This window comes from Oncorhynchus keta, chromosome 19 (genome assembly GCF_023373465.1).
Source record: "Oncorhynchus keta strain PuntledgeMale-10-30-2019 chromosome 19, Oket_V2, whole genome shotgun sequence".
In the NCBI taxonomy this organism is placed as follows: domain Eukaryota; kingdom Metazoa; phylum Chordata; class Actinopteri; order Salmoniformes; family Salmonidae; genus Oncorhynchus; species Oncorhynchus keta.
In genome coordinates, this window is record NC_068439.1 from 31,803,224 (window position 1) to 32,046,900 (window position 243,677).

The 243,677-nt window shown below is 43.9% G+C and overlaps 6 protein-coding genes across 57 annotated transcripts; 2 read left to right on the forward strand and 4 right to left on the reverse strand.

Moving 5' to 3' along the window:
* Window positions 1–22,016: 22,016 nt before the first annotated feature.
* Window positions 22,017–125,235, forward strand: LOC118397671 (protein Jumonji-like). Of its 50 annotated transcripts, none has more exons than XM_052470208.1 (22): window positions 22,017–22,554; window positions 61,582–61,705; window positions 66,797–66,917; window positions 82,434–82,603; window positions 90,546–90,569; window positions 92,548–92,727; window positions 95,415–95,608; window positions 98,670–99,879; window positions 100,440–100,957; window positions 103,555–103,647; window positions 103,764–103,882; window positions 116,630–116,700; window positions 117,093–117,207; window positions 120,109–120,397; window positions 120,658–120,788; window positions 120,975–121,158; window positions 121,301–121,408; window positions 121,957–123,053; window positions 123,115–123,697; window positions 123,806–123,841; window positions 123,914–123,949; window positions 124,058–125,235. In XM_052470208.1, the coding sequence occupies exons 1-18, from the start codon at window positions 22,510–22,512 to the stop codon at window positions 122,134–122,136; spliced, it is 3,876 nt and encodes a 1,291-aa protein (XP_052326168.1). In that variant the 5' UTR covers window positions 22,017–22,509; the 3' UTR covers window positions 122,137–123,053; window positions 123,115–123,697; window positions 123,806–123,841; window positions 123,914–123,949; window positions 124,058–125,235. The 50 variants fall into 50 exon arrangements, with proteins under 50 accessions (XP_052326168.1, XP_052326167.1, XP_052326174.1 ...); XM_052470207.1 differs by lacking the exon at window positions 123,806–123,841 and adding an exon at window positions 123,842–123,877; XM_052470214.1 differs by having other exon boundaries at window positions 123,115–123,661.
* Window positions 125,236–125,970: 735 nt separating this feature from the next.
* LOC118397732 (dysbindin-like) lies at window positions 125,971–146,953 on the reverse strand. The gene is made up of 4 exons (XM_035792628.2): window positions 146,630–146,953; window positions 136,095–136,298; window positions 134,606–134,731; window positions 125,971–126,540 (listed from the first exon to the last, which is right to left on the reverse strand). Exons 1-4 carry the CDS (start codon window positions 146,673–146,675, stop codon window positions 126,332–126,334), a joined length of 585 nt encoding a protein of 194 aa, XP_035648521.1. The 5' UTR covers window positions 146,676–146,953; the 3' UTR covers window positions 125,971–126,331.
* A 2,655-nt stretch (window positions 146,954–149,608) lies between these two features.
* On the reverse strand, window positions 149,609–168,472 carry LOC118398065 (synaptic vesicle glycoprotein 2A-like). 3 transcript variants are annotated; one of them, XM_035793050.2, is made up of 14 exons: window positions 168,187–168,472; window positions 166,744–166,919; window positions 161,876–162,650; window positions 160,514–160,694; window positions 158,559–158,710; window positions 158,276–158,409; window positions 155,789–155,878; window positions 155,367–155,474; window positions 155,011–155,099; window positions 154,585–154,749; window positions 154,265–154,398; window positions 153,927–154,130; window positions 153,554–153,713; window positions 149,609–153,408 (listed from the first exon to the last, which is right to left on the reverse strand). In XM_035793050.2, the coding sequence occupies exons 3-14, from the start codon at window positions 162,474–162,476 to the stop codon at window positions 153,225–153,227; spliced, it is 2,202 nt and encodes a 733-aa protein (XP_035648943.1). In that variant the 5' UTR covers window positions 162,477–162,650; window positions 166,744–166,919; window positions 168,187–168,472; the 3' UTR covers window positions 149,609–153,224. The 3 variants fall into 3 exon arrangements, with proteins under 3 accessions (XP_035648943.1, XP_035648944.1, XP_035648942.1); XM_035793051.2 differs by having other exon boundaries at window positions 166,685–166,919; XM_035793049.2 differs by lacking the exon at window positions 166,744–166,919.
* A 1,865-nt stretch (window positions 168,473–170,337) lies between these two features.
* On the reverse strand, window positions 170,338–177,075 carry LOC118398066 (splicing factor 3B subunit 4-like). The gene is made up of 6 exons (XM_035793053.2): window positions 176,920–177,075; window positions 175,907–176,035; window positions 175,005–175,547; window positions 172,543–172,710; window positions 171,082–171,243; window positions 170,338–170,713 (listed from the first exon to the last, which is right to left on the reverse strand). Exons 1-6 carry the CDS (start codon window positions 176,951–176,953, stop codon window positions 170,541–170,543), a joined length of 1,209 nt encoding a protein of 402 aa, XP_035648946.1. The 5' UTR covers window positions 176,954–177,075; the 3' UTR covers window positions 170,338–170,540.
* A 2,739-nt stretch (window positions 177,076–179,814) lies between these two features.
* On the reverse strand, window positions 179,815–195,660 carry LOC118398067 (LIX1-like protein). Its single transcript, XM_035793054.2, has 6 exons — window positions 195,141–195,660; window positions 193,963–194,126; window positions 190,919–191,059; window positions 190,641–190,736; window positions 187,209–187,286; window positions 179,815–183,950 (listed from the first exon to the last, which is right to left on the reverse strand). The coding sequence occupies exons 1-6, from the start codon at window positions 195,460–195,462 to the stop codon at window positions 183,696–183,698; spliced, it is 1,056 nt and encodes a 351-aa protein (XP_035648947.1). The 5' UTR covers window positions 195,463–195,660; the 3' UTR covers window positions 179,815–183,695.
* A 12,780-nt stretch (window positions 195,661–208,440) lies between these two features.
* On the forward strand, window positions 208,441–210,992 carry LOC118397733 (type-4 ice-structuring protein-like). The gene is made up of 4 exons (XM_035792630.2): window positions 208,441–208,540; window positions 209,770–209,836; window positions 210,130–210,241; window positions 210,588–210,992. Exons 2-4 carry the CDS (start codon window positions 209,788–209,790, stop codon window positions 210,787–210,789), a joined length of 363 nt encoding a protein of 120 aa, XP_035648523.1. The 5' UTR covers window positions 208,441–208,540; window positions 209,770–209,787; the 3' UTR covers window positions 210,790–210,992.
* Window positions 210,993–243,677: the final 32,685 nt, after the last annotated feature.

The following is a 243,677-nucleotide window of genomic DNA, read 5'->3' on the forward strand; positions in this document are numbered from 1 at the left end:
TACTTTTGCCTCACTAAACACTAAATACTTTTGCCTCACTAAACACTAAATACTTTTGCCTCACTAAACACTAAATCCTTTTGCCTCACTAAACACTAAATCCTTTTGCCTCACTAAACACTAAATCCTTTTGCCTCACTAAACACTAAATACTTTTGCCTCACTAAACACTAAATACTTTTGCCTCACTAAACACTAAATCCTTTTGCCTCACTAAACACTAAATATTTTTGCCTCACTAAACACTAAATCCTTTTGCCTCACTAAATCTTTGACATTGACTTTGTTTGTTTCCGGGCACCTATTTGCCCAGATCCGGTACCTCTGGCGGCATGAATTATAAATAATCACTGTTCGCACTGTAGACATTTTAATCAAATCGATCAGCATTAAATCAAGTTGCCTCCTCGTTGTTTCTCCCGCCCCCAAGAAAGACCATCATGTAAAAGCCTTGTGATATTCCTGTGTAATCGTCCTATCCTGCCACACTGATTCCAGACCTGCTCTCTTAATTGTACATTGAGGTTATGGGGAGAGCCAGTGGGGTAAGTAACTGATCTTGACACAGGTCTTGGTAGTGGTGGTCAGCAAGTGAAAAGGTCCCTAAGCAATCGCGTTACTTAGCCCAGTCGTCTCCTGACTGAATTTGAATCGTGGGAAAGCCAAATAAAACATTTATAAGAAAAGGCAATCGAGTTGGACATTTTTCAAGTCCAAAAATCCAGAGAAAAATGGTGAATCGAACCCAGAACAAGCCAGAGAACTGTCGGTTCCGGAGGAGAGGAGAGAGGGTGGCGTGCCTTAGCTAGCAGCTCTGCTAATCCTGCCAGTTCAGCATCACCACCAGCCCCTCCACTAACTAGTAAGCCTACTAGAGAGTCAGACTCTGGTCTTGTATGCAGCTGAGTATGTGTGCATGCCGGGTGTTCTGCAGTGTCGTCTAAACGTGTTGCTGTACATTGATGTCTTGAAAATGAGGCTATAAGATATTCAGACTTGTGTCAGCCCCACAGCTATAATCAGGTGTGTGGGCATACCTTGGAGAGAGCTGTCTGTTTCACCGCCATAGATAGTAGCTTGGCTGCTACGTCGTGTTGGACACACTTCAGAGCCCCCCCCCCCGGAACCCCCACCCCCAACCACCATGTGTTCTGGGACCTCCCGATTCACAAATGAAGCACTGCTCTGTAGAAAAGCTCAGTGAGCTCCAGACACTTGTGGTTCTCAGTTAGACCACAGTCCTCTGTGGTGGCAGTGCACTATAATTATCTAGGGCCTCTGTAGCGACAACGAGATAAACTCCTCTTAAAGACTAAACACTATAGACTACAGTAGAGGGATAGACTATAGCCTACAGTAGAGGGACAGACTATAGACTACAGTAGAGAGACAGACTATAAACTACAGTAGAGAGACAGACTATAGACTACAGTAGAGAAACAGAATATAGACTACAGTAGAGAGACAGACTATAGACTACAGTAGATAGACAGACTATAGACTACAGTAGAGAAACAGAATATAGACTACAGTAGAGAGACAGACTATAGACTACAGTAGAGAGACAGACTATAGACTACAGTAGAGAGACAGACTATAGACTACAGTAGAGAGACAGACTATAGACTACAGTAGAGGGACAGACTATAGACTACAGTAGAGAAACAGAATATAGACTACAGTAGAGAGACAGACTATAGACTACAGTAGATAGACAGACTATAGACTACAGTAGAGAGACAGACTATAGACTACAGTAGAGGGACAGAATATAGACTACAGTAGAGGGACAGACTATAGACTACAGTAGAGAGACAGACTATAGACTACAGTAGAGGGACAGATTATAGACTACAGTAGAGAGACAGACTATAGACTACAGTATAGACTACAGAGACAGACTATAGACTACAGTAGAGGGACAGACTTATAGACTACAGACTAGAGAGGACAGGCTATAGACTACAGTAGAGACAGACTATAGACTACAGTAGAGAGATATAGACTACAGTAGAGAGAGACAGACCTACAGTAGATAGACAGACTATAGACTACAGTAGAGGGACAGTAGAGAGACAGACTATAGACTACAGTAGAGGGACAGAATATAGACTACAGTAGAGGGACAGACTATAGACTACAGTAGAGAGACAGACTATAGACTACAGTAGAGAGACAGACTATAGACTACAGTAGAGGGACAGATTATAGACTACAGTAGAGGGACAGGCTATAGACTACAGTAGAGAGGCAGACTATGAACTACAGTAGAGGGACAGACTATAGACTACAGTAGAGGCAAACTATAGACTACAGTAGAGAGACAGACTATAGACTACAGTAGAGAGGCAGACTATAAACTACAGTAGAGGGACAGACTATAGACTACAGTAGAGGCAGACTATAGACTACAGTAGAGAGACAGACTATAGACTACGGTAGAGAGGCAGACTATAAACTACCGTAGAGGGACAGACTATAGACTACAGTAGAGAGGCAGACTATAGACTACAGTAGAGAGACACAGACTAGAGACTACAGTAGAGAGAGACTATAGACTACAGTAGAGAAACAGACTATAGACTACAGTACAGACACAGACTATAGACTACAGTAGAGAGACAGACTATAGACTACAGTAGAGAGACACAGACTAGAGACTACAGTAGAGAGACAGACTATAGACTACAGTAGAGAGACATACTATAGACTTCAGCAGAGAGACAGACTATAGACTACAGTAGAGAAACAGACTATAGACTACAGTAGAGAGAGACTATAGACTACAGTAGAGAGACAGACTATAGACTACAGTAGATAGACAGACTATAGACTACAGTAGAGAGACACAGACTATAGACTACAGTAGAGAGACATACTATAGACTACAGTAGAGAGACAGACAATAGACTACAGTAGAGAGACACAGACTAGAGACTACAGTAGAGAGACAGACAATAGACTACAGTAGAGAGACAGACTATAGACTACAGTAGAGAGACAGACTATAGACTACAGTAGAGAGACAGACTAAAGACTACAGTAGAGAGACACAGACTAGAGACTACAGTAGAGAGATAGACAATAGACTACAGTAGAGAGACAGACTATATACTACAGTAGAGAGACAGACTATAGACTACAGTAGAGAGATAGACTATAGACTACAGTAGAGAGACAGACTATAGACAACAGTAGAGAGGCACACTATAGACTACAGTAGAGAGACACAGACTAGAGACTACAGTAGAGAGACAGACTATAGACTACAGTAGAGAGACACAGACTATAGACTACAGTAGAGAGACACAGACTATAGACTACAGTAGAGAGACATACTATAGACTACAGTAGAGAGGCAGCCTATAGACTACAGTAGAGAGACAGACTAAAGACTACAGTAGAGAGACACAGACTAGAGACTACAGTAGAGAGACAGACAATAGACTACAGTAGAGAGACAGACTATAGACTACAGTAGATAGACAGACTATAGACTACAGTAGAGAGACACAGACTATAGACTACAGTAGAGAGACAGACTATAGACTACAGTAGAGAGAGACTATAGACTACAGTAGAGAGACAGACTATAGACTACAGTAGAGGGACAGACTATAGACTACAGTAGATAGACAGACTATAGACTACAGTAGAGAGACAGACTATAGACTACAGTAGAGAGACAGACTATAGACTACAGTAGAGAGACAGACTATAGACTACAGTAGATAGACAGACTATAGACTACAGTAGAGAGACAGACTATAGACTACAGTAGAGAAACAGACTATAGACTACAGTAGAGAGACTATAGACTACAGTAGAGAGACAGACTATAGACTACAGTAGAGAGACAGACTATAGACTACAGTAGATAGACAGACTATAGACTACAGTAGAGAGACAGACTATAGACTACAGTAGAGAGACAGACTATAGACTACAGTAGATAGACAGACTATAGACTACAGTAGAGAAACAGACTATAGACTACAGTAGAGAAGACAGAGACTACAGTAGAGAAACAGACTATAGACTACAGTAGAGAGACAGACTATAGACTACAGCAGAGAGACAGACTATAGACTACAGTAGATAGACAGCCTATAGACTACAGTAGAGAGACAGACTATAGACTACAGTAGAGAGACAGACTATAGACTACAGTAGAGAGACAGACTATAGACTACAGTAGAGAAACAGACTATAGACTACAGTAGAGAAACAGACTATAGACTACAGTAGAGAAACAGACTATAGACTACAGTAGAGAAACAGACTATAGACTACAGTAGAGAGACATACTATAGACTACAGTAGAGAGACAGACTATAGACTACAGTAGATAGACAGACTATAGACTATAGTAGAGAAACATACTATAGAATGGTGGCTCTTCCTTCCAATTTGTCCTTAAGCTACAAATGGCATAATTTGAATTTAAATAGAACCGTACAGTTTCGTATCTCTGACAATCAAGCATATAATAAATTGGTGATGACATATTTAGATCCCTTAAAATAACCTGTCCTCCGTCTCTCTTAGGAAATGACAGCTATACAATAGGACAATGACCACAAGCCTCACTCGTTGTTAATTGTTGCTTTTCCCCCGATATCCTTATTTTGGCTCATAACGTCTCATGACGATGATTGATTTTGCTTGGCAAATTAAACATTGGGTTCTTGAAAAAGGTTGGTTCGATGAGTAGCTGTCAGGTGGCGTGGTCTGCTCCCCTTTACAGGACTAAACTTTTGAACTGAACTCACGGATGACCTCTGAGCTGCACATGGCATTGGTTCAATTCATCTGGAAAAGAAAGGTATGTCAGAGCGACATTCTGAGACAGGAAAACATGTTGTTCTATCGTGTCAAAGCATGACGTCGTACAACAAAATGGAAAACGCCACTTTTGAGAGAGGAAATGTTTTATAATTGGGGTTGATGACATACATTTGATGAGTGGCTGGTTTGAATAGAGTGCCTGCAGCTTCAAAGAGCTCATGATTCCTCACAAGTTCCTCTACCCCATTACTTTAAGTATGACAGACTTGGCTGGGGGAAAGAGAGGAATGCTTGCACAGACATATGAAACGCAGAGAAAGTGCTTTACTTCAAACAAGGAGACTTAATCAATGTTATCAGTAATGGTTCCAGGATGGCCCTGCAGTCTAATGTGCTCCAGAGAGAGAGAGAGAGATAGGGGGAGAGATAGGGGGGGAGAGAGAGAGATAGAGATAGATGGAGATAGAGAGAGAGAGAGAGAGAGAGAGAGAGAGATAGAGAGCGAGAGCCTGGCTCTGGTTAGGAGGACTAAGAAGGCTATTATCGTGGCGATGCTACAGCCTTGTGTGTTGCCGTGGTAGCCAGGTGCATTGCATTGGTGTTGGGTTCCCATGTTCGTTCATATAAAGTTTGTATTGTGAGAAAGTACAGATTCCTGTAGAGTCCGATGAAGGCGAAACAAAGGATGGCTTTATTACAAGGGGAAACAAAACGTCAGACACCACCGTAACTGTTTGTGACAACAGAAGGGTTGTACTGGGAGACAGATCACGTGCCGTGACAGTTGGTGCTGAGTCATGTGATGGACTTCATGGCAGAGCCAGGCTGCTGGGGGGTGCGGGTTGGTTGTCGCAGCGGAGAGGAAGGGAGGCAGTGTCAATGGGGAGTCACCCCAGTGTGTTGGAGCTAATCTCTGGGCTGCAGCTCTACTGGGTGGAGGTCAGGGGGGAGCCTGGTGAACAGACAGTCCTCAGCACCGGAAACCCCAGAAGCAGGAAGAGCCGTTGCCTCACCATCTGCCCTGTCACCCGATCACCACGGCTTCAACACTCACAGCCTGTCCTATCGGGTGGAGATGTATGTCATGGAAAATGCTCTGTATCACATTCTTCCACCCAAAGCACTCCCCTGTGTCTCTGCTGAGCTCACTCATTTTAGTGCGGAGTCAGTCTCTCTCTCCTTCTCACACACTCCCTCATGAAGTCATCGACTGGGAGAGAGGGTGTACCGCAGGGGAGGTTGTACCGGTCTTCCTACCTACAGACCCACTTAAACCATAGCTTTATCAGAGCTGATTCAGAGCAGCTGCTAAAAGCCGGTTCAGTACTGAATGTGTTAAAGACGTCTCCCATAAAATCATGTTCTTAGCACTGATCTCTGACCTCTGACCTCTGAGTGATGGGATTTCCGGCTCATAGATGACTGATGCCGGGTTCTCAGATAAACCACCGTAGGAACAAATCGGTTAAACACTTCCACCATGATCAACTCGGTCCCTTAGGAGAACTTTCTACCACAAATATTCCATATATATTCACAAACGACTTGGTTAGGACGTAAGACGTTAAGGCCCGTCATCCTAAAGGTATTACCAAGGAGGAGTGGTTGATGTCGTAACAGCTTAAAAACCTCAACAGTGAACACATAAGCATGATGCTCCTGGAGTGGGAAAGATGTCACGATTTCCCTGTGACAATAGAAAGCATTCTGATTAGTCAGAATAAGCACAACAAACTGCTTCCAGCCATACAATACAGGCCCGCCCACACACTGAGGTAATAGGCATTCTGTAGTCATTAGAAGCATTAGCCTGGTCTCTACACAGCCTCTCCCGCCTACATCCTACAGCGAGGCTGAGAGTGGTGCTGAAGATGATTGACAGGAGCAGTGAGGTTACAAACAGACACCACATGCACGCACATACCTACCGACGCACGCACGCACGCACGCACGCACGCACGCACGCACGCACGCACACACGCACACACACACACACACACACACACACACACACACACACACACACACACACACACACACACACACACACACACACACACACACACACACACACACACACACACACACACACAGATGGCATCACTCCCATATATGCTGTGTGAATGATGGGCCTGAAAACAGGCCGGTAGCAAGAGGAGGTCTATACTTGCTGACATCATCCTATAAGACCGACACATACGTTCATGGATTGAACCGCTATTAGTGGAATCGAACTGTACTGGTAGAAAGGTCATTTATATTTTAGTAGATGAGATTGCATAAAATATATTTTCTATTCTCGCTCTCTCGCACTCACTCTCTCCCTCGCTTTCCCTCTCTCTCCCTCTCTCTCCCTCTCTCTCCCTCGCGCTCCCTCTCTCTCCCTCTCTCTCGCGCTCCCTCTCTCTCCATCTCTCTCCCTCGTGGTCCCTCTCTTTACCTCGCGCTCCCTATCTCTCCATCTCTCTCGTTCTCTCTCCCTCTCTCTCCCCCTCTCTCTCCCTCTCTCTCCATCTCTCTCCCTCTCTCTCCATCTCTCTCCCCCTCTCTCCCTCACGCTCCCTCTCTCTCCCTCTCTCTCCGTCTATTAAAATGTAGCATGAGGTTGTCAGACATGCTGTGCTGAGTAGGTGCTTATCAGGCTGGTAAAATTAGTGATGATGCTTCAATGAAGTGTCCGTGACTGCTGCCTGAGTGAGCAGCCTGCTTTATGAAGAGAAGAGGAGAGTCCTGTTCCCTGACAGGAATATTGATCAGCAGGAGACAGATGTCTGGCTTCATTTACCTAACGCTCCCTTCCAACCTTCTTCCTAACCTTCTTCCCTTCTAACTGACTAACATGCTGAGGTAGGTGCTGTGATACTGAGAGTGCAATTTCATGACTCAGTAGGAATATATATGCAGGATATAAATGACACTGTGTTCCTCTACAAACTCCTCATTAGGAAACACTAGAAGGTGAGCCTGCGAGTCTGCTAGCCTGTGAACTAGAATGTACCCTGCCTGGTCTGCTTTCTCATCTCCCTTTATGCCGGGCTCAGCCTCGTCGTGACACTTCTCCCTACGAGCATTCTCTCCACGCACCTGCCTTATCCTCACATCCCCTCTGCCTCGCCTCCCCTGCTGAAACCAACACCCCGGACAACGCACACTGCAAACCTGTAAACAATTAATGAGGCCTCCATTTTTCATGGGTGGGGTGAGAGAGAGAGAGAGCGAGAGAGAGAGCGAGAGAGAGAGAGCGAGAGAGAGAGAGAGCGAGAGAGAGAGAGAGCGAGAGAGAGAGAGAGAGAGAGAGCGAGAGAGAGAGGGGAGGGAGGGAAAGAGAGAGAGAGTGAGGGAGAGAGAGAGAGAGAGAGAGAGAGAGAGAGAGAGAGAGAGAGAGAGAGAGAGAGAGAGAGAGTGAGAGAGAGAGAGAGAGAGAGAGAGAGAGAGAGAGAGAGAGAGAGAGAGAGAGATTTGGTCAAAGGTCCGAAAGAGAGACTGTATATATACATAATATGACATTTGTAATGTCTTCATTATTTTGGAACTTTTGTGAGTGTAATGTTTACTGTTCATTTTTATTGTTTATTTCACTTTTGCAAATGATCTACTTCACTTGCTTAGGCAATGTTAACATATGTTTCCCATGCCAATAAAGTCCCTTGAATTGAATTGAACTGAGAGAGAGAGAGAGAGAGAGAGAGAGAGAGAGAGAGAGAGAGAGAGAGAGAGAGAGAGAGAGAGAGAGAGGGAGAGAGAGAGAGAGAGAGAGAGAGAGAGAGAGAGAGAGAGAGAGAGGGAAAAGTGTCAGTGTCAGTGCAATGATTTGGTCAAAGGTCAGTCCTTTCTCCTCTGTACACTCTCCTCTGTACCCTCTCCTCTGCTCTGTACACTCTCCTCTGCTCTGTACACTCTCCTCTGTACACTCTCCTCTGCTCTGTACACTCCTCTGTACACTCTCCTCTGTACACTCCCCTATGTACACTCTGCTCTGTACACTCTCCTCTGTACACTCTGCTCTGTACACTCTCCTCTGCTCTGTACACTCTCCTCTGCTCTGTACACTCTCCTCTGTACACTCTCCTCTGTACACTCTCCTCTGCTCTGTACACTCTCCTCTGTACACTCTCCTCTGCTCTGTACACTCACCTCTGTACACTCTCCTCTGTACACTCTCCTCTGCTCTGTACACTCTCCTCTGTACACTCTCCTCTGTACACTCCCCTCTGTACACTCTGCTCTGTACACTCTCCTCTGTACACTCTGCTCTGTACACTCTCCTCTGCTCGGTACACTCTCCTCTGCTCTGTACACTCTCCTCTGTACACTCTCCTCTGTACACTCTCCTCTGCTCTGTACACTCTCCTCTGTACACTCTCCTCTGTACCCTCTCCTCTGCTCTGTACACTCTCCTCTGCTCTGTACACTCTACTCTGCTCTGTACACTCTCCTCTGTACACTCTCCTCTGCTCTGTACACAAATCAAATCAAATCAAATGTATTTATGAAGCCCTTTGTACATCAGCTGATATCTCAAAGTGCTGTACACTCTCCTCTGTACACTCTCCTCTGCTCTGTACACTCTCCTCTGTACACTCCCCTCTGTACACTCTGCTCTGTACACTCTCCTCTGTACACTCTCCTCTGTACCCTCTCCTCTGTACACTCTCCTCTGCTCTGTACACTCTCCTCTGCTCTGTACACTCTCCTCTGTACACTCCCCTCTGTACACTCTGCTCTGTACACTCTCCTCTGTACACTCTCCTCTGCTCTGTACACTCACCTCTGTACACTCTCCTCTGTACACTCTCCTCTTCTCTGTACACTCCTCTGTACACTCTCCTCTGCTCTGTACACTCTCCTCTGTACACTCTCCTCTGCTCTGTACACTCCCCTCTGTACACTCTGCTCTGTACACTCTCCTCTGTACACTCTGCTCTGTACACTCTCCTCTGCTCTGTACACTCTCCTCTGCTCTGTACACTCTCCTCTGCTCTGTACACTCTCCTCTGTACACTCTCCTCTGTACACTCTCCTCTGTACACTCTCCTCTGTACACTCTCCTCTGCTCTGTACACTCTCCTCTGTACACTCTCCTCTGCTCTGTACACTCTCCTCTGTACACTCTACTCTGCTCTGTACACTCTCCTCTGTACACTCTCCTCTGCTCTGTACACAAATCAAATCAAATCAAATTTATTTATATAGCCCTTCGTACATCAGCTGATATCTCAAAGTGCTGTACACTCTCCTCTGTACACTCTCCTCTGTCCTTTCTCCTCTGTACACTCTCCTCTGTGCACTCTCCTCTGCTCTGTACACTTTCCTCTGTACACTCTCCTCTATACACTCTCCTCTGTACACTCTCCTCTGTCCTTTCTCCTCTGTACACTCTCCTCTGTACACTCCCCTCTGTACACTCTCCACTGAATCAGCTATTGCTTTCTCAAAGGAGAAAAGCATGCAAACATTTAAAAGCGATATGCTACTCACCCTTTTATATTTCAAATGTCTTGCGCAACTAGCTACATTTGTTTTGGGATTCCACCCTGCAAACAAGCGCATTTTCGTCAACTTTCCCTCTCCTCGCCACCTCTCCTCGATTACCTTTGACCTTTTTCCAAAGTCGGCGAGAGTTGAGACGCAGAAGTTGAGCGAATCTAATTGAGAAAAGGCCCGTGTCTTGGTTTTCCTTGTCTTATCTCTGTGTCCAGATCAGTCCCTCTCCTCCTCTTCCTCTCTCCACCTCTCCTCACCCGCACTAGTATAGAGCGCAGAGCCTCTGTGGAATGTACACTCTCAGGGTTCTTCGGCTGTCCCCAAAAGGAGAACCCTTTGAGGAACCTGGTAACAACGTCAGAGGGGTTGCTGAACAGACAGGCTTCTGAGCGTAATGATAATATCATCATAAGAGAAACGAGGCTTTTAATAAAGTGTTGTTATGAACCTTTCAGGTAGTCTAGCTGTTAAGACCGTTGGGCTAGTAACCAAAGGGCTGTCGGTTCGAATCCCTTGCGCTGACGACGTGAGCAAGGCACTTAACCCTAATTGCTCCTGTAAGTCGCTCTGGATAAGAGCGTCTGCTAAATGACTGTTACGTAAAATCCCAATCTCATAGTTTATTGTGTGGAAGAGAACCTTTCAAGTGTTTATGGTTGTTAATCAACTATAATAACGTGAAAAAAAAGGCATGAATTTGTATTCAGAGCTTTTCTTCTTCTTCGGGTAAATTTGTGATCAATCCTAATAAATGTGGTATGATCTGGGATAACAGGTTTGGGATCAGAATTCGTTCAAACTACACAGGGAGAGCTGTGAGCCCACTAGTAGTATGAATATACTGAGACTACAGAGTAACACCTTGTGCTGGAGTCACATTTGACAGGCAAATGATCCTAGTGAAATGTGATAGCCACACAGAGGACTACATAACCACTCTTCAATGTTCAGTTGAGTGGTTCACGCTTCCATTTATGACCATGACGATGGTTATCAGAGCTGTATTCTCGTGAAGAGGATGATGTGACCAGGGAAGTGCTAGGAAGCCCTTAGTACAGAGGTTGACTATAATACACATGTATTACTGTTAGTTACCCCCCCCCACCACACTGACAAGGTCGTTGTTATTACTCGGGCGTACATGAAAACTATTTCATAACAAGTGGAGGTTAATGGTCTGAAACGAAGCGATTTGAGAAAAGTAAAAGGTCAGATCGATGAAATGAGGATCACTAAAAAGCCTATTTTATTGAACACAGGCCAGCTATCAGCGTAACATAGGGGAACGTGTTGTCCTACACCTGAACTATCACCACCACCATTACAACAGGAGTGGATATAGAAGGGCTTAGAGGGGATTTGAGAATGACTCAGGATCAACACAAAGAAACAACTTCCTCTCTTTTCTCTCTCTCTCTCTCTCTCTCTCTCTCTCTCTCTCTCTCTCTCTCTCTCTCTCTCTCTCTCTCTCTCTCTCTCTCTCTCTCTCTGTCTCTCTCTCTCTCTCTCTCTCTCTCTCTCTCTCTCTCTCTCTCTCTCTCTCTCTCTCTCTCTCTCTCTCTCTCTCTCTCTCTCTCTCTCTCTCTCTCTCTCTCTCTGCTCTCTCTCTCTCTCTCTCTCTCTCTCTCTCTCTCTCTCTCTCTCTCTCTCTCTCTCTCTCTCTCTCTCTCTCTCTCTCTCTCTCTCTCTCTCTCTCTCTCTCTCTCTCTCTCTCTCTCTCTCTCTCTCTGTCTCTCTCTCTCTCTCTCTCTCTCTCTTGCTCTCTCTCTCTCTCTCTCTCTCTCTCTCTCTCTCTCTCTCTCTCTCTCTCTCTCTCTCTGTCTCTCTCCTCTCTCTCTCTCTCTCTCTCTCTCTCTCTCTCTCTCTCTCTCTCTCTCTCTCTCTCTCTCTCTCTCTCTCTCTCTCTCTCTCTCTCTCTGTCTCTCCTCGCTCCCCCAACCAGCATGTAGTTCTTCAGTCATTCACAACCCTTCCAACCCTCCTGTCATTCACAACCCTCCTCCAACCCTCCTCCAACCCTCCTGTCATTCACAACCCTCCTCCAACCCTCCTGTCATTCACAACCCTCCTCCAACCCTCCTCCAACCCTCCTGTCATTCACAACCCTCCTCCAACCCTCCTGTCATTCACAACCCTCCCCCAACCCTCCTGTCATTCACAACCCTCCTCCAACCCTCCTGTCATTCACAACCCTCCTCCAACCCTCCTGTCATTCAACCCTCCTCCAACCCTCCTGTCATTCACAACCCTCCTCCAACCCTCCTGTCAACCCTCCTCCAACCCTCCTCCAACCCTCCTGTCATTCACAACCCTCCTCCAACCCTCCTGTCATTCACAACCCTCCCCCAACCCTCCTGTCATTCACAACCCTCCTCCAACCCTCCTGTCATTCACAACCCTCCTCCAACCCTCCTGTCATTCACAACCCTCCTCCAACCCTCCTGTCATTCACAACCCTCCCCCAACCCTCCTGTCATTCACAACCCTCCTCCAACCCTCCTCCAACCCTCCTGTCATTCACAACCCTCCTCCAACCCTCCTGTCATTCACAACCCTCCTCCAACCCTCCTCCAACCCTCCTGTCATTCACAACCCTCCAGGGCTGAGCAACCCTTCATCCCATCAGGAGAGGGACAGGTGTAGCATCAAGGGAAATGTCACAAATTCAACTTCATATTCATCATCTCCAGCACCGCCCCAACATCAACATATGTGAAAATTGTGCATTTCTATGTTTTGTAGTCAAATAAATAGTGGAAGATAAGTGTTTCTAATGACATCATCTGTGTCATTTTAACCAATTATGAGTAGGCATTGCCGAATAATTGGTTGATGATGTCATTGGGAACACTTAACCTCCTCTATCTTTTCACCCCAAAACATAGTAGAAATGCACAACTTTCACATATGATGGTGCTGGAGAGGATGAACATGAGGTTGAAAATATTTAACATTTCCCTTTTAATGACCAGAGCCCAGGGGAACCAGGGAAAAAGCTCATCAACAGGACCTTCTGTTACAATCGCCTTCTCTTGTCATCATGCAAGCCAAGCAGCTAGGACCAGCTCCATAGAAAAACACAGAGAATACGCCACCATGTCTGTGAAAAGGCTCTATTCTGCTCAAACGTTATACAGTAGAGGCTCATTGATGCTCGGTATCCTGGAACAAGCTGAACGTATTTGAGCAACACTGATGTAAAATGGCAATTACTTAGTTCCCCAGGTTGATCATTGAGAAGCAATAGCAAAATTATTTAACGCGATCGAGATCGGGTCGGCTATTCCATCTTTCCCTCTCTGCTCCCCCCCCCCTCTCCCAGACCACCCAGTCAGTCATGTCGTTCTGTGCTGTGCTCCCCAGCTGTTCCTGGCCATGGTCCGTTTGTGTTACTTTGTTTCCACATGGCTGAGGTCAGTGGCAGTGGCCTACCTCCCTCTCCCTCTCTCCTCGCTCACCCTTTCTCCTCGCTCGCTCGCTCACTCTCCTTGCTTGCTCACTCTCCTTGCTTGCTTTCTCTCTCTCCCTTCCCTCTCTCTCTGCCTGTGATCACAAAGCAGAGGGAGGATGGTCTTTGTGAATGGTGCAGGTGTCCTGGGCATGAAAGGGCCCTCAGGGCCACACGGAGACCCAGGAGATTCAGTCCCTGTGGAGGCCTTTCAGACCCACCTCCCATCTGCAGTGGAGCTTGACCCAGCTGAGTCAGCCAGTCAGTCAGCCGAACACCTTTTGTAGCCACTCTTTACGTGGCTACACTGAGGGTGGCAGGCCTCCCCTGGTCATCACTGAATCATGGCTAAAGACTAATCCACTTCAATCAAACCTCAGAATGTGAGGAAGAGATGTGAATGGGCTCCAACTGCTGAGCGGCAGGAAGACAATGACAACCAGAGTGTACCGTTGAATGGAGCGATCACCGAGAGACAGTGACAGACAGAAGATACAAAGTCTCCACATCAGACTGGATCACATGGGGGGCGTCTCCACGCAACGGGTTCAGCTAGACACAGCCACGTCCACATCCGACAGAGTCCCATAGATACAGAATGAAGACAGTGTTCCGAGGTGAGAACAGGTGAGGCTGTGGCTTCTCGGGTGAGGCTGTGACAACCAACATTGTCAACATACACAACCGTGGGGCAGCAGCACCCTTGTGGTTGTGTTTAACCAACCAGTAGAGCAGTAGGGTAACTGACATATCAGGGCTTGGACAGTCACACATTCTTTTGGATTCTGTTGTTATTGATGTTGTTGTTTACGTTGAACCTGGCTTTTCTCTCTTTCTCATTGATGTTTACATTTGAGTCCACCTGATGCAATTACCTAGCATGCATTTAATTCCAGGAGGGATTTAGGAACTCAAGGTGTCCAATTATCCTGCGTGGTAGACTGGGACTCTCAGTCTCTCTGTGGGGGGCTAGGGCCGTAAAATAAATGTTGTTTGGGATCCTGACTGGTCCCAGCAGAGAGGAGCGGGTCAGTGGAGGTTAACCTCCCTTTAATGAGGGTAGGTACAGGATTTCCATTTCAACAGGGTAATTTAATACTAGCGCGACCCTCGGCACGCCACACCGTTTAAAACATCGTTTCTCACTCTTTTGTGCCATATTCATCGTCCTCACATGCTCGTAATACTTGCATTTTACAGCAGCTTGAAAATACCTAATGGTACAAAGCCTCTATTTTACAACCTCCTCCCCTCACCGAGCAGAACAGGGCTGTTCTTCTGCCTGTTTTTGCAGTGGAGTCGTAACGTGGTGGGGCAATGAGGAAATCATCTTCCTATAATAAAAAGAGTAAAAGAAGCCGTGCTATTTATACCACATTCAACGTTAAAATACCACAAGAATGTACACTACAGTTGAAAAGTGTTGGGGTCACTTAGAAATGTCCTTGTTTTTGAAAGAAAGGCACATTTTTTGTCCATTAAAATGACACCAAATTGATCAGAAATACAGTGTAGACATGGTTAACGTTGTAAATGACTGACGGCTGATTTTGATTGGAATATCTACATAGAGAGGCCCATTATCAGCAACCATCACTCCTGTGTTCCAACGGCACGTTGTGTTAGCTAAGTTTATCATTTTAAAAGACTAATTGATCATCAGAAAACCCTTTTGCAATTATGTTAGCACAGCTGAAAACTGTTGGTCTGATTAAAGAAGCAATACAACTGGCCTTCTTTAGACTAGTTGTGTATCTGGAGCTTCAGCATTTGTGGGTTCGATCACAGGCTCAAAATGGCCAGAAACAAAGAACTTTACTTCTGAAACTCGTCAGTCTATTCTTGTTCTGAGAAATGAAGGCTATTCCATGCAACAAATTGCCAAGAAACTGAAGATCTCGTACAACACTGTGTACTACTCCCTTCACAGAACAGCTCAAATGGTCTCTAACCAGAATAGAAAGAGGAGTGGGAGGCCCCAGTACACAACTGAGCAAAAGGACAAGTACATTAGTGTCTAGTTAGAGAAACAGACACCTCACAAGTCCTCAACTGGCAGCTTAATTAATTAGTACCCGCAAAACACCAGTCTCAACATCAACAGTGAAGAGGCTACTACAGGATGCTGGCATTCTAGGCAGAGTTGCAAAAAGAAAAAGCCATATCTCAGACTGGCCAATAAAAAGAAAAGATTAAGATGGGCAAAAGAACACAAACACTGGACAGAGGAAGGCCAGCATCCCGGAGTCGCCTCTTCACTGTTGACGTTGAGACTGGTGTTTTGCGGGTACTATTTAATGAAGCTGCCAGTAACCAAAAATGTGTTAAACACTCTGAGGTTCAACTCATCCCAAACCATGTCAAATGGGTTGAGGTCGGGTGATTGTGGAGGCCAGGTCATCTGATGCAGCACTCCATCACTCTCCTTCTTAGTCAAATAGCCCTTACATAGCCTGGAGGTGTGTTGGGTCATTGTCCTGTTGAAAAACAATTGATAGTCCTACTAAGAACAAACCAGATGGGATGGCGTATCGCTGCAGAATGCTGTGGTAGCCATGCTGGTTAATTGTGCCTTGAATTCTTAATAAATCACTGACAGTGTCACTGGCAAAGCACCCCCACACCGTCACACCTCCTCCATGCTTCACTGTGGGAACCACACATGTGGAGATCATCCATTCACCTACTCTGCGTCACACAAAGATATGGCGGATGGACTCAAATTTGGACTCATCAGACCAAAGGACAAATTTCCACCGGTCTAATGTCCATTGCTCGTGTTTCTTGGTCCAAGCAAGTCTATTCTTCTTATTGGTGTCCTTTAGTCATTGTTTCTTTGCAGCAATTCAACCATGAAGGCCTGATTCACACTGTCTCCTCTGAACATTTGATGTTTAGATGTGTCTGTTACTTGAACTCTGTGAAGCATTTATTTGGGCTGGAATTTCTGACGCTGGTAACATGAACAAACTTATTGTCTGCAGCAGAGGTAACTCTGGGTCTTCCTTTCCTGTGGTGGTCCTCATGAGAGCCAGTTTCATCATAGCGCTTGATGGTTTTTGCGACTGACTGACCTTCATGTCTAAAAGTAATGATGGACTGTCCTTTCTCGTTGCTTATTTGAGCTGTTCTTGCCATAATATGGACTTGGTCTTTTACCAAATAAAGCCTTCTTCTGTATACCACCCCTACCTTGTCACAACACAACTGATTGGCTCAAACGCATTAAGAAGTAAAGAAATTCCACAAATGAACTTTTAACAAGGCACACCTGTTAATTGGTTGAGAGAATACCAAGGGTGTGCATAGCTGTCATGAAGGCAAAAGGTGGCTACTTTAAAGAATCTCAAATATAAAATATATTTTGATTTGTGTGACACTTTTTGGGTTACTACATGATTTCATACGTGTTATTTCAGAGTTTTGATGTCTTCACTATTATTTCGACAATGTAGAACATAGTAACAATAAAGAAAAACCCTTGAATGAGTAGATGTGTCCAAACGTATGACTGGTACTATATATAAAAAGATCTTTCAACATGAATTTGTTTTCCCTTTTTTCCAAAGGATTATTAGCCATATGCCAAATGAACAGTCTTTCCCCTCCACTGCACCTCCCATTCCTTCCCTCTACTCTGTTACGGGACATCAGTCTGAGTAGCACCGTCTGCTCTGTTCAGCCTCACTCACCAATTAAAACCATGGAGAGTGAGAGCTCCAATCAAATCCTGCCCTGGTCTGACTGCCCCCTCCTCCCCACCCCCAGACCCCCTACCAGAACCCCCACGGCCCATCAGGACACGGTCAGACTCCTCAATCCACCTCCACCTCCACCCCACCTCCCCACCTCAGAGCAGACCTAACACCAAGCAGCCTGTTAAAGGAGGTTTAAATAGGTCTGTCTGCTCAGCGTCATGGCCTGCATGGGCCGCTAGATCAAGTCAAATTTACCTACAGCTATTAGTGGAGAACATGAGTTTGCAATAGAGGCCAGCAGGAATAGTGAATAAGAGCCAGGCAGCCAAGAAACCCTGTGGTCATGGTCCTCTACTATTTTCCAGGTCCTCTTTAGTCGAGGAGGAATAGAGCATAAGCAATTGTAGTGGAAACACTAGCCTGCTCGCTGTGTGGGGGCTAACTCCAAGTCCTTGCACAGCACACAACACAGTCTGGTTCATTGATTCATTTAGGCTTAAATGTCACTCAACAGGACAGAGCTCCACAGAGTCCCTGGGTGCAGGAGGACATGGAAAAACAGAAAGAACTCATGTCCCAAACATTAACTGAACTATTTATGTCTCTATATCAGGATGCCACATCGCTGATGAGTAAATTGATTATTTAAAAATGGATTTATCCCTATACATGAACAAATGTTATTATGTAGTGTAAAGTTTCAGTGTAACAGTTTATAAATATCTTATGGATATTTCATAAATGAGTCATAAAAATGTATAAATATTCCGGCAATCATCAAGACATACCTTATAAATGATCTGATCATGGCTTATAAATGAATAGTATTACACGTGTTCCTACCTTACAGTATATGTGAACCCTGTGGTTAACTGGGCCTGGATGCTGATGTGATTTAATCAGACCCATAATATCATGGTAATATCATGTCATCTGCAGCTTTCACTGCAGCTTATTGATCTACCAGATATTGATCCATAGTCTTTACTCATTCATGGACAAGTTCATTGCTTTGATCAGTGCGAGCATGGTGCTGAATCTACATCAAACATGCTGGGGAGTGATATCCCATCCTTGATGCAGGACTATAATGAAATGAACATGTTCATGCGCTGGTGTTCATCTGTTCCCTGTAGGGCTCAATTCAGCACCTCGGTTCACTATCATCAGGAAGTGCACCTGATCCATCCCCAGTGGAAATAGACTGATGTTTTTTTTGTTGCTTTAAGAACATTAAGGAGCCAATCCAACAGCAGAAGAGACTTCACCTTACGTTTGTACATGATCTTAGAGACTTGACTTTGCTGCTGTGAGCAACAGGTCCACGCCAGTGGTGGCTGGTGGCAGTTTAAATGGGGAGGACCGGCTCATAGTAATGGCTGGAACGGAATAAATGGAATGGTATCAAACACATCAAACACCTGGATTGCATGTTTGATACCATTCCATTCCAACCTCCTCTGGTCCACACAGTCTTCCCTTCTCACACTGCATCATCATGTAGGTTTGTCATTTCTCCTAATAGGTCACTGAGGGGCAAGAGGAACCAGTCAGAAAACAGTCATCACAACCAACCAAGATCCTGCTCATCAGTCCCTCAAGACGCACACACAGTTCTGACGACTTCAAAGTAACGCTAATCCCTGACAGTGTAAGGGCCAGTAGGGATGTTCTGAGTAACAGAAGGCAGCAGAGTTGTTTTTGACTTGAAGTTCAGTAACCTTCCTTCCAGTCGAAAACAGTCATATGCCAAATGCGAACGTTAAAGGGAAAGGGGACACATAGTCAGTTGCACAACTGAATGAATTCAGCAGAAATGTGTCTTCTGCATTTAAACCAACTCCTTTGAATCCGAGAGGTACGAGTGGCTGCCGGTTTGAAAAGCGAGCTCTTTCCGGGGATGGAAGGTGTCGCCGTACTCCTAATTATCCCAATAGGCAAATCAAGAAGATGGAAATACTGCTGTTTTAATTTTTTTTTAAAAACATGCTTTTCCATCAGCATGATAGGCTAGTTAATGCAGCTCATTGGATTCCATAAAAATGCAATGCTTAGCATTGGGGTGAGTAGCTACCAGAAGTGTTGTGGAACTAAATGGGCTGCTTTACCAGTCGCTACCTAGCATGAGGATGAAAAAGGCAGTTTAATTAATAACTAGCAGTATTTTAATATTCTCAATTCGCCGAATATGATAATTAGGAGTACAGTGACACCTTCTTTTCCTGGATTGAGGTGGGTTTTCAAACCATTTCTCTTCTTGTTCACCGAGATGAAAACATATTGGAATATGACCATTTGGACTTGAAGATTTACTGAACTTCAAGTCAAAAACCCTTGGTTAATTGGTTCCCTGGTCACTGCTAAATAACTGTTTTTCCAGGAAAGAGATTAGATTTTCCCTTTGTTGTGTGGGTGGTAGATGCCTACAGTATCTTAAAGTGAAGGAAGGATGCTTAGATTCATGATCAGTAGGCTATGATTAATCTACTTAATCTTCTAGTCAACTTTAACATGAAAAGCTCATTTTGAGTCATATGGATGGTGCGAGGTGAATGTGTCACATTTCTAAGCAATGTGGTGACAATTACTGTAACCTCCTACTGTAGCCCAGATCTCATCTGGAGTGAGTTTAGTAGGCTACAACAGAAATGCATTCAATGTTTATTTAAACAGAAACGGTACAAACAACAGGTTGAAGAAGAGAACTATGGTGGCCCAGAGGGCGGTTGTGTATGGTGTTGTGCTGCACCAGTTTTGAGATCTCTAATGGTCACACCCATATTGATCAGGCTACGCCGTTGGACTTGGACTTGTAACCGGAAGGTTGCAAGATCGAATCCCAGAGTTGACAAGGTAAAAATCTGTTGTTCTGCCCCTGAACAAGACAGTTAACCCACTGTTCCTAGCCTGTCATTGAAAATAAGAATTTGTTCTTAACTGACTTGCCTAGTTAAATAAAGGTACAAACAAAAACTGGAGGAAATGTACCTTTAAAGGCTGTTAAAGAACGGTGCACACTGTTTTAGGGAAATGTGTTGTTCAGTAGCATGTTGTCCATGAACGGACACACCGCCAGGCAATGCAGAAAACATTGAACCGAACTGAATGGCAGTGGTGGGAAAAGTACTACATTGTCATACTTGAGTAAAAGTAAAGATACCTTAATAGAAAATGACTCAAGTAAAAAGTGAAAGTCACTTAATTTCAAATTCCTTATATTAAGCAAACCAGACGGAACTCATTTCTTGTTTTTACGGATAGCCAAGGGCACACTCCGACCCTCAGACATAATTTACGAAAAGAAGCATGCATGTTTAGTGAATCTGCCAGATCAGAGGCAGTAGAGATGACCAGGAATGTTCTCTTGGTGTGTGAATTGGATAATTTTACTGTCCTGCTAAGCATTCAAAGTGTACTGACTACTTTTGGGTTTCAGGGTTTTAGTATGGAGTAAAAAGTACATTATTTTATTTAGGAATGTAATGAAGTAAAAGTTGTCAAAAAATATGAATAAAGTAAAGTACAGATACCCCCCAAAACGACTTAAGTAGTACTTTAAAGTATTTTTACTTAATTACTTCACACCACTGCTGAATGTCATCACCAGCTTCCATAACTTCAAAGTCATAAACCCCAGCCATTTCTACAATTTATCTTCTTAAAATGTGATGTGAAACCTAACCTTAATCACACTGCTAACCTTATGCCTAACTCTAACCTTAAAACATTACTAAAAGGCTATTTTTATTTTTATTTTTACAATTTGGACTTTGTAGATGTGAATCTGACTTTATGGCTATTGAAGCTAGTGTAAACCAAACTGAATGCACCCCTGTAGGTTATGTGCTATTGCAAGCTGCATGTGCTCAGCGCGAGTGACTTTAGGAAGTCATTTTGGAAAATCGGAAATCGTAAGTTTTCACATACACATTTTATAAACTTCCCAAAAATAATATGGTCGCTGCGATGAAGGTTTATTTGACCGCTTTCCTTACCTCAATGCTACAATGCCATTCTGAAGGTGAATGCAGGCATGTGGCCTAAAAACAACATGACAGAGGTCAAAGGCACTGCATCTCAGTGCTATAGGCGTCACTACAGACCATGGTTTGATTCCAGGCTGTATCACAACCGTGATTGGGAGTCCCAAAGCTCGCACAATTGTCCAGAGTCATCCCGGCTTGGCTGGGGTAGGCCTTCATTGTAAATAAGAATGTGTTCTTAACTGACTTGCCTAGTTAAATCAAATAAAAAACATGGTCAATTACTTTGTAGCATTGGCATTGCATAGATTGAGGGCTTGAAAGTGTTGCTAATTTGCACACTAAATATGAATGGGCTCCAGGTCAGCTTTCCACAGGATCGCTCGAGCCACTGAGGAGAAATAGGAAACGAAGTAACTTGTAATTAGCGAAGAACCAGCTCGCCTACACGTGGGGATCCCATTCATTCAAACAAGATAGGCTTCTTTATCCCGGATATATTATTCATCTCGCGTTTTGTAAAATCATTTTTACTCGGTGCCTGAAAAACGGCCTTTTAAAGTTGCCGCTGTCCATGGTAACGGATGTGATAGGCTGAACCAGGGGAAGAAAGAAACTCGCCTCGTTTAGAATAGCTGCGGTGCTGGAGTAGTCTACACTCGTCGCCTGATAGTTCAAGACAAAACGGAACATCGAACCTTTTTCATTTGATTTATTTGGTTCGATTTAAATCCTCTTCTCACACAAGATGTGACTCTTTTCAAAGAACAGACTAATACCTTAGAATATCCATGTCGTTCAGGATAGCTGGGAGAGAGAACGTCAATGGTTTTTCTACGAATGGAAGTTATTTGTTGTGAATTGTTTTGAATATGTTATTCCGAAGTGAGTTTGTTTTTTGTTTGTCTCCGTTCGTCGTGGACCTTTAATTTGGAATCTAACGACGAAATCCAGATCGTCAAGGGAAACCCAAAGCGAGGATTCTACAAAGCCAGAGAGCTCACAGACCGGGGATTTAAATTGTTTGGTGTGCTCCGGGAGAAGCGAGAGTCAAAGAAAGAAATTCATGTGGCCATTCTCTCTTTAGCAAAACATTTTGGATTGCAGAATGAGCAAGGAAAGACCTAAGAGGAATATCATCCAAAAGAAATACGTGAGTAACTACTCGCCTATTATTGTCCAATGTGTAAAATAATTTAACCTTTACAAGTTTGCACGTTCATTTCGCCTGTTTTGAAGAAAATGCATAAACTTCGATCACGGAGTGTGAAGGTTACCATTACACAGCTGTGGCCTATTGGGGCCGAATTTCCTTTTTAGATGGTAAAGTTGTAGAATGTGTTATCAATGAGACTTTATTTAAATAGTCGATTTTGCTAAATTTCTTCAACATCAGACAAGACGATGTATTTGATTAACCATCTATGTTAGGGCAATGCGCATTCTGGAATCATCTCTGTACAATATAACAAACGACTTGTTGTGTGAGATTGATTGATTAAGTCAGAATTTTCCACAGGAGCTGGCTAATTGTTTTCAGAATGTCTTTGTTTTCTCCCATAGCCCCTTTCAGAGCCATGAAGACACAGCCATATCGCCCATGGCTGATTCCGGGTTCTATACCCCATGCTGAGTAGCCCTATATAAACTGTGTTATTTATAAATGAACACCTCGTTTTGCTATTGGATATCACAATATTCACTTTATTTATGTTGATGCGACTTGAGAGTACCTGACCAGCACCGTCCGACCATGACGAGTGGACTGTAGCTCTTTAATTTTCTCCGTAGGGGGAGAGCGCAGAAAGGGGGTCAGGCAATTGAACATTTCCGTAGAATTTCCAATCATTTCCAATCGTAGTGGAACGCTCAGGAGGAGTTGCTTGTCTGCGTTTGCTTACTAACATATATGGAATAAAGTGTCTGATCATTTTAATTTCGCGTATAGCACGTCTGTGTGACCTCTGTGAATGGGATATATTGCAGCCTGAGCTTGCTGAGCAAGAATGTTAGATTCTCTGATAGTTTTTTATTTATTATTCGGGTGATCTCCAGTCAATAGTTTTTAAGCAGACGAGAGACCATGGATGCAACTAAACGAAATGTCAGCGGTTAGTTGATTTAAGCGCTAGCTTGTTTATGGTGTAATGTTGAGGTAGTGTTTCAGTCGCATTGCAGAGGTTCATGTGAAGGGGAAGCAAGAAGCGACCATTTTCTTTCTGCGATTACCTAATACCGGCGAATTTGGCAGAAGGGGGCGATATCAATGTTGGTAATTTCAAGGTTTTTACCCTCGGTGTAACCTACAACATTTAAAGTATTTTAAATTGGGGTTTAAAACAGGCGTAAGCTAAACAATGGCGTACTCTCAAACGGAGACACTCAGCACATCGCATGGCTGAGTTTAACCCTCACATTACAGCGTGTGTTCTCGTGTGAAGTTTCCTCGCGTGAAAACAATGTGAAGTTATCATGAACCACAATGAATAATACATTTGATTTCAGATGTACCTTTTTGTTACCTTTTAACTAATCTCAAAACATTTTGGCCACGTGTGGGCCTGCTGCTGACTAGGCTACTTTGTTTGTGGCCCAAGATGCACCGAGAATAATCAAAGTCCATCATAACTGCCTTCCCCAAGCGTTCCACTCTAATAACGTGGTTGAAACATTATACCTTTATATTATGAGGTGAAATAATACTTACTTCTTGAAGTGTAAAACATATAGTTTTCAAACTTGATTTATTCCGTACATTTCCCCATGAGTTTGATACTCTTTCTCCCCAAAATACTCACCTCTTATGGCAATGCTATTAAAGTAATCAATGCATTACATGTCCAACTTTATTTTGGGGCCTGGTGAGATGATTTGACAGCGAAAAAGCCATGGGAAAAAATTGCTGCTGAAGTCTAAAATGGTCTATTTTTACATTTTATTCTTAATAACTTGTGTAATTATAGATGTATGCTCATGTGGCTGTGTGTGGAATGGGCCCGCACAGAACATGGTCTTCACATCTGCTGAGGTGCAGCAGCTGGGGTAGAAATCTGCTCCGAACAAACCATGCGAACAACAAAACAACCTGGAGGTGCCCCCCTCTCCTTGGGCCCCCCACTCAGAACGCAACACCCTCCCCCCTCAACAACTCTTGGCCCCTCTGGTTTAACCTCCCCTTAATTAGCGTTAGACAATTATCCATGCTTGGCTTAAGCATGTCCCCTGGAACACTGTGAGTTGTTATTCTCCCCCATGTGCTCCATCCATGTTATTAAAATTCATCAGTCAGGGAAAAAAAACGTAATAAAAGCAAACAAGGTAAGGCAATTACCGCTCCTTTGATAGGACACAAAAGTTAAAACAGCCCCTCTCAAATAACTCTGGTTTCTATGATGGCCGATCACTTTGCCTGGCAATTTGACAGACATTTAGAGGCAAAAACACGTGCTCTCCTATTCTGGAATTCTATATTTGTATATTCAGTGAATTTGTTGGGGTGGGTTTAGGTCAATTGGGAAGCAGCGTTAGTTATGTTTGTGGTGAACATAGCATTCAGAGGAGGTGTGCAGCCAGGGCCAATTTGTCCTGACAAGGCTGTTCTCAGGCTGTGCGCTGGGATAGAGCCGGGCTGTGCGCTGGGACAGAGCCGGGCTGTGCGCTGGGATAGAGCCGGGATAAGCACAGCTGCTGCAGGGCTCTTTACAAATGTAAAGAAGCTGTCAGTGTTTCATCAGTCGCACAACTGATGAGGGCGAATTTGAAAAATCCACTGCAGTGTGTGGCGCACAAAAAGAGGAAACAAAAATAGAGCAGGGGCCGGGAACGAGGCCTGTAACGGTTCCGTCCCCCTCACTCTCCCTCCCCAGTCCTTCAGCTTTACTATTTAAATGTGGGCCTCATGTTCACACAAGGGTTTGTGGACCTGAGCATGAATGTGCTTAATATAACCTTCTGTTTTAATGCAGATGGTCATTTATTAATTTTTCTCCTTAGTTCCTCTTTGAGGAGCCCTGGCACTGTAACTGGGTCAGTGAGATGCTGTGAGTTAGGGAGGTTATAACAGGAATGTTTCAAATACTTTATCCTTACTCTATACCACTACCCTCCCTCGCACCTTCTCGTCAAGCGTTCTCAGTATTAGCTCTAGTTATATCCTCTCTTATATCGGAAGAACCACTGACACCACAGTACGTGGAGAGCTGTATGTCTTGGAAGGCAGGGAGCTGGTAGACACAGCATTTTGATTCAGTTCTTCTCAGTGTTTTGCTGTCTGCCAACAGACAATGTTCCACTTTACTGCATCGTTACGGGAGCTCCCCAAACTGCCGGTTTTAATTTGGGCCGCCGGTGATCTGCAGCAGCCAGCCCATCGCTTCCTATTCTCCGTTTTCTCTCTCCTCTGTCCCGATTTTTATAGCAGCTTTACGTCACACACCCTGACCCTCTTACCCTGTCATGTAATGTGACCTTTCTCTTATCCACTGTTATCATCTCGGGACATTCTCTGCACATGCCACAGTTCCTCCTTTGTTAGTTAGACCAACCTGTTTATGGGCAAACTACCAGCCAGGATCATGCCTTACTGTACCAGACAGGTGAACACAGTGTAAGGAATGTGCCTGCTGTGTTGATGTGGGTAATGACTGTCTGTGCGGAGGAGGATGTTTCCCTATGGACTATAATCCTGTCTAAAATATACACTATCGAATGTGCCAATATTCTGAGAGGACAATGTGTCGGACGTTGTGCTGTATTGAAAGACTGTTCAGGATATATAAATGTCACTTAAACCATGTGTATTCGGGATCTATATATATGTGTGTGTGTGTGTCACGTACACCACATTCTCACCGAATGCACTGTTTAATTTTGCTCCGTGATTTATGTCGTCCTAGTCCTGTGGGTTTGGCCGGACAGCTGGACAGCCCTGAGAGGACACAAGCTGTCTACACAAAGTGTGTGTGTGGCAGCCACAGCTCATCCGTCCAGGATCCCCGAAAAGCTGAATCAACATTTTAGATGTTTTTGGTTTGGCCTTAACATGCTTAAGCTCTGAGGGAGGACACTGGACACTAAGCTGGACAGTACTAGGGAGGCTCCATAGGTTTGACTGGAGGGCAGAACAGGGGCGACTTGGACTGTCACTAGAATGGAGGCCATTATGAACAAGAGACCTTAACCTCACCAGCTGAATGGATGAGGTCATGTTTAGAGATCTAGTGCTGCAGTGTCCTGCCATCCAACCACTAACCTAACAAAGCAGGCCTAGAAAGACACCGGAGCGGAGTCCCTACTTCTGTTCTCTGGAGAAACGGAAGTTAGGTTGAAAATACTGTATCTTTGAAACCTGAAAACATCACTTTCTACCTACCCTGCAGGGAGAGTCCAACCACAGACAGCAGGTCAGTTCTATACGCTCTCGGTCAATCCGGTATTATCCCCAGATCCCCCTCTACCACTCGGACTTGTCTTCATCAGGCAGCAGTAAGCCTCCAGGGATAAAGCAATAGAATGGAGCCTTTGATTATATTGATCCGCATTAGACTCTTAACGCCTGTATGGCTACAAGCTGCTCAATGGGAAACGAGTGTTATTTTTTTTTGTGTTATTCAACATGATTTATAAATCATTATAGTCCATGTCTAAATATAGTTTACATTAGACTGTTAGTGCTTAGTGTTATACCTGGTTTATAGGCCTCGTATTTACTCATACAGTATCTGACTGAGTCGTAGTGCACTCATAACAAAACTCTTATGTAGTTCTGGGTTTCCTCCAATTTATTCTCTATGAATCATGAGTGATGCAATCAGGGTGATGTTTGTAATGACGCTGTATAATATCTTTGTTTCCTGCCAGAGAGCTCACGTGGACCTTTTGGCCACTGCTCTGTGTTAGATTGGCACACTGACTTATCCACAGGTTGTTACATTGTAGTCAGGGTTTCTCAGATGTCACATTTACTGCGACGATGAAGATATCTTTTTTCTCTTTCCATTTTTATCGCAGCCATTTTGAGGCCTTTGAACAAGCCTGGGTCGTTTCTGAAAGATGACCTCCCTCTCAGTGCATGTTAATGCAGCCTTTTCAACATGCGTCAGCCCCTTAGAGGACAGGCCTAACTCTGGGTGGCGGCTCCCCTCGGCTTTCTACAGTAATGAGCTTGTCCGAAAGTGGCTACATTGTGTACTCGGCTCACTATAAACTGCTGGAGTAGTTAGGCATTGGCTTTGTGTGAGCTGTGTGCCAAGCGAAAGTGGGCTAGAGTGTGTGGGGCGAGGGGGTGGGTGGTGGTCTCTCAAAGGTGGGGAGACAAGAAACAGTTGATTTTATTTTTAGGTCAATGGAGACGAGTTTCAGAGTTACAGCTCTGTGTGCTCCATCGCCGTGAGAAATGCGTTAGTCTCCCGCTCCATCTTGTCTTGTAATAGAATACGGAGTGGCTCTTTTTAAAAAAGAAAAAAAAATGTAATTCACTCGGTGTCATTACTCAGCCAGGTACAAAGAGCTGAGCGACACCATTTCCAGCGGGATCAGCACGAGAGCATAGCGCTACGGCGGTTCTCTCCCGCTTAGCCACAGATTCTCCTCCAAACTGCTGAGGGGTTGGGGCTGTGGCGGTGGGCTCTCGCTGCTTTCAGCACCCTTATATTAGTTTAGTGTGTTTATGTATTCATCATCTGTTTGGTGGGAGATCTGTCTCCTTGGTGGTTTCTTCTCACTGCACTCTTTCCCCCATTTTGTTGTTCTCGCTTCAGGCTGCCAAAGGAAACGTTGGACGCTTCCCCAGATAGATGTCATGCAGCTGGAGTCTAAACTGTGAATACCTCGCCTCTCCCTCGCACCATAAACCGGCACCCTGTGCTTTGTCCCTGTGGGTCAGTTATACCCATGAAGCCAGGAGTTTGGTTAGCTACACGGTCTGTCCCTCACAAATAGCATTAGAGCGTTGCTGTTGCCTTGGCGGCCTGAAACATGGAAACATGTAGATGACTCAAAATATCATGTGATTTCATAAAGCACTTTAACAGATGTTCATTATGACCTAAGAGGGAGATACATTTTTAAAATATAAGAATTTTCAGAAATTGTGATTGTCTGTCAAAAGTAATGTCTTTGATCTCCTCTCTGCGCAATGGCAACATTTTAATGGCACTTCTAGCTGCTAAGTTTCCACTAGGCCTCACAGCAGGGTACTGTAGTGTTTGGTACACCCATGGAAGGGAGCCAAAGCCCAGGCTGAAAGGCTGGCCCTGCCCCCTGGCCCTGGATCAAATAACAGGCCCAAAGGCAGCACTAATACACAACCTGTGACAGTCAGAGCAAACTAAAGAGGATAGAAATAATTAAATTGGGCACTGTCGTAGCTAATGACCGAGCCGGTTCTGGAAACTGATTTTAATTACTTCGTGGAGTAAATGTAGCTCATGACAGATTCATATACTGTAGACACAGAGAACAAAGCCTGGCTTAAATCCCATTCCATAAGTAATTTACAGCTGATTTACACTACAGCTGTTAGGGCCCATAGATGTCCATCTAGGCCTACAGTATAATCTGACAGAGCAGAGTATGAGATTAGTAATGGTTCAGTTGGTCATCCTAAAGTTCAACCCAAACCAACTCTGCCATGTAATGTAAACTGAATCTGGAAGTCACCCTAACGACAGGGTAACCATAGTGACCAGAAGTTTATCTTTTTTTATACACCGTGCCATCAGAGGGGGCCTAACCACTCCGTTACTATAGCAACTGCTGGAGTGGGGCAGAACGGAGCGTCTGTCTGTTTCAGACTTGACACTCAAGTGTCTGAACATAGTGGAGAGCTGAAGTTAGATTAAAGTATCCCTGCACAGAATGTACTGAGTGGTGGTTGTATAACTGGCTGAGAGGCATGACTTACTGTGGTGTGAAATGTGTGGCAATTTACACTCCTCTGGTGCTCCAAGCATTTCACACAGCAATAACTAAGGTATTGTCTGACAGAACGAGCTATATCAGGCCTATCCCTTTAATAGCATACTATTGTATTTTGAATGAAACCATTACCTGCTATTGTAAAACAGAGTTCCACTGAAATCAACTGTGGCATTTACTCCTATCAGCCATTGTTGACACATTTACTTGACTACCTGAATGGAGATTGAGTGGAGGAGCGGCAGCCATTTGGTTTCCTCTGGCTTAGTATTGAATGGTCTTACGGCTTAGTGCTCAGACATAGTGGAGTGGAACCACCGGTAGACTCTCCTCCTTCAAGGTTGGCCGAGTACCTTGATCACTGGACAATCTGCCAGACCCGCTGACTGAGGCAGCACCCCTGGTTTGGTGTCTGGCTTTGGGTGACTGACATGGCCTGTTGGGACAGGTGTGTGACTGGCTCTCCTGTTTACTGTGACGTTGGCAGAGGATCCTGTAAGGGGTGACAGGTTTGTCTGTGCCCGAGACGAAGTACATTTATTTCACCTCCAGCAGGATCCCGTTTGAGCTCAATTACCAATAAGTGAGGGGGAGGGGGGATAATGAGAAGAGCGGGAAGGAGGCGCGAGAGGGAACGAGGTATGAGTCAAACCAGCTGCTCCTCTCTGTACAGTCTCTAATCTGCTGGAGATCCTTCCCTCCTCCCTCTGTATCGCACCGTTTCTCATACATCATCATAATGTTCTGCGCGTGGATCCAGAGTATGCCGCCTCACCGTAACACCTACCCCTGTAACCCCTTCCCTGGGCCTCTTCTCTCCTGCAGTCCCCAGGCTGCCGCAGGGTTCTTTGTGAGGCAACGGGCCAAGCTGTGAGGTGAAAATCACTTCTTAATTGCCCGTTTTCTGCAGCTCTGTGCCAGAGAGGGGCTTTAGTGTGGTGAGCCCCGAACATCCTGAACAGCTCCGCTAAACACCTGGCTTTGTGTTGAGAGCAGGCTGGCCCACTGTAATCTACAGTCATATGGCCCTGCACTCTGAATGGACACTTTCATCATGTTTTCTTTTTTTTTTTGCTTTGCATTACAAATGTAAAAAGCAGATCAAACATCCTTCTTCCCAATGAAGTTTATACAGTGTGAGAATTGCCATAACAATCTGAGATACCAAAAAGGTGTCCATGCTATGCTGCCGTGGAATGGCCCTTAAAAAAAATATATGTATTTGTTTTGCTATTAGATCCACCTCATTCTTGTTGTTCTATGTTCATGAGATTGTGGGAGCCCATATGCAGTACCACAGTGCAGAGCCAGACTGGGACCCCTCTGTGGTCAGCCAACTGTGTGTGTTCTGCTGCGGTCACCACCATTACCAGCAGAGTAACGGCTAATCTTATCTACCTGACAGTTAGCATTACACTCAGCCTTCTCTCCTGCTGCCATCTCTTTTGAGCGTCACTCTACAGTTCAGCCACACTGTCCCCTTGTCCCATCTACCTACCAGGCTGCTCATTGTCTCAGATGAAAGAGTGCTTCAGTTACAGAGTTGAAGTTTCTCCCTCCCAGTCAAACTGGCCTGTAAAGTCCAGACCAGCTAATCGCTAGGCGCTTGTATCGGTCACCCACAGCGTGTCCGGTCGGTACACTGGGCCTGCTGCGGGAGTGCGGAGCTTATAGCTCCAGTAAACCACATGAAAACCTCTCCACTTACTTTGTCTTGGCCCTGATATCCACTGACCTGAGTTGTTTTCCTCCAGCTAACAACTAGAGCAGTGTAGTGCGACTACAACGTAACATAATCATTTAATCTCCCAGCATCTGGTAGGCGACTCTGCTCTCTGAAATCCATCCACCACTGGTTTTATGGGGCATGAATCTGTTGAAGCCATGGCTGCTGCTGCTGCTGGCTGACTCGTTCTTTTCTCCTGTTGGAAATAACTTCTCTCCATCAGAAATATTAGTCCTTTTTATTATGGGTCATTTTCAGGCCTGCTTTTTTTGAGAGTCTGAAAGGAGAATGACTTGTGAGTTAAAGTAAAAATGGTTGAAATGTGAGGGTCATATGGCGGGACTATATTGAGTAACCGTAGTGCCGAGAAAAAAACAAATGATATTTTCTGCTGCTGTTCTTTTGGTTCCTGTAACATGGCTGGTAGGTTGGTTAGGGGTTAAGCACGGCATTTGTATACTGTGAACCCTCTGACCCTGATTGGGCGTTTTACAGATGGGACAAAGCAGCTTAGCGCCTCGGCTCAGTCGGGGCCTGCCGCCTCGCGCTCGCGTCAACACCGCTCCTCAACCGCCATGATGGCGCAGTGATTGTGCATGATTGGAGCTGCAGAATGCTCCTCTGTTTTTGTGGTAAGAGTAACCCTCCCACTACCCCGCCCCTCTGCCTCTCTGAGACACATTTTCCCCGCTGCTAATTGACTGTGCTGCATGGCTCTCCCTGGCTGTCAATCTCTCTGCTTGGTTGTGAGAAACGGCTACAGAGCTATGCCCTGTTCTGTCTGTCCTAAAACCTCAGGACTGTGATGCTGCCACCCACACATGCATGGGACAACCACCTACCTTGCCCTGTCCAACTCACTCCAGAGAAACTGAAATTCTCTTCAGTCCATGCCACTGAAATGGATATTTGAGTTTGACTATACTCAGTTTATGATGTATTGGGGCTGGTTACTTTGTCTTTCATTTTATAAATGTCTCAATGTTGATATTATACTGAACAAAAATAATAAATGCAACAGTTTCAATGATTTTACTGAGTTACAGTTCATATGAGGAAATTAGTTAATTGAAATAAATTCTTTGACCCCTAATTTATGGATTTCACATGACTGCAGGGGTGCAGCCAGGAGTGGGACTGGGGGGCATAATCCCATCCACTTGGGAGCTAGGCCAGCCAATTCAAATGAGTTTTTCCCCACATATGCCACACCCTATTACAGACAGAAAAACTCCTCAGTTTCATCAGCTGTCCGGGTGGCTGGTCTCAGACGATCCCACAGGCGAAGAAGCCGGATGTGGAGGTCCTGGGCCGGCGTGGTTACACGTGGTTGTGAGGCCGGTTGGACGTACTGCCAAATTCTCTAAAATTGTGTTGGAGGTGGCTTATGGTAGAGAAATGAACATGAAATTATCCGGCAACGGCTTTGGTGGACATTCCTGCAGTCAGCATGCAAATTGTACGCTTCTGTGGCATTGTGTTGACAACTGCACATTTTAGCGGCCTTTTATTGTCCCCAGCAAAAGGTGCACCTGTGTAATGACCATGCTGTTTAATCAGCTTCTTGATATGCCACACCTGTCAGGTGGATGGATTATCTTGGCAAAGGAGAAATGCTCACTATGAGGGATGTAAACAAATTTGTGCACAATTTGAGAAGCATTTTGTGCATAATGAACATTTCTGGGATCTTTTATTTCAGCTCATGAAACCAACACTTTACGCGTTGTTTATTTTTGTTCCGTATACGAACATCACAAGGTATACAGTAGCCCTTCATGCTAGTTTAGTTTAATGTTCTCCCTCCTCACCAGAGAAAAGCTGGTCTAAACCATACTGTTCTATTTTCCGGTCCTGTGAAATGAATTCATGGAAAAGCTGAAGCCGTGAGTGTCTGACTCTGCTGTGTGCATATTCTCTCACTAAATGAGGGCATTGATGTATGAATAACCTGTCAGAGGAATTGATTCCAAAAGCAGCTGTCTCCTCCTCAAACACATGGCTGTTCCCAGTGAGCCCACAGATTGACAGCCAAATGGAGGTTATCACCTTCTATCAGTCAGTAGGACGTCTTGGCGTCTCTGCTTCACTTTTGTATTCAGGGCCAAGTGTTGTTTTTTCTTCTGTCTCACAAAGGATTTGATGAATAGCTTTAATACAAGGTTTCCGTTGGCTCTCTGAGAAAAATAACCACCAATGCATTAAACTGAATGTGCAAGGGTAATTTTGTAAAACTGTAGCACTACTGCTGCCTTTTTCCTACTCTAGGAACTCCCCCTCTCTGGGTTCTCTTTCTCCTCACCCCTACTCTTTTTCATTGCCCGTCTCCTCCATCCATGCTGCAATTGTCTGTTCTGAACGAGACTCTAAGGCCACATGCCTCCCTTTTGTGTGTGTGAACCTGTTCCTTCTGTCCCTCTAACCTGACGTCTGCAGGTGTTTGGTTGTAAACGGTGTGGTCAGCCATGTAAAGTGTGTGTGTGTGTGTGTGTGTGTGTGTGGTCAGCCATGCATAGTGTAGCCCAACTGTATGGTAATATGAGACTAGTCATTGTACAGCAGTGATTCTACTCTGAGCAACAACATGGATCTAGAAAGCACCTGAACCTTTATTCTCTTCACTCATCATTCAGCTTCTCTTACAATGGCTGATTGACAGATGGCCATATTTAATGTTGAATTTTTTTTTTTTAAATGACAAACAAAGGAGAAAGGCATTAAATGTGCAATGTTAAAGGTCTTGTGTCCTGTGATTTAATGGAGCTAATGTATTTACAAAGGAGGATGGGACTGAAGCGGATTGCCAAGCCCAGTATCAACGTATTTTCTACATGGAACTGGCTTTTATTCCTCAAGGCTGTTTGGACAAAGGCAGTGGTGTCTGAATAGGGATGTGAGATATTCACAGCTGTGTTCTGCTGAAGATGTTTCCTCTACAAAGCCTCTACAGACTTGGGGAAAGAATGTTGGAATTCGAAACGGACGATTTTCTAAGGACAGGTATACAAGGCAAGTATCCTTGTAAGAACACACACCACACTTTATATATATTTTTTATTGTGAAATTATAATTTATTCAATGGATTCATAATACACAAAAAAAATGCATCTTATCCGTAGTTCTTCTACAACTCTGAAATAAATCAATAGTAATTCAACTGCCCGTTCACAGTAGAGGAGGGCATGAGCTGTCAATCAGCGGCTCTTTTTGTCCCATCTCATCAAAGGGCCACTGCTCCTCCTCACACGCCCAAACCTTTCTCCTCTCTTCTCGCATGATTCTGGCCAGGGTCTGTCTCACGGCTCGGCTCCTGCTCAGACAGGTGCTGGTGATGTGTCTGAGCTGGTACATTCTGCTCGCACTCCCAAATACCCGGGCAGCCAGCCTCCACCTGTGCCAACCATGGTACAGCCTGGACAGATCGCTGGGTATAGGCACGCATGTAGGCACACACACACACACACACACACACACACACACACACACACACACACACACACAGGCCGTATGGAGCAGAGCATATTAAGATGGCCGAGTTGTGTTGTGTTGTGTCGAGGCAGGCTGCTGTTAACACCTCTCTGTGCGGAAGGGAAGGGCCTCTTTCTTTGTTTCTGCTCTGCTCCCCTCGCTGGAGGAACGAGGAAGTACGACGAGGGGAGGGAGAGCCCAAGACGGAGAGCCACAATGACATAACCCCCCCCCCACCCACCTCCTTTACCCATCTCTTACTCTCCTCACCAGACGAAACATTTCACCTGGTCTTCTGTGGAACTGTGTATCCCTAAGCAGTCATAGAGGAAGTGACCATCTGCCTCTTTTACTCCCAGTTCCCTTCCTGTAGTGATGATTGAAAAGTAGGTCAGAGCAGAGACCTCGTTCAACTCTGTTCTGTGCTGCGTAGAGCGGACCTGCGTAGAACGATATGCCTCTGCTGCCTCAGCCTCTCTGTTTCTGTTCAGTGTTTCCTTCCGCCAGCAGCCAGCCTGACATCCCACAGCTTCTGAGCCGCTAGGCAAGAGGCCCAGGAGGCGCGCGCGTGTGTGTGTGTGTGTGTGTGTGTGTGTGTGTGTGTGTGTGTGTGTGTGTGACCACTGAAACCCTTGGCTTGGAGGATTCTGTTCAGTGTCGTCCTGAGTGGTTGAGGTGGGGTAAATGGCGAGAGGTGCGGAGGATGATGACTGCTTCTCCAAACCGGACAGGAAAACAGGGCAACAGAACTGGAGGGAGAGTGATCGACGAGAGCAGTTGGTCTGCAGAGGAGAGGGAGGAAGCGGGAGAGACTAGCATGCTGCTGCTGTTGTTAGGGGATGGGGGAGACTGGGTGGAGCCACCAACATGCCTAGGCCAATCCCTGCCAAGCTGCCTGCTCACCCTGCTGTGTAATTGGCTGATGTCTCCGTGGCAGAACAAAGTGCTTTCGATAGGCGAGCAGCCGTGGAACCAGACTGTGGGGGTTGAGGGGCTCTGGGGGGTGGGGGGGGGATGTCTCCCTATCCTCTTCTCCCCTGTCTCCCTCCCCTGGGTATTGTCATGTGTTTAAATGGCTAATAAGAGCTGAAACGAGAGCTCAAGATGGTACTACTGCTCTCAGGACACTCTGTACCATCCTGACTATGACGCAGAGCATCTTGAACACAAAGATGACTAGAGATCAATGCTGCCAACTACAATGGAAGCAGAGTTCAGAGTGAACTGTGTCAATAAAGTATTAAGACCACAGCGGTCCTGTGTAATGTTGGATCAGGGTTATTTGAAGCATCCAGCATGCCTCGCAAACCGCATGGAATCCCAGATGGATGTTTTAAGTCTACAAATGGCCAACACTGCTGTCTTAACTGTCAGTCATGCATGGCAATATGAGGTAGTCCACTCGGGGACCATGGAGCCTGTGTGGTTGTATGCTAGTTTCCTCCATGCCAGGATCAGAGGTCATCCAGCCTGTCAGTAAGGGCTCTCTTCTCCCCTCTCACTGGAGTGTTCCACAGACCATGGAACACCTAAGCCATCCCTCATGTCTCTGCTTTTCTTTTCTCATCCCTTCATCATTCAGACCTCGTCACATTTACCAGCATTCAGGCTGACTCGTGCGTGCGAAGAGAATTGGCAGAAATTCCCATGTATTTGATATGTAAGCTGTGACTGGTGCTCTCTGGGGTAGACTGCAACCTGGTCTTAAACCAGAGAACAGTTTCAATGACGACTTCTCCTGGGAAAGGGGGTGTGGTCTTCTTCTTCAGATGACTGGCACTGTGACACTCGGGGATCCTCCTGTAAGTGGGTGACCAACCAACCCTAGTCTGTTAGTGGAACCCGGAGAATTCACCTAAAGTGTGGTTGAGAAACTTCCCATCGGTCCTAGCCTGCAGAAAGCAGCGCTGTAGGGAGATGGACCGTGTTTCCTGTGGCGACTAAACAGGATCCTTCTGGCTGCTCTTCCTGTTCAGATGGTTACATCACTATCATGGCATTGTGGGTCCTGGACGAGGGTCCATTCAGAAATCTGCCACCTGATAGGGGGATCCCCACTGCCATCTGACAGGAAGACTGGTGTCAGAGGAGTTTCGCTATGAGAGAAATATTATCAGATGAAGGGGAAATGGAAAACGTTTGTCACTGATTTGCAGGAAATAGTCTGGTCTCATTACCTCTTAATTTTTAACCCAAGATGATGCCACATTTTTCCTCTGCCTGGGCAATTACAATGGACCATACTGTGAGTCTGTAGCAACGCCTTGCATCATGTGGATTGTGATCCCAGGGAGCAGACTTCTGTGTGGGTGGGAGCTGGGGGAAAGTGTTGGTATGGAAACAAAAGCTTTCTGTGCTCTGGTTGTTCCATATCCTTGTCTGTCTTCTTATATGAGGGGAAAGTAAGGAAGATGGGGGAGGGGAGTTTTTAAAATATATATATATCATAACATGGAATGGAACATAACATTTTTTTCATAACTTAATTGACTTTAACTACAATGTGAGAAGGTGGTACAGTTACACATTGTTGGAGATGAGTGGGTGTGAACCCTGGGGGAAAAAATCACACTGGCTAGCACAAGGGGAACGTCCTCTGATGTCAAAGGTTTTACCACAGAACTGCCTACTCCAATACAGTATCTTCCAAGTGTTCCGAAGTAGCTTCTAGAAAAGGAAGTTTTAGTGCTTATGAGGACAGGTAATTTGCAAAATAATGTCCGCAGAGAAAATAGAATTACCATGTGATGTTTGTTAACATGGCGAATTGAGGATACATAGTTGGTTAGCCTGGTTCAAACCGAAATCCCACCACTGCCTTGACTGGGCTGCAGTGGACTGGCTGTAGAGGGTAGGAGGAACCAGAGGAGAAGGACCCACATGTTTTCTACAGAGCAGATGATCAAGAAACTAATGGTAGACTCTGACTATGTCACACTTGGACTGGCAATATCCTCTGGCACTGACAGTGGAGGGAGGAAGACTGGGAGAGATGTCAATGGCTGCTCTCTGAATAACAGATGTTTGGGCCAGTGACTTCTGTACTTTCTGGTTTCCGCTGTGTGTAGACAGTGGTAGTTAACCTGTCTCCAGCATCCTCCCCCAACCCAGCCCCTGAACAATTTGTTGTGAGAGCCACTCCAAGACGAGACAGCCCTACACATGCTGGTAGCTGGGCTCAGACCAGGCTGTCTGTCTACAGGGAACTGTGGTTCAGTGGGGTTAGAAACCTTGTGGCTTCATATGGCTCATGTCTGTCTACTGGGAACAGGCCCTCCCTGCAACAACACAGCTCTCATCTAAACCAGGAGAACCCTCTAAATATTCAGACAGAGGCCCCTGTGTGTGTGTGTGTGTGTGTGTGTGTGTGTGTGTGTGTGTGTGTGTGAGGTAGTGTCTGTGTATAATTGGGTCTATCTGAGACTGAGCTACCCTCATGGTTTCTCTTTTGGCTGATGCCGTGTCTGTTTGGCAGCCTCTGATAGGACAGCACCACCAAGCTCAATTCACTTTCTTGAGCTCTCTCCCTCATTCCTCCACAGTTCTGTCATACAGTTCAAACAGCACTTCTTCTGGCCCAGAGAATGAGTGGAATGTGAATGCAGGCTGAGGTAGCTCAGATCAGCTGGGAGGGAAGTACAGTCTGCACCCAGACTGACATAATTGATATTGATTATTCTAAATCTAGGCAGGGTGATTTTAAATGAGTTTGATATTTTATTGTTCAAGTAAAAAGGAGTGACGGTGGCCTGATTTAGAAGAGAACAGGTTTAACTTTTCACAACCAGTCCCTCCTGCCTGTAGGAGGTAAAACTGATCCACTTCTGTGTCATTTTAGTTCCAAGACTGGCAGTCCAGTAGACACCTCCTCTGGCAGCGTAGCCCCCCCCCCCTCTCTGAGCCCACTGGCACCCAGCCAGCCTGAACAGCCAGGCGGAAGTGAAGACTGATTAAAAAAGGAAGAAGATATGGGGGTGGGAGGGACCGAGGACGTTTCCTTTCCTGATAAGGAAGTGTACAATTAGGAGCCGTCAGGGTGATGCGAGGACCTACATCCCGTTTTTTGTTTTTATGGTGCTGTCAACATGAACTGTTAATTCTCGTCAGCCTCCTCTGCCCCTGCATGCTGAAATCAAGCAAATGTTTTTGCGAACGTATTTCCCACCCAGCAGAAATGTGTCCATGAGAACCTCCCCTGTCCGTAGAATATTGATGAAGACGACATGAAAGAATGATTCAGGATGGCTGAGTCACAGTACTTTCCTCTGCGCTTTCCCTCCCTGCATCACAGCCAATCGTTATGTGGGTTGTAACCCGAGGGGGTTGTTAGGAAGATGACATCAATATCGGAAGTGTTTAAAAAAAAAAAAAATCCTCTTAGTTCATCCTCTACTAGAAGCTCCCTGCTTTGTTGGCGAATGTTTGAGATCCTCCCCTGTTATTAGACTGAGCTGAAGGAAACGAGTGTTGTCACCAAAGGAAACTCTTTCTCAGTCACTCCTCTTGCTGCTGTCGGTGCCTTGTGGTGATGTCAGAATCTGTGAAATGTTCAGATCAAATGTACTTGTCACACGCGCCGAATACAACAGGTGTAGACTTTACCGTGAAATGCTTACTTAAATAAATAACAGGGTTTTATACAAGGAGTACCGGTGCAGGGGTACGAGGTAGATCTTCAGAGTCTGTAGTGTTTCAGCTCTATCCTGTGATTCGGTGGACATTTAGAACTGGTTTTATGGTGTGGTTGTTTCTCCATGTGTCTTTGGTTTCAGGTTGAAGAACCCTGCCTGTCTCTGTCTCTGGGGCATACCGCCCCCTGGCTAACGACATTACTCTGAGAAGAGACGACTTGCCGAGGAGGGGAGAACACGTTACTAACCATCAAAGACAAATGACCTCCAGTGGTTTCCGGAGCCGGGAGGCATCCAGTCAACCAAGCATCTCGGCCCTAACAATGTGACCTGGGTGGGCTGAAGTGGGATGAGCAGCAGGGTGGCCATCGGGGTCTTCAGAGGGTACGAAAGAGGAACTTGATAAGACAGTGGTCAGAGTGGTCTGACACAAAGCGTTGGCAAGGCTTGAATGGTCTGTGTGTCAGTGTTGCTTTAACTCGGTCACATGATACACCTAACTGACTGAACCTCCGGTGGTTTGTTCCCCCACCACCATATTAAACAGGCTGTACTGAGTCATTTGTTTGGGCATGGGGTTTTGCATTATTAAGGCACAGAGGGGCTCCTCCATTAGTCTGTCAGACAAGGTCACTGTAGACCTATAAACACCCATCCAGACTGTATAAATGGGCTGTTTAATATAAACGTTGTTTGTCTGAATGAGGAGTCACAGCACCGCAGTGGTAGTGGGTTCTCCTGACGCCACCATGAGCTCGCTCAGGGCTGCCTCTGTAGCCCAGTCTTTGATCTGTCCTCTCTCCCAGGCAGCACCAGGCTGATGACTTCATTAAGGGTTCTAGAGTTTGGCACGGGAAGGGGGGTGGGGGGTGGGGGGGGGGATCTGGGGGCTTAGCTGATGACGTGTTCTAATACAACTGAACTGTTTCAGCAGCAGACAGAAATATGTAAACTACAAAAGCGATGAACAAGGCCTCTCTGCCTCAGCGACAGCACGTGCCTGTGATTGAGACATAAGTGAAAAATGCACAGACAGAATGTTGGGTGTTCCAATGTAAACTTCCAAAGTATAGCCAAGCCCAAGCAACACATGGCTGGTGGCTCCGAGTCCAGATTTATTATTTAAATTGGACGGTCAAAGACCCAGTGGAATGTAGCTTACTCTAGAGCGGAAGTACTAATGCCCTTATATGGATTTATGACCAACCCGAGAGGAGAGGGCTGCTAGGACAGATTATTTAAAGACTATTTGTTAACCCTGGAATGTTCATATTGATGTTTGTTACATTCCTGCATTGTGTTGTATAGATTTTACTGGAGGGCCAACTTGCATCTGAAAATGGGCCCTTGTGAAAAAGTGTGTTATGTTGCTTCCAACATAACAATCAAATCTGCAACAGCAGTCATAAACCATGTTTGAATGCTTATCTATTTGATATTACTGTAGCGACAGGAAGTCTAGTACATAATCTGGCCTAGGGGAGAGTCCTACTTCTGTGTGTGGGTTGAAAGAGTTCCTAAGGGCACAGCCTCCTCTCTTTTCCTCTCTCTCTCTCTCTCTCTCACTCTCTCACTCACTCACTCACTCACTCACTCACTCACTCACTCACTCACTCACTCACTCACTCACTCACTCACTCACTCTCACACACACACACTTAACATCCATTTTGTGCCTGCCTGGTGAAGTTTGTTGAATGTGGACCTTTTGACATCAGCTCCTTCAGCCTCCCACCCGCTCTCCACCCACAGCTCTGGGTTTCTGTGTCGTGATCTGTCGGGTTGAGAGTGCACTGCTACTGCAGCCGAACTGGTTGCCATGCACAGAGAACAGAGCTGCGTCTAATGCAGTAGTCTCCACCGGGCTGTGCTCGGCAGGACCTCCGGACGTGAAGCCATTCACAGTCATACATGAGCCTCTCCCATCCATCCGTCCTGGATGTATTCTGCCATTTAGTCCGGCACTAAGAGACCAGGTTAAAGCTACAGCATGGAGCCTCGGACCGAGTCAAGCGTACTCTTAGGTCCACGCGCGGCGCATAGGAGGCTCACAGAGATGGTGAAATTAAATATTTCAAAGGTTAACTAGCAGATGCTGCTGTGGTTTTAGCTGGATGTGGATGCATCTGGATGTTTGTTCGCTCCAGTGGCTGTCCCTACTAGACCTTCCAGGTTGACTTTTTCATTAATATGTAATAGAGTAGTGGAGCAATGATGGGGTAGTGGAGGGTTGTTAGGCTCTTATCATACTTGTCCATGATCGTTGATGCCCCAGTTACTCACTGCTCGAGCTGCAGCTTCAAAGTGGCCCTGCTTCCTGTCCTTTCTAGCTTTCGTAATAGAAATGTGCTTGTGGGTGTGTATCTGTCTGTCTATGTATTTGAGTAGGAGGTGAGTGAGGGACAGTCAGGCTGGATCTCGCAGTGCTCAGTATCCACAGTTTTTTGTTGGCTGCACATCAAGATCGTGTGTGTGTGTGTCTCTCCCTCTCTCTGCTCGCTCTTTCTGTTCGCTCAGTCTGTTCGCTCAGTCTGTTCATCTTGGGTTCTGGTGCCTGAGTCATATATGCACTCCAGCGCAGTGCGCCAGCCAACCCTGTGTGCGTCCTGTTATACCAGCCCAGCAGGACTGCCAGTCAGTCAGACACTGACAGCACGCCCCCCCTCATGTTTCCCTCCCTCCGCTCTCTCCATCGCGCTCTCTCTCTCTCCATCTCTCTGTAATTGGAATCTATAATCAGAGTAGAGGAGGATGTATCAGAAAGACTAGTCTTTTTAATTAGAGGCTTGTTGATCAGTACTGTGAGTCCACATTAAAAGCCCATCTTGTCTTCTAGGATGTTTAGCCCAGTGGATGTTGGGATTATAGCTTCTTTTTTTTTGATCGGCTGGAGCCACATCAGTGCTGTCTGTTGGGATGTGGTGATGTCTGACGGCAGGCAGCCTCATCAGACAGACACCATCTATAATGTATTTCTATCTTCCCCATGAGAAAAAGGATGTGATGTGTTTGTACAAATTCGTGTAAGTATTTAACCCCCACCCCCCCATACAAAAACATCCCTCTGAGAAGATGACTGTTAGCAGTTCCAGTTTCCGTGGGGGTTTAGACCAAACATCTGCTTCTTTATTTCTGCCCAAATAGGAGTAGCTGTATGGATGTCTTTCTGGCACACTGCCTTCCTAAGTGCCTGCTTCTCAGCCAGGTCTGCGGCCAGGGCTGTGGGTCTGCGGCCGGGGCTGTGGGTCTGCGGCCGGGGCTGTGGGTCTGCGGCCGGGGCTGCGGGTCTGCGGCCGGGGCTGCGTGTCTGCGGCCGGGGCTGCGGGTCTGCGGCCGGGGCTGCGGGTCTGCGGCCGGGTCTGCGGCCGGGTCTGCGGCCGGGGCTGCGGGTCTGCGGCCGGGTCTGCGGCCGGGGCTGTGGGTCTGCGGCCGGGGCTGCGGGTCTGCGGCCGGGGCTGTGGGTCTGCGGCCGGGGCTGCGGGTCTGCGGCCGGGGCTGCGGGGCAGCGGGCCGGGGCAGCGGGCCAGGGCTGCGGGGCAGCGGGGCCAGGGCTGTTTTGGGGTTTTCCTGGGCTCATGGATGACTGTGTGGAATAATCAATATCACCCCCTGGGCTTTAGGGAACCTGCCGGTCTGATCCGGTCCCCTTTTGATTTGACTCCAAACACCATTCCATTCTCAATCCTATGTTTTTCACACCTGGAATACAAATGCAATGTCTGTATTGTTTCATGATATTACAGGCCTTTTGGGATTTCAGACTAATCATTACTATGTTATATTGCCATTCCTGTCTGTCCAGTGTGTTGCTGCTATATATAGAGTCTTGCCTATGCTGTAAGTTTTAGGGACATGATTACAGACCGAGGCTGTTAGCCCGGCCGCCGCCTCTCCTCCCGCTGTTGCTATTTTAAGCCTCTTTTGATTAGTGCAGAGGCCCTTGCAGACGCTGCAGACCTCCAGGCCGACTCTTCAGCCCCGTGTCTCCTCTCCTCCTCTCTCTCCTTAATGCACTATCGACCCTCCCTGGACCCTGCTCTCCTGTGGCCTTGTCCTGATAAGGCAACTCACACTACCCTGCTCCACCTTGTCCCCCCCATCTCCCTGCTGAACCAGCTGATCTTTATCCTCTAAGAAGCAGCCTTGATTTCTAATATGGCTGTGTCTAACAGTAGTGCGTAACCCCCCCCCCCCCCAGTAGTAATGTAATTAGACTGTGTCCTGTCCTGGCGGAGCAAGGTAATTCAGTTTTCGCTGCTGCTGCTTGAGGCTTTCTGATGGCCATCACCAGTCTCACTCTCTGGCAGCATCCCCCCTCTTCTCCTACCTCTTCCCTCCCTCTCTCCACAGCTATTTGACATCCTGTCATTTCCTGCCTAAATTGGGTGAATCTGCTCCGGCTCAGAGACTCACCAGAGACTTAATGAAGCGGAACGCCCACTTTACCTGCCGCTTAACGCTCAGCCTAGTTGAGGCTCTGCCTGAAGGATGTCTGGTTAAAGCTGTATCTGTCTGCTGCTTGGTTATCAGTCCGTCTGGCCTGTCTACCTGCTGAGCATGCTGCCTGGTTATCACTCTGTCTGGCCTCTCTACCTGCTGTGCATGCTGCCTGGTTATCACTCCGTCTGGCCTCTACCTGCTGAGCATGCTGCCTGGTTATCACTCTGTCTGGCCTCTCTACCTGCTGAGCATGCTGCCTGGTTATCACTCTGTCTGGCCTCTCTACCTGCTGTGCATGCTGCCTGGTTATCCCTCCGTCTGGCCTCTCTACCTGCCGAGCGTGCTGCCTGGTTATCCCTCTGTCTGGCCTCTCTACCTGCTGAGCGTGCTGCCTGGTTATCCCTCTGTCTGGCCTCTCTACCTGCTGTGCATGCTGCCTGGTTATCACTCCGTCTGGCCTCTCTACATGCTGTGCATGCTGCCTGGTTATCACTCCATCTGGCCTCTCTACCTGCTGTGCATGCTGCCTGGTTATCACTCCGTCTGGCCTCTCTACCTGCTGTGCATGCTGCCTGGTTATCCCTCCGTCTGGCCTCTCCACCTGCTGAGCATGCTGCCTGGTTATCACTCTGTCTGGCCTCTGTACCTGCTGAGCGTGCTGCCTGGTTATCACTCTGTCTGGCCTCTCTACCTGCTGAGCATGCTGCCTGGTTATCACTCCGTCTGGCCTCTCTACCTGCTGAGCGTGCTGCCTGGTTATCACTCTGTCTGGCCTCTCTACCTGCTGAGCATGCTGCCTGGATAAATCTATGCCTGCCGGTTAATGGTCTGCCGGGCTAAGGCTCTTTCTGGGACTCACTCAATCAAATGTATTTATAAAGCTCTTTTTTACATCAGCCAATGTCTAAGTGCTGTACAGAAACTCAGCCTAAAACCCCAAACAGCAAGCAATGCAGATGCCTGGCTTTAACTGCCTGGTTAACATGCTGCCTGGATACATCTATACCTCCTGGTGAAGGCTGTGTCTGGGACTGCCTGGTTTTAACTGCCTGGTTCACACGTCCTAAAATATCTATCTACAGACGTGAATGTCATGTGTAAATTGAGCTCTGAATATTTTCAGATTAAGGGGATAAGTGTGTTTTATTTCAGGAAGACCCCTCTCACCCAGACTGTGTATATGTAGACAGTATTATCTAGATGTGCGTTGGCTCAGGGGATAAAATGGCATTAAAGGCAGCATAATTGCCTGAGATATGGCTTGAATAACACCCATAGGAAAAAGATGACTTCACCCAGTGAAATGTACTTGCTGCACTCTCCCTCACGTCTCTCATCCCCTTCTCCCTGCACTCTCCCTCACGTCTCTCATCCCCTTCTCCCTGCACTCTCCCTCACGTCTCTCATCCCCCTCTCCCTGCACTCTCCCTCGTCTCTCATCCCCTTCTCCCTGCACTCTCCCTCACGTCTCTCATCCCCCTCTCCCTGCACTCTCCCTCACGTCTCTCATCCCCCTCTCCCTGCACTCTCCCTCGTCTCTCATCCCCTTCTCCCTGCACTCTCCCTCGTCTCTCATCCCCTTCTCCCTGCACTCTCCCTCGTCTCTCATCCCCTTCTCCCTGCACTCTCCCTCGTCTCTCATCCCCCTCTCCCTGCACTTGGAGTCTGAGAATGGTCTCACACAGCGCCTCTCTTGCGTGCTCTCTTTCTTCCCCTCTTGCGCTCGCTCTCTGTCCATTTTCCATGCATTGATTCTTCTCTTGTGTGTGTGTGTGTGTGTGTGTAGGGGTGTAGTGTTGTGATTTTTCTATGAAAAGTCTCTCGGCCTAAATGAGCTGAAACGGAGACCGGAGCACTGTTATGGTGCGTTGAGCCCTGCGCTGCCAGAGTCACTCTGTCATTTAAAGAAACCAGCTCATTGTGCTAAATATTTGCACAACATTAAGACCATCCTCTCCTACTGTACCCAACACTGTTTTCTCTGAGTATTAGATGTGTTCCTGTTGTTTTCTTTCTCTTTGTAAAAATCATTAGAGCCTGTCTCCTTCAGACACAGAATGGATGGCTGTTATTCTACATTCCCTCCTCGCTACGCCCCTCCCTCACCCGCCTCTGCTCTTCGCAGCATCAGCAGAAGCCCGCCCTCCCCAAACGGGGCCGGGGAAGCCTCGTGCCCTGTCCGCCAGGCGCCAGCCACATTATTGGCTCGCTTAATTGTGGACAGGAAATCTGGGAGTCCAGTGCCCCCCCCCCATGCCCAAGGGGCATTAGGGGGGCGCTCTGCTTAGTCCCCTGTGTAAGGCAGGCAGCTTTGAGAAATACGGCTGCTCTGGAAGCTTGATTTAATGGTTCTATGTGTAGCTGGGAGAGTAATTGAGTAAGCACTTGTTATTTAAAATGGGCCTGGCTTGGGTCTGAACTAGCCAGCATCAATGCATCCTATTGTGTCACTACAATTTTAATTAGGCTGCTATCAGACACCGATTTACTTTGCTAAATGGTTGGACTGTAACCATGAACATCTAGTATACTTTATTGATATGCTATTGAGTGTTCCATACCTACATTTTAACAGGCTCCTTTTGAGATCACTTTTGTGATATATATTAGACCTCATTTTATTTGTCAAGTCTGAACATTTTCATGCCCTGGCACCAGTTGTGTCATTAGACATTCTAGTCCCGTACTGTTTTGGCTGCGATAGGGGGAAAAGCCTCTTTTTTTTTTTCCCCGGATCCATTTCCCCCCCCCCTAATAAACTGTTATTTTCCAGCAGCAACAGGGGCCTTCAGCTTCAAACCTCCCACTAATGGAACGTGACCATTTCCCAGCACAAAACCCCACTGCCATTCACTAGGAAATTAAACACGGGACTTGATTCCATTCCATATTGCTGACATCTTTAGAGCATCTTTTTCTTCTGCTCCCTGTTTTTCCAAGGGAAAAAGCCCAAAAGGACCTCGGTGAGCTAATATACAGGGGAGTTATTGTGAGGTTCGCTAACAGAAAAATTGGTTAAATCTAAACGGCACATTTTTATGACGCCTTATAAATCACAACATGTATACGAGTCACGGACATACATTAAAACGCCAGGACTGGTTTAAATGCCTAGTAGGGTTTAATATAACAACCCAATCCGCTGGTCTCTCCTCCTATGGGTCTCTGTAGACAGACGGGAAAAGACTAATGTCCTGAGCCAATACTCTCCTTATTAGCGTCTTACAGAAGACAAATCGGCACTGTTTGTCTTTGTAGTCAGTTAACGGTAGACCCTCTCCTACAGTGAGTAAGCCTGTGTGTGCTGTTGCCAGAGGGCTACATCCTCAGGTCTGCCTGACTCTTCTGTCTGGCTGAATTGTATTCAGTGCCATATTTGTGTGTGTGGGGATAGAGTTCAGGGGAATGTGAAGCCACCTCATATCTCTTGTGCATTTCTCTGATTCCTGGTGACTGGCGCAGTGGATTCCTACGAGGTTGTAAACGAGGTTGTAAAACACAAACATGAAGTTATGACTCCATCAGGGTAAGTGAGAGGCCGTGTTGCTCCTCTCCCCCGAAAGGCTATCACTATCACTGTCCTTAAGCTCTGGGGATGAACACGATAGAAGTGTAGCCCGTTGGGATGAGTGTTATACGCGTAGGATCAGGCTGGGCAGTGCCGAGTCACAGCCATGTCATGACGTGCACAGTGAGGTGTTGGGTACCTGTCCGGTAACGGCACCGGTGTAGCCGGTAAGGTTCCCAGTAGGACTACAGATGCTTATCCGGATCAGCGGGTAATAATTATGTGACCTGGTTTGACCTCTAACTGTGGCATGACCAAACTGGTGTTTGCTCCCAATATCCAGACATCAGAAATTAGTTTCTTAGGATCCAGGCCTGCTGCTAATGTGATAACACTATGTCCCAGTGACTGTCAGAGCTGACGGTCTGTCTGCTCCTAGTGCCGCACATGCCATGGTCATTAAACAGAGCTGGAAGGGACCGACTGTCTCAGCCACAAAACCAGCCTCCTCATTCCAGGTCGTAAAACAACATGCTGTCTGTCACCAGTGGATCCAGTGTATTAGCATTGTAAATCATATTCCAATCTAGGGTGTTCCTCTGCAAATCCCATGGACTTCCTTGAGCTAGATTCTCTCGTTAAAATATACCATTTCACACACACTCCGACACACGGGCACACGTCCCATGTACGCAACCTGGCAGCGATTTCAAACTGCCTGACTGTGGGTGTCTTTAAATAGACAGTGATTGATGGGAGGTATGATTTGTTTATTTAGATGCTGTCAGTGATTGATGGGGGGGGACTGACATGTCTGAAGGTGTTAGGTGGGATTGGTTACTACTCCTCCCCGAGGAGGGCTCTGATTGGGCTGTTGGGAAGCTCTGTCATCATGGACCTAAGGGAAGGTCTGTCAGAATGGCAGTTCTTTCAGGAAGTAAAAATGGCCACTGAAACCAAACTTTCTTTTCTGCAGAGGATAAAAATCAATGTCATATGTCTGGTCTATTTTCTCATGAAAGCCAGGTTGAATTCCTCCTAGACCTATAGCCTATATGTATCGACTGGCTCTTGTCTTCTCGTTGACCAGTTTGGATGAATTGAATTCCCTTTTGAGCCCTAAACAGAGAATTGTCTATTGATGGAGCTAGCACCCTGTCCTCTGTCTGTTGATATCCAGGTCAGACACTGGCAGGGGAACATTTAACACCTTCTCTAGTTTCACCCTGGAGGGGAAAGACAACCAGGGATGAAAAGACCCAGAATATGAGACACAATACCTGTCCCCCTCCCCCTCTCCTTTCCTCCTTTTGTCAGGACCGATTCAGCTGGTTGTGGGATCGGTTTCACCTGACAGATGGTTTGATGAGGGCGTTCTCCCTCTGGGAATCTAAACTCCAACGGAATCTTTACTAGCACAGATTGATGGTGTAGGCGACGAGCCACCCTGTCCCTCTGATCCTTCGGTTTAAAAGCAGGGTACTGACGATGGACCTGGTGCTATGGGGATTTCAGCCACCCTGGTATTGAAGAGTTTCTTTCATATATTTTTTTTGTCCTCTTTCCCCTCCCTCTGCCTTTCTCTCCAGTACCACTTTGTCATGTAAAGGGGCTTCTATCTAGCAGAGACCCTGGGGCTATGAGGGTTAGGGTGGGGGAGACTCGGGATGGTAGATAATCAATATTGATTGACAGGCTCTTTGAGCAGAGCAACTTAGAGGTGTCTGCTGCGAGTCACCTCTAACCCCAGAGGCCGGCTGCCTGCCTGACCCCTAACCCTTGACCCCTCTGGTGCAGCCCCCTGGACATGATCCTGTCTCTGTTCGGTTATCCCTCCCTCCTGTCTGCCCCTACAGATGTGTTCTGGCTCTCCTGCTCCCACAGATGTGTTCTGGCTCTCTTGCTCCTACAGATGTGTTCTGGCTCTCCTGCTTCGTAATTGCTGTAGACATTTTGAAGTGTCCCCCTCGGTCCAGACAGTTCCTCCAGAAGGCTCCATTGTGTTCTAACCTCCAGAAGCCCAGCCCGCTCCTCATTGAAGCCTGGCTGGCTGCTGTTACGTGTGATTTATGTTATTAAACATTTCGCTAAATCATTTATTTCATTTTGTTGCCTTCGCAATGCGGTGTAATTTCCGTCTGCCCGCCAGCGCCTGGCATTAGTTTTGTGCTGTCTTGTAAACGGCCACTAACATTGACAAGTTAATGGATGCTGGAGAACAGGGAAGTGTAGATTTAATTTCCCTTTCTGTTTTAAATTGGGTCAGTGTGTCAGATTGAATCAACAGAACACAGTGGACTGCAATGATAATTAAAGGCCCACAGTGGCTGTTTGTGTCTGTGTGTGTGTGTGTGTGTGTGTGTGTGTGTGTGTGTGTGTGTGTGTGTGTGTGTGTGTGTGTGTGTGTGTGTGTGTGTGTGTGTGTGTGTGTGTGTGTGTGTGTGTGTGTGTGTGTGTGTGTGTGTGTGTGTGTGTGTGTGTGTGTGAACTTTTCTCTCAGCCATGTGGGGGAAATAAAGCAAAGCAAAGTGTGAGGTCCTAGTGGTTCTGCCAGATCTGTTTCTTTTGACTTATCTGTAAAGCTGAGAGGACGGGAGAAGGCTGCGTTGGTTATTCTAACCGTAATGGTATGCTTTTGATCAGCTTAGATAAGCTACTGGTTATAGCCATACTACTGCTAACCTTGTGGTAAACTGAGATGGTCATCACTCCACTGTGAATCTGCTTTTGACAAGCCGGTGCTGTCTGACTGTTACAGGCTGACTGTTTTGACAGACTAGTGCTGGCTGATTGGTGCTGGCTGACTGGACCATGATGTATTGGCTTATTTCAGTCATGCTGTTAGCCTGAATACACTGTTGTTCTGAAGCCTTAAAATGGGGGAGAAAAAAAAGCTCACAGTACACAGGCTCTCTGTGTTAGTTTGGAAAGAGTAGCCATTTTGTTGGTCGGTCCCTCAGCAGTCAGTCTCCATGGCCAACGTGGTTTCTGTTCTGCAGCAGAATCGCTCCAGGAAGTGAAGTGTGTCAGGGTCGACATACGTTCCATCTGACCCCTGTCGCTCGCAATTAATGCAAGTCCATATGGAGCTAGAGGAGAATGGAGGCCTTTGCTGAGAGATTGTGAGAGGCGGATGCAGCACACAGCTGTGGTTTTACAGGGCCGAGGAACTCCACGGGATCTGGCTGGCTCACTGAGCCTCTGTGAACTGGGGGAGGAGGACACAGGATGCAGAGTGAGTAAGTGAGTTCAAGGCAGGAGCGGGTGAGAATGTAATTACATCACCAAAATGTCTGGGGTGAGGTGTGTAGGTTGAAACTCAGACAGGTTAACCAAAGAGAAACAGGTGACGCAGTCTACCGGGACCCCTACCGTCTACCCCTACCCTGCATCACATACTGGCTGGTAGTAATAAAATAATAATGGCCTCTGAACTATCAACTCCCTGCCAAGGTTTATCAAAGACACCAGGCCCATGTGCTGTAAAACACTGCGGATGGGAGCCTGAATGTGTTGCTCTGATGGATATTATGAAGAAAGAGCTGAGTGGTGCTTGGTAGTAGGGCTCAAGGGAAACCGGCTTGACCTCACACACACGCTACAACATGCACTGCGGTTTCTATGGTGGGGCAGCATTTTTATCTAATAACAAATGGACTCTAATTAGATTTCCCGACGTCTGACTCAACCTGACCCTCACCACCGTCTCTCTTCTCTTCTCTTCTCTTCTCTTCTCTTCTCTTCTCTTCTCTTCTCTTCTCTCTTCTCTTCTCTTCTCTTCTCTTCTCTTCTCTTCTCTTCTCTTCTCTCTCTGCTTAAACTCTAAACACAGTCATCTGAAAACAGCTGTTCATCCTCCAACACATGCACTCGATCAGTGCTCAGGCCCAGTAGTGTACCACAGGGCCAGTGGGTCCCGCTACACTCGACTACTCGCCGCTCTCAGCAGTAGGCTCCAGCCCTACTGCTGCCGCCAACAGCTTGGAAAGTATTTCTACCAGCTGTGAGAGGAGGTGCGAAAGCTCCCAGGGCTGACACACAGGTCCTGCATTGTACACCCCACTCGCTCTCTCCTCTCGCTCTCCTTTTCTCTTCTGCTCCTACCATGCTCCTTTCCTCCTCAGTGTTCATACACTACCATTGGAGTCATTTAAACGGACTACATGTACTCAACATAACATGTGGTGCAGTGGAAGCCAGTCTTAGTGAGTCACATGGTGTAAACGAGGTGGGACCCTGTCGCGCTAGGTCCCAGGGGACAGGGCTGAATAATAATAATGCCGGGACAGGCAAGTGGACGTGGGTGGAGCCTCAGCGTTCAGTGCTCATTCATTTCAATAAGAAAACAGGAAGATTGATTCACCCCAGGAGACAGAAAGAGCTTCAGCATCATTGATTATGGTTACATGCACATGATAATGTGTTTTTTATTTTATTTTACTGTGGATAATCTGATGAATTGGCTGCATAAATGCAGAAAATTGGCAATCAAAATGAACGTTCTACCACAACGTCTGAATTGGGAAGCTCATCTGATTCTGAGTCCGGACTTTCAAGGTTTGTACTTCGAAGACTCATACACTTGGTTCTTCCGAACTCCCTTCACTCGCGCTGAAGAGGGAGGCTCGCTCGGCTGGTGCTAGCACAAGAACCGATCAAATACACCACTGGAACGCCCATTTGTATCTTCTAATATATATATATATATATAGTTATTTGAAAAAAAATGTATTATTATGTCTTAATAATTAGAAAGATTGTTCAGAAAACCAGGTGTTTTTAATCGGCGTATGCTCACTTCGATTTTGACCTGTCGCCGTGTTTTAAAATGAGCAGTGTAAGGTGTTTACATGACTATTGCATAATCTGCCTACTGTCATCATCAGTTTATTTGCATTATTACTGTGCATATTATACTCATTGTCTGGCTCTCTCCCAGGTTTAGTCAGACTGGCACTGAAGCAGAGTGGAGCAGGAAGTGAGAGTCTTTTTAAATGGCCTCTAAAGCTCTTTCGCCTGCTCAGTGACAGTTCTCTCTCCTGACCTACAGTTTGCCGCCTCCTCTCTCCCTCTCTCATTTGTATTCGATTTCTCTGTGTGTGTACCTACAGCTGTCTGCTCTTGTTGTAATAAAATAATCTTCTGAGTTGAAGGATGTGAGATAATGTTCTGTGGTGGTGGTGGTGGTGGTGGTCTCCCCCCGACTGAGTGGATAACAGTAGTGACATGCTGCTGAATTGACATGTTTCCCTGAACTGGTGTTGCCTGCTTCGCAACAGACCAACGTAGGTGTGGGGACTGGTTGGTTGGCAGGCTAGCTTTCACTCTGTGCTGCTGATTTCCAGCTCTAGCACACTGCTGACGTGTGTGCGTGCTATGTTTGAGTCGACTCTCCAGATTGTAAGGGTTGTGGTGACTCAGAGTGAGACCCAGTGACAATGGCCATGGAGATGCACACACACACACACACACACACACACACACACACACACACACACACACACACACACACACACACACACACACACACACACACACACACACACACACACACACACACACACACACACACACAGTGCTCTCTCCAGGAAGCGCAGCCTGATCTTTTAGGGTTTGGCTCTGCATAAGCTACTCTGTAATGAAACATCCTATTAATTTGGTGATCAAGGATTGTTTCATGTCTGAGGTACAATGCTGCTTTCTCTTACCCAACACATCCTCTTTCTAAATACAGAAACATTCTTTTAATCCTCTTAGATTATTGAAAATATGGGGCAGAGAGGGGGTGTGTGTGTAGCACTGCAGGCTTTGAATACAGCCTTTTGCTGTGTGTGTTCTGTAAACCAGATGAGACATCCACTGTTCACACATCCAATGGGCTCTCAAAAGGGGGGACCCGAGATGCAGTGTGCATTAGTCCTATGACCAATTACGGGTCACTCCCTGAATCTGCCGGCATCCACTGAGGTTCTAGTGTGCGCACACGCATGCTGTTATTCTGACCAGGTGGACTCTGTTTCTCCTTCAGTCGTTTGAAGACTGGACTGACCAGTCACCACTGATCAAGGGTGGTCAGCCTGATGAAGCCTCTTTATTGGTCAAACTTGGGCCCTGGAACCTCCCTGTAGCTCCTATGGAATTCACTCTGGCATTTGTCTGTCAAAATAATCACTGCCCCCCTTTCCCTGCTCCTTTAAATCATACATTATCTTTCTGCTCCAGTTTGAGTCTGATAGCATTTTGTGCTCGGCAGGGCTGAATGGCAGTGGCAGTCTGTCACTTAGACATGCTCAGCTGGCTTTAGCTCTGGCACGAGTGAGTGTGGCATGAGAGAGTGAAGAGGAAGAGAAACCACTTTCTACATCCCTCCTTCGGTTAAATACATTCTATGGAGTCTGGCAGTGTGTCTCAGATCAACAGTGTTCTCTCTCAGGGTGTTTACTGTCGGCCGCTGGGTACAGGGGAGGGCAGGACACACACAGGGACACAGCGAGGAGACGCGAGGCAACACCCCTCTTTCCCCCCTTGGCGTCGGCAGCCCCTAACATTTCCAAAGTCCCCGAAAAGGGATAATGTTTCAGAATGCTGTTGGTGCAGATGGAAGTGCTGTGGGTCTGCGACTGGGAACAGGAATGTGGCCAATCCCAGCATGATGGTGTTCAAGGGCGCTGAGGTACAGGCGTAATGAGATGACAGCATTACGTTCCTCACACACCAGTTAACCCTAGGTTCTCTCTCTGCCCTTGTCCTGGTCTGCTCAGCCCTGCACTCTAGAATGGACTTATGCTGTGTTCCAGAACACTCCTTTGTGACAGGTGACTTGGTGAAATCCTGTTGGCCTTGGAACCTCTCCAATTAATTTGCAGCTTGTCACGTGTATATGTAAGCTAAGTGGGGGGCTGTGAAATGTATTGTGCTGCGTAAGTCTGTGTGAAAATCTCTCCTGTTACAGATACACCAGCACTGACTGAGCTATGCATCTGGGACACGTGTGGAGCCTAGAGAGGGGGGGGGTTATACAGTACTAACACATTTCAGCCTGATCTCAGTTGGCTCCTGGCCCACATTCTCTGGTTGATGAGATCCAGACCATCATCAGCAGGCTATTATTAGTCTGCTATGTGAACCAATGCACGCGTGTTCCTTTTGTTTTGAAAGTGGGACAACCCCTCGTGTGTATGTGTGTGTGTGTTTTTTCTTTCTTTCTTCACTGTGAAATTAGGGTGTGTGTGAACTTACTGCTTGGTTAGATAGACTTAATTCCTCTTTCTCTCAGCACCAAACAGCTCAGCCAATCCTCTTACAGTACACAGTAGGTTAGAAGAACAAGTCCTCTTTTATTCCTCATTGCAATGACCTTGTTTCTATTATTGTTCTCCTCACAAGACCATTTCATGTGTCTCACATCAGTACTACAGACATCTCAATAGATTGGGACTATTGTTCTTTCTATCTGCATTTTTGTCAAAATTGAGTTATTTACATAGGCTTGTTCCATTCAATGTCCTCTACCTATAGTACACTAAATACCCCAATTCAAGAGAAGACTAGATTTTTAAAAAATTTAAAAAATCATGCGTGTATCTCAATCATCTTTTTGCAGGTAAAAACCTTAGTCCCAAGCTCTTGATCTTTATTTCTACAACTAGATTCAAGCTTTATCCCATCCATCATGCAATGTCAGTCGACAGATGAAACTGTTGTTGTCTCCGCAGGTTATTCTATTAGTCCAGGTCTTAATGGATCAGATGGCTTTAGAGGGGAAGTGTTGGGGGTTTACAACGCAGTGGCGTGATAACACTGGCTGCTCTATAAGATCCACAGGAACCTCCACCCCGTTACTACGCACGTTGCTCTTAAAGGGACATTTCAAAAAGGTTCTTATCCATCTCCAGCGCCACCCCAACGTCGTCAACATGGCACCTTCAGAAAGTATTCGCACCACTACTTCTTCCACGTCTTGTGTTACGGCCTGAATTAAAAATGAATTCCACTTTAGATGTTGTTGGGGTCACTGGTCTATGCACTCTACCCCATAATGTCAAAGTGGATTTATGTCTTTCGAAATGTTAAGGCGTTACAGTTTTTAATTTCTTAGTTTGTCGAGTTGAAGAATTCAACCCCTTTGTTTTATGGCAAGCCTAAAATATGTTTTAACAGTCACATAAGTTGCACAGACTAACTGTGTGCAATAATAGTGTTTGATATGAGTTTTGAATGTGGTCCTTCTGTAGCTCAGTTGGTAGAGCATGGCGCTTGTAACGCCAGGGTAGTGGGTTCGATTCCCGGGACCACCCATACGTAGAATGTATGCACACATGACTGTAAGTCGCTTTGGATAAAAGCGTCCGCTAAATGGCATATATTGAATGACTACCTCATCTCTGTACCCTCATTCGAGCACTGAATTTCCACCACAAAGACCAAGGAGGTTTAAAATGTAAAAAATGTTTACCCCCCCTTTTCGTGGTATCCAATTGTTAGTAGTTATTATCTTGTCTCATCGCTACAACTCCCGTACGGGCTCGGGACAGACGAAGGTCGAGAGCTCTGAAACACAACCCAACCAAGCCGCGCATCCAACCCGGTAGCCAGCCGCACCAATGTGTCGGAGGAAACACAGTGGTAGATGGATCTAATTTTTTTTTTTTAAACAGACTGTCAATATCCCTTTGAGCATGGTGAAGTTATTACTTACACTTTGGATGGTGTGTCAATGCACCCTGTCACTACAAAGATACAGGTGTCCTTCCTAACTCAGTTTCCGGAGATGTAAATGGTGACTTTTAAAACAGTTAGTTTAAAGGCTGTGATAGGAGAGAACTGAGGATGAATCAAGACTATTGGAGTTGCTTCACAATACCAACCCAATTGACAGCGTAGGTGGGGAAAATAAGGAAGCCTGAAAAAATAATTAAAAATTAAAAATATTCACCTGGAGTGGAAGGACAATAACCTTTCAGAAGGACAATAACAACGGAGTTGCTTAACGAAAATATGGAATATTGTGGCTGAGTTACAGTTTTGATTTAAATCTACTTGAAAATCTATGGCAAGACCTGAAAATGTTTGTCTAGCAATGATCAACAACCAATTTGACAGCTTAAAACACTAAGAACAATCCAGGTGTGGAGAGCTTTGAGACTTACCCAGAAAGACTCAGTGTAATTAATTGCTGCCAAAGGTGCTCCTACAGATGATTCAATTATTTTGTAAACTAAATATTTAAATTGGCAAACATTTCTAAAAACATTGGTTTCACTTTCATGTGGTGTTGTATGATTGAGAAAATATATTTAATCCATTTTGAATTCAGTCTAACACAATAAAATGTGGTAGAAGTCAAGGGGTATGAATACTTTCTGAAGCCCCTGTATGTGAAAATGGTGTGTTTTTTTTGTAGTAAAAATGGTAGGGGAAGTGTTTTTCAATGACGACAAGCAATTGGTCAAAATCACACAATGCACACCGATGATGACATTAGAAACACATCATTTTCACATGTTGGGGCGGTGCTGGAAATGATGAATGTGAAGTTTCCCCTTTAAGACGGCTGCAGATGTCCCTGCTTTAGACCCTGGTACTAACCCTGTAGAAATAACCATACCGCAGTGCTTCTAGTGTAAACAGCAGCCTCCGAACAGTCAGGTGTAGACTACGTTTCTTCCTGAAGCCTATTGGGGATGTTCCAGACGCTAAAGGGTTCACAAGTTGATATGGAGTTTCTTTTTGGCGTCTATTAGCAGTCTCTACTGGCGCGTGTTTACAGTGTGATGAGGGAGCCAGCGTGTCGTCTGATGTAGAGTGGCTCCGTCTGCTGTGACAGACGTCTGTCTGGGACTACCCACCTTTAGTCTCTGTATGGGACTACCCACCTTTCCCATCCTGGCTCGTCTCAGTGGGAATGTTAAAGGAGTAGAAGCTCTTGATGTCGTTTAGAGGAGCCTCCGCGTGTCTTTCTGTTCGCTGTGTTTGCCAAGGTGGAGCACTGTGGTATGAAAGGCAGTGTGTACTGGGTCCCTTTGGGGCCCCTAAAACGTGTGTGTGTGTGTGTGTGTTGCGGAGCGTGCTGTGTGCCAGCCGGGCTGCTCCAGTAGACACAGAGGCCCCAGCGCTCATTAGCAGGCTGTGGGTTCCCTACGGGAGGGGAGGGTGTCAGCGGGCAGGGGGGGTGTCAGCTCAGTGCTGCGTGTTGTCTCTGTGGTGGTGCCAGTGCCACAGCTCTCATCTGAGCCCCGGCCCTGCTCTGCCAGCCCGACTCTCCCTCTCTGAAGAGGCCTAGCATCCCTCCGCCAGTCAGTCAGCCCCCTCGACGGCCTGCTGCCTGCCTGCCTAACTACCCACTCATGCGTCTCTGCTCGTCTCTCTGCCTACCCACGTCAGTCAAACTGTCGGTTGTGCCATTTGACAGAACCGGCTTTACTTACAGCAAAGGCACAATAGTAATGTTGTATTTCCAAACCGTTGTTGGTCGGATGAACATGTTGTGATGTATGACTCAGTAGGTCTGGGGGTTTAGAGAGGAGCTGAGACCTAGTTATGATTCCGAGGGGGTTAGCCCGTACTAAGCAGATGGGCAGGGCTGCATGTCTGTTAAGACCGGCGATCCGCAGAACAAAGTCCCATTTTAAAAGATGTAACAGTGCTGAGTTGTTTCCGTAGAGGGTTGTGAACCTTTTTGACTCCTTTCGCAGTTCTTTTTGCGTTGACATTTGACTTTGTTGTAAAAATACATTTGCAACATTTGTTGCGTCTCTTCGGGGCTCTCAGCTAATGATGGCGGTCACTCCTCCATTTCATCAGGAGGAGACAGTCTATCGACAGTCTAACCTCCACCAAAACTTTTATTATCATGCAATATCTCAGTGAAGGCCGCTACTGATGATCACTACAGGGCAATTCCACAGTAACTTTAAAATGTATGCCTAACAAAAAACATTTGATTTCAAAGTTAAACAAAACACAACGACTAATTTGAACAATTTACACAGTAAAAAAAAATGTTGATTTCAATTTTACTGGAAACTGTTCAGATGCAAAGTCTGGTAACAGAATTACAGTTAAATCTCCCTCAAGTTTATTGTTACCAAACTTTATGTACAGTTCTTCCTGTGTGTTTTGGTAAAAGTGGAACTTGTTCATAGAGCTCTATGGGTTGTTAAACTTTCAAATCAATGGTTTTTGTTTGATGTACATTTTCAAGCGAGAGATCTGAGAGTAATTCCGTTACCATGGAATTGCCCTACAGCTATTTCAGTAGAGATCCAGCGTGTTTGTTAACTCTCGTTTTAATCTAATATCCTCATCATTAGTGTTACACATCAAACATTAGCCTAGTACAGCTGCACTGTGTGTGGGATGCAGCGCTGTACTTTGAGGGGAAGCAGGGTTATAAGTGTTATATACAGTAAATCTGCTCCGTGTAGGAAGCAGGTTATTTCTGTACTCACACTGGAGACCTTAATAATGAAGCATGTTGGAAAGTTAGTGTCCTGTAATGGAAGTCCATGTCACCATACCATTCTTCGGTCTTTCCTGGCAGTGTACTGCTGTAAGTATCGGGGCTTCATTGACTGTCCATCCACAAATGGTACTGAGGTGGAAGGTTTATTGTCAGATGAAATGGTCCTGTAGGAAAAGGAAGTGACGTGTTTAAGATGTCTGTCAGCTGAAGGAAACTACTGGAACCTCAGTCATACTAGACAGCCATATTCTCCCTATTAATAAATGATTAGGCTTTTACTGAGTTACAGTTCATAGAAGGTAATCATTCAATTGTAATAAATTCATGAAGCCCACATCTATGGATTTCACATGACTGTGCAGGGGCGCAGCCATTGGTAGGCCTGGGGGGGGGGCATAGGCCCACCCACTTGGGAGCCAGGTTCAGCCAGTCAGAAATAAAAATTCCCCACAAAAGGGCTTTATTACAGACACAAATACTCCTCCGCACCCCCATCCACCTCGAGCAATCTCGCAGGTGAAGAAGCCGGATGTGGTTGTCCTACGCTGGTGTGGTTACACGTGGCCTGCGGTTGTGAGGCCAGTTGGATGTACTGCCAGAAATTAACATTCAAATCTGGCAACAGCTCTGTTGGACATTCCTGCAGTCAGCATGCCAATTGTACGCTCCCTTAAAACTTGAGACATCTGTGGCATTGTGTTGTGACAAAACTGCACATTTTAGAGTGGCCTGCTATTGTCCCCAGCACTGTGTAATGATCATGCTGTTTAACCTCTAGCGTCGAGCAATCCCGTATCCGGGAGCGTAATCATAGCCTCAAGCTCATTACCATAATGCAACGTTTCCTATTCATGAAAATCGCAAATGAAATGAAATAAATATATTCAAACACAAGCTTAGCCTTTTGTTAACAACACTGTCATCTCAGATTTTCAAAATATGCTTTTCAACCAAAGCTACACAAGCATTTGTGTAAGAGTATTGATAGCCTAGCATAGCATTAAGCTAGCATTCAGCAGGCAACATTTTCACAAAAACAAGAAAAGCATTAAAATAAAATAATTTACATTTTGAAGAACTTCGGATGTTTTCAATGACGAGACTCTTAGTTAGCAAATGTTCATTTTTTCCAAAAAGATTATTTGTGTAGACGAAATAGCCCCGTTTTGTTCATCACGTTTGGCTAAGAAAGACCGGAAAATGCAGTCACTTACAACGCCAAACTTTTTTCCAAATTGTCTCCATAATATCGACAGAAACATGGCAAGCAAACGTTGTTTAGAATCAATCCTCAAGGTGTTTTTCACATATCTATTCGATAATCTGTCAGTGGTGGCAGTTGGCTTCTCATCAGAAGCAAACGGAAAAATACTGCAGCTGGAGATTACGCAATAATTGCGACGGAGGACAGACACCAAGCGACCACCTGGTAGATGTAGTCTCTTATGGTCAATCTTCCAATGATATGCCTACAAATACGTCACAATGCTGCAGACACCTTGGGGAAAACGTAAGCTGACTCCTGGCTCCTTCACAGCCATATAAGGAGTCATTGGCATGAGGCGATTTTAAAAAATGCGGCACTTCCTGATTGGATTTTTATCTGGGTTTTTTCTGTAACATCAGTTCTGTGGCACTCACAGACAATATCTTGGCAGTTTTGGAAACGTCAGTGTTTTCTTTCCAAAGCTGTCAATTATATGCATAGTCGAGCATCTTTTCGTGACAAAATATCTTGTTTAAAACGGGAACGTTTTTCATCCAAAAATTAAAATAGCGCCCCCTATATCCAAGAAGTTAATTAGCTTCTTGATAGGTGTGGCATATCAGGTGGATGGATTATCTTGGCAAAGGAGAAATGCTCACTAACAGGTATTTAAACAATTTGTGCACAACATTTTAGAGAAATACACTTTTTGCCCATATGGAACATTTCTGGGATCTTTTATTTCATCTCATGAAACATGGGACCAACACTTTACATCTTGCGTTTATATTTTTGTTCAGTGTATATATGAACAAATATACAGTTGAAGTTTACATACCTACGATCTTTACATACAAATTTGGTCCCCATGTGCAGTTGCAAACCGTAGTCTGGATTTTTTTATGGCAGTTTTGGAGCAGTGGCTTCTTCCTTGCTGAGCGGCCTTTCAGGTTAGGTCAATATAGGACTCGTTTTACTGTGGATATAGATACTGTTGTACCGGTTTCCCCCAGCATCATCACAAGGTCGTTTGCTGCTGTTCTGGGATTGATTTGCACTTTTCCCACCAAAGTACGTTAATCTTTAAGAGACAGAACGCGTCTCCTTCCTGAGCGGTATGACGGCTGCGTGGTCCCATGGTTTTTATACTTGCGTACTATTGGTTGTACAGATAAACGTGGTACCTTCAGGCGTTTGGAAATTACTCCCAAGGATGAACCAGACTTGTGGAGGTCTACAAAAAAATTCTGATGGTCTTTGCAGATTTTCTTTTGATTTTCCCAAGCAAAGATGCACTGAGTTTGAAGGTAGGCCTTGAAATACAGCCACAGGTACACCTCCAATTGACTCAAATGATGTCAATTAGCCTATCAGAAGCTTCTAAAGCCATGACATAATTTTCTGGCATTTTCCAAGCAGTTTAAAGGCACAGTCAACTTAGTGCATGTAAACTTCTGACCCACTGGAATTGTGATACAGTGAAATAATCTATAGATGGGAAAATGACTTTTGTCATGCACACAGCAGATGTCCTAACCGACTTGCCAAAACTATAGTTTGTTAACGGGACATTTGTGGAGTGGTTGAACAACGAGTAGGAAATATGTCATTCTTCTTCTGAAGGACCCAGAATATCATGGTTTTGTTCTAGTTTCGTGAGGAATCACCTTTCTGTCTTCTGTGTGTCTGGTTATGTTGTGAGAAACAGTGCATTTGATTGTACTTGTAATGCTTTTCGGTCTTATGCTAATGTCTAGTCATCTACTATGCTGTGTTATGGTAACATCCTATTGCTAACCAGTTGCCCTGTGTTTTTAGGATGACATAGATGGGATCCCCTGGTCAGAGGAGAGGGATGTGAGGAAGGTGCTCTATCTCTCCCTGAAGGAGTTCAAGACTGCTCAGAAAAGGCAGCTTGGAGATGGAACCAAATACACAAATGGTGAGTTTCTCCGGAGACTCTTCTCTCCACCACTGCCTCAGTCAGCCTTTTGTCTGGACGCTCATAGACCTGTGATAGGCTACTGTGTTTAGTTGTTTACAGTGGACTAGCTGAAAATGATCTGGTAGTTGTGATGGAATAGTGACATGTTTAATATGGAGTTATTTCAGAGTGAAGGTGCTTTGGTAAACACAATGAAACAGAGAGGATGCTGCAGGGTTTTTTCCTAAGGAGGTGCAATATAAAGTCCATGGAGCTCAGTGTGTGTATGTGCGTGTACACCCAGGATAAAGTCTGGTTGCTATCTGATGCTGCTTTGTTTGACACCTTCGCTGTGCTTCAATCCACTCTGCTCTGTCTTCAAACTAGTAGGTTCAACTTCACACAGGCCTCTGAACCTATTCTCCGCCGTCACAGACCGTCCAGAGACTGAGGGGGAGCGAAAGTCCTCTGGAGGTTCACAGTGTGCTATGCAGGCAAGGGGAAGCCTCAGTTTAGATCTAGGTTACAGGCTCTGTCGCTCACAGACTGCACTGTACCGGCTGAAACTGTCCTCTATTTTGGAGAATCAGTCAAACATCCACTACTGTGATGGTAGTGTTCTCACCCCCTCCTCCTTCTGCAGTGTTGTCGGTCTCTGGAGCCAGCTGCCTGCAGACACGGGCTGAGATGGGTCCAACAGCAGAGGGAAGGGACCAAACCTGCAAGGCCCTAAGCGTGTCAGACCCCCTGCCCCCTGTCTATCTCCCATCTATAACCGGCAATCATGCCATCTCCCTGACCACTTTACCTCACTGTTTGTTGGCAGGCGTCCATCTCTTTTCCTCTTTCTCTCTCTGCATTATTGAACTAATTACGTGATGCCCTTCTGCGTCCCATTCCTTCCTCTCTCTCGCTCTCTCTCTTTCTCCCTGTTATTCCTCCCTAGATGGAAGGCATCATTACATCAATAGGCCTCTGGTTACTGCTGCTCAGGAAGCTTTCTTCCGGCTCCCCTGGCCTCCTCAATCTCCCTCTCCATATCGCTCCCCCTGTGGTTCTCGGAGGGCGTAGCTCAGTTCTATTGATGGAACTACTGTCTGCGTTGGAGCCGGTGGATGGTAGTGACTTCTCTTCCCCATAACACCACTGGCACCGGCTTTGTCCTGTCTGTCCCTTAGCACTGACCACTGAGACCTCAGGGGATGGAACTGTGGCAGTTTTGGCTAGAGCGTAGTGGCAGAGGGCACAGTGCCTTGGTCTGGCCTTCTCTGAGAGAGTAACAGACTGCCCAATCTGCAGCATGTCATTCTCACACGCCACATCCACTGGACTTGTTATGAACTTGTTATCTTTTCAATATATTTATGATATTTTCTGATAATGACAGTGCGACGGATGGAAGTGGTGTCAAAGAGCAGTAGGCCAGATTTGAACCTATGCCAACACGAGACGTGTGCCAGAAGTGACTGTATCTTAGACTGCTAGACCAGCCTAGGCCACATAGACTTATTATTGGGTAGAGCTTTTCATTTTACTCTTAGTACTCGCAGTAGACATTACACTTACTAAATAGGATCTCTATTTCGGTCCTTCGGTCCAGGTTTAAATTGTGGTCAGAACTGTGTGGTTGGGACAGCCATTTTAAAAACACTACTTTTGTTGTCCTATTGTAGTGTTGTCTCCTAGCATTCCCCTTTCAGTATCCCGTTCTATTGTCAGAAGTGGTTGGAAATGAATTCAAATGGGTTAAAATCCCAAATGTCAAACACATTGTTTATTTTTATATACACACTATGGTCCCAATCATACTGTGTCATAAAAGCTTTGAGAGGGAAAAAAATGTATTGTTACTAGCCATAGTTGTGACGGCCACAGCACTCAGTGAGTGAGCTAGCAGACCCCAAGCTTGCTCCATTAGAAACCGCATTATTCAGTCGTAATCACTCTGTTTGTAAAGGTGATTAATCTGAAGTAATGCCACTCTCCTGGCTGTTAATATTTTATATCTGCCTCTGGGCTTCCTGTCTGCATTACTCCACCTCCCACTAATGGGCTACACTCTGTGGTTTGCTACGGTACGCACCCCCTCACCTCGCCATCTCTCCTTCCTTCCATCTCGCTTTCCCTCTCCAGAGAGCAGGAGGAACATGGCAAGGCGATGGGCTTAGTTAAGCACGCATAAATCTGATTACAGACCCTTACGGATCAGCCGACATCCCCCTTCCCCGCTAGGCCTCACTGGCACCAGGGGAAAGAGTTTTGTCCCCAGCCCAGTGTGGCTCCCTCCATGACTCGCAGTCTGCATCCCTGCCTCTCTATCTTCCTCACTGCCCTCACAATGGCATTGATGTGAGACCGACATGTGTAAAACAACTCAGAGGAGAGGCAAGATGGCCCCTCACCAGGCTGTTTATGTTCAGTAGGAGTATTATCCCAGTCACATACTACCACTGATTAGCGATGCGCAGATTAGTGTAGATGAATCTGGAGAATGCTTTCTTTGAGTTATTGGTGTCTTGTGTAAGCTTCATTATACCTGGAAAGTGTTCTTTAAAGTCATTCAAAGCTAAAGCTCTAATTTAAATTATTTCGAAAGGATGATTTGTGAAGGTACATTTCAGGGAGGTGTTCCACCAACAACCTGCAGGTCAACGACGTGACAAACTTCCCTGTCTTGAGTGTAACTACTCTCGTCCTTGTTAGCATGTGTGGTGGCACTTTGTTCCTCCAAGGAGGCCTAAATTAGTGAATCATGAGTGCATATAAAGACTTTTGGGGCCTAGTGTCTCGCTGCCAGCTGAACACCTAACTAACCCTGGATATATTATATACACACAGTCTGGATAAGAGCGTCTGCTAAATGACTTAAATGTAAATGTAAGTCGGAAGTTTACATACACCTTAGCCAAATATATTTAAACTCAGTTTTTCACAATTCCTGACATTTAATCCTAGTAAAAATTCAATTTCTTAGGTCAGTTAGGATCACCACTCTATTTTAAGACTGAAATGTCAGAATAATAGTAGAGAAGGATTTATTTCCGCTTTGATTTCTTTCACCACATTCCCAGTGGGTCAGAGGTTTACATACACTCAATTAGTATTTGATAGCATTGGCTTTAAATTGTTTAACTTGGGTCAAATGTTTCGGGTAGCCTTCCACAAGCTTCTCAAGTTGAGTGAATTTTGGCCCATTCCTCCTGACAGAGCTGGTGTAACTGAGTCAGGTTTGTAGGCCTCCTTGCTTGCACATGCTTTTTCAGTTCTGCCACAAATGTTCTATTGGGATTGAGGTCAGGGCTTTGTGATGGCCACAAAGCCATCATATATCTTGACTTTGTTGTCCTTAAGGCATTTTGCCATAACTTTGGAATTATGCTTGGGGTCATTGTCCATTTGGAAGACCCATTTGCGACCAAGCTTTAACTGACTGATGCCTTGATGTTGCTTCAATATATCCACATCATTTCCCTGCATCATGATGCCATCTATTTTGTGAAGTGCACCAGTCCCTCCTGCAGCAAAGCACCCCCACAACATGATGCTGCCACCCCCGTGCTTCACGGTTGGGATGGTGTTCTTCGGCTTGCAAGCCTCCCCCTTTTTCCTCCAAACATAACGATGGTCATTATGGCCAAACAGTTCTCTTTTTGTTTCATCAGGCTAGAGGACATTTCCACAAAAAGTACAATCTTTGTCTCCATGTGCAGTTGCAAACCGTAGTTTGGCTTTTTTAATGACTGTTTTGGAGCAGTGGCTTCTTCTTTGCTGAGCAGCCTTTCAGGTTATGTCGATATTGGACTCGTTTTACTGTGGATATAGATACTTTTGTACCTGTTTCCTCCAGCATCTTCACAAGGTCCTTTGCTGTTGTTCTGGGATTGATTTGCACTTTTCGCACCACAGTACGTTCATCTCTAGGAGACAGCACGCGTCTCCTTCCTGAGCCGGTTATGGTTTTTATACTTGCGTACTATTGGTTGTACAGATGAACGTGGTACCTTCAGGCGTTTGGAAATTGCTCCCAAGGATGAACCAGACTTGTGGAGGTCTACAAAAATAATTCTGATGGTCTTGGTTGATTTTTATATTAATTTTCCCATGATGTCAAGCAAAGAGGCACTGAGTTTGAAGGTAGGCCTTGAAATACATCCACAGGTACACCCCAAACTGACACAAATTATGTCAATTTGCCTATCAGAAGCTTCTAAAGCCATGACCTAATTTTATGGAATTTTCCAAGCTGTTTAAAGGCACAGTCAACTTAGTGCATGTAAACTTCTGACCCGCTGGAATTGTGATACAGTGAAATAATCTGTCTATAAGCAATTGTTGGAAAAATGACTTGTCATGCACAAAGTAGATGTCCTAACCGACTTGCCAAAACTATAGTTTGTTAAGACATTTGTGGAGTGGTTGAAAAATGAGTTTTAATGACTCCAACCTAAGTGTATGTAAACTTATGACTTCAACTGTGTGTAAACCTTAACCATTTATTTCCCTAAGCACCTCTATGGTCTGACTCATACTACCAGAGCATGTTAGGAGCCGTTTACAGCCATGACAGGGTATACGACTGGCCTCCTGCTGTCAGGTAGTGACCTGCACTCTGTACAGACTATAACTACCAGCTGCATGAGCGCCAAACAAGTTTTCATAGGAAGCCACTGCTTCTACAACTCAACCATTCGCTACCATGTCATTATTACCATTCTAATTTATTTTCCTTTGACACCTGCTGTTAGGGGTTAGGGTTGTGGTTTGGGGTTGGCACATCAGTTAAGGTGTCAGTCCTAAGAAATGTGATAGGAGGGTGATGTGTCAACTAGAAATTCCAGTACCAGGTAGTAGACACTTTGTACGACCTACAAAAAGAAGTTTCACTTAGTTTTTCTGCCTTGGCTACTCAATTATGTGCTCATTCATTTGACTTGAATGTCTTTTTGAGCTCTGCTCCTTTCTCCGGAGTCTGGACTTGTTCAATTTGCTCAGCCCACGGGCTCCAAACACACATCAGCCCTCTTACTTTGTTCACTCCGTTTCTCTCCGGTCAACCTGTCGTAGCAGTACACGACATGGTCTCTGACCCCTGTCTTCTTGTCTCTGTAGGTTCTCATGCCCGCGGCCAGCTCAACGGCTTGGGGCAGAAGGGCCACAAGGCTGACGGGTTGCGGTTCCAGAGCACCGATGGCAGCAGCGAGTACTCTGAGGATGGTCCTGCCAAGAAGAGGTGAGTGGTGTTAACATATACTCTGGAGAGATCGTTCTCTCTGCTCAGCAGCAGCTTTGACCAAGACCAAGTGAAGGTAGTGAATGAGGGGGAGCTCTATAGTACTTTTTTTCATGGCCTGCAGTACAGCCCGGTGTCAGGTGTTTTGAACCAGGTGATGTCAGCATTTGTTAATTCCGTGCTCTGCGTTTTGTGTGTGTGTGTGTGTGTGTGTGTGTGTGTGTGTGTGTGTGTGTGTGTGTGTGTGTGTGTGTGTGTGTGTGTGTGTGTGTGTGTGTGTGTGTGTGTGTGTGTGTGTGTGTGTGTGTGTGTGAGCGAGAATTATCAAAGCAAAAAGGAACAAATGTGCTGGTAAATGTATGAAAGCCTCTGCCGTCTTTTATTAATTCACGTCATTCCTGCTGTATTCTCTTCTCAGTAATGGGACATGACAGCATTAACAGTGAAGGGTAAAGACGAGTTTGATTCGGAGGAATGGGAGCTCTTTAACCAGTGTTCGTTCTTAAAAGGCAGAATGTTTTTAATTAGGGAGTTGAGATGTGTTGAGCATTTCCAATTAATAATTTAGGAGAAAGTTAATGCATTCAAATACAACAATTAGCTTGTTGCCATGTAATTTGTACTAGTGATTTGTAATCTGTAAAGGCCTTGGGAGAACTCCGCTTCACAAGAGCTTCTCTCACTCCGTTTCTCCCCTCAGGCTCATTCTCATGGGAAGTAGAATAAGACAGTTATTTGGAAATTGAAAATTGGTACATGTGCTTCTTATACCTTTTATTCTCCCTTTGAGATTCAAGTGATTGAACTCTAATGGGTTCTTTAGATCTAGTGTAAAGAGAGAGGACTGTGTGTGTGTGGAGATTGAATGAAGTTAGGGTGAAGACTCTGAAAACCGTCTATATACAGTGGGGCAAAAAAGTATTTAGTCAGTCACCAATTGTGCAAGTTCTCCCACTTAAAAAGATGAGAGGCCTGTAAATTTCATCAAAGGTACACTTCAACTATGACAGACAAAATGAAAAAAAAAAAATCCAGAAAATCACATTGTAGATTTTTAATGAATTTATTTGCAAATTATGGTGGAACATAAGTATTTGGTCAATAACAAAAGTTTCTCAATACTTTGTTATATACCCTTTGTTTGCAATGACAGAGGTCAAATGTTTTCTGTAAGTCTTCACAAGGTTTTCACACACTGTTGATGGTATTTTGGCCCATTCCTCCATGCAGATCTCCTCTAGAGCAGTGCTGTTTTGGGGCTGTTGCTGGGCAACATGGACTTTCAACTCCCTCCAAAGATGTTCTATGGGGTTGAGATCTGGAGACTGGCTAGGCCACTCCAGGACCTCGAAATGCTTCTTATGAAGCCACTCCTTTGTTGCCCGTGCAGTGTGTTTGGGATCATTGTCATGCTGAAAGACCCAGCCACATTTAATCTTCAATGTCCTTGCTGATGGAAGGAGGTTTTCACTCAATCTCACGATACATGGCCCCATTCATTATTTCCTTTACACGGATCAGTCGTCCTGGTCCCTTTGCAGAAAAACAGCCCCAAAGCATGATGTTTCCATCTCCATGCTTCACAGTAGGTATGGTGTTCTTTGGATGCAACTCAGCATTCTTTGTCCTCCTAACACGACGAGTTGAGTTTTTACCAAAAAGTTATATTTTGGTTTGATCTGACCATATGACATTCTCCCAATCTTCTTCTGGATCATCCAAATGCTCTCTAGCAAACTTCAGACGGGCCCGGACATGTACTGGTTTAAGCAGTCTGGCACTGCCAGATTTGAGGCCCTGGCGGCGTAGTGCGTTACTGATAGTAGGCTTTGTTACTTTGGTCCCAGCTCTCTGCAGGTCATTCACTAGGTCCCCCCGTGTGGTTCTAGGATTTTTGCTCACCGTTCTTGGGATCATTTTGACCCCAAGGGGTGAGATCGAGGGAGATTATCAGTGGTCTTGTATGTCTTCCATTTCCTAATAATTGCTCCCACAGTTGATTTCTTCAAACCAAGCTGCTTACCTATTGCAGATTCAGTCTTCCCAGCCTGGTGCAGGTCTACAATTTTGTTTCTGGTGTCCTTTGACAGCTCTTGGGTCTTGGCCATAGTGGAGTTTGGAGTGTGACTGAGGTTGTGGACAGGTGTCTTTTATACTAATAACAAGTTCAAACAGGTGCCATTAATACAGGTAACGAGTGGAGGACAGAGGAGCCTCTTAAAGAAGTTGTTACAAATCTTGCTTGCTTGTAGGTGACCAAATACTTATTTTCCACCATAATTTGCAAATAAATTCATTAAATCCTACAATGTGATTTTCTGGATTTATTTTTCTTCTCATTTTGTCTGTCATAGTTGAAGTGTGCCTATGATGAAAATTACAGGCCTCATCTTTTTAAGTGGGAGAACTTGCACAATTGGTGGCTGACTACATACTTTTTTGCCCCACTGTATCTTCTTTTGTCAGGGCGTTTGGTAAACAAATCCAAAAACTTGTTCAGGTCGTGCCGAACGTCAGACGAAAAGTTCAAAAAGTTCCGTTACAGCCCGTAGAAACATGCCAGCCTATGTATGGAATCAATCTTTAGGATGTTTTTAACATAATGAAGTTTTAATGTTCCAACCGGACAATTCCTTGTCTGTACAAATGAAGTGGAACGTAGCTACCTTTCACGTGAGCTCGCCAGACCGAGGCTGTGGCATTCTGCCAGACCACTCACTCAAAGAGCCCTTATGAGCCCCTCCTTTAGAGTAGAATCCTCAAAACAGGTTCTAAATACTGTTGATATCTGGTGGACGCCGTGGGAAGTGAAACATAACTTATTACCCTGTACTTCAATGGGGGCTGAGTTGAACAACTACAAACCTCAGAGTTCCCACTTCCGGGTTGGATTTTTTCTCCGTTTTTTTCCTGCCATATGAGTTCTGTTATACTCACAGACATCATTCAAACCGTTTTAGAAACTTCAGTGTTTTCTATCCAAATGTACTAATTATATGCATATTCTAGCTTTTACGGCTGAGTAGCAGACAGCTTAATTTGGGCACGTTTTTCATCCAAGCTACCCAATACTGCCCCCTACCCCAAAGAAGTTAATAAGATACAGGAGACTGGTCCTCGGGAAGGGCAGAAGGAGACTGGTGAGGCACTGGAGGATACTGGGGTAGGCTGTTGGAGACTGGGGAACAGGGGTGGTGAGAGCGACTGGGAGGGCTTCGCTCTCAAACGGCAGGTCCTCGGCCTGTAACAGACCAGTCACTGTGGATTAAATGCATTGCTACACACACACACTCCCAGCTACATGAAATGCTAATAATTCATTCACATATGCTGTATTGCAGAAGCCATAGCACATAGATTGGCTCTGTAATCTCTCTCACTATGAGACCCTCCGTGTAGCCAGCCATTGCATGTTTCCTCTGCCACCGTCTCCACCTGTCCTATTTCCGTGTGTGTGTGGTATCTTGCAGTACCTGTTAGTGAATAGTCCAGCAGACCTGGTCATTGAGGCCTGGCAAACCTGAAAAGGAGAGCAAGGGAACAAGATGGACAGATGGAGGAGAGAAGTAGACAGGCGTAATGTCAACAGGCCTGTGTTCACTAGGGTGCTTTTCATTAGTTCTCATGCAGGAAATAAAAGCAGGCTCTCCCTCTCTTAATGAGCAGCCGGCTTACAGAGAGTTTGGCAATGGCTCAGGCCTTTTGGTGTGTGTGTGTGTGTGTGTGCGGAGGACGACTTCTTGGCCCTGGCATCTGCAGCCCACGCCAGTCTATAACAGGGTGGCTGACTGAGGAGCTGCCAGGACCTTTCACACCTGGCAATGCAATAACAAGAGGAGAGGGGAGGCGCAGGTGCATGGTTTTGGCTGCAGCATCCTGGGGGGCAGGAGAGGGTCCCTGTATGTCTGAGGGGAAGTGGGTCCAAGGGAGGCGTTTGGGATCTGGGTGATGTTTGCCTTCGCAGGAACCCGAGATGGGAGATCACGCACCAGGACCTCCCTTCCCTGCCAAGTACGGAAGATGTGTTTCCCCCCTTCCCTTTCCTCTCCAGTTCCCAGCCACACTACCCAGGCTGAAGTAGGAAACACAGGGTTCAGCCATGGTGACCATAGTTGGAGAGCTCCACATCTTATGGTGATTTTATTGAAGCCAGTTCCCCTCAGTAGCAGAAGCCAAGTAGAGCTCATTGAGCTGCTTGTTTTAATGAATGCTAAGTTAGTAATGCACTTTCTTTCTGTCTTCTCACCCATCTACACACAATAGCCTGCAATGACAAAGTGAAAACATGTTTTTAGAAACTTGAGCGCGTTTATCGAAAATGAAATGCATATCATGTACATTCACTAAAAAGTTTGAGGTCACTTAGAAATGTCCTTTTTTAAATACATTTTTAAAAGTCCATTTTAAAATAACATCATTGATCAGAAATACAGTGTAGACATTAATAAGGATCCGTGCCCTTTGTTCAAATTTTCGCCTAAAATGACATTCCCAAATCTTAACTGCCTGTATCTCAGGCCCTGAAGCAAGGATATGCATATTCTTGATATAATTTGAAAGGAAACGCTTTGAGGTTTGCAGAAATGTGAAAGTAATGTAGGAGAATATAAAACATTAGCTCTGGTGAAACATAATACAAAGAGAACCAACTTTTTGTATATTTTTTTTGTACCATCTTTGAAATGTAAGAGAAAGGCCATAATGTATTATTCCAGCCCAGGAGCAATTTAGGTTTTGGCCACTAGATGCAGTATGAGTAAAGTTTTACACTGATCCAATGAATCATTGCATTTAGTTTCAAAATGTTGTATCAAGACTGCCCAAATATGCCCAATTTTGTTTATTAATAACCTTTGAAGTTTAAAACTGTGCACTCTCTTCAAACAATAGCATGGTATTATTTCACTCGAATCACTACAGTAAATTGGACTGTGCAGTTAGATTAACAAGAATTTAAGCGTTCTGACAATATCAGACATGTCTATGTCCTGGGAAATGTTCTTGTTACTTACAACTTTATGCTAATCGCATTAGCCTACGTTAGCTAAACTGTCCGGTGGGGGGGACCCACCAAGCCTGAAGTTTTAATGCTGTAAATGACCAGTGTAGCTGGAAACTGCAGATTTGATTTGATTGAAGATCTACATAGGCGTACAGAAGCCCATTATCAGCAACCATCACTCCTGTGTTTCAATGGCATCCTGTGTTAGCTAATCCAAGTTTAGAGGCTAATTGATAATTAGAAGGAAAAAAAATGTAATTATGTTAGCGCAGCTGAAAACAGTTGTACGGTTGTAAAGATGCAATACAACTGGCATTCTTTAGACTTGTTGAGTATCTGGAGCATCAGCATCCATCTTCAGTTTTCTCCTATCACAGCCATTAAACTCAAACTGTTTTAAAGCCTCCCTTGGCCTCGTGGTGAAATCCCTGAGTGGTTTCCTTCCTCTCTGGAAACTGAGTTAGGAAGGATGCCTTAATCTTTAGTGGCTGGGTGTGTTTATACACCATCAAAAATGTAATCAATAACTTTACCATGCTCAAAGAGAAATTCAATGTGAATCTGTGTTTGAAATTCACTGCTCGACTGAGGGACCTTACAATTGTCTGTGTGTGTAAAACACTTTTGTGACTTAAGCAAAATACTTACTCCTGAATTTATTTGTGGTTTCCATAACAAAGGGTTTGAATACTTATTGACTCACAACATTTTAGATTTTTCATTTTTGTATTAATTTGTAAAAATGTCTAAAACCATACTTTCACTTTGTCATTATGGGGTATTGTTTGTGTGTAGGCCAGTGACAATCTCAATTGTATCCATTTTGAATTCAGGCTGTAACTCAACAAAATGTGGAAAAGTCAAGGGGTGTGTATACCTTCTGAAGGGACTGTATATCAGTGATATACACTTAACCTTTCTTGCGCAGGGAACACCTCGTCAACATTCCGCTGAAAAGGCAGCGCGCGAAATTCAAAAATATTTTTTAGAAATACGTACCGTTCACAAGTCCAATACAGCAAATGAAAGATAAACATCTTGTTAATCTACCCATCGTGTCCGATTAAAAAAAAAAATGCTTTACAGCTAAAGCACAACATATGATTGTTAGATCACCGCCAAGTCGAAAAAAACACAGCTATTTTTCTAGCCAAAGATAGGAGTCACAAAAGAAATATAGACAAAATTGATCACTAACCTTTGATCATCATCAGATGACACTCATAGAACATCATGTTACACACTACATGTATGTTTTGTTCGATATTGTGCATATTTATATCCAAAAATCTCAGTTTACATTGGCGCCTTACGTGCAGTAATGTTTTGATTCCAAACCATCTGGTGATTTTGCAGAAATACTTATTCACAGGAAGAGAGACATCATTCAAACAGTTTTAGAAACTTCAGAGTGTTCTCTATCCAATACTAATAATAATATGCATATATTAGCATCTGGGACAGAGTAGGAGGCAGTTCTCTCTGGGCACGTTATTCATCCAAAAGTGAAAATGCTGTCCCCTATCCCAAAAAGGTTAACAAAATATAAATGCAACATGCAACAATTTCAAAGATTTTACTGCATTACAGTTCATATAAGGAAATCAATGAGTCAATTGAAATTAATGCGCTAGGCCCTAGTCTATGGATTTTACATGACCGGGAATACAGATCTGTATCTGTTGACCATGGATGCCTTTTTAAAAGAAATCAGAAACGGTCAGTATCTGGTGTGATCACCATTTGCCTCATGCAGAGTGACACAACTGACCATAGTTTTGATCAGGCTGTTGATTGTGGAATGTTGTCCCATTCCTCTTCAATGGTTGTGCGAAGTTGCTGGATATTGGCGGGATCAGGAACACTGTTGTACATGTCAATCCAGAGCTTCCCAAACTTGCTCAATGGGAGACATTTCTGGTGAGTATGCAGAAACTCAGATTTATCCGTGAAGAGCACACTTCTCCAGCATGCCAGTGGCCATCGAAGGTGAGCATGGACAACGCCAAAACGCAGTCAGGTCAAGACCCTGGTGAGGACAGCATCCTTCGGTTGTCTGCCCAAACCGTTTTATCAGCTGTCGGGGAGGTTGGTCTCAGACGATCCACCACTTGAAGAAGCCGGATGTAGAGGTCCTAGGCTGGCGTGGTTACACATGATCTGCGGTTGTTAGACAGGTTGGAGGTACTGCTAAATTCTCTAAAATGACGTTGTGGCTTATGGTAGAGAAATTAACAATTCTCTGGCAACAGCTCTGGTGCACATTCCTGCAGTAAGCATGCCAATTGCATGCTCCCTCAACTTGAGACATCGGTGCCATTGTGTTGTGATAACTGCACATTTTAGTGGCCTTTTATTGTCCCCAGTGCAAGGTGCACCTGTGTAGTGATCATGCTGTTTAATCATTATCTTATTGATATGCCACACCTGTCAGGTGGCTGGATTATCTTTGCAAAGGAGAAATGCTCAATAAAAGGGATGTACACATTTGTGCACAGTCTGAGAAATGTTTTATTGTATGTGTGGAACATTTTTGTGGTCTTTTATTTCACCTCATGAAACAGGGGTCCAACACTTTGCACATGTTTTTGTTCAGTGTATAATCAGTGGTGCCATATGTGAATGATTATATGTTGCACTCCCTCTAAGGAATCCCACCATTTCTAAAATCAACCCATAATAGTACTATTGATGAGTTGTAAAATAGTACTATTGATGAGCTGTAAAGTCACATGTGAAGTGTTTAGCTATATAGAACGTCTCTTGATGAGTCACGGGCTGTGTCATGCCTACTATAGTGTTGTAATGACTCAGGGCAGTTTAAACTGTCAGTATATCCAATGGATCTGACAGGCAGGTGAGATATCTAACCCTGTGTAGCTAGTTACTGTAGCATAAGATGCCCAGTCACAAAAAACGTATCACACTAAGTCACAGAGGATTGGCTGAACCATCTTCAGTTACCCTGCACTGTTACTGCTCTTACTGTTGTTACCCACAGTGCATGTGTGTTCCAGTGTTTTTTTTTTTTTTGTCTTTCTCTCTCCCTCTCCCTTATAAGTTATTATTCACGTTTGGTTCCGAAGTCAACAACCTCTTGTCACTGAGACTAATTTTATAATTCCTTTTTAACTCCTCTCTCGCTATTTCTCCTGCTCTCTAAACCACTTTACCAAGCCTCTATAAAGATGGCAGCCTTAGGGATATTAATAACCAACTACACACTCTCACAGAGTGGTCTGAATAAACTCGATCACAATACTGTCTGCAGAGGAGTGTGTTATCGCCCATGATGATATTGTATACCCTGCCACCCCCTAGTGAACACAGTAGGTGAGATCTGAGATGGAGCAAGGCTTTGCTATGCACATTATTTGTTCCAGTTTCTCTATTCTCTGCGAGCTGCATGTATTCACTGAAGACAGTAGGCGTATCAAAGGAATACAACTGCACCATCGCAACAAACTATACAGCAGTGCTGGAGAGATGTTTGTTCTATCATGATCAAATTTGGACTGCGTGGCATTGCCCATGTTCCAGAACCAATCAGAGCGCATGTGATGTCATGGATAATGTCCTAGGTGTCTTCTGACCTGGTCCTGATTTTAAAGTGATGTCTTTGGTGATAACAACCACAGCACAGTCTTTCTCTGAGCCTGAATATTGACGTGGCTTAGCTTGATTTAAGATGGCCGCCAAGCTCTGGGGTTAAAGGTCAGAGGCTAGGATCAGTCCGGTAAAGCGTTCGACCCGCTGAGCCGAGGAGATAAGGTGACGTTGTCCAGCTCCGACTTAATACACAGTTCATCAGCTCACTTCTCTAAGCATAGAGAATGGTCCCAGTAACATGGTAGTATACTAATGAACAGTGGTGGACACAGTAACAGGGTAGTGTACTAATGAACAGTGGTGGACACAGTAACATGGTAGTATACTAATGAACAGTGGTGGACACAGTAACATGGTAGTATACTAATGAACAGTGGTGGACACAGTAACATGGTAGTATACTAATGAACAGTGGTGGACACAGTAACATGGTAGTATACTAATGAACAGTGGTGGACACAGTAACATGGTAGTATACTAATGAACAGTGGTGGACACAGTAACATGGTAGTGTACTAATGAACAGTGGTGGACACAGTAACATGGTAGTGTACTAATGAACAGTGGTGGACACAGTAACAGGGTAGTGTACTAATGAACAGTGGTGGACACAGTAACATGGTAGTATACTAATGAACAGTGGTGGACACAGTAACATGGTAGTATACTAATGAACAGTGGTGGACACAGTAACATGGTAGTATAATAATGAACAGTGGTGGACACAGTAACATGGTAGTATACTAATGAACAGTGGTGGACACAGTAACATGGTAGTATAATAATGAACAGTGGTGGACACAGTAACATGGTAGTATACTAATGAACAGTGGTGGACACAGTAACATGGTAGTGTACTAATGAACAGTGGTAGACACAGTAACATGGTAGTGTACTACTGAACAGTGGTGGACACAGTAACATGGTAGTGTACTAATGAACAGTGGTGGACACAGTAACAGGGTAGTGTACTAATGAACAGTGGTGGACACAGTAACATGGTAGTATACTAATGAACAGTGGTGGACACAGTAACATGGTAGTATAATAATGAACAGTGGTGGACACAGTAACATGGTAGTATACTAATGAACAGTGGTGGACACAGTAACATGGTAGTATAATAATGAACAGTGGTGGACACAGTAACATGGTAGTGTACTAATGAACAGTGGTGGACACAGTAACATGGTAGTACATTTACATTTACATTTAAATCATTTAGCAGACAGTGGTGGACACAGTAACATGGTAATATACTAATGAACAGTGGTGGACACAGTAACATGGTAGTGTACTAATGAACAGTGGTGGACACAGTAACATGGTAGTGTACTAATGAACAGTGGTGGACACAGTAACATGGTAGTATAATAATGAACAGTGGTGGACACAGTAACAGGGTAGTGTACTAATGAACAGTGGTGGACACAGTAACATGGTAGTATACTAATGAACAGTGATGGACACAGTAACATGGTAGTGTACTAATGAACAGTGGTGGACACAGTAACATGGTAGTATACTAATGAACAGTGGTGGACACAGTAACATGGTGGTATAATAATGAACAGTGGTGGACACAGTAACATGGTAGTATACTAATGAACAGTGGTGGACACAGTAACATGGTAGTGTACTAATGAACAGTGGTGGACACAGTGAAGGGTACTATACTAAAGTGCAATAGTGCACACAGGACAGGTTTGAACCTCTCCTCTTCCCACAGTTCATGTATTATGCAGCACGTGGGCTTAGGTTGCTTTTAAGGAAATTATGTGCAAAGTGGATTAGGTGTGAAGATCATCGTGTCGGAGTCATTTAAGCCTTGTGTACACATTACACAACCGTGTGTGCACATCACACAACCGTGTGTACACATCACACAACCCTGGGACAATACATTTGTTAGTCTGTGATGACTTACATTGGAATGTTCGCCAACACTCCCTGTTTCACCACTGGTGTGCTTTCGTCTTGTTTAAAATTGTCGGTCAATGTGTCAGTGTTTTATAAAGGTGTGTATTTATACAGTACATTCGTAATACTAGACATATGTGCCCTGTAGCCGTATCATGTTTATTTAGGCCAATGTAGGTTGATCTATTGTGAAGATTACGTTTTAACTCCCACATCCATCTCTTTAAATCCCTGGGTATTTTTTTAAATATTCCCTCAGATACAGTTCAATGCTGAGTTCTCAAACTCGTTGATATTCCCTCAGTATTTAGCATGTGTCTATGACTACCAGAGCCATTGTGTCCAGGAAGCTGAAAGCAGCACACATCTCAATCGAGTTGTCTGAATAGAGAGCACGTGTTTTTAATATGGAGCGTCAGTGTCAATGTCTAACAGGAGTCTAAATTGTGAATAGAATAAACACCACCCGGCAGCATGGACCTGCATCACGCAGGACTATCAAGGTTATTCAGCATCGGCACATTCCAGACAATGCTATAGTTACAACTATTGCGCCTTAGAATAATTTAATGGACCCTTAGATGAAATTCAAGAGATTTAGACTTCAAGACCCGGGGGTCACCAGGTCAGTCAGCTGCATTCAAGGCCGTCTCTCCTCCAGGTGCTCAACACTCAGACAGAAAAGCAATAAACATATTTGCCAGAGTGGCTCTCTCCCTGAGTGTGGTTTCCACTAACCCTGCTTTAGAATCCCAGTCATTTGGGTCCTCCAGGCTTAATGTTTGTATTGACAGCCATGGGCGTGGTGCTGATGTTCCAGTGGAATGGTGCTGCTGTGAGGAGAGATGTTGGCCACAAAGCTTGTGGCTGTAGTTTCACCTGGATACTAAAGCCTGGGGGGTTTATCAGCTACACACTCCTCTCATGGCTGTGTTAGTGTGATGTCGATCAATACTTTTAAACAAGGACGCAAGAACCATTACTGCAGCTTAGCTGAATATTGCTGACCTGCCTTGGCTTTACTCAGTCTTTCTGGGGCGGTGGTTCAGAGCATTGGACCAGTAAACAAAAGGTCGCTGGTTCGAATCTCCGAGCTGGCAAGGTGGAAAACTATGCCTTTCTGCCCTTGAGCAAGGAAGTTAACCCCAAACAACAACTCTTCCCCGGGATGTCGATTTTTAAGGCAGCCCCCTGCACCTCTCTCTGAGGGGTTGGGTTAAATACGGGAGACACGTTTCGGTTGAATGCATTGTTGGGCAACTGACTAGGTATTTCCTATCTCTCTCTCGGTCTTTCCTGCATGAGTGTCTGACAGTACAGTCTTGTCTCCTCTCCAGCTGCTGAGCGCTGCAGTGTCTGCTGCTAGAGTTTATTAGGACCATCTGGAGTGGTTTAGAACCTCATTTAGCCGGGGGAACCCAGGCAGTGTTGCCGTGACCGGCTCTGGGGAACCCAGGCAGTGTTGCCGTGACCGGCTCTGGGGAACCCAGGCAGTGTTGCCGTGACCCGGCTCTGGGGAACCCAGGCAGTGTTGCCGTGACCGGCTCTGGGGAACCCAGGCAGTGTTGCCGTGACCCGGCTCTGGGAACCCAGGCAGTGTTGCCGTGACCTGGCTCTGGGAACCCAGGCAGTGTTGCCGTGACCCGGCTCTGGGGAACCCAGGCAGTGTTGCCGTGACCGGCTCTGGGGAACCCAGGCAGTGTTGCCGTGACCCGGCTCTGGGGAACCCAGGCAGTGTTGCCGTGACCGGCTCTGGGGAACCCTCTCTGACAGCTAATCAATGATACAGAGTAGAGACACATGTAACATCAGAGGAACGGCAGCTTTGAAGAGCGAGGAGTGGGAGGAAGAGGAAGATGAGGAAGATTAGCCTTGGATGAATGGGACATCCTGCAGTAATTCTTCCTCCTCCTCTGTATGCATGCGCCTCCAATGCTCTCTCTCCGCGCTCTCCCTCCCTTAGACTAGCTGCCTTGGTAATGCGCCCGAGTCAGGATTAAGTGGTGCGTGGTGGTAATGAACAGCCTTGCTGAACTTTAGAACCTAGCGTGCCTTTAGACACCTATAGAAGGAATACCGGGTAAATACGACAGGACCTCAATAAGCAGCTCTAAGTGACAGTGTTGACAAGTTTGTGCGTCAGCGAGACCTTTCTGCAGAGAGGCTCTGGGTTTGAGAGGCTTGGTGTCTGTTGGTGTGTCTGCTGTTGGTGTGTCTGCTGTTGGTGTGTCTGCTGTTTGTGTCCATCTGGCATTGTGGGTACTTGGTGCCATGACATTCTGACTGTAGATGGTCTGTACTTTGTCCCCCTGGGGAAAGGTTAGTCTTGTGGTTCAGCCACAGTGCTCATTGGGGTTCAGGTCTGTCTAGACAGGATGTTAGAGGCATGGCACTTCTCATAGTTTTACTGGCCCATCTTTAACTATTGCAGTTCTCATCGTTTTACTGGGACAACGTTTCTAACTGACCCTTTAACAACCCTGTCAAGTGTAAAGGTAAAGGGCTCCTATTTATTTCTGGTTCTATTCCTATGAAAGCTGAAGGATGCTACTTCTGAAAGGGTTTATTGAAATAGATGTTTTTATACTGTTACTGTCTGGGAGGCAGTCATTAAATACCCCTCATCCATGTTCTAAGGGAGTTGCAGTGATGGTTCTACCCAAAGTAAGTTGTAGTGTTGGAACTGCACTCTGGGAGATGTAGTGTTGGTTCTCCCTTCAATGAGCTGTAGTGTCAGGGAGCCACTGTAACTAATGCATTCTGCATCTCTAATCTGCACTAGTCTCCATGATGCACAGTAGCGCCCTGCCGGCTATAGGACCGGCAGAGCCAGGCTGTTTAGACAGCTCATGTTTTACCAGTCTGGCAGTGAAACTGATAGTTCCATCCACAACATAATGATGGGCTGGCGAAACCAGCCGTCTGACACCTGTCACAAGTCCTGCTCAGGTGTGACCTGCAGCAGCCATTGGTCCTTTCAGGGGGACCAGAAACTGAACCTTTTTTTTGTTTTTCTCTTCACTGGCTGATCTAAAGCATGAACAGATTGGTTATCATACTGATGCACCTACTCATCCAATACAGAATCCTTCTTGAACAATGGCTTCTATCAGGAACCGGGCAGATTATTCAGTCACTGAACCGTGCGTGTGTGCGTGTGTGTGTGTGTGTGTGTGTGTGCATGCGCGTGTGTGTGTGTGTGTGTGTCGTGTGTGTCTCTTCTCTTCTCAAATACCTTGTTCAATATCACCTTTTTATTTAACTAGGTAGGCTAGGTGAGAACAAGTTCTCATTCACAACTGCGACCTGGCCAAGGCAAAGCAGTGCGACACAAACAACAGAGTTACACATGGAATAAACTAACGTACAGTCAATAATACAATAGAAAAAGTCTGTATACAGTGTGTGCAAATGAGGTAGGATAAGGGAGGTAAGGCAATAAATAGGCCATAGTGGCAAAATAATTACAATATAGCAATTAAACACTAGATGTGCAGAAGATGAGTGCAAGTAGAGATACGTAGGAGCAAAATAAATAACAGTATGGGGATGAGGTAGATGGATGGACTACTTACAGATGGGCTGTGCAGTGATACGTAACCTGGTCTGACAGCTGGTAGTAATTTAGTATTTGGTTAGGGTTATAGGCTGCGTATTGCTTCGTGATTCAAGTGGAATTGGAATGTTGTAGGTTGTGGGGGCTTGATGGAACCAAAATGCATTGTGGGTGTTTCAGGGCATGATTTGCAATATTTAAACATTTTAAAACATGAAGAAATCACTAAGATATCATGAAGCATTCCCCTACATGTAGCGCGATGAGACAATCACCCGGGTAGTCACAATCTGTCTGGAGCAAGCGGCTGTGGTCTCAATTGATTAGTGATGCTGTCTGTGCCTGTCAACCCGCCTAGCAGGCCTGAAATCTCCTAACAAGCATCCGATTGAATGGGAGATGATTTCAAACAGCGTGGCGGTATACGGGGAGGCAGTATGACCGCGCCGTTGTCTTTTTCTGTTTATTGTAAGACAGGCGTGTATCTGTCATCAAACATCCCTGAGACAAAGAGATGATGAAATGATTGTGAAATGAAATGATTGTGAAATGAAATGGCTGCGTGGGTGAGATAAGAGATGAAGAGGTCTGACCAGGTCCACCAGACGAGCTGCTCTTAGTATTCCATCCTGTCAGCCTGCCCCCCCGTGGAATCAGAAGAGAGGAGAGACGGAGACCGAGCAGAAAAAGAGATCTGAAAGGCCCTGTGGATCTCAGAGAGGGCGATGGATAGACAGAGAAAAAGAGAGATCTGGCCTTGAACGTCTGTTGGCAATTTGACGCCTCCTTTGTGCTTGTTATCAGTTGTCAGCTGCTGCAGAGGTCTTGGCTTTAATGGAGAACTTAATTATAAATCAGAAGTCTGTTATGAGGTGGACGGCTGCTGGCTGGTGCTGCTGGGAGTTATTCTGAAGGAGCATTATCATTGTTTTAGCCTCCCTGGACACTGCAGTGTTGATATTAAAGATAATTAAATGATGTTCAAGGACCAGACTGACGAAAGGTGTCAAACCAACAACTGAGACCAGAGATGAGTTAAACTGTTGAACAGAGAGAGGGGTATACTACAAAGCAGCTGACTTTGATTAAAAATACAGAAATACGTGGATTTTCTGTTTCTTTAAGAAAGCTAAACATAGATAGTTGTGTCAATTAGACTGTGCCCATTTTCAGGCATATCTTTTTTTAAATAAAAAATATATATTCCAGAATATTCCGGCAAGTTGGCTGGCTAACTCATTGTTCCTACTGTAGTATACTTCTGTTTAAATCCATCCAGGGCAACTCGGTCAGAGCCTGGGGTCATGATTTAAAGGCCATTGAGCTAAGCCTGGGCTTCCAAACTAAATGAAATGCATAGACAACACAGGGCAGTGGGTCTGTGTAAGAATGCATGGGAATAATCCTGTTTTCAACTGTCTCTTCCCAGGCCCAGACTGCAAGCGCAGAGGAAGTTTGCCCAGTCTCAGCCCAACTCTCCCAGCACCACGCCGGTCAAGGTGTCTGATACCGCCCTGCCCGCCCCCTCCGCTCACATCAGAGACATCTCCAGACGGAAACCCAAGACTGAGGACTTCCTCACCTTCCTCTGCCTGAGAGGTACAGTAACCCTGTAGTCCGTGCCTAACATCTCACCCTTTCATCAGCAAACCCGTTCATCCACCCCTACACACACCCAACCCTTCATCCTCCCACCTCACTAACCTCTGACAAGGCAAACACCAAACCCGTTCTGTCCTCACAGGTTACACATTGACCATTTCTACAGCTAACATTTCAACAGTGTGTGCAGATAACAATGTTCATTATTCAGTCTCAGCTTTAAGTGCCCCCCTCCGCACACACCTACTCAGACATCCTGGTAGGGCCAGCTAATCCTGCTCCTGAGGGCACTGAGAGGCCCGGGATGCTATCTGCCGCCCACAAACACAAACACGGCCAGCTAGGGAAATAAGGGCAGCATTACAGGCTCAGGGTTCAGCTGAAATCCCACCTATTTTCTGTAGTGCTATATAACGTGTTATACAGGATTCAAGAAGTTCACTGTTAATGGCCAGTTTTCCTTTTACTCTTTATCTCAATTATAAATTGAAATGTCAACAGAGAAGTGGAGTATAACCTCACATCCGGAGCAAAGGTCCAAAAGGCTACTAAACAGCTTCTACCCCCAAGCTATAAGACTGCTGAACAACTAATCAAATGGCCACCTGGACTATTTACATCACCGCTGCTACTCGCTGTTTATTATCTATGCATAGTCACTTTTACCCCCACCTATATGTACCTCGACTAACCTGTACCACCGCACATTGACCCCCTGTACAGTCGTGGCCAAAAGTTTTGAGAGTGACACAAATATTAATTTCCACAAAGTTTGCTGCTTCAGTGTCTTTAGATATTTTTGTCAGATGTTACTATGGAATACTGAAGTATAATTACAAGCATTTTCACAAGTGTCAAAGGCTTTTATCGACAATTACATGAAGTTGATGCAAAGAGTCAATATTTGCAGTGTTGACACTTCTTTTTCAAGACCTCTGCAATCCGCCCTGGCATGCTGTCAATTAACTTCTGGGCCACATCCTGACTGATGGCAGCCCATTCTTGCATAATCAATGCTTGGAGTTAGTCAGAATGTGTGGCTTTTTGTTTGTCCACCCGCCTCTTGCAGATTGACCCCAAGTTCTCAATGGGAACTGGGGAGTTTCCTGGCCACGGACCCAAAATATATTTTGTTTTGTTCCCTTTTGTCTCATGGCAAGGTGGCATTGTTCATCACCAAACTGTTCCTGTATGGTTGGGAGAAGTTGCTCTCGGAGGATGTGTTGTACCATTCTTTATTCATGGCTGTGTTTTTAGGCAAAATTGTGAGTGAGCCCACTCCCTTGGCTGAGAAGCAACCCCACACCTGAATGGTCTCAGGATGCTTTACTGTTGGCATGACACAGGACTGATGGTAGCGCTCACCTTGTCTTCTCCGGACAAGCTTTTTTCCGGATGCCCCAAACAATCGGAAAGGGGATTCACCAGAGACAATGACTTTACGCCAGTCCTCAGCAGTCCAATCCCTGTACCTTTTGCAGAATATCAGTCTGTCCCTGATGTTTTTCCTGGAGAGAAGTGGCTTCTTTGCTGCCCTTCTTGACACCAGGCCATCCTCCAAAAGTCTTCACATCTCTGTGCGTGCAGATGCACTCACACCTGCCTGCTGCCATTCCTGAGCAAGTTCTGTACTGGTGGTGCCCTGATCCCGCAGCTGAATCAACTTTAGGAGACGGTCCAGGCGCTTGCTGGACTTTCTTGGGTGCCCTGAAGCATTCTTCACAACAATTGAACCGCACTCCTTGAAGTTCTTGATGATCCGATAAATGGTTGATTTAGGTGCAATCTCACTGGCAGCAATATCCTTGCCTGTGAAGCCCTTTTTGTGCAAAGCAATGATGCCGGCACGTGTTTCCTTGCAAGTAACCACAGTTGACAGAGGAAGAGCAATGATTCCAAGCACCACCATCCTTTTGAAGCTTCCAGTCTGTTATTTGAAGCTTTCAGCATGACTGGGTGATCTCCAGTCTTGTCCTCGTCAACACTCACACCTGTGTTAATGAGAGAATCACTGACATGATGTCAGCTGGTCCTTTTGTGGCAGAGCTGAAATTCAGCGGAAATATTTTTGGGGGATTCAGTTCATTTGCATGGCAAAGAGGGACTTTGCAATTAATTGCAATTCATCTGATCACTCTTCATAACATTCTGGAGTATATGCAAATTGCCACCATACAAAGTGAGGCGAGCAGACTTTGTGAAAATGAATATTTGTTTCATTCTCATCTTTTGGCCATAGCCTCATTATTGTTATGTAATTCTATTGTTACTTTTTATTTTTATTTTGACTTTAGTTTATTTTGTAAATATTTCCTTAACTCTATTTATTGAACTGCGTTGTTGGTTAAGGGCTTGTATTTCACGGTAATGTCCCAGGTCTACACCTGTTGTATTCGGCACATGTGACAAATACAATTTGATTTAAAGATTTTTTGGGGGGATGTATTTTTCTGAACAACCTTGGCCTTGGCTTTTACTGCTGTCCTCAGTCCCAGAGTGTGTTTAACTCTGAACAGTCTCCTCCCACCCAGCAGAACCCTCCATGACTCCATCACAAACAGAAATGGCCCTTTAGGAAGACTAATGCCTCGATGTTAGATTAATTTGGTATTGGCATTAACCTCTGCTGGCAACATAAAGTAGGTTAAAAAGAACTGCAATCAGCTGGGAGTTGAGAGGCCCAGAGGAGAATGTGGCGGCTCGTGTTTTAAAAGCCAATGCCACTTTAATGTAACAGAGCGCTGTTCAGAGCACCGTAATTAGAGATCAGTAAAACTGACAGGGTTGGCTGCCTTCTACTCAGTGGAACAGATCGGTTCTCATAATGACCCAGTAAATGTCTTCTGTTCAGGGTTTGGACAACTCCTGTTCATGTTTTGGATGCTATGCTAACTCCTGATCAGTTTCCTGATCAGTTTCCTGTTGTTTATCTTCACTGTGCCGCGCCTGGTTGACTGACGCACCCCCTGTCTCTGTGGTAGCCTTATTTATAGCCCCGTTACCCGGCCGAGAGGCAGACTGAGTCCTCTGCGGAGCTCATGCTGCCTTAATGGTATTTTCATACACAGAGTTTTGCGCACTCTTCCTTCACTTTAATGGCCCATGTGGAAAGAGGCCGATACATTGAGGTGACGTGCAAGATTGACAGGGCAGCGTGTGTGTGTGTGTGTGTGTGTGTGTGTGTGTGTGTGTGTGTGTGTGTGTGTGTGTGTGTGTGTGTGTGTGTGTGTGTGTGTGTGTGTGTGTGTGTGTGTGTGTGTGTGTGTGTGTGTGTGTGTGTGTGTTGTGTGTGTGCATGCATGCGCACGTGTGCGGTCTGCGTCCTGGGGACATATGGATATAGACCATAAGGAAGCAGTGTTTCAATGTTTTATCTTTCAAAGTGTTTTGACCTTTGATTTCATTCAAAGAGCTTTGTACGTCTGATTCCGCTTTGGTGGCCCAGGCTAGCTAGGTGTGTAACAGTCGGTGGTGCTCCAAGAACAGGCAGCTGTGTTTGGCTTCCAACACTTAGTGTCGTATACATTTATTTCCACTTGCCCCATAGAGTGGACAGGGAGGGGAAGGCAAGCAGTCGGCACAGTCTGGTCTGTTTCCAGAGCTAGAAGAACAATGGCGTTCCTGGTAGAAATTAGAGGTCAATCGGCAATTCTGTTTAAACTGCTCGAATCCTCTCAAATGTTTATCTTATCTGACAAACATACCACATACAGTTGAAGTCGGAAGTTTACATACACCTCAGCCAAATACATTTAAACTCAGTTTTTCACAATTCCCGACATTTAATCCTAGTAAACATTCCCTGTTTTAGGATCACCACTTTATTTTAAGACTGTGAAATGTCAGAATAATAGTAGAGAATTATTTATTTCAGCTTTTATTTCTTTCATCACATTCCCAGTGGGTCAGGAGTTTTCATACACTCAATTCGTATTTGGTAGCATTGCCTTTCAGTAGTTTAACTTGGGTCAAATGTTTCGGGTAGCCTTCCACAAGCTTCCCACAATAAGTTGGGTGAATTTTGGCCCATTCCTCCTGACAGAGCTGGTGTAACTGAGTCAGGTTTGTAGGCCTCCTTGCTCGCACAAACTTTTTCAGTTCTGGCCACAAATTTTCTATGGGATTGAGGTCAGGACTTTGATGGCAACTCCAATACCTTGAGCCATTTTGCCACTTTGGAAGTATGCTTGGGGTCATTGTCCATTTGGAAGACCCATTTGCGACCAAGCTTAAACTTATTGACTGATGTCTTGAGACGTTGCTTCAATATATCCACATAATTTTCCTGCCTCATGATGCCATCTATTTTGTGAAGTGCACCAGTCCCTCCTGCAGCAAAGCAACCCCCACAACATGATGCTGCCACCCCTATGCGTCACGGTTGGGATAGTGTTCTTCGGCTTGTAAGCCTCGCCCTTTTCCTCCAAACATAACAATGGTCATTATGGCCAAACAATTCTATTTTTGTTTCATCAGACTAGAGGACATTTCTCCAAAAGTACGATATTTGTCCCCATGTGCAGTTGCAAACTGTAGTTTGGCTTTTTTATGGCAGTTTTTGAGCCGTGGCTTGTTCCTTGCTGAGCGGTCTTTCAGGTCATGTCTATATAGGACTCGTTTCACTGTGGATATAGATACTTTTGTACCCGTTTCCAGCAGGATCTTCACAAGGTCCTTTGCTGTTGTTCTGGGATTGATTTGCACGTTTCGCACCACAGTACGTTCATCTCTAAGAGACAGAACTCGTCTCCTTCCTGAGCAGTATGATGGCTGCGTGGTCCCATGGTATTTATACTTGCATACTATTGTTTGTACGGATGAACGTGGTACCTTCAGGCGTTTGGAAATTGCTCCCAAGGATGAACCAGACTTGTGGTGGTCTACAAAAGAATCCGGATGGTCTTGGCTGATTTCATTCGATTTTTCCATGATGTCAAGCAAAGAGGCACTGAGTTTGAAGGTAGTCCTTGAAATACATCCACAGTTACACCTCCAATTGACTCAAATGATGTTAATTAGCCTATCAGGAGCTTCTAAAGCCATGACTTAATTTTATGGAATTGTCCATGCTGTTTAAAGGCACAGTCAACTTAGTGTATGTAAACTTCTGACCCACTGGAATTGTGATACAGTGAAATAATCTGTTTGTAAACAATTGATGGAAAAATTACTTTTGTCATGCACACAGTAGATGTCCTAACCGACTTGCCAAAACTATAGTTTGCTCACAAGAAATCTGTGGAGTGGTTGAAAAACAAGTTTTAATGACTCCAACCCAAGTGTATGTAGACTTCCGACTTCAACTGTATTCCCGCCTGCCCACTGTCTGACAGCTAGTGACGACAAAGCGCTGGTTGTGAAAGTAGAGCGTTCCCACCGTGATGTCAGTTTTCCTGTCTTTTGTTCTCTACAGCAGCAGCAGCCTGTAATCACCACTGCTTATACCTCTGGGACACGGCATCATAATGAGCTGTTCCTGTCTTCTGGTTTTTAAACAGGAACCATATATTTTTAATCCCTCTTGGGGAAACGTCTGGCTGCTCTGATGCAATGTGGAGTAACATGCGACAGACACAAAATGGAGCGAATCACACTGTAATGTTTATGTGCTACATAGCTTCTCAAATCCCTTTTCATTACAACTGTTTATATCCGAGGAGAAAGCCATTTGGAGGTTGTCCAGCCAGCCTGTCTCTGGGCCTTGTCTGTAGCCTGTGGCCTTGGGTAGAGAGGGTCATTGTCGGTAGTGGCGGTGGCGCTATCCCTGATATATATTTTTTTCTCATCTCCGCTTGAGCCTTCCTCTGCGCACACACGCACACACACAAGGGTGGGATAATGCCAGATAAAGTGGTAGATGAATAACCCCCACTAATATTCTCATTCAGTGTTACATAACAGGTACTTCTATATGCGTGTATGCCATGGCTGGCTGAACATTGAATGGGTCTAGGTCTGAGACTGCTGCTGCGACCGTGGTTACGTTGTGAAGGGAAGGCTGATTAAATTTAGCCAGCAACTCCCAGAGCTGACTAGAGCCGAGGGCAGCGTGGGTTAATGGATTTGCAGACATTCAGGAATGTAAATTGGAGGAGATATAATCCCCGATCCTCTCGGATTCACTCCGCTGCATCGGCCTATAAAACAATGTTATTGAAAAAGCCCCAGTCGGCGCTCTTTCATTCCCTCCCCTCCTCTCCACCTATCTTGTTCCCGATGAGGCACATGGTGAAGTATGAGGGGTACGAGAGAGGGCTGGCGTCTCTCCACACACTGTCTATGACGGGGAATTCGGCCAGGGATTTGGCCCTCTGCTTCCGTTGGAACAGCTTGAGAAGAGGAAGCTCATACTCTTGACTCTCTGGGGTCAGATTTTTCTTTATACACCACTTGGAACTGCTTTTCCAACCAGCTTTAGAGATTCCTGAGGCTCTGTAGCCTAGAAGTCAGGACCACGAGATGTGCTATTTTTCGGTAACATGGATGTTAATCAGATGATTATAAATGTGTTCTTTTTTTTCTTCAGTTAACGCCCTTGATTGGTCGTTTAAACTCCTCATTGTTTTTTATTTTAAGTCAACCATTTTGGTTGTAATTACGCCTGTCTAGTTAAAATTCCAATCATAATAGACTGTTTCAGCCTTCATTATAATTTGCCTGTGGTTCTGAGGCACATGAAAAGGCCCATAATTGAGGATAGGGAGGAGGGAGGGGAACAGGCCTGGAGCAGGGAGGAGGGAGGCCTGGGTTATATTTCTCTGTCTCTGGGAGCTGACAGACGGAGTCTCTGCGCCAGAGAGGCTGTTAAACCCAGCACCACCCTTCTCCCCTCTGTCTGAGAACCAGCCACTGAAGATATAACCTAGCCGTAGACCAGACGCCAGTGACCAGAGGAGCCAGCCCAACAGGCTTCCTCCATTGGACTCTCTGGGGGCTACTGAACAAAAAATGGGAGCAACCGGCTTATTTTGGGCCCTTGGGAAAGGTTATAGGATAACATTGTCCAGTCTCATCCTCCCCTATTTCTCTCTCACTTCCCCAGAAAAAGATCCCTAGTCCACCCATCGGACAAGAGACCTCACCCTGTGCCCCATCGGTCTGCTAGCTATTGGCCCTGTGACCCCAGTGAAGGCAGTAATTGCAGCCATGTTGTTAATGAAGCAGGTCATTTGGAGCTGATTGGGAGTTTGTTGACTCTAAGTCACCCTGACCTCTGTCACTGGGAGAAAGGATTTTTCTTTTAAAGAGCTGGAGAACTGGTACAGATGTGCTATGTACCACACTCCCATACAGTCAATCAATCAAATATATTTATAAAGCCCTTTTTACATCAGCAGATGTCACAAAGTGCATATACAGAACCCAGCTAGCCCAGTCCTCTACAGGTCTTAGCTAGACTGATTCCAGCACCTCAAACCGAGTCCAGACGTGGCTTCTTCTCACGTTACACATTGTGCTCTACTCCTAAACCTTATTGAATGACCCGTAACCCTAATAACAATGGACTGGCGTCTCGGCTCTGTCTACATAGAGAGCTATTGAAATGATCATTAAAGTATCACGTTTGGCCACGCTGCCGTTTTTAGTCCTGTCGTGACGAAGCTGTATTGTGGGTACTGACTGTTGTGTAGGCGTACGAACTGTATTCTGATGTGATGTGCATGTGATTCAGAAGGCTCCGATATCACTGTCATTCATTACTGCATTCAAAGTATCCCTCACCCCATTGGCTCCCCTGTTGTCTGCCATACAGCAGGATGCTTAATTCAAAACGAGTCGCTGGTTAATGATGCTTAGCTTAAAGCTCACTTTGCTGCACTACACTACAACCAGGTTATGTAATGATATTGATTGTATAGATTTGGTATACATTTTAATTTGATAATTACTTTTTGGTTTGATGCCTGACTAATTCTAGCTTCACCATATCTCATTGCAGGTTACTCCTCCTGGCCAAATGAAGGTTGGTTACGTTTATGCATTTTTTTTTTAAAGTACTCATGATCTAGACAGTAAATGTTAATAAAACACAATGATGCATTTCCCATTTTTACATGAATACACTACAACATAAACCTGTGATACATGAGGTGAAAATGGAATGTGATACAATGTAATGATTCACAACATTAGGCCTAGTCGAGGCTCATTTGTGACCATTACAACGCTTTAAACCGATAAACCACAATGTCATTAAACTAGTCATGATAACAATGGAGAATGAGGTGATGCCGACACACCATCGCTTTCTTTCCCCTCTGCTGTCTCTAATGGCCGCAAGAGACCAGACTCTCGTCCTACCCAGTGTTTCCATCCTAACACAATGGATGGTGACCTTCGTCAGCTGTCCATGGAACAGCTTGCTCGATTTACTTTTAGGGCAGGGTTCCCAAACTGGTGGCCCATGGGCTAAATTCAGCCCACGGGTGATTTTTATTTAATGTTTTCTGAGCAACGTTTTTTGGTAGACGTGAAAGACTCTAAAACACCAGCAAATCAGCTCCAAGTGATTTTAATTGAGGAGATCTGTTACAAACTAGTCCCACACATAATAGAGATATACATTGAGTTTACAAAGCATTACGATCTCTCCATGACATAGACTGAACAGGTCAAAGCTATGATTCCTTATTGATGTCACTTGTTAAATCCACTTCAATCAGTGTAGATGAAGGGGAGGAGACACGTTAAAGATGAAGGGGAGGAGACACGTTAAAGATGAAGGGGAAGAGACAGGTTAAAGATGAAGGGGAGGAGACAGATGTTAAAGATGAAGGGGAGGAGATGAAGGGGAGGAGACAGATGAAGGGGAGGAGACAGGTTAAAGATGAAGGGGAGGAGACAGATGTTAAAGATGAAGGGGAGGAGACACGATTAAAGATGAAGGGGAGGAGACAGGTTAAAGATGAAGGGGAGGAGACGCGTTAAAAATGAAGGGGAGGAGACGCGTTAAAGATGAAGGGGAGGAGACAGGTTAAAGATGAAGGGGAGGAGACAAAGATGAAGGGGAGGAGACGCGTTAAAGTTAAAGATGAAGGGGAGGAGACAGATAAAGGGGAGGAGACGCGTTAAAGATGAAGGGGAGGAGACAGGTTAAAGATGAAGGGGAGGAGACAAAGATGAAGGGGAGGAGACGCGTTAAAGATGAAGGGAGGAGTTAAAGATGAAGGGGAGGAGAGACAAAGATGAAGTTAAAGATGAAGGGGAGGAGACAGGTTAAAAGATGGGAGGAGACAGGTTAAAGATGAAGGGGAGGAGACAGGTTAAAGATGAAGGGGAGGAGACAGGTTAAAGATGAAGGGGAGGAGACAGGTTAAAGATGAAGGGGAGGAGACAGGTTAAAGATGAAGGGGAGGAGACAGGTTAAAGGTGAAGGGGAGGAGACAGGTTAAAGATGAAGGGGAGGAGACAGGTTAAAGATGAAGGGGAGGAGACAGGTTAAAGATGAAGGGGAGGAGACCGGTTAAAGATGAAGTGGCGGTTAGGATTAGGGTTAGACAGGTTAAAGATGAAGGGGAGGAGACAGGTGATGCCATTCAGAGGGTGAATGGGCAAGACAAAAGATTGAAGTGCCTTTGAACAGGGTATGGTAGTAGGTGCCAGGCGCATCGTTTGGTGTCAAGAACTGCAATGCTGCTGAGATTTTCACTCAACAGTTTCCTGTGTGTATAAAGAATGGCCCACCACCCAAAGGACATCAAGCCAATTTGACACAACTGTGGGAAGCATCGGAGTTAGTTAGTTTTAGACACCATGAGATTTAAAATCACCAGTTTTGCTTTTATGACATTTTCTGGGATGCTGTGATTTTACAGTATTGCATGGTGCACTCAGACGACTGCAGTAGCTCTCTCTCTCCTCTCAACACATAACTGCTCGGTAGGTTCTCATTGGTTTTAACCTGCTCTCTCTTCTCTCTCTCTGCCCCCCCCCCACCCCAGGTTTGTCAGCGTTGCCCAGTAACATGGCGTACTTTGGGAGCTCTCAGGATGAAGATGAGCTGGATGACGATGAAGAGGAATACGAGGATGTGAAGCCAGACATCAGCGTGGCGTCTACTTCCTGTCAGTCCACGCCCAGGAAGGGCAAACCCCCAGGGAAACATGCCGTCAACGGCCACGGTACGACAACGTCCTCTTACCTACCTAACCCAACAGTAAGAAACTGTCATCTCTCTCCTTTTCACCAACCTAACCCTGAACTGCCCTGACCAATCACAACACTGATATTTAACACTCACCAATCACGGTTGAGGGCCGAAGTGGGAACGGGTGGAATGGACCTAATTACGTACAAGAGACCCACATGTGTAGAGCTGTCTGCAGCCGAGCATGGCTGAGTTAGTCTCCACACTCTCTCTCAATCTCTGAGGGAGCATTCCATCTTTCCACTCCAATTAACACTAGGAGGGAAAAGAGGTAACAAGGTGTTTATGCATTCAGCTCACAGCCAGCCAGGGAGGAGGGGAACAGGGACGGAAAACAAGGAGCGCACACCCCACAGCCCCGCCTCTTGCATGCACACACTGTACGCTGCCCAGACGTGGAGAGATGGACAGCTTAACAGGAAAGTTGGAAAATCTCTCGAGGGAAAGTGTGTGTGACTCTAAGGGGCGCTTGTCTTAAGGAAACGAGTCACGTTAAAACAGAACAATGTGCCAGTGGTGGTGAAAGCTACAAGCAGGCAAAGCCACACAAGAACGATCTACATGTTATCAGTGGCATATGCTTGGTGTTGCTCGCTGTGTCCCAGACGCTGTAGTCCTCCTCCCTGTGACAACATATCCTCCAGGCCAGGCAATCCCCATGGAAACAAGGCCAGTGTTTCAGTTCCTCCTCTAGACTTGCAGACAGGGGTTTAGAAAGTGAGTACTTTGACATAGTAGCGTGGCCAAAGCAATATTTACCAAATTAGCCTGTCCTATGGCAGCACACTTGCTCTCAGTACAGTGTTAGGCCTGGGCCGTAAGTACCGTAGAAGCCCGTCTCCCAGTACACTGTTAGACCTGTACCGTAGAAGCCCGTCTCCCAGTACACTGTTAGACCTGTACCGTAGAAGCCCGTCTCCCAGTACACTGTTAGACCTGTACCGTAGAAGCCCGTCTCCCAGTACACTGTTAGACCTGTACCGTAGAAGCCCGTCTCCCAGTACACTGTTAGACCTGTACCGTAGAAGCCCGTCTCCCAGTACACTGTTAGACCTGTACCGTAGAAGCCCGTCTCCCAGTACACTGTTAGACCTGTACCGTAGAAGCCCGTCTCCCAGTACACTGTTAGAACTGGCCAGTACAGTACACTATAATGCCGTGTGTCAGATGTGACACTTTAAAATGCAACATGGGCAGGACTCCAGTAGTTTATATGAGCTGCAAGGCACAGAGAAAGAGAGAGCGAGAAACCACAGAGCTCTGCTTTCATTACCCTGCACCTCACTAACCCCAGCCATGTTTACATTTCTAGATTAAACACCTTTTATTGAGTTGCGTTTTGTGGTAGCTTTTCAAAACGCCAGGGACTTTGGGGGGTGGGGGGGGGGACCATGTAATTTTATAAACGTCAGCGACGGTTGATATTTAAACACTGTGAAAATAAAGTGAACCTCCATAAAATATGAAGCGAGAACTATTGAATATGTGTTAATTGAATGGTTAATATCGGTGTTTGTGCACTAGTCTGAGGTTAGCAGGGCTGTAGTCTGGTGCCTGACCAACATAATGTTCCCCACAAGTGACTGTACAAGACTGGAGAAAATATTTCATTGACGTTATAAATTCTTGTTGAGGTTTTGATATACAGTGCTTTCAGAAAAAAAACTCACACCCCTTGACTTTTGTGTTCCAGCCTGAACTTAAAATGGATTAAAATTAGATTTTTTTGGGGGGGGGTCACTGGACTTTACAAATGAAAAGCGGAAATGTGTTCAGTCAATAAGTATTCAACCCCTTTGTTATGGCAAAAGCCTAAATAAGTTCAGGAGTAAAAATGTGCTTATTAACAAGTGACTTAAGTTGCACTCTGTGTGCAATAACTACCTCATCTCTCTACAAACTCAGTGGCCTTGTTATTTAGACTTGTCCGGCTCGAGATTGGAAGATTGGGTGTTCGATCCTTGGCCGAAGTCATACCAAAGACTGTAAAAATGGGACCTGATGCGTTTCTGCTTGACACTCTGCATTAAGGAGATTGATTGAAGATAAGGCCCTGCGATAGACTAACATTCTGTCCAGGGGGTGTACTTGTATACCGAACAAAAATATAAATGCAACATGTAAAATGTTGGTCTCATGTTTCATGAGCTGAAATTAAAGATGCGATTTAATGTTTCATAGGCAAAAAAAGCTTATTTTTCTCAAATGGTGTGCACAAATGTTAACATCCCTGTTAGTGAGCGTTTTATAACTTGTCAAGATAATCCATCCACCTGACAGGTGTGACATATCAAGAAGCTGATTAAACCAGCGGATCATTACACAGATGCACCTTGTGCTGGGGACAGTAAAAGGCCACCCTAAAATGTGCGGTTTTGTCACAACACAATGGGGGATGTATTTATGTCTGTAATAAAGCCCTTTTTTGGGGTAAAACCTCATTCTGATTGGCTGGGCCTGGGCCTGGCCATTAAAAACACGTTTTCACTTTTTCATTATGGGGTATTGTGGGTAAGAAAAAAACATGTTTAATCCATTTTAAGTTCAGACTGTAACACCGCAGCATCCTTCTACACAGATCTGAGATCATCTTTTCTCTACTTTTGGTCCAGTGTTCAACCTTCTAAACTGATCTAAGATCATCTTTTCTCTCCTGTTCAGTGTTGAATGGCCACAGCAAGTCGCCCCGGGACAGCCACAAGCCCAGAGGGAAGGAGTGGGTGCAGGTGAGGGAGCGCAGTGAGAGGGCCGAGGCCCGGAGGGAGCAGGCCCTCAGCCAGCCAGAGGCCACAGCCAGGGGCCACACTACCAATGGACTGCCTCACAGGAGGGCTGCAGAGGAGCCCCGAAAGCAGGTACTGCATCTATACCTGAAAAGTATGCTTGGTTAATTCGGCTAATATGTAACTCTCTATAACGGTCATAAAGATGGCTGACCAGCATGCTTCAGTAACCGCCAGGCGAGGGCAGACATTATCATTAGACGAGCAGTAATGTGTGACGACGATGAACGGTGACATATTATTAATATAGTAACGTAACAGCAGCATGCTCGGTGTGAAATCCCTGAGCTCCTTTCCTCTCCTGCCTTTGAAACACAATCATTACACAGACGCAGTCTGCTACTATATTTACTACTGGAGCTGGGCTGTCAAAGCTGCCTTCCTGTCCGAGAAGGAGCTCTGCTAAGGAGGAGAGGAGGAGGGGATGACGTGAGGAGGGAGAGTACCTTTGGCCCGGTTTAAAATGCACATTGTGGTTCTGACAGTTACATGAGCTAATCAGAGGGGAGCACTGGGGGCTTTGCCTCTCGTCAGAGATAGCAGCATCTTGACCGGCAGCTCGGCTCCCCCAGACAGCCGGTACACCGGAGCCGGGCCACGCTGTCTCATGTCGATGCCGGGCCTGTCGGTTTTAAGTGCCGCCAACTGACTAATTAAGGAACAATGAATCTCAATGAGCAGGGGAGAGCCAAGACAAACTACGCTGAAGTGATTGGCCTTTGTTCTAGCCCTCTGCCCTCTCTCTGCTTTCTGTCTCTCTCTGTCTCTCGCTCTCTCTGTCTGTCTCCCTGTGTGTGTGCTCATGTGTTGTACTGGCAGATTCACCGTCCTTGGCAACAGAGCTCCAATCATTTTGAGGCATTCACATTTTTAGTCTTCTGATATTAACTGTGAGAGTGCAGCATCAGGGCGATATCCAATCCCCTGGCCGATAGCAACGCGATCATGATCCCTAGTCTGTGGAAGGGAATCAGCCATAGTTCAAATGATTATCATACAAGAACCCATTGGCCCTGTTTATACAGCATTTAGTTAGCGCAAGCCAGACTAATGATATTCTGTGAAATCTGAACTGGGGGATGTTATTTGGTCAGGAAAATTGAGCTGCTGCTCCTGTCTCCTGTTGACCTTTGTCTCGGTTTTAAAAGTCATTATGCTGAAGACTATTCATGTAGACAGACCTCGGAGACCATCTTTTCAGCATCACATTGATGTGCTTGTTTTTATGTACTTTTGAGTGCTACATTGTTTGTTGTTTTTTGAATTGATAAGTGTGTTCGTTTCTCTATGCGCTGGAAGAGTCACGGATACGCTTCCTGATCCAGTCTTTTCAAATTGGTTGCTGAGCTCTAGATCTCTTCCTATGGGCTGCTGAGCTGCAGTGGATCCAGTCTGTTCCTATGGGCTGCTGAGCTGCAGTGGATCCAGTCTGTTCCTATGGGCTGCTGAGCTGCAGTGGATCCAGTCTGTTCCTATGGGCTGCTGAGCTGCAGTGGATCCAGTCTGTTCCTATGAGCAGCTGATTTGCTGTAGATCCGTCCTCTTCCTATGGGCCGCTGTGCTGCAGATGTTCCGTGTTTAATCTTCCTGCCATCCTGCAGATGGACTATAGCAACACATGATGTCATCCTGAGCCATCCCCCGCCTCCCCCCTCCTCTCTTTCCACTCACATGGGACCAAAATCCACTTCAGAGAGTTGGCTGTGGTTCTGTTCTCTCTTGTTCCCTCACTCTTTCTCCCTCTCCCTCGCTTACTCTGTCTGTTTCCTGTAATGATTTTTCTTTCTTTTTTTTCTTCTTCTCACCAGTCTTTCAGTGCCTTCTTACAGGGGCCTTCACCTTCTCCACAGGGCTGGGATGTAGCCCGTCTCCTCTCTCTCGCTCCTCTCTGTCTCAGACCAGACTATTACAGAGCAAAGGCCGCTGCTCACATGCACACCAACCCTTGAGAGAGTTGTGCAGAAGAGTAGAGCCAGTGAGCCCTCTAGTGGTGAAACTAAAGTAGACAACCACCACCCAGCCCTCTGTGCCTTTGTCAGCATATCTGTTTTGGTCACAGCTGGCCCACTGGCTCTCTGTTCTATTCTTTTGGTCGTGAAGGCAAAATGGATGAGTTTGACCCTTAAGCAAGGTGTTTAAATTCTGCAGACAGAAGTCTCTGAATCTGATGTTGTCTTTGGTTATAGCTCTATCCCTCTAGAGTTGAGAATCTCATGTATTTGTTGAGTCTTTGGCATCGTGCTGCTTTGAGACCCTGGCAGACGTCACACTGCGTTTAGCCACTCTGCCATCCATCACTCTGGCCTGCCGGGGCGATGGGGTTCGCTCTCTCTCTCTCTCTCTCTCTCTCTCGTGCTCTCTCTCTCTGTCTGTGTGTATTTTTCCACTATTGAGGGGAGCAGGATTTATGAAGGGGGTCACATTTCACTCCCCCTTATCTTTTAATAGCCTCTCTTTGTGTTGGCTGTACCTGATAGAAGCAGGGTTGCAGCTGTATTGTACTCCTAATGCAGAGGTGTTCAGGGGGCAGCAGAGGGAACAGAGAGAGGGAGACAACTCTGCTTCTTCCGCTGGTGGGTCTGGATGGCTTCATTCCCCCAGCTGCATTTAGCCAGTGAGGCCCCCCGATGTAACTTAAGCTAGCTACATTTCAGAGCTCACATGTTCAGCAGGGGTTCTCAGATCTGCAGGGTAAAAACACTTTTATTCGAGGCATTAAAGGCGAATTAAAGAGCTTAAGGAAACTATACCAAATAAAACTGTCTTCATGTGCTGGGATAGAGTTTCAAGTCGTAACCCTTTTTATTTAGTGTTCTCTACATACAGCAGTTGGCTCTAAAATTAAAGCCTCACTCCTATTTGGGCCGGGATGGCTTTTTTCAGCTGTTGAAGCTAACACTGTTTAGTTTTCTTTCCCTGTGAGGAGTGTTTGTCTACAATAGCAGATTTAAAAGTACAACAACCTATGTCTAGGCTTCAGTTTAAAATGTTTGCTTACTAGTTTTTACTTCTTCAATGTGAAGCCACAGCTCCGGAGGGAGAGAGAGAGTGTGTGTTAGAACACAGAATGTTTATGAACAAATGTTTCTGATCTCTCTCGTTCTCTCTCTCTCGTTCTCTCTCTCGCTCTCAGGTCTTTAAAGTGAACGGCGTCACACGGCTCTCCCAGCCAGGCGTGCACACGGCCGGTGCCCAAAAAACGAAAGACTTCAGACTGCCGTCCAAAACTGTGAAGGGCCAAGTCACATACACCAAAGCAAAACGAGAACTGGTCAAGAAAACCAAACTGAACCACCGCAAACACAGCACTGCTGCTTCCCATAGAGCCAATAGCAACAATCACCACCGCCACCAGCGACTCCCCCTCTCCAACTCAGGAAAAGCCCAGAATAGCAAAGCAAAAACACGCAAACAGGTGCTATTATCCAATGGGGTGTACAAGGTGGCTAACGGGGGCAGTGTGCGCCTCAACGGTCGCAACTGTGCCAAGCAGGAGGTGGGCAGGCAGGGGCGTGAGGGGCTGAGGAACTCCAAGCGGAGGCTGGAGGTGGCGGTAGCAGCCATCGGGGCGGTGGCTGACTCCCAGGGTCAGCTGGTCATCCTGGAGAATAACCCCAACCCTAACAAGACAAAACAGCACCAGACCAGCCCTCTGGAAACACGCAGTAAGAAAGCATGTCAGGACAAGACCTTGGTCCCCAACGGACACATTGTCATGGAAACCACCCCTCCCCCGACCCTGCTAGCCCCACCCCCTCCCCCGACTCCTCCCACCACACCACTAGCCAATCCAGAGCCAGAGCGTCAGCGGCCCAAGCGGGCGTCAGCCGGCAAGCTGATGTTCATCAGACAAGCACAGCAGCGGGGGCAGGTTGCCTCTAACCCTAACCACAACCGCTCAACTACCTCAGAATCCCCTTGCCACACTTCTGGACACAACCCTGGACATATCCCTCACAAACCAGCAGAGCCCCGGCCTGACAGGGAGTGGGAAAGGGAGAAGGAGAGGGAGAGAGAGAGGGAGAGGGCGGAGAGGAGCAGGGTGAGCTGGGCGGCGTTGGGTGAGGCGCCAGTGTTCTGTCCCACCCAGCGGGAGTTCCAGGACCCCCTGGTGTACCTGGACTCTGTGCGGGAGGGGGCGGAGCCCTGCGGACTGTGTCGGGTGGTTCCCCCGGCTGACTGGCGCCCAGAGTGCAAACTGAACGATGAGATGCGCTTTGTGACCCAGGTGCAGCGCATCCACAAGCTGGGCCGTCGCTGGGGCCCCAACGTACAGAGGCTAGCATGCATCAAGAAGCATCTCAAATCTCAGGGCATCACCATGGAAGACCCCCCGCTCATCGGTGAGTCTAACTCATAGACTGTCCCTACTTTACCAGCCACACACAGCTAAATGGCATATATAATGGCATATATATATATATATATATATATACACACACACTTAACCCGATCCCCCTGGTCGTTGGTTGGTCTGACAGTCAAACGCACATATAGGCTGGACTAATGTCACAAAACAAACCGCTTTAGCAAACATTGGGTCTCGAAGGTTTTGACAACACAACAAAATGTTTGTTGCATTCCACCAATGGTATCTGGTATTTTTACTGCAGATGTCAATAACAATATTCAGATGTATGTCTGTGAGGCAGTAAAACCACAACCTAGCATGTTGCTTGACACCTTAGATTTCTCACTGTTTTTACACTGAAAGAGGCTGTTTATCTGACTGAAATAAATGTTTGAGTCTGTATAAGAATGCGGTCGATGTTGTGCTATGATTATCGAAGAAGTGTTAAACTCATGGCCATTGACCCTCACCCATTCCTCTCTCCCCAGCCGGCTGTGGGGTTTGGGTTAGGCTTAACCCTGTATCTGACCCCATCTCCCTCTCTTCCTCCAGGTGGCTGTGAGGTTGACCTGGCTCGGTTCTTCCAGCTGATTAATGACATGGGTGGCATGCAGCAGGTGATGGACCTGAAGAAGTGGAGTAAACTGGCTGATCTGCTGCGGATCCCCAAGTCAGCCCAGGACCGTCTGGCCAAGCTGCAGGAGTCCTACCTCCAGTACCTGCTGTCGTATGACTCTCTGTCCCCCGAGGAGCACCAACGCCTGGAGAGGGAGGTGCTGCAGGAGAAGGAGGGCTTGGAACGCCTCAGGGGGCCCCTGGAGGGCCACACAGAGAGGAACCTGGCCCTGCCGCGCTACGAGCCTAAGAACGGGCTGGCCGGCAGTCTGGTGCAGCGCAGCAACGGTCAACTGTGCAGCCGGCTGAAGGAGCTGGACAGTCAGCAGCTGAAGGTGGGACGCCGGAGGCTGTTCGCTCAGGAAAAGAATAATGGGGACAAGACACAGCAGGAGGAAGAGGAGGCGGATATGGAGAAAGGTGTTCTCAGTGACCAGCACAAGTGTATTTACAAGGTGAGGCACAGGAAACAACAATGCACATCCTTTTTAAAACTGCGTTTTTGTTCATTCCTCTCACGCCTCCCACGTCATCTAGTTCCAGTCCTGCTTGCTTTATTCTGTTGTTCTAGGTGATGGAATGTAGGTCAGTGCTGAGCTGGTTGAAATGGAGCCACAGACAGCAGGCCTCTGCTTCTCTACTCCACATCTCTCTGCCCTGCCCTGCCTCTCTCTGTGTCAACCCTGCCCACACTTCGGCCTACACACACATACAGTTGAAGTCAGAAGTTTACATACACTTAGGTTGGAGTCATTAACTTGTTTTTCACCACTCCACAAATTTTTGGTTAACAAACTAGTTTTGGCAAGTCGGTTAGGACATCTACTTTGTGCATGACACAAGTCATTTTCCAACAATTGTTTACAGACAAATTATTTAACTTATAATTCACTGTATCACAATTCCAATGGGTCAGAAGTTTACATACACTAAGTTGACTGTGCCTTTAAACAGCTTGGAAAATTCCATAAAATTGTCATGGCTTTAGAAGCTTCTGATAGGCTAATTGACATAATTTGTGTCAATTTGAGGTGTACCTGTGGATGTATTTCGAGGCCTACCTTCAAATTCTGTGCCTCTTTGCTTGACATCATGGGAAAATCAAAAGAATTCAGCCAAGACCTTAGGAAAAAAATGGTTGACCTCCACAAGTCTGGTTCATCCTTGGAGCGTTTTCCAAATGCCTGAAGGTACCACGTTCATCTGTACAAACAATAGTAAGCATGTATAAACACCATTGGACCACGCAGCCGTCATACCGCTCAGGAAGGAGACGCGTTCTGTCTCCTAGAGATGAACGTACTTTGGTGCGAAAAGTGCAAATCAATCGCAGAACAACAGCAAAGGCCCTTGTGAAGATGCTGGAGGAAACAGGTACAAAAGTATCTATATCCACAGTAAAACGAGTCCTATATCGACATAACCTGAAAGGCTGCTCAGCTCCAAAACCGGCATGAAAAAGCCAGACCACAGTTTGCAACTGTACATGGGCACAAAGATCATACTTTTTAGAGAAATGTCCTCTGGTCCGATGAAACAAAAATAGAACTGTTTGGCCATAATGACCATCGTTATGTTTGGAGGAAAAAGGGGGAGGCTTGCAAGCCGAAGAACACCATCCCAACCGTGACGCATGGGGGTGGCAGCATCACGTTGTGGGGGTTGCTTTGCTGCAGGAGGGACTGGTGCACTTCATAAAATAGATGGCATCATGAGGCGGGGAAATGATGTGGATATATTGAAGCAACATCAAGGCATCAGTCAGTTAAAGCTTGGTCGCAAATGGCTCTTCCAAATGGACAATGACCCCAAGCATACTTCCAAAGTTGTGGCAAAATGGCTTAAGGACAACAAAGTCAAGGTATTGGAGTTGCCATCACAAAGCCCTGACCTCAATCCTATAGGTAATTTGTAGGCAGAACTGAAAAAGTGTGTGCGAGCAAGGCGGCCTACAAACCTGACTCAGTTACTCCAGCTCTGTCAGGAGGAATGGGCCAAAATTCACCCAATTTATTGTGGAAACCTTTGGAATGCTACCTCAAACATTTGACCCAAGTTAAACAATTTAAAGGCAATGCTACCAAATACTAATTGAGTGTATGTAAACTTCTGACCCACTGGGAATGTGATGATTAAATAAATCATTCTATTCTATTATTCTGACTTTTCACATTCTTAAAATAAAGTGGTGATCCTAACTGACCTAAAACAGGGAATTTAGAATTAAATGTCAGGAATTGTGAAACTGAGTTTAAATGTATTTGGCTAAGGTGTATGTAAACTTCCGACTTCAACTGTATACACACACACACACACACACACACACACGACAGCTTCTTGACCCAGACGCTCCCCCTGCTGCTCTTCTCAAATCATGTCACATGCGTCAAATACAACAGGTGAAGTTTTACAGTGAAAAACCTTAGTGAAATTCATACTTACATGCCCTTAATAACCAACAATGCAGTTCAATAAATAGTTTTTAAATGAAATAAAGTTAAAAAATACAAAGTAACACAGTAGAATTACATAACAATAATGAGGCTATATACAGGTGGCCTGGTACTGAGTAAATGTGTGGGGGTACAGGTTAGAGGAGGTGTGATGTTATCTAGTTTCTAACCCTAGCTTGCTGTGTGTCTGTGATCATGACATCTCAAACGTCGTTCTGGTCTGGATTCCATTTTAATCGTTTCCCTCCCCAACACAAGCAGACCCATAAGACGTGAGCTCAGTACAATTACAGTAACCCAGAGACCGTACAGGCAGTTTTTATCCACGCCATCATGGCCCCTCCAATCTGCCGAGTCATCCCGGGGAAGGTTCATATTAGCTAGTCATGCTCAGAAACGTTCGACATGGAGCTGCAGAGACTTGCATACAGTACACTCGGGTCATCCAGTCTTTCATTTTTCATTGCATAATTTAGCCCTGGTGTGTGTATGGCTATATGTTTCTCTTAAAGGCTTGTCCATAGGCTGGTATTTGCTTTTACAGGGTACCTGACTCTGTTTGATGCTAGTTGTACTATGTGGCCAATCTTGTGTTGCAGGGGAAATCTGTATCTCTCACCAACTTCTTTAGGATAGCCAGGAACACCATGACCATGTGCTTTAACAAAGAGCCCGGTGCTGCTGAGGTCGAGGTAAGAATGGCATGTCTTAGTCACTACTGTAAATTGAGCTTCTTTTTTTCAGTGTGCATATTTTATCGACCACCCACTATCGACCGCTCACTTCTCCTTTTTGTCTTCCTTGACAGCAAGAATACTGGAGGATAGTGGAGCAGAGGCACTGCCATGTGGCAGTGCATTATGGGAAAGTGGACACCAACACACACGGAAGTGGCTTCCCTGTGGGAAAGTCCGAGCCATTTTCTAAGTAAGAAGACCCAATGTCATCACACACTAAACATAGAAATACTCAATATCGTCCCACTTTATAGTACGTTTGGCTTCATAAAGCCTTCATAATGCCTTCATAAGCACTACATAAATGTGTTAATCTATAACCATATCTCATGCTTTTATAAATGGTTCATGAATTTGGCATAACTGACAATCACCAATGTCAAATGTTTCATAACACGCTATGTCAAATATGATACAGTATGACAGATTTATAAATGCTTTGTGAAGCCTCAATTTAATTATATGTATTGGTGCTTATGCCATAGAGTGGGTTATGTCGTATTTGACATTGGCGGTTATGCCACATTTGTGAACCCTTTATAAAGCATGACCTACAGTTATACATTTGTAACACATTTGTGTAGTGTTTATGAAGGCTTTTATAAGCTGCTCGTTATTTAAAGTGGGACCAACAATATCTCTTGACTGGCCACTGTGGAATGACTGTCCTCCATCTGACCCTGACAGTGACTGTTTGTGTACTCCATCTAAACCTGACAGTGACTGTTTATGTACTCCATCTAAACCTGACAGTGACTGTTTGTGTACTACATCTCAACCTGACAGTGACTGTTTGTGTACTCCATCTAAACCTGACAGTGACTGTTTGTGTACTCCATCTAAACCTGACAGTGACTGTTTGTGTACTCCATCTAAACCTGACAGTGACTGTTTGTGTACTCCATCTAAACCTGACAGTGACTGTTTGTGTACTACATCTCAACCTGACAGTGACTGTTTGTGTACTACATCTAAACCTGACAGTGACTGTTTGTGTACTACATCTAAACCTGACAGTGACTGTTTGTGTACTCCATCTAAACCTGACAGTGACTGTTTGTGTACTACATCTAAACCTGACAGTGACTGTTTGTGTACTACATCTAAACCTGACAGTGACTGTTTGTGTACTACATCTAAACCTGACAGTGACTGTTTGTGTACTCCATCTAAACCTGACAGTGACTGTTTGTGTACTACATCTAAACCTGACAGTGACTGTTTGTGTACTCCATCTAAACCTGACAGTGACTGTTTATGTACTCCATCTAAACCTGACAGTGACTGTTTGTGTACTCCATCTAAACCTGACAGTGACTGTTTGTGTACTACATCTGTCCCTGACAGTGACTGTTTGTGTACTCCATCTAAACCTGACAGTGACTGTTTGTGTACTCCATCTAAACCTGACAGTGACTGTTTGTGTACTCCATCTAAACCTGACAGTGACTGTTTGTGTACTACATCTGTCCCTGACAGTGACTGTTTGTGTACTCCATCTAAACCTGACAGTGACTGTTTGTGTACTCCATCTAAACCTGACAGTGACTGTTTGTGTACTCCATCTAAACCTGACAGTGACTGTTTGTGTACTCCATCTAAACCTGACAGTGACTGTTTGTGTACTCCATCTAAACCTGACAGTGACTGTTTGTGTACTCCATCTAAACCTGACAGTGACTGTTTGTGTACTACATCTAAACCTGACAGTGACTGTTTGTGTACTCCATCTAAACCTGACAGTGACTGTTTGTGTACTCCATCTAAACCTGACAGTGACTGTTTGTGTACTCCATCTAAACCTGACAGTGACTGTTTGTGTACTACATCTGTCCCTGACAGTGACTGTTTGTGTACTCCATCTAAACCTGACAGTGACTGTTTGTGTACTCCATCTAAACCTGACAGTGACTGTTTGTGTACTCCATCTGACCCTGACAGTGACTGTTTGTGTACTCCATCTAAACCTGACAGTGACTGTTTGTGTACTCCATCTAAACCTGACAGTGACTGTTTGTGTACTCCATCTGTCCCTGACAGTGACTGTTTGTGTACTCCATCTAAACCTGACAGTGACTGTTTGTGTACTCCATCTAAACCTGACAGTGACTGTTTGTGTACTCCATCTAAACCTGACAGTGACTGTTTGTGTACTCCATCTAAACCTGACAGTGACTGTTTGTGTACTCCATCTAAACCTGACAGTGACTGTTTGTGTACTCCATCTGTCCCTGACAGTGACTGTTTGTGTACTCCATCTGTCCCTGACAGTGACTGTTTGTGTACGCCATCTAAACCTGACAGTGACTGTTTGTGTACTCCATCTAAACCTGACAGTGACTGTTTGTGTACTCCATCTGTCCCTGACAGTGACTGTTTGTGTACTCCATCTGTCCCTGACAGTGACTGTTTGTGTACTCCATCTGTCCCTGACAGTGACTGTTTGTGTACTCCATCTGACCCTGACAGTGACTGTTTGTGTACTCCATCTGACCCTGACAGTGACTGTTTATGTACTCCATCTAAACCTGACAGTGACTGTTTGTGTACTCCATCTGACCCTGACAGTGACTGTTTGTGTACTCCATCTGTCCCTGACAGTGACTGTTTGTGTACTCCATCTAAACCTGACAGTGACTGTTTGTGTACTCCATCTGACCCTGACAGTGACTGTTTATGTACTCCATCTAAACCTGACAGTGACTGTTTGTGTACTCCATCTAAACCTGACAGTGACTGTTTGTGTACTCCATCTGACCCTGACAGTGACTGTTTGTGTACTCCATCTAAACCTGACAGTGACTGTTTGTGTACTCCATCTGTCCCTGACAGTGACTGTTTGTGTACTCCATCTGTCCCTGACAGTGACTGTTTGTGTACTCCATCTGTCCCTGACAGTGACTGTTTGTGTACTCCATCTAAACCTGACAGTGACTGTTTGTGTACTCCATCTAAACCTGACAGTGACTGTTTGTGTACTCCATCTGTCCCTGACAGTGACTGTTTGTGTACTCCATCTGTCCCTGACAGTGACTGTTTGTGTACTCCATCTAAACCTGACAGTGACTGTTTGTGTACTCCATCTAAACCTGACAGTGACTGTTTGTGTACTCCATCTAAACCTGACAGTGACTGTTTGTGTACTCCATCTAAACCTGACAGTGACTGTTTGTGTACTCCATCTAAACCTGACAGTGACTGTTTGTGTACTCCATCTAAACCTGACAGTGACTGTTTGTGTACTCCATCTAAACCTGACAGTGACTGTTTGTGTACTCCATCTAAACCTGACAGTGACTGTTTGTGTACTCCATCTAAACCTGACAGTGACTGTTTGTGTACTCCATCTAAACCTGACAGTGACTGTTTGTGTACTCCATCTGTCCCTGACAGTGACTGTTTGTGTACTCCATCTAAACCTGACAGTGACTGTTTGTGTACTCCATCTAAACCTGACAGTGACTGTTTGTGTACTCCATCTAAACCTGACAGTGACTGTTTGTGTACTCCATCTGACCCTGACAGTGACTGTTTGTGTACTCCATCTAAACCTGACAGTGACTGTTTGTGTACTCCATCTAAACCTGACAGTGACTGTTTGTGTACTCCATCTGACCCTGACAGTGACTGTTTGTGTACTCCATCTAAACCTGACAGTGACTGTTTGTGTACTCCATCTGACCCTGACAGTGACTGTTTGTGTACTCCATCTGTCCCTGACAGTGACTGTTTGTGTACTCCATCTAAACCTGACAGTGACTGTTTGTGTACTCCATCAAACCCTGACAGTGACTGTTTGTGTACTCCATCTAAACCTGACAGTGACTGTTTGTGTACTCCATCTCAACCTGACAGTGACTGTTTGTGTACTCCATCTAAACCTGACAGTGACTGTTTGTGTACTCCATCTGTCCCTGACAGTGACTGTTTGTGTACTCCATCTGTCCCTGACAGTGACTGTTTGTGTACTCCATCTGACCCTGACAGTGACTGTTTGTGTACTCCATCTAAACCTGACAGTGACTGTTTGTGTACTCCATCTGTCCCTGACAGTGACTGTTTGTGTACTCCATCTGTCCCTGACAGTGACTGTTTGTGTACTCCATCTGTCCCTGACAGTGACTGTTTGTGTACTCCATCTGACCCTGACAGTGACTGTTTGTGTACTCCATCTGACCCTGACAGTGACTGTTTGTGTACTCCATCTAAACCTGACAGTGACTGTTTGTGTACTCCATCTGACCCTGACAGTGACTGTTTGTGTACTCCATCTGTCCCTGACAGTGACTGTTTGTGTACTCCATCTAAACCTGACAGTGACTGTTTGTGTACTCCATCTGTCCCTGACAGTGACTGTTTGTGTACTCCATCTAAACCTGACAGTGACTGTTTGTGTACTCCATCTAAACCTGACAGTGACTGTTTGTGTACTACATCTCAACCTGACAGTGACTGTTTGTGTACTCCATCTAAACCTGACAGTGACTGTTTGTGTACTCCATCTGTCCCTGACAGTGACTGTTTGTGTACTCCATCTGTCCCTGACAGTGACTGTTTGTGTACTCCATCTGACCCTGACAGTGACTGTTTGTGTACTCCATCTAAACCTGACAGTGACTGTTTGTGTACTCCATCTGACCCTGACAGTGACTGTTTGTGTACTCCATCTGTCCCTGACAGTGACTGTTTGTGTACTCCATCTGACCCTGACAGTGACTGTTTGTGTACTCCATCTGTCCCTGACAGTGACTGTTTGTGTACTCCATCTAAACCTGACAGTGACTGTTTGTGTACTCCATCTAAACCTGACAGTGACTGTTTGTGTACTCCATCTAAACCTGACAGTGACTGTTTGTGTACTCCATCTAAACCTGACAGTGACTGTTTGTGTACTCCATCTAAACCTGACAGTGACTGTTTGTGTACTCCATCTAAACCTGACAGTGACTGTTTGTGTACTCCATCTAAACCTGACAGTGACTGTTTGTGTACTCCATCTAAACCTGACAGTGACTGTTTGTGTACTCCATCTAAACCTGACAGTGACTGTTTGTGTACTCCATCTGTCCCTGACAGTGACTGTTTGTGTACTCCATCTAAACCTGACAGTGACTGTTTGTGTACTCCATCTAAACCTGACAGTGACTGTTTGTGTACTCCATCTAAACCTGACAGTGACTGTTTGTGTACTCCATCTGTCCCTGACAGTGACTGTTTGTGTACTCCATCTAAACCTGACAGTGACTGTTTGTGTACTCCATCTAAACCTGACAGTGACTGTTTGTGTACTCCATCTGTCCCTGACAGGGACTGTTTGTGTACTCCATCTGTCCCTGACAGTGACTGTTTGTGTACTCCATCTGTCCCTGACAGTGACTGTTTGTGTACTCCATCTGTCCCTGACAGTGACTGTTTGTGTACTCCATCTAAACCTGACAGTGACTGTTTGTGTACTCCATCTAAACCTGACAGTGACTGTTTGTGTACTCCATCTGACCCTGACAGTGACTGTTTGTGTACTCCATCTGTCCCTGACAGTGACTGTTTGTGTACTCCATCTAAACCTGACAGTGACTGTTTGTGTACTCCATCTGACCCTGACAGTGACTGTTTGTGTACTCCATCTAAACCTGACAGTGACTGTTTGTGTACTCCATCTAAACCTGACAGTGACTGTTTGTGTACTCCATCTGAACCTGACAGTGACTGTTTGTGTACTCCATCTAAACCTGACAGTGACTGTTTGTGTACTCCATCTGACCCTGACAGTGACTGTTTGTGTACTCCATCTGTCCCTGACAGTGACTGTTTGTGTACTCCATCTGACCCTGACAGTGACTGTTTGTGTACTCCATCTAAACCTGACAGTGACTGTTTGTGTACTCCATCTAAACCTGACAGTGACTGTTTGTGTACTCCATCTGTCCCTGACAGTGACTGTTTGTGTACTCCATCTGTCCCTGACAGTGACTGTTTGTGTACTCCATCAAAACCTGACAGTGACTGTTTGTGTACTCCATCTAAACCTGACAGTGACTGTTTGTGTACTCCATCTAAACCTGACAGTGACTGTTTGTGTACTCCATCTAAACCTGACAGTGACTGTTTGTGTACTCCATCTAAACCTGACAGTGACTGTTTGTGTACTCCATCTAAACCTGACAGTGACTGTTTGTGTACTCCATCTAAACCTGACAGTGACTGTTTGTGTACTCCATCTAAACCTGACAGTGACTGTTTGTGTACTCCATCTAAACCTGACAGTGACTGTTTGTGTACTCCATCTAAACCTGACAGTGACTGTTTGTGTACTCCATCTGACCCTGACAGTGACTGTTTGTGTACTCCATCTAAACCTGACAGTGACTGTTTGTGTACTCCATCTAAACCTGACAGTGACTGTTTGTGTACTCCATCTAAACCTGACAGTGACTGTTTGTGTACTCCATCTAAACCTGACAGTGACTGTTTGTGTACTCCATCTAAACCTGACAGTGACTGTTTGTGTACTCCATCTGTCCCTGACAGTGACTGTTTGTGTACTCCATCTAAACCTGACAGTGACTGTTTGTGTACTCCATCTAAACCTGACAGTGACTGTTTGTGTACTCCATCTAAACCTGACAGTGACTGTTTGTGTACTCCATCTAAACCTGACAGTGACTGTTTGTGTACTACATCTAAACCTGACAGTGACTGTTTGTGTACTCCATCTAAACCTGACAGTGACTGTTTGTGTACTCCATCTAAACCTGACAGTGACTGTTTGTGTACTCCATCTGTCCCTGACAGTGACTGTTTGTGTACTCCATCTAAACCTGACAGTGACTGTTTGTGTACTCCATCTAAACCTGACAGTGACTGTTTGTGTACTCCATCTAAACCTGACAGTGACTGTTTGTGTACTCCATCTAAACCTGACAGTGACTGTTTGTATAGTCCATCTGTCCCTGACAGTGACTGTTTGTGTACTCCATCTAAACCTGACAGTGACTGTTTGTGTACTCCATCTAAACCTGACAGTGACTGTTTGTGTACTCCATCTAAACCTGACAGTGACTGTTTGTGTACTCCATCTGTCCCCATGACAGTGACTGTTTGTGTACTCCATCTAAACCTGACAGTGACTGTTTGTGTACTCCATCTAAACCTGACAGTGACTGTTTGTGTACTCCATCTAAACCTGACAGTGACTGTTTGTGTACTCCATCTGTCCCTGACAGTGACTGTTTGTGTACTCCATCTAAACCTGACAGTGACTGTTTGTGTACTCCATCTAAACCTGACAGTGACTGTTTGTGTACTCCATCTAAACCTGACAGTGACTGTTTGTGTACTCCATCTAAACCTGACAGTGACTGTTTGTGTACTCCATCTAAACCTGACAGTGACTGTTTGTGTACTCCATCTAAACCTGACAGTGACTGTTTGTACTCCATCTCCATCTGTCCCCTGACAGTGACTGTTTGTGTACTCCATCTAAACCTGACAGTGACTGTTTGTGTACTCCATCTAAACCTGACAGTGACTGTTTGTGTACTCCATCTAAACCTGACAGTGACTGTTTGTGTACTCCATCTAAACCTGACAGTGACTGTTTGTGTACTCCATCTAAACCTGACAGTGACTGTTTGTGTACTCCATCTGTCCCTGACAGTGACTGTTTGTGTACTCCATCTAAACCTGACAGTGACTGTTTGTGTACTCCATCTGACCCTGACAGTGACTGTTTGTGTACTCCATCTGTCCCTGACAGTGACTGTTTGTGTACTCCATCTAAACCTGACAGTGACTGTTTGTGTACTCCATCTAACCCTGACAGTGACTGTTTGTGTACTCCATCTAAACCTGACAGTGACTGTTTGTGTACTCCATCTGACCCTGACAGTGACTGTTTGTGTACTCCATCTAAACCTGACAGTGACTGTTTGTGTACTCCATCTAAACCTGACAGTGACTGTTTGTGTACTCCATCTAAACCTGACAGTGACTGTTTGTGTACTCCATCTGTCCCTGACAGTGACTGTTTGTGTACTCCATCTCCATCTGTCCCTGACAGTGACTGTTTGTGTACTCCATCTGTCCCTGACAGTGACTGTTTGTGTACTCCATCTAAACCTGACAGTGACTGTTTGTGTACTCCATCTAAACCTGACAGTGACTGTTTGTGTACTCCATCTAAACCTGACAGTGACTGTTTGTGTACTCCATCTGTCCCTGACAGTGACTGTTTGTGTACTCCATCTAACCCTGACAGTGACTGTTTGTGTACTCCATCTAAACCTGACAGTGACTGTTTGTGTACTCCATCTAAACCTGACAGTGACTGTTTGTGTACTCCATCTAAACCTGACAGTGACTGTTTGTGTACTCCATCTAAACCTGACAGTGACTGTTTGTGTACTCCATCTAAACCTGACAGTGACTGTTTGTGTACTACATCTAAACCTGACAGTGACTGTTTGTGTACTCCATCTAAACCTGACAGTGACTGTTTGTGTACTCCATCTGTCCCTGACAGTGACTGTTTGTGTACTCCATCTAAACCTGACAGTGACTGTTTGTGTACTCCATCTAAACCTGACAGTGACCGTTTGTGTACTCCATCTAAACCTGACAGTGACTGTTTGTGTACTCCATCTAAACCTGACAGTGACTGTTTGTGTACTCCATCTAAACCTGACAGTGACTGTTTGTGTACTCCATCTGTCCCTGACAGTGACTGTTTGTGTACTCCATGTACTCCATCTAAACCTGACAGTGACTGTTTGTGTACTCCATCTAAACCTGACAGTGACTGTTTGTGTACTCCATCTAAACCTGACAGTGACTGTTTGTGTACTCCATCTAAACCTGACAGTGACTGTTTGTGTACTCCATCTGTCCCTGACAGTGACTGTTTGTGTACTCCATCTAAACCTGACAGTGACTGTTTGTGTACTCCATCTAAACCTGACAGTGACTGTTTGTGTACTCCATCTAAACCTGACAGTGACTGTTTGTGTACTCCATCTAAACCTGACAGTGACTGTTTGTGTACTACATCTAAACCTGACAGTGACTGTTTGTGTACTCCATCTAAACCTGACAGTGACTGTTTGTGTACTCCATCTAAACCTGACAGTGACTGTTTGTGTACTCCATCTGTCCCTGAGAGTGACTGTTTGTGTACTCCATCTAAACCTGACAGTGACTGTTTGTGTACTCCATCTAAACCTGACAGTGACTGTTTGTGTACTCCATCTAAACCTGACAGTGACTGTTTGTGTACTCCATCTAAACCTGACAGTGACTGTTTGTGTACTCCATCTGACCCTGACAGTGACTGTTTGTGTACTCCATCTAAACCTGACAGTGACTGTTTGTGTACTCCATCTAAACCTGACAGTGACTGTTTGTGTACTCCATCTAAACCTGACAGTGACTGTTTGTGTACTCCATCTGTCCCTGACAGTGACTGTTTGTGTACTCCATCTAAACCTGACAGTGACTGTTTGTGTACTCCATCTGACCCTGATAGTGACTGTTTATGTACTCCATCTAAACCTGACAGTGACTGTTTGTGTACTCCATCTGTCCCTGACAGTGACTGTTTGTGTACTCCATCTAAACCTGACAGTGACTGTTTGTGTACTCCATCTGACCCTGACAGTGACTGTTTATGTACTCCATCTAAACCTGACAGTGACTGTTTGTGTACTCCATCTAAACCTGACAGTGACTGTTTGTGTACTCCATCTGACCCTGACAGTGACTGTTTGTGTACTCCATCTAAACCTGACAGTGACTGTTTGTGTACTCCATCTAAACCTGACAGTGACTGTTTGTGTACTCCATCTGTCCCTGACAGTGACTGTTTGTGTACTCCATCTAAACCTGACAGTGACTGTTTGTGTACTCCATCTGACCCTGACAGTGACTGTTTGTGTACTCCATCTAAACCTGACAGTGACTGTTTGTGTACTCCATCTAAACCTGACAGTGACTGTTTGTGTACTCCATCTAACCCTGACAGTGACTGTTTGTGTACTCCATCTGTCCCTGACAGTGACTGTTTGTGTACTCCATCTAAACCTGACAGTCCCTGACAGTGACTGTTTGTGTACTCCATCTAAACCTGACAGTGACTGTTTGTGTACTCCATCTAAACCTGACAGTGACTGTTTGTGTACTCCATCTAAACCTGACAGTGACTGTTTGTGTACTCCATCTGACCCTGACAGTGACTGTTTGTGTACTCCATCTAAACCTGACAGTGACTGTTTGTGTACTCCATCTGACCCTGACAGTGACTGTTTGTGTACTCCATCTAAACCTGACAGTGACTGTTTGTGTACTCCATCTAAACCTGACAGTGACTGTTTGTGTACTCCATCTAAACCTGACAGTGACTGTTTGTGTACTCCATCTAAACCTGACAGTGACTGTTTGTGTACTCCATCTAAACCTGACAGTGACTGTTTGTGTACTCCATCTAAACCTGACAGTGACTGTTTGTGTACTCCATCTAAACCTGACAGTGACTGTTTGTGTACTCCATCTAAACCTGACAGTGACTGTTTGTGTACTCCATCTAAACCTGACAGTGACTGTTTGTGTACTCCATCTGTCCCTGACAGTGACTGTTTGTGTACTCCATCTGTCCCTGACAGTGACTGTTTGTGTACTCCATCTAAACCTGACAGTGACTGTTTGTGTACTACATCTAAACCTGACAGTGACTGTTTGTGTACTCCATCTGTCCCTGACAGTGACTGTTTGTGTACTCCATCTGTCCCTGACAGTGACTGTTTGTGTACTCCATCTAAACCTGACAGTGACTGTTTGTGTACTCCATCTAAACCTGACAGTGACTGTTTGTGTACTCCATCTAAACCTGACAGTGACTGTTTGTGTACTCCATCTAAACCTGACAGTGACTGTTTGTGTACTCCATCTAAACCTGACAGTGACTGTTTGTGTACTCCATCTAAACCTGACAGTGACTGTTTGTGTACTCCATCTAAACCTGACAGTGACTGTTTGTGTACTCCATCTGTCCCTGACAGTGACTGTTTGTGTACTCCATCTAAACCTGACAGTGACTGTTTGTGTACTCCATCTAAACCTGACAGTGACTGTTTGTGTACTCCATCTAAACCTGACAGTGACTGTTTGTGTACTCCATCTAAACCTGACAGTGACTGTTTGTGTACTCCATCTAAACCTGACAGTGACTGTTTGTGTACTCCATCTAAACCTGACAGTGACTGTTTGTGTACTCCATCTAAACCTGACAGTGACTGTTTGTGTACTCCATCTAAACCTGACAGTGACTGTTTGTGTACTCCATCTAAACCTGACAGTGACTGTTTGTGTACTCCATCTAAACCTGACAGTGACTGTTTGTGTACTCCATCTAAACCTGACAGTGACTGTTTGTGTGACAGTGACTGTTTGTGTACTCCATCTAAACCTGACAGTGACTGTTTGTGTACTCCATCTAAACCTGACAGTGACTGTTTGTGTACTCCATCTGTCCCTGACAGTGACTGTTTGTGTACTCCATCTGTCCCTGACAGTGACTGTTTGTGTACTCCATCTAAACCTGACAGTGACTGTTTGTGTACTACATCTAAACCTGACAGTGACTGTTTGTGTACTCCATCTGTCCCTGACAGTGACTGTTTGTGTACTCCATCTAAACCTGACAGTGACTGTTTGTGTACTCCATCTAAACCTGACAGTGACTGTTTGTGTACTCCATCTAAACCTGACAGTGACTGTTTGTGTACTCCATCAAAACCTGACAGTGACTGTTTGTGTACTCCATCTAAACCTGACAGTGACTGTTTGTGTACTCCATCTAAACCTGACAGTGACTGTTTGTGTACTCCATCTAAACCTGACAGTGACTGTTTGTGTACTCCATCTGTCCCTGACAGTGACTGTTTGTGTACTCCATCTGTCCCTGACAGTGACTGTTTGTGTACTCCATCTAAACCTGACAGTGACTGTTTGTGTACTCCATCTAAACCTGACAGTGACTGTTTGTGTACTCCATCTGTCCCTGACAGTGACTGTTTGTGTACTCCATCTGTCCCTGACAGTGACTGTTTGTGTACTCCATCTAAACCTGACAGTGACTGTTTGTGTACTACATCTAAACCTGACAGTGACTGTTTGTGTACTCCATCTGTCCCTGACAGTGACTGTTTGTGTACTCCATCTAAACCTGACAGTGACTGTTTGTGTACTCCATCTAAACCTGACAGTGACTGTTTGTGTACTCCATCTAAACCTGACAGTGACTGTTTGTGTACTCCATCAAAACCTGACAGTGACTGTTTGTGTACTCCATCTAAACCTGACAGTGACTGTTTGTGTACTCCATCTAAACCTGACAGTGACTGTTTGTGTACTCCATCTAAACCTGACAGTGACTGTTTGTGTACTCCATCTGTCCCTGACAGTGACTGTTTGTGTACTCCATCTGTCCCTGACAGTGACTGTTTGTGTACTCCATCTAAACCTGACAGTGACTGTTTGTGTACTACATCTAAACCTGACAGTGACTGTTTGTGTACTACATCTAAACCTGACAGTGACTGTTTGTGTACTCCATCTGTCCCTGACAGTGACTGTTTGTGTACTCCATCTAAACCTGACAGTGACTGTTTGTGTACTCCATCTAAACCTGACAGTGACTGTTTGTGTACTCCATCTAAACCTGACAGTGACTGTTTGTGTACTCCATCTGACCCTGACAGTGACTGTTTGTGTACTCCATCTAAACCTGACAGTGACTGTTTGTGTACTCCATCTGACCCTGACAGTGACTGTTTGTGTACTCCATCTGACCCTGACAGTGACTGTTTGTGTACTCCATCTAAACCTGACAGTGACTGTTTGTGTACTCCATCTAAACCTGACAGTGACTGTTCACTCTCTGTTTCAGACATGGATGGAACCTCACTGTCCTCCCAAATAATTCTGGATCCATTCTGCGGCATCTTGGAGCCGTGCCCGGTAAGATTTATACCTTAACCCCTGATCCTTACTCTAACCCTCACGCCTGATCCTCAACCCCTCTCTCACACAAACCCTCACCCCTGATCCTCAACCCCTCTCTCACACAAACCCTCACCCCTGATCCTCAACCCCTCTCTCACACAAACCCTCCCCCCTGAGGCACCTCTCTCTCCTGTAGACAATGGGAAGATCTTAGTTGCATACTCCTCGCCTCCTTCCCTAAACCCATTGGATAAGAATGCCAGAGGGCCCTCCCTTGTGACCTTTTCCTCCAATGGGTTTCGAGAAAGAGCTGAGGAAAGAGGACGCGAGGAGTATTGAGGTCTTCCCATTGTGAGGCCTGTTGTGGTCTCTGCTGTTTTAAAACGGACTCCTCTGTCTCTCCGTAGGGGTGACCATTCCCTGGCTGAACATTGGCATGGTCTTTTCTACCTCATGCTGGTCTCGAGACCAAAACCGCCTTCCATACATTGATTACTTACACACTGGTGCTGACTGCATTTGGTAAGTATCCCAACATGACCACCTCTGCCTCTCTTCCTCCTCACAGGTAATGTGTACTGTACAAGGACATTACAAAGATATGTGGTTTTTCTAAGGTGACGTGGAATTAGCACCCATCTCGGATCGGTCTTGTAATTAGCTGATCAAATTCCATCCTCCTTGAACACACGCCAGTCTTTTGGAAATATGTATTTATGCCAAAGTGGCTCTCTTTAAAGCCACCCAGAAATGACTGAGTGGCAGCAAAGCCACAGACATTAGTGTGTTGTGTATTTGACCTGTTACGAAGGCAATGTTTATTCTCTTTGCATTAGCCCAACTTGAATGTAATGGTAATGAAGGGGTTGAGAAAGGGCATTGGCTGTAGACATCCAGCAGCCCAACCCACTCCCTCCCCATGTGTTCTACCTGCTCATTGGTGGTGACACAGGTGAGTAGCAATGTGCTAGGAGGTTCCTGAGATAAAGGCAAGTCATAATCAACATCATTGACCGCCTTCTCTCTTGAAGTATGAATGTTCCCCTCATCTTTTCATGGTGTGTCTGCATGTATTAGGCCAGGGGTTCCCAAACATTTTCACCCGGGGATCCCCCGTCCAGCACACGCCATGTTTATTTCTAAGGGCACAAGAACTGTTCATGAGACAAACTGTTCACACCCCTCTTGTTGGTGGAGAGAATTTCCGGTTTAAAGCATATTTCCTGCAATTCTACACATTTTGTCATGGGGTGCAAAGAAAATGTTGTAGTTTTAAAGCAAATTTTCTTCCAATTCTGTCTAATGCCATGTCTAATGTGTATTCTTGTGATATTTGAGTAACCAAACAATTACAACAGTATCTATGTGCTACAACATATAAGTAAAAAAAAAAGTTAGCTGATCATGGGCTAGGTGATCTGGACATTTCTTAAGTTATAAATAGCTCGATAAATGTACACAATATATACGAAAGTATGTGGACACCGCTTCAAATGAGTGGATTTGGCTATTTCAGCCACACCCGTTGCTGACAGGTATATAAAATCGAGCACACGGCCATGCAGTCTCATATACAAACATTGGTAGTAGAATGGTCTTACTGAAGAGCTCAGTGACTTTCAAAGGGGCACTGTCATTTTATTAATTGAACCTTATTTTAACTAGGCAAGTCCGTTAAGAACAAATTCTTATTTTCAATGACGGCCTACACTGGCCAAACCTGGACGACCCTGGGCCAATTGCGTGCTGCCCTATGGGACTCCCAATCACGGCTGGTGGTGATACAGCCTGGGTGCCACCTTTACAATAAGTCAGTTCGTCAAATTTCTGCCCTGCTAGAGCTGCCTCAGTCAACTGTAAGTGTTATTGTGAAGTGGAAACGTCTAGGAGCAACAACTGCTCGGCCGCAAAGTGGTAGGCCACACAAGCTCACAGAATGGGGCCGCCGAGTTCTGTAGTGTGTAAAAATGGTCTGTCTGTCACTTGCAACACTCCAAACTGCCTCTGGAAGCAACACAATAACGTTTTGTTGGGAGCTTCATAAAATGGGTTTCCATGGCCAATGCACAATACTGCTGGAGTGGCGTAAAGCTCGCCGCCATTGGACTCTGGAGCAGTGGAAACACATTCTCTGGAGTGATGAATCACGGTCCACCATCTGAGAGTCCAACGAAGAATCTTGGATTGGCGGATGCAAGGAGAACGCTACCTGCCCCGAATGCATAGTGCCAACTGTAAAGTTTGGTGGAGGAGGAATAATGGTATGGAGCTGTTTTTCATGGTTTGGGCTAGGCCCCTTCGTTCCAGTGAAGGGAAATCTTAACGCTACAGCATACAATGACATTCTAGACAATTCTGCACTTGTGGCAACAGTTTGGGTGAAGGCCCTTGTTTCAGCATTTCAAAGCCCTGTGCACAAGCGAGGTCCATTCAGAAATGGTTTGTTGAGATCAGTGTGGAAGAACTTGTCAGGGCTCTGTGCAAGCCTGTCATCAACCCCATCGGACACCTTTGGGATGAATTGAACGCCGGCTGTGAGCCAGGCCTAATCACCCAACATCAGTGCCCGACCTCACTAATGCTCTTGTGGCTGAATGGAAGCAAATCCCAGAAGCTGTTATAGCATGGGTGGGGACCAACTCCATATTAATGCCCGATCATTCCATGATTTTGGAATGAGATATTTGACGAGCAGGTGTCCACATATACATTTAGTCATGTAGTGTGTGCAATGACTAACACAAGAGGAACTGATGATGAACTACCCAATTTTGGAAGTGCACCTGGCGCCTTCTACGATTTATAACTTTCAAGAGTAAGTTTAAAGCTGCCCCCTCGCATCCCCTAGTTTGGGAAACACTGTCCTAGAGTTACAGGAATGGGCCAGACAGCCTGTCTACACGTGCCAGAGTTACAGGAACGGGCCAGACAGCCTGTCTACATGTGCCAGAGTTACACGAAGTGCTAGTTTGGGATGCTCTAGAACAAGCGTAAGTCTTTTACACTATTCCCAGAGGACTTAGTTGTCCAGTTCTATAATGCAATCAAGATCCTCCATTTTACAGATGAAACCACAGACGGACTGACCGCTCTACCTACAGGCCATGATCCGTACAGGCTGTGATTCCCCACAGGAAAGCGGCCTCTCAGGCTGTCATTCACTCTGTTAACCTTCTCTCTCGCACCTCTTGAGGCAGTGCATAAGCACAGACCTTGATCTGACTGTTCAAAGCTGAGGGGTTACACTGCCCAGTTGATGTCCTGTATACCACACACACACACACACACACACACACACACACACACACACACACACACACACACACACACACACACACACACACACACACACACACACACACACACACACACACACACACACACAGTTGGATGAGCCTGAGTGGTCCCCTCTCGCCCTGCCAGGTATTCTGTTCCTGCTGAAGAGAAGGTGAAGCTTGACAAGGTGGTTCACACACTGCTGCAGGCCAACGGGACCCCTGGGCTGGAGATGCTGGAGAAGAACATCATGATCTCTCCGGAGGTGCTTTGTCAAGAGGGTATCAAGGTCCACCGCACCGTCCAGCAGAGTGGTCAGTTTGTGGTCTGCTTCCCTGGAACCTTTGTGTCCAAGGTCTGCTGTGGCTACAGTGTGTCGGAAACCGTTCACTTTGCCACCCCCCAGTGGATGAACCTGGGATACGAGGCTTCTAAGGTAAGGCTGGAGCTGCTGTCTGCTACCTCCTTGTGGCCATTTAGAGATATAGCTCATTGTCTACAACAGTATCACTAGAACAGGGCTGCTCACCCCTGTATCTGGAGAGCTACTCTGTCCTGTAGGTTTTCGCTCCAACCCTAATTTAGCACACCTGATTCTAATAATTAGCTGGTTGATGAGATTAATCAGGTTAGTTCATTGGGGATGGAGCTGAAACCTTCATGTTAACCCAGTGTCTCTCTGCCTTCCATCTGTAGGACCTTAAATGCCGGCACATAGCCAAACCCTTCTCCATGGAGAAGTTACTCTACCAGATCGCCACGGCTGAATCGAAACGCGAGAACGGACACCTTCTGACAACAATCTCCGCTCTTCTCAAAGACCTCAGGTGAGTAGCCATGGAAACCGGTCACATCAAAACACGGATGCTGTTAGCGTCAGCTGCCATGGCAGTATGATCAAAGACCCCAAATGCACTCCATGCTTTAATGGATGGGCTTAGTGTCTACATCAAGTCGAGTTCTGTTGTGGCGTTTGGAATCACTGAGTTGTGTTGCTCTGTCTGCTCCAATAGGAACATAGAGATGAGACAACGGCAGGAACTGTACGAGGCGGGGCTTCTGTCTTCTGCCCGCTACGGAACACACGACAACAACCTGGTGCCCGGCGACGGACGCAAGAAACCCAGGAAGTGGCTGGCGCTAGAGTCCTCAGAGAGACGCTGCCAGACCTGCCAACACCTCTGCTACCTGTCCATGGTGAGAGCTGTGCCATGGGGAATAGTGCTAGGGCTGCGATACGGAGACTAGTGCTATGATTAGTTGAACTAGCGCTGGTGCTGGGTGAGGATGAATGGAGTTGACCACTCCATGAAAATATGTGTTGTGTTGTCTACACCAGGTGGTCCAGGAGAATGAGAACGTGGTCTTCTGTCTGGAGTGTGCTCTGAGATACGTGGAGAATCACAAGTCCTGCAGAGGCCTCAAGATGATGTATCGTTATGATGAGGTAAGATGCCTTCCCAGAAAACCGGGAACGTTCCCAGGACATTAGCTGACATTCCCATTTAACTGCGCTATTCAATCTATTGCTGAAGCGTTACAGATTGCGCGATGGACATGTGAAGTACATTTTCCGATTGAGCTGTCACATGCAACATTTACCGTGAACGTAGTCTCCACCACGTTGGGAACATTGCCTTTTTAAGTTTAAATTGGGCTTTAAAGCTGAACCTCCGCGATACGGATTGAATAGAGCCCTAAACTAGTTAGGGTTTTATCTAACATTAGGATGATTATGTCCCAAAAACATTAAAATATATATTTATTTTTTAATGTTTTAAATTAAATATCCTTGGCATGTTTTGTGTTAGAACTTTTGGGCAACCTAATAAATGTTCTGGGAACAATCACAGAACCGATTTTAGTTTGCTGGGATGGCCCGGTCTTATCTGAGTAGACATGCTCAGAACCTTCAACAGTAGAGTGGCGTAACATGCATATAACACATATGCTTTCTCTCTGATTCCTCCCTTCCCTGGCTTCACCCCCTTGCAGGAGCAGATCAACAGCTTGGTGAAGCAGGTGTGCGGCAAGGCCCTGGGGAAGACGACTGAGAAATGTAATGGTGCGAGCCCCTTTAAACCACCACCCAAACGCGGACCCCGGAAGAGAGCCACCGTGGAAGTGTCCCTGTCCCGCCTCTCCTCCCACCTGTCTCCAGCAGCCGTCTCCTAAGGACGTTAACCATCCCCACTGCCCCTCCATCTTAGTTTGGCCAATCACTGTTGTCCTTTTTAAAGAAATAATAAATATTTCCAGCTTTTAATGCCCCAAATATCCCCTATCTATGCCCCTTACCATGACAAACAACCCCCCCAATTAGTATGGCAAACTTGTGAAAGCAAACTGTATTTTTTTGCACTAGTACAGAAAAAACTATTTTTCAGTTTATTTTTTTTTTGGGGGGGGGGGTAGTTGATGTCATCCTTAGCATTAATTGAAAAGTTCACCGGTAAATGTTGTGCCCCTTGCACTGTCCCCCTCTACACTTTTTGAGGATAGGGTCAGATTGGTCTTCCCTACCCACACTGCAGTCACACCCATCGCCACCTGTCAACTGTGAACAAAGGGACGAACGGAGAAGGTGCTCCTTTTTCATTTTTATTGAAAGTAGAACCCAAAGTTTGCTCTCGTCTTTAGTTTTTGAAGATGAATTGTTTATATTCTCCTTTTTCACCTGCAGCAGCTCCTGTTGTTCAGGGTCTGTTGCTCCCTAACTCACGCCAGGTAAAACTTGAAAGGCAGATGTTTTGGCTTGCTTGTTTTTATTTTGGATTTTAGCTTTGATTTTAGTCTTCTGTGTTTATTTTGTTGTTTTGTTCCTTGGTGGCTGTGGAACTAGCGGTGCCGTGGCTGTACGTCAGAAATACAGCCTGGTGTGCCGTATGTCAGAAACACAGACCTAGGTGCCGTGGCTGTACGTCAGAAATACAGCCTGGTGTGCCGTATGTCAGAAACGCAGACCTAGGTGCCGTGGCTGTACGTCAGAAATACAGCCTGGTGTGCCGTATGTCAGAAACGCAGACCTAGGTGCCGTGGCTGTACGTCAGAAATACAGCCTGGTGTGCCGTATGTCAGAAACACAGACCTCGGTGCCGTGGCTGTACGTCAGAAATACAGCCTGGTGTGCCGTTGTCAGAAACACAGACCTAGGTGCCGTGGCTGTACGTCAGAAATACAGCCTGGTGTGCCGTATGTCAGAAACACAGACCTAGGTGCCGTGGCTGTACGTCAGAAATACAGCCTGGTGTGCCGTATGTCAGAAACGCAGACCTAGGTGCCGTGGCTGTACGTCAGAAATGCAGACCTGGGTGCCGTTGGTCTCTGTGCCCGTAGTAGAAGGGAGGCCTCCTTCGCTAGCGAGTGAAAACTGTGCCTAATACTCAGCAAGGAGATCCATCGTTTTTGGTGCTGTTGGTTATTATTACTGTATAACAATACAAAAGAAAGGTGAGGTGCTGGCTAACTACTACTCTCCTCTCCCACAGGGATGAGGTTCAAGGTTTTCATGTCCCACAGGGTTAGGGTTCTAGGCTCTCTTCTCCCACAGGGTTAGGTTAGGGTTCTAGGCTCTCTTCTCCCACAGGGTTAGGTTAGGGTTCTCGGCTCTCTTCTCCCACAGGGTTAGGTTAGGGTTCTAGGCTCTCTTCTCCCACAGGGTTAGGTTAGGGTTCTAGGCTCTCTTCTCCCACAGGGTTAGGTTAGGGTTCTAGGCTCTCTTCTCCCACAGGGTTAGGTTAGGGTTATAGGCTCTCCTCTCCCACAGGGTTAGTTTAGGGTTATAGGCCCTCCTCTCCCAAAGGGTTAGCTTAGGGTTCTAGGCTCTCCTCTCCCACAGGGTTAGGTTAGGGTTCTAGGCTCTCCTCTCCCACAGGGTTAGGTTAGGGTTCTAGGCTCTCCTCTCCCACAGGGTTAGGTTAGGGTTATAGGCTCTCTTCTCCCACAGGGTTAGGTTAGGGTTCTAGGCTCTCTTCTCCCACAGGGTTAGGTTAGGGTTCTAGGCCCTCCTCTCCCAAAGGGTTAGCTTAGGGTTCTAGGCTCTCCTCTCCCACAGGGTTAGCTTAGGGTTCTAGGCTCTCCTCTCCCACAGGGTTAGGTTAGGGTTCTAGGCTCTCTTCTCCCACAGGGTTAGGTTAGGGTTCTAGGCTCTCCTCTCCCACCGGGTTAGGTTAGGGTTCTAGGCTCTCCTCTCCCACAGGGTTAGGTTAGGGTTCTTGGCTCTCCTCTCCCACAGGGTTAGGTTAGGGTTCTAGGCTCTCCTCTCCCACAGGGTTAGGTTAGGGTTCTAGGCTCTCCTCTTCTAGATGTGCAATCATGTTAACATTCCATTCTTCCAGTCCTATTGTTTCAGCTGTACCAGTAAACATGACTTATTTTATTATTATTTTATATTTTTATTGTGTATGCGTTCTGATGTGTGTGTAGAACCACTAGTCAAAGGGTGTAAAATGTGAAATATGGAAATCCATGTTGTTTTTTTGCTTTTGCATTTTCCCTTTTTCAGATGTATTATGTTTGATTTTTGGAGACAGTCCAACACAAAAACAAACTTTTGTACATAATCCTGTAAATGTCTTTAAATACTTGAGCCTTTTCTGGGGTGAAGGAAGGAATGATGCCTCTAAAGGTATTAGCAGAGGCAAGGGAGGAAGTGCTTGATGAAGAAAAAGCCTTACGTTTCAGTTTCTTCATGTGTGTGAGTTTGATGCTTACAGGGTTGCTCTGGTTACGTGTATACATTTAAGTGCTGCTTACATCAGTGAGAACGATATGGAGTAGCAATGGCCCCCTATTTTATTTTTATTTTTTAGCTTTACTTTTTTAAAGAAAAGGGAAAATATGTTCATAAAAAAAATTGTTTTAAATTTTCATTACTGAAAATTCAACAATGTAGTAGCTCATGTTGCACTGAGCTTGCCAGTGGTGGCTGACAAGGTGATCCTATTATCAAGTTTGTTGGTTGTTGTCCTTTACAGAAGACTGAACTGTTTTAGGAGTATTTAATGAAAACCAAGTTGGGTGTTTTCCACAGAAAGTGGTTGTCAAGTTTGTATGGCCTTACAATGTATTTTATTCAGATTTTTTTTTTTTTTTTGCATTTTCTTTTTCTACAGTATAAACTATTGCTCACGGTCGGTCTGGCAAGTTAATTTATTAGCGATGCGTCTCCAACTTTCCTTCCACTTGGAAAGATTTCATGTTGGTTATATTGCCAGTTTTTTTTTTTTTACTTTTGCAGTTTGTACTAAAGGTTTAATAAAAACGTACAGACAATTTCACCGTCTTGTCTTTTATACCTGTGTGTCTGTCCGTCTTTATTGTTCTGAACGTGTCATGTTACGCAACTCACTAACCATTCTACGAATAAGTCTACTCTCCACATCTAGGGGTCCAAGCCTGACTACTTGGTCCATAAGTTGATATAAACGTGTGCGTTCAGTATGAAACTACAGAGTAAGCGGACCGATGTTGTCTGTAATGTCCAGGATGAGTTCTGTCCCGACTCTAGTAAACCAGCCCAACCAGGTCATTGAAGTTGAAATGGTGACAAATAATGTAGAAAAAAGGGAAAATCTAAAAGGCATGCCATAACAAAAAGATATGAAACCAACGCTGTAAGACCCCACCAGACCGAGAGGCTACTTATAGTCCCCCTCTCACTCTGAAATAACCTGCTATTCACCCACACCTGTGAGCTATTACTCCACTAGCAGGTCTTTTGCTGTATGATATGATTCTATATAATCATGTTACACAGTTTACAAGTCATTCTGACCACCTATTCTTTCCATTAGACTGGCGATGTGAAAGCTATGATCCCTTATTGATGTCACTTGTTAAATCCACTTTGATCAGTGTATATGAATGGGAGGGGACAGGTTAAAGAAGGATTTTTTAAAAGTTAGAAATCAAGACTCATGGAGGGAGACTATGAAACAGGGTCATTCTATTCCAGTTTCATTTCATTATGAAATAACTTTTAAGGTATCAGTATGAGAAATGGTAGTACAGGGTGGTGAAATATTTATTACCAAGTCGAGAGATTATGGGGGAATAATACTGTAACCACAATGTTCAACATGGAGTTATTTCTTTCCAGAAATGGATGAAAATACAGGAAACATAAATTACGCATCTCTTCCTCCATGCATCCAGTGCATAGCATATATTCCGCTAGGTTTCGGTCTGTTCAGTGTCTTGGCTCCCATCCTCTCAGGGTTTCGGTCTGTATATTGTCTTAGCTCCCATCCTCTCAGGGTTTCGGTCTGTTCATTGTCTTAGCTCCTACTCTGGCCCTTATGTGGCCTGTGAGCTGCTGTCCTCAGTGTTTAAGTGTCTTGCTTTTGGGTGGGGGGTGGTGGTCTCTCTGCTAGGACAGTGTTGGGGGGAACCTCTGCACCCCAACAGGACGGTGGCTGCTGTCCTCCCTCCCCCCTTCATCCTCTTCATCATCGTCCCCAGCCTCTGTGGCCTGGCTATCAGTGCATGTGGAGGAGAGGGAGGACAGCTTGTTTCCTAGCTCAGCCTGGGTGGGAACCTGCAGGGTGAACTCTGTGGTTAACGAGTCAACGTCTGGACCTGAGAGACATACGGAGGAGAGACGTTTTATGCAGTGCCAGTGAATCAAACTATGAAGTTGCTGTTTACTGTGCATGTCATAAAATAAAACATTTAAAAAATGGCATGGCAAGCGGTACCGGAGTGCCAAGTCTAAGACAAAAGGGTTCTTAACCCCAAGCCATAGGACTCCTGAACAGGTAATCAAATGGCTACCCGGACTATTTGCATTGTGTGCCCCCCAACCCCTCTTACGCTGCTGCTACTCTCTATCATATGCATAGTCACTTTAGCTATACATTCATGTACATACTACCTTAATTGGCCCGACCAACCAGTGCTCCCGCACAGTGGCTAACCGGGCTATCTGCATTGTGTCCCGACCACCCACCACCCGCCAACCCCTCTTTACACTACTGCTACTCTGTTCATCATATATGCATAGTCACTTTAACCATATCTACATGTGCATACTACCTCAATCAGACTGACTAACCGGTGTCTGTATGTAGCCTTGCTACTTTTATAGCCTCACTACTGTTTTATTTCTTTACTTACCTATTGTTCACCTCATACCATTTTTGCACTATTGGTTAGAGCCTGTAAGTAAGGTGGTGGATTCGGCGTAAGTGACAAATAAACTTTGATTTGATTTGAGGTAGTCACCTGGAATGCATTTCAATTAACAGCTGTGCCTTGTTCATTTGTGGAATTTCTTTACTTCTTAATGCTTTCAAGCTAATCAGTTGTGTTGTGACAAGGTAGGGTTGGTACACAGAAGACAGCCTTATTTGGCAAAGACCAAGTCCATATTATGGCAAGAACAGTTAAAATAAGCAAAGAGAAACGACACTCCGTCATTACTTTAAGACATAAAGGTCAGTCAATACGGAGAATTTGAAGAACTTTTGTGTGCAGTCGCAAAAACCATCAAGGCTATGATGAAACTGGCTCTCATGAGGACCGCCACAGGAAAGGAAGACCCAGAGTCACATCTGCTGCAGAGGATGAGTTTATTAGAGTAACTAGCCTCAGAAATCGGCAATTAACTGCAGCCAAATAAATGCTTCACAGAGTTCAAGTAACAGACACATCTCAACATCAACTGTTCAGAGGAGACGGTGTGAATCAGGCCTTCATGGTCGAATTGCTGCAAAGAAACAACTACTAAAGGGCACCAATAAGAAGAAGAAACTTGCTTGGACCAAGAAACACGAGCAATGGACATTAGACCTGTGGAAATCTATCCTTTAGTCTGACGAGTCCAAATTTGAGATTTTTTGGTTCCAACCACCGTGTCTTTGTGAGACAGTAGGTGAACAGATTATCACTGTATATGTGGTTCCCACCATGAAGCATGGAGGAGGAGGAAGTGTGATGGTGGTTTGCTGGTAACATTGTCTGTGATTTATTTAGAATTCAAGGCACACTTAACCAGCATGGCTACCACAGCATTTTGCAGCGATACGCCATCCCATCTGGTTTGGCCTTAGTGGGACTATCATTTGTTTTTCAACAGGACAATGAGTGATGGAGTGCTGCATCAGATGACCTGGCTTCCACAATCCCCGACCTCAACCATATTGAGATGGTTTGGAATGAGTCGGACCGCGGAGTGAAGGAAAAGCAGCCAACAAGTGCTCAGCATATTCAAGACAGTTGGAATAGCATTCCAGGTGAAGCTGGTTGAGAGAATGCCAAGAGTGGGCAAAGCTGTCATCAAATAAAGGGTGGCTACTTTGAAGAATATAAAACATATTTTTATTTGTTTAACACTGTTTTGGTTACTACATGATTCCATGGGTGTTATTTCATAGTTTTGATGTCTTCACTATTATTCTACAATGTAGAAAATAGTAAGAATAAAGACAACCCCTTGAATGAGTAGGTATTCTAAAACTTTTTACCGGTAGTGTATATAAAATATATATTTTTAAAATATATTTTCCTTTATTATTTTCCCCTAAAATTACCACCCCTCCCCTAATTGGAATAAACTAATGGACAACAACACTTAGGCTTCTACTTCCAGCTTATATATACTATATACTATATACATTTTACAGACACTGTATATTTTACAATAGCTTTATTTTGTTTGTTTTTAGTCCCACCCTTCAGCTGCCCTCAACCCCTCCCATCTATCTCTGAAGACCATCCAGTTTTGATTTATATTTGCCTTATATTTTTCAACCTATATGCAAAAAACAAAACAAATTATTTAATAATTCTGTCTCTTCGCAGCTAAATCTGCAGAGCTGGGAAGATTGTATCCCCCATATATATATATAACATTCTATTAGTTGCAAGAATTTTGTATAATAATTTAAATTGAAAAACTAAGTTTTAAATCCAGTGTCGTTTTGTATATCAGTTCATAAACCATGTGCCATGGAATCGGTAAATCGGAAATCTCTTCCCAATGATTTTGCTATCTATATGGCACAGCTGTCCATTTGTTGGTCCTCAAATTAAACTGGTATACTTTTTTATTTATCACAGTTTTTTTAAACCAATTTTGGTCTTTAATGCAGAGAAGTTCCTTTACTTTCTCCCCCTTCCACTTGCCTCTTCCATTTTTGCGGTAATGAGGCAATTAGTTGGTTGTAATACATTTCCATATATTGTTTTGGGGCTGCATGTGTGACATATCCTATTTATGATATCACTTACAAAGATTATACAATTTTTTTTAAAGAATCCTGCAAAAATGTTTTTGTATCAATCACTATATTTGAGTTTAACTTAACTTAATATTTGTTGTAATATTTGTTCTGTCTTTTCTGGTGGATTAAACTGACATTGCAAGCAACTTTACAGCGATATTTTTGAGATTATTTCATTTTCAAATACCCGAAAGTGAGAGGTTGTAATCTGAAAAAAGGGAAAAAGGCTATTCTTAAATAAGGCAATTTTGACTAATCTGCTAGTGAACCAGTTGGATTTAAGTGTATGTATGACTGAAGCATTTAGTGAGAAGTCTAATGATTTCATTTTTAATCATTTCTGCCCTCCAAATTCATATTCATTATATAAATAGGCCCTTTTAATTTTGTCTGGCTTGCCGTTCCAAATAAAATTAAATATTTTTTGCTCATATAATAAATAAAAAAACTAGTAGCTAGGTGTAGGCTAGGCCTTAAGAAAATCGGTCAACTGGGTTATGACTAAAGAGTTAATCAGGGTGATTTTTTCCACAAATAGACAGGTTTTTTCCTTTCCATGGTAGCACGATCTTATCTATTTTTGCTAACTTTCTATAAAAAATATATTGTTGTGAGATCCATTCTTTCTTTCGGGATATAAATACTGAGTATGTCCACTTCCAAGCCAGACCATTGTATTGGTAAACTACACAGTAATGTAAAAGTTGTCTTCTTTAGTTATCCAATATGTAATATAGCACACTTGTAATCCTGAGAGGTTAGAACAAATATCTAGATCTTATATGAAGCTGTGGAGGGATCCTAATTGTGGATTTAAAAGTAAACATGAATCATGAGTGTACAATGACACCTTCGTTTTTAAGCCCTGGATTTCTAGCCCCTTGATATTATTGTTGGATCTGATTTTAATAGCTAACATTTCGATGATCATAATAAATAGATATGCCGATAGTGGACAACCTTGTTTTACTCCTCTTGACAGTTTAATACTTTCTGAGAAGTAGCCATTATTTACTATTTCACACCTAGGGTTACTATACATAACTTTAACCTATTGTAAACAAGATTCTCCAAAATGTATATATTTCAGGCATTTCTATGTCAATTCCAGTCGTACTTTATTAAAATCCTTTTCAAAGTCAGCTATGAATACCAGGCCTGGTTGCCCAGATTTTTCATAGTGTTCTATTGTTTCCAGTACTTCCAGTCTTATACGGTATTATCTCCAATATATCGTCCATGTAAAAACCCTGTCTGATTAGTATGAATAATATCTGACATTACCTTTTTAATTCTATGTGCTATGCATTTTGCAAAAATGTTTGTATCACAACACTGATGTGTAAGGAGCCTTCATTTTTTTAATGGACTGAATCTTTATATTTATCACTTGGGTCCTGTTTCAGTAATTATGAGTATCTGATAGTCTACCATTTTATAGGAGTGGTTAAAACATGCTAATAACGGTGCTCTGAGTACATCTAAAAAGGTTTGGTATACCTCAACTGGAGTTTTCTGGGACTTAAAGGATTTAATTGCATCAATAAGTTCATCTTCTGTAATTTTCCATTTACATGAATCTTTCTGCTTTTAATTTGACATTTTTTTTTTTTAATCCTTACAATTATCTTTGGTTAGTGGAGATATATAAAATATTGTTTGGTGAATCATGGGTGACTAATTTCAGGGTGAAATGTTTATTACCAAGTCAAGAGATTATGGGGGAATAATACTGTAACCACAATGTTCAACATGGAGTTATTTCTTTACAGAAAAGGATGAAAATTCAGGAAACATAAATTATGTATCTCTTCCTCCATGCATCCAGTGCATAGCATATATTCCACTCAGTTTCGGTCTGTTCAGTGTCTTAGCTCCCATCCTCTCAGGGTTTCTGTCTGTTCAGTGTCTTAGCTCCCATCCTCTCAGGGTTTCGGTCTGTTCAGTGTCTTAGCTCCCATCCTCTCAGGGTTTCGGTCTGTTCAGTGTCTTAGCTCCCATCTTCTCAGGGTTTCGGTCTGTTCAGTGTTTTAGCTCCCCCCCTACCAGGGTTTCGGTCTGTTCAGTGCCTTAGCTCCCATCCTCCCAGGGTTTCGGTCTGTTCAGTGTCTTAGCTCCCATCCTCTCAGGGTTTCGGTCTGTTCAGTGTCTTAGCTCCCATCCTCTCAGGGTTTCGGTCTGTATATTGTCTTAGCTCCCATCCTCTCAGGGTTTTGGTCTGTTCAGTGTCTTAGCTCCTACTCTGGCCCTTATGTGGCCTGTGAGCTGCTGTCCTCAAAGTGTCTTGCTCCTGGGTGGGGGTGGTGGCCTCTCTGCTAAGACAGTGTTGGGGGGAAAATATGAATTATTTTGACCTAAATTTGAAAGATGAGTATCCCAGTCTGCTGTCCCCACGTCCTTTAAGATGGCCACCATTGTTCTTATACCAAATAAGGCGAAGATAACTGAACTCCGAAATTACTATCGCCCCGTAACGCTCACTTCTATCATCATAAAATGCTTTGAGAGACTAGTCAAGGATCATATCACCTCCACCTTACCTGCCACGCTAGACCCACTTGAGTTTGCATACTATCCCAACAGATCCACAGACGATGCAATCACCATCACACTGCACACTGCCCTATCCCATCTGGACAAGAGGAATACCTACGTATGTAAGAATGCTGTTCATTGACTACAGCTCAACATTCAACACCATAGTACCATCCAAGCTCATCATTAAAATTAAGGCTCTGGGTCTCGACCCCTCCCTGTGCAATTGGGTCCTGGACTTTCTGAAAGGCCACCCCCAGGTGGTGAAGGTAGGAAACAACATCTCCACTTTGCTGATCCTCAACACTGGGGCCCCACATGGGTGCGTGCTCAGCCCCCTCCTGTGCTCCCTGTTCACCCATGATTGTGTGGCCATGCACACCTCCAACTTATTCATCAAGTTTGCAGATGACACAACACTAGTGAGCTTGATAACCAACAGTGACGGGACAGCCTACAGGGAGGAGGTGAGGGCACTCAGAGTGTGGTATCAGGAAAACAATCTCTCAATCAACCTCAACAAAAAAAAAGGAGATGATCGTGGACTTCAGGAAACAGCAGAGGGAGCACCCCCTATCCACATCGACGGGACAGCAGTGGAGAAGGTGGAAAGGTTTAACTTCCTCGGAGTACACATCACGGACAAACTGAAATGGTCCACCATGGCGGCTATTCAACCTCAGCAGGCTGAAGAAATTTGGCTTGTCACCTAAAACCCTCACAAACTTTTACAGATGCACAATTGATAGCATCCTGTCGGGCTGTATCATCACCTGGTACGGCAACTGCACCGCCATCAACTGCAAGGCTCTCCAGAGGGTAGTGTGGTCTGCACAACGCATCACCGGGGGCAAACTACCTGTCCTCCAGAACACCTACAGCACCCAATGTCACAGGAAGGCCAAAAATATCAAGAACCACCCGAGCCACTGCTTGTTCACCCCTCTACCATCCAGGCGAGGTCAGTACAGGTGCATCAAAGCTGGGACCGAGAGACTGAAAAACTGCTTCTATCTCAAGACCATCAGACTGTTAAAAAGCCATCACTAACAAAGAGGCTGCTGCCAACATACAGACTCAAATCATTGGCCACTTTAATAAATGGAACACTAGTCACTTTACATATCTTACATTAGTCATCTCATATGTACATACTGTATTTTATACCATATATTGCATCTTGCCTATACCGCTTGGCCATCGCTCATCCATATATTTATATGTACATATTATTATTCCATCCCTTTACAATTGTGTGTATAAGGTAGTTGTTGTGGAATTGTTAGATTATTTGTTAGATATTACTGCACTGTCGGAACTAGAAGCACAAGCATTTCGCTACACTCACATTAACATCTGCAAACCATGTGTATGTGACCAATAACATTTGATTTGATTTGAATTGCATGGCCCCTAAAGGCACATTTAAAAGTGTCCCATACAATAAGGGTATCTGCAGTACCTATATTATGTCGGAAATATGATCTTATAAATGATTCTGTCCTAGTTAAAAATAAGTTGTCATCCAATAGGTTTTGATTAAATTTCCAATATCCTTACCCAGGTGGAAATTCTGTAAAAGTAATGTACAGTCGTGGCCAAAAGTTTTGAGAATGGCACCAATATTATATTCACAGTCTGCTGCCTCATTTTGTATGATGGCAATTTGCATATTCTCCAGAATGTTATGAAGAGTGATCAGATGAATTGCAATTAATTGCAAAGTCCCTCTTTGCCATGCAAATGAACTGAATCCCCCCAAAACATTTCCACTGCATTTCAGCCCTGCCACAAAGGGACCAGCTGACATCATGTCAATGATTCTCTTGTTAACACAGGTGTGAGTGTTAATGAGGACAAGGCTAGAGATCACTCTGTCATGCTGATTGAGTTCAAATAACAGACTGGAAGCTTCAAAAGGAGGGTGGTGCTTGGCATCATTGTTCTTCCTCTGTCAAGAAAGGTAGCAAAGAAGCCACTTCTCTCCAGGAAAAACATCAGGGACTGACTGATATTCTGCAAAAGGTACAAGGATTGGACTGCTGAGGACTGGGGTAAAGTCATTTTCTCTGATGAATCCCCTTTCCGATTGTTTGGGGCATCTGTAAAAAAGCTTGTCCGGAGAAGACAAGGTGAGCGCTACCATCAGTCATGTGTCATGCCAACAGTAAAGCATCCTGAGACCATTCATGTGTGGGGTTGCTTCTCAGCGAAGTTAGTGGGCTCACTCTCAATTTTGCCTAAGAACACAGCCATGAATAAAGAATGGTACAACATGTCCTCCGAGAGCAACTTCTCCCAACCATACAGGAACAGTTTGGTGACGAACAATGCCTTTTCCAGCATGACGGAGTGCCTTGCCATAAGGCAAAAGTGATAACTAAGTGGCTCGGGGAACAAAACATTGATATTTTGGGTCCTTCGCAAGGGAACTCCCCAGACCTTAATCCCATTGAGAACTTGTGGTCAATCCTCAAGAGGCAGGTGGACAAACAAAACCCCACAAATTCTGACAAACTCCAAGCATTGATGATGCAACAATGGGCTGCCATCAGTCAGGATGTGGCCCAGAAGTTAATTAACAGCATGCCAGGGAGGATTGCAGAGGTCTTGAAAAAGAAGTGTCAACACTGCAAATATCTTTGCATCAACTTCATATAATTGTCAATAAAAGTATTTGACACTTATGGAATGCTTGTAATTATACTTCAGTATTCCATAGTAACACCTGACAAAAATATCTAAAGACACTGAAGCAGCAAACTTTGTGGAAATTAATACTTGTGTCATTCTCAAAACGTTTGGCCCCGACTGTATATCCTAATTATTTGATGGTCTGACTGTGCATGTCTGTTTGAGTGTGTGTCTGGGTCTGTGAGTCATACCTAGCATGGGGGAGGCAGCGTTGTTGTCCTCTCCCCCAGAGAGGAGGAAGACGTCAAAGCTCTCATGGTCGGACAGGTCCATCTGCTCCAGCATGTCCACGTTCACCTCCATGGACGAAAAGCTTCCTATTGGCCCTGAGCAGCAAGACACAGGTGTTAGTCACCAACGCATACAAAACCAAGAATGCAACGGCAAGGGGCTGAGTCCAGGAAGAGCCTTTTTATGTTTTAAAACTCTCAAACACACTAAGGAAGAAATAATAACCTTGGTAAAACCATCGAACTGCTCTTGGCTAAAACTGGGTAATCTTGGAATCCACAACAAAATCTTGCATGCTAGCTAGCTAGTCTGCAGGGTTCTATCCTGTCTGAAATGATTCCAGGCTGGTGTCTGTAGGGTTCTATCCTGGTTCTATACATGTCCTGGATTCATCACCTTGCAGGAACCGTATCTGTTGTTATACCGGTGTTAAGGTCACGTGTTGCATGCGTCACAAACACACAGTGCACTGTGAGGTATGATTGACAGCTGAGACGGCGTACCTCAATGATACGAGGAGAGCAGGGCAGGGCAGCAGGGTGTGCAGAGTAAAGAGAGAGAGGGAACTGTCAAATTGTCACCCAAGTCATATACTGTTTTCTCTGCTACCGCTTGGCAAGCGGTACCAGAGCGTCAAGTCTAGGTCCAAAAGGCTCCCTAACAGCTTCTACCCCCAAGCCATAAGACTGCTGAACAATTAATTAAATGGCCACACAGACTATTTACATTGACACCCCCTTCCATTTGTTATTACACTGCTGCTACTCACTGTTATCTATGTAAAGTCACTTCAGCCCTACCTACTGTACATGTACAATTTACCTTGACTAACCTGTACCCTCGCACATTGGCTCGGTACCAGTAGCCTCATTATTGTTATTTTATTGTGTTACTTTTTAAATAATTTTTACTTTAATGTACTTGGTAAATATTTTCTTAACTCTTTCTTGAATTGCCCTGTTGGTTAAGGGCTTGTAAGTAAGCATTTCACTGTAAGGTCTACCTGTTGTATTCGGCGCAAGTGACAAAGTTGGATTTGATTTGAACTGTTATTACCCAGCCCCACGCACACATACACACACAAAAGGGTGCTTTTCCAATGAGACTTACCCCCACACCTGTGGGTCGCCAGTGTTTTATGTTAAGGTGAGCTGTCATTGTGTTTCCGTCAGGAATGCGATACTAAAGACTTCTGGTACGTAGAATCAACAACCTTTGCATCATTCAAATATGTTGCTTTGTGAGAAGGTGCAGGTCCGCAGGTCCGCTGGAGCCATGGCCCAGTAAGACAACAACAAAAAATGTCTGAGCCTTTTGGGTAAAACACTGGGGTAAATCCTCATTGGAAACCCGCCAGTACACACACACACACACACAACCCATCTGTCACTGGGACCGTACTTCTCCATTGCAGATGGTAAGGCGTTATGGTTCATGTGGGGCTCTCACCTCTCCTCTCACTGATCTGCAGATAGCCGGTGGACAGGTACTGATCCATGTCTTGCTGGAATGCCTCTTCAAAGAACTTCTGCCTCTCCTTCATCTTCGCCTGGGCAAGCTCCGCCTCCTTTAGCTTAAACTGGCCAGGCTCCACCTCCTTTGGCTTCACCTGGGCAGGCTCCACCTCCTTCACGTGGGGTGGCACCTTCTCTGCTACACAGAGCCGAGATATTTACACTTTTCATTTAAAGGTCCATTGCAGACGTTTTTATTTCAATAGTAAATCATTTCTGAGTAAAAATGAATTATCTTACTGTATTTGTTTTAAATTAAAATGGTCAAAAAGAAACAAAAATAGCTTCTTAGCAACAAGCAGTTTCTAAAGCAAGAATTTTGCTCAGACTTTCCTGGACTGGTCTGAGTGGGGAGGGGAAAACTGAAAACTAGCTGTTTTGGCAGAAAGGCAGAAAGGTTAGGAACTCTCTTTCTTATTGGTCTAGTCACCAGGCAGTCCAAAACTCTGTCCCACCAAAACAGGATTACATTTTAGGCGGTCTTTTCAAACAGCTCTTACACTAAAATAAATTTCACAATTTCACAGTATTATTCCAAAACACAGGAAATCACGTTTTGACTGCACTCAAATTGCATTGAATGGTTATTAGCGTGGATTACGTGTGTGTACAGCATCCCATATACACTAGTTCGATGTCAGTTGCCCTAGAGCTTGGGCTTTTGGATAGCAACTGACCATCTCTTTCTGTCTGGGCGATGACAGAGCAGCAACTGACCATATCTGTCTGTCTGGGCGATGACAGAGCAGCAACTTACCATCTCTGTCTGTCTGGACGATGACAGAGCAACAACTGACCATGTCTGTCTGTCTGGACGATGACAGAGTGTGGAGGTTTAGATGACACAGTGTCACTTCAGCTGACTGTTTCTCCCAGACAGGGAAAGACCGTTATATAAGACACAAAAGGGAGAGAGAGACAGAGAAAGGAAGAGGGAGACTGGGATAGATCGAGAGAGAGACAGAGAAAGGAAGAGGGAGACTGGGATAGATCGAGAGGGAGACAGAGAAAGGAAGAGGGAGACTGGGATAGATTGAGAGGGAGACAGAGAAAGGAAGAGGGAGACTGGGATAGATCGAGAGGGAGACAGAGAAAGGAAGAAGGAGACTGGGATAGATCGAGAGGGAGACAGAGAAAGGAAGAGGGAGACTGGGATAGATCGAGAGGGAGAAAGAAAGAGAGAGGGTGCAGTTGACGTCCCCATTATCAGCAGCTTCCACGCTTTCTCGTTGTATAGGTGCTGCAGAGTCTGTTGTGTTCCTTCCACTCTTTTCAGAAGTGTGTGTGTGTGTGTGTGTGTGTGTGTGTGTGTGTGTGTGTGTGTGTGTGTGTGTGTGTGTGTGTGTGTGTGTGTGTGTGTGTGTGTGTGTGTGTGTGTGTGTGTGTGTGTGTGTGTGTGTGTGTGTGTGTGTGTGTGTGTGTGTGTGTGTGTGTGTGTGTGTGTGTGTGTGTGTGTGTGTGTGTGCGTGTGTGCGTACGTGCGTGCGTGTGTGTCTTTAAGTGCATACATGTGTGGGTCGTGTTTTGTTTGAGGATTAATTAAAGGTAGTGAGTTTCCTAAGGGACTCCAGTGTGATTCATTACTGTGGTTGGTTGGCTCGGACTTTGTTAACCCTAAGAAATAAATATATTCTGTCCTTGTAGATTGTGTCTCCACTCATCTTGACATAATAAAACTGCACGCATGTTATAAATATGAAATGAGTCATGTGGACTGTGCCAAGATAATTGAATCATGTTAGTCACCGTATATGCTGTTAAATAAGATATTTGTGTGTAAGTCGCTCTGGATAAGAGCGTCTGCTAAATGACTTAAATGTAAATGTAAATGTGTGTTGACTGATGGAAAAATCTGTATTTATAGACATTAGTATTACCTCCAAACATATTCCACCCTAACCAATAAACAGATGTGTATGTACTACTATTACTGCATAATAACTCTTAGTGGATTGTAATTAAAATGGATGACCAAGGTGCAACGGTGAAGCATGTAAGCAGTAAAAGTATATTAGCATTCTGTGAGAGAGTTTTGGTTGGGCCCCTATTTAACTGGACATCATTATCTGATTGCAGCACTGCATTTAGAATGTTGTGACTACACAGTCGAGCTAACCTCGTCTAGACCACTAGTGGAAAGAAGGCTAATGCAAGCACATCCCACAACAGAGGCAACAGATGAGCAATAAACATCATTTACGAGGACACATTATTCACAATACAGGACAATACAGTTTCCCTCCTTTATTCTTCTGAAACACATCAGCTCAAATGATTGTCAAATGATAGTCAAATCTGGAGTGAACAAAGGGCTATATCTGTTCTTAGTTCTAAATGTTTTGAATGGGGCATGCTTATTTAAGATGGTGAGGAAATCACTTTTAAAGAATAACCAGGCGTCCTCTACTGATGGAATGAGGTCAATATCCTTACAGGATACCCGGGCCAGGTCGATTAGAAAGGCCTGTTCACTGAAGTGTTTTAGGGACCGTTTGACAGGGATGAGGGGTGGTCGTTTGACCGCGGACTCATTACGGACGCAGGCAATGAGGCAGTGATCGCTGAGATCCTGGTTGAAGACAGCAGAGGTGTATTTAGAGGGCAGGTTGATCAGGATGATATCTATGAGGGTGTCCGTGTTTACGGATTTAGGGTTGTACCTGGTAGGTTCCTTGATAATTTGTGTGAGATTGAGGGCATCTATCTTAGATTGTAGGATGGCTGGGGTGTTAAGCATATCCCAGTTTAGGTCACCTAACAGTACAAACTCTGAAGATAAATGGGGGCAATTAATTCACATATGGTGTCCATGGGGGTTTATAACAAGCGGCAACAGTGAGAGACTTATTTCTGGAAAGGTGGATTTTTAAAAGTAGAAGCTCAAACTCTTTGGGCACAGACCTGGATAGCATGACAGAACTCTGCAGGCTATCTCTGCAGTAGGTTGCAACTCCACTCCCTTTGGGAGTTCTATCCTGGCGGAAAATGTTGTAGTTGGTGATGGAAATTTCAGAATTTTTGGTGTCCTTCCTAATCCAGGATTCAGACACGGCAAGGACATCAGGGTTGGCGGTGTGTGCTAAAGCAGTGAATAAAACAAACTTAGGGAGGAGGCTTCTGATGTTAACATGCATGAAACCAAGACTTTTACGGTTACAGAAGTCAACAAATGATAGTGCCTGAGGAATAGGAGTGGAACTGGGGGCTACAGGGCCTGGGTTAACCTCTACATCACCAGAGGATCAGAGGAGGAGTAGAATAAGGGTACGGCTAAAGGCGATAAGAACTACCCACCACTGGGTGTGGTAGAATTTTTTTTATTTTTTATTTTTTTATTTCACCTTTATTTAACCAGGTAGGCTAGTTGAGAACAAGTTCTCATTTGCAACTGCGACCTGGCCAAGATAAAGCATAGCAGTGTGAACAGACAACACAGAGTTACACATGGAGTAAACAATTAGCAAGTCAATAACACAGTAGAAAAAAATGGGCAGTCTATATACAATGTGTGCAAAAGGCATGAGGAGGTAGGCGAATAATACAATTTTGCAGATTAACACTGGAGTGATAAATAATCAGATGGGCATGTACAGGTAGAGATATTGGTGTGCAAAAGAGCAGAAAAGTAAATAAATAAAAACAGTATAAAAACAGTATGGGAATGAGGTAGGTGAAAAAGGGTGAGCTATTTACCTATAGACTATGTACAGCTGCAGCGATCGGTTAGCTGCTCGGATAGCTGATGTTTGAAGTTGGAGAGGGAGATAAAAGTCTCCAACTTCAGCGATTTTTGCAATTCGTTCCAGTCACAGGCAGCAGAGTACTGGAACGAAAGGCGGCCAAATGAGGTGTTGGCTTTAGGGATGATCAGTGAGATACACCTGCTGGAGCGCGTGCTACGGATGGGTGTTGCCATCGTGACCAGTGAACTGAGATAAGGCGGAGCTTTACCTAGCATGGACTTGTAGATGACCTGGAGCCAGTGGGTCTGGCGACGAATATGTAGTGAGGGCCAGCCGACTAGAGCATACAAGTCGCAGTGGTGGGTGGTATAAGGTGCTTTAGTGACAAAACGGATGGCACTGTGGTAGACTGCATCCAGTTTGCTGAGTAGAGTGTTGGAAGCCATTTTGTAGATGACATCGTCGAGGATCGGTAGGATAGTCAGTTTTACTAGGGTAAGCTTGGCAGCGTGAGTGAAGGAGGCTTTGTTGCGGAATAGAAAGCCGACTCTGGATTTGATTTTTGATTGGAGATGTTTGATGTGAGTCTGGAAGGAGAGTTTGCAGTCTAGCCAGACACCTAGGTACTTATAGATGTCCACATATTCAAGGTTGGAACCATCCAGGGTGGTGATGCTAGTCGGGCATGCGGGTGCAGGCAGCGATCGGTTGAAAAGCATGCATTTGGTTTTACTCGCGTTTAAGAGCAGTTGGAGGCCACGGAAGGAGTGCTGTATGGCATTGAAGCTCGTTTGGAGGTTGGATAGCACAGTGTCCAATGACGGGCCGAAAGTATATAGAATGGTGTCGTCTGCGTAGAGGTGGATCAGGGAATCGCCCGCAGCAAGAGCAACATCATTGATATATACAGAGAAAAGAGTCGGCCCGAGAATTGAACCCTGTGGCACCCCCATAGAGACTGCCAGAGGACCGGACAGCATGCCCTCTGATTTGACACACTGAACTCTGTCTGCAAAGTAATTGGTGAACCAGGCAAGGCAGTCATCCGAAAAACCGAGGCTGTTGAGTCTGCCGATAAGAATTTGGTGATTGACAGAGTCGAAAGCCTTGGCGAGGTCGATGAAGACGGCTGCACAGTACTGTCTTTTATCGATGGCGGTTATGATATCATTTAGTACCTTGAGTGTGGCTGAGGTGCACCCGTGACCGGCTCGGAAACCAGATTGCACAGCGGAGAAGGCATAATGTACAGACAATGGTATGGTAGGATGTGAGTACAGTGGAGGTAAACCTAGGCTTTGAGCGACGATGAGAAAGGTTTCGTCTCTGGAGGCACCAGTTAAGCCAGGTGAGGTCTTGGCATGTGTGTGGGGTGGAACAAAATAGCTATCTAAGGCATTTTGAGCAGCACTGAGGGCTCTACAGTGAAATAAAACATGAAAAACTAGCCAAGACAGCAGTAGACAAGGCATATTGACATTAGAGAGATGCATAAAGCAAACACAGGTGTTGATCAAGAGAGCTAAGACAAATGGTGATGAATGGGCAGAGCGGGTCAGTTAGGTACATACAGGACCTGAGTTTGAGGCTGGGGCCGACAGGTAAACAAAATGAGGTACCGTGTTATTAAAACAGTCCAGGAGGCATCAGCTGTGTAGCCGAGTGATCATAGGGTCAAAAGAGCAGCAATTTGTGAGTGAGGGTGCTGTTCGGTCGTCACTACTATGCTAGGGGAGCAGGGGACACAGTGTTCAGAAAAGCTAGCTGCCCAGGCTAGTAGATGGTTCTTCGGCGACATCGTAACAGAATAGCCTGTTGAGACCACCTCGAGCGATCACATCGGCAGTCCAGTCATGATGGATCGCGGGGCTCCGTGTAAACAAAAAAGGGTCTAGGTGTCACGCCCTGACCTTAGAGAGCCTTTTTATTTCTCTATTTGGTTAGGTCAGGGTGTGATTTGGGTGGGCATTCTAGTTTTCTATTTCTTTGTTGGCTGGTTCCCAATCAGAGGCAGCTGTCTATCGTTGTCTCTGATTGGGGATCATACTTAGGCAGCCTGTTTTCCACCCTAGTTTGTGGGATCTTGTTTTTGCACAGTTACTAGGTAGCCTGCAGAACGTTACGTTCATGTATTCTTTTGTTGTTTTGTTGGTGTTCATCTTAATAAAGAAAGATGTACACTTACCACGCTGCGCCTTGGTCTCCTTCTAACGACGGACGTAACAGAAGATTCCACCACCAAAGGACCAAGCAGCGTGGCCCGGAAGAGCAGGGATCCTGGTCCAGGGAGAAAAGTGAGTGGAGGACATCCTGGACATGGGAGGATATATTAGATGGTTAAGGATCCTGGATGTGGGAGGAGGTCCAGGCTGGTATGGATCGCCTTTCATGGGAGCAGACGGAGGCAGCGAGGGAGGAACAACGACGACACCGGGGTTCGCGACCTCGACGCAAGCATGAGATGCAGCCCCCCCCAATTTTTTTGCGGGGGGCACACGGGGTGGCTGGCGGAGCCAGGTTGCAGACCAGAGCCAACTCCCTGCACTCGCTTTAAGGAGCGTGTGACCCTTCAGGCACCATGCTTTGCGGTTACACGTACTGTGTCGCCGGTACGCATCCACAGCCCGGTGCGCTCTGTGCCAGCTCCCTGCATTTGCCGTGCTAGAGTGCGCATTCAGCCAGGACGGATTGTGCCGGCTCAGCGCTCCTGGTCTGTCGTGCATCTCTTCGGCTCAGGATATCCTGCGCTGGCTCTGCGCACTGTGTCTCCGGTGCGTCTTCACAGCCTAGTGTGTCCTGTGCCAGCACCCCGCAATTACCGGGCTAGGGTGAGCATCCAGCCAGGACGCGTTGTGGCAGCTCTACACTCCAGACTTCCCGTCCGCCTCCACGGCCCAGTATATCCTGTGCCGGCTCTACGCACTATGCCTCCAATGCGCCTTCACAGCCCAGTGCGTCCTGTGCCAGCGCCCCGCACTCACTTGCCGGGCTAAAGTGAGCATCCAGCCAGGACGGGTGGTGCCAGCTCTGCACTCCAGACCTCCGGTGCGTCTCCACGGCCCAGGATATCCTGTGCCGGCTCCACGCACCAGGCCTCCAGTGATGATCCATGGCACGAAGCCTCCAGTGATGATCCATGGCCCGAAGCCTCCAGTGATGATCCATCTAACGATAGAAGTAACACCAGGGCAATTGGCAAAGGAGGCCCTAGAATAGCCCTAGAATTAGCTGGTATATGGGCCTAGCTCGAGACTAGCTCAAGGCTAGCTGGTGCTTGCTTCGGGACAGAGGTGTTAGCTAACAGTAGCCACTCATTTGCAGCTAGCTAGCTGATCCGGTGTAATGATCCAGAGCAGCAGGAATCCGGTGATTGGTAGAGAGAAGCAGTCCGATATGCTCTGGGTTGATATGGTGCTGAGCAGACAGGCAGGTGCTGTCCGAGCTAAGGCTGGCTGGCTGGTGACCGAGAAAAAGGTAAAGACTGCTATCCGTGGCTAATAAAGACTAGTTGCTAGTTAGCTGGCTAGCTCCTGATGGAATATAAATAGCAGATTCGTACCACATTGGGTAAGGTGGGTTGCAGGAAAGTATATTTATTTCATAGATAGAAAAGAGATTAAGATATATACGAAGAAGACCAGCTATTAACACTGGATAAGACAAGGACAAACATACATGTCCTACTGCTACGCCATCTTGGATGTGGTTGAGGCAAGGCTTAGGGTTGAACTGGGATGTTGACATTAACCTAGGGTTAGGATTAGGGTAAACCAGCATGTGGATATGAAGCTAGGGTTAGGGTTAGGGTAAACCAGCATGTGGATATGAAGCTAGGGTTAGGGATAGGGATAGCAGCATCCTCATCTGTGCTCGTCTGTCACCCAGGATTAATTTAATTCACTTATTGAGCGCCTCATTACAAAGGGAACTGATGGTGAGCTGCTCATGACAAAGTGACCCGATAAATGACTATGAGGGGGGCGCCAGAACGACAAGACTACTCTGTCTTTGTTTGCTTTGTTGAATAGCTTCATTTGCAACCAGCATACATACAGAAGCTATACTGATTATGGCAAAGCAAACACACACACACACACACACACACACACACACACACACACACACACACACACACACACACACACACACACACACACACACACACACACACACACACACATTCACAGAGGAGTTTCCACTACAATACTCATTGGAACACAGTGCCCAGGCTATCTGCATTTTACTTTGGTTTGTGCAGACAAGGAGAGCATAGGAGTGGGAACCTGGGGGCAAACTGAGTCTCTCTACTGTTAGGTCCACTCAACATCCTAAAGAGAGAGCTGGCAGAGCCAAATTAGAGCATTAAACATTCACTGCCATTAAATAATCTAATGTTCATTCTGCCTGCCTATCTGTCTCATCCCGACTCCCGACTCCAACATGTTCATTACTATGGGACAGCTGGAGATCTAATTTGAATATTGAAACAATGTTGCAAATGTCGGAGACAGATAGCAAGGTTTATACAAATCTCTGCTGTTGAAAAGGAACTGTTATTCTAAAATAAATGTGAGATGTCTGAATGCTTTTTATAGGGGAGATGGGCTGATGAGACAGTGTATTGCGCAGTCAGATGGAACAGAGTAAATAGCCATTTTAACATCATAGATTTAGCCGGTGGTAATTTGTGGAATAGACACCAGCTGGAATGCGCTTTTCACCAATCAGCATTCAGGATTAGACCCACCTGCTGTATAAATCATATTATAAACTGGGTGGTTTGATCCCTGAATACTGAGGTATATCAGACTGTATTTTTTAAATCTTTATTTAACTAGGCAAGTTAGTTAAGAACAAATTCTTATGTTCAAATCCGCGTTGCAGTTTACTGCCTTGTTCAGGGGCAAAACGACAGATTTTTACCTTGTCAGCTCAGTGATTTGATCTTGCAACCTTTCGGGTACTGGTCCAACGCTCCAACCACTAGGCTACTTGCTGCCCTCTGTATACCATGGGTATGACAAACCATTTATTTGTACTGTTCTAATTACGTTAGTAACCAGTTTATGATAGCAATAAGGCACCTCGGGGGGGTTGTGATATATGGCCAACATACCACGGCTAAGGACTGTGTTCTAGCACTCCACGTTGCGTCATGCATAAGAACATCCCTTAGCCGTGGTATATTGGCCATATATCACACCCCCTCGGGCCTTATTGCTTCATTAACTCATATTTTAAACACATTTATGGACAATTCACAGATTGTGCCAGATGGATGTCTTCCTCCTCTTCCTTCTTGCAGCGTTCTCAAGGCCGATGGACAACCAGTGCCAACCCAGCACTAACTGTTCCTGTTCTGTTCTGTCTATGTCCTGTCCTAACTCTGTCCTATTCTATCCTGTTGTCCTGTCCTTTCTTAACTCTGTCGCATCTCTTTCCTAAACATGGTCAAACCATCCCACGGAAACCATCCAATCTTCTTCTGCACTCAAAATGAGTGGCTGTGTTAATAGACCATGGGACATGAAAGTCTCAGGACATGCTTTCGCATTTTATGTTGTATTTCATTCTATGAATGTCATTATTGTCCCAGCGTGTTGCACAATAGTTTTCAAAATTGTAATGATGACTGCTGCGGAGAATATGTTTGATTATATACTTAACAAAAATATAACCGCAACATGTAAAGTATTGGTCCCATGTCTCATGAGATGAAATTAAAGATCCCAGAAATGTTCCATAAGCACAAAAAGCTTATTTTTCTCAAATGTTGTGATCAAATTTCTTTACATCCCTGTGAGCATTTCTCCTTTGCCAAGATAATCCATCCACCTGACAGGTGTGGCATATCAAGAAGTTGATTAAACAGCATGATCATTACACAGGTGCACCTTGTGCTGGAGGAGAACATGGTGGGGGAGAAGTGGAGGGAGTGGATGTGGAGGAGGGGGATGGATGGATGGAGGGGCAGAAGGAGGAGGGAAGTGGAGTGCAATAATAATGAAAGCAATAAAAAGCCTGCTCCAACAGATCTGATCCATGCCTCAACTAAGACATTCTGTCATCGCGCGCGCGTGCGTGTGTGTGTGTGTGTGTGTGTGTGTGTGTGTGTGTGTGTGTGTGTGTGTGTGTGTGTGTGTGTGTGTGTGTGTGTGTGTGTGTGTGTGTGTGTGTGTGTGTGTGTGTGTGTGTGTGTGTGTGTGTGTGTGTGTGCGCCCACAATGAGTGACATCGCTCATCAATGACTGGAGGCTACAGCACCAATAATTTCACACCCAGACTTTGTGTTATTCATAGATAATACATGTATCTGTCGGATTATTACTGCATGTGTTCAGTTGTGGTTGAAGGCTTGCATCTTATCCTCTTCACTCCAAACGTTTGACATCAAATAATGTTGATATTAATTCCATACATGTTTGAAATGAAATCCATACGTTTTAAACTAAATCCAACACGTTTAGTAATTAATCTACCACCACCCCAAAAAATAAATTTTCGTGACAACTGTGACCATGAAAACTGGAAAAGAAAGCCAGATTTAAAAAAAAGTCTACCAAGAAGGAGAAGACACATACCCACAAATATCAAAAATATCTAATAATCAAGCATGGATCAACATCTGCTAGTGCCCGATACCTTAGCATGTAGACATCACGACACAAACAAAAAAACTAAACAAATAAATAAACCAAGACAAGCTGGCATCGGTACCATAGAAATAGAACTAGAGCCCTGTATTATACACGTATATACTGGATGTATATCTATGGTGGGTACCTACAGCTATTCCTCTGGCTGCCGTCCATGGATCCTGGAGAAGAAGACATCCCAGCGGTGTTGTAGATCAGAGCCAGAGGAAAGAGAGAGGAGAGGAGGGCAGGATGAGGACTGGGTGAGGCGGCAGAGAGGCGATGTTGCCAACTCTCAATCACAACACCGTCTGTCTCTCTCTGCCTCTCATCCTAAGAGGCTGCTTTAACCACTAACTCACACACGCAAACACGCACATATAATAGTACACACACGCAGTCTCGCTCACACAGAAACACGACAGCAATGTTCTCCCCGACACACACTGGCTGTCTGAAAGTATAGAGCTGCTGCCTGCAGGCTGACTGACTGGTCTGGCTGTGCAGACTGAGAGGCTTCAGCACGGCTTGGAGCTGGACCAATCAAATGGCTAGGAGCTGGGAATGTACCAATCACATGGCTAGGAGCTGGGAATGTACCAATCACATGGCTAGGAGCTGGGAATGTATCAATTACACGGCTAGGAGCCAGGAATGTACAAATCACACAGCTAGGAGCTAGGAATATACCAATCACACAGCTAGGAGCTGGGAATGTACCAATCACACGGCTAGGAGCTGGGAATGTACCAATCACACAGCTAGGAGCTGGGAATGTACCAATCACATGGCTAGGAGCTGGGAATGTATCAATTACACGGCTAGGAGCCAGGAATGTACAAATCACACAGCTAGGAGCTAGGAATATACCAATCACACAGCTAGGAGCTGGGAATGTACCAATCACACGGCTAGGAGCTGGGAATGTACCAATCACACAGCTAGGAGCTGGGAATGTACCAATCCACAGCTAGGAGCCAAGAATGTACCAATCACACAGCTAGGAGCTAGGAATGTACCAATCACACAGCTAGGAATGTACCAATCACACAGCTCGGAGCTAAGAATGTACCAATCACACAGCTAGGAGCTAGGAATGTACCAATCACACAGCTAGGAGCTGGGAATGTACCAATCACATGGCTAGGAGCTGGGAATGTATCAATTACACGGCTAGGAGCCAGGAATGTACCAATCACACAGCTAGGAGCTAGGAATGTACCAATCACACAGCTAGGAGCTGGGAATGTACCAATCACACGGCTAGGAGCTGTGAATGTACCAATCACACAGCTAGGAGCTGGGAATGTACCAATCCACAGCTAGGAGCTAAGAATGTACCAATCACACAGCTAGGAGCTAGGAATGTACCAATCACACAGCTAGGAATGTACCAATCACACAGCTAGGAGCTAAGAATGTACCAATCACACAGCTAGGAGCTAGGAATGTACCAAGCACACAGCTAGGAGCTAGGAATGTACCAATCACACAGCTAGGAGCTAAGAATGTACCAATCACACAGCTAGGAGCTAGGAATGTACCAATCACACAGCTAGGAGCTGGGATTGAACCCTTAGCCACAGTCATATATATATATTTTTTTATTTTATTTGACCTTTATTTAACTAGGCAAGTCAGTTAAAAACAAATTCTTATTTACAATGACAGCCTACCCCGGCCAGCGCAGGGCCATTTTGTGCTGCCCTATGGGACTACCAATCACAGCCGGATGTGATAGAGCCTGGATTCAAACCAGGGACTGTAGTGACGCCTCTTGCACTGAGATGCAGTGCCTTAGACTGCAGCTCCACTAGGGAGCCCCATGTGAGGGGGAGCTGCACTCAGAACAGGGAGAGAAAGAGAGAGGCAAATAGTGTGTGTGTGTGTGCGAGCGCGCGCCACAGAGAGAGATGAGGAGGAGTGAAAGAACCTCTGATATGATGTGTGTTGTCATTGTCACAATAAGGCTGAACATCCGGACAAAACTCAGACTCTCTTCTTGTCTCCTCCCTCATAACGCGCAGCTAATAACCCTCTATCATCATAATGTCAACACTGGCCTCAGTCCTCATGACTCAGAATATCTCAAGGCCTGGCTCAGTCTATACAACTATTGTAACATCCTGCACCACTATCAACAGCTTTTTACCAATGCATACAAGAGGGACCGGAGGGAGCAGGAAATGTTATATTATTACTTATGAAGACCCTCAATTAGCTAGGAGGTGATTATGAAAGGGGAGGGGAGCACCCACTGGACATAGTTAATGGGATATGAACACACATATTGGTTCACAAGTTAATGACTCATTTTCTCAGGACATACAGTACTGTGTACTGGTTGTTTGTATTTCTGTTGAATAATTCTGTAATCGTAGATTCAGTATTATACCAAATTCTATGAATATAATCCTTGTCCCAGCATGTTGCACAGTAGTTCTCAACATGTGAGTGATTATTGCTGCAGAGAACGCGTCCGATTTCATTCAAAATTACGCAGTGTAAACATTTCATGATGACAAGAATGTGTTAAAAATAATATTACGAATAATCATTTATTTATGCAGAAAAGTCACATTGAGATTCTCATTTTCATACGAGCCCAAGCAAGCAGCACACTTATAGTTAGTTACATATGAGACACAACACAACCTGAAAATAACAATGAATGGAAGTTAAAACAGTGCAAAGTGCATACGAGAGCAGGTTTAAAAACATGTACAATCTGTGGTCAGCACATCCCTCCAATCTGGGATTTTAAATCATCAATCAGAATAAAATGATCCGAGTTGTAAACCCTTCTACAAAACAATATGATGGGGCAGCACAGCTAAAAGCACTGTGTTGGGAACAATATATAAAATACAGTTCATTGATCTTGGGTATGTTAAGCGCTTCGATATTTTGGCAGCAGAACCTAAAATGGCCTTCTAGACAAACATATAACAGTGAGTCTGTGGCCTTACTGTTAAGGATGGCCATCCTGCTAACTGATAGAAGGTACAGTGATGTGTAAGAGGACTTATGTTGGTTACACATTTTAGAGCAGCATTCAGCATGGTCGATTCCTACGGCGACACACACACACACACGTACACAATTTCCTTATCACAAAACAGGGAAAGGACTTTGTTTTTATGTCCATAGTAGTTTATTATTTTCTTCATAGAACTGGATAGACAAATGGCCCACAAATTTGAATCCCATAAGTAACAATTCTCACATAAAATAAATACATCCAGCACCTGGTCAGCATCACTGTAAAATATTCTCAACATCCCATGGGAGTGATTACTGAAGAATTTATTCATGTTTTTTCTTAAATGTCATTTACAAAACAAAGACAACATACAATAGTGTTCCGTCATGTTGACAGTCTTGTCAAAGTGTTTTCCTTGATCTTTTTTTTTGTCCACATATTTTATACTCATACGTACAAACGTCTACAGTTTCTACACACAGTACAATGATAGCACGTTCATTTTTAAGTCACATTAAAAAACGGCAGTTTCATCTAAGTGGACATGAGCTTTAATTTACTGAGGGCGCTCTTTTGACGAGAACATGGTGGCCATTTTGAAATACTTACTTTTGGAAACCCATCTATGCTTGTGCCTCTTCACTAGGAAAGGGCGAAAGATATCCCTTTTATTGCTTTGATTTCTTTTCTCCTTGAACTTTAACCCCCACTGAAAGCAGAGAGAAGTACAACTATTTAACAGGATCACCAAAGACTTACCAACAACGGCATACTTTAAAAAAACACAGACAAAACTTGCACCAAGTCATCCCACTCTGACCAAAAGCGGTCGTAGAACTGATACTGTACATAAAGACCCAAAGTGTCACCATACGACAGCAATACAAAAGCAGCTCCTGCTTTGGACAAACAGACCAGGCATACGAACATCCAGAGAGATCAGACACCACAAGCATGCTTAACATCCTGCTTATTGGGAAGGCTACTTTGACAAGCCTGCCACAGGGACCTTTGATCTTAGAGACATATGAACAGAGAAAAGTTTAAAGGTTGGTGGGTCTAAAACTAGAGTCCAGATTCTTATCCTGAAACTACACGTATCTAATGGGATAATGGCTGGGATTTTGACACTCCCCAAAACCACTCTGCAAATGGTAACACACGTCATTTGAATTTGCTTTGTACAAATGTCATGTGCTTTTCTCATGATTACCATGCAACCTGCCAGGCAATCACAGAGACAAAATACCGCTTTTCAGAGGAAAACATTTGTTTGGCGGAGGCCTAATCAGCAAAAGAGCGCCCAAGGCTGACAACTATAAAGAACATCACATTGATCTAGATATCTATTGCATTAGTCTTTTAGTTCATAGATATGTTATAATGGCCCCTATTGACCTGTGCTCGTTCTTAGGGATGAAAACACCAGAACAACAGAAGTAGAAAAATATTTGGCACACACACTCACACATGCACGCAGTCACACAAAGAGAGCACAACAGAGATCACAAATTCAATCGACACACATTGTTTTACACGTATCTGTCGCAAACTCACTCAAACACACGAGGTCTAGAACAAATGTGTCAGTTATGTGCACACACAAATAACAATAGATGTCACATACAGACATACGCAACACTAAAGAGATCCGATTTGAAGAAATAATTCCAGTACCACATCAGACACTGCACTTGTACCAAGCACCACACAGCAACAGAGAAATCCCACAGGCCCAATCTCCCTGCAGTCAGATATCACCACTCACACTACAGCTGAGCAATGGAGAGATCAGCTCTCTCACTGATTGTCACCACACTTGTGACACAAAGATGAAAAGGGATGGCGTGGACATGGTGACAAGTAAGCACATAATAATCACCAAAGGGGCAGATTCAACCAAGCCTGCCTTGCCAACGTACATGCCCTCCCTCTGAAGGGATTTTTTTTTTTTTGGGGGCAATAAATTGTACATTGTAAGTCGCTATGAATAAGTACATCTGTACATTTAGTGTTATACAATAGTGTACAATAGTGTTTATAATTACGGTGGGGGGAAAAATACAGTTTGCATTTAATTGAGCCCTTCAAATGAATCTGTGAGTGACTAGTTGCTATATTCACATGAGCCGTATGACTGAAGGATAATGTGCTTCGTAACAGTGTATATGGATACACTTGTGCTTCATTAATACTGCATTGCTTGGCGACTGAACAGGCCGACTTCGGTCCTCCTAGGTATAATGTTCGGTATGCCTTGATAGACAGCAGAGAGCGGGGCACATGTTGGCCGTAGCTAAATGGAATGCTGATGCAGAGAGCATAAGACCACTATGTGATAAGCAGGAAACATGAGTTGTAATCCTGCGCTCATTGATGTATTCGTTATTTTAAAGTAAAAATATCCGAGATTTTCAAAAATGAACAGATATCTCCACTGATGTGTTAAATAGGTTGTCATCGTATTTACTCGTCTTTGTCTGGCGTTCCAATATCTTTACAGGATCCTAATGATGCACTTTATCAATGTACATGAATGAGTGCCCCAGAGGTCTCATAGAACCAATTACAAAACCATACAGGATACATATGATGTAATTCTTTCTCCATCTCCCTCATACATAACACAACGTAAAATGATTTAGACATATGCAGTATTTCACTGCTTGAAGTAAATCTGATGCAGAACAACAAATACAGTAATTGTTTAGTGTGCATGGGGATCCATAATAAATACAAATATAAAACTAAAAAAACGATCCCGTCAAATTGACATCAATAAATAAACTCAAATATTGACCAGTTATTGGTCATGTCATTATTTCAATACTTACAATATACCTTCAACACACATGTAGTCTGTTGTCTATATGATAAAATAACTAGTATCAATGCCAAGTTTGAACAAATAATATATATCATTATTTTGAAGCAGGGAGCTTGGTGCATGTCACCTGGTAAGGGAAATATTGTTTGTAATATTCTCTTTCAGAGGAAGCCAATAAGAGATTTAAATGACAATGATCCTGTCCTTTCTTCCCCACAGATCCTAAAGGACAGAGGATATAAGATGCAAGCAATAGGCTGATCAACCAATGGGCTTCTATCATACGGCTTTCACTCATCAAGTCCATTCAGATTACAAAGGACAAGAAGCTTTGAAGTATGATTCACCACTATTATAATCAGCCAAAGCTGAAAAACATCAATTTAATATTCAAGTATTCATTTGAGCTCCGCTTTTTCAGCAGGAAGCTAAGTTACAGTGAAAGAAATCTATTGGAGGGCATCTGTAACCTTTTTGAATGGCATGATGGTCAGCTATGGATGCTAGGATGAATTGAGGGTGTATAGATGTTTGATCTCTTTTGTTGGGAAGTATCTATGATCAATTTATCCCCATTAAGCATTGCAGCTATCAAGCAGTATCTTTGCATCCTTTGGCAGTGGGTTATAAACTTCTATCTGTGTTGGCAGGATTTCATTCCGTCTAACCTGTAGGATCTCTTAGAAAGAAAACCCAATGTGCTATTTTATGCTGTGGTGAAGATGTCAGCTAGTCTGTGCAGGCTAAATGGGTTACATCAGCATTTGAAGTATGATGCTATCCTCATTTTTTTCTCAGTAATCTGGGACTGTTGTGATACTGTTGATGACAGTCAGTTTTTTGGTGTTTAATGGGCTGAGATTGTATGGTTGGTCGGGCCCTGGTTGCAATGTGGCCACTGCAGCTACACTCTTCTGCCTTCTGGTGGTGAATTGTGCTACTGCAGAACCTGGCCCCGTGTTTCAGGCAGCTTTAGAGCCAGGAAACTGCCGGCTGCGAGCGCGCCCGCAGCGAACAAGATGGGCACAGCCTTGGTGATGCCTACGAAGGACTGGAAGATGCTTATGCCGAGGACAGCAGCCAGCTTGCAAAGGGCATTTAAGAAGCCAAATGCAGTTGTCCTAAAAAAGAGAAGATAATGGAAATTGGCAGAGTAACTTCTCAGAACTTAACATGAAATAAATCTAACTGCATAAAATACCCCTTTATTCACTTTGCAAGAAGGAGCTGTAACACTTAAAACAAATGTGAGGTAGGTGCGCTTGCCTTTTATCCGAGGGGTACAGTTCCACAGTCAACACATCCAGGGCATTCCAGGAAGCTATGCTGATGCCGCCGAAGAGACATAAGAGGGCGATCATTCCCGACTCGGTACTGCCGAATGACAGGAAGAAACAGCTGACACAAGATATGACACTTGATCCCGCTGTGTAGGAAAAGAGATTGAGGGCGAAGAGAAAGAGAGAGAGAAAAAAAATCAAAGATAAGGGCTCTTTCTGTAGTAGGCTAATCATGAAATACTGTGGTATAGTAAAGCCTGCATGGTTCATGTATCATCAGATGTATAATCTCACAAGAAGCACCTTTTTTTGAATGTTGTATAAAGCATTAAAAACACATGAATGAAGGCGTGACATACCCAACATCCTCAGACGTCCAATTTTGTCCATCAGCAAGGCTGACACAATGTTGCCGGGCAACACGGCCAATGTGCCCAGGAAACTGACAAAGTAGATCATGTAGGCGTTGTTGTCATCAGTGAAGTCCAACAGACAGCCTTCCTTGTTGTGTAGGAAGGTGCTGTTTACAAGTTTGCTGTTGATGATTCTGTTCTGGAACAAGTCTGACAAGAGAATTGAAAGCAAGAGAGGTGTCAAGAAGGGGCCAAGGGTAGGATACTGCCCAGTTCAATGCAAGGCAATATTCTAAGCTCTACTCTATATCGTTTTATGCTTCTTGTTTTGGGAGAGACTTTACCTGTATTGTAAAAGAGAGTTGCGATAAAGGTGCAGTTTCTGAAGAAGCTTCTGCTAGAGGTGATGTCCTCGAAGTAGCACTCCTCAAACACTGAGTCCTCAAACACCATGGACTTCATCTTAAGGTTCATGAACCTTGCGGACAATGGTAAAGTTAGAAAGACCTTGTATTAGAAAGACCAGCTGTATTAGAGTCGACTACAAATTAGTGTCCATTGCATAGTTGTGAAATTAAGGCCAGCACAGTTAACCATTCCTGATTAGATACAGAAAGGCATATTGCAAATTCACAAAGTTCTGTGTAATATCATGAGGACTGACTTGTCGTTGAAGTACTGTCCTTGGCGGTGCACCTGGTTCTCCAAGGTGAAGTTAAAAGTGACATGCTCCACTCGCTCCTTGGTGAAGAACTTGGTGCGCGAGGCATATTCCTGCTTCTGGATGTACTTGATCATGTCAGGGAACCACACTGTCAGCCCATAGTAGCTGGGGGAGAAGTAAAATACAAAAGTGGTTCAACCAAATAAACATGATTACGTTTCTTCATTTTTCACTATGTTGAAATCAGTTGAGATAAGTATGAACCTCAATGGCCGGCCTGTTAAGATGGCAGGAGACATGATCTTTTAGAACCTTTTTAGATTTGATATGATAAAACATTTCTTGAGCTTTCTGATTGATCAGAAAATAACCGGTTTGTGCACAGGCCGCTGATAACAACTAAGGTCATGGCCCTGGTTCTGCTACCTGAACGACATGGTAAACCAGACAGCCATCATCATGAAGGTGGTCCTTCTGTACTCTGGATTGAAGATGGCCAAGAAGTTACTCCGCACCTGTAGCAACCCACAGAAAAGTACTAAGATATGCACCTAGGTTTTTGTTTTACAGCTGAGTCGGTTTAAAAACACAAAAACACACTATAAAACCCACTTAGCATAAATTGGGCTTTGGTCGTTTCGGATAAAACGCCTGCTGAGAGGCGTACATAATCTGTGCAGTCTCATACAGTAAATGAACATATACTATGTGAAATATAAAATATACACACATAAAACCATCATATTTTCATACCTGTATAGGATCTTAAACATGACGCTTACCTGGTGGAATAGGCTGGTCAGCTTCAATTTATAGCGTCTCAAAGTTGATATGTCTCCCACCATGTCCACCAGCTCATCCATCTGCTTTACAGTCTTGATGGTGGTGACCTGGGGAAACAATTACCTTCCATTTTCAACTCATCTGTATGCAGTACATGGTATACATTAGGTCAGATTAGATTAGAACAACTCCATTTTCCTGTGAGGGAAATTCCCATTTGGAGTGGTAAAAAAATGTACCACAAAATAGTAGGTCTAGCATATGCAGTAAACAAGTAATAGTCTCATCACATACTTCCAGCCTGGGGACGAGGTTACACAGAAATAAACAGCTAGGACAGGACAATACAACTTCATAAACCCTTTCTGCAGAAGAACCTTTCAATTCAAAGGCTTTACATATTTGTCTCAGACATACTCACAGAAAACACCTTCTCTGGGTGTCCCTTTGCTCTCATGTTGGTGTCGTGAACTTGTTTCAGAATCATCCAGCCTTCGTCGTGTTTGCCGTTCTGTTGGGAAATGATCGCATAGTTCATCAAAAACACGCACAGTTGAAACACGTCACGAGTATTGTGAAACATCATGTCTGTGTGAAGTATCTAAGGGTTTACTGTAATGTGCCTTTATATCATTTCCATGAATTTGGAATAAAACCTTATATTTTGGGTTATGCTAGTAGAGTAAGTAGTGCGAAGCTCCAAAATCAATGTGGACAGTGCATTCACAAAGTATTCAGACCTCTTGACTTTTCCACATTTTGTTAGCTTATTCTAAAATGGATTCCATCGTTTTTTCCCCTCATCAATCTACAAATAATACCCCACAATGACTAAGCAAAAACAGGTTTACAGAAATGTTCGCAAAATAAATGTGCAATAATTCAAATTTACGTAACGGTTCAGACCCTTTACTCAGTACTTTTTTGAAGCACCTTTGGCAGTGATTACAGCCTTGATTATTCTTGGGTATGACGCTACAAGCTTGGCACACCTGTATTTGGGGAGTTTCTCCCATTCTTCTCTGCAGATCCTTAAGCTCTGTCAGGTTGGATGGGGAGCATCGCTGCACAGTTATTTTCAGGTCTCTCCAGAGATGTTCGATTGGGCCCAAGTCCAGGTTCTGGCTGGGCCACTCAAGGACATTCAGACACTTGTCCCGAAGCCACTCCTCCCATCTCTACAGAGAAACTCTAGAGCTCCTCTGTTTATTCAAGCTAAAGTACTGCCATAGATTTTCAAGACGAAACTGTAACTAGATCATCATACTTATTCAATGTCATCTTGGTAAGCAACTCCACTGTATATTTGGCCTTGTGTTTTAGGTTGTCCTGCTAAAAAGGTGAATTTGTCTCACAGTGTCTGTAGGAAAGCAAACTGAAGCAGGTTTTCCTCTAGGATTTTGCCTGTGCTTAGCTCTATTGGGTTTACAAGCATTCCAATAACATGACGCAGCCACCACAATGCTTGAAAATATGAAGAGTGGTACTTAGTGACGCGTTGTGTTGGATTTGCCCCAAACATAACACTTTGGATTCAGGAAAGAAAGTTAATTTCTTTGCCACATTTTTTGCAGTTTTACTTTAATGTTTTGAAGAAAAAAAATCTACACAGGCTTCCTTATTTTCACTCTTTCATTTAGGTTAGTATTGTGGAGTAGCTACAATGTTGTTGATCCATCCTCAGTTTTCTCCTATCACAGCCATTAAACTCTGTAACTGTTTTAAAGTCACCATTGATTGGTCTCATGGTGAAATTCCTGAGTGGTTCTCTAGCTCTTTGGCAACTAAGTTAGGAAGGACACCTGTATCTTTGTAGTGACAGGGTGTATTGATTACATCCAAAGTGTAATTCATAACTTTACCATGCTCAAAGAGATATTAAACGTATGCCCCCCCCCCATCTACCAATAGGTGCCCTTCTTTGCGAGGCATTGGAAAACCTCACTGGTATTTGTTGTTAAATCTGTGTTTGAAATTCACTGCTCGACTGAGGGACCTTACAGATAATTGCATGTGTGGGGTACAGAGATGAAGAAGTCATTGAAAAATCATGCTAAACTATTATTGTACACAGATTGATTCCATGCAACTTATTATGTGACTTGTTAAGAAAATATTTACTCCTGAACTTACTTAGGCTTGCAACAAAAAAGGGTCTGAATACTTATTGACGCAAAACATTTCAGCTTTTCATTTTTTATTATTTTGTAAAAAATTCTAAAAACATAATTACACTTTGACATTATGGACTATTGTATGTAGGCCTCGACACAATCCTGTCTCGGCTCTAGGAACAATTCTTTGAACTTCATGGCTTGGTGTTTGCTTTGAAATGCTCTGCCAACTGTGGGACCTTATATAGACAGCTGTGTGCCCCTTTCCAAATCATGTCCAATCAATTGAATTTACCACAGATGGACGCCAATCAAGATGTAGAAACATCTCAAGGATGATCAATGGAAATAGGATGCACCTGATCTCAATTTCGAGTCTCATAGCAAAGGGTCTGAATACTTCTGTTTTTTTTTGTTTTTTGAATACATTTGCAAAGATGTCTATAAACCTGTTTTTGCTTTGTCATTATGGGGTATTGTGTGTAGATTGTTGAGGAACATGTTTTATTGAATACATTTTAGAATAAGGCTGTAGGGTAACAAAATGTGGAAACAGTCTGAATAAAGAAAAGGGGTCTGAATACCTTCCGAATGCACTGTAAATCTGAAGAATTGAAAATACTAAATGAACAATATCCCAGATTGTGCCTTTTAAAGGTATGATCTGCCTATGTTTACTGCTGTTCAATAGCCAACTCAGGTAATGATATATTAGGCATCAAATTATTGAGGTCAGAATTGGACTTGGGTAAACTGCTTCTATATGGACTTGTGAGAAAGCGACCCTTGCTTACCTCTAAGAAGAAGCGAGGGCTTTCTGGCATGGTGGTGAGAGAAGCAATAGCCGCAACAGAGGGAAATGCACACACCAGGACGAACACACGCCAGCTGTGGAACTGGTACGCTGAGCCCATCTGGAAACTCCAGCCTGGGAGGAGAGGAAGCAGAGAGAGAGAAATGGGACGAAGCACAAACTGTATCCCTGCGTAATCACTAGATACAACTTTATGGTAAGGCACTTTGAGGGCTTTTGGGGCCATATCCGTGATGATTGAATTCCCGCCATAGGCTACTCACCATAGTGTGGGATGATGGCCCAGGCCATAGCTGAGGCATAGATGCCACCAATCATCCAGAACATGCAGAGCCAACTGAGGTGCTCCCCACGTTTCTCCTGGGCCAGAAACTCTGAGTAGTAGGAGAACACAATGGGGATGGAACCACCGATCCTGAAAGGATTAGCATAGAGAAACAAACCACTGGAGGTTAAATTAAATCAAACTTGAAGATCATATTTGTTGGTAGGCGTGCTACAAAGCTTCCGAGATGGTGCTATTGGGATGAAAGGTAATTCTTAGCATTAAAGCCAAGAAAATCTAACTCTCCTAATTATTAACAGTGCCTTCAGAAAGTATTCATACCCCTTGAATTATTCCACATTTTGTTGTGTTGCAGCCTGAATTCAAATATATATTTTTTCTCAACCATCAACACACAGTACCCTATAATGACAAAGTGAAAACATGTTTTTAGACATTTTTGCAAATTTGGGGAAAATTAAATACAAAATATCTCATTTATATAAGTATTCACACCCCTGAGCCGATACATGTTAGAATCACCTTTGGCAGTGATTACAGCTCATAGTGTTTCTGGGTAAGTATCTAAGAGCTTTGCAAACCTGGATTGTAAAATATTTGCACATTACTCATTTTACAATTCTTCAAGCTCTGTCAAGTTGGTTGTTGATCACTGCTAGACAGCCATTTTCAAGTACTGCCATAGATTTTCAAGACGAAACTGTAACTAGATTACTCAGGAATATTCATCTTGTTAAGCAACTCCACTGTATATTTGGCCTTGTGTTTTAGGTTGTCCTGCTAAAAAGGTGAATTTGTCTCACAGTGTCTGTAGGAAAGCAAACTGAAGCAGGTTTTCCTCTAGGATTTTGCTTGTGCTTAGCTCTATTCGGTTTATCTTTATCCTAAATAACAAGGATTCCAATAACATGATGCAGCCACCACAATGCTTGAAAATATGAAGAGTGGTACTCAGTGATGTGTTGTGTTGGATTTGACCCAAACATAATGCTTTGTATTCAGGACAGAAAGGTAATTCCTTTGCCACATTTTTTGCAGTTTTACATTAATGCCTTAATGCAAACAGAATGCATGTTTTGAAAAAAAATAATCTATACAGGCTTCCTTATTTTCACTCTTTCATTTAGGTTAGTATTGTGGAGTAGCTACACTGTTGTTGATCCATCCTCAGTTTTCTCCTATCACAGCCATTAAACTCTGTAACTGTTTTAAAGTCACCATTGATTGGTCTCATGGTGAAATTCCTGAGCGGTTATCTAACTCTTTGGCAACTGACTTAGGAAGGACACCTGTATCTTTGTAGTGACAGGGTGTATTGATACACCATCCAAAGTGTAAGTAATAACTTCACCTTGCTCAAAGAGATATTCAACGTATGCTCCCCCCATCTACCAATAGGTGCCCTTCTTTGCGAGTCATTGGAAAACCTCCCTGGTCTTTGTGGTTGAATTTGTGCTGGAAATTCACTGCTCGACTGAAGGAGCTTACAGATAATTGTATGTGTGGGGTACAGAGATGAAGTAGTCATTTATAAATACTATTAAACCCTATTATTGCACACAGAGTGAGTCCATGCAACTTATTATGTGACTTGTTAAGAAAATGTTTACTCCTGAACTTATTTAGGCTTGCCATAACAAAGGGGTTGAATACATTTCATTTCAAGACATTTTAGATTTTCGTTTTTTATTCATTTGTAAAAAATTCCAAAAACGTAGTTCCACTTTGACATTATGGGCTAGTGTGTGTAGGCCGATGACAAAAATGTTCAATTTAATCCATTTTCAATTCAGACTTTAACACAGCAAAATGTGGAAAAAGTCAAGGGGTGTGAATACTTTCTGAAGGCACTGCAACCATATTAAAAAGCCCTTAAGCCCACCTGCATCTGTTTGTCACTCATTCACCATCCGTCAGTTTTCAGAATCTTACCCAACACCAGAGAGTAGTCTGCATAACAGAAAGGTGCTGTAGCCCTGAACAAAGGAGGAGAAGAAGGAGAAGACACTGTTGATGGAGAGACAGATGAGAAGGGACTGCCGTCGGCCGATCCGGTCAGCGAGCCCACCCCACACGAATGCCCCGACCATCATTCCCAGATAAACAATCAGACCTGCAGAGGACGGAGAGAGATTCATGTTTCAATCAGACCTGTGCATACAGCTGCTTTATTTGCTAACCTTGGGCACAACACGTGGGTCGTTTCACCTCAAAAAGCACAAGAGGATTTCGACACCCACCCATCTCAGATTGTTCTGAAATCGTTTATGTTGTTAGAAACAGATAAAATTCGCATTCCTGCAACATTATTTTGTTGAAATATCATTTGACCTCTTTGAAGTTATGCTAATTGATTGCACCCAAATTGCCATTGAAATGTATAGGATTCATATAATATTGAATAAATATAGTACCTAACTTTTTTCTAACAACGAGTTAGACATGAGGAATCAAAATAAACGGTCAAATGTTTATATGATATGAATCCTACATATTAAAATGGCCAATCTGGGTGCAATCAATTAACAAAATAACGATGCAAGAATGCTAATCTGATTGGTTTGGGTTCCAAGTTCTATGGTAAATCCCTCACATTTTGAGACTCACATAAATGACTGTCTTGCAATGTACCCCCCCCCCCCCAAAAGATTTGCATTTGTGCTATCTACCAATTGCATTGTGTAAACCTGCGGTTAGGTGTGTGTGGGCAGACACCGTCATACACTCACAGACACACAAACAGGCAGATGCACACACACCGTCCTACACTCACAGACACACAAACAGGCAGATACACACACACCGTCATACACACACACACACACACACACACACACACACACACACACACACACACACACACACACACACACACACACACACACACACACACACACACACACACACACACACACACACACACACACACACACACACACACACAAAGCTCAAGGGCAGTGAAAGGGGGAGGTGTGGGATGGAGGAGGCTATTTATAGATGGTTTTCCCTTTTATGTGAGAATGAACTCTCTGTCAGCGGAAGAGGAAGGAACGTGTCAGGAGACAGACAGACGTGTCCGAGAGACAAGATCAAAGCAAGCTGCCGAGCATGATTTACCGCAGAACGACAGGGTTTAATGGAATTTGCATTGGGACCGATAAATCCCCGCACATATGACACTCGATCAGAGAAATACAGTCTTCAACACGCTCCAAAAAAAGGCAAGGGTTCACTTACCTAGCATGTAAATCAATCAAATCAGTTAAAAAGACACAGTTTAAGGGTCACACTTACCCAACATGCCCTTGCTTTCCTCTGACAAACACATATCTTTCTCGGCGCTGGGGAGCACAAAGCCCACTACGAAGATCTCCACACCGTCTGCCATGAGCGCCAGCCCCAGCACAAAGTAGAGGGTCCACTGGAACTTCCCATGGCCACACTCCTGCAGGATGGTCTCGTACTGCTGGGCTAGCTCTTCTTGGTCCTTCCGCCGTTCCCCCTCAAACTGTGCCATGTCCCTGAACTGCTGCCCATCTCCCCCTGCTAGGCCGTCAGCAGCCTTGCTCGAGTCAGCGCGGGGAATGCCCTGGTACTCGCCCTCGTAGATCTCGTCGTCTTCGTCGTGACCTTCTGTGGAGTCGCTGTGGCCACCTTCCTCGTCATTGGCTGCCTGGCTGTCGCCCCGGTAGTAACCACCGTCCTGCCCCCCAGGCACTACAGGGTAGTCATCGTCATCGTTTTCCTCAAAGCGGGCGTAGGAGCGTTTGCTGTACTCGTCGGTCATCTTGTCCACACCGCGGCCGACCTTCTTGGCCGCCTGGCGCTTGACCTCTTTGGCAATGTCTTTGGCGCCCTTTATAAAGGCTGTCTTGTTCTGATAGCCGTCCTCCATTGTTGAAGTGTTGAGGAATCTCAAAGGCAGGGGTTTATCACCTGAAAAGTAGGTTGTGAACTCAGGAATCTCTGGGGAGTGTTTCTGTCAGGTAGCGTTCCAGTTTACCCTCAACAGGGTGGCGGAGAGTTGAGCTGAATTGGATCACAGGGCCCGCTTTGTGATGGACAGCTCCTATACAGAGGGAAAGCGCAAACACATTGTCAGTCACATGGACCATACTTCAGAATCAGGGTTGGGGTCAATATAATTGTAAACAAATACCGTATAGTTTAAAACATGTTTGAAACCATAATTGTGATCGAATGGAGTCCTTGCATCCATAGCTCCATCCCTCAGCTCTTTATCAAAACAAGTGGTGGGTTGCAATTTGTTGTTTTGCGAATCCCAGATTGCCCCTTTTAAGTACCATTCCATCTCTATAATGCTCAATAAATGAGTAAGCATGTTACTGTTGCTAGGGGGAGAGTATTTCTAAGCAGTTGCCAAGCAGCATCTTATCTCAATTTGCACTCTCTGAACTGATTAGGAATGGCTTACTGTTCTCCTGTTGACATATTGTGTCTGGTGTCCATCTGATAACCACTCAACACCAGGGAAACTATAGCAGGGACATACTGAGAAGGGTAGCAGCAATTCCTAGTGGACTGTGGATTCATGGATAAGTCAAAATAAATATTTTTTCAAACATATGGAAAGGACATTTGAAATAATATAAATTAAGAGTATGAATCCAAGTGTGTATTATTGCAATGCACAAACAATGTTGCTTTTGACTTATACTGCTTTATTTGAAAATGGCCTTTCTCACATGTTAAGATGCAGAATCGACCATACTGGAAGTAAAAAGCCTGTAAAATGTGGATAACACTTTGTGAAGAGGTGACTCTGGGATGCTGGTCTTCTAGGCAGAGTTCCTCTGTACAGTGTCTGTGTTCTTTTGCCCATCTTAATCTTTTATTTTTATTGGCCAGTCTGAGATATGGCTTTTTCTTTGCAACTCTGCCTAGAATGCCAGCATTCCGGAGTTGCCTGTTCACTGTTTTCAGCTGTGCTAACATAATTTCAAAAGGTTTTTTTATTGATCAATTAGCCTTTTAAAATGATAAACTTGGATTAGCTAACACAACATGCCATTGGAACACAGGAGGCCTCTGTACGCCTGTGGATATATTCCATTACAAATCAGCCGTTTCCAGCTACAATAGTCATTTAAAACATGAACAATGTCTACACTGTATTTCTGATCAATTTGATGTTATTTTAATGGACAAAAAATGTGCTTTTATTTCAAAAACAAGAACATTTCTAAGTGACCCCAAACTTCTGAACAGTAGTGTATATATTTTCATCAATCTACACACAATTCTCCATAATGACAAAGAGAAAATGTTTTTTTTTTATAAATGTTTGCAAATGTATTCAAATTAAAAAACATGATTATCTTATTTACATAAGTATTCAGACCCTTGCTATTAAACTCTAAATTGAGCTCAGGTGCATCCTGTTTCCATTGATCATCCTTGAGATGTTTCTACAACTTGATTGGAGTCCAACTGTGGTAAATTCAATTGGTCGGACATGATTTGGAAAGGCACACACCTGTCTATATAAGGTCCCACAGTTGACAGTGCATGTCAGAGCAAAAACCAAGCCATGAGGTCTAAGGAATTGTCTGTAGAGCTCAGAGACATGATTTAGAGACCTTTATTTAACTAGGAATGTCAGTTAACAACAAATTCTTGTTTACAATGACGGCCTACACTGGACGACACTGAGCCAATTGTGCGCCACCCTATGGGACTCCCAATCACGGCTGGTTGTGATACAGCCTGGATTCTTACCAGGGTATCTGTAGTGACACCTCTACCACTGAGATGCAGTGCCTTAGACAGCTGCGCCACTCGAGAGCAGATCTGGGGAAGGGTACCAAAAAATGTCTACAGCATTGAAGATACCAAAGAACAAAGTGGCTGCCATTATTCTTAAATGGAAGAAGTTTGGAACCAGCAAGACACTTCCTAGAGCTGGCAGCCCAGCCAAACTGAGAAATCTGGGGAGAAGAACCTTGGTCAGGGAGTTGACCAAGTACCCGATGGTCACTCTGACAGAATTCCAGAATTCCTCTGTGGAGATGGGAGAACCTTCCAGAAGGACAACCATCTCTGCAGCACTCCACCAATTAGGCCTTTATGGTAGAGTGGCCAGACAAAAGCCACTCCTCAGTAAAAGGCACATGACAGCCCTCTTGGAGTTTGACAAAAGGCACCTAAAGGACTCAGAACATGATAAACAAGATTCTCTGGTCTGATGAAACCAAGATCGAACTCTTTGGCCTGAATGCCAAGTGTCACGTCTGGAGGAAACCTGGCACCATCCCTTCGGTGAAGCATGGTGGTGGCAGAATCATGCTGTGGGGATGTTATTCAGCGGTAGGGACTGGGAGACTAGTCAGGATCGAGGGAAAGATGAACGGATTAAAGTACAGAGAGATCCTTGATGAAAACCTGCTGCAGGGCGCTCAGGACCACAGACTGGGGCGAAGGTTCACCTTCCAACAGGACAACATCCCCAAGCCCATAGCCAAGGCAATGCAGAAGCGGCATTGCGACAAGTCTCTGAATGTCCTTGAGTGGGCCAGCCAGAGCTCGGACTTGAACCCAAACGAACATCTCTGGAGAGACCTGAAAATAGCTGTGCATCAACGCTCCCCATCCAACCTGACAGAGCTTGAGAAAAATGTGAGAAACTCCCCAAATACAGGTGTGCCGAGCTTGTAGCGTCATTCCCAAGAAGACTCAAGGCTGTAATCGCTGCCAAAGGTGCAAAGTACTGAGTAAAGGTTCTGAATACAGGGTCTGAATACTTATGTAAATGTAATATTTCAGTTGTGTATTTTTAATACATTTGTAAACATCTCTAAAAACCTGTTTTTATGGGGTATTGTGTGTAGATTGATGAGGGGAAAAAACAATTGAATCCATTTTAGAATATGGCTGTAACGTTAACAAAATGTGGAAAAAATCAAGGGGTCTGAATACTTTGCGAATGCACTGTACATACGCTGAGATACAGTTTCCTGTTCCCCAAAGTCAGATTTAAAATAGTGGCCACCATTAGAGAAGGTGGGAATATTTTGATACAATCAACATCACCGATAACAATATTATTTGGGAGCCTTTTATCTACAGTATGTCTGCCTATCACAGAGGTAAACGTGCAATAGTCTCTTTCTCTAAATGTGAAACAAATAAATGTAGCATTTATTAGTATAGCATTGGATTTTGTAAGACAATGATGAACAGATGTGTTGATACAAGAATTTAAATTTGTTACAGAATCAAATGGGTTGGTCAAATTGTAACTGAGCTTCAAATGCAATGTTTTGAACTGTCTTCCCAGGGGGATGGGCTGTATGTCCTTGTCATTTGATCTTTCTGCTTTTTACAATTCATTATTATCTCAATCTATGGACGTGGACACATTTTCCTTGACAACAAAATACCAAAAGCCCATTGTACAAGGCTGAAACCCAGTAACTATATGTATTTTGTTGAAACAGCTGGACTGGAGATAAGCTCTAATGCTCTAATGCTCTTCTTTACCTATAATGCCATTTTGGGGTGTTTAAAGCGGTGCCTGCTATAAATGGTTAATGAGGATTATTAATCCTCTCATGTCATGTGTTGGGATTATACGAAGGGAAAACAATAGTACAGGAGTGAGAGGATGAACTTTTTGCATCAAGACTGTGTTCAGAGAATCAGATTGATTTCAAAGCTTTGGGAGGTTCGAGACTGAGCAGATGGGAGGGGAGAGACACATCTAGAGAGTGATAGTGAGAGGGAGGAAGAAAGCAAAGGAAGTGAGACAGGACATGATACAATGCACAGACAGACTGGAAGAGATACATTGAGAAAGGGGGAGATAGAACTTGAGAGAGAGAGGAGAGACTTCTTCAGGGAATTCCTTCCTGATAACAGGGTGGCAGACAACATGATTAAAGAGCCACTGGGTGACCCATTAGCCTAAGAGGTGCCTGCCAAAAGCAGCAAGAGTGAGGATGAAACTGGGTACAGCAATGACAACACATCCATCTATTTAGAAAAACACTGTCACTGTAAATATACACATCAGATATACTATATTTTAGTCAGTAACGTCCACACGGTTGCACATGTGGGGTCAGGGATGGGGACAAGACTCACTTTAACACATATTGGTCCTAAAATGCAAACCCCGCTTTCCTGGCGTCCCAGTACTTTACCCTAGCGATTCCCTCACACCATAGAACACTCCTAATGGCTGCACTGGGGTGCCATCCAACTTCTCACATGAAGGTGACAAATTCAAGGGGGTAGTCCGACCATGACCTGGAACCAGAGGCCCTGTGACTGTCAGTCCCAACAGTCCAACGTCCCCTTGACAAGTTCATTGGGTGGCCTGGGTAAAAGATCGAAAGGAATGTGAGTCTTATTTAGTTATTTCTTGCTTTTCTAAAGTCTACCAACCTTGCCACCAGGCATACCAGCTAAAATAGATAGACAAGCGAGCTACTCCAACTTGATATATAGCCTGCAACGGTTTCTTGGTAGCTAGTTATGAGAGATTGGGAACCTATCTGGGCTAGCTAAAGCCAACTTCATAAAATTGCTGTGTCTTGTAGTATTAAAGAGAAGAAAATATAAGAAAAAATATCATATTTTTTACAAACTTGTGGGGACACGTGCCGCCGGGCATGACGCCTCTGCATGCCAAAAAATCTAAATCTACAGGCACTATATATGCTAATTATGTTGTGCAGGCATGATTATTTTAATGGTCAAGGAAATATGTATTTGTTAAGGGAAATAGTAAACCCGTTGAACATTAGCAACAAATGGCGCCATCTGAGACAAGGTCGTCATATGGAGGCAAAGCATGCACATGTATTGGCTTGCCAAAAGTAGCGCGGCTTTAATTCGACCTCAATATGATGGTCCATCTGAGATCTTTGCAAGGTCACACATGTACGTTTATTATGTCAGAAATTGTCTGCCAATAACATTACGGACGGTTGGCATTCAGTCGACACGGAATCCCCCCTTACCATCCCCCTCACCAACACAATCACGATGAATCGCCTTCGTGAAGGACAATTGCAAAATTATAACACATTTGTCAAAACACAAGGCAATACGACTGCGAAAATTAAGATAGTATGCTAGTAATATAATTTATTTAGGGGTAGCCAATAATTAAATATTTAACTCAGTACAACAAAAGCAGCGCGTATTTTACAACGGACTTAAAGCAATTAGCAGAATTGTTGATCTAAATTCAATATTCAACATATTATTTTCGGAAAAAATAATATTTTTAAACCGAACGCAGTTCCAATCGTATTATTTGAAGAGATATGGCATTGTCGTGACTGCATTTTTACGCAGGGCTGCGGGATGATGTGGATATAATGTTAGACAGGATACTGTCATGTTAAATAGGGAATAAGAATATCCACAATTTGAGTCTGAATCGACGCATAAATAGATAGGCTGCATTTCAATAAAACGCAAGATGATTTTCACACCCTAAAATCGTGGCCCGTGCGCAATATCTTTTGGGATACAAGCATCACCAAAAAACAACCGGGTAACGTTAGGCTTATGTAGGATAATTATAACTAATTTGTTGAGGTTTCATTTTAGTAAAGGTAACAGCATCATCTCACCGTAATTATGATTTGGCTTTCACTATATCCCCAGCTTGAATTATGTCCACAGGATGACAGTACGTTTGATGCTGCTGCTCAAACGTGGATAGGCTCCCCGTAACCCAACTGACTGAAGAGGAAGCGTGAAGCGAGAACCAAGAAGGTACCCACTGGTGGGTACCAAACGTAGCATCGTGGATCCCCTCCCCCCAATCGAACATTTTTGGTCCTCGGCATAAATAGACCATTCACGCACCATGCCACGGTATATCTTATTGGTGCTATAGTGGTTCTCAAGTGCATTATTTATATTAACCCCGTATTTCAAACCATTTGAAAGTATTAAAATCCATTTTGTTTAGATGTTGCCTACCACACCCTCTCATCATCCCACACACTATTCGAATCATGTGTAGCCTACATGTGAAAGCAAGCAACCATGACGTGTAGCCTATTTATATTCATAAAATGATGGTATGTTTGTTTCAATACGAACTAATGTATGCTAGGCTTTGGCTGTATTAGGTCTACATACTCTAAATTAAAATGATATTTACCGCGCATGCAAACATGTATAGTATATATTAGGAATTGCCTCCCTTTCAGTGATAGCCTACACTTAAGTTACCAATATTTGTATTACTCTGCTCCAATTCAATGTTCGCATAGAACAGCTTCGATATGATCTGGAAAAAAATATATAGTTGAAAAATGACCAATAGTTATCCCTAATCAACAGGCATATTCATAAGAGATATCTGAAACAATGTTTTCCATGTAACTGAACATGTCTCCCTGAGTTGAATATCAAAGTGCCCCCCCCCCCACACACACCTGCTCCTGTTTCTATGCCAACCACTGGTCCATTCCACATAATGACATCATAGACAAGATGCTGAAGAAACCAGTAAGCCAGTAAGCTTAAATTATTTAACATTTAACATATCAGTTAGCTAACATATTTTTAAGGGGGGTTTAATTTACCAATATAATATAGGGTTTTAAGCCTCTTCGTTTGCACGTGTTAAAACTCATAACTGCTTAATAATTCAAATGTAAATATCATAGGTCAGGATAGGTACAATAAGCCTCATTCATAATGTAAGGGTGCATTATCCACCTAAAAAAAACAGAGAAACACTTTTTTTCACACCACTTTGATAAAGCTACCACTGGAATGTTATTTTTTTTACAGCAGGTTAGCAGACTGAGGTTAAGGTTAGGAAAAGAGGTAGGGTTAGCAACAAAAAAGCTCTCCTACCCTGCTATGAATATCACTTCCGGTCGTAGCTTTATCGAAGTGGTGTGAAATGAGTGCATACCTATAAAAAAAAAAAAACAGATACCCAAGACCCGGAAGTAACCCCTGGAAGATTCTCATGACCAGAAGACATTTTACCTCAACCTTGTTTTCTTGTTGTTGACCTAGGTTTGGCCTGATACACTTAATATCATGTTTCCATGGTCAAGCTAGGTTGTGTCCATTCACAATTTACTTTGTGTCCAATTCTGAAGACACATTTTCAGCCGATTTCAACTGGGGTTTGGTGGTATCAACTAATTTTAATCTTCAAGAATCTAATATTAATTTAAATGATCAAAAATGGCTTAAAATATCAGAGTAGGATTATGCAGCCCTATACATCCTCCTCCATAACCCACTACATCAGACAAGTGGTATCTGCAATAACCATGGCAACAGACTAAGTGAGAACCACATTCAACATGGAGGCAGCACAGATGTTTTTTTCTAGTTTGGAAGCATATACATTTGTAATCCACTCAAAGCTTTCCATCAAAGCACCGCCTATAGCAACATTGTATTTGGGGGTTTATAAAAAAATACTTAAGGTTTATATAGGCGAATAAGTTTTATTTTCTATTTGGTCTGGAACCTGTCAACTGACTTGTGCTTTGTCTGGTCAAAACATAACCTTCTCATTCATCTTGTCATTATGGACATGCCTCACCTTTCTTCCTGGCTTCCAACGGTCTCAAACGACTGGCCTTTTGATCACATTTGGAGTTTCTAACCTATTGAGGAAACCAACTACATGCTGTGTCTTATGTTTGTACTAGGAAAGCACAAGTTAATTGACATGAGATTTAATTCAGAACATGCATCATCTAAGAAAACTGAAATCATTTGACATCAATTGAAAGACCCAATTTGTTGTATTAAAAACCTTTATTCCGAACCTTTGTTCGGTTCTGTACAGTGAAGAAAATGTAAAAAAAAAAAAAAAAAAAAATTTAATGGAGCTACACCAGGTCTCCAAATTGTACTAGAATAGAAATTAAAGAATAGAAATCAAATTTTAAAAGAGCTAAATGAAAGCATGGTCATGCGCCTTGCTGTGGTCCTCCGTAGTCTATGGGGGCATTGGTCCTCTCATGGGGCCTCGAGGTGGGCCACCGGGTGGCCTCGGTGGCATTGGTGGCCCCCTCTGGAAGCCAAACGGAGGCGGACGAGGGGGACCCCCACCGTAGCCCGGTGGGGGCATGGGAGGAGGGGGTCCTCTCATGCCTGGATGCATGGGGTGACCTGTGTGGGTGGGGGGAGAGGGAGAAGGGATTCACACAATTATATATAATCTCATACAGCAGCACATTACAACAAGGATATCAGGAAACAAACCTCTTGGATATCCATAAAATTTATAAATGTCTTTGTGTCCCTTTAGACAAATAAGTAAAAATGTTTGTTTACAATACATTTCATTAAAGTCCAAAATGGACATACCAATTGCAGACTGTAGCATTAAACTAAGAAAAATTGTGATGCAAAACAATTTACCACTTTTGGTTTCATGAATCAGGAGTCAGGCAATTAATGATCCAACTTTGAGATTTCAACTACTGAACTGTATTGAGTTGAATTGACCCCTAGCCTTGTGAAGGCACAGCACTTACCCATGGGATGCCCATAGGGCCCTCTCGGTGGCATGCCCATGTGTGGATGAGGGGGCATGCCGGGGGGTGGAGGCGCCCGGTGCTGGTTGGATCCTGGGGGGCCCGGTGGAGGCACCATACCTGGGGGATGGCCATGAGGGTGCATAGACATCTGGGGCATTCCTGTTGGACATGAACAATATAATTGGTGGTGGTCCTCAGTAGCTTAGTTGGTAGAGCATGGCGCTTGCAACGCCAGGACAGTGAGTTCGATTCCTGGGACCACCCATATGTAAAATGCATGCAAGCATGACTGCATATACACTACATGGCCAAAAGTATATGGGAAACTCTTCAAATGAGAGGATACGGCTATTTGATGCACACCCGTTGCTGACAGGTCTATCAAATAGACAAACATTGGCAGAAGAATGACCCGTACTGAAGAGGTCAGTGACTTTCAATGTGGCAAGATCATAGGATGCCACCTTACCAACAAACCAGTTGGTCAAATTTCTGACATGCTAGAGCTGCCCAGTCAACTGTAGGTGCTGTTATTGTGAAGTGGAAATGTCTAGGAGCAAAAACGGCTCAGCTGCGAAGTGGTAGGCCAGTCAAGCTTACAGAACGGGACCACAGAGTACTGAAGCTTGTAAGCGTCCACAGTTGCAACACTCACTACTGAGTTCCAAACTGCCTCTGGAAGCAACGTCAGCACAAGAACTGTTCGTCGGGAGCTTCATGAAGCTCAAGCCTAAGATCATCATGGCAAAGCCAAGCCTTGGGTGGAGAGGTGTAAAGCTCACAGCCATTGGACTCTAGAGCAGTGGAAACGCACTCTCTGGAGTGATGAATCACCCTTCACCATCTGGCAGTCTGAAGGTCTAATCTGGGATTGGCGGATGCCAGGAGAACGCTACCTGCTTGAAAGCATAGTGCCAACGGTAAAGTTTGGTGGAGGAAGATTAAAGGTCTGTGGCTGTTTTTCATGGTTAGGCTAGGCCCCTTAGTTCCGGGGAAGGGAAATCTTAACGCTACAGTGATATTCTAATCTTAACGCTACAGTGATATTGTAGATGATTCTGTGCTTCCAACTTTGTGGCAACAGTTTGGGGAAGGCCTTTCCTGTTTCAACATGACAATGCCACCATGCACAAAGCGAGGCCACTACAGAAATCTCTTGACGAGATTGGTGTGGAAAAAGTTGACTGGCCTGCACAGAGCCAAGACCTCAAACACCTTTGGGATGAATTGGAACAAAGTCTGCGAGCCAGGCATAATCGCCCAACATTTTGGAATGAGATGTTGGCCATGTAGTGTATTAATGCACCTCATCACACACATGTTATCTTTACTTACCAGAAATAGCAGTAGCTTAAAATTTCACACACTACAATTTGAACTCCAATATTTTACAATCTGGGCAAGCTTTTCCTGACTGTGGTACTCAATTCAAATATATGGTCGGGGTGAGTGACTTACCCGGGTGCATGCCCTGGTGGAAGGGTGGCGGGCCGGGTGGGGGGCCTGAGCCCCCTCCCTGGGGTCCTGGTGTCCCTGGGGCTGGGGGCATGGGCATGCCGGGGGGCATGCCAGGAGGCATGGATCCAGGGGGTGGCACAGGAGGGAAGGCACCAGGTGGGGGCATGCCTGGAAATTAAGATCAGAGAGAGAAATTGCAACAAAAAAAAGTTTAATTCAAATTATTTTGATGTAGATGTTTTAATGTTGTGTTGGTGTTACTGAACAAGTTATAGTCGAGGAATTGTGAAGCCAACATAACATTTTCACATTGTGAGGAAAATCACATTTTTGTCATTCTTACTCTTACAAATCTACGGAGCACAGTCTATGACTATACAAGGCAATATACAAGGCAATATGATTACTTAGTACCCACACAAAATATTGTATACGGGACCCTATTCCAACTGCTGAAAGAGCTGCTTCCTGTGCTTGGCCCTCCTATGTTGAACATAATAAACGTCTCTCTATCCACCGGATGTGTACCAAACTCACTAAAAGTGGCAGTAATAAAGCCTTTCTTGAAAAAGTCAAACCTTGACCCAGAAAATATAAAACTCAACGGCCTATATCGCATCTCCCATTAAAAAAAAAAAAGCTGTCGCGCAACTCACTGCCTTCCTGAAGACAAAATGTATACGAAACGCTTCAGTCTGGTTTTAAACCCCATCATAGCACTGAGACAGCACGTGTGAAGGTGGTAAATTACCTTTTAATGGAGTCAGACCGAGGCTATGCATCTGTCCTCGTGTTCCTAGACCTTATTGCTGCTTTTGATACCATCAATCACCACATTCTTTTGGAGAGATTGGAAACCCAAATTGGTCTACACGGACAAGTTCTGGCCTGGTCTAGATCTTATCTGTCTGAAAGATATCAGTTCATCTCTGTGGATGGTTTGTCCTCTGACAAATCAACTCAATTTCGTTGTTCCACAAGGCTCCGTTTTAGGACCACTATTGTTTTCACTATATATTTTACCTCTTGGTTATGTAATTTGGAAACAATGTTAACTTTCACTGCTATGCGGACGACACACAGCTGTACATTTTGATGAAACATGGTGAAGCCCCAAAATTGCTCCGACATATCTTTTCTGATTTGGTCCTGCTGTACATACCTACAGGTACGCTACGGTCACAAGACGCAGGCCTACTTACTGTCCCGAAAATTTTTAAGCAGACAGCTGGAGGCAGGGCTTTCTAAAAGAGCTCAATTTTTATGGAATGGTCTGTCTGTCCATGTGAGAGACGCAGACTCTCAGACCTTTAAGTCTTTATTGAAGACTCAGCTCTTCAGTAGGTCCTATGATTGAGTGTAGTCTGGCCCAGGAGTGTGAAGGTGAACGGAAAGGCACTAGGGCAACGAACTGCCCTTGCTGTCTCTGCCTGGCTGGTTCCCCTCTCTCCACTGTGATTCTTTGCCTCAAGCCCTATTACAGAGGCTGAGTCACTGGCGCTCTTCCATGCCATCCCTAGGAGGGGTGCGTCACTTGAGTGGGTTGAGTCACTGACGTGATCTTCCTGTCCGGGTTGGCGCCCCTCCCTCGGGTTTGTGCCGTGGGGGAGATCTATGTGGGCTATACTCGGCCTTGTCTCAGGATAGTAAGTTGGTGGTTGAAGTGGTGTTGGGGCTGTGCTTTGGCAAAGTAGGTGGGGTTATATCTTGCCTGGTTGGTCCTGTCCAGGGGTATCGTTGGACGGGGCCACAGTGTCTCCCGACCCCTCCTGTCTCAGCCTCCAGTATTTATGCTGCAATAGTTTGTCGGGGGTCAAGGGTCAGTCTGTTATATCTGGAGTATTTCTCCTGTCTTATCCAGTGTCCCGTATGAATTTAAGTATATTCGCTTGCGCTCTCTCTCGCTGCTGCTCCAGTTTAAACTGTTCTGCCTGCGGCTATGGAACCCCGACCTGTTCACCGGACATGCTACCTTGTCCCAGACCTGCCGTTTTCAACTCTCTAGAGACAGCAGGAGCGGTAGAAATACTCTGAATGATCGGCCCTGAAAAGCCAACTGACATTTACTCCTGAGATGCTGACCTGCTGCACCCTTTACACCATTGTGATTATTATTAATTGACCCTGCTGGTCATATATGAAAATTTGGCCACATCTTGGCCATGTTCTGTTATAATCTCCACCCGGCACAGCCAGAAGAGGACTGGCCACACCATATAGCCTGTTTCCTCTCTCGGTCTCTTCCTTGGTTCAGGACTTTCTAGGGAGTTTTTCCTAGCCACCGTGCTTCTACATCTGCATTGCTTGCTGTTTGGGGTTTTAGGCTGGATTTCTGTACATCACTTTGTGACATCAGCTGATGTAAGAAGGGCTTTATAAATAAATTTGATTTATGAAGCTGAAATCAAATTCTTTAACCCTGGTGCACACACTTGCACACATGCACGCACACACACACTTACCAGGCATGGGCATCCCGGGTCCCAGGGTGGTGAGGACAGGCGTTGACGCAGAGGGGGGAGGCGGTGCATCTGCAAACAGCTGATGCGGCCGGTCAGCCTGCGAAAGCGGGTTCTGGGCAGCTAGGAGGCGTTCAGCGGCCGAGCCGTGCCGCTCGCCCTTGGAATCCTTCTTGAAAGCATATGACACTGTAATTGGTCGGTTGCACAGGTACTGGCCATTCATGGCCTCGATGGCCGCGTCAGAGGCATCGAAACTGGCATAGTTGATGAAGGCGTAGCCCTTGGAGTTGCCAGTGTCCGGGTCGCGCATGATCTTGGGCGTCTGGAGTATGACCCCAAAGGCGCTGAACGTGTCGTAGAGGAGTTTCTCGTCAATCTCCGGGTCCAGGTTACCGATGAAGATGTTGGCGCCAACATCTAGGTTCTTGTTGTGCGCTGAGGCCTTGTTGACACGGATGGGCTTTCCGTATAGTTTAATCATGTTCATAATCTTGATGGCGTAGTCCGCATCCTCTTCACTGAGGAACTCAACGAAGCCATAGCCTTACGAAGGGGTGGGGACAGAGGAAAGAATAACATTCAATAAGACTTTAACGGTTATATTTCTGATCAGCATTTTTTTTTTACAGGCTATTTGTCTCTAAAGGAGTCTCCAAAAATGACATGACATCAACAAGTGATGGGTTTTATAGCATAGACCTAATCTACAATGATCTGTCTTCTTTGCATAGGCTAGTTTTAGTTGTACACAGTTCTTATTTTCAAACATGAGTGCGCCACCTCACCATGTGATAGAAACCCTGGGGTTAGATATCAAAGTGTAGCATATCTGGTTGGTCTTACTGATGGTATGTGTCCGTTCTGTTACCAATGCGTTGTTTATGAGTATGTGTGTTACTTACCTTGGTGTTGTCCCGTGACTCTGTCTTTGGGCATGTGTGTGTTGACCACAGGCCCAGCCTGTAGGAAGAGCTCCCACAGCAGTGGCTCTGCCACTTTCTCATCCAGACCACCCACATACACAGTGGCATCTAAAGTAACAGAGAGAGCAAAACATTAAGTGGATGGGTAATAAGCCCAAACATAAAACCTTGTTATGGTCCCATGACATACAAGATATTTTCAAGACGTGCGGAAATGACTACCGTTACCTGTTTTTAGCAACACTTCTCCTATTTTGGAAGCTATATCCTATATCCGTTCCCATTACTTACATTACCGAGCAGTGCACAAGAATGAATTAAATCTAGTTTCCACGCATACGCTGCAGTTACATCACGTCTTTGGTTCAAGAGCACAAACCCTGCAAAACGAGCGCAGTTTTGCCAAAGACAGGGACGGTAAGAAGGGCGCAGCCTAACGGTTGAGAGCGTTGAGGGCAGTAACCGAAAGGTCGCCAGTTTCACTGTACCTATCCGGTGTGTGACAAAAATGTATATATTTAACAAAAATCGCTCTGGATAAGAGCATCTGCGGAATTACTTAAATGTTGCTGAATGTAAAAATTGTGTGCGCCCTACGCGCGAAGTCAACCAAGGCTAGGAGCATGTCCAGCTAGCTAATGTTACCCTCTTTGAGCCAGTCCCATTTAGGTATATGGCCCTGCCTTGAGCTCGCTAGCTACCCATTCATAGTCCGGCAGATTCTTTAATGACAAATCGGACGAGTCTGGTAGGACGTAAAAATACATAGCTAGCTATCTAGCTTGTTACAGTACATATGGCAAACGTAGGCTTGTAAACGAGCTTTGTTTGGCAATGGAATTGAGTCACACAGACAAGGCATATGGCTAGCTACGTCTTCATTCAGCTAGATTTATAGCTATAATTTTCAGGCCATGGGTTCAGATGTAATGGAAACTACTCGTATGGATACATTTGATGAAGTTCATAGTAAAATATAAAGACGAATCTACCTTGGTTGCGCTCCGAAATCGGTCCCGCCGCCATGTTAAATCCGGCGTGAGGGCAGCGTTATGCGGAAGTTGTTAATCTGATGGGCAAGAAACATATCCGGCAAAACCAAAGAACGCAATTAGATCAAGTCGCCATCTAGTGGTGGGCTGTCTATACCGGTGAGCTCTCATTCAAGATGCAGCTGCCCCGCACACCCATATCATTAAAACCACTCTTTGCTAATATCTAATATCACATTTCACCATTTTCTGTATTTTTTGCCAATATCGTGCTGAATCGTACATTCCTTATAGGGTCAAACTACAGTTAGTACATCCACTTTTGGACATATACATTCATGATATATACCCATTGATTCTTGAAGAATAAAACATATGAATAAATGCCTCATGAGCTTAGTAGTACCACATCATAACCCAATATATAAGCTTGTTTTACTCCAATGTCTGCAAACAATGTAAATGTAAACAAACACTGTATAGCCTCAAAACATGGTTTAAACTATAATGTTGATATTATGGTTGGTCAGTCCTTTCTTCAGGCCCATCCCTCAAATTTGCCAAAAACAGAGGCGGGGGATAGGGGGGAGGGGGATCTGCTTTGTTATTGTTTGAATTGTGGAGTGGCCCTGTAGAGCAGGGATCATCAACTAGATGAGGGGGCTGGAACATCATTTCAAATACATTGTAACATTTTCATAGGCCTATACCTTTGTCTCTGCCTGTTTTGACAATGTATTATAATGGTATATCTTATTATGTCTGACTTTCAGGTTCAAGCTATGCACTTCTGTGTAATTGTCAATGGCTGTCTAACAGTGACTTTATCTTAATGGAAACACCTGTGAAACAGGCTCCTCTAGTTTACATCTCACTTGAGCGTGACTTCTTGGATAAGATAAAGTGTCCGCATACCTGGCTGTGCCAGTTTCAGAACAAGTTTGTTCACTTAACTGACTCTATAAATAGTTGTTTCAAGTCAATGTTACAGGAATCACTAACAACTTGAGTAATAGGTACATGGGATACAGGCTCCTGTGGCTATAGGCTCCTTGGTTTAGTGAGAAAATGGACAACAAACAGAACAAATAATTAATATCTTTGTCTTGCCAGAGGTATGATGAAAAGTCTCACATGGACTTTATGCGTGGACTCCTTGCTGCCATGGGCTTTGATTGTTCCCGACATGCAAAATCTACTGCACAGAGGTGAGTGGTTGCCACTTTGCGTAATTTAGGCTATATTATGCACAGACAAAGAGAGTTATAGTAAAAAATACATGGAATATGAACTCTTCAATTTCTGATAGTTAACTTTAGTTTGCCAACACTTTAACTGACTAAAATCTTTGAACAAGCATTGAGTTATAGCTGATACACAACCGAAACTTCACTGAATGTAATGTCCCTGGCATAAAATGGAGGCCTGTAGAATGGAGGTGACCTGACCATGTCCTTTTCCTCACTCACTCAGACACTTTGTTGAACTAGAGTTGTCAAGTTGTCACATTTACATGTTCAGTTTTAAAGCTATATTCATTTGGACAGTGAAGCTAAAACTTTTAATTAGGCCCTATACTCCAGCATTTAGGATTTGAGATCATATATTTCATATGAGGCGAAAGTATAGAATGTCACCGTTTATTTTAGGGTACTTTCATACACATCTGTTTTACCTCCCCTGTTATTGGTAATGGTGAGAGGATAGCATGTCTTGGAGATATGATCTTAGTGCCTGTAACTTTCTCTCTCATCATTATTCACGATTCATTCATGATTATCCGTAATCATGGTAGCATCCACAAAAATGCAGAAGTGTTCAGAAACATATTCTTATTTACAAAATAGTGACCCAAAAATGAAACAAATTATTATCCATGAATTTCTATTGGGCACAACATAATCCAAAACACAACCAAAACAAACTACAAATACATCCAAATTTGTCGAGTCACAAGCTTGATGTAGTCATCGCATGCTAGGAATATGGGACTAAATACAAAACTTTTGGAAACATTGATACAGTGAACTTGTCCAAATACTTATGACACCTTCAAATGTGGGGACTAGATACATAGTGACTTAATTTCTAAACAGTTAAATATCCTAAAATAAAATATGACATTCTGTACTGTCACCTCATATGAAACATTTGATTTCAAATCCAAAATGCTTGAGTATAGAGCCAAATAAAAAGTTTGACCTTTGTTGTCCAAATAAATACGGAGACGGAAATACGGAAATGACGGAGAGTGTATACTGTATATTATAAGGCTGAAATGAATGGTAGCTAGGTCTTAAGAGGTAATGAATATTGATTTCCTTCTTCCCCCTGAAACAGCCAGCCAGCAGAGGCGACAGTGGCACATGTTGCCAAGAAGGAGAGCAGCCCTCAGATGTGTAGTCTTTCACTGGACCTCGACCCACCGCACTGCCAGAGCTGCATCTCCTACGAGGCTCGGCTGCAGCGCCTGGTCTGCGGACACTTCTACTGTGACCAGTGCAGGGGCTGCATCATTAACCAAGCTTTCAAGGACATCGAGGGCCTCTCAGACTACCCCTGTCCTATGTGCAACTCTATCCGTCAACTGGGAGGCACAGTGCCTGAGCCACGGCTCCGCAGTAATAGCACCCCCACTGTGTCTGTGGGCTTCAACGATCCCTCCTCCCCCACATCCTCACCTTAGCTCTGTTAATGCAGGTCATCAGGGAAGAGGAAGAAAAGGACACTGGGACTTGAAGTAAGATAGTAGAAAGGCCTTTTGGAGTCTGTTTTAGTGGAAAAACAGACAGAGATTCTGGGTTTTTAGGAGAACTGACTTCTTCACGAAGAAGTGTGCTCCAACAAACTACGCTTTTCTTTTAATTATTTCATAAAGGATGACATTGGAATCAGTGAGGGTTGTTTTTGGCTGCTTTATTGCATTTTCTGTATACAAATCTAAATAGAAACCTACATTGAGTAAAAAAGTAACAATTTAAAACTGGTCATATAAAATACATAAGGACTGTATAAAACAAAGTTTATATAGATCACATTTTGTACAAATGGATTTATGAATCATGCACAACTTGATAAGCGAGAAGGCAGGGTAATAACATGACTTGAACAGTTTATAAAAAGATTGCGTGTTATTCCTTTTAACACAGGTTGCAAACATTAGTCCCAAGTTATATTAAGTGTCGCTAAAACATGTATTTACATGGTAATTACACAGACAGGTTTAGTGGTAAAAAAAAAAGTTTTATAAAAGTATTGGATTCGCAAGAAAATGAAATTGGAAACCATACTCTTACAACAATGTGAACAATATACCTGCCAATGTAATTAATTACCATGTAAGATTGGTTGTTTTAGCTACACTTTATATAGAAGTGGGACCCAAACATTAAACAACTACATTTTTTAACAATGTACGGAATTAATGGTGAGCAGACAACTGCCATAAAAACCATCTGTAACACACCATTACATACACTTAAAAGAAAAATACAAAAGATAAATGATTCACACAAATAAGCGTGATGGGAGAATACACCTACCAGACACTTCATGAAATATGATTTCCAATAGCTAACACAAATACAGTCAGGTATCTACTTGCAGCCAAGTGTCAGCCTCCTCCTGGTAGAGGCAACCAGGGTTTTGGCTAAAATTACAAGTTCATGATGCCATTGACCTTAACAAGGGCTCCAGGACAGGTCAGATTACTTGAAAATAGAGCTCTTTGGCCATGCACAACAGTTGTGGGTTTGGCGTTGAAAAACAGAAGCATTAGCAGAAAAGTACCTCATATCTATGGTAAAATATGGTGGTGCATTTTTTATGTTTATGGGGCTATTTTGCTTCCATGGGTCCTGGGGCCTTTAAGGTCAACGGCATCATGAACTTTACCAAGTACCAGGACATTTTAGCCAAAAACACTTGTGCGCAAGTGGAGGATGACACGTGGTTGCAAATGGGTCTTCCAGCAAGACAATAACCCCAAGCACACATCAACATCCACAAAGAAATGGTTCATTGACCACAAAATCTACATTTTGCAAAGGTCATCTCAGTCTCCGGGCTTGAACCCCATGTGGTTTGAATTGAAGAAAGCAGTCCATAAGCCCTGACGGAGGATATAATGGTTCTGGAAAGATTCTGTATGGAGGAATGGTCTAAGATCCCTCCCAATATGTTCTCCAATCTTATAAAACAGTTTAGAAAGAGGCTCTGTGTCGTTATCCTTGCAAGTGGAGGGTGCTGGTGTTTTACCCCTATCTTTACATTTGTATTTTTTATTACTGGTTACACTAAAGCTCTTTCTCTGAGCAATTATATTAGCATAAAGTAATCTAATTTCCCTTTTTTTTAACCATGAAATATAGCTTAGTATTTGTATTATTTATTTTATACTGTCTTTTTTTGCTCATCTTTTTTAAGGGTGCCAATAATAATGGACCTGGCTGTGTGTTTTAACAAAAGGTTCACTTCTTTATTTAATTAGGACAAGCATACACTGGATTGCACTTCAATTGGTATGGCTTTTGTTTGTAGAAACAGGTGCCAGGTCTATAGAACTTGAGAACCACGGGAAATGCCTTACCTTGGCTTGGTAGGAAAACGAAGAACACTAACCAATACTGTCAATGAAAGAAGAAGCAATGGAAATGCTATCCAAAACTAACGGGCATCTCGTCAATGTATTTTGCGCTGCTGTTGCTATTGGGATATCATTACATTCAGGAAAGTTAGGGCAAGTTAGCTAAATCTTTTTTTCTCTCTGCTTATTTTCTTGTTAAAAAAACATACCATAGACAATTCCATCAAGAGACATATAGTAAGTAGGATACAACGTTAAACCCAAGAGGACATTGGGACTATGATACAACATTAGCGTGATGTTTGGTGCATTTTATTCGCATTCGTTATTTTTTTACTGTAGCTGTCAGCGTGATATTGCCATTGTGATATGAAATAGGCATTTACTGGTATTCAATGTGAACATGAATGGATTCTCTGTGTGTTCTGATCCCTGAATAAATGTGTTTTCTAAATGGGTCTATTTCAAGAGAATTTCAGAGTAGCAGATCGCATGACTGGATAACATTTCGTACCGGTATGGTAAAGCTTCTGTGGAATTCCCCCAAAACAACATCAATTCAAAAAGGATCCACTGTTATTTCATAATGGCTAAAAGATTAAGCCGAGTCCTGGACTAAAAACACTTTCCATGGAGCATTTATGATGGAGATTCTACATGGATAATTTTTTTTTTTCTTTTCAACATATAGCTGCAAAAACGCTTTAATAAATGTTTTACCTTGAGAGTAACTTGTGGTTAAGGGGGGAAACTGCAATCCCATATATTACTACAAACTCTTACGTTTGTGCACTGTGTTTGCTATGTTTTTGTGTTGCACACATTACTCACATTTAAACAGTTGTTAGCATCAATGCAGTGGTCAATCCGGATATCAGTATCAGCTAAATTACTTGCGTGCGTTTTAGTTAAAAATGGCTTAGTGACAGTAAATGATCCCGACTTAGAATGATAACGCTGAAAGTTTAGTCATTAAAAGCTGCAAGGCCAGAAAAAAACTGTTGGATAACTGACATTCGTGTAAACATTCTAGCAAGCAAAGCTAGGCAATTAGTTATTTTACGAGTGACATCAGTTTGAGTCGGAGGAGCGGCTCTTTCTTCGCAAATAAGGCTGGCTATCACTAATGATAGACTCTACAGATGTAGGATCTTAATTTGACCTATGCTGTCACAGCAAAATAATCCTGCAGCAACAGGATTTGAACGTTTTTAGTCCATAATGTTGCTTGAGCGGTGGTAAGGCTTTTATCTGGCCAAAAGTAGGCTTCATGAAAAGTGAAATACTATATAACCGTGTGTTAGTGTGGGTTTTCAGTAAATTTATGTCAATTACAAAAGTTAATCTGCATTTCCTGTGGTGTGGGAAAATCCTCAGCAACAAAAGAGTGATCAAATTAAGATCCTACCTCTGTATATAAGATCTGTAATGTAAGAGCTATACATAAATGTTCAAATAACTTTCATAGTCCTTAATGAAGTGATGGATCATGCTTAAGCAACAGACATTGGTCTATTTTGGTGAGAAAGATCGTTCTGTGACAATATCCTTGTGATTATGTCCTGTACGATCATTAAAGGCAAGTGATGGGCTTTAACTTTACCCATGTGGTAGCGTTGTCTACCAGCATAGAAAGGGAATGAGAGGAATGATAACATTTCATTATTCCATGTGAATTTCACAAATCCAATAACATGGCAGCACAAAAGGACCTCAATGACTTCTTATTATTCAAACCTGGTCCTAAAGATTTTGTTCTAAACTAGCACTAACATATCTGATTCAAATAATCAACTTATTGTCAAGACCTTCATAAACTGAATTAGGTGTATTAGTACTGGGCTGGAAAAAAAACTGCTGAAAGATCTAAGAACACTCACTGTTTTATAATTGAAAGCTCCTAAATGGCTGCCTTGCAAGTCTCTATACAATCAATGGTTATTGGCCACTTTTCCTCATTCCATCTCTAAGGCCAGATTCCAAACTGACAAACCAACTTCCTTCCATCTGCCCTTGACTCCCAACTCGCAGATCTGATCGGGCTGAATATGTAAAAGCCATGTGGTGGAAGCTATGCAGAGTTACTATTATGTTTCCCACACCTATGTAGACTTTTTGAGAACTGTGAGGGGGAAGTCAACGTGGGCAAATGGAAGTGAATCAAGTTATGGGGTTGGAATCCAGCGTATACCTAGCAGGTTGAAGGCAGCGTGGCAGTGTTGGCTGCATCCAGTTGGCCAACAGCCAGCATCAGGATGTCCTTCTTTTCCTTATGAAAGCGAAGCTCCCGGCCGGCCAGCCTGGCCTCCTCAAGTTCTCGATCTGTTGCCGCCACCTCCTGGGCGATGGTGCCAGCCACGCCTTGCTCTCGGTTCACCCAATCAGCAGCCATTTGGGTCCGCATGTCATCATCCAGCGCCCTATGGGAGTAGTGAGCCAGCACTTCCTGTTAGGGGAAAGCAAAATAAAAAAGTTGTTAGGCCGGAATGGACCTTACTGACGCCATGGCCATGATCGTTAGAAAATTCAGGCTCGCTGGGTAGGAAACAGAAATGCTCCATTAAATCATATTTTTCAACAGTACTGGTATCCTAGCAGTGCAGGTTTGATTGAGTTCCAGATTATGTTTAATGATCCTGAAATGCCTGGATTTGACACGATCTGGAACCACAAATGCGTGAGCTGCGTGGCCAGCAATAACATAATTTCAAATGAGGAATGTGAGACGTCTGGGTGAGCTAATTACTCCAGTGGCTCAGCCCCTCACCTTAATCATTGAGATGAAAGGCATGAGGCCAGACCAAATAGAATACTTAAAATCAGTCAAGAGACACACAGGGCGAAAGCACTCCGTAACCCTAGAAAACACAATACATCTGAGTCGTATCTATCCCAATCGTGGAGTTGCTGGTTGCTCTTCCTCCTCTTTGACTTGTGATCTGAATGGCGTAAATTGGCAAAAGCCAGGTTTGAGGCACAATTTGACTATTCAGGTGAATTTATATTCATTTACTGAATTGTAAGTTGCCTGAATTGACCCCCATACTGCAAATACGATGTCAGAAAGCTCCACTTTTTAGATGAGCAAACATGAAGGGTGGGGGATGAAAACTTAAAGGTGTGCATAGAGCCTGAATATTTTAATGTTTGAGATCAGATGAAGTCAAAGAAAAATGCTTTTACAAACTTGAATCAAACTCTGATCAAGGCTCATAGTCAGTCGATGCCTTAAAAGTCATTTATGTATGTAAGATGCATGAGATAATGAGGACTGAACACAAACATTTAGGTCACCCGACTCTGCCTGGAACAGAGTCACTTCATAGGTATTCATTCAGCCCACACAATGTGGTTTAGATAGGTATTCATTCAGCCCACACAATGTGGTTTAGATAGGATGGAATGTCATGCTGAAGGAACCTAACTCAAGCCAGAGTGGAACTCAGCCAATTATCTCCAGTGAGTTTCAGCCCCATTCTGTACTTAAGTTGAACTGAGATGTGGTGTTGGCTGTACCATTTGAATTATAATTAAATACTATCACTGGCAGTCTGTAAGGATGAGGGATATGTTTTATTTTCCAAACTTGCTGGAATTAATGGTAACTGTCAGGCAAATGTTTTTCTCAAATAACTCTTTAGTTTGATCAGTTATTCTGTTGCTGAGAACAGAGAAGTTTGAGTTATGATGTAGCTATATTTCCCTTCCTTTACACCAGAGGGGTATACTACAAAGCAGGATCAATGAGTTCGCCAGCCAGTTTTGATAAACAAACAGAAATAACTATAGGTTCTCTGATTCATTAAGAAAGATAAACTTAAGTATGTGTTTTTGTTTGTTGAGTCAATTACACCATACTCATTTCAAGTTCATCTTTCTAAACAATAAACAACAAATCAGAATTTTTAAGCAAGTTATTTGGCGAATTCATTGATCCTGCTTTGTAGTGTACATTTAGTAATTTAGCAGATGCTCTTATCAAGAGAGACTTACAGTAGTGAATGCGTACATTTTTCATACTTTTTCAAACTGGTCCCCTGTGGGAATCAAACCCACAACTCTGCTGTTGCAAGTGCCATGCTCTATCATCTGAGCCACATGGGACCCAGGTGTGTGTCCAAATATTTTTCTCTAAAGTGCCAGAAATAGAAACATATTCAAATTTGCTCACATACAGTTGAAGTCGGAAGTTTACATACACCTAAGCCAAATACATTTAAACTCACGTTTTTCACAATTCTTGACTTTTAATCCTAGTAAAACACCTGTCTTAGGTCACTTTATTTTAAGAATGTGAAATGTCAGAATAATAGTAGAGAGAATGATTTATTTCAGCTTTTATTTCTTTCATCACATTCCCAGTGGATCAGAAGTTTACATATACCGGTACTCAATTAGTATTTGGTAGCATTGGCTTTAAATTGTTTAACTTGGGTCAAATATTTTGGGTAGCCTTCCACAAGCTTCCCACAATAAGTTGGGTGAATTTTGGCCCATTCCTCCTGACAGAGTTGGAGTAAGAGTCAGGTTTGTAGGCCTCCTTGCTCGCACAAGCCTTTTCAGTTCTGCCCACACATTTTCTATATGATTGAGGTCAGGGCTTTGTGATGGATACTCCAATACCTTGACTTTGTTGTCCTTAAGCCATTTTGCCACAACTTTGGAAGTATGCTTGGGGTCATTGTTCATTTGGAAGACCCATTTGCGACCAAGCTTTAACTTCCTGACTGATGTCTTGAGATGTTGCTTCAATATATCCACATAATTTCCCTCCCTCATGATGCCATATATTTTATGAAGTGCACCAGTCCCTCCTGCAGCAAAACACCCCCACAACATGATGCTGCCACCCCTGTGCTTCACAGTTGGGATGGTGTTCTTCGGCTTGCAAGCCTCCCCCTTTTTCCTCCAAACATAATGATGGTCAAACAGTTCTATTTTTGTTTCATTAGACCAGAGGCCATTTCTCCAAAAAGTACGATCTTTGTCCCCATGTGCAGTTGCAAACCGTAGTCTGGAGCCAAGGATCAACCAGACCTGTGGAGGTCTCCAATTTTTTTCCTGAGTTCTTGGCTGATTTCTTTTGATTTTCCCAAGATGTCAAGCAAAGAGGCACTGAGTTTGACAGAAGGCCTTGAAATACATCCACAGGTATACCTCCAATTGACTCAAATGATGTCAATTAGCCTAACAGAAACTTCTAAAGCCATGACATCATTTTCTGGAATTTTCCAAGCTGTTTAAAGGCACAGTCAACTTCGTGTATGTAAACTTCTGACCCACTGGAATTGTGATACAGTGAATTATAAGTGAAATAATCTGTCTGTAAACAATTGTTGGAAAAATTACTTGTGTCATGCACAAAGTAGATGTCCTAATCGACTTACCAAAACTATAGTTTGTTAACAAGAAATTTGTGGAGTGGTTGAAAAACAAGTTTTAATGACTCCAACCTTAGTGTATGTAAACTTCTGACTTCAACTGTACATACTTACTTACTTTTTACACATAACAGTCATAAGTCATTGCTTTCACACAAAATAAACCAAAAACATTTGAAAAAAACAGAAAACCAATTGTTTGAAATACATCCAAAAAAATACTGATACTGTCTTATTTAACACCAGGACAAATACCAACTGAAACAGGCCTATGAAATAAAGTAATACCAATAATAAGTACTATTATCCAAATGAGATCTTACTTGACGGGAGCATTGTCTCTCTCTCATGGCCTTCAGGCTACCATTCCAGTGCAGCAGCTGAAAGACTGTCATCAATTCCTGAAAGAAGAAAACAGTTCAGCGTCGACAAGCAACATTGTTGTGTGTGGCTGCGCCACATGGAAAGCACTGTTTGGCACTAAGCACAATTTCAAGTTTGATTATTATCACAAGGCTATGAGTTTTTAATGCCAAAGTCACAAGATTTAATGATTTAAGGCTGGTAATGGGAGCTAAGGAGGTGGCTGGGGCGGCAGGTGGCCTAGTGGTTAGAGCGTTGGGCCAGTAACCGAAAGGTTGCTGGATTGAATCCCCAAGCTGACAAGGTAAAACTCTGGAGTTCTGCCCCTGAACAAGGCAGTTAAACCACTGTTCCCTGGTAGGCTGTCATTGTAAATAAGAATTTGTTCTTAACTGACTTGCCTAGTTAAATAAAGGTTACATTTAAAAAAGAGGGAGACGGTCAATAAGTAGCAATCATTTGTTTGCATGTGTAGAGCCCTAAATCATAAGCTGTGGTTTGGAAAAGACCAATCCATGCATTAGATTCAGTGGATTTGGATGACAAACAATGAAAAGACTGGAGGCCAGCAATTCTGTCCAGATTTGTTTGCCAGACCAACATGCTCTTAGGAAATTCCTGGAACCACAGAGTCCAATACATGGTTTTGCTCCAATTTTCTTCTGCACGCACGATGGTCCTCACACTCATTCATGTAGTGGGTCTCATTATCTAGTCCTTGACATCTACAGCCATCTCTAGTCCTCGACATTCCTGATAAGTGCACTTTGAATAAGTAAAATCTCTGTTTTAAGTGTGTAAAATCCCAATTTAATTGATGTACATGGACATTATTTCAATTGCTCCCGAAACTGGCATGCTCTGCTTTAGTTCATGCTGTCATGAGTCTCAAACCGCTGCATTTATCAGGTTCAACGGCGTACTTTTCCTCCATTCAACCTGGGAAACCAGAGTGGTAAGTCATAAAGCAGAGGAGAGGAAACCAGCCAACTTTAATAAACACTAAGAAATAACTCCTGGTTTTCTTGATCATAAATTACGCTATAGTTTAGGGCTGATCAGTAAACGTTTATATTTTTTCATGAACTGGAGTTACAAAGCTAAATGACAATATGGTTATCGGCTTTGTGTAATTACCAGTAGTTTTGGCACCACTAGCCATGTCTATGTTAACATGTATGCATCTCCCTTGTTTATAGTTCTGTAGAAACCATAATATAATTGCACATTCTCCAACCAATCCCATGTGTTTTTTTGTATCTGTGTGGGCAAAGAATAGCCAGTATTTGGATTCCTCATCTCCATCTCCTCCAGTGGCGTGTATTCATGGATGCCAAGGGAAGCCATGTTTCCCCCAAAAATGTACCAAGAAAAATCTTTTTTTAAATAACATAAAATAATGTATCTTTCGTCTCTCTGTGTGTTTGGAATTTGCCTTCTATTACATCTGCTAACCATGTGTATGTTACCAATACAATTTGATTTGAGAGGCGGAAAGTATCTCACTGGAGAAAGCATCCGAGCGAGCAAAACAGCGCCCCTCTGTCTCTGTATGAGTAACCCATCTATCTGATGCCGTCTGGTCAAAAAGAGTATGATATTGTTGCCTCCGGTAACATTGAATGCAAGGGAAGCCAGCAAGCAATTGGCCTCTCTTAATAAAAAGGTATACAATAATAGCCAATCAGAGTTGAGCTAAACTGAATGAGCTCAACTGTGAATGGTCCTGGCACACTAAAAAAAAGTCTCAAGGGAAGACAGTTTGCATTTGGCTTCACATCACATCAAAAGCCAAATGTCATTGACAGAAAAAAACTTGAATTGTTGCATCTCGTTGTGTTGTTGTCCTCTGGTGGCTAGCTAGCTAGCAAACATGTTCCTACATTAGCCATGGATGGAGATAGGGATTTGGAGATGTGGTTTTGCTTAATTCAACGTACTGGCCAAAGATTAGAACGGTGATTCTGATCAAACCATAAATTCATACATTGTGTCCCTGGCCTGAGTGGATGGAAGCTCAATATGTAGCTAGATGTAGTAGGCAAAAAAAAAAATCCATTATTTTACCAGGTAAGTTGACTGAGAACACATTCTCATTTGCAACACTGACCTGGGGAATAGTTACAGGGGAGAGGAGGAGAAAGAATGAGCTAATTGTAAACTGGGGATTATTAGTTGACTGTGATGGTTTGAGGGCCAGATTGGGAATTTAGCCAGAACACCAGGGTTAACACCCATACTCTTACAATAAGTGCCATGGGATCTTTAATGACCTCAGAGAGTTTAACATCCCATCCGAAAGAACGCACCCTGCACAGGGCAGTGTCAATCACTGCCCTGGGGCATTGGGATATTTTTCTTTTTAGACCAGAGGAAAGAGTGCCTCCTACTGGCCCTCCAACACCACTTCCAGCAGCATCTGGTCTCCCATCCAGGAACTGACCAGGACCAACCCTGCTTAGCTTTAGAAGCAAGGCAGCAGTGGTATGCAGGGTGGTATGCTGTTGGCATGTTAACTAGCTAGCTCATCGTTACCCATGAAAGGAAGTTAGACTAGCGAGCAAGCACCTTAGCCAGGTAGCCTAGGACAACAATAACTAAAAGCGTGTACTGTATGACAGATTCATAGACCATTTCATCAAAATGAAAGAAAGGAGGATAGCTTTGGCGTTTCTCTACAAGTAGGGTGAGTCAACATGTTTTTTTCTACTTACGCACACGCACACACAGAAATCAGTACCATGGACAGGCACATTAAATTTATGTTGATAGGGCTAAATCGATTTCGGTATATTTTAGTTGTCAATGTGTTAGGCTAAGCATAGGTGATTTGATGATGTTGAAATGTTGAAGTTGGAATGGAGCTGGAATAGTGGATGCAGCGACTTATGGTAAGTCTCCGGTGTTCTAAATCAATAGTTGTTTTAGTAGTCTGGAAATGTCAGAAACATTAAATGTGCTTGACCATGCTGTAGGTCTTGTAACAGTTTGTTACATGCAATATGCTTTGTGGAATCCACCAGACAGATGTTGCTCTCTGGTTTTGTGATAAAAACAAAGGGGTGGTTGAATTTATTCAGCCACTGTGTCTTTTTATTGTCTTGGCCTTAGGTCTCGGTGTCAAGCCGTACAGGTTATAGAGCAAACAGCCTAATTATCACAACACAAAGGTTGTAATATGTTTTTTTTTTCATGGCTTGGCTTCCACAGTGATTTTACCCACAAACCACTACTGATCTCCTAATTTCCTACATCCTGACCAACGTACCATCAACATTCCTAAACTGGCCTCATATACAGTCCAACCTTTTCCTTTTCTTACATTTCATTTGCCGTAACATCCTCTGTATCATCACAAGTAACCAAACTTTGCACTGATCCATCCTATTTACCTGAAACTCCAACATTGACTTTCCTTTGTTGGACTCCAGCATGAAGCGAAATGCCCCGATTCCTGTGCTGGGGTTGTCTGCCTCTTCTCTGTTTCCCTGTAAAATACAAGTAGAGTCCAATCATCCAGTCTTTTTCTCCTTAAGAGCCCAATCAGATTAAGATCTTACCCTCATAAGGACATGACCTTTTAATAGGAGCTGCAGTATGGATTATATTAAAGACCTGTGTGCACTGCTTCTGTTAGTGTACATTGAAAAATACATTAAATGCCACTCACATTAAAGGAGGCCAGCGCCTCACATACACTCTTCTCAATGAAGTCATCTGTGATGCGGCGGGAAGGATGCTCGTTGAAAACAGAGTTCATCAGCGCGATCTTGGCAGCACTACGTCTTGCTTCAGCCTTGGTTGGACAAAACTGCCGAAAGTAAAGCATAAAACATATTTAGTACTTTTCTGAATGTTTCCAAGTCCCCCCAAAATATATGTTGCCTTTGGCATAAATTGTAACATTATGACACTGTGATTCATGCAATATCATAATATGGGTGAGTCAAATTATTGTATTGGACTTCTGGAAGTCATATATATTTAATTTTAATAATGACCTTTTTCTTGAAAGATTAAGCACTTGAAATGTATGTTAATCTTGTTTCATGTATGTTTCAGAATGATGTCTAGGTAATATCGATGCTTCCACTTCATTGCTATTATTTCAAAGAAAGAAAGAAAGAGAGTTAGGAAGGGTAGAGGCAAGGGAGGCCCTGTGCAAATGGGATGAGGGGGAGAATGTGGGGAGGGGTGTCACGGCTCCTTCTAAACTCAATATTTGGCTCTAATTACAACCAGATGAGCCACCATATGAGTTTCCAACCACAGTATGCATTGTAGCCAGCCAATTGGAGGAGAGGAAGAAATGGCAAAACATTTAATCCTCCCATGGAACATTCTGGTATGCTCAATGCTTAAGTTCTAGGATGATTTAGAATTGAAAATAACATTTCAAAAAAATAATGTACATTAAAGCAGTCATTGATATTTCAATAATACTGGTGGATTATTTAACAGATAGGAACACAGCTCATACTGTATGTAATTATGTATAAATTCATGGAAGAGATCAACAGGTAAATCCACTTCAAATCAGTTTAGATGAAGGGGAGGAGACAGGATAAAGAATCATTTGTAAGCATTGAGAAATTTGAGACATGGATTGTGTATCTGTACCATTCAGCGGGTGAATGGGCAAGACCAAATATTTGAGTGCCTTTGAACCGGTATGGTAGTAGGTGCCAGCACACCGGTTTGAGTGTGTCAAGAACTGCAACAGTGCTGTTTTTTTTTTTTACACTCAACAGTTTCCCATGTGTTTCAAGAATGGTCCACCACCCAAAGGACATCCAGCCAACTTGACACAACTGTGGTAAGCATTGGAGTCAACATGGACCAGCATCCCTGTGGAACGCTTGACAACTTGTAAAGTCCATGCCCCGATGATTTGAGGTTGTTCTGAGGGCAAAAAGGGGTGCAACTCAATATAAGGACTCCGAATGTGTGTTCCTAATGTTTTGTACACTCAGTGTATATAACAACATTTACACACACTTCAACAGTTCTGGTCAAGTTATAAACTATGTAAAACATGCTACTATGTCACTTCACTTCATTAGATACTTAAGACAGATTTATCAAGACATTTGTTTAAAGACATGCTCTGGAACTTTGGCGACTACTAAGTATTTTTTTAAACCTCCCGCTTTGGGCTGGATATAGTCTCACTTTGCCATACCTTCCAAAATCACGTCGTTGTCATGCCTCCCTTGGATGTCTGGAGAATTTTGTATTGCAAAAACAGTTTGAATGGTCTGCAGGCTCCCTGCGGCAAGATTTTGATTGGATGTTACATTTCAAGAATACTCCCCTCACATGCCCGTTGGTGCTACCTGTTATGTTTGTCATGGTTTTCAGACCGGAAAGGGAACATTTTGCGGAGAGTTATTGCAAACTAGCATATGGAACATTACAGAAAATGGAAGACAAACTAGGGGAAAACTGAATTCTGTTTTGCCAGAAGTGTGCTCTATACACAAAATCGAGTTTTAATCTGCGATTTCCCGGCCATCCTCACCCACTGTTGCACCTACGACACTAATCTAGTGAGCACTACTGGAGCTCCACCCAAGCAAGGCATTTAATTGGTTTGACGTGTTGCGAGCATACACTCATTGGTACACTGGGTTCTAAACCCCGATTTAGCTATTTTTCTGCCATGAAAGCGACAGTTTTTCTGGGAGCTGTGCTGCACCCTTTTCCCCCACGTGGGCCAGCCCACTAACAATTTGAGTTCAACCAATGAGCTCCAGCCCCTCATCAATTGAGTGACAGCTAGCAAGTGGTACATCCATGCACACACAGCAGAGCGAGAGCAATGAGGTTTTGCACATATGTGACATAGTACACAATTTTAGGGGACCACTTTTGACTCATGAGTGCTCCCTTTAACTACTGGCTAAAAAGTATACAATAGTACTGGAGAATCTAACACATCCTTGAAGTATTCAGATAAACAACAGAACAGTTGGAGGAGAAAGCTCCAGAAACATCCGGGTCATGTTCATTAAGCAACAAACAGAAGAAAATGGACTGAAACTGGGAGGGACTACCTGTACCTCTACGATAAGAAACTCACATTTCTGTGATTCACAGGAATCACATACACATACTAGAAAACGTATGAACTCACTGTACGGTAAGTGTTTTTTGACTCCAACAGAATATGGCTGCACAGTCAGCAGTTGGTAAACAAAGACACTGCATAAACATTGTTTTCAATTGCACAACGTTTTGCTACGGGGTGCCCCCATAAACATGACCCAGGCCTAATTAGTCGCTTGCTCTCCCTTGACATTTCTCAAGACAGTTCAGAAGAGGCTCCCAGTGATTGACATTTGATCTGAAAATCCAGGGCCAATGTACTCAGGAAGATCAAGACAGATTGTCAGAATTGATTTAGGTAGAAGCATTTGTGCATGAGTAGAGTTGTACCAATGTACTCAGGAAGATCAAGTCAGATTGGCAGAATAGATTTAGGTAGAAGCATTTGTGCATGAGTAGAGTTGTACAGACAGATAAATCCCTAAGGTTATGGCCACATAGGGAATTTCATTCATACAGTTACACCAATTAAAAACCATTATACTGTAGTAGTAATAATAAGTACACTTTTCAAGCACTTTCACTAACTCAGAGATACTATACAGGGGGCCTTCCACCCGAGGAGCGTTTTAGTGCCCACAACTTTATTGAGACAGGTTAGCTCACCTGGAAACTCCCAAAGCAGCTTCCCCCTGGGAGACTGACGTAGCAAACATAGGGTGGGTTGTTTGATGGGACCATCTCGTACACCACCAGCGCCCCATTCCTGAGGTCTGCCCCTCTTGACTGCTTCATCTGCCAGAACTCTTGCAAGGCTTCCACCACGTTCACTGGATGAGACATAAAATGACATAGTTTAACATTAGACTGCATGGAGTCATAAAGGTGGACTCAGCGATATGACGTAGATGCAGAAAGTAAACGGCATACTGGGTCAATTTCCGCAACAACTAAGAGCATTGAAGCGCAAGGCTCAACTTGCTGTTTTGGTCCCATGGCTACCATGCAGTGACAGCGTGAAGCGAACATGTGCACTTGCACAGATACTGTGTGTGAGTCTTGCATCTCGCTCATCTCAATAGCTCAAGTTAGAATAGCTGAGTCTACCTTTAAATATGGTCCGGTGGACTCATTTGGTATTCAGGTTTGAAAGAATAAAAGTGACACAGTGGAATATTGTGTATGAGTAAGGATTCAAACTTGGAACACTGCTTTCGCACATATTTGGAGATATCCAAAAACATCCGGTTTATATTATAAGTAAACAACAAGGAACAACCCACTGAACTGACTGAAGCTGTCCGAATTTCATTATATTTAATTAGCCAGGCAAGTCAGTGAAGAACAAATTCTTATTTACAATGATGGCCTAACCAAAAGTCCACATAGACTCAAAATGATTAAGGAGTACATAACATCATCATACTTCTGTAAATGAAAATTGAATAGGCCTACCCACATTTCATTTATTGGGTTTTTGGATGATAGTATAACGTATGGGCTAGGCCTACTCTAAAACATTAGCGGTGAAGTCCCACATTTCGAATGGAGTGCCCAAGTGCTACGTAAAATGAGCACGCAACAGTATCCTGTAGTGAACTGCATCCTGTAGTCATTAGCCTAGATATGACAAAATATTGCCTATCATAAACTCGGTATGTTCATGTAGCCTACTGTTATCAACTGGATGTGCTGTTTTGGTGACACTATGTATGTTGCACATGCACTACTACACTATTCAATCCCTTTTGTCAGTTTAATCACAGTTACGGTGAGTTACATTTGAATCACGGCCAGGGAAAGTCGGAGAACCAAAATTCTGCGACTAATTTGTTCCAGGTTACCTCTGCCATAGCCCTGCGTATGCTTAGCAAAGCTCCGAACAACAGCCTCCACCGCCTCCTTCAAGACCGCCGGGTTCCCTGGATTACATAGACCGAATCCAGCCACCCCTGTTCCGAGACCCGCACTCCCAATAGTGCCGTGAAGACTGTGGAGTTGAAGCGGCGGGGGTGGCCCGGAGGAAGCACATAGGGAGACCGGGGGAGGCAGCAGAGGTGCGGTTGGAACTGTAACCCCGGGCCGGAGAGAGGAGCGTAGGGTCCCAGTCGATCCAGCTCCAAATCTTATCCCTGGTTGAAGTCGCTGAGGGCGGATAGATTCCATTGTTGAAGCGTAAACGTCAACAGTAGGGGGAATACCAATAGAGGAAATTCGTGATGAAAATACTGGTTTCCTCGCTAATAATGTAATGGAAAATTACAAAAAACGAAACTAAAAAGATAGTGATAAATATAAAGTGTTTTCCTCACGGAGAAAAATGTTTTCTGCCAATCCCGTTAGTCTTTGTGAGGATTAGGCTGCTTGGCTGTCAATCTTGGGGTAGGGGCGGAGAAATCAGAGACGTGGAAAAGGGGAGCTGTGAATAGGCCATTTTCTTGAACCAGCAATGCAGGAGGGGGAAAATAATTATGTTGAAAATACACGCCCTACAAGATATTATTAGGGTAGTGTAACTTACATTGTAATACTTTGGAAAAATAGTAGCTACTGAAATAATTATTTTAACGTTTTAGGGGTAAAGATATGTGTTAAATGACAGTGACAACACAGTGATAGATACCTTTAAATTATACTACTTTTTAACCATTTATGCAACGCACACTATCCATCCACCCATACCCCCAACCACACACATCCCATTCACTTCATCATCCATCCATCTTTCTAACTTGTCATCTAACTTCACTATCGCTGGTCTAGATCAGCTGGACATCTAACTAAAACACAGACCCTAAACCAACACATCTAACTTCATAGTGTGGATTTTGATCTCCACCAACTAACCACTCCCTAAATAAAGATCCAGACCAGCTAGAGCTAGACTGACCAATTACTAACTAGACTACAGATGTAATATCTTAGTTTGATCACTCTTTTGTTGCTGAAAATGTTCATGCAAAGCAGGAAATGCAAACTTGTAGTGTATTTGAGTTTTAGAAAGGCTTTTAAAGTCTCTAATTTCCACTTAAAACTGGATTTGCTCTACCAAAAAATGGATAAACTCCTTAAAATCACCAATTTCCTGGTTGCTAAAACTCTAATAGTTTGCCTAATTTCAGTTTATGTTACAGAATTAGCCAGAATAGTGTAAATAATCATTGTACCATCCAAACCGCGGTGTAATATATTTTCCATAACCAAAATTATTGTTGTTTCAGCTGTTTCAAGCTGGTGTACAAAACCGAAAGTAAAAGAAGCAAAAACAATGTTTAAGAACAGGAAGGGGAAAAAGCACACATAGAATATATCTACAATTTCTTAGACTTGCTTTCAAGTAGAACAATAGCTCTATAACTCACATTTCTATGTGAATTTGATCAAGTCACCCAAAAAGTGACATTTACATTTACATTTAAGTCATTTAGCAGACGCTCTTATCCAGACATATTGTCACTTACATTTTTTCCCATTAATTATAATCCACATAATAATTCACATTTCCTGTTCCTGCAGAATTATTTTCCTACTGTAGCAAACTGGCTTAAATTAAGATCCTACATCTGTATAGACCTAGACCAACTAGATTGTAGATCTAAACCAGTTATACCAACTAGACATCTAACTAGACTATAGATCTAAGATGACTAACAACTAAAGCAAGCACACAGTTTCTTCAGGGACCTTCACATTTTCCAGTCTGTAGGCTACCAAACTGTAATTTAAAACCGAAAGGGAACAACCATTTTTCTTCCAAGTAGTTGAAATATTACCACTTGTAGAACATAATTATTTAATATGGCCCAGTTTATAGCCCAATGGGTTAATCTGGCCCTGCTAGAATCCAGAATTTTAATTCTGGGTTTTAATGATTTAATTCTCTGTCACGAGATACTACCCACCTATCCACCTGACCTTACAATGACTCTCACCTGCCAACAGCAACACCTGCCCCATACGCTGTCCCACAACCAATGAAGGACAGAAGTGATTAGAAGTGAGTTAAAAGTGAGAAAAGTGAACAAGGAATTCCTTGAGTCCCTGACACAGTTTTTCAGGTTATGTCAGTAACGTGGTCTCAGGGCAATTCGTATTATTCTGTACGTAAATCTGTGGGACTCAACATAGTATTATATACATTGCTTTAGGTTACATTGTGAATGGAATAGCAATTGTACAATATACAAATTGGATGATGTACCATATCATAGATATTGGAGGACGTATGTATTATACATCTTAAGTTTAGAATAAGGGTTAGTGGAAGTGTTAGGTAAAATGCTACCGTTGTCCCCGACATGACTCGAACGTGCAACTTTTGACGGTTAGACGGTTGCGGATTACGCCCACCCATCTTCTCCCACTTTCGTTTCTGTCTAAATTAACTAGACCATTAGTTGGCATCATGGTAGCCTAGTGGTTATAGCGTTGGGCCAGTAACCGAAAGGTTGCTGGATTTAATCCCCAAGCTGACAAGGTGAAAATCTGTCATTCTGTAACCTGAGCGAGGCAGTTAACCCACTGTTCCCCAGGCATCGAAGATGTGGATGTTGATTAAGACACATTTCAGTTGAAGGCATTCAGCTGTACCACTGGGGTGGCAGGTAGCCTAGTGGTTAGAGTGTTTGGCCAGTAACCAAAAGGTTGCTGGATCAAATCCCTGAGCTGGCAAGGTAAACATCTGTTGTTCTGCCCCTGTTCTCTGGTAGGCTGTCATTGTAAATAAGAATTTGTTCTTAACTAACTTTCATAGTTAAATAAAATAAAAAAACTGACTAGATATCCCCCTTTCCCTTATATATTGGAGGTGCCCAGAAATACCTATAGTATGCCTCTGAGGCCAGGCAGCTGTCAGGCAGTCCTGCATTGCACCAGCAGAGGGCACTGTTCCCCCCCAAATGTTCATCCTATGCTGCTGCTAGCAGATTCCAACCAAAGCCCGAACCCCTGCCACATGCTCTCAGTCAGGGACTTTCCAAGGTCATTTGAATCTGTGGCTGTTATGTCACACCAAACTGGTGTCACTTTATTTAAGCTTGCAATGTATACTCAGTAAGGTCACATGACACAGTTGACTCTCATCCCACATTCACTATAGTGTGCCTTGAGATATGTGACACAAAGCTTTATGAATGGCATTATAGCCTCCTAAGTAGAATGTTAAAGTAGAACTGTTATATCACATTACATTATTGTGTAGCCTGTGTTGACATAAGAGCACATGACAACAAATGTACCTGTCATCTCTAATGCCCATTATAAATGCATTTATAACTGCATTTATAATGTCTTATGACATTGTTCTAAATTTGTATGACTTCCTATGATGATGTTATAATGTCTTACATAGCAGTTATAAAGGCGTGTATGCTTGAATGCATACATAAGGGCGGCTACAGTAAAGTGCTACCATATAGCCTATTCGAAAAATGTATTTCCCAGGATACTCATCATTGCTCCCTATATTGATTGACCCTACTCTCCTCACCTGATGTATTACCTAGTGTGATAAGGCACTGGGGTTGCATTGACCTGGTGAATGTGTTGTGTATCAGCTCAAACTCAAGACTCAATGTTTGTAGATAATTTAGGTTTATTTTATTAATATATTCATTAATCCATCAGGGTTAATATTCCTAGATTCATAGCCCACTCAAACATGCAATACAATACAATATACGATTCAATACAATACATAAACATTAGAGGAGACATTTAAATAAATATATTGGCCATATAACACACCCCCTTGGGCCTTATTGCTTAACCATAGTTTAATAGTATACTGAAAAATAATACATGCGAACGAAAAATACATTGAAAGTGAAATATCTTTAAAGGGGAAATCTGTGACTGGTACATCTATTTTTGGATGTTATGATATATAGTCATTGATTATTATTGAGAAATATATACAGTGCCTTGCAAAAGTATTCAGACCCCTTGGATTTGTTCACATTTTGTTGTGTTACAAAGTGGGATTCAAATGGATTTAATTGTAATTTTTTGTCAACAATCTATAGAAAATACTCCATAATGTTAAAGTGGAAGAACATTTTATATTATTTTTAAGATTAATAACAATTGTAATAACTAAAATATAGTCATTGCATAAGTATTCAGCCCCTTTGTTTAGGCAAGCTTAAATTAGTTCAGGAGTCAAATTTGGCTTAACAAATCACATAAAGAATTACATGGACTAACTCTGTAATAGGGGTTGGCATGATTTTTTAATGACTAACCCTTCCTCTGTTCCCCATACATTCAACATCTGCAAGGTCCCTCAGTCAAGCACTGAGTTTCAAGCACAGATTTTACTACAAAGACCACAGAACTTTTCGAAAGCCTCATACAAAAAGGGTAGGGTTTGTTAGATGGGTAACAACACATCAGACGTTGAATCAGACATTGAATGATGTAGTTCATAATTATAATGTGCATTATGTATTAAACAACCCAGACACCTCAAAGATGTAGTCCTCTTTCTGAACTGAGCTACAGGACAGGAATGAAACTGCTCATGGCTGTTACGATGAGGCCATCGGTTTTTTAAAAACAGCTACAGAGTTCAATGGCTGTGATGGGAGATAACTGAGGATGAATCAACAACATTGTAGTGACTCCACAATAATGAACTAAATTACAGAGAGAAAATAAGGACACAAATGTCTTGTATGCAACAAGGCACAAAAGTAATAGTGCAAATGAATACACTTTTTGGCCTAAATGCAAAGCCCTATGTTGGGGCAAATCCAACACAACACATAACTGAGTAACTGCTTCCTTATTTTCAAGTATGGTGGTGGCTGCATCATAGTATGGGTATGCTTGATACTGGGGAGTTTTTCAGGATAAAAAGAAACAGGATAGGGCTAAGCACAGGCTGAGTCCTAGAGCAAAACCTGCTTCAGTCTACTTTACACCAGAGACTGGGAGAGGAATTCACCTTTCAGCAGGAGAATAACCTACAACACAAATCTACACTGGAGTTGCTTACCAAGAAGACAGTGAATTTTCCTGAGTGGCCAAGTTACAGTTGACTTAAATCTACTTGAAATACTATGGCAAGACTTGAAAATGGCTGTCTAGCCATGATCTCCAACATCTTGACAGAGCTTGAAGAATTTTGAAAAGAATAGCAGGCAAATATTACACAATCCACATGTGCAAAGCTCTTAAAGACTTACCCAAGACTCACTTGCTGCCAAAGGTGATGGACTTAATACTTATGCAACAACTATATTTTATATATTTAGTATTTATGAATAAAACATAATGTATTATTTTTCTTCCACTTTGAAATTAGAGTATTTTGTGTAGATTGTTGACAAAAGAATGACAATTAAATCCATGTTAATCCTACTTTGTAACACTAAAATATGAAGAAATCGAAGGGGTCTGAATACTTTTGTAAGGCGCTACAACCTAATAGATTAGGAAGAAGGCTGACCTTTGACCAAACACTTCTACTTTAAAAAAATTCACCTTTCCAGAAACAAGTCTCTCACTGTTGCTACTTGCTATAGACCACCTTTTGCCCCCAGCTGTGCCCTGGACACCATATGTGAATAGATTGCCCCCCCCATCTATCGTCAGAGCTCGTACTGTTAAGTGACCTAAACTGGGACATGCTTTACACCCCAGCCGTCCTACAATCTAAGCTAGATGCCCTCAATCTCACACAAATGATCAAGGAACCTACCAGGTACAACCCTAAATCCCTAAACACTGGCACCCTCATAGATATCATCCTAACCAATCTGCCCTCCAAATACACCTCCGCTGTCTTCAACCAGGATCTCAGCGATCACTGCCTCATTGCCTGCATCCGTAATGGGTCTGCGGTCAAACGACCACGCCTCATCACTGTCAAACACCACCTAAAACACAGCAGGCCTTTCTAATCGACCTGGCCCGGGTATCCTGGAAGGATATTGACCTCATTCCACCAGTAGAGGATGCATGGTTATTCTTTAAAAGTGATTTCCTCACCATCTTAAATAAGCATGCCCCATTCAAAAAATGTAGAACCAGGAATAGATATAGCCCTTGGTTCACTCCAGACCTGACTGCCATTGACCAGCACAAAAAAAATCTGTGGCGTACTGCATTGGCATCGAATAGCCCCCACGATATGCAACTTTTCAGGGAAGTTAGGAACCAATATACACAGGTAGTTAGGAAAGCAAAGGCTAGCTTTTTCAAACAGAAATGTACATCCTGTAGCACAAACTCCAATAAAGTTCTGGGACACTGTAAAGTCCATGGAGAATATGACCACCTCCTCCCAGTTGCCCACTGCATTGAGCCTAGAAAACACTGTCACCACCGATAAATCCACGATAGTTGAGAATTTCAATAAGCATTTTTCTACGGCTGGCCATGCCTTCCACCTGGCTACCCCTACCCTGGTCAACAGGGTTTATGCCTTTCTAAGGTCTTTGAAAGCCAAGTTAACAACCAGATCACCGACCATTTTGAATCCCACCGGGCCTTCTCTGCTCTGCAATCTGGTTTCCGAGCTGGTCATGGGTGCATCTCAGCCACGCTCAAGGTCCTAAACAATATCATAACTGCCATCGATAAGAGACAATACTGTGCAGCTGTCTTCATCGACCTGGCCAAGGCTTTCGACTCTGTCAATCAGAGCATTCTTATCGGCAGACTCAACAGCCTTGGTTTCTCAAATGATTGCCTCGCCTGGTTCACCAACTACTTCTCAGAGTTCAGTGTGTCAAATCGGAGGGCCTGTTGTCCAGACCTCTGGCAGTCTCTATGGGGGTGCCACAGGGTTCAATTCTCGGGCCGACTCTTTTGTCTGTGTACATCAATGATGTCACTCTTGCTGCTGGTGATTCTCTGATCCACCTCTATGCAGACGACACCATTCTGTATACTTCTGGCCCTTCTTTGGACACTGTGTTAACTAACCTCCAGACGAGCTCCAACTCATCTACTTCCAGACTCACATTAAGCATCTCTAATCCAAAATTAAATCTATAATCAGCTTCCTATTTCGCAACAAAGCATCCTTCACTCATGCTGCCAAACATACCCTCGTAAAACTATGACTGACTATCCTACTGATCCTTGACTTCAGCGATGCCATTTACAAAATAGCATCCAACACTCTACTCAGCAAATTGGATGCAGTCTATCATTTACATTTACATTTAAGTCATTTAGCAGACGCTCTTATCCAGAGCGACTTACAAATTGGTGCATTCACCTTATGACATCCAGTGGAACAGCCACTTTACAATAGTGCATCTAAATCTTTTAGGGGGGGGGGGGTGAGAAGGATTACTTATCCTATCCTAGGTATTCCTTAAAGAGGTGGGGTTTCAGGTGTCTCCGGAAGGTGGTGATTGACTCCGCTGTCCTGGCGTCGTGAGGGAGTTTGTTCCACCATTGGGGGCCAGAGCAGCGAACAGTTTTGACTGGGCTGAGCGGGAACTGTACTTCCTCAGTGGTAGGGAGGCGAGCAGGCCAGAGGTGGATGAACGCAGTGCCCTTGTTTGGGTGTAGGGCCTGATCAGAGCCTGGAGGTACTGAGGTGCCGTTCCCCTCACAGCTCCGTAGGCAAGCACCATGGTCTTGTAGCGGATGCGAGCTTCAACTGGAAGCAAGTGGAGAGAGCGGAGGAGCGGGGTGACGTGAGAGAACTTGGGAAGGTTGAACACCAGACGGGCTGCGGCGTTCTGGATGAGTTGTAGGGGTTTAATGGCACAGGCAGGGAGCCCAGCCAACAGCGAGTTGCAGTAATCCAGACGGGAGATGACAAGTGCCTGGATTAGGACCTGCGCCGCTTCCTGTGTGAGGCAGGGTCGTACTCTGCGGATGTTGTAGAGCATGAACCTACAGGAACGGGCCACCGCCTTGATGTTAGTTGAGAACGACAGGGTGTTGTCCAGGATCACGCCAAGGTTCTTAGCGCTCTGGGAGGAGGACACAATGGAGTTGTCAACCGTGATGGCGAGATCATGGAACGGGCAGTCCTTCCCCGGGAGGAAGAGCAGCTCCGTCTTGCCGAGGTTCAGCTTGAGGTGGTGATCCGTCATCCACACTGATATGTCTGCCAGACATGCAGAGATGCGATTCGCCACCTGGTCATCAGAAGGGGGAAAGGAGAAGATTAATTGTGTGTCGTCTGCATAGCAATGATAGGAGAGACCATGTGAGGTTATGACAGAGCCAAGTGACTTGGTGTATAGCGAGAATAGGAGAGGGCCTAGAACAGAGCCCTGGGGGACACCAGTGGTGAGAGCGCGTGGTGAGGAGACAGATTCTCGCCACGCCACCTGGTAGGAGCGACCTGTCAGGTAGGACGCAATCCAAGCGTGGGCCGCGCCGGAGATGCCCAACTCGGAGAGGGTGGAGAGGAGGATCTGATGGTTCACAGTATCGAAGGCAGCCGATAGGTCTAGAAGGATGAGAGCAGAGGAGAGAGAGTTAGCTTTAGCAGTGCGGAGCGCCTCCGTGATGCAGAGAAGAGCAGTCTCAGTTGAATGACTAGTCTTGAAACCTGACTGATTTGGATCAAGAAGGTCATTCTGAGAGAGATAGCGGTAGAGCTGGCCAAGGACGGCACGTTCAAGAGTTTTGGAGAGAAAAGAAAGAAGGGATACTGGTCTGTAGTTGTTGACACCGGAGGGATCGAGTGTAGGTTTTTTCAGAAGGGGTGCAACTCTCGCTCTCTTGAGGACGGAAGGGACGTAGCCAGCGGTCAGGGATGAGTTGATGAGCGAGGTGAGGTAAGGGAGAAGGTCTCCGGAAATGGTCTGGAGAAGAGAGGAGGGGATAGGGTCAAGCGGGCAGGTTGTTGGGCGGCCGGCCGTCACAAGACGCGAGATTTCATCTGGAGAGAGAGGGAGAAAGAGGTCAGAGCACAGGGTAGGGCAGTGTGAGCAGAACCAGCGGTGTCATTTGACTTAGCAAACGAGGATCGGATGTCGTCGACCTTCTTTTCAAAATGGTTGACGAAGTCATCTGCAGAGAGGGAGGGGGGAGGGGAGGAGGATTCAGGAGGGAGGAGAAGGTGGCAAAGAGCTTCCTAGGGTTAGAGGCAGATGCTTGGAATTTAGAGTGGTAGAAAGTGGCTTTAGCAGCAGAGACAGAGGAGGAAAATGTAGAGAGGAGGGAGTGAAAGGATGCCAGGTCCGCAGGGAGGCGAGTTTTCCTCCATTTCCGCCCGGCTGCCCGGAGCCCTGTTCTGTGAGCTCGCAATGAGTCGTCGAGCCACGGAGCGGGAGGGGAGGACCGAGCCGGCCTGGAGGATAGGGGACATAGAGAGTCAAAGGATGCAGAAAGGGAGGAGAGGAGGGTTGAGGAGGCAGAATCAGGAGATAGGTTGGAGAAGGTTTGAGCAGAGGGAAGAGATGATAGGATGGAAGAGGAGAGAGTAGCGGAGGAGAGAGAGCGAAGGTTGGGACTGCGCGATACCATCCGAGTAGGGGCAGTGTGGGAAGTGTTGGATGAGAGCGAGAGGGAAAAGGATACAAGGTAGTGGTCGGAGACTTGGAGGGGATTTGCAATGAGGTTAGTGGAAGAACAGCATCTAGTAAAGATGAGGTCGAGCGTATTGCCTGCCTTGTGAGTAGGGGGGGAAGGTGAGAGGGTGAGGTCAAAAGAGGAGAGGAGTGGAAAGAAGGAGGCAGAGAGGAATGAGTCAAAGGTAGACGTGGGGACGTTAAAGTCGCCCAGAACTGTGAGAGGTGAGCCGTCCTCAGGAAAGGAGCTTATCAAGGCATCAAGCTCATTGATGAACTCTCCGAGGGAACCTGGAGGGCTATAAATGATAAGGATGTTAAGCTTGAAAGGGCTGGTAACTGTGACAGCATGGAATTCAAAGGAGGCGATAGACAGATGGGTAAGGGAGAAAGAGAGAATGACCACTTGGGAGAGATGAGGATCCCGGTGCCACCACCCCGCTGACCAGAAGCTCTCGGGGTGTGCGAGAACACGTGGGCGGACGAGGAGAGAGCAGTAGGAGTAGCAGTGTTATCTGTGGTGATCCATGTTTCCGTCAGTGCCAAGAAGTCGAGGGACTGGAGGGAGGCATAGGCTGAGATGAACTCTGCATTGTTGGCCGCAGATCGGCAGTTCCAGAGGCTACCGGAGACCTGGAACTCCACGTGGGTCGTGCGCGCTGGGACCACCAGATTAGGGTGGCCGCGGCCACGCGGTGTGGAGCGTTTGTATGGTCTGTGCAGAGAGGAGAGAACAGGGATAGACAGACACATAGTTGACAGGCTACAGAAGAGGCTACGCTAATGCAAGGAGATTGGAATGACAAGTGGACTACACGTCTCGAATGTTCAGAAAGTTAAGCTTACGTAGCAAGAATCTTATTGACTAAAATGATTAAAATGATACAGTACTGCTGAAGTAGGCTAGCTGGCAGTGGCTGCGTTGTTGACACTACACTAATCAAGTCGTTCCGTTGAGTGTAATAGTTTCTACAGTGCTACTATTCGGGGCTAGCTGGCTAGCTAGCAGTGTTGATTACGTTACGTTGCGTAAAAGAACGACAATAGCTGGCTAGCTAACCTAGAAAATCGCTCTAGACTACACAATTATCTTTGATACAAGGACGGCTATGTAGCTAGCTATGTAGCTAGCTACGATCAAGCAAATCAAACCGTTGTGCTGTAATGAAATGAAATTGTGATACTACCTGTGGAGCGAAGCGGAATGCGACCGGGTTGTTGTTGGCTAGCTGTTAGCTGTTAGCTAGCTAGCAGTGTCTCCTACGTTAAGGACGACAAATAGCTGGCTAGCTAACCTCGGTAAATTAAGATAATCACTCTAAGACTACACACTCTAAACTACACAATTATCTTGGATACGAAGACAGCAAAGACAACTATGTAGCTAGCTAACACTACACTAATCAAGTCGTTCAGTTGAGTGTAATAGTTTCTACGGTGCTGCTATACGGTGGACGTTAGCTATGTGGCTACCTGCAGTAGACTACGTTAGGACGACGAAATACGATAATTACGCAATTATCTTTGATACAAAGACGGCTATGTAGCTAGCTAAGAAGAAATTGCTAAGATTAGACAAATCAAACCGTTGTACTATAATGAAATGTAATGAAAAGTAATACTACCTGCGGACCGAAGTGCGAATGCGACCGCTCGCTCCAACCCGGAAGTATCACAGTGCCATCCGTTTTGTCACCAAAGCCCCATAGCCTATCCACCACTGCGACCTGTATCCTCTCGTTGGCTGGCCCTCGCTTCATATTCGTCACCAAACCCACTGGCTCCAGGTCATCTATTAGTCTTTGCTAGGTAAAGCCCCTCCTTATCTCAGCTCACTGGTCACCATAGCAGCACCCACTCGTAGCACGCGCTCCAGCAAGTATATTTCACTGGTCACCCCCAAAGCCAATTCCTACTTTGGCTGCCTTTCCTTCCAGTTCTCTGCTGCCAATGACTGGAACAAATTGCAAAAATCACTGAAGCTGGAGACTCATATCTCCATCTCTCACTTTGACCACCAGCTGTCATAGCAGCTCACAGATTACTGCACCTGTACATAGCCAATCTTTAAGTAGCCCATCCAACTATCTCATCCCCATACTGTTATTTTTTTTTTGCTCATCTTCTGCACATCTATCACTCCAGTGTTTAATTGTTCAAATGTAATTATTTCGCCACTATGGCCTATTTTTTGCCTTACCTCCCTTATGTTACCTTGTTTGCACACACTGTATATAGACTTTTCTATTGTGTTATTGACTGTATGTTTGTTTATTCCATGTGTAACTCTGTGTTGTTGTTTGTGTCGCACTGCTTTGCTTTATCTTGGCCAGGTCACAGTTGTAAATGAGAACTTGTTCTCAACTGGCTTACCTGGTGAAACTTACACCCCCCCCCAAAGAAAAGAAACTTAGGCATAGCTTCCACACATTTTTCTGAAAGGGAAGGACAAGGGCACAGTCTGTGATTAACCCAAGGTAAATCTTACTCTAAGACGCTGGACACATCTGGGCACAGGTGACATGCAAACGCAGCTAATCTTTTGAGACATTGATTTCATCTGCCTTTCGATGAGGGATGCAGGGAGTGTTTGTCTGTAAATTGCTCAGCTAACTGGTTGCTTTGTCATGTTAATCTTCTCCCAGTGAAAGCCTCTAAAGATGTTGTGCATGGAATGTATATGAATGAGCATAGCACTGCAAAAGTAATTTCTCTACAAATGTTACTTAGAAATGTTTGTGGAGAAATTCCTCCCAAGATAACTAGAGAATCCTGACCTAATTTTTCAAAATGTAATATTTATGAATAACACACATTAAAAACACTTGCTCTTTCCATGGCATTGGCTGACCAGGTGAATCCAGGTGAATCCAGGTGAAACTCAATATTAGAAGGTATTCCTAATGTTTGGTATACTCAATGTATACTAATATAAAATGTATAGTTATACATATGTATATTGTAAAAAAAAACTACATGTAGTTTCAGTTTGAAATTCCTGATGATGTTATACTCAACATTTGTACCCATTTATGACAATCCTCACCAAGTGTAAAACGAGACAAATATTGAGTACACAATATTATGTATTGTAAGTATATATCGTATATCCGTACAGAACTCCAGTCATCCCCAAATGTCATCCTCCATATTAGATAGAAGGTAACAAACTTTCTGTATCTCATCTTATGCTGCACACCATTTCTATAAAAATGAATCTGTATCCATAGATGACCTGTTTTAAACAAATGCACACACAAGAATTAGAACAGCAAACATAAACAGTTAACATGTGATTCACACGTACAGTCAGAAACAGCTGAACAGTCATCTTCAGGCTGACCCCTGGACAGTACTGTGGCTGCCATGTTTCCGTACTTCTGCAGTTCTTGTTGTGTTTTAACAGCTTGGTTGTCATTCTCTCTGTTTTGTTGTTTCTTGTGATGAAATGTCCTGTGTATGTTTTCTTTAATCCGATGCTTTGACAAGACACCTACTGCGTTTGAGCAATCAGCACTCCTTCACAGGAGGGGAACTCTTGGACTTTAGAGTGGATTGCCTTGGTGGCAAGCTGAGCAGCAAGGGTCAGCCTGCAGTCACATGCTAGCACAAACATCCAATGATAGTCCTGTACTTCAACCTACGCTGCCAATGGGTCTGCGTCTGAGGTGGGCCTTATCATTTCTGAAGGACTATAAGACGTTTGGGAGGCCCAACGAAAGATACCATCTGATTTAAACTGTCCTGCAACTCAGGTGAGTGGTCCCGTTTCTTTCTCTGCCGAGGAACTCTTATGCTTGATGCGGTAAAACATTTGTTTTTCTTGCAATATGTTGTTTAGTAGTGAGTCAGGTGTCTGCAAAAATGTGCATTCAATGATAGAGGGACATTCCTTCCCAACCACATTGTGAGCTGCTCATTTAAGCAGTATTGCTATAAGCAGTAGTTCAGAGAGTGATCTTTAGAGTGCTTGATAGATAGTTTCATTACTGTTTTCCAAGAGGTAAACTGTCGATGTGAATCAAGATGATTCTTCTCAGGGAATTCAGAAAGGCAAATTAAGATGGAAATCAAAACAGAGTCCATGCCATTTCCTAGGGAGTCGGGGTAATGGGCATTTGGCGAACTACATTACTATTCAGACAATTTATTATGATATGAAATCTTGCTGATTTTAAATCTTCTTGAATTAACTGAGTTAAATTGAACTGATCTCAAACCTGCCACCGAGTGTACTTATTTGTTATGCCAAGAGAAAAACCTTGAAACTACAAAATGCTTTAGAGACCGCCATCCTTCCATTCGGCAGTGGTGGAAAAAGTACTCAATTGTCATACTTGAGTAAAAAGATACCTTAATAGAAAACGACTCAGGTAAAAATGAAAGTCACCCAGTAAAAGAACCTTAAGTAAAAGTTTAGAAGTATTGGGTTTTAAATGTACTTAAGTATAGTGATGGAAAAAGTAATCATTTGTCATATTTGAGTAAAAGTAAAAAGTAAATGCGACAGACCTACATCAAATTCCTTATATTAAGCAAACCAGACTGCACAATGTTATTATTTTAATTTAAGGATAGTCAGGGGCACACTCCCACACTCAGACATAATTTAAAAACGCAGCATGTCTTTAGTGAGCCCGCCTGATCAGAGGCACTAGTGATGACAACGCGTTAAACTGATAGGTGCGTGAATTGGATCACATTGCTGTCCTGCCTGACCATTCAAAATGTAACAAGTACTTTGGTGTGTCAGGAAAATTGTATGGGATTAAAAAATACATATTTTCTTTAGGAATGTAGTGGAGTAAAAGTAAAAGTAGTCACAAATATAAATAGTAAAGTACAGATGCAGCAAAAAATGACTTAAGTAGTACTTCAAAGTAATTTTACTTAGTTCATTTACATCACTGCCATCCAGTGATCACACCACGCCTCCACAGACCTATGAGGTCAAGCTAATTCTACCACTCTCTTCTCTCCTTAGGTGCCCTACTCAACAGCCATGAAGTTCTCTCTTGCCGCCCTGGTTGTTGTGCTTGCTCTGGCACATGGTAAGAGAAAGTTTTTCATATCTGAAAGGTTCACTCTGTCGTTAGTTTCTCCCCTGTGGTAGCATTCGGAATGAAATACACAATCACGGCAAAAAAAAAATATATATATATAATATAATAATAGTGAGAGATATGCTTGATATAGAAATGTTATATTCCAGAATTGGTGGATTTATTTTTAACGGCTGTATGTGTAGAGGGTCTTGAATGTGTTGTTGTATGCTATGTGGGCATAAATGGTTTGTGTACAATGTGGGCCTCTGTTAATGACGTTACCCTCTGGCTACCCCTAGGAAGCCAAGCAGCACAGTGCCCCGAGGTTGAGAAACTGACACAGTACTTCCAGGATCTGTCAGCTCAGCTGACCTCCACCACTCAGGAACTGGTGCAGAAGATCCAGTCAGAGTGAGTGACATTTTTTTAAACTATTACATTATTTGATACACTTTTGAAGAACCAGCCCTTCCAACCAAGTCCTAAATAAAAAGTTGAAGAAAAAACACAAGTCATCCTCATTCTATTGCCTTATAATTTACAATAAAGAAACGATGAAGGGAGCAGCCAAAAGCAATGCAAAATAATGGATGTAGGGTCAAAAATAATATACACAAAAATTAGATGAAAAAAGGCCAATGGCCTGCAAAAGCATTAACAAGCAATGTGTTTTGATCCTATTTTTCAATAATATTTTTGTCACTACCTTAGTTTATATTGTATTCAGACCACTAATCACCCACTCCCTTCCGAACAGGACCTTTTTAGAGGATGGGAAGGCCCAGCTGCAGCAGATCCAGGCCAAGCTGGCACCACTGGCCGATGACATGCAGGCCCAGCTGAAGCCCTTGGCTGAGAACATGCAGGCTCAGCTCAAGCCTCTGGTCGACAACGTCCAGGCTCAGATAGAAGACCTCTTCCGCAAGGTGATGGACCAGACCAAGGCACTCAGCCAATAAAGCATCTCTTTTTCAACCACCTGACCATCTTGGACCGAATCACCAGCTCCATAGGCTTTACAAGAAGCCAAAACCAGTCCACCAAGAATTGGAACCAGACAAACCTTCTGTTTAAGTCATTTGAATTTGTGCCAAGACCAATGTTGTTGACATGCAAAGACAGACAGTAGTAATCTGGAACATCATTAAAACTCGTAAACTGGTCCTGTGGTCTCTATTGTAATTTGTTGTCTATTAATTTTCACAGAAATTCGTTTCCAATCATACATCCCTTAGCATGTTTGTTTTGTGTCTGATTATTGAAATCGGCTTCATTTCTCAATTTAGGAATTATAGTTTCAATAATAACCCATTTTACTACATCACAGGTTATACACTACCAACCCATTCTCTCAATAAAAAAATCACTACACTTCCCTCTGTATTTATTTGGACAGTGAAGCTAAATGTTTAAAGTTGTCGCTCTGCTCCAGCATTTTGGATTCGAGATCAAATGTTTCATATGAGGCGACAGTACAAAATGTCACCTTTTATCTGAGGGTATTGTCATACATCGGTTTTACCGTTAAGAAATAAAAGAAGGGAAGAACCGGATTGTGGCTACATGGTATACAGCTACAGACGGAAGAGAGGCATAAATCGTCAATATGTTAATTTCGCGGAGAATTTGAGCATTTTAGCTAACCCTAAACGTAACCATTGTTTTAACCTTAACCTAATTATCCTAACCTGCTACATTAAGTATCCTATCCTAAATTCTGTTTGTACCTGTATACCATCTATGACAAAAAGTAACACGGTCAGAAGTAACACGCCCATTTTCTCAAATAATACAGACGCTAGAATGATTTAACGACACGCGCAAGTGTCTAATGCAGAAGACCACCTTCCTGCAAAAAAATCTGCCCGCTGCAACATTTCAACAAATTATCAACAAAAGTTGTTTTGAGTGAGGGAAAGTAACAAACAAATGTTGTGCTCATTTTTTTAAGGTTCTAAACATATGTTATTTTCTTAACCGATCTAGTGACTAAATTACAGCATAGGTTTAAAATATATTGACAGCTAGTCTTGGATGCTAACCAAGGAGAAGGTACAGGAGAGAGGGGTGGGGCGGAAGTAACATTGGTAGGGCACAGAAGTGACAGATATTGTGCACTTCTCGCCAGACTTCCAACCCAGTAACTTCAGGACTTCCAGACCGGACACTGGGGGCCTGCCCCAGCCTCTGGAACAGCCTGCCAGAGAAGATGAGGGGGGACGGAACTGTAGACATTTTATAAAATGTATCTTATAACTTTTTTAGTTTTGCTTTTCCCTAGTCATTTATATTTTATGTATACGGTATTTGTATTACATTCCCGTTTTTACCATGGGTTCGTCTCTCTAGTCCTCACTTGTTCTCTGCTTTTACTTATTGACACAGCCAAGGACTGAGTTGACAGCACTAGGATTCACAGCAACGGTTCCCAACACATGTCTGCAATTAAAAATAGTAAGAACAGTAGTCTATTATTGGTAATCCACATTTACTGTTTATAATTAAACGACAATACAATGGAAATAAAAACATCAGCAAATGATGAACATAACTGTAAATCATATAAAAAATAAGAACGCAAACAGACAGGATTCTCAGAATCAATCAGGATTGTAGTGCAATCCATCACACGGCCACATGGTGGCCCTCTAATGTCATGGATGGGATAAACGGCAATACATCTTTAGAAGAAGGCAGCGAGACAGCGTGCTCAATAAAGAGGGATGTCATTACTGTCTCAACTTTTATACTTTCACAGAACAAAATACACAGAGATGAAAACGTTCTGTGCCAAACAAGACAGGCAGTAGCAGCTCTGAAGCAGCACATAAACACAGAAGCTTATAGTGGGCTCAGCAAATAGCAAGAAATTACTTTCAGCAACTCAATGGCTCTACTCAGTGGTCAAATTTGGTAGACAAAGTTGATAAATGAAACTGCAAATCTACAATACGTATTGTATTGCATGTAGTGTCCAACGTATTGCATGTAGTGTCCAAAGTCTGAAATTCCATGCATGTGTAACGGATGTGAAACGGCTAGCTTAGTTAGCGGTGCGCGCTAAATAGCGTTTCAATCGGTTACGTCACTTGCTCTGAGACCTTGAAGTAGTAATTCCCCTTGCTCTGCAAGGGCCGTGGCTTTTGTGGAGTGATGGGTAACAATGCTTCGAGGGTGACTGTGCAGAGGGTCCCTGGTTCGCGCCCGGGTATGGGCAAGGGGACGGTCTAAAGTTATACTGTTACACATGATACATCATTTTATTCTGAGATCATAACTACTTTTCAACGAGGACTTGAAAAAAATATACACAGTACCAGTCAAAGGTTTGGACACATCTACTCATTCAAAGATTTTTCTTTATTGTTACAATGTTCTACATTGTAGATCAATAGTGAAGCCATCAAACTATGAAATAACACATATGGAATCATGTAGTAAGCCAAAAAGTGTTAAATCAAAATATATTTTATATTTGAGATTCTTCAAAGTAGCCACCCTTTGCCTTGATGACAGCTTTGCACACTCTTGGCGTTCTCTCAACCAGCTTCACGAGTAATGAACCTGGAATGCTTTTCCAACAGTCTTGAAGGAGTTTCCACATATGCTAAGCACTTGTTGGCTGCTTTTCCTTCACTCTACGGTCCAACTCATCCCAAACCATCTCAACTGGTTTGAGGTCGGGTGATTGTGGAAGCCAGGTCATCTGATGCAGAACTCCATCACTCTCCTTCTTGATCAAATAGCCCTTACACAGACTGGAGGTGTGCTGGGTCAATGTTCTGTTGAAAAACAAATGATAGCCTCACTAATCCCAAACCAGATGGGATCGAGTATCGCTGCAGAATGCTGTGGTAGCCATGCTGGTTAAGTGTGCCTTGAATTCTAAATGAATCACTGACAGCAAAGCACTCCCACACCATCACACCTCCTCCTCCACACTTCACGGTGGGAACCACACATGTGGAGATCATCTGTTCAACTACTCTGCGTCTCACAAAGACACGGCGGTTGGAACCAAAAATCTCAAATATTTGGACTCATCAGACCAGAGGACAGATTTCCACCGATCTAATGTCCATTGCTCGTGTTTCTTGGCCCAAGCAACTCTCTTCTTTGGTGTCCTTTAGTAGTGGTTTCCTTGCAGCAATTTGACCATGTGTTGTTGAAATTCTAACCAAGTGAGAGAGACAGTCAGTTCTTCAAACAATCAGCTTCATTTAATATCAATTAATTCTCTGAATAATGGAGCTGGTCAACGACCACCCGTAGGTGACCGTTGAGAACCCACGAGCAGATTTGTGTTACAGTTCTTTAAAGAAGAGTACATCTTCCTGAATGCTCATAACAAACAACAGATTGTTGGACATGAAATACTGTAAAAACACCAGCAAATCAGCTCCAAGTGATTTTCATTTTGTAAATCTATTCCAAAGTATTCCCACATATTATAGAGAGATATATGTAAGCAAGGTTTTGAAAGTATTATGTTTTAGTCAAATATATATTTTTGAGCTTCTTGTGGTCAGATTGCAGTCTACAAATTAGTTGTAATTACGTTCTGGTCACCTGGCTATCCACTCACGAACACTAGGTAGATGATCCCTGTGCTGATGTTTTTGGTTGAATTGTGGCAAATAATCAAATATCGTTTCCATATACACACGCGATGGGGACGCTGGGTAATAATGTATCCACTTCCTGAGTGTTTCCATTAATTGTGAAAAGCGCTTCACTCTACCGTTAAGATGTCCGGAATGGCACGATTCAAATAATGAGTCAAAAAGCTGCTAAACAAATTGAAATGTTTCTTAAACTTTATAAGAATAGGTTGGTTTCCTCCAAAACAGAGATCCGATTTGGATGCCATGAAGCCGGCTCTACGCATCTGGTCTCCAGTGCATCTCCTTGGGCCAGCATACATGGCACCAGCCTTAGGCATGGTGTCCCCGGTTCGCCTGCACAGCCCAGTGTGGGCTATTCCACCCCGCCGCACTGGCAGGGCGACCGGGAGCATTCAACCAGGTAAGGTTGGGCAGGCTCGGTGCTCAAGAGCTCCAGTGCCCCTGCACGGTCCGGTCTATCCAGTACCACCTCCACGCATCAGCCCTCCGATGGCAGCTCCCCGCACCAGGCTTCCTGTGCGTGTCCTCGGCCCTGTACCTCCAGTGCCGGCACCAGGCCTACAGTGCGCTTCCTCTGTCCAGCGCTGCCGGAGCCTTCTTCGTCTCCAGCGCTGCCGGAGTCTCCCGCCTGACCGGCGCTGCCAGAGCCTCCACCCCTCAGTCCAGAGACGCCGCCAGAGCTTCCGCCCCTCAGTCCAGAGGCGCCGCCAGAGCTTCCGCCCCTCAGTCCAGAGGCGACGCCGGAGCTTCCGCCCCTCAGTCCAGAGGCGCTGCCGGAGCCCCCGCCCGTCCGGCGCCGCCGGAATCTCCCGTCCGTCTCGCGCCAGAGCCACCACCGTGGACAGACGCCCACCCAGACCCTCCCCTATAGGTTCAGGTTTTGCGGCGGGGGGGGTTACTGTCACGTTCTGACCTTTATTTCCTTTGTTTTGTCGTTATTTAGTCTGGTCAGGGCATGAGTTGGGGTGGGTTTGTTTTTCTATGATTTTGGGATTTCTATGTTTCGGCCTAGTATGGTTCTCAATCAGAGGCAGGTGTCAGTAGTTGTCTCTGATTGAGAATCATACTTAGGTAGCCTGGGTTTCACTGTTTGTTTGTGGGTGATTGTCTATGTTAGTTGCTTGTGTCAGCACAGTTCTTATGATAGCTTCACGGTCGTTATTTGTTTGTTTTTGTACAGTTTACTTTGTGTTTTTCGTCATCTATTAAATGATGCATTCACACCACGCTGCGCTTTGGTCCGCTTCTTACGACGATCGTGACAACCAGGCAAATCAGAACGTTCATGCAGACAGACCCTAGTATTATTATATGAGTAATCTATAACATATTGCATAATCTATATAAATTATTATACATTACGCCATCTGTACACATGTATGCATAAACAAATTAAGTACAGTATATAAAATGACATTTAGGCACATACAAAAAACATCTCTGCTGAATGACAAGGTGGCAGGATTTGGCACGGACATTTACACTTTTGTTATCTGATAAGATTTCACACAAATTATTATTTTAATCTAGAATGTTAACATTTTCATTAAGGCTGGATAGTTGCTGAAACACAATGTTGTTTAAAACCCACAGAAAAGCAAGGTGTGAGCTTTTGTTTCAATGGGTCCATCGTTACAAAAAGAACAGACGCTAATCTAAGGTTATGCGTAGCTTCCTCTTTGAAGAGTTCCAAGAGTCGTAAAAGTCTGAAGGGTCTTATCCTCCAAGGTCTAATCCCTCACCGTCAAGCCCTCATCCACACAAAAACACAAACAAGTGGATTGGTAGAATCAAGAATTCTCATCGATGAACTTGTTCCAAAGTGTTTGTCAAGGCAAACAGTGAAATGCTTATATTTGATTAATTTATCAGACATTTAAGACACACTCATACTCTCAGATATAATCCCAGAAAGAATGAGGATGAGTTCAAACTAAATCAAATGAATCTTTCTTCCCGTGAACATATCTACACGCTAAAAAAAAAAGAAAACGAGGGTGAGAGAAAAAATGGAACATATAATTCTAAGTACAAATAAAATTCTAAGTACAAATACAAAACCATAAGGAATAAGACAAAACTTTACTTGATTTTGAAAAACATTTGATCACAAAAGCAAACTGAAATAAAAAGTGCAGACCACCTTCAAGTAAAACAATAATTTACAATTTCTGTGAAGTAAAATCCTTGACCCATAAAAAGTACCTTATATCCCTGCACTGTACTGACACCATATTGAATACATCAATGGCTTGATTTCCATCAAACTCTGACATTTGCAAACTGACATCAAACCAACAACCTTTACAGTCATAATGAGTATTCCCTCCACAAGTTCACAATGAGACTGTGAGTATAAAAATGACACAACACAAGAAATGTTACCACACAGGGTTACAAAGTTAATCTGGTTTTCCACAAGGGTTGCTGACCTGTAATTACCACAACCACCACTTCCACAGCAGCTGTCAGGCTCCTTCCATTTATCTATTCATTCAACAATCAGGAGAGAACATAATGTACATATGCAAATACATCACAGCTAGAATCCTTAGTCGCTACATTCATTTTTGGACCTAAAAATAGATCCTTAAAGAAAATAACTTATAAATGCCTCATAAGCTTAGTGTAGTTTAACTGTCATACCCCATCAGAACTTGTTTTACTCCAATGTTTGTAAACAATGTAAACGTAACAAACACATTATAGCCTCAAAACATGGTTAAAACTATACGTTTTATATCATGGATGGTCAGTCGTTGCATCCATAGCTCTGTTTGTGAATTTGAGAGTGGTTACATTTCTGGAGGCATCATCCCTCAGCTTCTTACCGAAACAGAAGCTGGTGACCACTTTTGTATTGTTTCAGTATGTCAGTATGTAAAAGATGTAAAGCATCCTTGTGACCATACCTGACACTACTGGCCCAGACAGTCAGTCAGACAGACCAACATAGATCGACAATATAGACCCATTTTCCAGCCACGTCAATAAAAAGCTGTGTGCGAATTTGAGCAGCAGAAAGGGGTTTGTTTACATGGAAGTCACATGCAACTTCAAATGCAGGTTGCGCAAGTTAACATACACAGATGGTTATCGTACGGAGGTAAAGGCAGTTTCAAGTTGGATATTCAACGGATATTCGCCTGTAGTTTTCCTTACAGCAGTTAGGGACCGTCAACACATAGACAAATCAAATTTCAATAGCTATTTATCCATTACTCCTAAAGCTTTCAAAACGGGTTGTCGCTAACCCGATGGCATAGACACACATTGCACAGACTTTTTTTTTGTCAATTTACATCTCGCACTATTTAAATTATTTATTTACATTTGGAAATTTCAATAGCTCCTGTGTCATGTGACCTACTGACTTCAAACAAGGTTCAGAATGTACACTCAGCGGGCCTACACACTGCACACCATTTAGTTTGTCCATTTTCATCTCATGCAATTGACTACCCCTATATAGTCAATTGACTATAGTTATTCCATTGTACTGAATCTAATACATATTATCATTTTAAATTTGTAAGTGTAATAATTTTTTTATGACATACTGTGAAAACCTCTCTTGGCTGCTGGCTCGGTCACTTTCAGACATGCGCAGAGCAGACTGGAAGGGGAAGGGTAGCTCTTGACTTGAACCACAGGGGTTCTCTGTAAAGAGAGTGTATTCCAAAAGACACAGACACGCCCCTTGACTTTCAATTGACACCCTTGATCTGTATGTATTCTCTCCTGATTGGTCTCCGTGGTGCTTATTCAATGGGGCCCGGCCCCATCATAAAGTTTTTACACAGTCTGGCTAAAGTGCCAGAGGAATGACGACAGACATCCTCCTTTGTACAGTTGAAGTCGGAAGTTTACATACACCTTAGCCAACTACATTTAAACTCAGTTTTTCACAATTCCTGACATTGAATCCTAGTAAAAATTCCCTGTCTTAGGTCAGTTAGGATAATAGTAGAGAGAATTATTTATTTCAACTTTTCTTTCTTTCATCACATTCCCAATGGGTCAGAAGTTTACATACACTCAATTAGTATTTGGTAGCATTGCTATTAAATTGTTTAACTTGGGTCAAACTATTCAGGTAGCCTTCCACATACTTCCCACAATAAATTGGGTGAATTTTGGCCCATTCCTCCTGACAGAGCTGGTGTAACTGAGTCAAGTTTGTAGGCCTTCTTGCTCACACACGCCTTTTCAGCTCTGCCCACAAATTCTCTATAGGTTTGAGGTCAGGGCTTTGTGATGGCCACTCCAATAAATTGACTTTGCTGTCCTTAAGCCATTTTCCCACAACTTTGGAAGCATGCTTGAGGTCATTGTCCATTTGGAAGACCCATTTGACCCAAAACCCAGGCTTTAACTTCCTGACTGATGTCTTGAGAAGTTGCTTCAATATATCCACAATTTTCCTTCCTCATGATGCCATCTATTTTGTGAAGTGCACAAGTCCCTCCTGCAGCAAAGCACCCCCACAACATGATGCTGCCACCCCCGTGCTTCAAGGTTGGTATGGTGTTCTTCGGCTTGCAAGCCTCCCCCTTTTCCTGCAAACATAACAATGGTCATTATGGCCAAACAGTTCTATTTTTGTTTCATCAGACCAGAGGACATTTCTCCAAAAAGTACAATATTTGTCCCCATGTGCAGTTGCAAACTGTAGTCTGGCCTTTTTATGTAGTTTTGAAGCAGTGGCTTCTTCCTTGCTGAGCGGCCTTTCAGGTTATGTCGATATAGGACTCATTTTACTGTGGATATAGATACTTTTGTACCCGTTTCCTGCAGCATCTTCACAAGGTCGTTTGCTGTTGTTCTGTGATTGAATTACACCTTTCGCACAAAAGTACATTCATCTCTAGGAGACAGAACGCATCTCCTTCCTGAGCGGTATGATGGCTGCATGGTCCCATGGTGTTTATACTTGCGTACTATTGATTGAACAGATGAACGTGGTACTTTTCAGGTGTTTGGAAATTGCTCCCAAGGATGACCCAAACTTGTGGTCTACAATTTTTTTCTGAGGTCTTGGATGATTTCTTTTGATTTTCTCAAGATGTCAAGCAAAGAGGCACCGAGTTTGAAGGTAGGCCTTGAAATGCATCCACAGTTACATCTCCAATTGACTCAAAAATGTCAATTACCCTCTCAGAAGCTTCTAAAGCCATGACATCATTTTCTGGAAAGTTCCAAGCTGTTTAAAGGCACAGTCAACTTTGTGTATGTAAACATCTGACACACTGCAATTGTGATACAGTGAATTATAAGAGAAATAGTCTAAACAATTTCTGGAAATATTACTTTTCATATCCACAAAATAGATGTCCTTACCGACTTGCTATAGTTTGTTAACAAGAAATCTGTGGAGTGGTTGAAACACGATATTTAATGACTCCAACCTAAGCATATGTAAACTTCCGACTTCAACTGTATTTAAGGGAAAAAATATTCCCTAACACTTGAATCCCAATCTTGGACAGTTAAACAATGTGTCAATGCAAAACAACATGACTAATTACTGTCCATGATTAACCTCAACCTTGTGGGTCTGTGGTCCAATAAAGTGCCAACTCGATTGTACCACTGACTAGTCTTTCATGCCCCTATAAATGGGGACACAGGGCAATAGTTTTAAATCTAAACCAGCCCCTTTTTTTACTGGAGTACACTAACCCCTAATTGGGGCTTTTTTCTTGACACATAGTAGCAGTTTACCGAATAAGAAGTCAAGAAGATCAAAAAGTAGATTGTTGTCAGGGTGTATTATGTCCTGTGCTGGCCCCATTGTTATATCCATTCTGGATTCTGAGTGGTAAAATTACAGCTGAAAAATGCCTCTATGTAAAGGCTATACTGTATGTGGGAATGTCTGTCCTACATGCTACTTTTATTTTTCTCCTGTAAATGGTTCAGTGCCTATAATTTAGGCTGTGTGTAGATTGGGGCATAAAGGACATTACCTCTACTAGATTATTATCTAGTCTCTCGTCAGAATGAGGATCGGACCAAAGTACAGCGTGGTAAGTGTTCATGATTATTTATTACTCCAAACACTCGAACAGTTCTGTAAGGCAAATAAACTATACAGAAAACAACTACCCACAAACCACAGGTGGGGAAAAAGGCTGCCTAAGTATGATTCCCAATCAGAGACAACAATAGATAGCTGCCTCTGATTGGGAACCACACTCAGCCAAAAACAAAGAAATAGAAAACATAGAAACTAGAATGTACACCCTGGCCTAACCAAAATAGATAAAAAGCCTCTCTCTGGCCAGGGCATGACAATTATAGTGATAAGGAAAACATACAGTTGTGGCTTGTGTAATCATTTGCCTATATCTAATCAGAATTCCATTATGATTACATAAAGAGAATTGTTCAAAATGAGAAGATCCTGCCATGGAAAAGACAACTGGGTGGACATAAGTGTAAAGGAGGGGAAATAACTCACACCATGCAGCATGACACCTTCAGCTGCAGGGTTGTTGGAATGCAGGTTTGATAGTTCTATTTTCAATAATGAATAGTTAGCTGTTGTGACAATTAGGTCAAAAACAATATTTTATTTTTTGGTGTGGATGGCCAAGAAAGTTGCACAGAACTTCCCCAACATCCGCTCCTAAATTGATATAGAACCTTCCCAAAAACACATGGAGCAACTGTGAAATTAAATGGCTGAGGATATACTAAAAATCTCTGGTATGGAATGACATTTAATTCAAAGTAAATTCTTTATTTTTATGTACAGTCGTGGCCAAAAGTTGAGAATGACACAAATATAAATTAATAAAGTCTGCTGCCTCAGTTTGTATGATAGCAATTTGCATATACTCCAGAATTTTATGAAGAGTATTCAAATGCATTGCAATTAATTGCAAAGTCATTTGCCATGCAAATTAACTGAATTACCCCCCCCCCAAAAAAAAATTCCACTGTATTTCAGCCCTGTCCGAAAAGGGCCAGCTGACATCATGTCAGTGATTCTCTCGTTAACACAGGTGTGAGTGTCGACGAGGACAAGGCTGGAGATCACTCTGTCATGCTGATTGAGTTCGAATAACAGACTGGAAGCTTCAAAAGGAGGGTGGTGCTTGGAATCATTGTTCTTCCTCTGTCAACCATGGTTACCTGCAAGGAAACACATGCCGTCATCATTGCTTTGCACAAAAAGAGCTTCACTGATATTGCTGCCAGTAAGATTGCACCTACATCAACCATTTACCGGATCATCAAGAACTTCAAGGAGAGGTGTTATTTTGTTGTGAAGAAGGCTTCAGGGCACCCAATAAAGTCCAGCAAGCACCAAAAATATCACCTAAAGTGGATTCAGCTGCGGGATTGGGGCACCACCAGTACAGAACTTGCTCAGGAATGGCAGCAGGCAGGTGTTAGTGCATCTGCACGCACAGTGAGGCGATAACTTTGAGGATGGCCTGGTGTCAAGAAGGGCAGCAAAGAAGCCACTTCTCTCCAGGAAAAACATCAGGGACAGACTGATTCTGCAAAAGATACAGGGATTGGACTGCTGAGGACTGGGGTAAAGTCATTTTCTCTGATGAATCTTGTGGCATCCGGAAAAAAGCTTGTCCGGAGAAGACAAGGTGAGCGCTACCATCAGTCCTGTGTCATGCCAACAGTAAAGCATCCTGAGACCATTCATGTGTGGGGTTGCTTCTCAGCCAAGGGAGTGGGCTCACTCACAATTTCGCCTAACACAGACATGAATAAAGAATTGTACCAACACATCCGAGAGCAACTTCTCCCAACCGTCCAGGAACAGTTTGGTGATGAACAATGTATTTTCCAGCATGATGGAGCTCCTTGCCATGAGGCAAAAGTGATAACTAAGTGGCTCGGGGAACAAAACATTGATATTTTGGGTCCATAGCCAAGGAACTCCCCAGACCTTAATCCCATTGAGAACTTGGTCAATCCTCAAGAGGCAGGTGGACAAACAAAATCCCACAAATTCTGACAAACTTCAAGCATTGATTATGCAAGAATGGACTGCCATCAGTCAGGATGTGGCCCAGAAGTTAATTGACAGCATGTCAGGGCAGATTGCAGAGGTCTTGAAAATGAGTCATCACTGCAAATATTGACTCTTTGCATCAACTTCATGTAATTGTCAATAAAAGCCTTTGACACATATGAAATGCATGTAATTATACTTCAGTTTTCCATAGTAACATCTGACAAAAATATCTAAAGACACTGAGGCAGCAAACTTTGTGGAAATTAATGTCATTCTCAAAACTTTTGGCCACGACTGTAGTTGTGTTGGAAAACCATATGTTCAGTTCATGCCTATGATTTCAGAGTTCAACAAAGCCAACAACTGCTTCACATGGCCCAAAGACTGACTGGGTTATGTGAGCGGACCACGTAATTGGGCGTCACTCTACAGCGGAAAGGTGGAATAAACAACTCAGGAGTAGGTTCTCTTGATTGAACACAGTTCTCTATTGAGGGCATTTGGTCAACACAAACACTCCAACATAATCAATGAAAATCTCCCAAGGAAAAACATACATTTTCTTCTCCAGATGAAACAGGAACACAATACGATTATGTTTAAACTATAACAAAAGTCACGAGATTGTCACCGTCTTAGTGGCTCTACATGGATAGCTCCTCTGTCTCGGTGTCCATCTTCCAGAGATAGTTTCCCCCCCACTCTCTCTGCTAGTTCCATACTCTCTCTTATAGGGGAAGGAGAATGTCATTAGTACCGTCAGCTGTGCTTAATTGCCTCTGGTTACCTTGTCTCCCATGCCTTGTTGGGCCACTATCTGTGAGCCAAGCCTGCCCTCTGGTGGTCCATCCACAGTTAGCAATTTTATTTAACATGTTTAGAATCTTTTGACAACAGTCAAAACATGTAAGACCATTTATGATATAACACAATGTATGGCTAATTTGTCATACTGCATTGAAATTAGTTATTATTTATAACGTGTTACGCTTTGTTTTGTTTTCGATTGAATGTTTTGCATGCCAACAGTGGTTCCATGTGCTGTGCCTCGGAATGAAGACAAAAGAGTTCAACAGAGTAAAGAACACAAACTGGAAGTGCAGTATTTGTTGTTGAAAATGTATGCTATACCCCATCCACACTGAAGAGGCTCTGACATGTACATCAACCAGGGATAAAGGAAAAGTTAACACGGTGAAATGTTCTGTACTTATTTGAAGTAAAGTGTCTGTTGACGTGTTAGAAAAGATTAAAGGTCTACAATTTCTGTTTAATTTGTCAATATTCCATTTTTATTAATTGATTTTATGGCCACCATTACTGTGGTTATTTTTTCAGTGTATGTATTGCCCAGCAAACCCACTGCAGCCTATCTCACTAGCTCACTCTCCATCCCTGCTTTGGACAATTATTAGCATGACTCTTGTACAGTACTTTGCCCTTTTCCTTTATGGTTGATATTAACGACAAAAGGAAATATTAGCTGTCCCTCTCCTATTGTGTACCGCTGTTAAATACTGTGGCAAAAATAAAAAAAACAGGGAAAATAAGAATTTAGGACTACCAATTATTATCAATAAATATTAAAGAAAAGGGTAAACACAACACTGGAGTGAACCCCCTAATTGTCAAACAAATATTAATGTACAACAATATAGAAGCTACATGACTAGAGGTTATGCAATATGGATGTATATCCACTGCATGCTTCTTAGGTGTGTAATTGACATGACCAAGGAGCTATTGAAATGTAAAACTATGAAAAATGTATGTTACACTGCTTGATTTTACCGTACACAAACAAGAGTGTGCAATATATAAGGCTAGTCTGTGGACATTTTGAAGTTTGTTTGAGTCCAGTAGGTCACATGACCAAGGAGTGATTGAAGTGTTTCACTTTGAAAAATGAATGTACAATCGAGTAAGATGAAAATTAACAAACTAAAGAGTGTGCAGTGTGTAGGCCCACTGAGTGTACATTCTGAACCTTGTTTGAAGTCAGTTGGTCACATGACCAAGGAGCTATGGAAATTTGAATGTAAAAAAGTTTGTACTTTGTTTATGCTCCCTAACTAGTTCAACTTGGAATACAAAATGCTGCTCATATTTCCACATGTTTATTAGCTTTGGAAAGTGAATTAATGTTCAAATCGTGAAAATAAGACCTGAGCAATGTTGTGTACAATTTTTCCAACATCATGACACTTATTAGGAGTCTGTGGCTCAAGTGGTTTGAAAGCTATTGAGGTCTGAAAGAGTGAAAATCCGTCGGAAATCCGTCAAAGTTCCAACTTGAAACTATCTTTACCTCGGTGGTTATCGTCTACAACATCACAGATGTCATCGGAGGATTGATTACCTAGGAAGTTAGCAAGCCAGTGAGGCAAGGTAAAATATCACAAATAAAACTAGATAAAGCCAGAATAATAATATACTTGTTGAGCATAGCCATAGCCATCAGTCTTGTGTGTTTTCATGGTATTCACATACTCACTGCTAAATTTGTCAAGGTCCCGATATCAGCATTTAGTTTTTAGCTGTGAGCTGTGAGCAGTCGTGTGCACCCCTCAAACGTGACATTTCCCAAAGGGCACAACACGTCATTTCAAAGTGGATAATTTGGTAATATTTGGCTGAGACATTGATTAATGAGATTACAAAATGTATTCACCCGCTCAAAAAGACAGCGAAAAGTTAATTGAGTTTCCAATGTGCTTTCAACCATCTAAAAGCACAACCAATTTTAAATGGAAAAACAATGTTCAATTTCTGGCTTAGTCACCCAAATCTCTATCACTGCGCTTTCAACCATTTAAAAGCACAGCAATGTTCAAATGTGAATACAATGTCAGATATTTGGTTTATTCATACAACATATTAATGTGTTATCTCTGTGCTTCATCTACATTACTTGGCACCAGTATTATAGGCTATTTGTCAACTAGCTCTCGCAGTCTCAAGTCAGAAATAGACATTCGTTCATGTTTCTCAAACGCCAAATTTCAAAGTTGTTGCGAAAGTCAAATTTTTAAGTATTTATGGTTAAGTTTAGGCATTAACTTTGAATTGTAAGCGTTAGAATTAAGTTTAGGCATTAACTTTGAATTGTAAGTGTTTGAATTAAGTTCAGGCATTAACGCTGAATTGAAGCATCAACTGGCGCCGACAGAGATGGCCGCCTCGCTTTGCGTTCCTAGGAAACTATGCAGTTTTTTTTTTTACCTGTTATTTCTTACATTAGTAACCCAGGTCATCTTAGGTTTCATTACATACAGTCGAGAAGAACTACTGAATATAAGAGCAGCGTCAACTCACCATCAGTACGACCAAGAATATGACTTTCGCGAAGCGGATCCTGTGTTCTGCCATTCACCCAGGACAACGGAATGGATCCCAGCCGGCGACCCAAAAAACGACTTCGTAAAAGAGGGAAACGTAGCGGTCTTCTGGTCAGACTCCGGAGACGGGCTCATCGTGCACCAGTCCCCAGTATACTTCTCGCCAATGTCCAGTCTCTTGACAACAAGGTTGATGAAATCCGAGAAAGGGTAGCATTCCAGAGGGACATCAGAGACTGTAACGTTCTTTGCTTCATGGAAACATGGCTCACTGGAGAGACGCTATCGGAGTCGGTGCAGCCAGCTGGTTTCTCCACGCATCGCGCCGACAGCAACAAACATCTTTCTGGTAAGAACAGGGGCGGGGGCGTATGCCTTATGGCTAACGAGATGTGGTGTGGTCACAAAAGCATATAGGAACTCAAGTCCTTCTGTTCACCTGATTTAGAATTCCTCACAATCAAATGTCGACCGATTTATCTACCAAGGGAATTCTCTTCGATTATAATCACAGCCGTATATATTCCCCCCCAAGCAGACACATCGATGATGAAAATTACAGGCCTCTCTCATCTTTTTAAGTGGGAGAACTTGCACAATTGGTGGCTGACTAAATAATTTTTTGCCCCACTGTATGTGGACACCTGCTCATCGAACATCTCATTCCAAAATCATGGGCATTAATAAGTAGTTGGTTCCCCCTTTGCTGCTATAACAACATCCACTCTTCTGGGAAGGCTTTCCATTAGATGTTGGAACATTGCTATAGGGACTTGCTTCCATTCAGCCCCAAGCATTAGTGAGGAAACACCGTACACCTGGCGACTGTATCAGCGTGCAATGCGCTCGGCCCGCTACTGGAGTCGCTAGAGCGTGATGGGAAAATAACATCCTTGCCGGCTAAACCCTCCCCTAACCCAGACAACGCTGGGCCAATTGTGCGCCGCTCCATGGGTCTCCCGGTCGTGACAGAGCCTGGACTCGAACCAGGATCTCTAGTATTAAATGCATCTACTCGCGTATTAAACTCAGGGAGCCCTTGGAGACATAAGGCCAAGTACTGTAGATGACAGACTGAACAGGCTGTATGGTACAACAGGGGAAGGAAGGAAGGAAGGGAGGGAGGGGGGGTTGCAAGTGAAGAAAATAAAGAAATAAGGGAGAGCGAGCGAGCAGTAGAGGGAGGAAAAGTATGACGGCTGAGGAGTTACAGGTTCTTTTCTATTCTCAGGTTTATACAAGTCATCAACTTTACAGGATGGCGCAACAGATACGTTGTGTTCCGAGAGATTGCTTATTCATTTCCTGCGAGCAAGTTCAGCTCTCAAACGTCTGCAGAGTTGAGTTCTTGAATCACATTTGTATTACTTGTTTGACAGCACATCTGTACTGTAAAGGACATTCTAGCTAGAAAAATAACCCCATCAAAATATAAAGCTATTACACACTATGTAGTGAGTTTCCTCACCTCAAAGAAATTACAATCAGATTTATGAGATTCTATTACACAGTCATTTACAAGACTGATCAGGTAATTTTTACATTGAGTCAAAATTCCAGTGCTTTCTGCTTGATAGCAAATTCTAATTGTGTCAGTTTGAGGAATAGTAAGCATTTCCCAAAGTTAAAGCTTTTAGACCTAAAAATATGGCAGACTTCCAACAAGCTATCTAGGCTTTTTTCCCCAGTGGTGGAAAAAGTACCCAAAGGTCATACTTGAATAAAAGTAAAGATACCTTAATAGAAAATGACTCAAGTAACAGTAAAAATCCCCCAGTAAAATACTACTCGAGTTAAAGTATTTGGTTTTACATTTACTTAAGTATATTAACATTTACTTTTGATACTTAAAATTAAATAATTTAAAATTCCTTATATTATGCAAACCAGGCTTCACCATTTTGTTGTTTTTCAGCCAGGGGCACACTCCAACATAATTTACAAACAAAGCATGTGTGTTTAGTGAGTCTGCCAGATCAGAGGCAGTAGGGAAGACCAGGGATGTGAGAATTGGACCATTTTCCTGTCCTGCAAAGCATTCAAAATGTAAGGAGTACTTTTGGTTGTCAGGGAAAATGTATGGAGTAGAAAGTACATTATTTTTCTTCAGGAATGTAGTGAAGAAAAAGTTGTAAAAATATAAATAGTAAAGTACAGATATAAAAAAAAAATGCAAATGTGGAAGCACTACTATGGACTATAATGGAGACGCACTCAGCCTTGGACACAGGATAACATGGATGTTTCCGATTTATTTTTGGGAGAGGACTACAGAGCACTTCTAATTTTGGAGAGCGGTAGTAAACAGTTATCCCACTGGTTAAAAATATACGTTATTCTCATCAGACTGACGTTAACCGTCAATGTACACCGTTTATTATCACTTTAACCAGAATTAAACCACAGGTCAACATAATGTCACGGGTTAGAGCAATTCATGTTGAATTTACATGTGTTCGCAACTCAAAATTACAAGTTAATTTGAAGTGTCATGAGGTTCTTGCCCAGAAAGGGGGAGTATGCTCGGTGTTGGCAGAACTTGGCTGGTGGAAGGTAGACCCACCATGTGCCACATGAGCGCTCCTTTCGTAAATGTTTTTGTGAACTACGCTTGACTTTTTACCCCCAAGCTCTGACACACATACACACATACATAGATACATAATGACTGAGATAAGTGGTTGTCCCACCTAACTATTGTAACGAACCTGTAAGGCCACCGAAACTCGCACGTAGTTTGTTGACTAGCGTAAACAGTCTAGGACACTGATTTCCCATGAAATAATCTAGTTGTATTTTGTTTGGATGAACACAGACAACGCACTGCAGGAGTGACCCGCCGCACAAATCCCCTTCCCAAAAACTCTCCCTCAGCGTGCCCCAGCATCCGCACATACAGTAACTAATTTGTACAATATTGTGATAGGGTGAGAGACTTTCCAATGTGTTACGCTAACTGTAAATCGCTCTCGTCTGCTAAATGACTAAAATATAGACGTTGTAAACTCCTCAGTGGTATTGTGCTCCATACAAATGCAAACCTGTCAAAAACGATGAAGGAAAAAAAAGTGTTTCTGGCTCACTCACTCTCCGGTCACACCAGAGCTAATACAGCTCTGACAGATATACAAATGACTGACCTGTGTAACGGCGTTCTTCGTTTGTCGAAAGAGAGTCGGACCGAAATGCAGCGTGGTGGTTACTCATGACTTTAATGAAACAAATGACGACATGATGAAATAACTAATAAATACAAAAACAACAAACGGAACGTGAAACCTAATTACAGCCTATCTGGTGAACACTACACAGAGACAGGAAGAATCACCCACGAAATACACAGTGAAACCCAGGCTACCTAAATACGGTTCCCTATCAGAGACAACAAGAATCACCTGAAACCACCTCAGGCAGCCAAGCCTAAGCTACACCCCTAATCAACCACAATCCCAATGCCTACAAAAAAAACAACACAAAATACTAAGACCAAGGCGTGACAGAACCCCCCCCCCTAAGGTGCGGACTCTCAGACGCACCTCAAAACCATAGGGAGGGTCTGGGTGGGCGTCTGTCCATGGTGGCGGTTCCGGCTCGGGACGTGGACCCCACTCCATTAATGTCATAGTTCCTCCCCTTCGCATCCTGGGATAATCCACCCTCGCCGCCGACCATGGCCTAATAGTCCTCACCCAGAACCCCACTGAACTGAGGGGCAGCTCGGGACTGAGGGGCAGCTCGGGACTGAGGGGAAGCCCGGGACTGAGGGGAAGCCCGGGACTGAGGGGAAGCCCAGTACTGAGAGGAAGCCCAGTACTGAGAGGAAGCCCAGTACTGAGATGAAGCTCAGGCAGGTAGTAGGCTCCGGTAGATCCTGGCTGGCTGGCGGATCTGGAAGAATCTGGTTGACTGGCAGATCTAGAAGATCATGGCTGACTGGCGGATCTAGCTGCTCTATGCAGACTGACAGCTCTGGCTGCTCCATGCAGACTGGCAGCTCTGGCTGTTCCATGAAGATTGACAGCTCAGGCTGCTCCATGCAGACTGACAGCTCAGGCTGCTCCGTACAGACTGGCAGCTCTGGCTGTTCCATGCAGATTGACAGCTCTGGCTGCTTCATGTAGACTGACAGCTCTGGCTGCTTCATACAGACTGACAGCTCTGGCTGCTTCATGCAGACTGACAGCTCTGGCTGCTTCATGCAGACTGACAGCTATGGCTGCTTCATGCAGACTGACAGCTCTGGCTGCTTCATGCAGACTGACAGCTCTGGCTGCTCCATGCAGAGTGACAGCTCTGACTGCTCCATGCAGGCTGACAGCTCTGGCTGCTCCATGCAGGCTGACAGCTCTGGCTGCTCCATGCATGCTGACAGCTCTGACTGCTCCATGCAGGCTGACAGCTCCTTGCAGACTGGCAGCTCCTTGCAGACTGGCAGCTCTGGCTGCTTCATGCAGACTGGCAGCTCAGGCTGCTCCGAACAGGCAGGAGGCTCCGGCAGCGCTGTAGAGGAGGAAGGCTCTAGAAGCGCTGAACAGGCGGGAGACTCCGGTAGCGCAGGAGAGGAGAAAGGCTCTGATAGCGTTGAACAGACAGGAGACTCCAGCAGCGCTGTAGAGGAGGAAGGCTCTGATAGCGCTGAACAGGCGGGAGGCTGCGGCAGCGCAGGAGAGGCGAGGCGCGCTGTAGGCCTGATGCGTGGTGCTGGCACTGGTGGTACTGGGCCGAGGACACGCACAGGAAGCCTGGTGTAGGGAGCTGCCACCGGAGGGCTGGTGTGTGGTGGTGGCACAGGATGGGCTAGACCGTGAAGGCGTACTGGAGATCTTGAGAGCAGTGTTGGCACAGGACGTGCAAGGCTAGGGATGTGCACAGGAGGCCTGGTGCGTGAGGCTGGCACCAACTTCACCAGCCGACTAACACGCACCTCAGGACGAGTATGGAGCACTGACCCAGGTGCCATCAAATCCCCGACACGCTCCGTCGGACGAATCTTGTACCTAAAGCACCAAGCTAGCAACTCCCTCATTACTCTCCACTCCACTTTCCCCATTAACTCCTTCACAGTCTCTGCTTCGCTCACCTCTAACACCGGCTCTGGTTCTGGTCTCCTCCTTGGCTCCTCACGATTAACAAGGAGAGTTGGCTCAGGTCTGTCTCCTGACTCTGCCACTCTCCCTCTGAGCCCCCCAATAAATATTTGGGGCTGACTCACGGGCTTTCCTCTGCGCCGTCGTGATTGCCTCTCCAACTCCATTCTCCTATAGCCCTCTTCGCACTGCTCCAGGGAATCCCAGGCGGGTTCCGGCACTCTCTCTGGGTCGACCGCCCACCTGTCTATTTCATCCCACATCGTATACTCCATGCTTCTGCTGTCCATAACGTCCTCCCTTCGCTGCTCCTGCTGTCGCTGCCTGTAACCACGCCACTCGGTCCGTGTGTGGTGGGTGATTCTGTAACGGCGTTCTTCGTTTGTCGAAAGAGAGTCGGACCGAAATGCAGCGTGGTGGTTACTCACGACTTTAATGAAACAAATGACGATACATGAAATAACTAATAAATACAAAAACAACAAACGGAACGTGAAACCTAATTACAGCCTATCTGGTGAACACTACACAGAGACAGGAACAATCCCCCACGAAATACACAGTGAAACCCAGGCTACCTAAATATGGTTCCCTATCAGAGACAACAAGAATCACCTGACTCTGATTGAGAACCGCCTCAGGCAGCCAAGCCTAAGCTACACCCCTAATCAACCACAATCCCAATGCCTACAAAAAAAAACAATACGACAACACAATAAACCAATGTCACACCCTGGCCTGAACAAATAATTAAAGAAAACACAAAATACTAAGACCAAGGCGTAACAACCTGGTTCAAGTGGTTTTTTAAACGCCCGTTGAAATATGCAGCTTGTTTGAGTCCAACAGCACAGCAGGTGTTTAGAGGAACTGCATAATGAGCGAGTAATCGATGTGCGAGAGCAGAATTAGAGTTTAAGAATGATATCAACTCGGGCCGCCACCCCTATGACGTGTTTATAGTGACATTCATGTGACAACTCTGACTCTAACGCCATAACCTATTGGGTAAAATTTGAACACATGTAAAAAAATAAAAATAAATGTTTTAAATTAAACAAAATTGGGAACACTTTGCAATGGCCGGTGTTTGGGAATTACCCAAGAGCATTGCGCAATACAGTGTTTCTTGGTCCTCAAATACACCCAACAGTATACTTTTGTATTGTAACCCTGGACAACTGGTTCAAACACAACTGGTTCAACTTGTCAACTAATCATCAAGCCCTCAATGAGTTGAATGAGGTGTGTTTGTCAATGGCTACCACGAACCGTGTACTGTTAGGGGTACTCGAGGGCCGGGGTTGGAAAAACTGGTGTAACGCTTTCATAATGATTGGTATCGTAATTACAGCCACATAGCTATATGATTTTGTTAAGATTCCCATTGGCGACAGTTAGTCTTACTGGGGTCCGATACATAACGAAAATGACACTACAGACTAAATACTTTGCGATTTACATACGTAAAAAAATAAATCATATGTGGTGTGTGTGCTTTTATCAGTTACACATGCACGTCAGTACATATACACAAAAAAAGTATATCACATGGGGGAGTGGCGTGAGGTTTTGCTTGATTTGTTTTTAAAATCTGGTTGGCTGTTCACAATGTATAGGCTACCATACAACGAAGAAGGAACAAGTGCAGCAACATTCATTGCTTAATAACAGGTATTTAGGTAACACCTTAAGCAAGAAAGGGTGCTGAGTGACAGAACATTCTGATTGAATTCTACCCGAGGGTTGCAAAACCGTAGGTATGTACTGTAATATTTGTGGGAGTTTAGCACGCTTAGTACACGCTAGTATTCCATGACGTTAGTATGAAGTCAATCAATCAATCAATCAAATTTTATTTATATAGCCCTTCGTACATCAGCTGATATCTCAAAGTGCTGTACAGAAACCCAGCCTAAAACCCCAAACAGCAAGCAATGCAGGTGTAGAAGCACGGTGGCTAGGAAAAACTCCCTAGAAAGGCCAAAACCTAGGAAGAAACCTAGAGAGGAACCAGGCTATGTGGGGTGGCCAGTCCTCTTCTGGCTGTGCCGGGTGGAGATTATAACAGAACATGGCCAAGATGTTCAAATGTTCATAAATGACCAGCATGGTCGAATAATAACAAGGCAGAACAGTTGAAACTGGAGCAGCAGCACAGTCAAGTGGACTGGGGACAGCAAGGAGTCATCATGTCAGGTCGTCCTGGGGCACGGTCCTTGGGCTCAGGTCCTCCGAGAGAGAGAAAGAAAGAGAGAATTAGAGAGAGCATATGTGGGGTGGCCAGTCCTCTTCTGGCTGTGCCGGGTGGAGATTATAACAGAACATGGCCAAGATGTTCAAATGTTCATAAATGACCAGCATGGTCAAATAATAGTAAGGCAGAACAGTTGAAACTGGAGCAGCAGCATGGCCAGGTGGACTGGGGACAGCAAGGAGTCATCATGTCAGGTAGTCCTGGGGCATGGTCCTAGGGCTCAGGTCAGTTGAAATGAAGTCATATAGTTTGTCCCCTGATATAAACTAAAAGGATGTGTCTTAATCAGGACGTGAAACCATGACTGTACACGATGAGTAACTGATAATAACAATGTACTATATAGGAAATTCTACCAAATGTGGAAGCTTTTCTTCAATTATGAAGAGCCTGCTATTTCCCTCTACTCTGCAGTAAATTGCCTGTATTCGATAGTTCATTTTCTTTTCAATTTACCTTTGTGTTTTGTTTTAGCATGACTTACTACAGTGTCCTTATTTATTTTGAAGACCAATTGTGTTTTGTTTTGTTTTTTTTGTTGGGTTTTTTGATATGTTATGCTGTTGCTAACATTATGTATACTTTACATTTCAAATGGATCTATACATTCCTACCTCCCTAAAACATTTCCCCCGTATTATATTGGATGTAACATATCATCTACCAACTCAGTGGACTTATTGTTAATCTGCTCTGGGATTGGGAGTTCGATCCTTGGCGAGTCATACCAAAGACTGTTGTTACAGCATTTGTTGTCCATCTAATTGGTTTGTAATGTTGCAAAATACATCTTGGGAATGTTCTAAGGAAAGTCATGAAAACAGCAACCTCCCCTCTGTGGCAAGGCAATACAGTAACAAGTTGTGGTTAGAGCGTTGGACTAGTAACTGGAAGGTTGCTATTTTCTGACAAGGTACAAATCTGTCCTCTGCCCCTGAACAGGCAGTTAACCCAACCGTCATTGAAAATAAGAATGTGTTCTTAACTGACTTGCTGGTTAAATAAAGGTCAAATAAAAAAAAATAAAAAATTGGTTAGCAACATTTTCTTCTCCTAGTAGTGAACCCACTGCTCTCCTAGGTTGCTTCCTTTACGACTTTATTTTCTATATACTGCACTACTTTTGTTAGGGCTCTAATCAAAGTAGTGCACTATATAGGTAATAGGGTGCCATTTAGGAGACAACCCTCCTAATGGGTAGGGTGTTTTTTCTCTGTTTGTTCTGTGTATGTGGTCTGAGATGGAGAAAACACATGGTAGTACAGCCCAGGGGCCAAACCATGGGGCCCAACACCACTGTAGCCTAACTCCACAGGGGCAATCTACAACAACACTAAGGCCCTCCACAATAGCAATGGACTAATCCATTCAGGAGGTTTCAGGAGGTTTCCCCTATTGCACCCATTGTAACTGACAGTTAGACTTACAGGTTATGTCATTGTCTTTTGTTTGAATTGTTTTTGTGTCCGCTGTGCGGGGAAATGATAATACAAGCGGAACTACGTAGCTAATACTGTTGTAATGGGGATCCTTATTGTAGCAACACACTTTTGGAGGGAAGGCAATCCTGCGCTGCGTTAGCTAAGTTTTCATGTCATCGAGTGTAGTTCATAAAGGTTGAAGAGTGTATGTTAGAATAAAGTGTGAATTCATGCCAGGAATAATAAGTGTGAAGTTTGATTTCCTCCCTTCTGTAATAAGCAGCCAATGAGGTATTTTTTCCTTTATTCATGTGTTTAATCTGAACCCGTTATAATGCCGGTTAAACTGTTATGTATGTAAGCACTTCAGAGTTATACCAAGCTAATAAGTCACTCGTAAGATAACGTTGTAAGAGTGTGCTTAACTGTATTTTTCATTTACTTTATAGTTCTCACGGAAGGTGATAATTCTGACTAAAACTACAGAATAAAGCCGCCAGTTAAAATCAAGGAACGGTTGTGCTCGTGGTTACTGAAGGGAGCTACACCCATAGGGATTCCACCTTCAGATTCCTTAGTCTGACTTCTGAAATCCTTCACCCCCCAATAGTCATTAGATATTTAGAAAGGGGGCTCTGCCAAATACATATTATCAATCATAATCTGGTTGTAGTGTAAAACTAAAACTACACAACAGTTAAACTAAACTGCTTGACTATTTCTACTTTTTCAAACCTGAAGCTTCAGTTAGTCAGGTATGATTTATACAGTAAGAGGAATGAACAATGGCCAGAGGCAAAAGAGATGAGAAATTATTAGGTTTCTGTCCTAAAATGGTACACTATTCCTTTAGTGCACTACTTGACCAAGACCTTTAGAGGCCTATGGATTCAGACCCAGACACAAAGCCCTACTGAGTTTTTGGGGTGAAAAGACAAACATTCATTGTCATAGAGAACAAAGACGACGACTCCACAAGGTCATTCATTATACCATATCCTTCAACATTCGCTCTGTTTTATTCAAGACAAAACCAAACAATGGCAGATCTTCCAAACACAAACAGACAGGTTATGCTTGTAACCTGCAGCATATATCACACCCAATATTCAGATCAGATGGATGCCATTCTTGTTGCTTAGAGACTCTGATGTAATACATACATTATTCTGATGGGTGTCAGCAACACATAACACGTACCAGTCATGTGAGTTGAACTAGTCTCACAAAACAAAATGAATGTTGTGACCATTATGAAGAGCTGAGATCTGAGAGAGAACTCCTAATTAACACCACACCTCTGAGGCATGACAACTAGCCTTTTTCAAACAAACAAACCTACCAACAGAAAACAGGACAGAGAGGTGGAAGACGGACACAGTTGGGAGCACTAGGACATAGTTTCAAGTTTCAACGTTTATTCGCCACTTGGACAGGATACAACAGGTGTAAAACAATTCAGATAAATTATTACATTGAAAGCTCTTTCCCAACAAGGCAGTGATAATAATAATAATAATATAGATAGTAAAAATAAAATGACACACAAGATGAGAGTTAAAGAAACACGAGAATATACGTACATACAGGTTAGTACCAGTACCTTATTTAATGTGCAGGGTTACTGGCGTGGTTCAAGGGGTTTTATACATACAACATGACTTGTAGTAGGATATACACTGAGTGTACAAAACATTAGGAACAACTGCTCTTTCCATGACTTAGACTGACTGACCAGATGAATCCAGGTGAAAGCTATGATCCCTTATTGATGTCACTTGTTAAATCCACTTCAATCAGTGTAGATGAAGGGGAGGAGACCGGTTAAAGAAGGATTTTTAAGCCTTGAGACATGTATTGTGTATATGTGCCATTCAGAGGGTGAATGGGAAAGACGAAAGATTTAAGTGCCTTTGAACGGAGTATGGTAGTAGGTGACAGGCGTACCGGTTTTAGTGTGTCAAGAACTGCAACGCTGCTGAATTTTTCAAACTCAACAGTTTCCCCTGTGTATCAAGAATGGTCCACTACCCAAAAGACATCCAGTCAACTTGATACAACCATGGGAAGCATTGGAGTCAACATTGGCCAGCATCCCTGTGGAACAGTTTTGACACCTTGTAGAGTTCCTGCCCCGAGGAGCTGAGGCTGTTCTGAGGGCAAAAGGGGTGCAAATCAATATTAGGAAGTTGTTGCTAATATTTGGTACGCTCAGTGTGCATGTAAACAGGAGAAATAGTGACAAGTAGCAGGATAAATACATAAAACATGAATGGTAATGGTAATCAATTATCAATAGACAGCAGTGTAATGGAATAATACATCTAATCAATAATCATTTTAGCAGAAGCGTAGGTTGTGTCTGAGTAGGTGGAGACCTGTGGATGGGCATAGAGTCAGTGTGGATAGGCTGTGGGAGAGGGAGAACAGTAGTTGGTTTGCCATTTAACATGTGTGCTATTAAACGGAGTCAGTCTACAATAGGAAGTATAAATGTATTTCATTTTATCTAACAGACAGGGTCCGGGTCTGCGTGACCTTGTCAACATGACCTTATATAGGAATAAAAGGTTTAGGAAGAAGCTTTATGTAAGCTGTGGCCTATTCACATGACTGACGACACACATGGGAGTAATGACTAAAGAATGATTCCGCCCTACTGCGTCCCAAACGGCACCCCAGTCAACTACTTTTGACCAGGGCCCATAGGGCTCTTTTCAAAAGTAGTGCATCATAAAGGGAATAGGGTGCCATTTGGGACACATAAACAGCGCCATACAAGACAAGGACAGAAAATCTGTCCACCAAAACGAGAGGAAAAAAACATCCATTATATCTAATTTCTCTTAGACAGCTGGCTGTTGCCTGCACCTTGTTAATTTATTTGGAGACAGAAGTTATGTAATATTAAGTCTTAATTGAGAGACGTGGTTCACTTTGATTAAACTGGTAAACCTAGTGCCAAGGAAAACAGACATTTGGCAATTCTCTCAACATAACTGCAATTTATAACCACTTGTTAAAAAAATTCCAAAAGGAGACAATATACTATTGCTGTGTCATAATACCATGAAGTCTGGAATAGGTGACAATGACACGTTAAAATGTTGTTTTCATGACCTCAGCCAGCAGTAGAAAGTGGTGGACTGGTATGTGGAGTTTGTCACGTAGGATGCTGTGCTTTAAAGATAAGTTTGGCACAGAGCCAAGACTGTAAATAAAAAAAGACGGTGAACCAAAAGCCCGGAGAGAATTCTTCTTGAGAGAAACTCTATGGAGGGAAAGTAGTGTCTGTGACTGCTCTGAGTGGTTATGCTGTCTGGGCGGAGACTCTGGTTGCATCCCAAATGGCATCCTTTTCCCTAGAGATGTCGGTTCTTAATTTGAGCCAATTTGCTACAGCAGGAAAATAATCCTGCAGAAACAGGAAATGTGAATTATTACGTGGATTACAATGAATAGTGGTTGATACATTTTTCATAAATGAAAATTTAAATCTGAAATCAAAGTGGAAATTATAAACTGAAAGCTCATATACACTACACATTTTAATTTTCTGCATTGAATTTCAAAGTGGAAATTATAAACTTATATATATACAGAAACCTACATATAAACTCAGTTTTTCAAAGCTTTAATCAATAAATATTCCCTGTTTACACCACACTTTATTTTAATTTTCAGAATTGAAGGAAAGTTTATTTCTCTTTCTGTAACTGGGTGATGAAATTAAGATCCTGGTTGACATTTTTCATAAATGAAAATTTAACTGAAATTTCAAAGTTTTAAACTTCAGAAACCTTTTTAAAGCCCTATATTTTAATTTTCTGGGCTCCTGTAACTGGGTGATGAAATTAAGATCCTACACATTGTGAACTGCTTTTCACCAGAGCCCTATATATATATATATATATATATATATATATATATATATATATATATTATATATATATACAGTCGGTAGTTTAGCCAAATACATATAAACTCAGTTTTTCACAATTCCTGACATTTAATCCTAATAAATATTCCCTGTTTTAGGTCATTTAGGACCACCACTTTATTTTAAGAATGTGAAATGTCAGAATAATAGTAGAGAGAAGGATTTATTTCATATTTTATTTCTTTCTTCACATTCCCAGTAGGTCAGAAGTTTACATACACTCAATTCGTATTTGGTAGCATTGCCTTTAAATTGTTTAACTTGGGTCAAACGTTTTGGGTAGCCTTACACAAGCTTCCCACAATAAGTTGTGTGAATTTTGTAAATTTATGAATTATGTAAACTTCCGACTTCAACTGTATATTACCTCACCTGGTTTAAATGGTGTCTCTGAATAAGACGTAACGTCTCTCATCGTCACTCAATGCCTAGGTTTACCTCCACTGTATTCACATCTGTACATCATGCCTTGAATCTCTTCTTCCTCACCCAGAAACCTGCTCCTTTTACTCTCTGTTCCGAACGCACTAGACAAACAGTTCTTATTGCCTTTAGCCGTACCCTTATCCTACTCATTCTCTGTTCCTCTGGTGATGTAGAGGTTAATCCAGGCCCTGTAGCACCTAGCTCCACTTCCATTTCCCAGGCGCTCTCATTTGTTGACTTCTGTAACCGTAAAAGCCTTGGTTTCATGAATGTTAACATTAGATGCCTCCTCTCTAAGTTTGTTTTATTCACTGCTTTAGCACACTCTGCCAACCCGGATATCCTAGCCATGTCTGAATCCTGGCTTAGGAAGACCACCAAAAGTCCTGAAATTTCCATTCCTAACTGTAACATTTTCCGACAAGATAGAACTGCCAAAGGGGGCGGAGTTGCAATCTACTGCAGAGATAGCCTGCAGAGTTCTGTCATACTATCCAGGTCTGTGCCCAAACAATTCAAGCTTCTACTTTTAAAAATCCACCTTTCCAGAAACAAGTCTCCCCCTGTTGCTGCTTGTTATAGACCACCTTCAGCCCCCAGCTGTGCTATGGACACCATATGTGAATTGATTGCCCCCCATCTATCTTCAGAGCTTGTTTCCTTTTAGGTGACCTAAACTGGGACATGCTTAACACCCCGGCCCTCCTACAATCTAAGCTAGATGCCCTCAATCTCACACAAATTATCAATGAACCTACCAGGTACAACCCAAAATCCGTAAAATCCGCACCATCATAAATACCATTCTGACCAACCTGCCCTCTAAATAGACTTCTGCTGCCTTCAACCAGGATCTCAGCGATCACTTTGCATCCATAATGGGTCTGCGGTCAAACGACCACACTCATCCCTGTCAAAAGCTCCCAAAAACACTTCAGCGAGCAGGCCTTTCTAATCGACCTGGCCCGGGTACCCTGGAAGGATATTGACCTCATTCCGTCAGTAGACGGTGCCTGGTTATTCTTTAAAAGTGCTTTCCTCACCATCTTAAATAAGAATGCCCCGTTCAAAAAATGTAGAACCAGGAACAGATCTAGCCCTTGGTTCACTCCAGAAATGACTGCCCTTGACCAGCACAAAAACATATTGTGGCGAACTGCATTAGCATCGAATAGCCCCCACGATATGCACCTTTTTCGGGAAGTTAGGAACCAATATACACAGGCAGTTCGGAAAGCAAAGGCTAGCTTTTTCAAACAGAAATTTGAATCTTGTAGCACAAACTCCAAAAGGTTCTGGGACACTGTAAAGTCCATGGAGAATAAGAGCACCTCCTCCCAGCTGCCCACTGCACTGAGGCTAGGAAACACTGTCACCACCGATAAATCCCCAATAATTGAGAATTTCAAGAAGCATTTTTCTATGGCTGGGCATGCTTTCCACCTGGCTACCCCTACCCCGGTCAACAGCCCTGCACCCCCCCATAGCAACTCGCCCAAGCCTCCCCATTTCTCCTTCACCCAAATCCAGATAGCTGATGTTCTGAAAGAGCTGCAAAATCTGGGCCCCTACAAATCAGCTGGGATAGACAATCTGGACCCTCTCTTTCTAAAATGACCCACCGCAATTGTTGCAACCCCTATTACTAGCCTGTTCAACCTCTCTATCGTATCGTCTGAGATCCCCAAAGGGGAGACACTCTAGACCCAAAATGTTACAGACCTATATCTATCCTACCCTACCTTTCTAAGTCTTCGAAAGCCAATTTAACAAACAGATCACAGACCATTTCAAATCCCATCGTACCTTCTCCGCTATGCAATCTGATTTCCGAGCTGGTCATGGGTGCACCTCAGCCACACTCAAGGTCATAAATGACAGCATAACCGCCATCGATAAAAGACAGTACTGTGCAGCTGTATTCATCGACCTGGCCAAGGCTTTCGACTCTGTCAATCACCACATTCTTATCGGCAAACTCAACAGCCTTGGTTTCTCAAATGACTGCCTCACCTGGTTCAACAACTACTTCTCAGACAGAGTTCAGTGTGTCAAATCAGAGGGCCTGTTGTCCAGACCTCTGGCAGTCTTTATGGGGGTGCCAAAGGATTCAATTCTTGGGCAGACTCTTTTCTCTGTATACATCAATGATGTCGCTCTTGCTCCTGGTGATTCTCTGATCCACCTCTATGCAGACGACACCATTCTCGATACTTCTGGCCCTTCTTTGGACACTGTGTTAACTAACCTCCAGACGAGTTTCAATGCCATACAACTCTCCTTCCGTTGCCTCCAACTGCTCTTAAATGCAAGTAAAACTAAATGCATGCTCTTCAACCGATCGCTACCTGCTTGCAAGTCCAGCGTCTCTACTCTGGACGGTTATGACTTACAAATACCTAGGTGTCTGGTTATAGACTGTAAACTCTCCTTCCAGACTCACATAAAGCATCTCCAATCCAAAATTAAATCAAAGAATCCTTCACTCATGCTGCCAAACATACCCTCATAAAACTGACTATCCTACCGATCCTTGACTTCGGCGATGTAATTTACAAAATAGCCTCCAACACTCTACTCAGCAATTGTGATGCAGTCTATCACAGTGCCATCCATTTTGTCAACAAAGCCCCATATACTACCCACCACTGCGACCTGTATGCTCTCGTTGGCTGACCCTCGCTTCATATTCATCGCCAAACCCACTGGCTCCAGGTCATCTATAAGTCTTTGCTAGGTAAAGCCCAGTCTTATCTCAGCTCACTGGTCACCATAGCAGCACACACCCATAGCACACGTTCCAGCAGGTATATTTCACTGGTCACCCCCAAAGCCAATACCTCCTTTCCTTCCAGTTCTCTGCTGCCAATGACTGGAACGAATTGCAAAAATCACTGAAGCTGGAGACTCATATCTCCCTCACTAGCTTTAAACACCAGCTGTCAGAGCAGCTCACAGATCATTGCACCTCTACATAGCCCATCTGTAAATAGCCCATCCAACTACCTCATCCCCATATTGTTATTTTTTTTTGCTCCTTTGCACACCAGTATCTGTACTTGCACATTCATCTTCTGCACATCTATCACTCCAGTGTTTAATTGCTAAATTGTAATTACTTCGCCACTACGGCCTATTTATTGCCTTACCTCCCTAATCTTACCTCATTTGCACACACTGTATATAGATTTTTCTATTGTGTTGTTGACTGTACGTTTGTTTATTCCATGTGTAACTCTGTGTTCTTGTTTGTGTCGCACTGCTTTGCTTTATCTTGGCCAGGTTGCAGTTGTAAATGGGAACTTGTTCTCAACTGGCCTACCTGGTTAAATAAAGGTGAAATAAAAAATATACAATTTAAATATTATAATAATTATACAATTTATTGAACTTTTATTGTGCTTTTCATTACAGAAATAGTCTCAAAGCGCTTGAAAAAGCAAAACAAACAAGAATCCAATCAAATGGATGGCACAGTTAGGTCTGGGCTACGATTTAGATTCAAGCCCACAAAAGATGGAATGACATGGCTTGAGCAAAGGGAGGAAGTGGTCAACAGGGGGACATGAGCATGTCCTCCAGAGGCAGGCAGCACAGTTCACTCTCTATTCCTGGCGTCTCACCGGCACCTCACACCGTCCCTGCTGCCTGACTGCAACTTCTCTGTTGCCTTGACTCTCTCTGGTCTTGAAGAAAGAGATGAAATTTGTTTTTGAGCTCTCCACTCACTCAGAATGATGATGATCGCCACTGTCAGCTCTCCATGCATAGTAGTCCTCCTCATTGTGCCAGGAGACCGTAGAAACAACAAAAATAGGCTGGTGTATTCAAATAAAACATACACTAGCATATTATTTTCCACCATAATTTGCAAATAAATTCATTAAAAATCCTACAATGTGATTTTCTGGATTTTTTTTCATCTCATTTTGTCTGTCATCGTTGAAGTGGACCTATGATGAAAATTACAGGCCTCTCTCATCTTTTTAAGTGGGAGAACTTGCACAATTGGTGGCTGACTAAATACTTTTTTGCCCCACTGTACCACCTTACAAGCTGTCTGTAACCACTTCAGATAACAGCAGCCAGGAACCACAGCTTTGAGGTCTGACCGTTCACAGGATGGTGCTCTCTCTTTTCCCATCTCCTGTGCAGCAGGGTTGGTGCCCAGACCAGACCGTGCAATTACAGAATAAAAGAATGATGTGCAGAAAAGGCTCTGACAGGCTCTGTGCTTAATAGAATGGCATCTCCACAGTGTAGGATGCTGAGCTGCATGGACCACAATAGTTGGCTCTTATGACTAGAGTACTGGCTAGATTGCTTCTAGTTCTTCTACACCTGCATGGCTTGCTGCTTGGGGTTTTAGTCTGGGTTTCTGTACAGCACTTTGAGATATCAGCTGAAGGGCTATATAAATACATTTGATTTAGATTACAGTGTGATTTATGACTATAGTACTTTTCTTACCATGACTACTGTACTGACTAGATTACAGTGTGATTTATGACTATAGTACTCTTCTTACCCTGACTATTGTACTGACTAGATTACAGTGTGATTTATGACTATAGTACTCTTCTTACCCTGACTACTGTACTGACTAGATTACAGTGTGATTTATGACTACTGTACTGTGTCTGGTTTATCCTACAGTAGACTCCTGAGTAGTCATTTTTTCTAAGCAGCCTCGGAACATAGTTGTTTTATCAAGGGAATACATGATAGAATCTTGTAAAATTATTTTAGACCAGTACTTACAGAGC

What these genes read in the sequence shown, in the direction of transcription:
- LOC118397732 (XM_035792628.2), bottom strand. Translation starts at nt 146,675, where the DNA reads ATGTCTTCTTCTCCAGGATCCATGGACGGCAGCCAGAGGAATAGCT. An exon ending in CGGCAGCCAGAGGAATAGCT is followed by an intron (nt 136,299 to 146,629) that starts GTAGGTACCCAC and finishes GGCTCTGTGTAG; the next exon opens with CAGAGAAGGTGCCACCCCAC. An exon ending in CGCTGCCTCCCCCATGCTAG is followed by an intron (nt 126,541 to 134,605) that starts GTATGACTCACA and finishes TATGTCTCTCAG; the next exon opens with GTCCAGACGTTGACTCGTTA.
- LOC118397733 (XM_035792630.2), top strand. Translation starts at nt 209,788, where the DNA reads ATGAAGTTCTCTCTTGCCGCCCTGGTTGTTGTGCTTGCTCTGGCACAT. An exon ending in TGTGCTTGCTCTGGCACATG is followed by an intron (nt 209,837 to 210,129) that starts GTAAGAGAAAGT and finishes GGCTACCCCTAG; the next exon opens with GAAGCCAAGCAGCACAGTGC. An exon ending in GTGCAGAAGATCCAGTCAGA is followed by an intron (nt 210,242 to 210,587) that starts GTGAGTGACATT and finishes CCTTCCGAACAG; the next exon opens with GACCTTTTTAGAGGATGGGA.
- LOC118398067 (XM_035793054.2), bottom strand. Translation starts at nt 195,462, where the DNA reads ATGGAATCTATCCGCCCTCAGCGACTTCAACCAGGGATAAGATTTGGA. An exon ending in TACGCAGGGCTATGGCAGAG is followed by an intron (nt 194,127 to 195,140) that starts GTAACCTGGAAC and finishes TGTCTCATCCAG; the next exon opens with TGAACGTGGTGGAAGCCTTG. An exon ending in AGAGACAATGCTCCCGTCAA is followed by an intron (nt 183,951 to 187,208) that starts GTAAGATCTCAT and finishes TTCCCCTAACAG; the next exon opens with GAAGTGCTGGCTCACTACTC.
- LOC118398065 (XM_035793049.2), bottom strand. Translation starts at nt 162,476, where the DNA reads ATGGAGGACGGCTATCAGAACAAGACAGCCTTTATAAAGGGCGCCAAA. An exon ending in TGACCAGCCTATTCCACCAG is followed by an intron (nt 155,100 to 155,366) that starts GTAAGCGTCATG and finishes GGGTTGCTACAG; the next exon opens with GTGCGGAGTAACTTCTTGGC. An exon ending in GGACAGTACTTCAACGACAA is followed by an intron (nt 154,399 to 154,584) that starts GTCAGTCCTCAT and finishes ATTGTCCGCAAG; the next exon opens with GTTCATGAACCTTAAGATGA.
- LOC118398066 (XM_035793053.2), bottom strand. Translation starts at nt 176,953, where the DNA reads ATGGCGGCGGGACCGATTTCGGAGCGCAACCAAG. An exon ending in AGTCACGGGACAACACCAAG is followed by an intron (nt 175,548 to 175,906) that starts GTAAGTAACACA and finishes CCCCTTCGTAAG; the next exon opens with GCTATGGCTTCGTTGAGTTC. An exon ending in ACCCGGGATGCCCATGCCTG is followed by an intron (nt 172,711 to 175,004) that starts GTAAGTGTGTGT and finishes CTTAATTTCCAG; the next exon opens with GCATGCCCCCACCTGGTGCC.
- LOC118397671 (XM_052470179.1), top strand. Translation starts at nt 22,510, where the DNA reads ATGAGCAAGGAAAGACCTAAGAGGAATATCATCCAAAAGAAATAC. An exon ending in GCATCTTGGAGCCGTGCCCG is followed by an intron (nt 116,701 to 117,092) that starts GTAAGATTTATA and finishes GTCTCTCCGTAG; the next exon opens with GGGTGACCATTCCCTGGCTG. An exon ending in ACTGGTGCTGACTGCATTTG is followed by an intron (nt 117,208 to 120,108) that starts GTAAGTATCCCA and finishes TCGCCCTGCCAG; the next exon opens with GTATTCTGTTCCTGCTGAAG.